The following is a 246,784-nucleotide window of genomic DNA, read 5'->3' as shown; positions in this document are numbered from 1 at the left end:
AAAATTTATACTCTGCAATTTATAAAAACTGCTAAAAATAAATTTTATTTATTTAATTTTTTTTACATTTTCCCCTATTACTTTATGAAAAAGTGAGTTAAACTTTGCTGTAAAAGTAAATTTTAAATACAATAAATAAGATAAAAATAAGTAAATTTATCCATAAAGGTAATATTTACTTACTTTTTTTACATTACTCCAAACTACTTTATGAGAAAAATTAAGTTAAAAATGAAGCATTTTATGGGAAAACGAGTGAAAATATATACTCAAGAATAGTTTTTAGAGTAAGTTTGACCCAAATTTTCACATTTAAAATAAGGAAAAACAACCAAAAATGTCAGAATAATTAAAGAAAACAATGCTTATCACACACGTAATTATCAAAAACATATCTGAATATATAATTACGGTTGCTTAAATAATTTAACAGGACTGTAGTTAGTTTCCAATTGAAAATACTCACCATATGGAAATGTTCATTGTTTACAACTGAAGCTTTCACATCTCATAAATCTGTCATTTGTATGGGGCTGTTTCAAGATGTTCACTGGATAAGTTCAACATCATCTTCCTGTTCTTTAGGAAAATCAAAAGAAAAAAAATTTTTAAAAATTCTATAATAATCAAAAATTAACGTTTTAACTTAAGATTAAAAAATAAACTGAAAAAAAATTATTTAAAAAATATTTTAGAAAATTAATATTTTCACAAATCATCAATACATTATCATATATTTTCCATAAATTCAAATTATTATTCGACGCTGGCTCCATCTGATGAGAAAATTATGAAAATTTTTAATTATAATTATTTTATTTATTTAATAATATATTTACATTTAATTAAATTTTAAAGGAAAAAAAAAACATTATTTAATTAGGAAAAAATTAGAGAATTATTTAATTTTCTCAGTTATAAAAGGAGAAATAAAAATTTTTATTTGTTAAACTTTATTCAAAGCGTCTGGTTTGTATCAAATATGATAAATTTTTTCATATTTTTCATAAAAATTGTTTAATTTAATTATTTTAAAAAACTTTTATAATTCTTATTTAAATATATACATTTATTTATTTTAAATACAATTATCATTATATATATATATTTTAAATATTTTATTTGTTTTTTAAGTGTTATTTAATAATTAAATTGGATTTTCATCATCAAGGATTACACTTAAATTTATCTTTTCTGCTCCCATTTATCTCGAAAATATCATTTGGAACACTTAAAAAAGCACTAATTTTGTTGTTTTCTGTTCAGATTTTATTTATTTTATATTATAAATCTCATTTTAAGTACACTTGGAACACCAAAAAGAGCACAATTTTGATAATCTACTCTCATATTACGGTCGAAACTCCATTAATGGTAACCTCTAAACGGCGGCCACTTTCGTAAATTTCCTCCAGTGTCCGTTATTCGGAGGTGTTTGACCGTAACTTACAGCAGTGGACACCCGTTAATTTCGGTCATTTATTCTTATAAATTCCACTTTATATACATTTAAAAAAAGAACACTAGGAGAATGGTCTTGTGTGTTTTATTTTATTTTATTTTAATTTTTTTAAATTATTACTCTTGATTTTATGGTAGTCATCAGCGGCGCCCACCCTGGAGGATGGCATCATTTTCGAGAAACCGATTAAACAGAACGTGACACAGCTTTAAGACAAAGGCAAACTTTGGATACGTGGTTCAAACGGCACCGGTGTGACCGGTTGGAGGAGGGGGTCCGTGCAAAAATCGCGTTGCACTACGGGATAGTTCCGTCTCTCTCTCTCTCTCTCTTTCACTTTTTAACTGACAGGATGGGATTACGTAGATCCTCCCTCCATTCCATCCGCCTTGTCATCAGTGCTGTGTGGGTGGCCCAATCTACCACCAGTTAGGCAATTTGACGTCTTACTACTAAATGAAGAAGGCTTTCGCCTTATAAAATAATTAAAAAAAATTTATTTTAATTGTTTAGAGATAAATAAGTATTGATACATTTAAAATTACTTTTTTAATGCTTTTTTTGTTGTTGTTGTTACTGATTTCAGGGATAAAATGTTTTTTTTTTTTTTCTCTTCCTTTCATTTGTAAAAGAATTCCATTGAATTTTATAAATTTTAATCGTTAAATCTAAAAAATTTCTCTTAAAACACCCTTAAATGTTTTCTAATAAGCGTTAGTTGATGCTAGAAATGATTTATTGCCTTAAAAAAATATCAACGCAGGAAGTTTTGTTTAGTTGAATCGCTTATCACTTAGATAAGCCTTTGATTCCTATCAGAACTATCTTTGGAGTTTCCTTAGATTTTTATCAAATGACAGGCCTCGAACAACCCTTTGATTCATATACCAACAGGCCCTGAATAATCCTTAGATTCCTGTTATCTATTACTATGACCTTTCGTATTCACAGGCCTTGGTAGGTTTTAGGTTAGAACAAGCTATGGACTATCTTAACTTATTGTAGTTACAGACCTTGAAGATTCCTACAAAATCCCAAATAAGCTTTGGATTCGTATACAGAAGGCCTTTGATAAGCCTTGGATTTCCATTACCTAAATAAACAAACAATCCTTTAAATAAACAGACCGTGGATTATTCTTAAATTTCTATGGTACGAATAGCCTTGGATTAGCCTAGGATCCTTACGATACGAAGAGGCCTTGAGTAAGTTTTGAATTCATAGAAAAGCCTTATAATTAATTAATCTAAGATTCCTACCCTATGAATGAAGTTAGGAGAAAGTAGAACTGCCCTTAAGTTTATTAGATAAACAGGCCTTTACATAGGCCTTTAATTTAATTTCCATTTTCAACGTTTTTACATCTGTTTACATTATTTAAAACAAACAAATGGCATCTAAAAAATCAATATATTTATTTAAAAGTCTCACTAGTTTTTCGGTGGAAATCTAAAGAAATAAAAGAAAAGGGGGTGACTTGTATACTTACAACAAAGAAAGGCCCTTTTTTATTCCTTCGGCATGACATTCAAACGGGTGGAGTGTAGCATTTTAATGGTTTTTTTTTAGAAGCATTTCACCACGATTTCACTAGCAATAGTTAAATTGTTTGAGCATTAAACATCATTTTTCACTTGAAAAATACTATTAACAAGTGTTATTCGCATTCTAAAAAAATCTAGCATTGCTTTTAGAATAGATAAACAATTATACATTAATTTTAGAGCGAAAAAGTTAGTGTAAATTTATTATTATTATTATTTTTTTAATAGTCATAAGTTTACATTTCGTAGATTCGTATGTAAACTAAAATGTTTCAGGAAATGGTTTGTGTATATACATTTATATCCCTCTTCTGAGGTACAGTATATCAAAAAAGAGGAAGCACATTTTAATGGTTGATAGCCCTGTGTTTACTGTGACCAAATTACTCAACGTTGGACCTCCAACTTAGTTAAGAGACACTTTTCTTAGTGGGGTTTTTTATTTTTTTGAAAATTTGGCAGGTGATCGTGTTATAATTAGTGAGACATATACACTACAACACATGGCTATCACGTGTACAAAAGGGTTATTTTTTGGATAAACTGTATCAGTAGTTAAATATAAAGATAAAAATTAAATTTTATACGGTGTAGATTTAATATTATATGCGGTTTTTTTTCTTTTTGGATTGGTGGTGTTGATAAAGGAGATGCCACACGCAAAATTTCGAGTAAAGTGTAGATAGATAGGGAAATTCCACACATATCAGTAACTTGATACTGTTTATGTTACTGATCGTTGAAAGTATTTTTTCTTTTTGTTTTGTTTTCTTAGAGTCAGTAGTTGTGTAGATTTTTTTTACGTGTTTTAGACCTCTGTCGTGGTTCAATATGCTAAGGTTACTTAGTGAGACACTCATTAGTTTTAATGGTGATGTATGTTAGTGATTTTAACACCTCTTAATTATTTAAGGGTCACTTGTAGATTTTTTTTTATTTTGTTGGAATTAAAAATTGCTTTTCTAAATCGATGGTTGCTGACCTTTATCAGTGACAGGAAGTTGGTTTGCAATCATTTCTGGTTCTGTTTATAGTTGTCGCTTAATGTACGGGGTCAATGGTAAACAATTAGGATTATAGTATCCAAACTAACTCTGCCATACGTTTCTTTGTGTTATTGAATTTCCTTTTGGTAGAATTATAATGTGCTCTTATGTATTGTAATATGTTAAATAGAATGTTAACATGTTTTAGAATAATGCTGCTGTTAATTACAATACTTCTCTATTTAAATTGTAGGCAATATTCGGCACCCAAAGAAGAAGCATAAATGATTAATAATGTAAACAGGAGCAGCATAAGAAGTCAACAGAATGGTGTATAATAGGAGGAGATAATGGTCTACAGTCTAAAAAGGATAAGCGTAATGGTCAACAATAAGCAATGGATGTAAGGGAAAGTATGCTTCATAAATTACTGGCTATTATGTCCATTGTTGACCATTATGCACTTCATCAGATCGCTTGCCATTACGCTTATCCTCTTTGTCACGGTGTCTTAATATGTAAAAGAATAGACATAACGATCAGCATAATTATTTAAAAAATCAGTGATAAGGATGAGGATAACGAAGAAGATCAGGAAGAGGAAGAGCATAACGTTCGAAAAAATATAAAGTTTAAGGGACGAATATAGTTTCTAATTTAAGTATTATATACACTAGACGAGTTACTAATGATCGACAGCTTTGTGTGACGGTGGATACTACAAGTTCAATCCGAGTACAGCTTAAAAAAATAAACCTCTAGGAGACTAAGAGAAGGGAGGATGTTGATCAGTAATGTCAGGAGGAGTATAAGGTAAATAAACAGCTATATTTAATACGACTGGTTATGTGCTTGTCTCTCAACGTAGGGGTCAGCCAAATATGTTCAACCGACGAACTTCTGTATCACTCTCCAACCAATCACTCTACAGAAGGATAGAAAAATGTCTCCTGATCGTCGCTCGATATCGGACACTGAACCCCTCTTTAACGATACTTCGCCTCTTTTATCAGGAATATCTTTATAAGCGGCTTCTTTTAGAGCCTCGATATATATATTATATACATAAATAAAAAGAACATAAAATAAATTAATTAATAGCTCCCACTCGGATGATATTGAATGACCCTTATGAACTTTTTTACGAGTTATATTTATATTTAGCTCGTTCTTATCGCCGACCGTAATGGCAATTTTGGCGCTAGTATAGTAACGAACCGTAATATTAATTAAACATGCTCTTGCGTAATGTTACGTACTCGGTTAGCTTGTATAAGCATAGTATAAGCAAATATAGAAGCATAACAACAGAGAAATATGAGCATAATGCTCAGCAACACGTAACACGTCTTTTTAGGTGTTGCTAATCCCTAAACAAAGGCAAGTAATGGTCATCAACTTGTAAAGACGAGCATAACCTTTAAATTTCAAGCATAACAATCATTAATTTGTATTACGATAAGAATAAATAATGGTATACAATTATTCATTTACAACCCCTTGTCGTAATTATAATAGATTATAATTTAAATAAACATTAAGCAACATAAATATTGCATTAAACTCAAAATATGATGTCTATATAACATTTTACAATATATTTAATAACAATTCAACGTAATTATAATTATTTATATTCGGAAATATCGATATTATTATCAGTTTGATTCATAAATGGAGACATTTATCAAGTACACGAGTTTGATTTATGCCAAAATTTTTCTTTGTTAGGTTATGGTTTATTTAAAGAAGAGATCAGTCACAAGAGATAGCTAAATCATCAACCTGATACACCCGGGTCAAAGGTCATCGAATCATTTTATATTCATCTCTCTCTACCCTCTCTTCCTATCTTTATATATGTAAGCGTTACTATAAATAAATAAAGAGTGTTTTTATTTTTAAAATTTGAATACAGTATTTTGATTTCTTCTTGAACACCCCCGTGATCTCGCTTATCCCCTTCTTAATGTGTTAAAGAATTATTTATCAATATATTAATTAATGGAGTTAGCCTATGCGAGTTATAAATGAGATTAGAATTATTGTTTCCTCGGTTCTGGAGCTGAACCCACGTTCTTCGTTAATTCAATTATGAAGAGACGTTGATCCCGATCATCTTCGATGGTTAGCCTGGTGCGAATTTAAGCCCCTCGTTGATTTAAATGTTGTGTGAGCGATCAATATATATCCTACTGGATTATATGGTTAGTTAAATAGGAACAGAACCCGTGCTCTTCGTTAATTTAAGCATTAAAACACACGTATACCCCGTTAGTTTGGTAGGAACCGAACCCGTATTCCGGTAGCGTAGATAATTTAGTTAGCTTTATGGGAGCCGAACCTACGACCTTGACAGATATTCTCACTTATAATTTTATATTTTTCTAAATGGGAATAGTATTTTACATGCCGCAATTTAATTCGAGCATTAAGTACCTTAATTATTAATACCGTGACCAAAACTAATTTGTTAATTGAATATTCGATATAGCGGTTTAAAAAAAAGGAACATAACTTTGTAATTTTTTAAAAATGTCACCATTCTTTAAAGCTCTCGAACGAAGATAAACCAGATTATATACGGAAATAGTATAGCTGTATGAGAATTTATGTATTTTCTTTATTGTTGGACAATACAAGTTAATGCCTATAACAGAGGTCAAGTAATACCGACAGACAACTTTTTGCATTCACAGCTGTGTTTATGAATAACACTCCACCGGCTATTTTTATGCTATCAAGTGTTGTAAAGCATTACATTCTCGTTTTACACCATTTAAGATGACTCGTTTAAAGCGACAACCTGTTCTAAAGCTTAACAAATCTATCCACCATGTTGGATTTTCAATGAAGGAACACTCAAACACAGAAAGACACACACACAAGTATAGATAATCGGTTAGTGTTCCTGTCCGAAAATTGAATACCGCTGATGAAGTTCAGCGAGGAACACTGGAAGGAGGATATTGTCACATTTTTTAGTGTGCCAACTTCACTTCATTTGGGTGCTAATTGGTTCACGTTAACTACATTCATAGAATGGGCCAGAAACTTAATTATAAATCAACTATTTTGGTCAATTAAATTGGCTAGAGGTCTTCACATTTCATTTTGGAAGTTCCAAATTGTTTAGGAATCAATATACAGTATATTGTTTTAGGTGCACTTCACTTTAAGTGCACCATATTGCTTCAACAACTAAATCTTTATTAAATGGACAAAATTGATTATAATTCTTGTGTGCTCTTATAATTGGATGTACCAAATTGATGTCTTCACGCTCTGAGTAAACCAAATTGGTTAGAAAATTAACTTCGTTTGACTGGAGCACCCAAATGGTGCTGCAAAAATTTGGTTATAAATCAATTCTGCTCTTATTTGGGCGCAGTAAATTGGTTGAAGATTTTCCCATATCTTTTCAGGTACACCAAATTGACTATAAACCAATTTCATGCTTCCTTTAAGTGTACCAAACTGATAAAAATCAACTCCACTTCCCCCGAGTGCCGTAAATTAGCTCAAGATTAACTCCAAACAACGATTGAGTGCACAAAATAGATAATAAATCAACTAGGCATTTTCAAATAATAAATAGATAAGAAATTATATAGATAAATCACTTTAGAGGTGATCTCTAAGCGACTTGGAGTAAATATATTAGAGTTAATTGATCTTTAATGCACAAAACTGACCAGAACTCCCTTCAAGTGTACAATATTTGAGCGCATCATACTGATAATAGAACAATTAAATCTAGTTTTGGTACTCCAAATCGCTTAGAGATTGATCTATTTGTGTACAGTTTATACACTTTAACAGGTGTGTAACGAGTATAAAGTAACACAAGATAGTATTTTTTGAAGTATTACACAATACAAGAGAAGGGTGTGAGGGGTAGTAGTGTTTGTAGTAGTAGTAGAACCAACACGTAACACACATACAGACAGTACGTCGCCTCTACGTCGTTAGAACCATCAGAACGTCATTTCCAATAACCCCTGAAAGAGTACAGAATACAAGTAAAAGGTGAAACGTAACAGATAACAATTTTAGAAACGTAACGTGACGAAATTAATTTATATACGTACACACGCAAGTAATTTTTTTTTCTTCGATTCTATCAATAAAAATGAATATCAAAAAATAAAAATATAATTAAGGAATTCGTCTACAGTAATCCTGGTGTTTATGTTAAGCTTATATTTCCTTTTAACTACGGCCGCCTTGAACATGATACTTCTTGTACTATGCGTTACGAGAAAAAATGTCTCCCCACTGTCCATCTGCCAAAGCAGTGTTGTAAACATAACAATAAACCATTTGTCTGAAGATTTTTCTCTTTTTTTGTGTCCCTTAGTAAACATGCCGATTTGAAGTGGTGCTCAGTTTTTGGGGTAGAATGTGTCACAACATTCCACGACTTAGGTGAAATATGACATGCTGTCAACTGATACTAACATAAAAGACTAGTTTTGTTAAGAGTTAAGCATTTTTCCCTTTTATATAAATAGTATAAAAATGTATAACTTGATGGTTTATAACAGCTGTATAACCACCCCTCTTTAATAATTGTAAATCTTCGATTTCGATCCATCGCGGCTCTTCATAAATTTCAACTGTTTTGCTTTTTATATATATTTTACTTGGCGTGTTTTGTTGAATGGATGTATAAATGGGTGGAAATTCTCTAATTTTTGATTTATATGCTTTAAAAAAAGGCATTTTTTTGAAGATTCTTCTTAAAAACCACTCCACAAACTTCCAACAAACGTATTTTAAGCGTTGGCATCTTTACTTGGCGTATTGCATTGAGTGAATATATTTTGTAGTATACAAAGCTCCCCGATTTTTGACTCTCTACTATTAAAAAAAATGTGTTTTAAGTGTTTTTTTGAAGCTGCAAAGCTAAAAAGAACAGCAAGCAAATTAAATTTAGATTTTTTTACATGGCGCAGTATAGTATTTTAGACTAGTTTGAAACATTAAAAAAGTCATATTCTTCAAATACTTTTACAAAATACTTCCAAAAAAATATGTGATATATTTTTACTTGAAGCATTTTGCTGCATGATTATATTATAGCACCGAAATTGATGAAAGGCTGAGAAGATTCTAATAGAAAATGCTCGTTTTACTTATAACCTGCTTAGGATTGCTCGAAAAAAACTCATCAGATGATTGGATACTGATCTTCAAAAATACATGCATTTTGTGTAATAAATGTGTAAAATTCATTACCTGTTTAATGAAAAAATCTATAAAGTTTGGTGATTTTAAATGAGGTTTTTTTTTTTTTTTGGAATAAATTTTGATGATTTTTGGGTGACTTTTTGGAAATTTTCTGGTGATTTTTGGGTGCTCTTTTTTAAATTTTGGTTTTTGGGGCGTTTTTTTTTTGACAATTTTCGGGTGACTTTTTTGACAATATCCTGATGATTTGGGGTGCTTTTTCTAAAATTTTTGATGGTTTTTGGGTGCTTTTTAAAAAAATTTTTTGATGATTTTTGGGTGCTTTTTTTAAAAAATTTTTGATGATTTTTGGGATGATTTTTTTTGACAATTTTCGGGTGACTTTTTTGACAATTTCCTGATGATTTGGGGTGCTTTTTCTAAAATTTTTGATGATTTTTGGGTGCTTTTTTTAAAACTTTTTGATGATTTTTTTAATTTTTGGTTTTTGGGCGTTTTTTTTGACAATTTTCGGGTAACTTTTTTGACAATTTCCTGATGATTTTGGGTGCTTTTTCTAAAATTTTTGATGATTTTTGGGTTAATTTTTTTTGACAATTTTTGGGTGACTTTTCGAAAATTTCCTGATGATTTTTGGGTGTTTTTTGAGTGACTTTTGAAAAACTTTGAGCAATTTTTAAAATCCCTCAAAACTTTTTTAAAAAATCATTAAAATCGAATTCCTAGTCAGCATTGTGAGATGACAACGAATGCCCTTCCTCAAAGTTATTTTTTTTTTATAATTAATAATTTTAAACATGATTATATTTTCTAATAAAGTTAATTAATTTTAATTATAATTAACTTTTGAATTTGTTATTTAAATTGATTTTTGAATAATTTAGATAAAATTTCGAAGTTAAAACTTACCAAAATTATTCATTTATGTTACAAAATGTACAGTTAATATATCACTACGTAAGCAGTAGCTAAGCTTTAAATGATGATGATGATGATGATTTTAAACATAAATATATATAATTTTATGTTTTTAGCATTAACAGAGCATTAACTTTCATCTTTTTAGTGTGTTTGAAAGCGTGTCCTAATGGATAATTTATATAGAACATACAAATATTTACTTTTCAATTGAAGAAAGCTTTTTGACAAGAGATAAGCAGTTATATCATCGATACTGATGATGATACTGCATCAGAGATAAATCTCATATATAAACTTTTTAGTTAATTCAAACGTCTTTTTTTATTTTCCTAAATTTAATTTATAAAAGTTTTGTATTGTATTCTATTCTTAATATATGCAAATTATTAGAACTTATCTTTACGTATTTTTTCCCAACTAAGAAAGCTCACCTTACTTTATCTACATGCCAATCTCAGAAAGTTCATCGTACCTTATCTACATGCCCTTTTTCTGAGAAAGCTTACTCTACTTTATTAAGCGTTTTTAGATGGGAAAAGTATCTATAGATAAATAAGGGTGAGCTTTCTGAAATTGGAAAAGAGCACAGATAAAGTAGAATGAGCTTCTGCTCATTGCTTTATCTACGTGCTTTTTCTCATCTAAAGAAGCTCATTTTGCTTTATCTACGTGCTTTTTCTCATCTAAAGAAGCTCATGCTGCTTTATCTACGTGCTTTTTCTCATCTAAAGAAGCTCATTTTGCTTTATCTACGTGCTTTTTCTCATCTAAAGAAGCTCATGCTGCTTTATCTACGTGCTTTTTCTCATCTAAAGAAGCTCATTTTGCTTTATCTACGTGCTTTTTCTCATCTAAAGAAGCTCATGCTGCTTTATCTACGTGCTTTTTCTCATCTAAAGAAGCTCATTTTGCTTTATCTACGTGCTTTTTCTCATCTAAAGAAGCTCATGCTGCTTTATCTACGTGCTTTTTCTCATCTAAAGAAGCTCATGCTGCTTTATCTACGTGCTTTTTCTCATCTAAAGAAGCTCATTTTGCTTTATCTACGTGCTTTTTCTCATCTAAAGAAGCTCATGCTGCTTTATCTACGTGCTTTTTCTCATCTAAAGAAGCTCATGCTGCTTTATCTACGTGCTTTTTCTCATCTAAAGAAGCTCATTTTGCTTTATCTACGTGCTTTTTCTCATCTAAAGAAGCTCATGTTGCTTTATCTACGTGCTTTTTCTCATCTAAAGAAGCTCATTTTGCTTTATCTACGTGCTTTTTCTCATCTAAAGAAGCTCATGCTGCTTTATCTACGTGCTTTTTCTCATCTAAAGAAGCTCATTTTGCTTTATCTACGTGCTTTTTCTCATCTAAAGAAGCTCATGCTGCTTTATCTACGTGCTTTTTCTCATCTAAGGGAGCTCATCTGAAGGACTCAATAAAACTTTATCACGTTTGTAAGATTTCAATTATTTAACATAGTTATTTTAAAAAAATATATTGTTAATTAAAGCTTTATTTTTGTTAGATGCTTAATATTTAATTGTAATTAAATAATAATATAAATAAAAAGCATGTTCAAGTTTTTAATTTTGTGCTTGATTTTATGTTTTGATGTCAAGAATTAATTTATAGCCTTTCAGTGAGATTCAGAAACCAATCAAGCATTCCAAAAAACAAAATGAATATTCAAAAAATACGTGTCTTTTTTAAATTCATCATTCAAAAAGACGTATTTGTTTGAGTTTCGAATCAAAATTCTATAAGGTTTTTACCTTGAAACTTACCTTTTAAAAGATTAACTGATAATCTCACTAATTTCTAGTAATTAAAAAACTAATCTATCACTCCAAAAAGTCAATATAACATCTAAAAAACACACGCACTTTCTTCGATTCATGTATGAGAATTTTGTTTTTAATTTTCAACCCAAATCCGACCACATTTCTTACTGAAACTTACCATTTACTACAGCAACTGATGTGCTTACATCTGTCAATAACTAAAAAACAAAACACTACCCATTCCAAAAAATCAATAAATCATGTACAAAATGCATATGTTTTTAGATTTATCTTCGAAGATGAATTTCTGAAATTCAAACTGAAATTCGACGAGAGGTTTCATGTTAAAACTCGTCATTTAAGAGATCAATTACCATCTTTTAATAATTAAAAACACACCGACTGAACACTACGTCTCGTCTAAAAACTCCACAAAGATGAATAAAAGTGTTATTTAAAACTGCTTCGATTCATTTGTTAAAATTGAACACAGCACGAATTGCACGCCACGCTGGAGTAAAGGTAAGACACCAGTGTAAATTCACGTTAATTAACACTACCCCATTTATTAATGTTACAATTAAACACGTGTTTTTTTTTCAATTTATACTTTGTAATCTTATAATTATCAGTAAACAACGTAAGGTAAGAGCGAGCGAAGGAGCAACATCAACTAGTAGAAGAGGTTTATTTGTTTGGTGAAACGTCATTTGGGTGATCTGTACAACATCCCTTCTCACCGTCTATCGTCAACATCGCTTAAAAATAAATGCCTCTTGAGCAACGGATGGTCGCGTGCTGTTTAATAAACTATAGTATATATATTCACATAATTGTTTGAGAGTTTATTTAAGAGAGAGAGATTAGTAGCACAAGGTCAACGAGAGGTCTTGCCAGTTAGGGTAACAATGTCTGGTGTCAGACTCGTCTATCACTAATAGCAAATTACCTAACTTGTCTACGCGATTATACATCATTAGTACTTGTTGATTTTTATGTCAAAGTTTCAGCGATTCTCTTAATAGTCGCATAATGAAGGTTGCTCTTTGCGATTTTCCAGATCCTCGCTCTCTCTAACACCCCCCCTCCAGTAACTAAGTGTTCTCTAGATAATGAGATACAAATAAATAGTTCGCTATCTGTTACGTTAATTGAACGTTACTAAATAACACGAGGAAGCCTAACTGGGTGGTTAGTTTCAAATATCAAGCTTTTAATACAATCGAGGTTAGTCGATTTTAATCGTGAGGGTGCCATTTTGGATCCCAGATTGCTGGAGTGTGAAGTTAAGTGTATGTGGTTGCTTCTATCCGAGGCTTGGAAGAGGAAGGAGTTAATGGTTTGTGCCTCGTGTTTTGTGTGTTTTTAAAATGCGAGGTTCTTCAGAAATTATGTACTGTGGTGTGGTTATTCATATCTACACTGAACTTTTTGTTTAGGCCTCATATTTACATACAAATTAAAAAGGGCCTCAAATTTAAATGTAAGGAAATCAAAAAATTGATATTTTTCAGGCCTCCAATTGTGTAGAAAACACAATGGACTTGTAAATTATGTGCTATGAAACAGTATGATTGTAATTTATGATATTAACATATGTTATTTCTTTAAATAGGGTATCTGTATTAGTTTAACTCTATAATCCTTTATGTCAGGTATAGTATTTCCTATAGCAATAGTTTAACCACGTACAATTTATTATTCAATTTTCTCTTCTACATATGCATTTCAGGTTGAGCGTAGTTAAACTCAGGTTAAACTAGTAATATACGTGTAAACACCTCTCCTTTAAACAGTATAAGCTTAATACGAGGCCTATACAGAGAGGATCTATTCTAAAATCTAATTCTAATACTGCTGTAACTAGGTCATTAGGAAGAAAAGTAAGGGTAAGTAAGGAATGCTAGGTAAAAAAAATGAAGGGAAAGATCCAGGAAGCAATAAAGGAGGAAGGCCAGCTTGTGTCATTTGTAATCAATAAAAAAAAAACAGGGGGTAGATGTTAAGAATGTATCCTAATTCTGCCTCCCCTTTACACTTGCAGTGTATAGGGGTGTAGAATTAGGATACACCCTTAACTTAGTCGAATAATTGATGTAATTAATTAAAAACTTTGTTATTTTTCGCTAATTTAATAGGTTCAACAGTGGAAAAACACACGAAAATGTATATTTTAAGAGAGAAACTGATATTTAAACTTAAGTCATCTCTATCAATTCTTAGTTAGAATTTAAACAAAGTGTTAAAAATATACCAACCAGATGAGTCTACAATAAACATTACTGATACTAAGTTCTTTGTATATAAGCAATGGCAATGTTTTTCACTAGTTGAAATTTTTTCGAAATGCTAAATTTCTGTATTTTTAATCTCGCGTGAAAATAAACTGAACGAAAAACAATAAATAATTAAATGTGCTTTCACACGTGAAGAATGATCGATAGTGATGTGTAATGGTACGAGTAACGTAACAGTACCACTGGATATTTTTATGATATTCTATGGTAGCATGCTGTTCGGTAATTCGTGTTGCATTGAATATCGAGTCGTGATTGACGTGTTATTCACATCTATCATGAAGTTTAGCGATACTACAGGATGCTGTTACACGTGGTACTTGTCATTAAGCAGTTCAGGGGTCCCTATGATACCGTGTCAATCATATGAAGTGCATAACAGACGTAATACTCGTGTCTTTCGTACTGTTAAATGCCCTCCACGTAGAGTGGAGATAGAATGCCCTACATCTAACAGCGAATGTATGAAAGACATAATACTGAACAGATGAGTACCATTACATTTTATGGTACTCGTGATATACTTACTACTGTAAACTCTCTAGACAGTTCTCCATATTGTCAACATACCCACCCAAGTCGTTCGTGGTATTGGGTTAGTAGCGATGCACTTAGTGCCATGTAGCCTACGTAGTATCATTGGCAGAAAGGGAGTTCATGATACTGGTTTGTGTCTTTCCCGCAGTGAAATGCACTTAGTATGGTGATTCTAGGACATGTCTAAAGTGCACCTCACATTGTCACTTGGTTTTATTATGCCAAGTACCACAGTATCGTGTTCCGATACCATTACGTTCCGTGGTACTCATGGTAAACTCCAATATTGTTCAACAGTTGCCAGAACCATCGAGAGGGGACTGCTGGAGACTGAAAAAAACGTTGTTTCTTCACTTTGGTACCCACATACCCCATAACTTTCGAGGCCCTTCATATTACTATAGTTTTATTCGGTTACGTAGCATCAAACTCACTGTTACGAATACCCAGTACCACGAACGACTTGGTAAAAAGGTAGTTCAAACACTACTTTCGGTACAAAACAGATTAAAATCTCTCGCTGGAAAAATTTGTCGACCTTTAATGATTTTCACGACTGTTTTAAATGACAAGTCGCAATGGTAAAAATGAAACGGCGGCAACACCGAACAAGACTGATTGGCGCCCATTTCTCTATATTAGTACGAAATTCGCGCCCTTTACACCCTCTTCTTAGTACTTAAATCGTCTACTTAGGGGGCTTAACTCCGACAAAGCCTGGAGCAACTCGTTAAGACGTCGTGAGTTCATCAGGAGTTAACTATCAGCCGGTAAAAGCTGCAAATGATAGACCTTATGAAAGTTACCATTGAACTAATGCGCTCCGAGGTAGTCCAACCCTCATTTTAACCCCTCTAGAGTCAATGTCTTCTCGTATATAAACAGTTAATAGCTTGTTACTTGTGGGCTATCGGTTATTGATTTCGATACATTGATTACGATCTTGTTTTTTTTTAGATTCGATCTAAAAATATAACCTTTACTTCCCCTATTAAAGAAGCATTAATGTATCATTAAAGTCACAGAAGAATTTTTTTTCGAACGGTCCAACTTCAAAAAAAAAAACACTTTTATAGTCACGTTTGTTGATGATTTTGAGGAAATTTTTACACATTTTCCCTGATTATATATCATATATTGGATTTCAAATAATAGTAATCAGCGTGGTGGTAGGATTCTATATTAAATCAATAAAGGAATAAATTTTTTTTGATTTTCCTCAAGAGACTTCGAATTTAATGATTCTTCTTCGCTTATACTTTAGTAAATATGATAAATTAGAGCACAATTCTGTATTTTTAGGTGACAAATTTTGGAGTAATTCGCACCGAGACTCCAGGAAACTGGTAAAACTACAATTTACTAGTGATTTTTTGGATTAATTATAAAAAAAAATCAAACAATTCATTCATATTATGCTCAATTTCTCTTATATTATTAATAGAAATAAAGATGCCAATTCTCTAATAAATCTAAATTAAATTAAAATGTTCCCAATTTCTTAGTATTGTAACGTAATGTCAATATATAAATTCGAAATTTACTACATTCCATCTAAAAAAATTCAGGTATTTTGCTTCATTAAATGAATTTAATTTCACGAAATTTTTAAAATCATTAATATTTAACACATTTTCAGGTTAATTCGACTTTTATAAATTTATTAGTGATTTTTAAAATAAATTTCTTCATATAACAATGCCAAAATGAACTTAAATTTTGCATCTTATGCATTCTGAAAGATATGATATGTACCAATTAATTAAAAAAATGTGTGAATTTTCCAAAAAAATAACACATTTTAAGCTTAAAAAACAATCTTCTAATCTTTTAATTGCATTTTAAAGTAAATTTCTTCATGCTATAATCTGAATATAAATTTAAATGTTACACTTCTCTCTCTCTCTCTGTATCAAAAAAACTTAAAAAAATGCATGTGTAATGGAATAAAAAAACAACACTTCATCCCTCTGAAATATCCCTTTTATTCTTACCTTAAAAGTTATTTGCTGGTGATCATATTTTTTATTCTTTTAATATACATATATATGTATGTATGTATTTATTATATACACACACATATATATATATATATATTATTTATATATTTATATATAACACAAAGCACAAACAAACAGAAAAAAAAAAAACAGAAAGAAAAGTGATATAATCAAGTAATATCCGCTACACAGCGTATATGCACGAGCACATAACCATGCAGAAAATTAACGCAATACAAAAAAATCTTAATATATAATCTTTTCTTTTTTTTTTTTTCTACAAGATTATTTAACAGACTCGACAAATTCTTACTCATTTATTAATTTTTTTATGGTAATTTTTCTATTATTTTTATTTATTATCTCTCTCGTTTCTGGAGGGTTGACAATAGGCACTTAAAACATACCACCCGGCGATGATATATTGTCAGGAAACATTCTACAACCCATCCAAAAGAACAAAAAAAAAAAAAAAAAAAAACAATAATAATAATTAAAATAAAATATAATAATAATAATTGCAAGTTAGTATTTACATAATAATTACATATATATTGTCCCATAGATTTATAATTGGATGACACAAGTCATCATTGCATATTATTGTCATTTTTTTTATGTATTTTTTTTTATTATTTTTATGTTTGGCAACCCTTCAGATGTGGCTAACAAATTACTGCTTATGTCTAGACAGAAAAACCCTCATAGAAAAGTGAAGAAAAATAAATTTTTAGTAGAATATGTATTGTTTATATATATATATATATATATGTATGTATGTATATATATAATTTGAAGGCTACAAATTACAGTACTCCCATACCTTTCAAAAGAGCAGTTTTTTTTTTTTTATATGTAAATTCTTCGACGACTGACGTATCCTGATCAGCAAGCCGAATGAACATTGATTAAACAATACGACAAAAGAAAAATCTGAAAGAAGAAGGAAAAAAAATAATAAAAAATGAAATGATTTTTAAAATATATTTTTGTTTTCTTCAACAGAAAAAAAGTAAAATAAACGAAACTTGTAAATCCGTGAATCGAAAGCCTGCGATGATGCGGAGGTTTGAAAGCAGAAGGAATGTTATGCGTGAATGAGATCACAGAAATGGAAGGCACATCAAAGAAATGAAAAAGCATTAATATAGTTAAGATACAATTTGCACCCCGAATGCATAATATGCACGATATACAACTTATAAGCGTGTTTCTTTCCAAGAAAAGAAAAAAAGAGAAAGAAAAAAAAAAAAAAACAATATTGCTTCTTCACAAAAATCACAAAATAATTGCTTGTTTTTTCGAAAACGAATCAATTAAATCACATTTGGTGTACACAAATCTTAATTTTTGCGCCATTCTCTTGACTGCAGAATGGGGAAAACAAATAAAATCGTACATTAATTATTGTTTTGTTCATTTTCTTCGATAAATATTTATATATCAACTGTTTGCTTGATTGAATGAACTTCACATATATATATAATGAAATTGGTATTTCAATTTAATACTATCACTAAAAAAAAAAAAAAAATAATAATAATAATTCTACAATGCTTCCCCTTATTTACAAAATACACAAAAATGTGTACTAAATTTTATATAATTTTTTTTCTTGTGCAAACCAATACTTTCATTCACACTAAAAACATTTTACTGAAATCATCAATGGAAGAATAATTTTCTTTTCTTTTTTTTTTGGGGGGGTTTTTTTTTTGTAATATTTTTATAATTACATTTTACTATAATGCACCTATAATTTCCCACGGTGCAAACCGACGTAACAGAAGCAGACACTCGCATGCTTACACACACAAAACTATAATTCTACTGTACTGCCAAGCCATGAATGTCAGGCGAACGTGTATTGCATATCTTCAACTAATCTGCCTGATACATAGCACCAAAAAATTGATGTTAAATTTGCTTCAAAGAGAACGTTCCTCGACGAAATTCTTGCCGGTGATTTCACCCGTTGGCTAACTCATTCAGTTTTTATTCCATTGTGAAAATGAAATTCGTGTCGAAAAAGAAAAAATGCTTCTTTTTAACAGTTTCCATTTTGTACTCCCTTCGAGATATTCGCTGCTTTTATTCTTCTGTGTTTCATATAACAATCTTCCTATTAATAATTTCACTTCTTAAATAATTCCATTTATACCATTCAAGAAATATTCACTTTAGAAAAGAATAAGAGGTACCATTTATAAACCATTCATAGCATTAATAAATTAAAACTTGCTACACGGCGATGATTATTTACTCAAATTTTTTCCTTTCGGTAACAGTGATTTCTATAATCAAGATGTATACAACAAATAAAAGAGTATCGTAAAGAAGCCGTTCGACTTTAGACCATTCGATCGAAACTGCTTTGACACTTGGTGAAAATTTTCAAATATTTCGCCATACGAGAGCTGGCGCGAATGATTATTTACGTGAAGAGAACACAGAAAATCGACATGGCACTGTCTTCATGTATGACAAATGTATAAAAATTATTTATGAACATCTAATAACTCGTTTCACTAACAAGCTTCAAAATGACTATTAAATTGTACAGTTTTTTTGTTTTTTTTTTGGAGTCGTTTTTTTACAGATTTCTTCTACTGTTTAAACTGTTAAAAAAATTAATTTTGAAACATTATTTTGTCGACTGCAGTCAAATTAACAAATTAAAAAATAAAAATAGTAATAATATCATCATTTTAAATTTAAAATTTGTATCTCGTCATTATCTAAATATTAACTTTTGACAATATTCCCAAATTCAAATAAAGACAATTACGAAGTGATGATAGGTAACTGCCTATGTTCAAAAAATAAAAATTTTAAAAAAATTTTAATTTGAATATTTTCGTCTTTGTTTCGCTATTTTAGCATCCGTTCAATTTATAATTTTCTTAATTTGGAAGAATTATTTGATATAATTGTTGGAATACTTGAATAAGTTTAAGCACTAATGCAATTCCTTCACACTCGAGTCTATTAAATGATTTTTTTTACATAAAAAACACTTTTTTTCTCGCTCTCTCTACCAAAGCATGACAAATTATCCAAGACTAGGCTACTTTCTGACACTTGTGGCAGTATTTTCTAATAGCACTCCTGTTGTTTTGACCTTTTCTTGTTTGCTAGAATCATTGTCCTTGCTTTCTGCCGTTTTCTGCAAAGTTTTAGGCTGAGCATTGTTGCATTTTAGAGCCGAGGCATGACACGACGACTTGTTAGGAATCACAGCTTCGTTAATGGGATCATTCCTACCGTTTACGACGGGAGTATCGTTCTTCTTTTCGTTCGAAGTTTCACCACCGATGGCCGATATAGTCTGACTTCGAGGTTTTTTAGTATCACCACTAGTTCTATCTCGCGGGAGATGTTGAGCTTTACGATTTCTAGTTTGGCCTTCCGTGAAAGACATAGTGTATCTTCTGTATTTGGCACCCGTTCCTTCAGAATGTTGCCTCTTGCTGCCCGAAGATTCCGAAAGATTCCTCTGACGACCGCTGCTTCCCTCTCCGCCATCGTGAATTCTCATAAAAGGTGGTCTCCTCTCATTTAAATCCATCTGCATCAAAATAATAAAAATTTATTTTTATAAATTTTATTATTTGGTTTTTATATAAAAATTTATATAAGAAAAATTTAAAAACAATTTTCTGCATTGTATATATATATGAATATAGTAAGCTCAACAATTTATGTACTTAAATGAGTGAATAATATAGAATCACACAGTTTTAAAATTTGAAACATTTGATTTTGTAATTTCCTACAACAATTGCATACATCCAGTCAAGAAAACATTACAAGAAAGAAAAAAAATGAATGGATGAAAATTTGTAAATTACAGAACTCGACAAATTAACTTACTTCTACACGAAAATCTTCTACCGTTTTGTAGTTGTCTAATTTTGCCATTAAAACGGGATCAACTTTGAGCTTTTTGGAGTGTTTATAGTACTTTAGGAATGCCCAGAATTTTTCTAAACCATACAAATGACCTAGAAATAAAACAACAAAATTACTTAAAAATAATCATTAATTCTTCTAAAATTAAATTACTTTCAAATATCTTAAATTTTAAAATCTATAAAATTAAACAAGTAAAATTAGGAATAAACAAATCATTAAAAAAAGTTATTTAAAAATTTCAGCTTTTATACATCAATAAATTAGTTAAGTGCTATTTATAAGGTGAAATATGCATGCCTGCATGTACAGTAGACCCTCAATTTAATGAACAATTGAAGTAAGGAGCTGGCCATTATTGCTGAAAGTCCATTAAATCAGACGTGTTTTAAAAGTATATATCAATAATGAATTTAAAATGTTGTCATAATGTATAAGTAAAATATAATTATAAGTATTTAATACTGATTGACTCGTTCATCCAACCCTTTAGAGCAGTGGTTCTTAACCTGGGGTATGTGAACCCTCAGGGGTGTGAGAAAAATTTCAAAAATTAAAAGCTAATGCACATATGGAAATGGAATTTGAAAAACTAGATTTAGAACAGTTCTGGTGTAAACAGTTAGAAGCTTATCCACAACTGGCAAAAGCAGCACTAGAGACACTTTTACCATTTGCCACCACCTACCATTGTGAAATGGGATTTTCAGCACTTTTGCACATCAAAACAAAAGCCAGAAATCACTTAAATGCATCTGATGACTTATGCTTGGCTCTTTCAAAAAAGGAGTCTCGTTTTAATAGAATTATTATGAATAAACAACAACAACCTAGCCATTAAAATTTAAATATTGTTTTTTATGTTATATAGTAATATATATTGTAAATAAACATGGCATTTGTTTATGCAATAAATGTTTTTTCTTAAATAAAAAATATACACACATTTTTTTAAGGGGGGTGAAAGAGCTTATTTTTAGATTCAAGGGGGTGCTGACCGCTAAAAAGGTTAAGAACCACTGCTTTAGAGCATGCTCTATTAGTAAATAAAAATGGTTTTAAATTTTTCCTATAGGACTTTTTATACATTAAATCCAAAGTCATTAAATTGGGGTCTGTTAAACTCTCAGTTTAACAGACCCCCTTATAAATAACCATATATAATTCAATTTAATTATTATCTCACTATAAAAATTTCAAGAATAATATTAAATAGCTTTAATAAATTACACTTAATTTTACAAATATATCTGCAACAAAATACCGCTAGAAATGCTTGCATCTTACAAAAAATTTTGTCTTCTAAGCAAGCAAGTTAATTGTTTTAATCTTTCTTTTGTTTAAGTAGACATTAAACAATTTGGCAAGAAATTTAGTTAAAATTGTTGTTTATAATTTGCCAAACTGTGTGTTTGAATCATGCTTCAGATAAAGATGTTTGCCTTTAATAGACTAGTTAAGACTGTTATTCGAAGAAGAGAACAATAAAACGGCTGTAGTAATACGTAACATTATAACTACTTTCGTTTAGTTAAGAATAAACTAAAATTTATATTTTAAAAAATACATATATCAGAAAGTAAGAGTATCTTTAGTCCAAGTATTAAACAGTTCTTTTTATATGCTAGTTATTTCTACAGAAAAAAAAAAATTCTCTCTACCAATATTTTGAAGAACTACAGAGTGAACCTATAAGTAAATAGACATCTTTAATTTAAAACACTGTCTTTTATTTCATGTTAACCATGTAATAAAAATGCCTCATTTGCATATAAAAATCACAAAGCTTGGTCAGGAATGGAATTATGAGTTCTGCTATCTTGGCCTGCAAAATGTTGGGTAACAACAATCTAAAAGTTCTCCAAGGAAAGCAGTTTTTGTGAATGTTGTTATATTGCACATATATCAGATCACAGACATGTTTGATGGGATTTACGTTAGGTAACTGTTTAGTCCATGGAAGCTGGCAGATGCCTTCTGTTGCCAGCCAATTCCAAGTCTTTTTGAAAGAGTGGAATGTGCTCCATCATCTGTGAACAGAATGGATATTTTGCCCTCAACCCACCAAAGAATATTGGAAGAGGACTCTTCTCCAATATGGCAATGTATTTTTCGGAGTTAATATTGCCTCGTGCATTTGCTAACATTCAGGTTGTCTATTTACTTATGGATTGTCTAATTTGTAGCAAAGTCAGCTCTTCAAAATGCCTATATTGTTAATAAAATTTCTAATTAAAACATTGTTTGTGTTTTGTTTATTTTATGTTCTTTTTTATATATTTTCTTGCCAGTTATTCATCATCTATTCAAAATTTAAAGTATTTTCACATTAGTTGCTACATGTAGTTATATATTAAATGCAGACTGAATGCATGTATGGATATTTTTTCTTTATGAAGAATTTTGCATGAGCCTATGTAGAATATTACAAACATTTCTGACTTTTGTATGTAATGCAATCTGAAAAATGTGTATAAAAATTATACGTCTAAAAATCAAACAATAGATATGTGCATCATAAAGAGAGTTCTGTTCTCAGTGACCTAAAAACATTGTGAAATCTCTTATTAGCATCAAAAAGTTTAATTTTTTTACAGTAAATATGTTATTTAAATTAATTATTGGCTTTGTTGTATATGTTGTTACACATTAGTGATTCATTTACATGAATTAAGTCAATTCAGTATCGACATGCAACTCCATTACGTAAAAAATAAAATATAATGATATAAAATTATTTACCATTTTCTGTGTCTTTCATAGTTTCAACTTGAAAGTCTTGAAATATATCTTGCCTAAAATGTTTTTCAAGACCATAACTGTAAAACCGAAATAAGCATTCCAGTCCATACCTATAAAAAGCATAAGTTAAAAATGAGTGAAACATTTAAGAGAATAGAATATCTTTAAAACCACACAACTTTTTTTTTTATTAGTAACAGAAAGATAAATTGTATAATTTCAATTCATCTCATTTCATTAAATTTTATAAAAAAAATATAGAAAAATTCTTAAAGCTACATCAACTGCTGTATAACATCAGAATACATATTGGCAATAATAATTATAAATTACTAATAAATTTGACCCTAGAGGGAGGCATTAAGCACCATCTCGTATTAAATTTAATAATTATAATTTAATTAAATAATTTTAGATTAAACTGGAAGAAAAGAATCAACTTGGAGCGGGACTTGAACTCGCAACACCTGCTTGCTGTGCAGACGCGTTACCAATTACACCACCCAAACTTCTGGTCTGATCTCCTCTTCCAGTATATTTAATATTAAGATATAACCACTGTTGGTTTACAGGGCGAGGGTGCTGAATGCATTCCCAGTCAGCACCGTAATAACTAATGATGATTATATTGTAATGTTAAATATACTGGAAGAGACTGGACTGGAAATCTGGGTAACATAATTGGCAACACATCTGCACAGCAAGCGGAATTTGAGGGTTAGAGTCCAGCTTCAAGCTGATTCTTTTCTTCCAGTTTAATCTAAAATTATTTAATTTAATATGAGATGGCACCTAATGCCTCCTTCTAGAGTCAAATTTATCAGTAATTTATAATTATCATCATCAATATATAGTCTGATGTTATATGGCAATTGACATAGCTTTATTGTAATGTATTGGGTTTCGTAATATGTTTATATTTGAAAAACCCTTAGTCATTATGCAAGATTAAACAATTCCTGTAACCTGTTACATTTTTGTATGTATGTATAATATACTGTATTATGTACTGTATATGTGAATTAAAAAAAATAAACAATTTTGTCAAGAGTTTCTTTCTGAAAACAACAATGCAAGAATAAACTTTGCAGAAATGTTTATGGATCTTGGTAACATGGACCCTACCATTCCCAGGCAAATTTGCTTAGTGGGTGAAGTATTCTTTTACATTTACAGAGAAGTAAGCATGTGATGTGCATTACTGGGCACAGGAGAATCTGCATTGCTTGCAAGTGAAGTATAAGCAAATCAATATCAGTAATGTGTTAACATTTGAAATCAAATTATTTAACCAATGAATTCTTGGGCTTTTTTTTTTTACTGACACACCCTTAACTCCCAAAAGTTCTTGCAGCTCTAAGTAGAGCATGTTGGACCACTGCTTACAGATGTTCTTGTTACTGCCATTGTTACCAACATGATGGAGCCCTGCCCACTGAGGTCGTCCAGTCAGAGAATGGTTACATGCCACTTTTCCAGGAATGTGGATTGGTCGAAGAGGTCCATTTCCGTGGCCCCTTGTTCTCCTGATTTGACGCCATTCGATTTTTTATTGGAGCTACAAAAGGACATGATTTATCAAACAACAGTTGAAAATGTCACAGATTTACAACACATAATTGATGCTTCCACACAGATAATAGCCAATCAGCTTAGGAGAGTTGAGGAAGATTTTGAGATAACCTTGCATATTGTCAGATAGCATGGGACATTCGTTTTGTCATTGTCACATTTGTCAAAACTTTCATTTTCTTGGAGTTTATAAGAGAACTTTTCCTTCATTTCAACATAGAAGCATGAAATTAACATGTAATTTTATTTCCAATGAAATGTTCCAACTCAAAACCTGGTAGTTACTGCTCAGTCAGTATTGTACATATGTGCTACAAATTGTTATTCATAAATTTTATGTGAAATTTTTGCATAATTCTGCATAACAACATAAAAACTGACAGAAAACTGAATATTGTGCTTGCTGGGCTACAATCTTACTTTGTCAGGTGTTCCTATGGTTCCTTCCTTTGTCAGGTGTTCTTAACATCTGGTATATTAAAACAAATTCAGAATAAAACAGAACTGTGTTACAGTTAAAGATATTTTTTTTTAATGTTCTTCATAATTTATTTCATCAAAAATTTAACTTTATACTTAGAAATTATTGAGACGGATACTTCTGATGTTTACAGTATTTGTGTCTAAACAGATACAAATACTGTAAACATTGAAAGTATCCCACCAATAGTTAAAATATTCTGTAGTCATCGGATGTATTCCACTAATAGGTGAATGTGAACTCATTTGAACATCACTAGAGAATGCGTCCATGAGTAATTATGAGCAATCATGTTTTTACTTTGTAATAACCTGAACTGTATTTATTTTTATTTTTTAAAAGTATTGGATTCTTTTTTAGATGTAATACTGAAAAGGAATCACTTAGACAATGTGATTCAAATATTAGGTAGAGAATAATAAAAAAATGTGTCAAATGCTAGCATAGTTACTTGGGTTGCTGTGGTTCTAGACAACTGAAATTTGAAATATAATATCAGTACCAAAATCACTTGGTTTATGAATTATGAAAAAAGCAGCAAAATATATATTGTATATTTCCACAGATAAGACGAGGTATAAATTTTCGTCAAAGTTTTATAGTTTTAGCATATATCTGTCCTATAAGACAACCCCCAAACTATCAATGACCTATGAATTTAGATCAGCGATCATCATCTGGATAATAATACTGTATAGCGTATATGGAATTAGGTCCTATTCATAATTTTTTGAATGAACAAATTTTATTTTCTTGCATCTGGCGATTTTTGCAAACATTCGCACTAATTCGGGCATTCGGGTAATGACCATGACTATACGAAAACATTGTATGGGCTATTCTATTTTGTGCACATACCCTACTCTCTTCTAGTAAATAATTACGGTTTGTTCGACTTTTTATAATGGTTTTGATTTATATAAATTTCAATCTAATTTTTTGTATCTGTCCTATAAGACAACCCCAGATTTTGGGGGCTTTTTTTTATGATCAACTATTGTCTTATCTGCAGAAATATATGGTAATTTGCTTTCTTATATAAGTTATTACTTACCTATAACCTACACTCGCATCTTCTAAAGCTAATTTTTTAAATTCTTCGTACATTTTACGATTAAAGTGCTCCCTTAGAAAAAATGACCAGAAACGGAAGAGCGTGTTCATTTCGGGTGACTGTCCGATGCCAACACGCTTCCTTTCTATAAAATACCAATTATACAAAACCAATATAATTAAAGATTTAATACATAAAGCATGTTAATGTACAATAAAACTATTAATATTAAAAAATGTAATTAGAAAGGAAAGCTATGTTCAATTTCTTTTACCTTTTAGACAACGAGAACGATACTTATGATACACTTGTTGAGTAAAACCATTTTCTTTGAGTAAAGAATGACTTGGATGCTCAAATGCTGGTAAAGACTGCGGTGTACTTCCGTAACTAGTTGATAATATGGATTCTGTTGGAGTCCCTTCACTAAAAATGAATTTATATTATTATTTGTAGGGAGCAAATATTATAAGATATTATATAAGTTCTTCCAAAAACAATTCTACTATTTTAAATTATTGTAATTATATTAATCATTAGCTGAGAATGTTGTAATGTACATTAAAACATTGGAAAACTGTCCAAATTTCACATTTGTCCATTACAGTTTCTCAATGTATACACCCTGTGTCACACAGCACACATCCAACCAATACTCAAATTCTTCCTACTGTAGCTGTGTGTCATTTTGTATATATTAATCTAAGTATAGTTTTAGTCCTCTCCTTTGTTCTTTGTTTCTTCTTGCTTCCAGAACTTTCCTTTCTAACTCTTTTCTCTTGGGTGGTAATGACCGATTCTTGGAACCACAGAGAACAATGAAAGAAAAGAGGCCCCGAGGGCCAGTGAGTGAAGGGAAGAACATTCTTTTCCCCAGACTTCAAGGTGGACAGACGTTGAATGTGGTGCTCAGTTTGCAAATGGCAGTGACTGGAGAATTCAAAAGAATCGGAGAAGAAAGTTGGATTTTATCATAGTTACAATAAAAAGTATAGCAACTAGGTGCAAGGAGAAACCTAGTGAAGATGACGACATGAAGCTCTTCAGAGAAAGTTCAACGTGGCATCCCATCCAAAATTGTGAAGTCCAGAAAAAAACCCCAGGTATTTCACACTTTACTATATCCTAATTTCCCAAATTTTCTAATCTCCCTATCATCATCTTTCTTCCCTTAGTTTGAAGCTAGCACATAAGTATTAGTTATAATTTTCGGTTATCATTTGTACTTATTTGTTGTGAATGGCATATCCTTGTCATTCCTGCTATTAATCATTATTAGAAGCCATGTTGTAATTGTTAATTTTAGAGTTGGAATCCATAAAAAACTTGTTCAAATACATGAAATAAAATATTGTTGCTAAATATTCTTGTCACGTTTCCTTTGTTGGTCTATGTATATTTTGTGTGAACATCACACTACATCACTACAGCATAACCACTGTCACTCCTCTTAGATAATAATTAACAAAATTATAAGAATTTAAAATGGTAGCATTTATTTGGAAAATCCTTTATATATTGCTAATTATTAAATAATTTAATCATTTTGATTTTTTCTTTAACTTTTAAGAGTATTTTCTTTTACTGTTATTTCATATAAACTTACCTAAGAGATCCGGTACGTGATCGTGGCCAATGTTCTCTAGAATCCATAACCCAACCAACATGATGTTCTATAGGTATACCTTGAGCATGTTTAGTCTTCTAAGTTTAAATTTAACAGATTAAATTAATTTGTAAAAATGAATTCAAAGTAAGTAAAATTATTAACATACAGTTCCAAAGTTTACCTCGTCCTCGGGAGATCCACTGTCTTTCACGACAGGATAAAATCTGGGTGCATCGATATAATTTTTCCTAACCCTAGGAGTACGCGAACCTTTAGGATGTCGAGGATGCTCTCTCGACGATTCTGGCATGTCGGTTGGCATCGATCTCGATAATGGTCCAACATCGATCTCCGTATCAAGAGGAGGAGGAGGAGGTGGCACAGTCTGTTTAATAATTGGAGTTGGTGGAGCAATTGTCTGAAATCTTTCCTGAGATATTAACTCCACCGATTTGTACTGTCGATCTGACTATAATTAAATATGACAAAATTAATTTTCTAAGATATTACCTGCATTAATTTTAATATATATTATATTATTAATATAATTTTATAATATTTATATGTATATGATTTATTTGGAGCGTACTGTACTGTGGCTGTCTGCCATTTTGTTATATATAATTGTACTGTATATAGAATAAGAACTCCTTTCTTCTTTCCTATAATTCTTCTTCCTTCCGTTTTTAACCCTTTCCTGTCACATGACAGGAGCTGTACTATTCATGGGTCCTGACTGGCCAGTTTACAAAGGGGGTCAAGTTCTGCCCGAAGGGGACCTGGTGTCTGCAGATCCCCTTCGGGACAAGAGAGACTTTTGGGTTTTCCACCAAGGAGAGAGGTCAAGTGAGAGTGACCCGGAGACAAGGTTCAAGATTTATGACTAGAGAGAGAGAGAGAGAGAGTCAGTATAGACCCTCTTTCAGTATAAATGGAGACTTAAAAATAAGTGAGCCAACTGTTCTGGAGAAGTCCAAGGTTCTGCCTCGGCACCTGTTTATGAACAACTGCTTCTTATTCCCCTGGATGCTAATGAATTGGACATTCACTGTCCATGAAGTGATAATTGTCAATATTTATCCCAGTATCAGGACCCACCAATCTAAGCTACTGGTAGACTTTCTAACTATCCTTCATCCTTCCTTTTCTCTGTCTAGCTTTAAGTAGTAATAGCATTAGGTAAGTTGAATTGTAATTATCTTAGTTTTAACCAGGATTGAATATATCTTAACTGTTGCGGAAAGTTTGAACAAGAGAGGGGACGTTGTAAATATATCTATATAATTGTCTCTGTGATGGGCATTCTGATCTCTGTTCCCTCATTCGACCAATAAAGCGATATGATTGTTATTTACTTTGTCATTTATCACGTTTCATAAACATTCCTTTCACAGTACATCACAATTATATTTCTGAACACTGATTTGGAAATGTAAATAATGATTTAATGTTATACATTCAATAACACAAATCATGAATAAAGCCATAACCAATATTACTAAATGACTGAATGAGAAGTTTTTGTGAAGAAAAACTTTCAATGCAGGTAGTTGATGGTACATAAAGAGTCAGTTAGGTGTCATTAATTTATTTATATCTATATCCTCAACCAAGGATCAAGAGTTAGAAATTAATGTACTTTTAATGCATAAACACTTATTGGTTAACTTCTAACTCTAACTCTTGTTCTTTGGTTGTCAAATGTATAGCTGGACAATAAAAAAGATAGTCTACTCGTGGTATCATCAGTTTCCTCCTTGCAAGCAAACTTTTTAAATTGTGTGTTAAAATATGTAGGAATGTGAAAAAACAATTAATTATTCTTTAAGTAATTTTGCTTGTGAAATTGCAAACTTCTTCAGAAACACTGACAATGGAACAAAGCTTTTTTAAACAGATTTAAAGAAAAATTCTTTTTACAGAGGTAACAAATTAAAATAGCTTATCATCATCATTTGTTACCTTTATAAAAAAGAATGTTTCTTTAAATTTTTTTCAAAAAACTTTGTTTCGTTGTCAGTGTTCCCAAAGAAGTTTGCAATTTCACAAGCAAAATTACTAGAAGAATAATTAAATTGTTCTCTCTACATGTTTCTGTGAGTTTTAACATCCAATTTAAATGTTTGCATTTCTTATTTAACGACAGTGGTGTATGCCTCCACTAATTTTCTTTATGTACATGTATACTAGTAGCCCGGGACGCCCCTGGTGGGTGTTTATTCCGTGGTATAAATAATAGGTAGGGGAGCCCCTAGAGGCCGTTTTTGGCATACTGTGACAGAGACTGCCCAGTTTTTCAGTTTTATATAGTAGATATGTTACAATAAAATATTCTTTCTATGCAATAAGGACTAAGTTTAACATAAACTAAGTCAACCAATTTACTAACAATAATCTCATTTTTCTTCATTTATGTCTGCCAACACTACCTGCCTCATACAACCTATGGACCAAACAGTGATAGCTATGTTTAAATGATATTACATGAGGACAATAATGACTGAGGCCATCGAAGCAACTGACAGGGAAGATGGGCCAATATTAACAAATTTTTGGAAGAACTATAATATATGGAATGCAATAAACAATATTGGAGACTTGTGTGCTGAGTTGATGAGTTGATTGAATCTAACTCAATAACTCTGTCAAATGAATACTTAATTGAGCAACAATGAAATACACAATAAAAATGAGGAAAAATAAGCTGATAAAAATGGAGGCTTCATTCATATCTTTAATTGTCAAATGCTTTGACAATTAAAAATATGAATGAAGCCTCCATGCATCTTGACAAATTTTTTTGACTATCATGGAAGAATGTGATCCCAATGGAGAATGTATATCTCAAGTGCGTAGGGCAATTGAGAAAGACACAGCATGTTATAGAAATCTTTTTCGAGAGAAGAAAAAGGGTAGTATTCAACTAACTCTTGACCAGTTTATAAAGAAAACACCCGAAAGCACTTAAATGCCTCGTTACTTCATTATGTATACATATTGATAAATATCAATAAATACTTTAAAACAGTTTTTGGTGCATATTTTTTCACATCCATCTCCTTTCTAACATTCAACATTCGCGCACACTTTCAGGAACCAATTATGTGTGAAAGTCAAGACTGCTTGTAATCTGTATACCATAGTCCCGTGTTTGTATGCTATATGAGCTCCTGTATATGAACAATTTCTTTCAACTGTTTTGAGATGATTTTGTTTCTCAAAACTAAAAATGTTAGTACAGCACAAATCTCTTACCAAATAAAGTGATACTAAATCATAATTACAATTAAAAATTTCACTAGAACAAGTTTAATATTTACCTCATCATCAACCCATAAATCTTGTTCATAGTAACGTAGTCCATCATTAATGACTTTTGCTAAATCTTGAGTCATTTTAACTCTGGTTATCCAATCTCCAGTTCTGTCATAGCCTTCGTGCTTCTTAGGATGGTTAGTTTGAGTTACAATAATTATTTTATTCACTTCATGATCACTGAATTCATAATCGGAATCATCTGACCTGTATAAAATAGACTGGTTAGTTTCAATATAAAATATTACTTGCTTAGTTTTATAATGTTTTCTCTCTACTGAAATTAGGCAAACGAAACTGAAGAATCATTGAAAGACATAAAATATAAATTTCGGTTAATGTTACCTATGGTTCCAAGATGGCGGCTTGTCTCTGATTCCAGCAAGGAAACAGTGGGGATGCACGTTCTAGCCTAACTTAACCCATTCTAATAAATTACCATAATTATTACCAACAAAATTATTAGAATAGGTTAGGTTAGAACGTGCGTCCCCACTGTTTCCTTGCTGGAATCAGACAAGCTGCCATCTTGGAACAATAGGTAACATTAACTGAAATTTCATACCTGCAGAAACAGAATGATGATTTAATAAGAGATTTAGAGTAAACTTTTAATTTTGTAGCATACTTTTCGATTTGTAAATAAAACTATTACACAACTAAGATTTCTTAAGATTATATATATATATATATGAATAAAAATAAAAAGGGTGTCCATAATTACTGTGCAGTAAGAAATTTGTAACAACTTTGTTAAAGTTATATGTATGGTAATGAATACAATACTGGTAGTTTTGTATGCAGTACCCAGTACTGAAAATATAACTTTAATGTCATTAAAATTTCTCGCATCACAGTAACTTTTTGGACACCCTGTACAATTGTACTTGTTAATGCCAAACAATCCGCCAAATTACTGAGCTATGTTGATTAATGAAACCAGATGAGCAATTACTGGGCTGCAATTTTTAGTCACGTTTTTAATTTATTTAATTTAATATATATGCTCTCCACTTCAAATTAGTAGTGGCTTGCCCCTGTACATCATTCTTTTCCTGTTAGCAACAGAGTTGTGCCAGTCATTTATCTAACACCTTTCAAAAGAAATTTTTGAATCGAAATAACATGACTTCTGGTTTGCATTGGAAGTTCCTATATAATTATTCAGGGCCTCCTGCCCCTAAGGTTTCTGTATCTGGTCTCATCTTTTGGCTACCTAACTCGGTTCTCGAGATTAAGGAAAGACGGCCCGACTGACAAATGACTGTAGGAATTTATAGGTCTACAATTTTTTCAAATTGCAGCCTAATTACGAGTTGTTGCCATTATACAGGGTGTCCATAAAGTCTGTGTGCAACTTAAAAAATATATAACTTTATTAGTGTTTGTGATAGAAAAATTATGTAGAATGTATTGGGAATAAGAAAATCTATATCTTTTATGGTTTTATTGTATTTTATTAAGTTTTCACATGTCCACCATCATTAGTAATACAAAGGGTAATACGATTTTGTAGTTCTCTGAAAACATTTGCCAATTGATTTACAGTAATGAAATCACATTAGTTATTTTCAGTGGCGTAGTGAACATAACTGGCGCCTGGGACATGACACTTTATTGGCACCCCCTCCAGAAACACATATAGTTTGTCTTGGAGACCATTTGGGCACCCCTCTGCGAGTGGCGCCGGTGCATGATATACCCCCTTGCTACGCCACTGGTTATTTTAGCTTTCAAGTCTTCTAACAATTGAAGTTTGGTTGCATACACTACTGTTTTCACGTCTCCATAAAAAAAAAATCTAATGGAGTCAAGTCTGACGAATGTGGAGGCCAAGAAAATGGCCAAAGTTTAAATATTTTTTTTTATTTGACATGTTGTTTAATTATAGCAAAATTCAAACTTTCAAACTACAGTATTATTCAGCATTACAAATGCTAAAATTCTAAACGTTATATTACAGAACATTTAATAACAATTGCTCGTAAAGTGGGACTACATAGAATCTTAGTTTATAACTGCTTACTTTACAACTGTGTTGTATGAAATGTTGTTTTCTTTTGTGGTTGAATGTCTTATATGATATTACGTAGTTCAAACTATATTTCTGGCTGCTTGCTTACCAAGTCTTCCAGAAATCTATTTAGTTATAAAAGCAGCAATTTATTTGTATATCTATTTTACAATTTATTTGATATTTATGAATTATGCATTAATATTTTATCAAGTAACTAAATGAAAAGTTATTATGTTCTATATGACTAATACATCACACCATTACATTCTATTTAGGCAAAAGCCCCTCATCAGCTGACTAAGGCATAATATATAAATAACTAAGAACAAGAAGCACGTATCAAAACGGTTTATTTAAAATTTTACTCTATTTTTGAGGGTTAAAAATAGGAGAAATCCGAGACTGTCGCAAACAAACCAAGGTGTATGGTCAGCTCTAGATGAAGAACTGGTTAATAAGTCTGCACTTTCACATTATAAAAGTTATAAGGACCCTAAACACATCTTAAATGCTGTTTCGATTAAAGTTAATTGCTGGAAAATGTTTTCGGCCTGGTTGATAAGACTTCCTCAAGTTTTTTTAAGTAGAGATTCTATTTTTGGAGTAAAGCATTTTTTGACATAAATTACATTTTTTAAATCACAGCAGGGTTTTTGATTATTTAATATAACATTTGTTTTATATTAGATAATCAAAAAACCCATTATCAATCAGGCTGAAAACATTTGTTTTAATTAAATTTAACTGCTGGAAAAGTGTTTAAGGTGTGTTTAGTGTCTTTATATGTTATGGAAGTTCCCGCTTTGACTGTTATCGATTGAAAACGTTCCAACATTAAATCTTCCAAAGAAATGACCATAAATATAACACACCTTCAAACCTGTAACGAGTCCAGCAGAACAGTGTATACTGTTCTGCTGGACTTGTTACAGGTTTGAAGGTGTATTATATTTATTTAAAAAGGGTTTTTAAATTATAATTTATTATACATAATAGGACATGAATTCTTAACTTTGTGCTATTTTATTACGAAATTAAAAAATTTCACAATGAAATAGTGTAAAGTTAAAGGTAAAACAGAATAAAAGTAATCCAAACTTTAATAATTAATATCTAGTTCATATTCTGTTATACAGTTTATTATTTAAACATATAAACTCTGTGTGTTTTATATTCTTATAGAAATGGAATGCTATTCATATATGTATGCACGCATTAAAAAAAAAACAAGAAAATAGATTCCTGTTCACATTACTAACTAACCAGTGGACTTACGCTCATATTTTATCTGCTAACTCAGTAATATTAGCTCTAAAGCTACAACTCATTGGATGAAATGCAATTTAAAAAACTGCATTTTATCCAATCTTGCTACTCTGCTTGCGTGCATACAATTATGACACAGCGACAGCTGAGATTCCAAGCATTCAGCAATTCCAGACAATATCCGGGATACGTATGGAAGTCTATTTATAGCTATTTCATTTATGTAAGCCGTAACCTTTATAGTTACTAAAATGTTTTCTAATTTAAAAAAAATTATGTATTTAAATACTTTTTTCATTTATGGATAACTATGCTATTGGTAATCTTTATTTATTCTTCTAAAGATAATAGAATGAGTGCATGATGTGAAGCAACAACATTATTTAATTTTCGCATTGTGAAATGCATTTTATCATTGGAAAAATTAAATAAAATTGTTGCATTAGGTCATGTACTGGTTCTATCTTCTTTAGAAGAATAAATCAAAAATTCAAAAGTACTTATAATAAATACATTTGTTTTTTGTTCTTTTATTACTATTCATTCTAATGGCTAAATGCTTCATGTAAAAACATTTAGCCATTAAATTATACACTGTAGAATAAACACTCATTAATACGAGAGAAAAAGATACAATGCTAAAGGAATGGAAATTACCTGCTTTGAACTACATGCATTTGAATTAAAAAAACATAATGGAAATGATATTTTAAGAAAGTTTACAAAATATCTACAGGTATCCCTTGTATAACACAGTGGTTACGCATTGAAAAAGTACAGTGTTATGCCATCTGTGCTGTACGAAACAAAGGACTAATGCAAAACATTGGCTTACATTCCAGAAGTTAGCAAGAGTATACCATTCTTTTTTGTTACTAAGTGAGACACTGTATGTTTATTAAAGCAATCAATAATTAACTATCAATCATAATTAAAACTGATGTATTACACATTAATATTAATTTTAGTTAAATGAGGGTGTTTCCTTTTTACAAAGTATCGTCATCATTTGAACTTTTTAGTTAATCTTGGTTGGAAGTGGACAATATTTTCATATTTTTGATTTTTATCATAAAAATTTTTTTTATGGATGATGAAATAAAATATGTTATTAATCAAAAATTTGTTCTAGCAGGTTGCATTTGTTCAGTCAAGTACAGAGTGACATTTTTCTACAGTTTGTGTTCAAATACTGAATTGTTCAAGTACCAAGATACCAGCGAGGTTGAAGCCAAAGTTTTAAACGCAAAAACGTGTATGTCGGACATTCAGCGCCACTTTCCTCTAAGCCTAGAAGTTTGACAATGGCATTTGGAAAGTCAGTGGAATCATGCTTGATGCTTTGATCTCCATCTTTGATTTTATTCCAAAGCATTAATACTGTTGGAATAATTTGATATTTGTATTCAAAAAAGATATTAACCGCATTTATCAACCCGAAGAAGACAAAAATAATCTCGTAGAAAGCGCTTGTAAATATAGTGACATTTGTCTGTAATCTAATGCCCGTACGACAAGAATTCTCTCGTATTAAATGATCGGCTTGCTGTCCAATCTTGGTTTACACTTACATAATCAAATTAGATGGGAACAGATCCAATTAGGATAAATAAATTTATTTGAATTATCTACAATTTTTGTTTTTGTATCAAGAATAAAACACTTCATAAAACTTTTGAACTATGTTTGAATGGCATTATAGCTAAAGCATGCTTAAATCACAAATACAGAATGGCATATGAATGTGACTAGATGTGAAATAACAAACAGCACTCTGCTAGTTTATAAATGTACTGTACATATTGCCACCAAGCATGGGTTAAATTGTTTGACAAAACAGCAACATTTTCCAGTATTAATTAAACTTTTTAAATTAAATTTTACTTATTTAAAGTTAAACATTATTATACTTTTATCAAGATCCAGGTATACTGGAATTTCAGTTTGTTTGTTATGACAATTTCACATTAATAAGCAATTAATTTAATTTAAAATGCTCCTCACAATGGAAAAATACATCATAATGATTTTCAATGGACACTTGTAATGTCAATCTCATTTTTTGATCATTCATGAAAGGAAATAGTTTTAAAAAAAATTGAATAAATGCAGCATTTAGTAGACATTACAAAACGTATCTACATCATGTCATTGATACAGGTATTCCTCACTTTACGACCTATCTGCTTAACGACCAATTGAGTTTTGACCTGTATTCGGGGAATCCCCTTTCTCGGCTTGAGTGTCAGTCAGTGGCAAATGGTGACATGCGCACTAACCGCCTAAGAGATGAAACCAACAGGTTATTAAAAATAATTGAAAACTGGAGCTTTAACAATAAACAGCCAATAAATCACCAGAAATGTCAGGCCATGGTTTGCACACGAAGAAATAAAGGCAGTCATCTCAAAAAGTCAGTAGGGGTTAAAATCGGTAACAAAAGCATCAAGAACGTAGAAAATCTTAAATACCTCGGAATCCACTTCGACAGATCACTCAACTGGAAAACTCACATTCAAGAAATTTGCAAAAAAACAACAGAAAGAGCAAACCTCATACAGCATATCAGCAGGAACACCTGGGGTTTAAGCAGCAGACACACGAGAATGATCTACAAGGGAGCCATCGAGCCTGCGGTGCTGTACGGGGTCCAGACGTGGGGAGAGGCGATCCATAAGGTGCATAACAAGAGAAGACTGCTAGCAATACAAAGGAAAGCAGCAATTCGGATATGTCGAGCATATCGGACAGCACCGACCGATGCCTTGCTGGTTTTGGCGAAATTGAAGCCCATATACTTGAAAGCTACTGAAATAATCTGGCAGGGGAACCTAAAGAAAGAACATATTGGAGAAATGACAGATACAGAGATAAATAAAGCAATAAACAGAGGGCAACTTCCAAACGATAAACAGCTCATAGACCTAATTAAGAAGAACGATACAGAGGAAGTGGACAAGACAACAACAATAGAAAATCCAGCACAAATGGAGACATACAGAGTAAACACAGATTATGAAGAAAATCCTAGAAGTAATAAGAGCCTAAAGGTTTTCACTGATGGCTCGAAAACACTATCAGGAACGGGTAGCGGTATAATAATTAAAGATCCAAACAACCGAACATGTTACCAGGCAGCCATCCGGCTGGCAGACTTCTGTACAATAACACAAGCAGAAATGTATGCCATTGTAAAAGCTCTCGATCATATTCAACAAAACAACTATCAAGAGAAACAAATCGAAATCTTTTCAGACAGTAGGGCAACACTTCACATCCTACAAAATAAGAAAATTGCCACAAAAATTGCACAGGACCTTATTGCAATCTCCGAAAGCACCAGCAAGAATCACAATCTAAGCTATAATTGGATACCAGCCCACAAGGGCCACGTGGGAAACGAACAGGCAGACAAACTGGCCAAATGGGCAACCAGAACCAACACGACAAAGGGATATGCCAGAATTCCACTCACTGAAATAAGAAGCCAAATAAACAAAATCACGCAAAATCTCTGGCAACAGGAGTGGGATAGCTCCGAAACAGGACGCTATTGCTACAAATTCTTTCCAACAATCCAAGATAGACTTCAAAACAAACACTTCACCGTGAACTTTGGTGTGACACAGTGCTTAACAAGGCACGGAAACTTCGGGGAATATCTACACCGCTTCTGCATCAGGAAAAGCAACCTCTGTGACGTCGATGACAGCAAGAAGGACGATGTGCAGCATTACCTATTTGAGTGCACGAAATTCACGACAGAACGGGAGAACTTTCAAATGAAAACACTCTACGCAGGATTCAACTGGCCCCCGGACGAAAAAGACATTGTGGGTAATAAAACCCTCTTTAGTGCTCTCAACCAATACATCAAAGACACAAAAATTCTCATCAACCTGTACCGGCAAGCAGCAAACCAAACTTCTCTCAACAACACACAAAAAAGCAGCAATCATAATTACAGTGACGAAACAAGCGAGGAAGAAGACGCCGATCAAACATCCGAAGACTAAAACAAGTGATCTAGGCGCAAGATTCACTTAATCTGTAGCTGACTGAGAAGACCATTGTAAATAATGTATATAAATGTAAATAGAGTATTACTGTTATTGTTTAAAAAGAAAAAAAAAAATGTTTTCTTGTTTCACACACTTTTACAATTCTTACTGTGCGAACCTTGATTTATTGTAAGGGACAAGTACTCCCATCAAAAGCAATTTTGTTTTGTATACTGATTACTTTTTCAAATGTATCTAAATGTGTTCTGCTTTTTAATTCAATAAAGGCCAGGCAGATGACCGTGGGGTCCCATGGGACCCTTTGGCAGCTTCTCACTCTCACACTCTCCTGTCTTGCTTTATTTCTTCTTCTTCTTGTGAATCGAAGGACTTAGCCCTAGAGTGTGAAGAGGAAGGAAGACTTCCTCTTCACACTCTAGGGCTAAGTCCTTCGATTCACAAGAAGGACAGCCCTCTCAACTCTTTTACCAAGCACTAAGCATACTATAAGAGTCTTATAGTACTATAACAGGCTAATAGCATACTATAATAGTCTTTTTATGAATAAATTTGAAGTTTGTTGCATAATTTGTATAATTTATAATACAACGATCCTATTGGTCGATATTCTCAGCGCAAGCTCCTCGCTTAACGACATAGTCGTCAGATCGGAACTCGGTCGTAAAGTGAGGAGTATCTGTAATTATTGGTTGTGCTGCAAAACATCAAATTTGTTTAAGTCTTTTAAAACTAATTTTCAGATCATTTGTTGAAGAAATGTAATTTCATTGTAAAAAACACTTAGATTTATATAATATGGAACAATCTCAAACTAAAGTATATAAATTACATAATGCTATTTTTAAACTTTTCAACCATCATTCCACTCTATAACGATCCATAATACTTTTGTACATACCCACCCCTAAAATTATGTAATATGTATCCTCAATCATAAAATACTAAACATTAATACTAGGTATAATTTAAAAAGCAGTGACATAAACCAGATTATATCAAGCTATTGTTTGGCTTTAATATATAACTATCCAATATTGGATGCTTATATTTGTATTGTAACATAAACAGTTTGTTGTACAACACTTCAGAAACAAAAATAAATCATTGTTATCCAAGAGTTGAGACTATTATTATTTAACAATTTTGTAAACACCACCACCTTCTTGTAATAGATCATAATAATCATCTGCATACCCACCCACACGTGTTACATAATTTATGGACAATCCCTACAATTTATACTAATAAGAAATATAACCCAGACAGAAGGAATATATATGGCTTTAAATGTCAACAAATTATCACATACCATATATTAATGTATATGTATTATTGTCGGAGCTGTAAGGGGGGGTGGGAGGAACCTTGATTAAGACATTTCATAAAAGGGCTTACATGTCCTTGTCTTCCCTATGTCACTTCCCTGTGTGAAAGTTCTTCCAGAAAAGGCCTTAAATGAGATTCCTCCATCCCGTCACAGCACTGACATTTTGTTTTACGATTATTCACAGAAAAATAAGTGGGAAGTAAAGTTCCCAAAAGGTAAAATAAAATTTTCTGTGTATAAATGAGTGACTTGTTTACTTTTAAAGCATTCTAAATTATGTAAGTCTGGAAGCAAATGTTGAAGGAATGGTCTTATTGGCATAATTGATAAGTTATCTTCAGAATTTGTAGAAGTTTTATGCTTTGTATACAGATTTAAAACCATAATGTTTCAGTCATAGAAGTAATTTAATTAGTAAATTAATTTAGAATTATTAAATTTAAGATGGCATCATTGCCTTCCTTCAGCTTCCAAATCACAATACTGTTATTAGTTTATATAAAAATAACTTATAACTCAAAATAAATCTTGAGGAATTTGGCCTATATTCAAAATAATCTTCATTCATTTTCTGATTATTTTATTTATTTTTTAAACAGAATTCAGGATTTTATTAAATGTATTAAGTTATTGATCTTAATTCAAGAATAGTTAATTTTAAGAGTATAGTTCAGAGAAGTCAGGATAAATGCTGTAACTAGGGTTGCCACCTGGCCAACATTGGGATGGAAGTCAGTAAAACAGTTTAAAGTATAAACAAAATTATATTTGAATTCTAAGCTTTAAAAATTCCTTCTTTTTATGTACCTGGAGGCAAAATTATTTTTACCACTCAAACTATGAGGGGAATTTGTATAACAAAATCAGTCAAACAACTTTCCATTTGGCTGATTTGTCTTGAAATAATCTTTTCAAGACTCAAAATCACTCTAAGGCAGTTGTTCTCAAAGTGGGTTTTGCAGAACCCTTGGGTTCCACGAAGCAAGGTCAGGGGTTCCGTAAAGCTACATTGAAAAGCAACATTTAATCATAACGTAAGAAATCGGTACACATTGGTGTGAATCAGGATTTTTGAGATATGCTAGCACGAAAACTAAGTATTGAAGCAGACTGGATGCTGCCCCAGATACGAGAATCCAGTTATCAAGTATAAAACCAAATTTCCAGAAGATACTTATGTCAAAAAAAAACAGATGCATTCATCTCACTAAAATTTGATATTCCAATTTATGGTAAGTGCGTTTCAAATATAATATTTCTTTTATTATAATAAGTATTAATTTAAATAAGGATTCCATTATATTAAAAATAATGTAAAAGGGTTACCGTTGCAAACAAAGTTTGAGAACCACTGCTCTAAGGGAAAGTTATTTTTGTTATATATTTTTGGCTGATCTCATGTTTAGAGAGTTAGGCCTCCTCTGTATCGCTGTGCGGCAAAAAGAAAAGATATTCAATATGATAAGAAAAGTAAGACAAAAAGGAAATAAATCACAATCAGAGAAATCATTGTCCTTAAAAACTGCAGTGAAAGTCATGGAAATACTTGTCATTGTTATCATTATAATATTTAATTAAAAAACAATTTTTCTGTATTATAATTCATTAAAAAATTAAATTACCTAGTCTAAAAACTGTGATATTTTCAATTTAAGAATGTTTAGGGGTAGGTAGACTGGTATATAGTTGCCAATCATCTGCATTTGGTACTGACCAGCAGCATTTTGTATGCTCCATCAGTAGACAAGCCAATTTTCCCTTTGATCAGTGTTTTTAAAAAATTTGATATCATCACATAAACACTTTATTTAACAAGTCTAATACTGATATGTATGTATTTTATTACAAACAACTGAAGCAAACCAGAAAGACATTCTCAAATTCATTCAATTGAGAAAGAACCAAGATTGATATTTTTACACACATATGCTAGTATATGTATGAGAATTTTAGCTCGAATATGATAATTTTAAATGGCATATAGGATAAATTGCATCTTCATGTCTGGTACCATTAGTGTGTCGTTAAATCAATCGTGACTGACTCATCAGTAAAAGAAAATGAGTTACTTTTACCATTAGACCAAATCGAGTAGTGCTACGTTTCTCCACCAAAAATGAAGAAACATTTGATTCCTCACTTCAGAATATACAGGAAAAAAGTAAGGTCTCCTATTTTTTTTAAAATACTGTACAAAGAAATGTTTATTTTCAATAATGTTTTCATCATTTTAAAGCTTGAACGTTTATCTATTTTTTACATAATTGCCATTTCAGTCAAAGCATTTTTTTGGCTCCGTGGCAGTTTTTGTATGCCCATGTCATACCAACTCGCTGCCTTGTCGTGTTAAACCAATTGAAATTTGTCACCAATTGATGAAAGTGTATGGAAAGTTGTGCATGAATGTCAAAAATGTCCGAAAGTGGTATAGGGAGTATGCAGCTGGTTGTACTGAAATTCACAACGAAGAAAGAAGAGGGAGCTCATCAATTTCCGACAAGACAGTCGCGAAGGTTGAGCAACCATGTACGAAAATCAGCAGATTGCTCTGCATTTCGGTTCCTGGGGTTTCACGAAGCACCATTCATAGGATTTTAACGGAAAAGTTGAAATATCAGAAGGTGTGCGTAAGATGGGTCCTGCGACATGGCAGCGAGCTGGTATGACACGGGCATACAAAACCTACCACAGTGTCTACAGAAATGCGTCAACTGAAATGGCAATTATGTAGAAAAATAGATAAATCTGCAGGCTTTAAAATTATGTAATTATTATTGAAAATAAACATTTCTTTGTATTTCTAAAAAAATAGGAGATCTTACTTTTGGGATTACCTTTGTATATAAACTAACAACAACAAGAGATACAAGTTAATTATAATGACATTAAATGTCAATATGAAAAGCTCCAAATCAAAATTCTTGATAGTAAGTGTTTCAGTCAGATACTTAACTATACATAAATACCTTTTAGCTTTAGTTAATGTCCAATTTTTTCAAAGCCTGGAAATCACCTAATGTATGGCATTACATAAGCAAAAAGACAAAAGTCAAGGGTTGGTCAGTGCCAGGATTTTCAAACAGGCAAAAAAATACAAACAAATTTATTTAATGAAAAAATCAGTTAATGTATAAAATGGCCAAAATAAATACTTGAATATGCATAAAAAAAAGAATTAAATTTATTATTCTATGATCAACTATGTACAATGGTTAATAGTAATAAATACAAACTAAGTTAGAAAAACAAGTTGTATAAGTTATAAAATTTAACAATGCTTTATTTTTCAGAACCAAAACCAAATATGCAGAAAAACCTTTTCCAAATTACGTACTTGTATATAATTTATTTTCTAATTTTTTTCTTTCTATAGAACTACTAGTCATACTATATGGCCACAGTGGCCAGTGAGAGATGTAGTTTTGTCCATGCTGATGATTTCTGATTTCTGGATACTTGGAATAGGCATCCACCATGATGAGAAAACTTTGGCCTTGGTATGGTCCTGTATAGTCAATGTGGATACATTGCCATGAGGTAGCAGGTTTGGCCAAGAGAATAATAGTTTGGAAGTTACTGGTTATTTGGCTGCTGCGACACATGGAGAGCAGTGATGCATGATTGACTCGATGTCGAGGTCTAAATTCGGCCAATAAATGTTGTTGCGAGCTAGAGATTTCACGCACCAGATGCCAGGGTATCCATGATGTAAAATTTAAAATTTAGTACCCTGCATTGCAGTACCACGGGGATAATAATGCATTCATTGTAGAGGAGACATCCCTTTTTGATGCTGAGTCCATCACATCAATGGTAGAATTGCTGAATTTGAATCCAGTCAGAGGACTCTCAATGCTTGTCAATATTCAGCCACTTTGAAGTGATATACTACCTGATCATTTGAAAGAGTTGATCCTTCTTTGTTTGCTCAGACAAATTGTTGAAGGTTACTGGAAGTTGAGCTGTAAGGTCCATCTTGGCTTGGATGGTTGTCATAACCATTTCTTCATCCCTTAATGGTTGAGTGGAGATGACATGTGACAAGGCATCTGCTTGTCCGAATTCAGTAGTTTTCCAATATTCAATCTTGATGTTGTATCCAAGAAAAGTCATTTCCCAGTGTTGCAAACAGTTGGCAGTGTGTGTCATAATACATTTCTTGTTGCCAAAAATGGCAAGGACAGATTTGTGGTCCATGTGAGAAGAGTGAAAGGTCGTCCGTAAATCATTTTGTGAAACTTGTGAATGGGAAAGATGCATGCAAGACCCTCTTTTTTGATTTGACTATAGTTCTTCTCGGCTGGAGAGAGTGCTTGAAAATAGTAAGCAATAGCTTTGATCGATCCTTCAGGCAGGTGGTATCAGATGATGGCACCAAGCCCCAGGCTTGACGTGTCAGCTGCAACAATGATGTTGAACGTCAGATCATAATGAGAAGTAAATTCGACTTGAAAATATCCTTGATGTGCTGGAAGGCCTGTTGGCATTTGTTCGATCACTGCCACTTTTGATCTTTCTGGAATAATTTGTCTAGTGGGTAGGTCTTTAGGCAGGGGCATATTGATGATAGTGTTGACTTTAGAAGGGTTTGGGCAGCATCTGTCCTTATTGACTATGTAGCCTAAGTATTTGATGGAATTCTTGAAGAATGTTCACTTCTCCAGTCAGACTCAGAACCCATAGTTGTGAATGTGACAGAACAGCTCGTGGAGATGTTGGTGATGATTGTCCACATTGCCACTAACGATGACTATATCGTCTAGATATGCGAAGGCAAACAATAGTTCCAAGACCATGGAGTTCATGATAGATTGGAACATGCCTGGAGCTGACTTCACTCCAAATGGAAGATGTTGGAATTCGTAGAATCCATGGTGTGTTGCAATATTGCAGAGTTTTTTGGAAGTGTCCTAGACTTCTTGATGCCTATTTGCAAGTGGAAATCTATTTGTGAGAATATTCAGCCACCATTGAGCATGGAAAAAATGTCTTCTGGAAGTGGTAAGGGGTGCTGATTGAGCTGGAGCACGTCATTGAGACCCATTGAGTAGTCCACGCACAGTCAACATAGTCAATGGGTTTGATGACACTTATGTTCAGCAGGCAATCGAGTTCCTCTTCCGCTTTTGATAGTGAGGCATACGAAACTGATCTGGCCTTGCATTTGACAGGTGTGACATCTAACTTCAACATTAACAAGGCTGTTGTTATCTTGCAGAATCCTAGTCCTTCCTCAAAAACTTCTGAGAAGTTGCACAGCAATGATTCAATGACTCAAAGCTCATTGTTTGACTTCTGACAGCTGCTGACATTATAGACCTTAGCAGCAAAAAATCAGGAGTGGTGGATAGCATCAATCCTGAGGAGATCGAGAGCTCCTTTCTTGGCTACATAGAATGGTTCTTCTTTGCAGACTTTGTTGTAAAAGAAGGTGGTCTGTCCTTTCCTAAGAATGGTGGCAAAAACATACTTCCATCATACGATCTGGCTCATTTCATAAATGGCTGGAGTGTGGGTCATCCAATGGCATCATACATCGCTTTGTCGATAATGTTAATTTCAGAACCGTAGTCAAGGTAGAAGTCAACCAGGTGTCCATTAACCTCAATCCTCTCTTTTAGCAGTTGGCAGACATTTACGAACTTTTGAATAATTCCTATCCTGGCAAAGTACACTTGCTTTTTCTTTTGTGGTTGTCAACATAATTTTTCCAAATGTCCTATGCAATTGCAGTTTTGGCATTTGTGCTTCCATGTAGACAGTCTTTGTACCAATGCCACTCACCATATTGCTTGCAAGTACTTGGTGGACAATTTGGCCTTGGTCTTTTCTTCCTTAGGTGAGGTCTTGGCACAAATGTTATTAACAAGACATTCTGTTTCTTCATACAACTTGTTTTTGGGAACGCATCACTATAAACTCTGCAGTCATTCATCACGTCATCGAATTATAACGTTTTCTCCATCTGAGTTGAGCTTCTGGAGAATTCGAGTGCATAGGGACTCACGGGTTTTTGATTTAAGTCCAGTGAGATGACGAACTGTTCTTCCGTCTGAGCACAGAAGTTAAATTGTTGCTGGGCCACACTCACTTGATTTGTGAAATGGTAGAAGTCTTCACCCTCACCAATTGCAATGCACAGACAGTCATAGCAGTCTATGAAGATCAAATGTTTCTTGCTAAAAAGTTGACGGAGTTACAAAGTAGTTTCCTCGTAGTCAAAGTCCATAATACACTTCAGCACACAGTATTTATTGTACTTGAAGGTGGAAGGAGAAAGTTTGCTTGTAACAAACTTGACTTTCTCCTGGTCAGCCATCTTGGGTGCTATGCAAAGGTAAACTCAAAACAACTTACCAACTTGTCAAATTTTGAGGCATCTTCATCAGGTTGGAATTCCAGTAACTGAAGTAGTGGTCCTGAAGATGATGATAATGAGGGAGGTGTGTATGTAGAAGAACGAATGTCTTTGATAAGTTCATATAAAGCCTCCTCTTGATGTTGTGTGACCTCCTGTTGTTCTGCAAGTAATGATTTTATGAGCGATTTTTCACTGATTCTGGGTCCATCGCTGTATCCTTAATCCACATTGTCACTGTTAGGATTTTAGGATGTAAAGATCTTTACTTGTAAAATTCCCATTTAATCTCTCACAAAGAACTACAAGTTGGTTGGTTACAATGGTCCGGACTGGACTCCAATCACATCCTGCTTGTTCAACTGACCCAAACAAAAGACATCCCTGAATCTCATCCTCACACATAAGAGTAACCTGATCGGATGCTGATCGTTAGGTTTTTACACGTGCCTAAATAACTAACCCAATACATTCAAAAACTAGATTAATCATGGTTTGTTGAATACAAATATAAATGACTAAAATTGTAAAGGTGACAACTGGCATCACTTACAGATAATTTAAAATTCTGATTGACAGATTGCACATCTAAATAGATACTGTTTCTCACATTATATTAGTTTATTTTCACCAAATTTAGTGATAAATAACAAAGTGGCCCCAACATGTACTAGAACAGAAGCTTGTATGGGCCCAGGGGTAGAATAGGCCTATTTTGCCATTTTCTTTTTGAACAAACTGACACCATGATTTCTAAAATCAATAGAAAAAAGCTTCAGAATTTGCATACATAGGAAATTCAGAAGACTTTTGGAAGTACATGTTATTTAGTGATGAAAGTAAATTGAGTATATTTGGCTCTAATAGAAAAGAATGTGTGTGGCAAAAGCCCAACACAGAATTTCAAGCAAAGACTACAAGTGCCACTGTTAAATACAGGGGTGGTAATGTGATGATGTGAGGGTGTATTCCAACTCCTGCTGCTGTGTATGGCAGTAGGAGTTGGAATGTTAAAATTCATCAACAGCACAATGAACAGATATGATTATTTAAATATTTTAATGGAAAATTTAATAGTAGTGTGCAGAAATTGAAATTTGAGAATAACTTTATATTCGATATGACAATGATTGCAAGCATTTTTCATATCGTGCAAGAATGGTTACTGTATAACATTCAAAGATAATGGTGTACACCTCCATAGATCATTAGTGGTATTTATTAGAACGATTAATATGCAACCATAATAATACATCCAATCATACACTAAGGGTCATTTTGCAAGAAGAATAATATAAAGTAGGAGAAGACACTTCAAAACTAGTTTCATTAGGAAGAAAATGTCTAGAAGAAATTATTAGACAAAGGATTTGCTACAGAATACTAACATGAATTTGGTTAAGTTTATTCTAAACAGTTTGTATTTGTATGCAGATGTTTTTGTTTTAAATTTCTGAATTTTGTTAACATTGTTATTCACTATATTATGTATAGTGTTGGTTACTTTTTAATTTCTTATTACATATGTGGTGTATATATAGACAATTACAATAAATATATAGTGTTCTGAAACATGCTGTATGCAGACTTTTTGAGTAACTGTATATAAATTTAGATCATAATTAGAAATACTGTATCTTCACAGTATGAATGTTTCTTATATATGGGGAGGTGTAAAAGTAGATATACAGTTGAGAATCTGAGAAATAATAATGAACACTAAACATTTGTATTATTTTTATTATCTTTTATTAGTTCGTATTCCTTATTTGTGATTTAATTTGTACATAAAAATAAATGCTTTTTTTCCATAACAACTGTATACCTACCTTTGCACCACCCTGTATATGAATCTAAATGTTATTCAATTAGTATTGAAAGAAAATTTAAAATAGATATAGTAATACAAAATGCTCTGAATCTTAAACATCTCATTTTTAACACACGTTTCCTTCATTTGACACTAATATACTTCAGAAAAAAATTCTTCTGATCATTAATAACCATATAAATTAATGAATATAAGTTTGACAACTTTCCAGTTTGATGTCAAATTAAAGAATAATGTGCATATTATATTAATTGATATTTATTCTATACTTTCCCCACAGTAATTTCAATAATTAAATAATGTAACATTTTGTCTTTTTAATATTCAATCTTTATTCAAAGACTTCGTAATATTCAAGAAAGATGGATTGCTGAGCATTAAACTGGTATTAAGATGACAGCCTACTGTTCTAGGAACCCAGGATTTAATCCAGATGGATTGAAAAACCCATTACTTTTCAGGGGAGATCTAAATATGTTGGGTCCTATCCCTCACCACCCAACTACCCCAACGTGGACTTGCTAAAAAAAAAAAAAAAAAGTCTTTTCAGTGCTTATAGGCAAGAGTTAAAAAAAATTCAAGAAAATAGTTTAAGGTTTAATCCAAATTCCACAATATATAAACAAAGCATAAAACTCCATATTTGTGATTTAGCATTTAAAACCATTTTTCTGTGTTTGTGAGGTCAAAATGCTTGTTTGCAGAAGAATTAACTGAAATAAGCAAAACAATGTATATACACAATATTAAATGATTTACATTCTTTTAATTGTAAAAGAGCATTCTACAGCAATTTATATTGTCAACAGTTTATTACACTAGAGAAAAACTATCTCCTAATTCAGTGATTCTCAACCTTTTTGTCACGATACACTTTTAATAATTTAAAAATTTGGCGCTACCCACCGTACTTCGGTAAATACCGCAGGACAAACTTATTTAATATGACATCATAACAGTGACGTAACCGGTTGGTTACTTATGTAACATTTTCTAAATGCCTTGGTAACTACAGGCAGTTACTGGTGACACCGGTTACAATTTCCAAATGCACCCTAGGAAGGTAGAACAGATTGAACTACTTGTCTGACGTCGCTTATATATGAGTATTCGCAGTGGTGGCACACTTCAAACATTTCGCAGAACACTAAAGTGCTGCGGAACAGTGGTCGAGAATCACTGTTCTAATTAGTTACTCAAGTTACTGTAGCATATTTATTTACACTGGTAATAAATGTATATTAGTATGAACTGTAAATGTCAGTATTATATTTTACAAGTAATTTAGTTAATTTTTATTTTATTCTTATAAATCAACAATGCCACTAAACAAAAAGATCTGTCAAAGAATTCAAATAATGTTCTTCAAAGGCAAAATTAAAATGCTAGATCATTTGAACAACACTACATTCATTGAGCCATAAGTTAGCTAATTAAATAGCTAGATATAATTCGCAGTAAAAGAAGACAATTAAGTTGCCGTCTTGTGTGAAATTTAATACAAGTACGATTATATCTTTTAAATTAATTGATCTGGAAGCAAGGATTGAACAGAGATTTGAATAGCATAACTGGCAACACTTCAAAATGACTACCACGCGTATTGAGGAATGCATGCCAGAGAATGGCTGACTGCATTGCACTGTCCACAAATGCAGTATGATGAGCAACCAAGATCATGTACAGTCAGCCATTCTATGGCACATGCATTTGTGCCTTAATAAGTGCAATGGTCATTTTGAGCATCTTCCTATGTAAGTATAATGTCATATGCAAATACCGATGTTGATGTTTCTAATAAAGCTTATTTTATATGAACCGGATATGATTCTATACTTTTTTCCTCATTTTTCTCAAAAGCTATGGGTCATCCTCACTCAGAGTACATAAAAGTACTCTGAGCAAGGATTCTCACTTTACAGTGTTTATGCAGTCTTGATGGAACACCCTGTATACATATTAAATATATTAATTATCCAAGTTATGTCTCAATGAATCTAGCATCATCATTTAACAAATTTAATAAACAAACATTTCAGAATGCCAAAAAGTATTTATTTATTGAACACTTGAATCAAATATTAAGTTTAAAAAACACTCTTATCATCACATAACAGAGGTGCAATCTATGAGCCACATCATGCGTGGACTTTTGTAGTTCTCCCTGATAATGTATAAAATAGTATAATAAAAATAAAAGCTTTGGATATGTATCTTTTTTGTGTCAGATAAATTAAATAACAACTTACAAGCAAGTTAGTATGATTTTTTAATGATATTTTTGATTGGGTACCATTTTTGACCTTGTTTCAAGGCCACCCTTGGGTTCTTAAGATCAAACAGAAAAATAAAACAAAAGCAAATTTAAAACACACCCGTTTGAATGATTTGATTTGTATTACATGCTGAATATACAAAATGATAAATATTTAACATAAGAATACTTAAAGTAAAAGAAAATACATAAAGAAATTAAAACAAACCTGCCTTTAAACATTAGCGAGGTTGAGGCCGAAGTTTTATACGCAAAGACGTGTATGTCGGACATTCAGCGCCGCTTTCCTGTAAGCCTAGAAGTTTGACAATGGTGTTTGGAAAGTCAGTGGAATCATGCTCGACATTCCAAACGCCATTGCCAAACTTCTAGGCTTACAGGAAAGCGACGCCGAACGTCTGACGTACACGTTTTCGCATTTAAACCTTCGGCCTCAACCTCGCTAATAGTTCACTTATTAAACTATTTTAGTAACTGGATTTAGGTGTCTTTGAAGTTGATTATAAATTTATTTTCAGCCCACCAGTTATAAAAGCTTCTTGTCAGTTTTCACTACTTCCTAAAATTCTGCACATTTCAAGTTAAAATTAACTTTCTTGAATTTCAAATATCAAAAAGACGATCGTTTTTCTTTCCGACAACAACATTTAATGATCAGACAAACATTTTCAGACTTATTTACAGTCTAACTTCAGATCTAGATTCAACATAATATACATTGCATTCTATTTTGAAACACTGGAAAGTTGGTTCTCTGACATACAGTATACCAGTTTTTAAATTTAATTCAACTTACTGACAGAATATTTCATTTAATAAATCACTAAATGTGAATATTTGCAGTTATTTTTCAAATTTTTTGAAAAAGTTATCACAGTTAGTTATAATCCAGTTCACAAAAATACAACTTGCTTTTCAAAATCCAAATGTTGGTCCAGAGCCATTCATTTAGACAAGTTTTATGGTTCTAAGGATATTTGCTTATCTTGTTTTCTTTAAGTTTACCATAATAGAATGAGTTTACGAGTATCAAATTACATTGACTTCTAAATTTAAAACAAAATCATAAAATTTTGTAAAAATAGTAGTAATATACAAAGTACAGAATTCTGTCCGTCTTCACTGAAATCTTTACATGTAATTCTAACTATTTTCTTTGACATTTGATGATATTTTATTATCTATCAGTTCAAACCAATAAATCTATTATCAGTAAAAGAAATAACCAGTGAACAACATGACGATACAGTAAATTTTTATTCAAGATCTACAAATTTAAAAACTTCTTTTGAAGTTTTTAGTCTCTTAGATGAACTCGAAAATTCATTATATACTTTTATAATTAAGTCATTACTTGCAAAAATTTTCTTGCATTATGTAAATAAAATATGGCTTTGCAGTGTTCTTGCTAAGAGATTTTCATTTAGATTTTTTTAGTTCAACAAAAACTGATCGGTGCTTGCCAAAATTAAGGCAGAATTATCGGCACGGTAGCTGGTAACGTTTTTAAAAGCTGAATTATATTTAGTAAATTTTCTTTGCTACACCTTTACTGAAATTAATTTGCATCTTTATAAAATTTTAAAACAATAACACAAAGTTCTTTAATTTTTTGAGAAATACTGAACACAGAGAAAACAATTTTATATTTTCTTTATTACAAATGTCTGAAAATACATAGAAATTGACTCTCAATTCATTTAATAGTAATTCTTGAGATTTTTGTATACTAAAATTCCTACTGCTATGCTGGCAGATTTCATTCCATTTCATCCAAAATTTTTTTCAATACATTTGATTTGATTTTCTTGAGATTTACAATGGTTTTGAATTGCATCTTTATCTTCATATTTTACAGTAAATGTAATATTACAGCTTACAAATAGCAATTTCGGAAGTTTTTTTGGTGTTGTGACTTCCCTTGGGGTCGCATTACAGAATGTGGAGTCACAAAAATTATGCAATGTTTTCATTGTTAATAATTATAAAATCAAAATGTCAATCAACTCTGAAAAACATTGAAGATGCCGGCATTCTGCAGAATCAAATATTCGGCCAAGATTTATTATGTCAAAATAAATGAGAGTGATTAAATAAGAATAAAAATGGATGGCACTTTTGCAGGTTTTTAGATGTTCTTAGTGTAAAAATAAATAAGCACATCCATCTCACTTGTATGCAAGTTTGCTTTTGTCTTTAATAAATGGGAAAATATATATTTCAAGGAATTGTTTTGATTTGTTATCAGTAAATAATTTTATTTGTAAACCTATACCACCAGAGATCACACAAAATTTTCTCAGGTAAGAGAGGGTCATAAATGGAAAAAGTTTAAGACATGTTGATTTAAAGATGCCTACACACTCCAGAGTAGTGTTACCACCCGTCCAGTTGTCATCCGGACAGTCCGGGAACTGACTCACTGTCCAAGTGAACTATTAATTTTCTCTGGGAATTTCGTAGAAATTGTGAAATTACGATGAAACAAAGTTCTTGCAAATGTTGTTATAAATTTACGCCATTTGAACAACGAAAGACCTCACACTCACTGAAACTCATCTGCAATTCCGCCATATTACTCTGTTTATGCTGATGTGTGATGTGCAACCTGCCTCTCGAACTTTTTTTTTTTCGTATGTTTGGTTATATATATTGTGTTTTTTCATTCGTTTTTGACAATTTTTCTTTGTCAACATATTTTGAATACCCCATACATTGTTCATCTGTTAGTTCAAAATTTCCAGAACAAAACCTTTTAAACCACATTTACATATTCGAAGATTCAGAGCATCTTCCCCGTACACATTACAAACCTTTTTTACTTTTTGTACAGTGTTATATCCTTTCCGAAATTCATAAAGAATACCATGCCAGATATGCTTTTTATCTGAAGACATTTGGACTCATTTTATTTCAAACAAAATATGTAGTAAAAAGTTTAAAATAAGCTTCTAAACAGAGAATACAATCTCTCATTAGCAATAATGTGTTACATTTTGCAACTGTTACAATTGAATCACACAACTATGTTAAGTAATGACAGCAGTTAAGATTGCACACAAACTTTCTGTTTGGTCCAATGTAACATTTACTTATTAAACCATGGCATCCAAGAACTGCATAGAAGAAACAATATATAAAAGAAAGGTTGTAGTATCGACAAATGAAATTAAAAATAAACTTATCACGAAACATGATAGCAGTACACTTGCGGTGGACCTGGCAGCCATCTTTAAGATGTTTAAGTCAATAGTGTGCGACCAGTAAATGTAATTTCCATTTTATTACACATTATTTACATATTTTATTTATTATTTTTAGGTTTTAATTTATTATTACAGCATGTAATTGTCTTACTTTTACATTCAATAATATGTATTTGAGGTTTTAAGTTTATTGAAATAGATATTGTTTGAAATCAGGGAATAAATTAATTCACTTTTCATTATTTCTTATGGGAAAAATTTCTTCAGACTTCAAACAACCTCCTGGAATTAATTAAGTTCAAAATACAAGGCATCACTGTATCAGTTTTGTTTCGGCAAAGCTGATAAATCCTAGCGTTATTTTCCACGTCAAGTATTTGGCTTTTAACTCATTTACTCCCCTCAGTTCTTTTTCAAACTCTGGGACAACACTCATTCTGGTCTTGAGTGACTTGAGACTAGTTTATAAGCATAACTCAATGATTTATTGTGTGATGTGGAACAATAAAAACACGATTCCAGTGGAGTTCAAAACTGGTACCAGCTGGAAACAGCAATCTGGAGATAGATACAGCCTATTTTAGGTTACACAAATATGAATTTTGCTCAGAGACTCTTCAAACATGGATATAATGCATGCATAACTAAGAATAACACAGTGCTAGCCTGATTTGCAAGTGCAGTGGCTACGTAGTCATGGAACAAAGCCAGGCATACCCAGGTTGACCAAGTACGCAATGAGAGCAAAAAAGATAAAAATACTCAAATAAAAGATAAAGTAATTCTCCTTATAGCATGAAAACTCTTACTAACTAACCATAACAGGACAATACAGATTTCTGCAATTTTATTTTTTAAAATGTGTTGCTTACTTCACATTTATGTTGATGACGTGTACACGTTTAAAAGTTAACCATTTTGCAATGCTCGTTCTTAATTTTGATTTTTTTGTAATATTAAAATAATTTGATTATAATAAGTTAAATCCTGTTGATCATCTATGGACTAGATTAAAAATGTTACAGCACGTTTTTGTTTTTCACGCATACCTATTTTGTGTGTGAATGTATAGAAGGTAATTGTGTAATTGTAACTTAAATGATAAAGAACAAAAAACCTTAAAATAAAGAACAGTAATATATGGTTAAACATTTTGTTCGATTCATTTATAAGCTAAGAATGGCCAGAATAATAACTGAAATTATTTACATTCAAAGTTTCACATAAAATTGTAACAGTATTAGTCAGATGTGACATGCAAGATGAATGTAACTAAGTGGAATGATCTTGAGCTTGCATTTATTCGGGAATTAATCCAATCATTTGAAATAAACCCCTGTAATCAGTCTTTCGTGTATTTTTCTGACGTGGAGTGCATAGAATTTTCATTATTACATAATTTTCTTTGTATCTTTTCTCCTCCTCTACTGGAGTTTGTCATCTTTCTTTGTATTTTTTAATTACTTCGTACAGCAGGTTCTTTTTATGTATGCATTACCATATATTTTTCAACACTGATTTAGTGATTATAACAGTAAACAAAATCAGTACACACTACACCCTCAATGTTTATGGACATCAGTGTTCAGGAATTTGATCATTTGTAATCGAAAATTTATGCACCAAATTTTCGACTTTTGTGAAAGGTTTGACCTTTTGGGATATGGAAGATTATGAGCTACTGTAAACTGGAGTTGACACCTGCACAAAACTGGATGTTCAAGAAGGCACAATGCTAAAAGATCGCTGCACTCACTCATTCGTATAGTGTCTGTCATAAAGTTATGTTACTGTTTTGTTTATTTTTTTCTTTTGGCTTAAATAAAATAACTTTTGTAGCACCGTAAACCATTGAATAGCATATTTAGTAAAACCATTCATTTTTCTGAAACTTTTTAAAATAGTAATACAAAGTTTTGGAATGTATTATAAATTTAACATTGAAAATGGAACTGAAGGTTTGAGAATTCGATGCTCACGAAGGATTAATTGGTCCCAGTTATTCATAAACATGGGGGATCAGTGTACATGCTGATCCACTAATTTAGTACGAAACAGTAATTAGTTTTTACGTAGCTAGCATTATATAAAATTATGATACTGTATTTAGATAATTTTTTAAAAATGAAATATCTTTATGAAACACCACTGATATTACATAAATTATATTATTCTGAAAAGTTATTTCTGATGTACGAACAAGTACTGTACATCAGAAATAACTTTTCAGAACAGTCTTTTATTAAACTCTTATGTCACTAAGAATAGTCCTTATATCAGTAATCTCATAAATGGCTGACTGGCCAGCCAAGCAGTTAAGACAGCAGCCTACTACTCTGGTGATGGGGTTGTATCCAGATGGGTCAAAAATCCCCAGGAATTTTTTGGGAGAGTCCACCTGAACCCATAATGGGCTTGCTAAAAACATCATGCCCACTACATGCAGACTCTTATAAGGAAAAATAAGTAATTTCAGTCTTAATTCGTTCTACGAGCTGGGGCTTATCAAGCAGCAAGGTTTCAATTTATGTATCAGGTCAGTCCATAAGTTCGTGAGCATTTTTATGACCTTGAGAAAAATCTTGTTTTGCTGTTAAAAATGTCAGTCTAGTGTGATAATTTTTACATCCAAGTGTTAAATTGGATCTCATTCATCTAATACTGTTCAGAATTGTGAACATTTCAGTTGTTTATTTTCGTTAAAACAGAAGTAAACGACAAATACAAAAGACATGTTTTATACTTTTTATTTTTAAGTGATGAGAATGCTACAAATGCAGCCAAAAAAATAAATACTGTACATTTTGACGACGGATCTTCCGGTACGAGCCTTATCTTCCACACTAAAATCATTGTTTCTAAATCTTTCAAACCACTTCTGCGCAGTCCTTGCACTAATTACGATTTGATTATGTACAGTATTTATTTTTTTGGCTGCATTTGTAGCATTCTCACCACTTAAAAATAAAAAGTATAAAACATGTCTTTTGTATTTGTCGTTTACTTCCGTTTTAACGAAAATAAACAACTGAAATGTTCACAATTCTGAACAGTATTATATGAATGAGATCCAATTTAACACTTGGATGTAAAAATTATCACACTAGACTGACATTTTTAACAGCAAAACAAGATTTTTCTCAAGGTCATAAAAATGCCCACAACTTATGAACTGACCTGATAATTCGTGATGAAAGTAAATTCTATTTTTATGTATTTTATAGTGTGGAAGAAATTAAGAAGCATCGGATTTTTATATAATAAAAATCTGATGCTTCTTAATGTGTCAGTGTTGATTATTAAATGAACTATCGAAAGATAAACAAAAACTTGCTTTTCTATTGTAAAGTCTCTTTTGACATTGTATAGCACATAAATTAATTTTTTTCTGAATAAGTGAAGTATAATACATAAACGTTAAACAGAGAAGAATAAAAAAACAACACATTTCAATTATTACTGTAACAAGTGGCTTAGCTGCAAAATTTATATCTGTGGCATAAAATAAAATGTTTCTTTATGTGTCTTATATAATTCAGGAAATATAATTATTATTGATTTAATAAGATAAATCTTTTTATTTTCTTTCACTGCTTTGAGTCCCTTTGCATTAAATACTTAAGTAATTCAATTCACCATACATTATTCTTGAGGACTTTCAAACAATCAGAATCATTAAGAAACTACAATGAGGATTCAAAGATTTTCTTCCCAGATCTAAAATTATGATTTAAAACTGTTCCCCTCTTCAACTTAAAACTTCTCAACATTCAATATTCATATTAACCTATGTAGGTATTATAAAAACAAGTACATTTTTAGTAGCATGGGTCAATGTAATTCCATGCAAATAAATAGAAACTATTGTTTATATTTTTCTTAGAGGTATTTCTAATCATTAAACCTATTTGTTAATTAATTACCGTTAAAGTATCAAATAAATTCAAAATTTTAACATGTTTTCATTTAATCTATTGAAATAATTTACAGAGAAATTTATTTATTTTCACAAACCTTATAGATGATTTTACTGTGATCCATTATAAACCAATATATCATGAAGATGGCTGAATTTAAAACCAGAACTGTTCAAAAATATTAGCGAGGTTGAGGCCGAAGTTTTAAACGTGTACGTCAGACGTTTGGCGCTGCTTTCCTGTAAGCCTAGAAGTTTGACAATGGCATTTGGAATGTCGAGCATGATTCCACTGACTGTCCGAATGCCATTGTCAAACTTCTAGGCTTACAGGAAAGCGGCGCCGAATGTCCGACGTACACGTTTAAAACTTCGGCCTCAACCTCACCATTAAAAGTTTTGCTAGTTACGTAAACGCAGGATTGATTTATAGTTTATACTTTTATGAAGGAAAAAAATTACATATTATTTATTAGTTAACAACATTCAGCCATTAGATTTCAATAAAGGAACCATTTCTGACAGATCAACTTTTTTAAAAATATTTCACAAGTTTTAATTCATCCTTAAAAGCTATCTACTTCTACTTAGATTTTCTTTTATAAAAGTGGAAAAAATACCAACAGAATTTATATTATTCAGTAATTCATTTTCTTCACAGCAATTTTAATTTTGTATAATTTCATATAATCACCTCTATTAACATAAATACCTTTTACAGTATGATGTAGGCATTATCTACCTTGTTTTCAATTTATTATTTAACTTAATATTTTCAATTTTAAAGTTGAATAATTTTAATTGTTCTGTTATATCAACTTTATTATGAATATGTAAAAAATATTACTGATTTTTTGGACTAGATACGTTGAAGGGATTCACTTGTCTTATACGAATACATACAGTATGTTTTACAAATCTTTTGTGGAATGCTGCAATGAGCAGTAGCTAAGCCAGGTCTGTTGAGTATGTGCAAGGTAAAAGCTTTGAACACATCTCATACTCTAAATAATCTGGAGTACCATTCAGGTAACAGTAATTCCCAGCCAAGACTCTTAAAATAACCAATAACTGACCAGATAGCTGGATTGCCAAGCAATTGGATGGCAGCTTATGACTCCAAGAGGGATACGGGATTGAATCTGGACAGGTAAAAACACCACAAATTTTATACGGAGGGTTGCATCTGAGTAGGGAAGGCTCTGCCCTTGCCATCCTGCTGCTCCATATAATCAAAATAAAAATAAATCACAAAGATCCAATCCCAGATTATTTCTTATACGTTGTATAATTTTTTTTGTACTGAAACTTCTGAAGAGAAAAAGTTATCTTTCCGATAATATGAAAAGACCAATTCTTACCTGAACCCACCATTGTTCACTTCTGTTTCTGAAGTTAATTTCTATATTTAACATTTTATCAAATTATAAAATATTTGTTTCAAAATATTCAACATTATTATTATTTTAACATATTTACTTTTTTTAATCATTTTCACATATATATTAATTATATAATTAAACTAAAGAAAACTTACATACATTTCTAAATTTTCATTTATTCATACAAAACATTAATGTACCAAATATAGATAAATTTTATCATAGATTTACTTACGTTTTGTTTCCAAATTCTCTTATATTTGTTTTACACAGTGTTTTTTGAAAAGATTATCATCATTTTAAATTATTATAATAGCGTTAATTATTACCTGAGAAGTATGAATTTTACACCAATCAATAATGATTTGAATTTCGTCTACCATCTGCATTCACAGTGGCATGGCAAGGGGAGTGCAAGACGGTGTATCATGCACCAGGCACCACTCGTAGAGGAGCGCCCAAATGGTCTCCAAGACAAACTATATGTGTTTCTGGAGGGGGCGCCAATAAAATGTCGTGCCCCGGGTGCCAGTTATGTTCGCTACACCACTGTGCGTTCAAAATTTTTTAATCTGTTACCTCTAGGAAGCACTAAACAAAAATGCCGACTCTGCAACAGAGAAGGCATTTGTGTTTGGCAGTCTGCAGACTCGGGATCAGTCAACACTGCGCAGCAAGAACAAGACCCTTACACGACGGATCACTTTGGAATTGTCTGTGAATGATAATTTCAAAATGATCCACCATGACTGATTCCACTTTGTGAACTGCAGAATACAAAATGTTTTCTCTGCTGCAAAGTCCCCATTTTTGTTTATGGCACTTCTAGAGGAAGCAGACAAAATGATTTTTGTACTTATACAGATGACAGATGAAATTTGGATATTTACTCTATTGATTGGTGTACATCACATACTTCTCAGATAATAAACAACATAACTGCATTAATTTAAAATGATAGCATTCATTTTGGAAGACCTTGTATATATTTATATGTAAAATGTATAAATTCATATGACTAATTTAATATGAACACAATGGAACAAAATCAGATTAGCCATAGATCATAAGTACAGTAGATCAAAGTAGTTCATTTGACTTATAATGTAACGAACGAAATAAATAAAGTCATTACATTAAAAAAAATCTTTTTGTAACATTATATTCTCAAAACTTGTTCATTTGTACCAGAGACACTACTATTTAAATAAGAATAGATATTAAAAAAAGACTAGAACAATTATAAAGTTTGATTAGTGTTACCTATGGTTCCAAAATGGCGGCTCGTCTCTGATTCCAGAAAATAGAAGAAGGAAAACGGTGGAGATGCACGTTCTAATCTATTCTAATAAATTACCATAATTATTGCCAGCAAAATTATTAGAATAGGTTAGGTTAGGTTAGGTTAGAGCGCGCATCCCCACGGTTTCCTTTCTTCTATTCGCTGAAATAAGGGACGAGCCGCCATTTTGGAACCATAGGTAACATTTACCAAACTTTATCAATATGTCTATATAATTCCTTTTTAATTCTTTGTAATACATTTCAGCAAAACAAATTTAATATTCTCATTTTATAGTGCTCACAAGTATATTCCAAGGCTAGACAAGAAGCGTATTATAGTAAAATTTAATGTTGCTAAGATAATATTTCATTCTAAATTAGGAAAGAAAGACAGAAAACACGATAAAGAATTAATAGTTTCATTTATTTCATACAAATGATTTTTATTAAATATAAAATACTTATGTTGAAGAATCTCAACTATTGCAATTTTTCTCCCTACTTTTGAAGTTATGAGCTTTCTTAAAAATAGAAATTTTAAAAAATGCTAAATGTACATAATAGTATTTAAAATTATCCTAATTGTAAATTATAATTATACAATAATACAGTAGAATCTCAATTATCTGACATCAAAATACAGTAAATATGAATCACGCAACTTTGTGTCAAGCACATGTGTATTATTTTGTATAGTCCCAATTATATTTCCCTCAATATAATTTTACAGTCTAAAGAATGTGGTAAATAAAAAACAAAAACACTTCTTTCAATTGAATAATTATTAATAAACTTGCTTTCATGCTTATTCAATTATATCACACTTCCATTAAATGCTCAAATTGTTTCTCTTCTCATTTTCCATTTCTTCATCTAACAATTTTGTTAATTCAATAACTTATCCCGTTTAGGAACTGGATTCAAAAACATACTGCATCATAAATTATTTCTAAATTGCGATATACAAGAAGTCTCATATTCACAAAGCACATCTTAGGTTATATTGTAAATAGTCTCAGAAATACCACAATACCTAATAGATAAGTGGACGCAACAGGAGAGAGGATAGTTGAATATATAATAGTCAAACTGATTGTCATTCTATATTGGTGTCTTACAGTTTACTATTAAAGTGATGGTTTATTTTATGTCACCTTACTTGTTCCTATACAACTCAGGGATGTAACCAGAATTTTCTGAGTGAGGGACATCTGCATGGCTGATAGCTTGCATAAACTTAGGTAGATATACAATCTGTTGGGTTTTTACAGTAGCCTAAGATCACTAGTAACACATTATTTGCAAGAACTTCCATGTTGTCATGGTAGTTTCGTGCATGGTAATGTTCAATAAAAGACGAAATGGTTGAATGAGGAAATTATTCCTTACCTCATGGTTTGTGTAGCCTAGTATTTGAGCGTTATGTGGCTGTTTTCCCTTTTCAGCCAGTGGTCGACTATTCGTAATTGTTTAAACACTGTTTATTTTTAAACTCGTATGGACAGCAGAGAGTGAAGGGTAAAGAACATTAGTGTGGTAAATGCTATCTCACATGGCTACATCCCGACCACCTACAAGACATTTTAATTTTAACAAATAAAATTCAGTTTACCTTTTTCTCAGAAGGCATTGTCAATGCATGCCGGAAGCAAGAAAATTCTGAAAATGCTTTTTTCAATTGACGATATTAATACAGAATTAGCCATTAGCAATGTCATCCTACTTGTCGTAAATATTGCGTGTTCTGTGAATACGAGACAAAAGATATCAATAACCTTACGCTCTCGCAAAACGTTTGCGAGTCCAGTCGTAAGTCGGATAATCAAGCATCTACTGTAACTGCTAATCATAGCAATAAAAACAAACAAATTAGCCATAATTCAAATAACATCCACTTTATTGACTAAGCATATAATGATAAGTACATCTTAAAAAATAAGGAATAAGTACATCTAAATTTCATTCCAAAATATCACTTTATCGTTATTTATTTATATATATTGTTTCTCGTAATACCAGAATCTATCAAATTCAGTTTCAAAAATAAAAAATAATTGTTCTGATATAGAAAAATTACATTTCTAATTCAGATAAATAACTTCTTGCTTTCAAACTAGATAACCACTCCCAGTTATTCCGAAGTGAGTGATCATGAACTATATATATTTACACAATTATTTCTTATTTGTTATAAATAAAAACATTTGTCAAGTTCTTAAAAAAAAAAAAAAAAAAAAAAAAAAAAAAAGCTCTTAAGTGAAACCATTATCATGATTATAGTCCTTTCACAAAAAATCTCACGCCGAAAATTTACATTCATTCACTGGTTTTCCCCAAATAATTCAATGAAACCATCAAGTATATTTATGTGTATCGACGTATTTTTAAACTGGTTAATGCATTATTATCGTGTCCATAACCATTTCTATACAATTATTTTGTTTATTTTTTCGAAGTCATTAAGACTCTAAAAATTGACGACATATATCTCTCGATCTAACATGGTTGAAGAATGCTAGGAACGAAAACAAAAAATTAACTAAGGGTTGGGAAATTAAATAGTTTTCCTTATTTATGTGATTATGTTACAGTTTCGTTCATAAAATATAGAGTGAATTCTAAAGTTTAGAAACCATTTCAAATAAAAAGTAACACATAATTTAATTAGAAAATGATAATTAAGCTTTTGAAACATGCATAAATATAGAGCCACAATCCGAGTTTCTATTAAGTAAACTGAATTTCCAATTTTTCGTAAAATGTAAATTGTTTCGACTCGGTAACGTATGCAATGAACGGTATAAACGGCGCGGTTTTATAAATCTCTGTGGGGTTATAATTGACAATCTCTCTTCTGTTCTTAAATTTACCCACAACTTCTAAACAACTCTATTGTACCTTAAATTCAAGATCAATATTGGATGCTTTAAAATGCAGTACTAAGGATCAGCTGTGACATAACAATGGTCACAGTATGTGTCTATAGTAACAGAGTGCAATTTTAAAAATGATTCTTGATAATTTCAGATTTGTTCTTGTGTTTTATGGCTTGTGTTATTGAATATGACAGAGAAACCTGCCAATGTGCGAGCTTGAATATCCTTTTATGCTCTAACAAAGAAACATTTTAACACAATAACTACTGCCCAAAAATGAGAGAATATTGATGAATTATTCAAATTATTATATGGCAATCAAATTTTCTTCATTAAAAACATAGTTAATATGTTAATTTTACGATAGTAAATTCAATGGAGAATGTATCATCATCATCATTATTTGGCAGTAAAGTTGTTTCAAGTTTATGATGATGAGTCATTCAGAGGCAATGTACGTATGCTAACATTAATTCATGATATAACAACATGACGACGTAACAGACAACCACTCAGATCTTCAATAATCCCAACATTGTTTGCCGAAACAAAATTTGAGAGATAGATAAATAAGACCCGAAACAAAGTGGTAACATCCACCGAAAAATGCAACATCTGTCGAGAGCAGGATGCATTTAAAAATTTACATTTGATAAGCAGTTCCTTTGATACAAAAACATTCGATTTATTAAATTCTTATCGCAATTTGTTTAGCAGGTTCTAATTCAAAATTGTTACTTCAAACTATCAATCGTAACGATATGGTAGTTTTAAGGATAAGCTTTAGAAAGAAAACGAGAAATGTGAATTACTGAATTACTAAATTAACTTCTGGCTCCATAATTTATGAACAGATCAAACTTTTTTGTTTAAAACTGAAATAATTTTCCATATAACTACTCCATATTTTATGAACTGAAATAATATATTTGTGAAACTCAGAAATTAAATTATTGTCAATAACTATAGAATATAATAAATTTTCAAGACAAATTTCATTTCATACTTAAAAGTTAATATAAATTATGGAAACAGTTTACACAAGGATGGTACAGAATTTAATTTATGAGGCAGTTTTCTTACTAAAAACAATTTAATTACGTTAAAGTTAGTATTATCTAAGTGATCATTTTAAATTACATAATCTTTCATTTAAAAACTAAAAAATTCCATTTCTCTGTTCTCTGAATCTTGAAACTGTTCAAGTAAATATTAAAAATTCCAAGAAGTCTTTTATTGCGACTAAGAATTTTGGGTTTATAATTATTTAATATCGTCTGAAAAAATTTCAAATTGTATATAAAAATTACATTATACGAGAACAGAAACTATTGAATTTATTATTGAAACGTTTAGACTACGGCAGAAGCAAAGTTTCAGCTGGTTTAATCAAACCATTTTCGTGGAGTAATTAAATAACTTTTCCTTTATGTAAATATTCAGTAAACTATTTAATACGAAGTATAAGCAATTACCAGTTTTTAAATTCATAAAGAAGCTGTTATTAGCATTTAAATAATCAAAAAAAAATATATAGACTTTATTGCAAAACAACACTAGTTTTTAAATTCTTTTGAATTTATGGTTTCTAATTAGAATTTAGTACAGGGTTCATAGCAGTTTGTCGTCGTAAATTTCCATATCATCGTCAAAAATTCCAGTGTCCTAATGTTAAATTTAAAGCATGTCCTGTACTTATGGCAAAATTAGTAAGTTTTATAATCTTACAACAATACAAAATTCTTTGTGTACATGCTTGTTAAAATCTTAATTATTATCAACATTACCAGTTTCACTTTAAAGCTGATCAATACAATGTAATTAACTTTTTCAACAAGTGGTACTGTACAAGTTATATACCAAGAGGTAAGAAACAGCAATCAATAGCTGAGTAGTTAAGTGTTAATGTCCAGTCAGTTGATCAATCCCAGAAATTTTGTTTAACCTGACTGACGGTCCGTCCAGAACGCGTCGGGTCCTGTTCCTCACCATCTAGCCACCCCATTGTGAGCACGGCTGAACCAATAACGGGCAAGTTACGAAGGCCCTCTTAGTGTCCACAAAAAGCATAAGCTGTTTTGCATTTGCTTCTAAACGAAGCATCACTGCTTTCTTATAAATTATAATGGGTCAGGTAGGTATGCATTATGTTGACTGTCCATGAGGTGATGTTTTAAGAGAAAACATCAACACAGATAATCAACATAGAGAATACCTACCTGATCCTAACTAGTAAGGTAGGTGCAAACTGATGATCAGAAGTTGATAATGTTAATTTCTATTTAATCTCAACTAAATTTATACATATCAGTATTTAACTCCCATAAGTCAAGAATTATTTTAACAGTTATTCACTGAGTCAACTGATCTGTTTGGAAAGCAAACACTCAGTTTTTGAGTGTACCCTTTGGTCTGATGAAGTTTTTGTAGCTTCATTAAACCAAACTCAGAAAACTTTACACATTATATACACAATTGAAACTTTGCACACTCACTGTGTCAATTAATCAATTATTTTGGACGAAAGCACAACGATGTACAGCAATTGCTGCTCCGTGTAAATTCCATGAAATTCTACTTTCCGAATCCACGAAAATTCCAGATTTTCCATGACCACTATGAACCCTGTGTAGTATCATTTTATTCAAATATGGGGTGTAAACATATATAAAGTAATTCTCTGTAGCTTTTTTCATAACCAAAGAAATATTTCTCATAGATTACCAATTACCAATTTAAAACATCAAACATTAGCTATATTAGCTAAAATTCTGCTTTTATTAAATAATTTAAATTTTTAAAAGTATCTTCACCTGTCATTATCCAAAGCGCAAGACACATCACATTTTAATTTAATGATTATCTTTAAAATTGAATTAAATCTAATTTATTAACGTTTCTTTAATTGTTGGTAAGGATGAATGTTATAGAACTGCCTTATAAATAAATTGCCGTTTAGTCATCGACTGTAAAGTGTTTCCACGATTAGTTTTTAATTTATTTATTACTATGTGTATTTTATATAATGAATAAAAAAATAATGCGAAATGCTCCATGTATTAATATTAAAACTGCTTAATAACTTTTAAATTACTTTATTTGAAGTCATTACTTAACAAATATCAAGCTTTCTTAAAAGCATCCTATTTCTCAACTTTAAAAAATAGTAAAAATGCATGATCTCTGCTCTATATTCTGTTATGTCATTAGAAGATATTCAAACAAAATTATTTAATTTCAATGCAAATATGATAGTTACGTTATTTTAAAATCATGATAAGCAATCAATACAATATTTACTAATTTATTATTATTTTTTTAAAACCAAACTTTAATTTCATTAAGCAGTTTTAATATACTAACAATTTCAAGACTATAGGCTTACTATTTTAGTTAAGGCTAATGCCAAAACTAATTTTAAATCGATAAATTTCTTCTGTTTTCGAAGAAGAATTCTATTTTATCTAGCAATAGTTTTAAGTTCTGTATGCAAAACTTTGTTTACTAGTTTGTGTTAGACTATGTAAGGTATCGTGTTACACTTTTTCTAACATTGTTACAATTTATTAACAATTTACTGAAACAAGAGACATCACAAAAACACCAAGGACAAATATCGGTACAGCTTAGTTCTAAACTCCATTAATCAGGCTAAAACATAAATAAGACAATAATAATGATAATGGCTAGTGAAATATCCATCCTAATTGAAAAATCCACAGCCAATAAATAAAATAAATCATAGAAAATAATTTAACAATTAAAATCATAAAATACTTAATCATTTTAATATTATGATATAGTGTTAATTTTAATACGTAAGCATAATAACTATATATATATAACATTACAAAATTAGCAAAAAGATAATCCGAAGATTATTTTACGAAAATTTTTAATCTGAATGAGTAATAAAATAATTACAGTGAAATGTCACTTTATCAAACCTAAGAATGAGAAAGTTTTTCCCTGGATTCCATATCATCTACACAGAAAAATAAATATCGTTGTAATAAAATCAAGTGTAGTTTATTCCTTGTGCATATTCGATAATAAAATTGCCGTCACTAAGAAATATCATAAAGAAAAGATTAATATTGCTTCTTTACAACATTTCCCATAAAAATTTTATTTTTTATTACCATAATAATTGCAAATAAACTCTTCCAGCCACACTTAATAATGAAAAATCTCCAGGGGCCGTATTCTGGTCTCTCGTCTCTCACAAGCCGGTCGCCTAATCCAAATGATTAGCCAATTGGCAACCGGCTTGTGAGAGACGAGAGACCAGAGACGATGACCAGAATATGGCCCCAGGTTTTAAATAAAAAAAAAAGTGTTAAAGAAATCGGGATACTTATTCAGATTTAAGAGTTTTTTGGGATTTTCAATCCCACGAATGGAATTTTATCGGAATAAATATCCCGACTCCTTTAATCTTTTTGAGTTTCTTTCTTTCGTTTATACCCATCTTCTTCGGTATACTGTTTTAAGTTACTGATATTGTAATACAACAACATAGTATGGATATTGAATGACATTATATACAGACAGACTCAGTTGACTGAGAGAACTGACATTTGGATTGTCCTGTATATATGACATAATCTAATGGTAAACTCTTATAATTTATGCTGACATTTCACTATGTAATTGTTCTCTTTAATCTTCATTCATGAGAAATTAATTTAAAAAACACATTTTCTAAACTATCGATAATATTATATACCTTTATAAAAAAGTAATTAATATTTAAGAAATGATCTGTTTTATTTCTCCATGGTGTCATTGGATGCTTGTTTTAATAGTAAAAATGTTTTTAGTAAATAATAAATTATTCTTATTGCTAGATAATGTTTGGCAAAAAATATTTTTAAGTAAATATTTCGATCGTTCTTATATTAATTATACCGAAAGATGAATTAAATTTTTGCGCAGATTTACCTTCGCAAACTATGAAAATTCAATTTAAGAAACTAACTGATAAAAAACTTTTTTAAAATAAAATATTTCATTTGGAATTTTTATGAATAATCTTTCGTAACTTTTGTAGTAAACATTTGAGTTTCAATTTGTTATTGTAATTACTAAAAAATATTCATTATCTATTAGTTAAAATGGCAGTGGTTCAAAAACTTACTCCATGCTTTGTGAAATAAGACATATGAAACCACAACTTTAACTTACACAACCCATTGTAAGATTTAACTGTTTTGTATTGTTCTAGGTATTTTAAGTTATATGTAATATGAAACAAGTTCCAGAATCTGAAAATCTCTAACCTTTGATCAAATTTTTGAGGGTCACGCATTTATTAATAAGCAACAAAACCAAGATTCGAAGACAGTGTTTACTTTAATATTAACATTATTCGAAGAAGCAGAATTATAATTTGAGTAACAACACGGTTTTAATAACCCATTAAATGATATACATCATTCGGTGCTATTAGGGTCAGATACTGCAATACTCTCAAATAATTATTTGCTTACTTAGCCACAATAGTGACAGATGATGCAACTGTTGCATTATCACTTGACATAAACATATTATACAGAAAAAATAAAATTTTACTAGAAAAATTAAACTGTAATGAATGACCAGAAAATTTTATCAAAGGTAATCTGTAATATACTCAAATTTATCATCACAGGTTCCATATTATTAATAACAAAAACACCTGTTACATTGAACTGTCATTAACAAGTAGTGGCATTTCAGTGTCTTATTTATATATTACTAATGCATTTTAATATATGTAAAATACATGATGTAAAAACTATTATTGAAAAAAACATATAATTATGAAAGTTTTATCACATATTTTATCACTATTTTAACTGTTAAATATCATATTAAATTAATTGTTTTTCTTTAAAAATTCTTACCAATCAGTAAATGTATTCTTCCTTCCGTGCGGTGTACTTTCTATCTCTTCGTCAAATTGGAATTCTAATTCTTCTTTGCTTTCCATTGTTTTTGGCTGTTCTTTCTTTTCCTGAACAAGTATACAGTTGGAAAAATTACAAAACTTTCAAGAATGAATATATGTAAAGCTAATTTAATATTTAATTATTGAAATTAATTAACAGTATCTTTAGATGAATAAAAATACTTTACTACCATTAATTAAAATTTAATAAAACAATATTGACAAAACTGAACCACAATATGAATAACCAAACAGAATTTTATAATCTATAAATTATATATAAAATCTAAATAAATGTATCATTCAAAATAACGATTATAAAAATTAATATTTAAACTAAAGAATCCTCAAGGACTACAATCGAATCATATTTTTCTGAAATTTTTATTAAGCTACAGAACAATTTTCTACGGAAATCCAATAGTTAATAATTGCTTCTTAATATATATCGTTATCAACAGTCGTTAATATGTAGCATACCGTTTAATTTCTTGCAATAGAAATCCGCAAGAACATTTTTTAATTTGCTTTGTTTTAGCACAGATTCTGACCACACTGTTTTTAAACACAACAGAGTAGCAAAAGGTATTAACTGTGCTTGCAACACGGTACGCAAAATCTACTAAAAGACTCATCAGTTAAGAAGAGCAACACACTTATAAAATTCATTTATTTGACAACAAACTTGTTTAAAAGTAAAGATAAGCATCATTTTACACAACTTATAAATTTCTTTCTTCCGAAAGGCAAATCAGTTTATCTTCGACTTTTACTCCAGATTTTCAAGTAAATGCTGAGAACAACTCGTTAAGGGTCAAAAGTATTTTGTTTTAAACTAATTTGGCTACAAGAAAAAAGTAATTTCGTTTGTTTGAATAATATATTTACAAACTTTAATATAGAATTACATCAGTTCTCTATGAAATATGCAGTAACTAACATTTACTAATCATTAACTGAAAACGTTAGATGATTAGTAAATGTTAGTTACTGCATGTGTTTGTTATTGTGATAGTGCAGTTACGGAAAGTTCTTTATTATCTTTCATTTAGAATTGTAGTTATCTACATAATTCAGAGATTATTTTTTAAATTGCTTAGTGAAAGAAAGTAGGTACGAACGATAGCTTAGAATAAAATTCAAACTTGCAGCTTTCACAAAACAAGTAAACATATTAAATTTTGTTATCTAATATCAAATCATGCTGAACCAAACTTTAAACTAACACGTATCCTAGGTATTTATTTACTATCAAACTTAATACAGGCAAATATACTTATTTTGTGATAAGCAATTCATTTATTTATATTTTTGTTAAATATTCTGTTCTTGAAAGTAACTAAATTTCTCCTCTATCTTACAAAATAATTTGGAAGAGTAACAAAAGAAGCAGTGCATCTTGTGTAACTCCAGCAATATATTTAATTAACCAAAAATGTTTTCAATGTACTTCCATAGGCCTTCTTCAATTAGAACATCAAACTTAAATAAAAAAAGAACATTCAAAAAATGTATTAAATACAATGGAAATAAAAGGATTGGGAAGAACATTAAATTACCGTATTTTCTGCCGTATTTTTCTCGACTTTTACAGTTAAAATATAGAGTATGAAATATACTCACCCTATAAGACAACCCGACTTTTGAGAATATTTTCCTGGGTTAAAAAGTCGTCTTATACGCCGGAAAATATGGTATTTCCATTGTATTTAATATGCTTTTTGAATGTAATTTTTTCATTTAAGTTTGATGTCCCAACTGAAGAAGGCCTTTGGAAGTAGGTCAAAACGTTTTTGGTTAATTAAATATATTGCTGGAGTTATAAAAGGTGTACTGCTTCTTTCCTAGCTAAAATGGCACATTTAAAATATAACCTCAAGAAATAAGTAAAAATATTTTAAGAGCATGTTATCTATTTAGCTTGAGAAGATAAAAACCACAAAATGTAGGTGATCTGACATCTAAAAAACTCCCCAATTGGTCAACCTGTTAATCAGACACAAGCCTATGACCAACTACCAACATTTGGTAGTTTTATCCACTCAGCCACTATTAAATAAATAAAATAAAGTATGAATGCTCGAAGACATAATATGTAAATCAATGCTATATCTTAATTTTTAATGTTTCAGCATAATCAAACTACACGATAAACAGAACTTATCCCATTATTGCGATGTACTTTCATTGCATTTCTTTTAATAAACCTTATTAAAAGTACACAAACTAGATTTTGGTTTTTTGAATTAATATATTTAATTTTAATAAAATCATGTTAATATTTCTATTTATAAAACACTGACCATTAACTTCAGCCACTTTCATTAATATCAAATGTTTTCAACCTTTTAGGGTCATTTTCTGTGCTTAAGTCTGGAATAAATTTCCAAAAAGAACACTGTTTTCTAATTCTATCATTACTTTCGAATGTAAACATTTCCAGAAAACGAATCCCTTTTGAATTCCATATGAAAACATCTCCTTAGAGATAGCATTGACTTTTCAAAAGTTCAAGTGATGCTTAGTTCAAAACGGGTGATGTAAACATATTTACAGACAAGATGTGTGTAAATATCTTTGCATCACTAATGAACAATGAATATATAACAGTGTTACACTTTGTTTCACATTTCCTTCAATCAAAATCAAACCATGTTTTTGTGCATTACATCAGGGATGGGCAATCTTTTTCAATGTAAGGGCTGCATTTCAAAACTTTTGACTGACACGGGCCGCACACAACAGAAAAAAGGAAGGAAAATGTTGGTAAATCAGAATTATTTATTCATATATAATTATAAATTAGCACAGGTATACTTAATATAGCTTCTGGCACTGATCTAAACGTAATATATTGGAAATATTTGGTTAAATATTAGTCACTGCTAGTTTTAAATTAGTTTCCATGTGTCTGTTAGCTGGTTTCTTGTTTTAAGTTTTACTAAGTTCATTGCAAAAAAACTATTCATAAACATAAGTTGTAGAAAATAACATTTGAATTTTTGTTGAATACTTCCTTAAGCTGGAAAATTGATATATTTATTCATATTTTATGTCATGCGGGCCACACAAAATATTACTGTGAGCAGCTTGCGGCCTGAGGGCCGTGGGTTGCCCATCCCTGCATTACACAATCACGTACTCAACACCATCCCAAACAAAAGATACAACACTGATATTTTAGAGCTTACTCACCAAGTAAGTCACTGCTCGTTTCGATTTAATAATGAAACATTTATGCAGCATTAATATCCCTATAAGCAGCCCACCTCAGGAAATCTCTGTGAATTAGTATTAAGATAGCTGAAAGATTGGTCCTACCTATATTTAATGATTATATGATCCTGTGTTTACACTATGTTGATGATATCCTAATCATCTGGACCAAGAAGCTTAACAGAGAGTATTTTTTAAACACAGTAAACAACAATCCACATGGATTAACATTAAAATTAGAGCAAAAGCAGTTATTATGAGGCAATTTTCTAGGCATGAATATTAAACTACAAGAGTATAAATAAAAATGTTGGGTGTATTGTAACCTAGAACACTAACACCGCCACATAGCAACTGTATCCTGTAACCCAAAAAATATATAAAGCCATAACATTCGAGACTATTATTAGGAGGGTATTCACACATTGTACCAGTGTCCGAGAAACTGGTATGATTCAAAGAAGTCTGTTTAATCTGTCCAGTAAGAGAAAGAAATGATTTAAGACTCCACAAACAACTAGAAATATGTTTTTTGAAAAAAATTTGGAAAGAACTGCACAATTTTAAAGATTGGAATGTCAACTTACGCACCAATTATATATTTAACATTAGTTGTTATTTAAATTTTAAATAATGTCACACAGAAACTAAAATGCTTTATTTTGGAATACAAAGAATCTCATGACTTTCTAATGGCTTAATAATCTGAAGCAGTCTCCTAAAAGTAGCCAAAAACATTCATTTTTCAAGCATTCTGAAATACATGCATATGGTGTGTGGTGTTGTTTACTGGTGTGTCATTTCCACACCCTGGAATGCTTTATTTAGGATTTAGTCTGTTGTTTTTAGTTTATTTCATTTATTTATGTATACTTTTTATTCACCATAAGTATGTTAAAATCACTATCTCTGAACTATATATATGTATCACTTGAATTTTCCAAAGTCAATGCTATCTCCAAGGAGATTTTTGTTTCCAAATGTGAAATTTGAAAGTTATCCTTTTCTGCAAACCTTTACGTTCAAAAATCCAATGATAGCATTGAAAAATGATATTCTTTTTAGAAATTTATGCTAGATATAAACACTGATGATACCCAAAAAGATCAAAAACATTTTAATGTTAAAGTAGCTGAAGTTAAGAGTTAGTGTTTTCTTAGCGAGGTTGAGGTAAGTTTTAAACGCGAAAACATGTACGTCTGACGTTCGGCGCTGCTTTCTTGTAAGCCTAGAAGTTTGACAATGGCATCTGGAAAGTTAGTGGAATCATGCTTGACATTCCAAACACCATTGTCAAACTTCTAGGCTTACAAGAAAGCAGCGCTGAACATCCAACGTACACGTTTTCGCGTTTAAAACTTTGGCTTCAACCTCGCCATTATTCTGTTCCTACAGCTTTGATGTGTCAATATCTGACTTTTAAATAAATTAAATTAAAACAAATTAAAATTAATGTAATTTTGTGTTTTTTTTTTTAAATACTAGATCTAATCCACAATTATTATACAAATATTTATTGTTTTCCAGCAAATATTTATCAAATAGAACTAAAAGTACCAAAGAAACTGCTTACATACATTAAAATTGCAAAAAGATAAAAGTTTTGGAGCAAATAATTAAATTTTCATGAAAGGTTTTGTTGAAAATACAATGTTTTCTTTCATAATGTCATGTATCTGTTGTTTGATTTCAACAAATTTACATCTTAAATGTCCTTTTCCTTTGTAGAAAGCAAATAAAAAACTAATACACATTAAAAACAACTTACATACTATCAGCATATTAACTAATTAATCAAGCATACCGAAGTTGACAATTATTTTTATAATTGTTATTTATGCTAAAAAAAAAATATACAAATTTCATATTCAATCATACTTTTGGCTTTGAATGTGATCTTGCACGTCGTTTCACTTGTTTCCAAGCTTCTTCGAAAGCATTATTATTGGTTTGATTATTTTCATTTACACTAGATGGTCCCGAAGTTATCACATTAGACTCCTCTCCTATGGATAGTTTCTGAACTTCATTAATTATTTCGTTTGAAGTTTCATTATTTAATAGTTCTTTTTTGGGCTGATCACTTGTATTAACTGTTTTTTCTTTTTCTGTATAATCGCAGAAATCTTTTCCATCCTGTTCCTTGCCTTCCGGTTCCTGTTCGGTATCGGCGTCGGTTCCAGCATCTCCATCCATACAGGACGAATAATCGTTCGATCCATGTAATTGCTGTTTTAGTTTATCGTTCCCAAATGATTCAAAGTACATATCAGACATAGATGCACCTTGAAAAAAGAAATCTGTTTTGAAATAATTAATAAAGTTTAATATTTAAAAAGGTACAACATACAGTATATAAAAAAAGAATAAAGATAACTTTTAGTTTGTTATATGTTCTAATGCAATGTGAATAATTTGAATATGAAAATGAAAAACTAATGGTACAGTAGTTCTTTCCTCTTTACATTCTATTGTAACTTAACCTGAAGGTAACAGTTTAAAACAGTTTAAAATGTTCGCTTAGTTTATTAAAGTTTGTTTCTGCTGGATATTTTTTGGTTTTAGTGTGATCATTTTTATAGTTTTCATCCAGCCATGAGTGGTATTGAATAAGTATTTCAAAAGGGCAGACAGTTTTCTTGTCATTTTAATTAACTATTTTGTCATTTGTTTAATAAATCTTTTACGAAAACGTTATTAGAAAATATAACAAACGTTATTAGAAAAAATGCTATCATTAAAATTTCCAATTTTAAATAAGTTTTATTAAGATAAATTCTTACCAGTGTAAGGATATGGCTGCCCAGGAACAAAAGCTGGAACATCAGGATGAAGTTCTGTTGTTACTTGACTCTCAATTGGCCAAAACTCTGGATTATTGCGTGTACGTATCTTCAAATTATCTTTCAATTCAATAGCAGGAGCATCTTTCAATGCCTAGTAAATGTTTACAGTTGTTAATATATGTAACAAAATGATTATGCCATAATAATAAGAATGATTTAAAAATATATTTTAAAAAATAATACAAATTTACTATTTAACACATCAACATGTGTTCTTCTTGTTATTTTGAACAATGGTTTAAATAAAATGAATATAAGTAAGACCAGAGTACATATTTTTACGAATTCTACTGCATCAACAAAATTTCAGTAAAAATATCAACAAATAAATCATAGGACAACTTATTTTCAGCTTGTTTTAAACAAGAATCATTCTTTTCCTATGAAACTAGCCAACAGAGAAGAGTTTGATTTTCAAATTTATGTACATAGATGCATTTGACAATAGCATTAGAAACTATAGCAACAGCATACACAGAAATCTATTGAATCATAAACATCTATCAACATAAATAAAAATTTCAAAGTAATGACCTACTTATTTTAATAACTGGTCAATCGATTTTCTGAAGAATTAATTAAAGTAAGAAAGAGTTACATTGGAAGAAAATTTCATAATATACAAGTATACCTCCCTTACGTCGGTAATTGGTTCCAGGAGAGGCGACGTAAGTCGAAACTACGGCGGAAAACGCCAATAATGAGCACTTAAAGACCGCTAAATAAGACGACAACACGGTTCGTTCTCTAGGATTTATGATGATTATATTAACATTTACTGTAAATGTACATATTTTAATACGATTTTATGTGATTTAACGCTTTTCTAGTGATATTACGACTTCAATATTTGTGGCGGACGGATGTAGTCGAATAAAACGACTTAAACTTGATTTTTACTTTTCCATATACTTTTTTGACAAATGATGTATAATCGAGAACGATGTAACTCGAGGTATACCTGTACTGTTTATCCAATTTATAAGATGATTATTTATATTCATGTATAGTCATAGGACTATATATGAATATAAATAATCATAAAAATGCTAAAACTGTTCGTGAAATCATGAGTTTTATTCTGGTTTAAACATTTCTGAAGACATCAATGTTTCATCATGAGATCAAATATTTTAAAAACATTCAAATAAAAATGACTGCCCAGGAACAAAAGCTGGAACGTCGGGATGAAGTTATGTCGTTACCTGATACTCGACTTGAAAATCTTGTAGATTAACGCACGAATCTAGCTTCAAATAATCCATCAATTCAAAAGTGGGAATATCTTTCACTGCCTAATAAATATTTACAGTTGTTAATGTAAGAAAATGGTTATGTCATAATAAGAATCATTTAAAAAGAAAAGAAAAAAAAAAAAAAATACAAAGTTGTCATTTATTAGATTAAACTGTTGTTATTTTAAATGATGGTTAAATTAAAAGAATAAGCAGGACCACAGCAGGATCATGTTTCCATTAATTCTACTGCATGTACTATAGAAGTCTGATAAATTTCAATAAAAATAACAAATCATAGGATGAGTTATTTTCAACTTGTTTTGAAAAAGAATTCTCCATTTGCCTATACAGGATTCCCACAAAGTTTTTGAATTAAATATTCTTGACAGTTTTTTCAAAAATTCCTAACTCAAGTTGTTTTTTATTTCTAACTGGAGTTTCCTCTTTTCAGCAGTGCTGTGTACATTTCCTTTGCCTTTCCTTCAAGGAATTTCTCAAAATGCCTTCTGGCAGATCTAATGGAGAGAAGCATCTTGTAAGTGATTGGTATTTCTTTCCTGCCTCCAGTTACTATTGTCACATCTGGTTTCTTCAAGCTAATTTTCAACACAAATTGATTTATGAGATAAAATTCTCCTTCAACATTTGCATTTTCATGCAAAAATAAGCCCATTTTTACTATTAAACAGAATAGAAGGATAGAAATTTCAGTTCTTCCTCAACAAAATTGAGCTCAAATTTAAACTTGTTATGAAGATTTACCTCAATATCCGTGCACAATAAATACTGATTCTTTGCCTCTTCTGCGAAACCACAGTATTTGCATTTTATAGTAACTTAAAAGATTTCATTTTCAAGCAACTAACCTTAGGTTGCAGTAAAATGACAGATTAATCTAAGAAAGAAAACCCCCTTTACTACTCTGTACTTTAAAGGGCTTCACTCAAAGCTTGTCAATAAGATTTATCAACAATGTTACAATAAGTTTATTTGCATTATTGGCAAAAGATAACATACTTGCTTTTACACACTGACTTAAAAGTGTTCTCAGGATATTATGCAGAAAAAAAATACAAGATCCAGAGAACCTAAGCTCTGGAATTGCTTTAAAAATGGTTCACAACCAGAAAAAATAACATTATAAAAAGCTAATTTACATTTAATGAACTCATTTTTAATGTGTTCTGTGACAACCTTACAAGGATTAGATTGCAGTTTCTTTGAATTTGCTATAAATTCAATCACGTCGTTAAGAACCAGTTAATATTTTCCAACCATCTGGTTTGTTCAGTGTTTCGGTGAAAATTTATTATTCCTTGCGATTACAGTAAACTCTACATAGCATGCTGGATAATCAGTAAATAAGTAAAAACATATCTCACAGAAATGTGTGAAGTTCCTAATGAACAGATTTAAGGTCAGTCTTTGTAATTATTTATTACACGTAGACCACAGATGTCAAAAGTCACAAAATACTTCCCATCTCTTTCAACGTATAAGCATCCAGCATCTTGATTAATAATACTTAAGTTTACACTAGGCCCATTCATTAACCATCGTTTTTAAGTAAAGGAATAAGTCTGTTACTGAAACCATTTAAAAGACGTCGAGCTCGTCTCTTCATAAACATACACTAGTATAGTATTGTGTACCTGTATATACTTTATTTTGATTTATATCAAAAAATCGAATAAATAAGGTTATACGACAAGTCAAACTGATTTTTTCACTGCTTCATCAAAACACACAACAAATTCTTTACAGAAATGCACCTAATCTTTAGGCATTGTATCAAAATGCAGTGCAAAGCCATAAGGTATAAGTATATAGTTTCACCTAACACGCACTTTGAAGAAATACAGTTATCTGGAAATACGTTTCTAAATGTCTCTCGAATTTTTTCACAGCTTAATGACAATTTACTTTGAACAATGTTAAGAATCCAACTAATCACAGCACTAGTACGGTCAACTTGCATTAAAACTATCATCAATAAAGCAAATTCTCATGTTAAAGTGAATTTTCCCATTGCTTTGGCGAAACGCCATTGTCACAATGTTCATTTTCATGCAATAAAATGAACAACAATTTTCCAGTATTCATTAAAACAAACTGAAAGTTATTTTCACAACCCCAAGAAATAACCTTATTTCCAATAATAGTTTTATTCACATCAAAAAGTGTAAAAAGCAAAGTCGTATTTCAATTAAAATTATTCTATTTAAATAGAATGTTTTTCTCCTAGTAAGCAAAGACGAGTTCAATCTCCGACTACAGAGAAATTCAAACATCTGGTTTTAGCAGACCATTCTACCATACTCAGAAAATAGGAGTTAAAGTTTTAGGACATCCATCCCTTGAAATGAATGCAGTCCAGTACAAACATGTGCTAGCTTAATATCAGGGGTGCATATGATGATGCCAGATTTGGCTTCTTTTTTACTCTTTTGGCACCAAAAAGTAGGCCTACTTTCTACTTTTTCAAACAATCTTCAGCAGAAAAAAAAATCACTGATTTCTTTTAGCTTTGTTTTGTTTAACCAAACTGATAAACTGGTCCACAGTGAAGCAATAAATAGAGTCGTCTCCCCATTTTAATTTAATCTGAAAATCATTTAGACATTAATTTGATTTCCTATTAATTCTTAACTCCATAAATTCTACAATCTTGACCTTGACCCTAGCAAACTAGCTACTGTTTCTCTAGTGATTCATATTAATGCAAACTGACCATATCGTCGTCCTTAGAACTGAATATTTCTATAGACTTAATGCAAGTTGCTTTCTAGTTTGTTAAAAGGAAGTATCTCCCTGTAATGAATCTGCACTCCATGCAAATACATTGATTTTGATCACTCTGTTGTTAAATTAGCCCCTTACTATGAATAACAACTCCTTTTCGCCACATATTCCAGAGTGAAAAACTTTTTTGCACACATTGGAAAAATTTGTGATATAAATCTTCATCCTTTCTAACAAACTAAAATCTGGGTTCAAAGATGGTTCCGACCATTGATCATTGATATTGTTTTAATTTAAAAGTTTCAGAAAAATAAAACCTAGTCTCACAAACATAGAAGATGGTACTAAATAGGATCTCCTTTAGAATGTACCCATAAAATTGAAAAATTTACTATGAAATTGAAAGGTAATATATATATCTGGATATTACATGTTTACACTTGCTTGTAACAAAGTCGTTTCCCAGCTTGCAAGATTAACAGTAAAAATAATTGCAAGTAGTTTTTATTGACAAAGCCAACAAGTCAGAGCAAACAAATTACAAAAAAAATAAAAGCAGCAATTTACATTCTGGTTAGTAAAAAGAATCATGTAAGAAGTATAAGTTGAAATTAAATCACATTAGTAACTGCTTGCATCATGGAATGTAATGTGTTAGGACAGCGAAGTTGCCTTATCCTGACACAAGAAAAGTAAAGCAGAACTAAACAGTTTGTTTCCAGTCCAAACGTGAACTAAGAATTGAGTCAAAGTGCTAGCTAGTCAATAAATACTGTTTTAGAGGCAATCTACGATGATCACTCGTTGCTATTAAAGGAGTGATGTCGCTGCGGCACAAACTGGAATATAAAAAAACTTGCACCTGTGCTACTGATCTTGTATCTTGAAAAATATCATCAACCCCAATTTTTATTACACTTTTAATTTCCTCATTTCATATTATGTAAAACAACAAAATTTAATCAAAATCAACCAATCAAATTTTGAGAATAAACTCAATTATAAGTCACATAGAAGAGACTTCGTTAATTAATTGCTCAGTCTCCGTAACAGAAGAAACATGAAGTATAAACTTACTATTAACAAAAATTAATACATTTTCCTGATTTTTCCATCATTTGATTCGAGTTTCCTGGTTGGTTGGATTTGGGAAGTTCAATAGAAAGACATGAGTAGGCCAAAAAGTACCTGGCCAAGACATGTTGGTATTTGAATTCCTTTTGGTTGTTTTAATAATCCATAAATCTTTCTATTATATACTGTTTTAGAGCTTCAAATATAGGTTTATTGATTGAAAATATGCCATAATAGATTAAATTTGTCCACCATCATCTAGTAACAGATGTAGAACTTAGTTGTCAACTGGGAATAGTTGTTGTTGGAAATAATAATCTTGAGCTATTTTGTATTAGGGACAAGTTAATAGTATGTGTCTGACCATAAGTAGGCTATGACAAGTTGGGCTTGTTATCAGATAATTGGGTGATTCAGCTGAGCAGGTATAATTTTTTGTTTCCAGTTTTTCCATTGGCTAATTATCCTGACTCGGGTAGATTATTCTTTTATCCTTTTTTTTTTTATCCTTTTTTCTGACTAAAATAAAAAACATGACATTTCCTGTTTGTGGGAATCCTGCTATAAAATTAGTCAACAGAGAACATAATTTTCAAATTTATGTACACAGATGCACTTGACAATAGAATGTGAAACTATAGCAATAGCATATAGAGAGATCTATTGAATCAGGAACATCTATAAACATTTCAGAATAAAAATAAATAGTTGAAGATGTTATCATAAAATGATTATTTATATTAATATAGTCACAGAAAAAAACCCATATAAACCCTAAAAATGCTCAAGGAATCATGAGTTTTATTCTGGATTAAACATTTCCGAGGACGTCAATGTTTCGTCATCAGATCAAATATTTAAAAAACATTCAAATAAAAATGACTGCCTGGGAACAAAAGCTGGAATGTCGGGATGAAGTTCTGTTGTTACCTGATCCTCCATTGGCCAAAATTCTGGATTAATGCATGTACGTATCTTCAAATCACTTGTCAATTCAACATTGGGGGGAATATCTTTTCTCAACACCTAATAAATATTTACAGTTGTGGTTAATGCATGTAACAAATGATTATGTCTAATGAGTGCCATTTTAGAATATTTAAAAAAAAAAATAATTTATAAAGTTATCATTTGCTAGATCAAACTGTCCTTGTTATTTTTTTGAATAGTGGTAAAATAAAAAGAATAAGTGAGACCCCATTTCTATGACCACCTTTCTATTGCCTCAACAAATCATAAGGCAAGTTATTTTCAACTTGTTTTAAACAAGAATCCTCCATTTTCCTATGAAACTAGACAACAGAGAAGAGTTTGACTTTCAAATTTATGAACATAGATGCATTTGACAATAGCATCAGAAACTACAGCAATAGCATATAGCGTAATCTATTGAATCACAAACATCTATGAACACAACAATTTTGAAGTAACAACATACTTATTTTAATAATTGGTCAAGTAATTTGCTAAAGAATTAATTAAAATAAGAAAGTTTTATTAATAATCAATCTCACACCTTCCTTACATCTTCCAACAATATTTTATTAGAAACAAACATTTTTGGTTTAGTTTATGAGCCTGCTTCAGCTTCTATGAATTCAAATTGAGCAGTTTACTGAGTACCTAAAGCAGGCCGAAAATGTTTGTTTCTAATAAAATGTTGAAAGATGCAAGGAAGGTGTGAGAGTGATTATTGTTAGAATCACTTCCAGGTATGAACAGCATACTGCTTAATAATTTTATTGGAAGAAAATTTGATGACATCAACTTCATCCAATTTCTAAGCTATTCATTTCTATTTCATTGTTCAGAAGAAACATAAAAACAATATATAAATAACAACATCTCAAAACCCGAGTCGTATATAATACAATGCCAAATGATCGCCTAAATATCGGGCTATAACGTGGCCAGTTAAATGATTAGTATAAAGCAATCTGACACTAGAGAGGTAAGAGATGGTGCCTAACGTCTACCTCTAGTGTCAAATTCCTTTATACTAATCATTTAACTAGCCGCGTTATAACCCGATATTTAGGCGATCGTTTGGAGTCGTACAATATATAAAATCGGAATACTATATTTTTCTTTCTAAAATAAAATTCAAAATGACAAGAAACAATATTTTGTAAAATAAAAATGGATAATTGAAGATATCATCACAAGATGATTATGTAATCATATAAAAACAAACTCTATAAAAATACTAAAACTGATCAAGGAATCATGAGTTTTATTCTGGTTTTAAACAGTTGTGGCAACATCAATATGTCATTATCAAATAAATATTTTAAGAACGTTCAAATAAAAACATCTCCTAAGATGTTTATGTTCCTTAAAGTATTTTGCCTAATGGCGAGATATCAATGTTTCCAAAAGTGTTTGATACATAATAAAGCACGACTCGAACAGCATTAGCATTTTTTTATGAATTTTTTCTCTCCGTATATAACAAACATATGGAGTTATCCAATTCAAATGGTGATATTTGTGCTAAACAGAATTCATAGTAAATTTCATTATTATTAATTTAATTATAATAAAAATATTATTATATTTACCTCTATCACTAAATTTAAATCTTGAGTTAAGGCTTGGACTCTATGAAAACCAGCAATAAGAGTAAGAGGAAGATATCCTTGTTGATCCATTTTTCTTCTTAGGAAGAAATCTCTTTGTAAATTTTCTTCAGAAAAGTAATATTGTCTAAATAAAAATTATTATAAATTAAGATTACCATCCTAAACAGATTATTATATTGTATGTAATGATAATATTCAAACAGACCAAACTAAGATTACATAAACTATTTATGATCATAATTTTAAATATTTTGTCTATTTAACGTATAACTTACCACAAAGATCAGCTAAACAATTATACGTATTTTGTAATTTTAAATAATAACAACTAGGCCAGTTCTAATACAGTTATTCACTACTCTTATATAGTTATTTTTGTTCAAAAATTGTAGTTAAAACGAAATCTAAACTAGAAATTCCTTCTCAAAATAGCACATTGATTAATATATAGAATACTAAAATCAAGACTACAATTCATTTGTAGAATCAATTTTTAATATTTAAGCAATTCACATAAAAAGCTTTTTCCCTTAATCAATTTTTGATCACTCGTATATTCCCATAACTTAGTTAATTTTTTTAATTAAAAAAGTTAGCATATAGATTTACTAAATACCAAACTGTATCACATAACTGTTAAATTCACCAAGTTACAAAAAGAGTTTGGAACTGTGTGTTATTTTACAGTAAACACTTATGCAAATTAATTTGGAATAGTCTCATTAAATGCAGTCTGTTTCAGATGTTGAAGGAAAAACAGTTTTAGTAACGAAGGCCTACAACTTGAGCAAAAAATCTGGATTGTGGAGCTACCTCAATGCATGGAAAGGTCGCTGTCACAAAGTACCGAGTAACTATAATCAAACTAGGTCAAGAGATGTATAAGTTAAATCCACAAGTTGTCTAGTGACTTTATGACTGATTTTACAAGTAATTGTTCACAATGACTAAACAGCAAGCTCTTGTGTAGGAGAAAGAATCAGTAACTTCAAGTCAAACCAACACTCAGAAGATCAAAGAGGCTGTCTTGGGTCCCCAAGGAGTTATCAGTAGAATTTGCCTGAAAACTGGAGTATTGCAGAGTAGTAACCATTGGACTTTGTATGGAAAAATAAATAGTGTATCTGTACAAGATCCAAATGTTCAGAGAGATTCCTCCAAGAGCAGAATAACATGGTAAATGTAATTCTCAACCTAATCAATAAGAAGTAATGGATGCTCAATTTGTGCAGTCTTTGAATGAGGTGCCCTTCCATCTAAATCAGCGATTCCCAACCAGTGGTCCGCAAGAGCTAAAATATGGTCCGCGAAAGATTTAAAACTTTTATTCATTTTAAATTATTATTCCCACATTGATACAAACTGAATTTAATTTTTACTAAAAATGTTATGTTTTCTATTATAATAGTACTGTTAAAGCATGTTACTCTTGAGTTTAACGATTACTGTATATCTCGGCAGATAAGATGACCTTCGGATAAGACAACGTATAAATTTTCATCGAAGTTTTATAGTTTTAGCTTATATCTGTCCTATAAGAATGACCCCAAACTATCAATGGCCTATGAATTTAGTTTAGATCAGCGATCATCATCTGAATAATAATACTGTATAGCGTATACGGAATTATGTCCTATTTGTAATTTTTCAAATGAACAAATTTATTTCCTTGCATCTGGCAGCACTGTCTTGCGATTGTTGCAAGCATTCGCACTGATTCGGCATTCGGGTAATGACCTTGACCATTCACAAAAACGTCGTATGGGCTATTCTATTTTGTGCACATACCCTACTCTCTCCTAGTAAATAATTACGATTTGTCCGTTTTTTTATAATGGTTTTAATTTATATAAATTTCAATCTAACTTTTTGTATCTGTCCTATAAGACGACCCTGGATTCTCGGTGCCGTTTTTTTATGATTCAACTATCGTCTTATCCGCCGAGATATACGGGGTACTTATGTTAAAAGTTTTGATTGAAGTTTATTTTTAGATTGACACAGTTTATTTTTCTTAAACCTTGTGGTTCCTGCTAACAACAATGAAATCAAAGTGGCCCCTGGTCAAAAAAAGATTGGGAACCACTGATCTAAATGGATATGTCAGTCAACAAAATTATTGATTCTGGGCCATCAAAAACCCCAGCAATTTATAAAGCTGCTCATCCTCAGAAAACAACTTTCTGAACAACAATAAATCACCAAGGCATAATTGAACCAATATTCATCCATCAAATCACAAATACTGCCACTTCAAAATGAAGTTTTGCCATTTTTCATTATATTGAAAAATTTGGACAAAACACAGCTTATGAAGAACAGAACTCGACCAAATACCACTAGGATTAATTTGAAACTCCTTTTTTAGTGTTTCTGGTGATCATTTTATATCCAACACTGTTAGAGTTGTTCAAAAGACTATGGAACAGGCTTCCTAGTCACCAGATCTGAATCCTTATGACTACTTCCTGTGGGGTTATGTCGAGAACAGAGTATAGGAAAAGCCAAAGAACCATCAGAACCCAGAGGAAGTGTTTCTGATGTGATTAAAAGTTATACCCCTCAAAAATTTTGAAACAAGACTAAAATTAGTGATTGGCACCAAAGGTGAACACTTTCAGATTATTATTCAGTCTAAAAAATATAATAGACAGGTCTTCACATTGACATAAGAATATGTTAATTAATCATCATGAAGAGTTCACAACAATAACCAATAAGTAATTGGCATATCGCTTGAAACACCCTGTAGATAATAATAATAATAAATTAACTGACTTTGCTGCGACCACTAAACTGCTACTAAATTAACTACACTTATTTCTGTATTTTATTTAAACATTTCTTTTATTATAAAGATTAGAGAGAGAAAATAATAATAAATTTCACTTTAAAAATACTTAATGCTTACATTTGATTACGTATGCGTGTTTTCAATGATTCGTCATCCATTTGAACGTATGAATTACTATAATAAAATGCTCCTCCGAGGAATGGAGTAATGTAAGGTGTCGTAGGGGCTGCTGAAGGTTCTATACTATAGTCAACAAAGAAGGAAGACACGTCGGTAAATTCATCTTGAATAGAAGCTAGAAAAGAAAAACAAATTAAAATGTGAATTGTTTTTGACTACTTAACATATATATTTCACATAAAGAATTTAAAATATACAAAGCTATTAACTTAATGGTAGTATTTATGATAACTTATTATAATTAAAAATCAGTATTATTCAAATATTTTAACGAATTGTTTAATATTTTGAGTATTAATATCATATCATATGATCTTATGAGTAGCCTATCATTTATTCGTCATCAATAGCACTTTAATAATCATAGAGCTACAAAAAAAAAAAAAAAAAACGATATATACATAGTCGAGTCGACACCCCAAGAAGAAGTGGAAATGTGTCGAGTTATCCGATATGACGACTAAAGCAAAGTTGAAAAAAACGACAAAACTACAATTAATAAAATACAGTAGTGCATTATACAGTAGTATACGTTTACAATACATTGTGTCCTCCATTTACAATTACTCTGTAGATGAAAAACTGAAAAATTCGTTTAGTGTTGTTTGTTTTGAGCACTTAACTGTCTCGACTTTCTTTTTCAACGATCGTGAACACCTTTAAAACATCATCTTCGCAATTGTCAATTGTTGGCAAGTAATGTCTAAGGATTCTTAATGCCTCTGGCATGAGAAAATGCAAAATTGGATTCTGGTGTGACATTGATATAAATTGTATATTTTCTTTTTGTTTATCTGTTATTATTTTATACATAAAAATACATAAAATGTTAAGGCATTTTTGTTAATATGTATATATATATTATTAATATTAATATATTAATTATATATTAATAAATGAATCGACTCCCCTCCTGAAAAAAAAAAAAAAAGAGTTTGCACCACACATGCGGAGTGAATTCATTTTTTCGGGAGGGGTGACGACTTATCGGAGTGTGGGACAACAAAAGTATGTTGACTTATCCAGTGGTGACAAGTTAAACGGTGTTGAGTAAACCGGAGTTTTTTAACATTAATGCCTATGTAAGTCGGCCGGGACCACAGAAAACTGACTACTTAACCGATGGTGTCGAGTTATCTGGGTGTAGACTTATGCGGATTCGACCGTGTGTGTGTGTATGTAAGCTAAAATAAAAGTAGGCAAAAGTGCTTTTTTTAACATGAAAAGATTCTGCTTATACAATAGAGAGGTTGCGGCAGACGTTTTTATAACAAAAATGTGTATGTCAAACATTCAGCACCAGTTTCTGTAAGCCTAAAAGTTTGATAATGGCATTTGGAACGTTGAGCACAATTCCACTGACGTTCCAAACACCATTGTCAAACTTCTAGGCTTACAGGAAGGTGGCGCTGAACGTCCGACATACACGTTTTCGCAACGAAAACATCAGCCACAACCTCTCTAATAAATGATATCTCTAGTCAAATTAATTAATCATTAGATGTTAATTAATTAAATCAGGTTATGAGTTGTCGTTATTATTCATCATAATGGCAGAATTTTATATACTTATATGAATTTTCAAACTGATTTACTATCAATATTCATTGTATTTCAGACAATAGACAGCACCTCAGATCTATTAATTCAATAATTAAATTTCAATTTTAACCTTTTTACTTCATCAATAAAATAAAATATTGATTAAGTTAAAACTATTATGCTAAACTTAAATTGGAACAAATAAATCTGTTAAACTTACGCCTGTTTCTTGAAGGCCAAGTCCCTCTTCCTTGTCCTCTTCCTCGTCTTCCTCCTCTGTAACTTCTGCCTTTCCTGCCTTCGTTTTGATGTGAATCTTTCTTATTAGAAGCATCTAAATTAAAATACAAATCAAAACAAAACACGTTTTAGTATAATTTTATTTTTGATAAAGATATTAATATATATTTTAAATATAAAATAAACAACTAATTGGTATTCAAAAGGTTTACATACGTCATATAAGATATACAAATAAATATGTAGCAAACTATAAAATAACAAAACGAATGAATGTAATTGCTTATTTATGTAAAAATATGAAATAATTAAAATTAACAGTCAATATTTTAAATTCTAGATAACTCAAATGTTCCAACTAACTATTAAATACAACAGCAAAATGTCAAGACCAATGGCTTGCCACTTTTTGCCAACCATAGACGAAACAGTTAAAGTGTCAGCCTACTACACTGGAAAACAATGATCAAATTCGAGCAAGAAACCAGAGAAATTTTTCAGGAGTAATCTTTTCCAAATATGTTTTGCCCTGTCATTGTGATGCTGGCCAAATCCATGATAGATATATAAAAGGAGCTCTGTTGGCTGGATTCGCATCAACACAGCAAAACATCTTTATACGAAATGTAAAATGTAGCACACAGTGCATAAGTCAAACAAAAATGTTTTAACTTCAAGCACATTCATTTTGTTCGATGGTACCAGTAGACCCCCTATAACATGGGTTCATATAACACAGATTCGTATAACATGGCAAAAAAATTTGCATTTGTATTCATATAACACGCTAAAAGAGACTTGTATAACACGGTAAAATGTCATCGCCGACTCGTGTCGCGACAGGATTGGTCGAATCTAGACCAATAGCAGATATTGTACAAACCATTGAGCTTAAACGAGCACTGGACCTACTGAAAAACATTTATTATTCAACGACCATAAAAATTATATTTTTATTAATGATGTCTCCAAAGTTAACTTATTTTTCTGCAAAAAATTCACTGATCAGGAAACACGCATCTGCTGTTTGACGAGCCGCTCCGCACCGAAAACAAGCTTAAGCAATGGCGTCATCAAACAGTGCATGCTCGGTAAGTAATCCTACAATTTTTTTGTTTATAGCATAGTTTATATGGATTGTTCCAAAAAATTATATGTGATTTGGAAATGTTGAATCAAATTAGTCTAGAATCTATTAATTTTATGGAAGAAAACCTTTCAAACAGCCGTAGCCCCTAAACTGCACACGTGCCGGGCTGTGATTGGCTCATGTATTTAAGTGACTCATATAACACAGATTCATATAACATGGAACGTATCTACTGTGTTATAGGGAGGTCTACTGTATAAGCACACTGATCGGCTGTTGCAATTTCAACATTGTACCTCATGGAAACACAATGTCTTCAGATGAAATGTGTGCAACTCTTATATGCTGTGTTTGCAACGAATGCAGCAGTGTTGGGAAGAAGAGAAAGCGTGTTTGGATGCATTCAATTAAAAAAAAAAGAAAAAAATTTTATTAAAGATGGATCAAATTTAAAAGTTTTACTACTTAACCATTGATTGCCTAGTAACATTTAGAACACAACTAAAAGATAAAATACAAAAACTAATACTAATCTAAGGAAAACCTACTAGTTTAGTTTATCATAATCGACTACACTTACAAATATGAGCTATAAACAGAAAGCATCTAGTCAGGTGCAAATTCACGCACATAAGAAAGTGTTCACCCACTGAGCAAGAATCTATTTTCATATCTGGAATTTTAAGCATACTTAAACTTGTATAATTGTATCTGTTCATAGACCTTTCATTTCCCTCAGGTAAAAATATTAAAACATTAGGTCAAATTTTTTTTAAAAACAAGCCAGTATGAATTTTATGTACAAAAAGAATTTATAATAATTTCTTTAGTAGAAAATACATACAATATGTGTCTTTCCAATCAGTCCTTTCAAATGCAGTTGAGGGCTATAACAATTCCACAGCAGAGTCTACCTTTCATTTGAGGCTACTAGTCCACCTCCAAATGTAAAATAGTTAAACATTTCCCTCTAGCGGTGGCACAATAATTAAATAAAATACATTTTTTTAAAAGGTCGACTCCGTACGATAAGTCACAAGTCGACAATAGTCTAATAAAGTAAAATATAAGGACATATCTGTCACCATTTGGTTATTTTGTAAATCTATCAAATTCAAATGACCTTGCAAAGTAAAATCATCTTAGTACCCACAAAATAGAATGATTTATTTAAACTATCAAATGCAATTTTCTTGATAAAATTTAAGCATACAAATCCAGCCTTTAGACTTGCTTCGTGCAGATAAACTCTGTCATGTATGATTGCTGTTATATGAAAAGAACAAATAAGTCAACAATGAAGAGGTTCCTTCTTTCATTCTACAGATTCCACTATTTAACAGTTATTACAAATGCTTTATAGGACAATTTGAGTCCCATTATCAGATCAGAATCAAACTTTAATAGCAATCTCGAGTTAAAGTCTGAAGAGATAGTATGTAATTATTATTTATAGTAGTCTACGTGGACGTTATTTATTAATAGGACTTTATACTGGTGTTTAAAGATTGGCACAGTAATGAGAGTTAATTCAGGAAAAATTTCTTTATTATATCACCTGTAGTAGCACGGATATTGCTACTACAGGTGATATAATAAAGAAATTTTTCCTGAATTAACTCTCATTACTGTGCCAATCTTTAAACACCAGTATAAAGTCCTATTAATAAATAACGTCCACGTAGACTACTATAAATAATAATAGAATTTTAAGGACAGTAAGTCTTTTCTAATTAGATAGTATGTAAAATTTAAATTATATTCAACAATATTTCTTATAAATTATGTATGTGTAAATAAAATGAGATTAAATTTTAACTTATGCCAGATGTGTTCATATGTGCATACTTTTAAAAAACCTGAATCTGAGAATTTATAAAATGAGCTGTAATAATAAAAGGACAAAGAAAACTGTAACCTAATCTGTTAATCTCACATAAAAAGAATGAATATACAAAAACAACACAGAATAATCTTAATAAACATGTATTTCTTGTTTACAGTTCTTTTTTTTGTATTATCTTTTGTCTTTTCATGTCCTTTTATCATTGTGTTTAATTTTAGTGGCTATTTACTTTTCTATTGTTTTTTACTTTTTTCAGTTTGGCCTTTGTGTTAAAGAAAAAATTCATAGCAATCATAAAAACTAATTATCATTTATAAACAATGAAAAATTGATTTTAATGAATTTAAAAAAAAAACTAGTTCTATTGCTTATTTAAAGAGAAGCAATGATAAATGATTAATATGAACACTATTAATCATATGAGATCTTTTATTTAAATTTCTGTTATCTTAACCCTTTCCCGGCCAGGGTACCGATCTATCGTTACCCTATTCGTTTAGCAAAACGGCCAGGGTACCGATTGATCGTTACCCTGTTAACAATCGATTTTTATAAAATTTATCGACAACAGATGTCAGCACTTGACGGCATCGTCTTGTTTATCGTTCATTCTACATATTTTTGTCCAGGTGGTGTTTTGTCGACTTAAAAAATTTTAATTATCGGTTATTTTTTCTTAATTTTTCATTTTCTGATAATTTTTTATTTTATTTTTAGCATATTCATGCAATAATATTACTATAATAAGTTGATTTATGCTATAATAAGTTTATTCAGCTATAATATGTTAATATATCGTAAATATTTAAGTTATGACCTTCAGTTCTGATATTTTATATATTTTTTTTAATTTTTAATTTTTAATTTTTTTTTAAATCTAAAATATTAGCAAATGTTACATCTATTGCTATTGGTAATCATATGTTTATTACAAAAATATATAGTCTTGTTTGATATGAAATGAATAAAGTATATTAGTTAATTATATTAGATGAAAGCAGAATAAAGTTCAGATTTCAAACAAATGTTTGATATAATGTGCGATAATTTCACAACGAATAAACGTACGTGCATAAATGTAATATCAAATTGTACAGAACAATATTCTACGTCATTCTGGCTCAGTGACAATAAGAATAAAGTAACCAGACAATGTTAATTTTGACAAAAAGTAACAAATTTTCAAGTTTGAATGTCAATTATCATATATTATTTTTTTTTTCTCATAAATTTTTCAAACAAACTTTATTGAAAAATGTCGTATTTAAAACTAACTATATTGATAAATATATGTGATTTTTTTCATATGAATCAAATAATAATTTAATTTTTGGTGAATTTTTAAAATAATATTGCCTGATTTACCTATTTTGACCTTGGCCGTTTTACAAAATAAGGGGGCGTGGCAAACGGCAGGGAAAGGGTTAAAGAAATGTTCACATAATATACAATGCTTGTCATCTTAACGCATCTTATCCATTTCCACTTGATTTTCAGTATTCAATACAGCCTTTTAAAGCTTTAAACTTAACAGTGCTAACATTGGTTTATAAACAAACAAAAAATACTTTATTAAGTCTGTTTTTGAATGATAAAATCATGTCTGAAACAGTATAAATTCTGAAACAAAATATCCTGTTAGCTTATAATGGATGGACAGTTACTTCATCTTAAGTCTACGCACATGTAGTTTTGGGGATTTAATCCCATTGATGGCCAGATGTTGACCATTAGCATGCACAACTTGTTTTTAAACGTTGCTATTCTTTGACAACAATCCAAACATTTGTCAATTGAACATTTTAAGATTTTAATCAATTCATTATATTATATACATTACATTATTATTAAATAAAAAGGTTACGTATATAAATTCCCAATATTAATCCCCAATTAAAATAATTAATCTGCTTTTATTCTTTTTATAATTCATAAAATATTCAATTCTATTAATTACATTTGACGTGATCAAAAGAACTTTTATCCTTTAACCTTTCCTGTTGAGTGGAACTTCGATATAGGTAATTAGTAATAACAAAGATGGACATTAAATGGTTAGAAAAGTAGTCTTTCAAAGAAGTCTGAGCAATTAATCAATTTTTATGAGCCAAGAAGATTCCATCTATTTGAAATCCACTGAGATATGAGGTAAGAGAACAATAGAAGAAAACATCCCAAACCTCTTAAAGCGTTATTCTCCCACATGACAATGCAGGACTACATAGGGACAGTAGACTGTGGATTCGCTGCAGGCATTTCAATAGGAAATACATCACCGTCCCTCCTGACAACATGGATTTGGTGTCTTATAACATTTATGTTTTTCCATATTTAAAAGGCTTTCACTTTATTAGTCACTATTGACAAGAAAAAGTTGGCATTGGGTGGCTACAGCAACAGAAGATAGGATACATTTTTAATGTTTTGCGCATTGATGTGGAGGAAGTAGCCTCCAAAGAAAGGTCATCTCTGCTGTGAAATTGTTATTTCCTAATGGTGTTTGAAGGGACAGTGAAAGAGGACACTTACAATTTGTCCAATAAAAATTTCATTTTTAAATTTTTTCATACATATTGAAAAAAAATGCCTGAAGTGTCTGGTATCGTTGATAGACAAACTGTTGCATGCAGATAAGAACTTTTATTGCAAAACTGAAAACATTTAGGATTTTTCCGTATTACTGGTTTCTGATTACTACCTGTAAAACTGATTGAACAAGTCTTTAACAAGTTATCTATTTTGCCAAATTTTCTTATCAGAAATCAATTAACTCCACTTAATATCAATCATATCATATACTGTATTTTACGGACTATAAGACACGCTTTTTTCTTCGAAAAATTGCCTCCAAAATTCAGGTGCGTCTTATAGGTATTTTTTTTAAAAATTGTTTAAAAATTAAGGTGCGTCTTATAGTCTGTAAAATACGGTACATTTTATCACTACTATATAAAATCTTCCTTATTATATTAATTTCACATTACAGTAAAGTGAAAAATTCTAAAATACAATTAAAGTTTAATTTGGCACCATTATTTATTTTCCTATGAAACTGGTACTGAATTTAAGTACTTCAAACAATAAGAATTAATTGTGGTAATGAGATCTACATAAGTTTGAATCTGAAAATCACCAGACTTAGTGACAAAGTAATTTGTAATGCAAAATATACATGTGATACTTAATAGATATGGAAAGAGTCTAATATTTATGGAAAAGATCCATTCACAAATAATCCTTGGCCATCAATGAGAATGGCACTACTTAGTAGTGCAATGTATCGAGTTTTACTGTATTTAATTCTATTATTACAAATCACTTTTCTAAAAATTTTTAATCATAAAACCACTAACCATTACTACCGCTTGCTCCACCTTCTGCTGCTGCCTTTTCCTTTCCCTCTTTCTTTTGTTCTTCTGATTCACGTTTATACCTAGGCGATCTCTCTGCGCCATTTTTAGATTTTCTCCTTTCTGATTTCGATGGTTCTATATCTAAAGGAACCCATTTTTGTTTTGTACCTACTGGAAAAGACGATAACAAAAAAAGATATTAGAAATTAAATTTTTACATGTATATATACAGTATAACAATAACAACAATTAATAAATGTATTCCGATTCATCAGTTTTAAAGACAGAACAATCTATAAATGCAAACAACAAAAATGAGTGTTTTTACTTTTCGCTTACTTCTGTTTTGTGTTTCTTGGACTTTAAAGTTTATTCACTTAGCCCTTTCGAACCTTTTGGTTCATCTTCAGAGCTCTCTGTTCAAGTATTTCGAATTTTTAAAGAGGACAGTACTCTAAATGAACTGAAACGTTTGAAAGCGCTAACGAACAAAGTCTTAGAATCAGAAAAGCCCAATAATGAAGATGAGCATTATATTAAAACAGACAGATTAACACAGATTATTAAATTTCAGATATGATATTCAAATGATATATTATATAAACCTTTTCTTTCCAAGTTGGAAATAAATATATTTTTTAAAGTGCATTTTAATTGTAGTAAATGTGACTGTACACCTAATCTTATAACAACTGTTCCAATCTGAATTCATCACGATACAACTTTACTGCTCAGTTAGTGAATTCCAAAAAAATAGTTACTATTTTGTAAGGAACGTATGTAATTCATTGAGTCAGGTCCACATTAGTAAAAATTAGCATCATGCACTGTATTTGGTAAAAATTTTTGCACGTACAAACAAATTTTTGTAAATGTGGATGTATGTGCCACACAGGAATGCGCACAATAATTTTTCCCATGCAATCCATTCATCGTCAGTTTATGGAACGACATCAAAGGATTTGCACCACAACTGTACTTGAATGCAAATGCTCGTGAAATATTGACACACAATTCTGAAGGAGCCTTTGTTTTTTGTACTATTGTAATCAAAAATATCTCATTATCTTTGTTTAATTCCTTCACTGTAACTTACAAAACTAATAAAAAGTACAGCAGTCTTTTAATACCTGTTAATTAAAAGAACTAAAACAAGAATAATTTTTGTCTCTTGAACACTGTAGTACAAACACCCGAACACCAGGCAATTTTCATCATTAAGTTTATTCGATTTAGTCGATGCGTGTATCAATTATTTACACACATTTCGGGCTATAACACCCCTCTTGAATTGCTGTAAAAATTTATTATTGTCCTGAGGTACCAACTAACTCTAGTCTATGTACAGGGGTGTCCAAAATCTTGTCACAATAGGAGCTAAATATTACTCATCAGAAATATATGAGAGCCACCATAGTCTCTATTAGAACAGTATTATATATATAAAGTTTAAGTTTATAAAAAGAAATTGCCTAAGTAGGCTGTACAGTAAGAATCTAGAAGAGCCACAGGTTAAAGTTTACCTAGGGAACCCCAATGGCCGCGCTTCCGGTAGCCATTTTGTTTGCTGTACTAAGCACGAGTACTACGTTCAAAAAATTATGCAAATTAGTTAGTATGTATAATTTTTTGAAAAAATAATAATTACATTAGTAAAAAATAAATGTTTTAAGATTATTTTGAAAGTTTGGCTAGCTATGAAATATATAACAAACTGTTACTCACGTGTTTGACGCTCTATCATACATTTCCTTTCTGTTTCTTCTCGCTATTCCTTGATTTGCAATCCCTATCGCTGATGTTTCTCTTTTTACTTGATATTTTTACACGTTTTTTAGTTTCGCCACACGAATGTGCCTTACTTTTTTCCCCCTTCTTACACTCGTCGCTTTGTGGAGCAGCTGGAACGGACTCCGGTTCTTTCCATTTCGGCTCGATTCCGGACCCTTGCTCTGCACACACCTCCTACAACCCACCTCGTCCCCTTCAATTTTCTACCTTCCTCGTATTTTCTCTTTGCAATTGCTGTTTCGTCTATTTCCACAACTTTTTTTTTATCCCGCCAATCTTAAAAGTACATAGGTTATTAATGGAAACCATCATAACAAAACGTAAAAAGTTTGCCCAGTCGACTGCTGTTTTTTTTTGGAGATTCCCAAAGCTCCAGCAGTAACAGTTAGCGAACACTCTAAACACAGTAGGTGCCAGATAAGTGACAAAAAATACTCTCCCACGACAAACGACCACATTTCCCTTTAAAGGTTCCTTGGAAAGCTGAATAATTCGTCTTGCAAACATTACATCGCATCGATACAGAGTTTTTTATCTGCTCTATACATTAATTTACGACGTTTACCACATTTGTCGCATACTCTTCTACATGTTGCAAATTCGAAAATATTGCAAATTTCACATCACTAGGCATTTTCTTATCTATTGCCAAATCATCGAAACCAGAGTACATTAATCTAAAGAAACGACTGGAGGTACAATTAATCCAAAAATTTTCAGAATTAATGTATGCAGTTTCCATTTTGTCGCCAAAAAAAAAGAAAAAAACTTCTTACAACAATTACGAATACGATAGAATTATTAAATTTGCTGCACGTTGCATCACGAAAAGTAGACGGAATAGAAACTTACCTATTTACTATTAAAAATAGCAGAAAGTAGCATTTTCTCTTCAAACTTGTTTAACTGGTGAAAAAAACCACTCGCAGCAGTCGAGCCATCACGAAAAACAAAAAATTTGCATACAATAGCGTTATTTAAAAATTGCGCCACCTACACCGAATTTCTAACATCAACTGCCGTCGAGATTACCGGAAGCGCGGCCATTGGGGTTCCCTAGGTAAACTTTAACCGAGCCACACTTGCAGCTTGTGGGCCACAGTTTTGCCACTGTATACCTCAATTCTTTCTATTTATAGGGAAGAGTAATTTGTAATAGTATGAGTCAAATGGATTTAAGAAGGGAAATGATTCTTAACAATCTACCAACAATGATTTAATAATAAGTGAAAATTATCTGAATCCTACACCCTTCACAACAGGACAAGGTTATCATACAACAGCCATTCTGTAAGTGGAATACTTGTGTGCTAAAAATACTAATATTAAAAATAGTTTGATTTATTAGAGAAAACCTGTTATATGTTTGATTATAACCATTCAAAGGCACATTTGAAAAAATAATACATAAATATTTATATTTATATTTTAAATACCTTTTTTCTTGCTATTTTTAGAGGCATTGGCAGTATCATTTACTTGGATGGAAGCTTCACGATTTTCTTTGGCGGAATCATCTTCGTCTTGAGAACTCTGAGACTTTAATGGTGCTTTGGCTTGAGATGGACCAGGAAACTCTTGATTTGATAATTGGTTATTTTGGCTTATTTGACTATTTGATTGCGAATGTCTCCTCTAAAATATAAAATTATTCAACTTTAGACACGTTCAAATAAAAATTTACTATATTAGATAAGAAAAAGTATAAAAATCGTACTTCATTCATATGAACTTCTCCTAATGTTGGCCAATCACTTAAATCTCTATTTTCATTTGTCTGGAAGAAAAAAAGACTATTAAAGAGAAATATACAATTTTATTCAATTATTTACATTTTTAAATTGTAATTTGTTTCTTTAATATTAAACAAATGCAATTTTATCTTCATTGTTTTATTGTTTTTTTTTGCATTACAATTGTTTATGCGTTTTTCTATCCATTATTAAGCACATTTCGAGTAATATTAAAAACAGTTGAAACAATAATAATAAATTCTTTGTTAAATAAAGTGTTACAGTTAATAGAAATTAAATATTTTGTATAAATTCTAGATTCATTATCAAAGATAAACATTCTACTTCATATCTCAAAGAATACAGACGTATAGAAATCGTCTTTCTCATCCAAGGTCGACGAGACGTAAAACTAAGACAACTGTTGATAGATCTTTTATATTCAAATTTTAATCACAATTTAATTTTTATAATGTATATATAACATTTTAAAATTAAGTTATAAGAACTTTTCTAAATAATTAAAATACATTTATATAAATATATCTGTTCTGCATCAGATAATGTAGGTGCTAAATGATCCTAAAGCATCTGAGTTATCCTGAATTAGCACCCAAGAACCTTAACTGCTGCATTTTTAACTGTATCATTCTAAAACATTGAAAAATAAAAAGTCGATTTAATGATGCACCCGTATCGAAAACGTATCGATGCAATATCTTTAATCCTATCACATTATTAATCTTCCTAATGCATCCATTCCGGGAGGAATAGCTTGTGTCTATGAAAATAAAAAAGAAATAGACCTTTATACGTCGACTAATACTTTACCGGATTCAATTTACTTAAGACGACAACTGATTTTTATTTACCATAATAACAACTTATATTTTTACTATGGTCTAGTTCTTACACTTTAATCAATTTTAAAAGAAAAAGCAAGAAAAATTATATGTAAAGATTCACTGACTCTCCAAGTTAACTATTTTCCTGAATCCTTCTACCTATTTGTTTCCTTATAAATGTCATTTTAATAAATTATTGAACTGACTTTCCTCTGTACAAAGTTCCAAAATGCATTGTACCCAATTAAGAATGCCATCGTCTAATATTTGTTTAAATTTCTTACAATATATTCTATATTATTACAATTAACTTTTAATAACAATAATAACTAAATCAGTTGTTACATAATTTATATATTAATCAAAATTTTATGATTAATATAACAGTATGTCATGCCTGATTCCAGGTAATTTATAATATGTAAAATTATTTTCAAGCAAGTAAAAATGAAACGAGGATATTTAACGCAACAGAATTTTTCAAAACATTACTAATTTTATCTCATCTTTTCTTAATCTATAATAAATGATAAAGATCGAATAAATATTTTAATATAATTGTTATATATACAAAAATATGGTTATAATTTAGCTAATAACATTATTTAATGATTAAAAGAATCGATAATTTATTTATTTGTAACGGATGATTATATAATTTCATCTTTAAATTGCAATATTCTTGGTGCCATATTGTAAAAATAGAAATTCGTGCCAATTTCTCACGTAACCAAATGTTTAATTATAAGCATAGACGATATTAGTAATGAATTACAGGAATTTTTGCAATGGAACATTAAACAATTGAACAACAGTTTAAAGTTCAAATTAATACATATACATTAAAATTAAAACACTATTTAAAATTAACATTTATAGACTCAAAACATACCTTACATGCTTTTCCAGCACTAGTTTAATCAAAAATGTTTTTGACCCTGTTCAGAGATCTGATACAGGTTATAAATGTATTAAAATACAAATTAAATTAAAGAAAAGAACTAAATTCCTTTCTTTAATTTGTATTTTAATTCTGAACAAGGTTGAAAACAGGTTTTTTAAAAACATTTTTATATATAACAAAACATTTTGGCTATCTGAAATAGTAGTATATATTTCTATATTTATATAACTTCATATTAATTCAATTTAAAAATGATAAACAATGTAGCTTATTGAAGAATCTGAACCCATGTCTTTGCTAAAGTGTGGCTGTGATTTGATAGTTCTGAATATGCTCTAAGTTGCCCAATAAAGTTTCCTTACTACTCCTGGTACCTGGTATGAACAATAAGATTCAATGCAATCTATGTTAAAAGAAGTCTAAATTTAAGTTGATAGCGAGGTTGAGGCCAAAGTTTTCAACGCGAAAACGTGTATGTCAGACGTTCAGCGCTGCTTTCCCGCAAGCCTAGAAGTTTGGCAATGGCCTTTGGAAAGTCAGTGGAATCGTGCTCGACATTCCAAAGGCCATTGCCAGACTTCTAGGCTTACGGAAAAGCGGCGTCGAACGTCCGATGTACACGTTTTCGTGTTAAAAACTTCGGCCTCAACCTCGCTAATAAGTCATATTCTCATATATTTGAAATTCTGTTCGCATTTATATACAGAATTTTAAATTTACTACAATATGCCATCAGCCATCTGTGGCCTAATTGCACCATGGCCAGAAATTAAAGTTTTGATAAGTCTTTCCATCTTTTGAGAAAGATTTTTCTTCATTTCATCCAAATTATAGAAAAAAAAAATTGGCATTTCTTCAAGATGGTTCCCTCCATACCTATGTAGGATGCAGAATAATCTGTGCAAAATTTGGAAGTGGAAATTCTCCAGTAACCCTGCTATTTACATATTCATTGCATATTGCAAAAAAATTCTACTAGTATTATTACATTCTGTTGTTAAATTATTTTTATCATAATGTCAGATTCTTACATAACGTTTCAAAAATAAAATCTCATAATTCTCATATTAACAAAGATTGAAAAGGTATAAGATATACATTTACAATTTAAAAAAAGTTTACTTCTATAGCAACATCTGCTTCTTACTCTATATAAAACTTATTTATGAAAATTTACACGTATTTTCATTCTATGAATTAATTCAAGCCATTAGTAACATATCCCATTAGAAAATACAACATCTGGTATTCACACCCAATACGTTGGAGTAACAACCAGAATGTTGGCTTGTCGCATTTCTGAACAGCAGCATTCTATCAGGGCAGGCAAGTGTGATACCGAGCTAGCAAGTGTGATTCCAAGCTGGCAAGAATGGTGTTGCAGCACCAACACACCCCGCCGTAGGGCCAGGTGATGATGCTCAGGCATTGTGATAACAGGAGCATCGTGTATATTTGGGAGGCCCTCCTTACTGATGCACTAAATCCGTGCAACACTCTCACACTTGATTTGCCTGCTATGTGGGTCAACTTATATAACAGATTAAGGTGCTCTATTTTAAGGAAATATTTAACATATTTCTCAATCGCGATCGTTAAGAAAACATCATACAGAAAAAGGATTGAATGTCACCCTTTTCATCAACAACTGTTAAAAAATTATAAAAATCTATTGTTAAAGAGGAGAAGTCAACCTTCGAACAAGTAAACAGGATGAATCTAACAAGTCTCAAACCAAATATTATACTATCTGCTCCATAAAAACGACAGCTCAGCATCATTAACAGCTCACTACTTCACACCTGCAACTTCATCTCCAAACAGCTGATCACCTGATCATTTTCCCAGGCCTAAGGAGGATAAAAGGAGCTCGAACTCAAGACTTGGAGCAGACACCAGCGGACTCCAACCCAGGCTCCAGTCTTGCCATATTCCAGAGCAGACTCTCTCCAAGGATCCAGTCCAGCCATTTTCTTAGAAGAGGATGGCTATTATCCAGACAGAAAACCTTACACCTCGCCAGCAATAGAGGACAACTCTCTCGCAGAGGTATTTGATAGTTTGTCAGAATACTTGTAAACTCTCTCTCTCCATTTGAAGCAAATGGAACGGGAATGATTTTCCTAGAACCTTGCAAGCGCGGTGCTTACGCTTAGTATATAGATATATGTGTCACAGTAGTTTTATCTTGTAATCTAGGTTTGTATTGTATATATTAAATATGTTAGCTTGTTTAAACCTGGTGTCGACTCCATTTTTTGGCTTTTAGACCCCTACTGACTTACCCATTGCGCTTCCCATTTGACAGTTGAATCAGCTCTCCTACTCAACATTTGTTTACAATTCACAAGTTAGGACGCAACCTTTTAACTATCCTAACTGGTGTCAGGTCCTGACGTCAAAAGGATCTTGCAATCCTGACGACAATTTATTAAATAGCCACCCAGTGACAAAGTGAGCAGATTTTATCAACTCGTTGCCGACTAAGCGGTCAATAGGAAACCCGCCTTCGCCCCCAGCTTCTTACACCACAACTGTATAGTCTATTTTGATCAAATTAAGTTTTCTAATGATGTTTTATCATGAAATAAAAGACTTAAAAAACATAGTCTGCTCTGGTTGCAATACACACAACAAATCGTGTCTTTCTATATATAAATTCAGAATGCTACTCACCATTACTTCTTTACTACATAGTATCCTCAATGAGTGACCTTAAAGTTTTTCTTTATCTAGGCCTTTTTCATTAAAGGCATGTAAAGATATAATGTACTTTTGCTAGTTCTTTTAATCCTTTTTTATTGTACTGTGTGCATCTTTTAATGTGTATTGTATTATTTTTTATATATAATTACTTTTAATGTTTTATTATTGTAATCATATTTTAAAAATATTTCTTAATCAAATAATTTTATATTTATATAGCTACTGTTTTTTCACATATTAACTTATATGTTCATTTTGTTGTTTACTTTTACTTAAGGGTCTGTATCAAGGCTGTTCTTTCTTGACCTCTGGACATAATTAAATCTCATGCAATCTTACATTCACAGATCATCAACCAACCATAACCAACCATATACAATTATATATCATGGATGACAAATACATTTCAAAACCTCTTTAAATTTTCTGAGAGTATTATTACTTTTGTTTGGGACCAAGCTCAGACAAAGTAAATACTTATTTCACTTAGTATTCTGCGAATGATTATACATGTGTACTTACATATACTGTATACAGATATAAACAGGTGTAAGGAGTCAAAGTTTAATCGTTATTTTGTTTTGGGCATTATTTTTAGTTATAGTTATTTTCTTTTTGGGTCTTTTTTTTCACAGAAACTCCTAAGAAACCCTCAATGTGCTAAATTCAAAAATAAAAATCTAAATATACTATTTACATGTTCACACTTCCCGTGAAGTGTGGACATGTAAATAGGGCAATGTGAAGTTACACCAATAGAAGAATAAAAGACAACACTAAATCCATCCATTCAACGGTGTGGTGTAGATCCCGACAGTAATCTTCATTGAATGAAATTGTCTGGCATCCTTTGATAAGCGATCAGCTTGTAAGAAGTGTATTCTTTGTTTAATTATTTCTGTGGAGATTTGATTGATTTATATGAAAAAGGATTTCTTTCTTTGGTTAATTGTTTATTTTGTAAATAACTGATCTTGACTTTTGGTTTTTTTGAATATTTGAAATCTATACTCTTTACTAATTCTTGTTATAATCATTGTTGTTTATATATAAATAATACTGTTCAACCTAATAAATATTAGCGAGGTTGAGGCCGAAGTTTTAAACTCAAAAATGTGTACATCGGACATTCGGTGCCACTTTCCTGTAAGCCTAGAAGTTTGACAATGGAATTTGGAAAGTCAGTGGAATCATGCTCAACGTTCTAAACGCCATTGTCAAACTTCTAGGCTTACAGAAAAGCGGAACTGAACATCCGATGTACACGTTTTCACGTTGAAAACTTCGGCCTCAACCTCGCTATTATTGTGGATTTTTACTTATAGGCCTATAAGTATTATTTTGGATCATTATATTTTGCTTCCCATTAAGTCCAAGCCTGGTACTTCATTTTGAACCCTAAAATGTGTAACCCCATCTTTTGTTTTGCACAGTATCAGCCCAATATTTAGAAAAGAAAAACCAAATCATCAAAAGAGTCTAACTAGATACTCCAATTAAGCTTAATTATATCTTAAGACATATAGATCTTACCTAAACATAATTTTAAGTCTAGTTTAACGTTGGTTTTTACAAGTACTACTGAAGGACAAATTTATCAAAAATTCCTTGAGCAATATAATTTAAGTAAGTTAATTCTAGAATAGTTTTAAGATATACTTACTCTAGGAGGAAGTCGTCTTTTCTCTTTTGGTGGAATAGAATTCATTATTTGCGATCCTGTCGCTATTTCTAAATATAAAAAAAATACACACATATAATTTCAAAACAAAGACAATATGAACCTGATAATTAATAAATTACTTATAAAGTTTCAGAGAACAGAAAACAGCACAAAAAATCTGGATATCTAAAAAATTTGCTTTATTCATTCAATTAAGTTTCACTCTTTATCTACTACAGGTACTCCTCACTTTACGACTGAGTTCCATTCCAACAACTATATCGTTAAGCGAACTGGTCAATAAGCGAGGAGTTTGTGCCAGGAATATAGGATCATTGTAAAATTATCCAAATTATGCAACAAACTTCAAATTTATTCATAAAAAGACTATTATAGTACGCTTAGTGCACATGTCACCATTTGCCACTGACCAACACTCAAGCTGAGAAAGGGGATTCCTCGAATTGCAAGTCAAAATTCAATTGGTCGTAAGTGCAAGTGGTCGTTAAGCAGATAGGTCGTAAAGTGAGGAGTACCTGTATTTATACCTTTTTATCATCATCTGACTTAAATTATCATTACAAATATTATATACATGTAGATCTAAAAACAATATTTTAGTGTCATCTTCATGTTCTATGGTGAATGAAGTAGAAAGGTAAACTAAAGACAGTATTTCTATAAATATTAGCTGTTCCTCCTCTGAGCCCTTCTAAGTAATTAAGACATCATCTACAATCATAGGTAAAGACAAGGTTATTGCAAGTGGCGATTTAAAAATATAATTTGTTTCCATTTTGTATACAATCCAAGCTTCCAGGGGTAGAATGGAAACTCCTAGCCAAATCAGATACAGCTACAAATACAATTTAATTTTTCATTAAAATCAGTATAAAATTAGCATATTTTAAAACTCTGATATATGTTGGAACACTTTTATTAATGTTTAAATGCATATTAAATACATATTTCTACTACAGTAGACCACCCTATAACACAGGTTCATATAACACGGATTCATATAACATGGCAAAAAGATTGCGATTGTATTTGTATAACATGCTAAAAGAGACTCGTATAACACGGTTAAACATCATCGCCGACTTGTGTCACGACAGGATTGGTTGAATCTGGACCAATAGTGGATATTGCACAAACCGTTGAGCTTACACGAGCACTGGACCTACTAAAAAACATTTATTATTTAACGACCATAAAAATTATATTTTTATTAATGATGTCTCCAAAGTTAACTTATTTTTCTGCGAAAAATTCGCTGATCAGGAAACATGCATCTGCTGTTTGACGAGCCGCTCCGCAACGAAAACAAGCTTAAGCAATGGCATCATCAAACGGTGCACACTCGGTAAGTAATCCTACAATTTTTTTGTTTATAGCATAGTTTATATGGATTATTCCCAAAAAATTATACGTGATTTGAAAATGTTGAATAAAATTAGTCTAGAATCGATTAATTTTATGGAAGAAACCATAAAATTAATCGATTCTAGACTAATTTGATTCAACATTTTCAAATCACTTTTTCAAAGGTTTTCTTACCTTTCAAACAGCCATAGCCCCTAAACTGCACAAGTGATTGGCCCATGTTTTTAAGTGACTCGTACAACACAGATTTATATAACACTGAACGTATCTACCGTGTTATGGGGGGTCCTACTGTATATGTGTTTTACTTTCAACTGAAGATTGAAAAATTCCAAACTAGTTGATATTGTTTTTCCTTGACTGACCAAAATTCCATTCTGTACTTTTTCAATCACCAAATGATTTTTAAATAATATAAAATATAAAATGTACATAATTCAATAGCAAGAGTAAGTGTAAATAAACAAGTCTAAGAATAATATAGAAAGCATTTAAGATCAATGATGATAAACAGTTTGAAAGAAAACACAACTTGTTTTCTAAGTTGTCTGTCTAACAATACAAGATGACTTATTTCTTGTGTTACAGAAAATTACATTTGAAATATTATCCTATTTGGAATATTCAATAGAACAACATCCAACAAATGTCACTCTGAATTTTTAGTGTCTAAAATCATTAAATGTTGGCCATTACATAAAAAGTAAGTAATGATGATACATCTTGCCAAATGATGTCAAGCAGAAATATACGAACGACTTCGTTCGATGTTAACTGCAAAATTTCTCTAAAAGAATACAAACATTGTTAAAGAAAGCATAATAAATATAACAGAACTATACCGAAGACTAACATCATTTCTTTTATCTTAATTCTCACTTAACACTTAAACCTTTCATTTTGATCAACCACTTTCATGATGGTTCTACTTTGCTAGATTTATATTTCAAAAAGTTAATAAATAGCACTTCTTTTTTATTGGCAGCTTTCATTCCCGTAAAAAATATATAATTTATACAATATTTTTTCATTTAAAAAATATTTTACTTCAAAGTCACTGCTTATATTTAAATTTTACTTCACCCACGCATCAAACAACCACCTGCTTGTTCATACAACAGATTTCAAGTTACAAAAGCTATTTATAGGCAAATGATGAGTGTTGTACAATGTATTTTAAAATAAAAACTCTCTTAGAATAGTACAGAAATTATATGTTGAAAATTACCTCATGATAAATACTTAAAATATAAATGAAAATGATATTTAAAAAAGGTTAATGTAACCCTTGGTGCCAAGATGGTGGCTCGTCTCCGATTCCAGCAAAGAAACAGTGGGACGCACGTTCTAACCTAACCTATTCTAATACATTACCATAATTATTAGCAACCAAATTATTAGAATAGGTTAGGTTAGGTTAGAACGTGTGTCCCACTGTTTCCTTGCTGGAATCAGAGACGAGCCACCATCTTGGCACCAAGGGTTACATTAACCAAAAAAATTAGTATTTTCCAGGAGTATGCTTAAAACAGTGGTAAAAATGTTTACAGATGCTGCTGCTTCTCCATCTCCATTATACAAAAGAATAAAAAGAAATCTTCTAGCATTTAAAATCAGAGTATCTTAAAACTTTAAATCGAAATACTTCAGAAATTTTGACTATTAAAAAGATTTTTTAAAATAATTTTTACACATAAAGGCAGAGAAGCAGTCGCTACAGAAAATTAATTCCACAGCTATTTCAAATACGCTTCCACTAGTATATGCAAAGGATACAAGGACTCCAATTTTATGGCTTTGCTATTTTTATACGTTACATATTTAAAACATTTATCCCGGAATTACATATTTTTTACGTAACTATTTGTTTCTATCTTTAAATGCAACAGTAGTTAAATTATTTAAAACAAAAAAAATCCGCAATACACTTTTTTTTAAGTAAGTAAACAAATGTCTTGGCTATGACATTGGCCTTCTTTGGCGTAACCTTAAGGAAGTTTACAACTGCCAGAATGTCATTTACACATTGTAATGGGCAAAACTATTTGAAATAATAATAATATATATTTCTCCATTTATTGAATAACAGAATAAGTAACCAACTTTGATAGAAGATTTATTAGCAATTCATTTAATAGTAAGGAAAGGATAGAAACAAATTTCACCAGTGTCTTCAGTAATAAATATTTCTACAACGCATCTTTCCTTTGGATAATGTTTTTGTAAAATATATTAATAATATAATTATTACACAAAGTCATTTTAAACATTTATTGCAAACTAACACAGAACGATAATCAGAGACATTATGCTATGTTAACCGACTATAAACTTAATTAATCATTTGAACAATACAGCATTATTAGTAGGCACGTCGTCGTCTATTAATTACTACAATGAATTTATAACCAATTAACGAATCAATAAGATTCGGCAGATAATAATTTAGCTAATACGATCCGAGTTAACAATGCTAACATATTTCATAATAATTAAATAAATTTTAACATCTTATAATATTCATATAGCCCTAACCAAAATTTTACTGTTTCTGAGTATGTATGTAAAAAACTACTGTAGGGAAAAAAACAGAAAATATTGTTTTCAAAATAATTTGGTACACAGATGAGATGTCAAGTAAACATGGATCGAGTCCAGAATAATCAAATACTTGGCAAAGATACCTCCGAAGTTGGCCAGATCAATAAATTCAGTGTTTTAAATACTTCAATTACCATCTTACCTTCGTATTCTATTTACATCTTATAAGCGTTACAAAGTGTAATACCTAGCTCTGTAAATTATTTTATGTTCGGCTAACATGCACACAAGTGCAACTAAATATGATTTTATAGAAATGAAAACATATTTCGAACGATAAATGATGATTTAATTTGAAAAATATACTTTGAAATTTGTATTTTTGAGAATAATTTCCAATAACTTAAAATGAGATGAGAAGTAAAAGTAGATTTAGTTCAAAACCCTTTCACCTAAATTTAGAACAATAAATATTTTACTTCTAAATTTTGTTTAACAAATATAGTCGGAGGTACGATACAAAACTGAACAGCATTACTTGCCGGGTCTTAAAATTCCGGTTATCGGATATTGCTATAATAGTGTTTTATAATCGAATTTTTATTATAATTAGTGATAAAAAAGTTTATCTCGAGTAAAATCTCTCGTTTGTTATCTTTTAAACTTTATGTAGAACAAAACTCTACCAATACATTGTATTTTTAGACATTCTCATTAAAATGATAACAAAAGAAAAACACTGTTTTTCGAGCATTAACATACATTTACTAAACAAAGACAGCTCTATTCAATCAACTGCTACTTTACACATAATCAGTTTACGAAAAACTAGAAAATCTGTAAATTGTATGAATAATCATTTAAAATATATATATATATATAACTATATAAACAGACTTATTTTAAATGTTATATCAAATATATTATGAGCAAATTCAAAACTAGGCATATCATCACTCGAGAATAGCTACAACGTTAGTCATTTCTGGACGATAAGATGACTACATGTAAGATCATAGACGAGATGTTTCATTTGTGCAAATATTACAAAATAACGGCAAAACTATTGATATTTCTGTCGCTAAATATATTGTAAACTTGTATATTCGTAAAAAAGTTAACATAAATAAAATTATTAAGGGTGCGGAAGTTTCGTCGTAAAATTTTAATTTTGCACATCTCTAATATACAGTAGAGTGCCGATAAGTGGAACGTCGGTAAGTGGAATGGCCGGAAACTGGAACAATTTTCAGTCGGACTGTGTCGTGCTGAATCGAATGTTTTTGATACTAAATTTACTTCTAAAGTATAATTTTCATGTTTTTTATATTCTTTAATATATTTATTTTGTTTGTACAAAATGCAGAAATAATTTTTAACGATACGATAGCCTCGATGATTATTATAAAAATTTTCGTTAGGCTTAAAATCGACGAAAATTCAACAGGAAGCGATACGCAACGGAGAAAAATTTGAACATCGGACAGGTTAATGTATTTTTTCGTACAAAGTCGGAAACTGGAACAAATCATTAACTGGAAGGACCCCAGTCCCCAATTGGTTCCACTTATCGACGCTCTACTGTACTATAAATAAACATAATCAAGACATTCTCTACTTGAAACAATGCAACCTGATATATATCTTCAATTGTTATGCAGATCTAGAGAGAATTTTGTATAGGAGAGTGTATTCTTAAAAAATATTACAAGTGAATAAATAATTTCTATAAATAAAAAAGTCAGTTTTAAATAAATCAATTGTTACATTTGTATAAAAGGAGAAAAGAGAGAGGGCTTTTGAAGTTTAATAGTTACAATTTATATTAATAAACTGTACCTGTACAAATAATCTTGTATAACTTTGTATCTGTACATTAATCCTCATAAAATTGGATTCTCTCTACACATACAACACCTACTCAAGAATATGGCAAACTTGGACATTAAAACTTGTCAAGTACAACTACTCTATTTAGGTATACTTTATCTTAATATAGTAGTATGTCCAATAATAATACACTCTTTTTATGTGCGATTTTTATTTGTGCGATTTTTTTAATGCGAATTTTTAATTTGTGCGGTATAGTTGGCGACTAGTCTCGTGCGATTCGTCATGTCTCACGTTGACTTATTATAGCTAAATAAACTTATTGTAGCATAAATGCACTTATTATAGTAATATTATTGCATGAATATGCGAAAAATGAAATAATTTACTTTTTAAGTCAACAAAACACCACCTGGACAAAAATATGTAAAACAGACGATAGACCAGACGATAGACCAGACGATGCATTCAAGTGCTGACATCTGTTGTCAATAAATTTTATTTCGTATGGTTTTGAGTTATTTTCTACGTGAGACTTCTTTTATGCGGTCCCTATTGACCGCATAAAAAAATTATTTTTTTAATTGTGTTGCGAAAACTATTATTTACAGCCATTCGTGAAGTTTCGTGAGATTTTTTTTAATGCGTTTTTTTTAATGCGGTCCCTATCCCCCGCATAAAAACAGGTTTGACTGTATAGTAGTATGTCCAATAATAATACACAGTACTACTCTGTATACAGTATATATAGTATTCTAGTGTAACATTAAACAGACTATTGTATAGGTAATACAGCAATAACTATAAATACTAGATATTGATTAGCACTGTAAACAAGAAAATTTATTTATTAATACATTACATGCAATTATATATAATGTACAGTACATAAAACATAATGCGCACATAGGAAAAAGAACAGACACTGAAGTAGGGGAAAAATATTTGTAAGATAATAAAAGAATTTTAATCTTTAAAACAAAATCTTGTGGGAAACGCCGGGAGGTAGGACGGAAGTCGGACCTCCTTGTTCTCGGCGAATAGGTCGGCAAGACCCGCCCCACTGTCAAGGATGGCTAATTTTGCGCGATATCCCGACTTGTCGGGCTCGGTCAGTTACTTGTCAGGTCGAGTGGAGGAGTGTGTGTGGGGTCGTCGATAAAGAAAGGCAATATCCGTATAACAGGACAACACAGATAATGGTTTATTGGAACCTAGGAACTACTACAGAAACGCTACGCATCCCGTCCCTAATCGCGGGAGAGAGAGAGCTCACAATTGTTTGGGGGTTCATAACTCTCGGTGATCGATTTTGATCGAGGATGTTCGTCGGACTCGGGCGTTTTCCTGGCGGAGCGACAGGTGGGCGGCAGGATTGGCTTGTCGGCGAAGGCTTCGGCGTCTCGACTTGGCCTTCGAATCGGATACGGTGTCGCCAGGCAGTTCGTCTTCTTCGGACGTCAGCTCCCCGTTCTTAGAGATCTCCCCCCTATTTATACTCTAAGTCCCTTCCGCCACGATCACCAATCGCGAGGGAGGATGATGACTTGAATTCCGTGACTCAGGTCAGATCCTGAGAAGGAGGGAAGTGAGTTTGACGGCGGAAGATTGTACATCCTTCGAAACTTGATCGTTATCTCCCGAGAGGGCTTCGAAATAATTAAAATTTAACATTGGACCGGCCTAATACGGGTCTCACACTGCCTCGGACTTTCGAAATCGAACTTGGTCCTAAATGGGACCAGTTTGATTTTATTGACTGTCCGGGTGTTCGCTTTTATGGAGGGTGCTCTCTCTCAGATCGCTGAGAAATAATTCGTACGTATTTTACAGATACATCTATAAAGATACATATATAGATACATATAAAGCGGTACAGAGTTGATAGCGATACAGTAATAGGATATACAAAACATAGGCTGAGTTAAAACGGGTTGTTCTGTTGTCTGGTAGTATCGGATTGATACAATGGTACTTCGTCGACGTCTGTGAACGGAAGCCGGTTGTTAATTAGCAGTGAATATCGGTGATTGGTTGGAGGTCTGGAGGTCGAAGACAAAGGTTGTAGTTCGAGGAAACACGTGGGTGCGTTATTTCCTTTGTTCAGTTGTTCATTGGTTCGTACGTTGATGGGATATTACTGGATATTAGATGGCGATGGTTGACGAAAATCACAGGTAAGTTTTTGATAGAATGTTGATAAAGTGCTAAGAGGAAGGAAGAATTGGTCCTCGGTTGAGAAGTAGATGGCTGGAATTTGGTGGGTTGTATGGCGAATGGTGGTAACGTTGGATAAGTAGACATCCTGTTGGCGTGGCTGTTAGCTGATACTGTCTTGGTATCCAAAAATAAAGATTAAAATATACGTAATGGCAATTAATTCATGGTTATAGGTAGAGGTATGATAACAGATAGGTAAAGTGGGGTTTTCTACTCTCTCTCTCGGGAAAATTGGTTATAACCGATATCTGGATAATAGAGACTGGGTTGAGTGTATCGCAAATATATGGAATAATGAAGGCTTGAATAAAATATCAAAATGTAATTTATTAAACTAGAGATAACATACTAATTAAAGTAACACAATTGAATTTGAATGGCTACATAAAAGGCTACATATATGGTTAACATGGTTAAACGGTTACATATAAATGGCGATAATAACCTATATGTATAAATGGCTATAATATTCGATAATATATATAAGAATGTAAAAGCATATATATAAATTCGGTTATATAATAATACATAAATTCGGTTAAATATTTGGTTAAATATAACTAAATATACTCGGTCAAGATTGCGTCCGGCGATTGTGGTTCCGGTGTCAGGATCGGCGTGGGAGATTTTGAGCTCCGGAAGTCAAGCCGGAGTCCTGAAACAGGGGTGACTGGCGCCGTGTGCGTTGGTGGGTTCGGCGTCAAGGATTGCGTTGTTCGATACCACATGTCCGTGAAAACGTCTTCGTCGGTTAGGGCGAGCCGAAGATCCGCGGGACATTGGTGCCCCAGCGGCAACACGATGGTGACTGGTGTTGCATTCTTTTTCCGCTGGGACTTTGCGAAATTTAGGGCAGCCCGAAGGGCCGCCGCGTCGACTTCCGGTTGCTCTGGCTCTGCGGTCATGGAAGATGTTTCCTCGGACTCGCTCCAGTCGGTGGAGGCCATCTGAAAGGTGTTGGTCAATCGGCATTAATTTGGAGGAAGAATTTGAAGTTGTCGCAGTTGCTGAAGGAATGGACAACCGTGGCGGGGAGTTCGAGAGGAGGAAGGGAGGTAGAAAGGGGAATGTCGCCTAAGGTGAACACCGAAGGGACGGACCATTGTAAAGAATATCGTCCCTTCTGGAAAGCAAGAAAGTAGGAAAAGGAAGTAGTGGAGGCGGAATCAAGCGGATGAGTGGGAAGGCAGAGAACCTCGATCCGGTAGAGCAAGATCTCCATTGGACGTCGAATGACGCGAATCAAAAAATGCTGATCGTAGCAGGCGAGAATGGAGGCCCACATTGTAGGTTCGGGTTGACCCGAGGCGATCCCCATAAAAAGGAGGGTGGAGCGTGAGTATAGACGGGCAAGGGGGTGGCGTTGTTGCAGATGGTTAAGAAGCATGGTATGGTCTCCTTCCCAGGAGCAGCGAGATTCTGGGAAGGGACATGTCATTGGTCGAAAATGGCAGGATTTTTGGTGCTCCTCCCTCTGATGGAGGGGGCGCGGAAGAGACAACCGTAAGACTGATTGGCACATGGAAAGATTAACGTGGAAGCTAGTTGTTCCACGACGAGGCTCCTGATATGTCCCAATGACTCTCGACAGGTGTGGCACTGGTCGATTCTAGGCCGACAGCTGGAGCATATGAGGTGCCCATTCGTGCACTGATAGACTGGTGGTTGGGCCAGGTCGTAACAAATTGGGCAGGTCAAGAGGGACGTAACGGTGTCTTCGTGTTCGCTGGCCATTGGTCTGAGAGGGAAAGAGGATATGTGAGATATCCGACAGTGAAGCGAGGGGTAGTATATAAATTGTAGAATTACGGAGAGACAATGGATAAAGGGAAGTTTGTATGCTAACCGGTCCCATAAGCATACGCTCGCCGGACTAGATGGATAGTTAGTAGGAGAAGGCAACAGGTGTCGGTCTCCGCTGAGCGGAATTTGAGGTGTTAGGTCCCTCAGCGGCCGGAATTTGCTCTTGGTCCGGGCTTGCAGCTAGGTTGTCTAGGTGTACTTCTTGGAGGAGGTGATTTGCCAGATTAGGGTTTCGTTCGCGGGAGTTGGATCGACAACATCGGCGGCGCGGTAGATAATAGCGACAACCATATATAATGCCAATGGGAAGAAGAGCAATCAGTAAGCAACTCATCAGGATGGTAATTAACGAGGGGGTCGAGGTAGTTGACGGAGGAGGGGTTGACATACGTAATAAATGTTCGAGGTCATACCGAACATTTGTCAAGGAACGATCGGCTTTTCCGATATCGGCGGAGTTTATTACCTTGATGGGTAGAGTCTGGGGATCCTTTAGACGGGTTTGCAGTAACCGTATTTCGGTTTGATTTAGGATTTGTTCGATTTGGGGAACAACTAATTGTTGGGCTATGTCCAATTGAAGGGTTGACTGTCTTTGGAAGTACCTCGTGAAAATAATCCCCGGCAAGTATCCGGTACACGCATTCGAGAGATTAATAGTGCCAGTATTATTTAATTTCCTAGTGGATGGTATAAGAGAGAAATTGCGACGTCGTGTTGGACATCGAATGGTGAGGAGGAGAGGTTTAGGCGTGGAATAAATCCAGGTACCTTGTTGATCTATTCTTTTAAAAATCGGCAAGAATTGAGGGACAATTTGTCGCGTGCAGAGATCTTTGACCTTATTTTCGATGCCACTAAATAAAGCATATTCGCAGCTTTGGGACGGATCGTGTTGTATAGGGCTATCTAAAGAGCACATCGGGAGATGAGCGGCTTTACAGGTGGTTAGGTCGTGACGTTGCAACAGCATGTACGACTGTCGGTCCATCGAGAGCGCGATGACCGGGTGGGCGGTCTTAAATTGCATGAAAGTGTTTAAGGTAGAAATGTAAGAAGGGAACTGTACGATTTCGTACATATCAAAGGATCCGCTTGGGGTAATCAGTGGAATTTTTGTGAAAATTCGTAATTTGCCGGGAAGGGCTATCGCTATTGTTGTAATCCACTGATAATATTTAAATAGCGTATCCGGTTGAATGGATTCGATCATTGCGTAACCGTCCGGAAGTTGGATTTGTATATCGCGGAGTGTGTGTAACATGATCTCTCGCGGAATGAAATAATGGCTTAATCGTCCCTGCTCTAAAATGTCGATCGCTTCTCGTAATTCGACCAATTGGAAATGCAGTTCTTGGACGGCAGATTCAATGGTGCGTAGGATAATTTCATAGGCGAGGTTATAACGGTATACATTCATGAGTTCTCCGAAACTTTCGATGCGCTTAAATAAAAGGAAAATTTGATGGCGATTATTTTTACTGACATTTAAGGTATCAGTGAGAAGAGTGGTTTGGGATTTTAATAAATGAATAATTCCGTCAGTGTGCTGTTTTAGGGTTTCAATCTCAGCATTTAAGGCTTCAACCTCTTCCGACGTAGCGGTACCAAAAAGGAATTTAAGTGCCTTCCCTCCAATATCTACAAGTCCCCTCTTTTGTTTGGAGTTATCTTTTAGAGTAACTAGTGATAAAAGCTCGTGGTATTCGCTCTGGTAATTAAGGAAAGAAGCTTTTACTAATTGAAATCCGCCGGTGGGGAATTTCCAGGCGGTTGGATCGGAGCTATTGCTTAAAGGGCTACGCTTGCTCAGCTCTTCTAAGTAATCTATTGATTCCGAGATAAACTGAACTTGTCTTTTTAAATGGTCGAAGGTAAGGTCATTGTCCAATGGCTGGCTGTCATAAGGAAATTTCCCTGATGGATGAAAACTACTCCTTTCGTAAACTTCATAGGTGCCAATGTCGGTTGTAGGGTGGTGCATTGCATACTTAAGAACATGACGATAAGTCGAAGAAAAATCATCGTGGCTCCCTAGTACTTCTCCTGAGGCTTTTATTCTTCCCTGAAACAGGGAAAGGTGATTATTAACATTAGAATTGTTACTCCTCGGGGGAGGGGGGGGTTGATATCTAGAGCTACGTCAAATTAGAGCTAAGATATGGATATAAGTACATATACAAAGGTTCGGATTTCTACGAAATCGATCCTTCGAGCTTCCCTTCTCGGGTCGCAATGATAGTAGTACACCTAATTTTATGAAATTAAAGGCTAAGGCGAGGATGGTCAGCTCGTGGCGGGAGAAATAAATCGAGGAATGTGGCTACGGCTGGGCCGAGGCATGACCCAGGATAGGTCTTCTACCGGTCCGCGACTTCTCAGTGCATAAGGCATCGTACTTTCCGCTTCCTCTTCTGTTTCCGATTCGGAGACTTCCTCCTCCGACGCTGTTTCGTCACTCTCCCTTTCTATTTCGTCCGATTCTGCTGCGAGGGGAATCGGTATCAAGTTTAAAATAAATTCATCCCAAGGGTCAATTGACATGGGTTGAGGAGCTTCCGGACTACTAACATCACGTGGGACGTCAGGCTGTTCGGCTCCTAAGTCCTCGCGTAGGCGAAATTCTTTCCTAGCGGTTGTGGGTTTGATGCAATCGGCGTGCACATTTAACTTCCGTTTATTTTGTATATTCTCTATGGTAAAATTAACGGGTCCTAAGACTTCTATAATACGATAGGGTCCCGACCATCGGGCAGCTAATTTTCGTTTCAGTCCTTGCGGCATGACGACTTCCTTTAACAGTACTCTATCGCCTAATTTATATCAGGGAGGCTTATTTTGTTTTCGGTGTCGTTCTTGCCTGAGCTCTGCCGTGTGTTCGGAGTGTTGACGTGCGGTCTGGTGCGCATGTTTCATGCGTTGGGTTAATTCGGAAGCAAAATTTTCCTCAACATCATAAGACTCTCGTGATAGGACTGGTCACCAATTCAAATGGGTATGTAGGGTCCCGTCCGTATAAAAGGAAGAAAGGACTTTCGTTGGTCAATGCGTGTATAGAGGTATTATAGGCAAATAAAGCGTAGGGAATCCATTCATCCCAATCGCGTTGATCGCTAGCTACATAGTGTGACAAAATATCAACTAAGGTTTTATTAAATCGCTCGACTACGCCGTTACAGGCGGGGTGGTAAGCTGTGGTAAGAAGGCGTTTTATTTGTAACAGTTTGCATATTTCTGTAAACATCTTGGAAATTAAATTAGGCGCTCGGTCTGTGAGTAGGTGCGTAGGCGTTGAATGGCGTAATACGACATTCGTGACGAAAGCCTTCGCTATCGTTTTACTACTAACATCCGGTAGTGGTATCGCTTCCGCATATCGACTAAAATGATCAACAAATACTAATATATACTTGTTCCCGCAAGTGGTAAGAGGAAGTGGTCCGATAATGTCCATCGCGGTTCGTTCGAACACGTAAGAAAGAGGAGAGAACAATTGTAATTCAGCTTGTGTGCGTCGTCCTCGTCGACGACGTTTTGCGCAGCTTTGACAACTCTGACAATAATTGCGTATTTCCTTTGCCATTTCAGGCCAATAGAAGGACTTAGCGATTTTTGTTCGCATTTTCTGTTCTCCCAAGTGTCCGGCTATCGGATTATCATGGAATGTAGAGAGAATATATTCTTTTAATTGTACGGAAATGACGATTTGTTCCCACCAATCCGTGTGTCATTTGTCGGTTCCTTTATGGCATAGAGCACCGACTTCGTTAATATAAAGTTCCTCTACCTCGAGATTGTTATAACTTCCGGTGGTAACTCCTTCTTGTAAAAGTTGTAACAGAGACTTCCACCGCTTATCGCGTTGCTGTTCCACGGCTAATTGGCTCACGGAGAAAATAGGTTCAACCTCCGATATTTGTCGGATGGGTATACGACTAAGGGCGTCAGCATTTTTGTGAGAATTGCCTGCTTTATGAATAACATCAAAATTAAATTCCTGGAGGAAAATGATCCATCGCGATAGCCTAGAGTTGGTCGTGGAATCTTTGCAATCGAGTAACCATCGTAGGGGGCGATGATCGGTTATTATCGTAAATTTGCGTCCGTACAGATAGGGTTTAAAGTACTTCACAGCCCACACAGTGGCTAAGCACTCATTTTCCATGGTGCTATAGTTTAGTTCGGGCTTTCTCAGCAGCCGGCTAGCGTATGCTATGGGTTTCTCCCTTCCATTTTCCTCCTGTGCTAGAATCGCTCCTAAGGCCGTGTTGGAGGCATCGGTAGCCAAGATAAAGGGTTTAGTAAAGTCAGGGGACTTTAATACAGGGGCTGACGTTAAAATTGTCTTTAAGGTTTCAAAGCTCTCCTGTTGGGTTGGTCCCCATTCAAATGGCATATCTTTCTTTAATAAATCGGTTAAGGGCTTAGCGATTTTAGCATAAGCGTCTACATGTCGTCGATAATACCCTGTTAAACCTAAAAAGGATTGAACGTCCCGCTCATTTTCCGGTTTTGGGAAATCTAATACGCATTGTATTTTATCGGCGTCAGGCTTTATACCCTGCGCTGAGATCTCGTGTTCTAGAAACTTTATCTGGCGCTGCAGGAAGTGGCATTTTTTCGGTTTTAATTTAATTCCCGCTTCTCCTAACCTCTGAAAGATTTGTTCCAATCGTTTGAGGTGACTAGCGAAGTCAGAGCTAAAAGTTAAAATGTCGTCCATGTAGACGAGGCAGGTCTTTCCCTTTAGACCATGAAGGACAAAGTCCATAGCCCTTTCGAACGCCGCAGGGCTATTACGAAGCCCCATGAGACATCTGTTCCATTGATAATGACCATCAATGGTGGAGAAAGCAGTCTTCTCCTTATCGCACACGCTAAGTTGCCAAAATCCCGAAATAGTGTCCATTGTCGAAAAATAGGTCGCTTGTCCCATTAGACTAAGAGACTCATGCACTAAAGGAAGGGGATAAGGGTCTACCTTCGTAATTTTATTAAGCTTACGATAATCTATGACTAATCGGACCCCGCCCAATTTCTTCTTAACTAAAATTGCGGCCGAACTCCACGGAGAAGTGGAATGTTCGATAATATTATGAGCTAAGAGTTCATCTATAATCTCATTTAACTGTTGCCGTTGAGCGTAAGGGATTCGATAGGGCGGCGAGTATATAGACGCGGCGTCTCCAGTATCGATTTTATGTTGTACAATATCGCAATAGCCCAAATCATAGTCATCTATGGCAAAAACATGTCGGTATTTGTATAGTAAGTTTAGAAGAGCCTGTTTCTCTTCTTCTGGGATATTACTCCAATCAAAAAGCTGGCTGAACTCAGCTTTCGACATTATCGCCGTTTTCCCTTCCTTTTTGACTCTCACTGGGTCAGTCTCTTCCTCTGCTTCGAAAAAGTTTCCGACCTTTGTACCCTTTTCTAATTTAATAGTCTTACGAGTAGTGTTGCAAATCCGAATGGGTACCTGTCCCTTCTTATTAGGAGCAACTAACACATCGGCTCCTGATATTCCTTCCTGAGAGAAGGGGATCGACTCTATTACTCCTACTTTTCCTATCCCTCTGGTCCCTCTAATAGTGGCGGTGACTATATTGTCGGTTAAAGGGGGAAGCCGACAGGTTTCCACTAACACGATGTCCCTTCCATCGTTCTCGCTCACCTGAGAATGTAAATTGTCTCTTTCTACTACACTCCCTTCTTCGGGCGCCCTCTCTATCCTCCGTTTTTTTTGAATTCTCCTATGGTCAGGGATTTTCTCCCGATCTATATCGCTAAATGGTTCCCGTTCTCTTCAGTCGCTAGCTCTAGAGGAGGTTATAAAGGGTATTACGGTCTGAGGGGGAATTGTTAATTCTCCTCCCTTTAAATCAATAATAAAGCCCTTATCGGTAATCATATCCCGACCGATAATACCATCGCATGGGCAAGTAACATCCATATCTACCAAACAACAAGTGTAGGGAAATTGTAACTGACCGATTTCGAAGGTAGGGCTCATGATACCGTAGGTTTGTATAGAATGGCCAGTCGTGCTTCTTAAATCGGTTTCCTTATCGCTATCGATGTCTACCCTCTCTAACATCGTATTAGCAAAAGATTTGGCTAAGACAGACACTTTCGCTCCCGTATCTATTTGAACTGTGGCCGGATTTCCTCCGATAAAACACTCAAAGATGGCTTCGCTTTGCGCCGGAAAGGAAGTTATGGAGGCCAGAGGCGACGGGGTTCGGTTCCTTGCTCTCAAGGGGTTTTCTGATTGCTGATTTAGCCTTCTCTGGGTTTGTGGCCGAATCCTAGCCGTAGGATAAGGGTTCCTTCGAGGGTGCAATCGATATCGTCACCCGTCAACGCTTTGTACTCTGCCCCTCCATTTAAACTGAGAGTTCTCCGGTGATTGGGATCGAAATCGGACCCTATTTTGTTCGTTACCGGTTTCCTGTCTCGCGGGCGAATAGTTTCGAGGCGGAGGCGGTGTCGCACACTCGCCTTCGTTAATAGCTGAGGGGGAGGGCGAGTTCTGGTTCCTATCGGAGTTAAGGGTAGCTCGAACATTCGACTGATCGAACTGGCGTCGGGAAGTAGTCGGCCGATAGTCATTTTGCTGGGTAGGTGTCCTAGCATAAGTGGAGTTCCGGAAACTGCCCCGATCGCTTCGTCTTCCCGAGGGAGTTCTATAATTGCGTGGAGTTGTACCTCGAGTGAGCCCATCCACTCTACCTTTAAGTTCTTCCAGCGTCTTTGTTAATTGCGTTAAATCGTCTAACGGGGGATGTTCGGTTGATCGCAGGTTAATTGTCCGCAAGTTTCCGCGTGAATGCGCGGTGAGTTCCTCAATTGTTTCCTCGTTAATTGCGGCATCTAAGGCCTCGTCAAAGGTTTTTGGGGCATGACTCATTACCCTTTGTTGGATCCGCAGCGTGATTCCGTTCAAGAATTGGACCTTTAGGCGTTCGTCCAACTCTTTTCTTTGCACACGCTGTATGATGGCGGTTTCCGCCGCATCTGCACCGGGTTCCGGGGTGATTTCTATCTCCGTCGCTAGCGCTTGCAACCGTGCAGCATACGCTTGGACATCTTCATCCCGTCTTTGCACACAGGAATAAAACCGATTTAATCAAAAAGTGAGAGGCACTCTATCGAAACACTGGAGCATAAGTCGCTTAAATTCGTCGAAATCGTCGACTTCCTTGATTCGCCGATCCTTTCGTACGAATTCCCGGGCTATTCCCGCTAATTTTAACTTCGCTACTGCCAGCATTTGCGCTTTCGACCATGCAGCAACCTTCATGATATCCGCTAACAAATCAAAAAAATCCGTTACCCGGGGGCCTTGCGGGTCTCCTGAGAATACAGGGAGCAACGGGATTATCCCGCCTAGACCGCCTAACGTCAGAGGGTTCGGTCCTGGATTTGGGAGTGGTGGCGGATCCGCTGGGTTAGCAGGCCCTGCCGCGGGTTGGGGATTGGGTTCCATTATCGCTATTTATCCTTAAGTCCCGAATTCGAATATGGCCCTTTTTTCTCCTTTATTGACGACCCCACTCCTGACACCAATTTGTGGGAAACGCCGGGAGGTAGGACGGAAGTCGGACCTCCTTGTTCTCGGCGAATAGGTCGGCAAGACCCGCCCCACTGTCAAGGATGGCTAATTTTGCGCGATATCCCGACTTGTCGGGCTCGGTCAGTTACTTGTCAGGTCGAGTGGAGGAGTGTGTGTGGGGTCGTCGATAAAGAAAGGCAATATCCGTATAACAGGACAACACAGATAATGGTTTATTGGAACCTAGGAACTACTACAGAAACGCTACGCATCCCGTCCCTAATCGCGGGAGAGAGAGAGCTCACAATTGTTTGGGGGTTCATAACTCTCGGTGATCGATTTTGATCGAGGATGTTCGTCGGACTCGGGCGTTTTCCTGGCGGAGCGACAGGTGGGCGGCAGGATTGGCTTGTCGGCGAAGGCTTCGGCGTCTCGACTTGGCCTTCGAATCGGATACGGTGTCGCCAGGCAGTTCGTCTTCTTCGGACGTCAGCTCCCCGTTCTTAGAGATCTCCCCCCCTATTTATACTCTAAGTCCCTTCCGCCACAATCACCAATCGCGAGGGAGGATGATGACTTGAATTCCGTGACTCAGGTCAGATCCTGAGAAGGAGGGAAGTGAGTTTGACGGCGGAAGATTGTACATCCTTCGAAACTTGATCGTTATCTCCCGAGAGGGCTTCGAAATAATTAAAATTTAACATTGGACCGGCCTAATACGGGTCTCACACATCTAATGCAAGAGTGCAATATGTCCGTGATTTCAATTTTATCATCTATGAGGGAGGATGAAATTAGATGCCTCAATGAGGATGTTTCACCCAAAAAGATTAAAGTTTATATGGTTATTGGTCAAGTAAGGGTGGTCAGCTTAATGAGGATTTAAATTCTGTTCTATGAAAATATGATCATTTGGAAGGGCTTTATTGTGTAAAATATATATATATTTAACATTTTAATTTAAAAGACAGATAAAGATATCCTCTATAACACCAATAAGGAAACTTCTACCAATAAGACTTTTTTTAAATTTATAAAGTTTCTTAAAATAATCTTCCTGTTTTTGAATGGTTGACTTATAAAAACTGATTTAACAGAGTTTAAATTTATACAAAGCATTTTTAAATAATGAAATTTTGAAATATAAATTTCCAGTGTTTCAACTATGGATTGACTTAAACTACTATAGATATGCTTCTTTTGTATTTTATAATGATGAAATTTAAAATCATTTTATGCTAAATTTTACAATGCAGACCACCTCAACCGATACAGCACTTACTTTATGTAATTTAAATTTTATATGCACACAAGACACTTCTCTGTTATCCACCTTTTTTCTGCCCGAGTTTCAGTGGTGGAAAAAAAGGACAGTTTTTTCCAGACGCCATTTAAAGTTTTTTGTGAAACTTCATTTCAAGATTGTCCAATAATTCTTACTGCATCTAAAACATTGAATTGTTTCCAAAAGTCTTTAACAGAGAGCCCATTGTTTTGTCTCATAGCTTCATGCAGATGTGCAAATGATCATCTCATGTAATAAGCTTTGAATATTTTGATGACTCCCTGATCCATCGATTAAAGCAAGCTGGTTGTATTTGGTAGCAAAAATACAACTTTCACACTTGGGTCAAAATTAGTTAAAGTTGCAGGGGATGACCTGGTGCGTTGTCAATTATTAGCATCACTTTAAATGGAATTTGTTTAGATTGGCAATAACGTTCGACTTCAGGTATGAAGTGATGACCAAACCAGTCCTCAAAATGGGAAGCTGTCACCCAAGCTTTACGATTCGATTTCCAAATCACAGGCAAGCCGGTTTTAGATTTATTTTTCAATGCTCTTGGATTTTCCGAGCAGTAAACTAAGAGAGGTTTTAACTTACAATCACCAGCTGCATTCGCGCAACCACCCACTGTCAATCGATCTTTGGCGGCCTTAAAACCTGGAAGGGTTTTCTCTTCATGTGCGATAAAAGTTCTTTTAGGCAGCTTCTTCGAGAACAAGCCAGTCTCATCTACATTGAATATGGTTTGGCTGGTGTAACCACCTTCATCTATCATAGCTTTGAATTTCTCTGGATAGTAAGACACAGCCTCTTTATCAGCACAATAAGAATCGACGAATCGACAAAATTTGAAAATTGTGTAACTCCGAGTTCGCATAAGTCGAGGTACTACTGTGTATCAATACACCCAAATTTTTTGCCGAACATAAATTATTTTATTTCTAAAATGTTTTAAACCTACTTATTATAGGCCATCTTCAGGCTTACAATTACTGTTCCAAAATGATTTCTCTGTTAATTTAGCGTATTTCGCTTCACGTTGAATTTTCGTTGATTTTAAGCCCAACAAAAATTTTTATAATAATAATCGAGGCTATTGCATCGTTAAAAATTATTTCTTTATTTTGTATAAACAAAATAAATATATTTAAAAATATAAAAACAAAAAAATTATACTTTAGATGTTAATCTAGTATCAAAAACTTTGGATTCAGCACGACACAGTCCGACTGGAAAGCTTTCGGTTGACCGGCCTTCGGATAAACGACAGTCTACTGTATTATCTTTTATATAAGCAACATTATGATGATTAAACAAGTCTAAAATAAAATTTGTTATGAAATTTTCTGATGAAATATTATCAAAATATTTTTGTAATTACATTGGAAAATGAAGATCCAAAGTTCAATATAATATTCTACTGGCTAACCAAACAATTGCAATAAGCATATTTAAAGTAATTATTGAAAAACAGTTGTTACCTGTTCAAACATTTTTGCTAAAGTAGATTAAATATTGATCTTGGCACTAATACACAGACATTTGATAAGAAAGAAAATTTTAGTTTTGAACTTTCATTTATGTAAGCATATTTAAAAAGGTACAAACTCCCTCCTTATTAAAATCAGTTTTGTCTCTAAAAATTATATTTTAATAAAAACTTTTCAATATTTTATATATACGTGTTACAACATAAATAAGACGAAGAAGAAACAATCGTCATAGGGTGTTGCTTCAATTATACTAGGAATTCAAGAAAATTACTTTAGTGCTTGTTACATGACTAATGTCTGATTACAACAGAACATTGGTGTTTGTAAAGCAAATATTGTCTTAAAGATGTCGTAAAACGAATATTGCATTAAAACGAAACAGAACATTGCTGCTGTTTTGTTTTAAGGCAATATTTGCTTTATGACAATGGTCTGGGACCTAACAAGCCACATTAATAAGCCATAAGTCTGCACTTATTTCTATTGTAAATTAGTTTTTGTTAGAATGTTATTAGACCTATAATAATATCAAAAAATTGTCTCATCTGATATTACTGTTATTAACTATTTTATTTAAATAATTACAACATCTGCAGGTTATATTCTTCTTTTTAAAACCTGAAGAAGAGCTATGAAGTATTCAAGAATGTTAATTAAATATAAATATTTATTGTAAGAAAAACACAGTTCACATAATCCATAACAACATTCAGTTTGCTAAAATATAAATTAAAATAAAAGCACTTTCGCACATATACACCTTAAACTTCTTAAGTTGTTATTAGTCTAAAAAGAATCCAATTCAAATTCCGGTTCAGATGATTCAAGTGTTCAAAAGATTATTTGTTTAGAATGTTTTGCTGATGTTCCTATTGAATGTGAAATGATAACAGTTCCTTTGTCTACCATTAAAATTTTAGTTTTTATTGCTGGTTAGGCTGTTCATAAATTATTACAGAAGATTTCATGTGAAAACAGTAATATCCTGTTTAGATAAAAAATTAAAATTTGACAATATTTTTAATATTGCATGCATTAGATACTTTAATGTATAATTTCCTCTACCAAGAATAACACACATCAATCAAAAGCTTCACATTGTCTCATTTTGGCTGATGATTTTCGTTTAAAACTGAGATAACCAAAGCTTCATTTTTGTTCAGTATTTCACATCTTTTTGGTGTTCTGTAATATGCTTATTCAAATTTCTTTTCATTGCCACAACATATAATAAAGTATTGCCTCGGCGTTGTTCCAACAGTATCGTATATACACTTGATTCCTCTCTATGTTCCCACCTGTCTCTATAACAATCTAGATAATGGGAATATAATACCAGTATTCAAACTGGGAGATTCTTAAACAACTTTAACAATTTATACATTATGATAACCAAAAAGATCACAAGTATAGATGGAAAGCACTCCTACCTTTCTTCTGATGATAAGTTGATAGGTGGACACAATTTTCATTTAATTCTGCAGGTGAAGCTGAAAATCTACTATTGTGTATAGCATTTTGAATTATTTCTAATTCTGATTTAATGCAGCTACAAAAGAATATTTATAAGCCCTCCACACTCTATACCTGTGATGTAAAGGCAGCATTAACAAACCTGATGAACTGGTAAGACCCCATACCTGGGAATATTGGAGGCAAGCTATTTTTTTGATAAACACTGAATTCAAAATTGTTATCTTGGAAACATACTAATAAGTCAAGGACAGCAACAGCTGTGACAATTTGTGCCTGTAGCAAGAACTGAATGATTTCTATTGCTTGTCTAAGGAAAGAACTGACTTAGATATTGAATCAACCATTTGCTTAGTTGTGGCAAGTTACTTTCGCTTTTTTCCTTGTTTGTCATTACAAATGTCATCACCATTATAAGCAGCGTAACGAAAGCATCACGTCCTGGTATTGGAATAAGAAGTTTGCTATGAAGTCAGACCTGGAAAGTGATTTAATGCACTTTTGCCAAAGAGAAAAGAGAACCATTATTGCCAATAAATCAGAAGACAGCCAAAGCTACTAGCAAAGTAAGTCGTTCAACAGCAACTGCAATTTTTAAAGTAAATCCTTTCTGCACAACTGGAAAAAGAAGGCCAAGCATGAAATACTGCAGATGATTGTGTGGACAATTTTGATTTATCAATAATTCAGCAATATATTCATCATTTGTACTGTGCAGGTGAAATTCCAACCCTACACCATTTATGTGTTGATTTAAAAGAAAAGATAAATTTTAATGGATGCATTAAATCTAAACACACATAAAACACCTACACCAGCATACTTCAAATTAACACATTTCTACTAATGTTTTATCTGTTGTAAACAGATGAAAATGTTAGTAGAAATGTGTTAATTTGAAGTATGCTAGTGTAAGTGTTTTGTATGTGTTTAAAATTAACATATCCCAGTATTGGACAGTTATTGATGCATTCAATCATTAAGAAAGATTGTGAAGAAGTTCAAACTTCCTTATTGTAAAGTTAACAGACACTTATGGAAAAAATGAATCGTCGTATTCACAATTAATTTTTTGCACACAGTTCAAACTGTGGATAAAAGCCAGTCCTGTATATATTTATATGACATGTGGGTGAACAAGCATCACATGGTATCAAAATGCTAGCAATGCAATGCAATTAATTTGAAAGCCGCAACTGGAAAAAGCAGACAATTAATAATTCTTCATGCTGGAAATGAAAATGATTTTATTCCCAACCCCAGATGGTTTTCATTTCCAAAGACCATTTTGTTTCCAGAAAATGGATGAGGATATTTTTCTGAAATGGTTTCAGAATCAACTTATTCTCAACATTTCAGAAAAATCATATTTTTATCCATATCACAGTTGTCAACTGGAAAGATCTCTGTCCAGAAATAGTCAAAAACAAATGGTAAACTGGCTAATTAAACATAGAATTTCATTTGATCACTCTCATACAAAGAAAGAAGACTGATTAACAATCGAAGAAGAATAAATTTTTTCCAAATTATTTGACAACAACAAATTAAAGATTAGTGTGAAACAGTGAAACTTGAATATTTGAAGTGATTTCAAATGAAACTGATAATTATTACAATTATGTAATTATTCTATGGTTCAGTAATGTCGTCGTCTTCGCTGTCAACTAAAATCCAAACTCTGATTGATGCTCAATGATCATTTATAGCTGATTGCTGATCATCAGCAATCAGCCATAAAAGCAGTTTTTTAGGAGCTGTTTAAAGACACTTCATTTACATCAGAAACTTCAATGCTTTCTCTATCCAAAAATTCATCACACACCTTCTGATTCTAATCCTGCAATGATTTATCAGTTGAGATATGACTGTTTATGACTAACCATTTCACAAAGTCAAATTTTATTTGTAGTACCATAACAGAGTAACTTATACAAATGACAAATTACACAAAATAGACAAGAGATGGCAGCACTCTCTACAAAGTTTCAATGGCAATCACATATATATGACAAAACCACTCTGAGTCACTTTTTGCTTATAACATGCTGACATATTTATACATCATCACTGGTCAAAAAAATAATATTAAAACAACAGTACAGTTAAAAATTAAATTACTATATGAATATTGTCTAGCATAACTGTGTGCCGTCAGTAATACACTTATCCAAATCAATAATTCTATGTCTAATTATATCAATGATACATCACTTATACCTTCAATAGAGAAAAATATCAAGAAACTTTGTATAGAAACTAGTTTAAAGAAATTTATTAGCAATAGTTATCAGAACATCTGATTAAAATACATATTAATTTTATTCCCACTATAGAACACACAAAAATGGGTTATGACAAATCACATGGAAAATGCCACATAGCTGCAGTAACCATACATCAATGATGCAGGCTAATTAACTACCAAAACTGAATCAGATGTGGTCCAAAGCCATTTGGACCATCCCTTTGTAAGCTACAGAAGTCAGCCTATTGCTTTGGGAGATCTGGAATTTCTTTAACCCAGAGAAATTTCCAATCCACATATATACCAAAGACTTTCATACCTGGAATTTTTAGTGTGAAAGTATCAAAAACAGGAAACTGTCATTGAGTCCATCTGATTTAAACGTGGATTCCAAAGATAATCACTTTTTATACTCAACTTTCTATAGAATCACTCTTTCACTCACCATCATCAATCACCACATCATTAAATCTTCTTATCCTCTGTTAGTGAATAAAAAAAACCAACATTTCATTATATCTATCCAACGAGCAAAGCGATAATAAATACTAATGTCGCACTAACATTGTATAGCTTTGCAGTTAATATTTGGAACATAACTCTCAAATTAAAGTGGTTAAGTAACACTTTTATGTAACCCAACAAATAGAAAATGAACAAGATAAAAGTGAATGAGATGTCCAGTAAACTGATCTTGCACAGCCATATTCACTTCATCAAACTGTGTCACTGTTCACAAATACTACTGAAATGAAAATCAGAATCTGTAATAAGTAAATGCTTAAAACAAATTAGAAAGGATGGAAGAGCCATTAAAACCTGAAAAAAATCATTAGGGTCAATCCAAAATTACTGCTTCTCGTGATACTGTTTTACTGAAATGAATTTTGTACAGCAATAGATTTATCTATTGCTGTACAAAGTTCATAAGTAGATAGCATGAAGTTTGTCTCAAAAATGATCTAATGACATTGCTAAGAATGTGTCTACCATAACTACGTGGCAAAGACTGGCAGAATTAGGCAAGTTCCTGAAGTAAAGCAACTTCAAAAAATTCAATGAAAATGTATGCAGCGGGCAAAAGAACATTTTCAGTGGTCAATAGATTTATTGGATCAGTGATCTGGAGTGACAACAGTGCTTTTTGTCTGACCTTTGCTGATAGGAGAGAATATTTATCACCATAAAGATGAGAAATTCAAACATGAATTAGAAAATCAGTGATATTTCCATCTAAGATCTTGATATAGGGGTGCATGTCTGCCAATGAAGTTGATGAGCTTTGTTCTGAGAAACACTGTTACTGCTGATGTATATATTGATATGACGGACCTTTTAAATTTCAGCTACATCCTTATGATAAATGTATTTATCAGTAGGATAATGTGCCAGTACATAAGGTTAAGCTTATGCTAAACTGGTTGAAGGCAAAGAAAATTCCTTTTCTACAGTGGCCTCCACCCCATTTATCTCCGATATAAAACATTTGGAAAACAGCGAAGATGAGATTAGAAAATAAAAAACCAAGCAATGCAAATGAATTACTTACTTTAATATAAAGAGTGTGGAGTGAAATCACCTCAGGTGAATGTGCCAAATTTGTTGAATCATTACCTCATCGATTACAAGCAGTTATTCAAACTGGAGGACGTACAACAAAATATTAAGTTAATTTTTATAATATTTTGACAATCGATGCAATTATTGAATATTTACTCAATCGTATGTTAAATTATTAATGTATTAATCTCCGACATATTGTTTAATATTGCTCTTTCATATTTTAAAATGAAATTTGTTCAGTGAAATGCAATAAAGTGAATTCTTCCACATCATGACAAACGTATGAAAAGTAGTTGTATTATGTGCCTTGAAACCAAATTTATTAAATAGATTATTCATCACGCTGTAAAGAAAAAAATTGCTTATATCATCAACAAGATGCATAAACTAGAAAATTTCGTGTAAATTTAAATCCTGTAATAAATTAAAATAAAAAAATATCAGAGAGGAAAAATGCTCAGCAATTATGCTAATCCTATTACATATCTCAGTTTTGATAAGTATCTCATAGCTTGGTTATGGAAATGTTCATTGAAAACTTGGATAACGTATACTTACATCATTTGTATTTTGGTACTTTTGGGTTAAGAGGACGCCAGTCGGAAATTGCGATCAAAATCGCGTTTTTGAATGAAATTATCTAAATAACAATCGACTAGTAAATTTAACTCTAAAAAGAAGAAAAATTACTGTTTAAGTTGTAAAAATGAAAAAAACAGCAAGAAGGATGATTATTAATATCACGTCTCTGATTCCAGCAAACAGAATAAACAGTAGGGACGCACGTTCTAATCTAACCTATTCTAATAATTTGGTTGATAATAATTATGGTAATTTATTAGAATAGGTTAGGTTAGGTTAGAGCATGCGTCCCCACTGTTTCTTCAGTTTGCTTGAATCAGAGACGAGCTGCCATTTTGGCACCATAGGTAACATTAACCGTTATCTGTAATCGTAAGAAGTAAACAGTTTTTGAAATTTGTTAAATATTAAAACTAACCCTTTTGTAAATCATTAATTTATTGTTTCATTTAACAATCGTTTTAAATTTGAAAAATAAAAACTTGCATTATTCGAAAGAATCGCAATTTCCGACTGGTGTCCTCTTAACCCATAAGTACCTGTATTTTTTACAGGTTAAGATAAAATAAAAAAAAACATACAGACAAATTACAAAAGAAATATTTTCAAGCTTGATCAATAATAAATTATTTTGAAAGATATAAATAACAAAATGATTATATCTAGGATGTTTTCCTCTATATAATGACTGTTTCTTACTGATAAAATTATTTGGCCATACAAACGAAAGACTTCATATTAAATATGATAAATCAACAATTCATTGAATCATTATAATGTTGTTAAATCTCTATTATAAATACGAAGATCGTCGTCATCTGAATAAATCACGAAATGCTCAAGTATTATAAAAAATATTGTCAAACTGAAGGTAATATCAAAATGTACTCTCTTTTCACTTTCTATTAGAAAAGAAAAAGCATAAAATCTAAATATTATTTCAGTTTTAAATGCTCATTTCTATTATCTATAAAGTCAGTTATAGTCTCTCTCTCTCTCTCTCTCTTTTCATAAACAAATCATTATGAAAAATAAATCACATATAGTATTTTCATAGATCAGTTTCAACTATTTGTATTCAAATACGTTTTAGGATTTAATCTATGACATTTCTAATTTTATTATAAGGGTTTTAATTACTAAGATGACAATTTTCTTGTGACAAAAACATGCCATATATGTTGTCTATAATACAGGTGTAAACAATGTTTGTAATCAATTGAATTGAATAGTAAAAATTACAATTGGACAGCTGTGCTAGTGATTATTGTTCATCTGCCACATGTTAATCTAGCATGCGTTAATGAAAAAACTTGATTCACAATTAGATCAAAATGTTATGATAATTTGCCTCATTTGATGAGGAAAATTTGTGCAGTTTTATAACATCTGTACTCATTTAGATCCTAATTAGAATTTTGTTCAAGCTCTTTTACAGAATAAGCATCACTCCCAAGTGAAATGTAATTGAGAAACAGTGGAAACAATCTGAAGATAATTAAACGTCAATTTTTAAATACGTAAGAAACACGTGTATTTTGTATAAATTATATATACATACACATAACCTAAAACAACATAATAATAACAATATACATAATAGTCTTCATGACTCAAAAGTTAATATAGTCACACTGTCACGTGCAGTACAGAAACTAGTTGAGATGTGTTCGCATACCTTGAGTAATATCGTAAATGAGGTTTGTAATAATATTTACAGGTAATCCCAGTATAACACGGCACTTCTATGGCACGGATTCACTCTAACACGGTTCGAGAATTGGGTAAAACCCTCGTACAACAAATATACACACATTTTTTAAGGGGGCCCAAGAGCTTATTTTCAGATTCAACGGGGTGCTGACCACTAAAAAGGTTAAGAACTGCTGATCTATATGTTTAAATAGTCATTAATATTATGTAAATATCAGCTCCAAATAATTTTAGATATTTGACTTTTAAGACTACATTTATTGAACACCTTTGGCACTTAATATACATAAATATTAATTGTATAGATTCAAAAAAACAAACCTGTATTATCAAGGGTAGTAGTGTCACACCAGTAAACAAAAGTGTAGCCATGCACCAAGATATTAAAATAATATGCATGTACAGAAGAAAATAATTTTAAATAATAAATAATTAACCACATAAGCAAATCTTTAACTGCAGTTTACTTCTACATCTTATTAATAAACAGGTTAATAATTCTGTGTTCCCAAAAACTTGATCAATGTCAAAGATATAGATATAACTGAATTCAAAAATGTTGAGTGCATATTATAAATATACAAAAAATACTCGTAGATTAACTGATTTAAGTTTAAAATTCCATTTAAGGTATAATAAACACAAATTACCTATAAAATGAACATATTATCTCTCTGGCAACCATTATCTTATGAATTATTCTGTGTACTATGTTTTTTGTTAGATAGTTATCAACGATTAATAAATTAAATATTCAAACTTAAAATCTTTTAAACAAAATTAATTTTATTTTTGACATTATATAATCATACTTTTCATATAGATTTTTCCAAAAAAACCAACACATACATACACATATATATACAGTAAACCCCCCCTATAACATGAGTTCATATAAAACGAATTCGTATAACATGGCAAAAAAATTGCGATCGTATTCATATAACACGCTAAAAGAGACTCGTATAACACAGTGAAACGTCATCGCCAACTCGTGTCGCGACAGGATTGGTCGAATCTGGACCAACAGCGGATATTGTACAAACCGTTGAGTTTAAACGAGCACTAGACCTACTAAAAAACATTTATTATTCAATGGCCATAAAAATTATATTTATATTAATGATGTCTCCAAAGTTGAGCAAATTTTTCGCAGAAAAATAACTTATCCGAAAACTCGCACCCACCATTCGACGAGCCGCTCTGCGACGAAAACAAGCTTAAGCAATGGCGTCGTCGAACGGTGCACACTCGATAAGTAATCCTACAATTTTTTGTTTATAGCATAGTTTATATGAATTATTCCCAAAAATTATACGTGTTTTGGAAATGTTGAGTCAAATTAATCTAGAATCAGTTAATTTTACAGAAGAAAACCTTTCAAACAGCTGTAGCTGCTAAACTGCACACGTGCCGGGCTGGATTGGCTCATGAATTTAAGTGACTTGTACAACACAAAATTCAACACGGGTCTACTGTAATCATTTCTTTTTAATTTATTATACTTGATAAATAATGTAAGAGTTATTTGTAAAGACAAAAGTCTGATATATAATTCACGATATAAAATTCAGAAAAGTCATTTTTCTAAACAATATTCTATTTTGAATACTATTTAATAGATGCACTTTTTTAATGAAATAAGAATTAAATTATTAAATAAAATGCTAAAGAAGCAAATGAACTCCAGTAAATAAATACTTTAATAATTAAAATAAGGACTGATGTTTTCGATTATCTCAGCAGATCTTCCTTCGAGTCCTGAATTTCCAAATTGGAATGCTCATAAAACACTGTTGTAACTGTCTCAAAATCATTTTAAATGTAAAATTTAAAAAGTTTTGGCGTGAGGCGTCTAAAATAAATTAACTATTTCATAAAATATCACATGAAATAGTTTTGCAATAACAGTTCTAATGTATTTGCACTGGGTTGGGTTAACACTTCTTAAATACAGTAATGATTGCAAAGCAACAGATAAATGTTATTCATCTTTGAAGTTACCATTTCCCTTGTAAATTCCAAGTGGTTCAAGGGCCCTGATATTATCAATTTGTCAAGTTTTCCTGATGAAGATGTTCTAGAGATCTGTAGCAATTTTGTAGGTACAGTAATCACAAAAGCCTGCTGTTATAAATAATGGTAGATGGCCAGGTTTATAATAAATATTAGTATGAATACTGCCGTCCTTAAATAATATGTGATCTGAGTGAGCTTGGGTATCACTGGATTGGTCCAGTTTGAGATGTAGACCATATATGTTGTCATTAATGTATTGTATAAACTCATTTACATGTAGTTTAGTTTTCCAGATAATGAAAATGTCATCTACATATCTTTCATAAGTGTGAACGTGAAGGAGGAATTAAAGTATGACCTTTTGTTCTAATATAAGAACTATCATCTCACAAAAATCTCCCGAAAGGGGACAGCCCAGGACACTGCTTATTGTTTCATATAAACTGCACACACTGACTTTTTTTGTCATGATTTTTTTGGGGGAAAAAAGTGTATGGATTACAAAAATAAAAGTATTACTACACCGGAGTAATGTAAAATGCACATACCTATAAGCCTTTTACCAGTGTGCATCTCGGAACAAAATATAAAATAAAAGTCCATTACAAACATTTTCAAACCGTTGTGGTTCTTCTTCGGGTAATTTGAACTTCCTAATCGAATGTACTTCAATTCAAAATTTTTATGAAATATAATACAAAACAAATAAAGATCAACAACTGCCGAATTATCGGGCTAGCAAATGGCTATAGTAATATTAATAATTAAAGTTAATTTGCTACTAGAGTTAGGCGTTAGGCACCATCTCTTGCTAAATTTAATAATTAGAATTTTAATTAAATAATTTAAACAAATTTAGGCCTAACTGGAAGAAAAGAATCGGCCCGAAGCGGGATTCGAACCCGCAACTTCTGCTATCCGTGCAGACACGTTACCAGTTACGCTACCCGGACCTTTGCTCCGATCTTCCCTTCCGGTTGATATAAGATTACCGTACCACCATCGACGGTCGACGATGGTACGATGATAATGACCGTCGATGGTGGTACGGTAATCTTATATCAACTGGAAGGGAAGATCGGAGCGAAGGTCCGGGTAGCGTAACTGGTAACGTGTCTGCACGGATAGCAGAAGTTGCGGGTTCGAATCCCGCTTCGGGCCGATTCTTTTCTTCCAGTTAGGCCTAAATTTGTTTAAATTATTTAATTAAAATTCTAATTATTAAATTTAGCAAGAGATGGCGCCTAACGCCTAACTCTAGTAGCAAATTAACTTTAATTATTAATATTACTATAGCCATTTGCTAGCCCGATAATTCGGCAGTTGTTGATCTTTATATGTAACGGGTTAGTTGTTGTTTTGTTGTTTATTTATATATATAATACAAAACATTATCCTGTGCAAATCGATGACGTCATTACGGACTTGTGCACTATACTTGTTGCGTGCTATTTTAGAGTTTTATCCAGGAGGGCTGCCAGGCCGTCGATAGAGTGATTTCCTTCTTGTAGTTATTATTATTACCCCCTTCTTAATTGTATTTAAGCATATGTAAATAGCTTCAAACCATCTGAGGTGGTCCGTGCAGAGGGTGGTGTGTATGACCTTTGCTTGAGAGAATATAGGTTCTACATCCGGGTCCGAAGAATATACGGCAAGAGCTGTGTTGGTTCTTTCAGGCTGAATATCTGCTTTATGTTCTCTAATTCTGATTTCGAGGGAGCATTTGGTTGATCCTATGTAGACCATGTTTCTATTACACCTATGATCAATGATAGGGATGGTGTACATGCCTGGAAGTTTATTTCTGTCGGGGTATCTTTTCCGTTTCGTAACATATCATAAACATCCAGGCGTATCTTCAGTAAATTTGCCATCACCGAAACACAAAAGTTCTTTAGCAAATTCTCTGCTTATCTGTCTCCCAATAGATGTCCCTTTCAACGAATATGAGTACCCAACTTTTTAATGTAATTCCACAGTGATGATGCCTTTAGCAGGCATTAAGCTACTCGGCAGGTGTCAGCAGGCAAACCAACAAATCAAAAAACCAACAACAATTAGCATTTATTTATTATTTTTTCCAATAGACGACACTACATGTAAAGGATGCAGAATTTATACACTACCCCAATATTTTGGGGTAATATATAGCTTAGTGTTGATTCCAGGGTCTAAGTAATACTTATACAAACTTTCATTCAGATTGGTTTAAGAATAAAGATTTGTATAAAGGACAAACCAACAAGAATTGATTTTTTTTTATATATACATTTTTTAAAGTCCTCTAGCTTCAAATACAAGCTTTGAAGATGCTTTGAAACATTTGCCTATTAAAACTTTGATTTCATAATTATGTCAATGTTATTTGAAAAATTCAAGAATAAAGACAAATTAATAAATGACCAAACTGTAAAGTTATTTATCAAAGTTATTGATTGGCCATTGTAAGTTTTCAAACATTAAGATTTTAAAATACAAAGTTCAGCTTCATTCAAATTTATTAATTAATATCAAGAATTTTTTATTAATATAATTGCAATAGACCACCCATATAACACAGGTTCATATAAAATGGATTCATATAACATGGCGAAAAAATTGTGATCATGTTCATATAACACGCTAAAAGAATGAGACAGATTGTCATGGCCGACTCGTGTCCCAACAGGATTGGTCGAATCTGGACCAATAGCAGACATTGCACAAACCGTCGAGTTTAAACGAGCAGTGGACCTACTAAAAAACATTTATTCAAAAATTATATTTCTATTAATTATGTCTCCAAAGTTCGGTGAATTTTTCGCAGAAAGAATAACTTATCAGGAAACGCATCTGCCATTCGACGAGCAGCTCCGCGACGAAAACAAGCTTAAGCAATGGCATCTTCGAACGCTGTGCACTCGGTAAGTATTCCTACAATTTTTTGTTTATAGCAGTTTATATGGATTATTCCCAAAAAATTATACGTCTTTTGGAAATGTTCGAGTCAAACTAGTCTAGAATCGATTAATTTTATGGAAGAAAACCTTTCAAACAGCCATAGCCCCTAAACTGCACAAGTGCCGGGCTGTGATTGGCTCATGTATTTAAGTGACTCATACAACATGAATTCAAATAACATGGAACGTATCTACCGTGTTATGGGGGGGTCTACTGTAATATCAAGTACTTTTGGACACATTAAGAGTTTTGATAGTAATGAAATAAAGATGTCATTTCCAAAATTGTACATTTATTAATTTGCCGACATGTAAACATTATCTATTTAATATTTATGGGGAAGATCTGTTAACTAATGCTTTACAAGTAATTGAATCAAAGTTTGACTATATTCAAATTCAGTGGCTGATATATTATCAAAAACATAAATTTTAATATACTACTGCATATAATATACCTCAGTGAAGAGTATCACAATAAATTAAAATTATCTCTCACTTCTCAGAATACCAAAAGAAAATGAGTGATTCTTATAAGTTACCATGATCTAATTTACTACAACTCACAAAAAAAAAAAAAACCATGTTAAAATATTTAAAACAAAGACTAATGGTCTCATCCGGCATCAATATAAGTTTCAAGTGATCTACCTTCATAAGTCGTGCCATGTCACCTCTAAAATATAAAAAATGATTTATAGCTTCAAGTATCCGGAAAATTTTTCACGAAATTACACGCAATAGATTTATCAACGAAAGCTGGAAGGAAAATGTCATAAAAGTAAATTAATAGTGTAGAAATGCTATTATTAAAAAATATATAAGAAAATGGAAAGTAACATTATGTCTTCATTAGAAATGGCCTGAAATAAAAGACAAATGATGAAAAATGAAGACAAAATCAACTGAACCATAACTTCTAGATAAATTACATAAAAAAGCTTTACCTTTAAAGAAAATGATTTAATCTATCTAATTTTGAATCAGCTACTGTGACATTCTATATAGTTGGTATTTCATACATGAAAAAAGTCAAATCTTTGCTATGTAATTAGATTAGTTAAACAAGATAAAAAACAATTTTTATGTCTTAAAAGTCGGGATTTATCGACTACATAAATGTTTTCAGATTTCTCAATTTTCATTGCATTGAAAACAATTTCACGCTAGAACAGTCAGAACAATAATTTTAATTTAGTTTAACTTCGTAACATTCGAAATTCAAAAATTATTTTCCATAACATCCTAATTTTAGCATCAAGGAAAATTATCTTACTTGATATCCTAATATAAAATCATTTCCGGCACATTTGAAAATAGAGAAATCTGAAAGCATTTGTACTAATACGTTTCAAAACTTGTATTTGAATTTCATTAAATTAATCTTAAACCTTTACAAATGAAATTATTTATTAATTCAGGGGGTCATAATGCATAATACCAAAATTGCCACTTGGCAGTAATTAAAGTGACAATAAAATTATAATACTGGTGATAAAAGCCCTAGTCCTTTTATTTCAACGTTCAGCATGAAACTATCACAAAGCATGCTTCAGGAAAAACAGTAGAATGTCAAGCTCCTGTGTGATGGGAGTCCCATACCACGCACCTAGCAATGTCGTGATGTCAGTGGCAAGTTCAGATAGGAAAGCAGGAAGTGATGTCGAGAACCAACACATGAAAACTGCCATATTTGGGATTTTTATCAACTGACAGAAAATTTGGGAAATTTCTAGGGGTGACATTTATCATTTTGATTTTTTTTCAGTAGACTAAAGCAGCGGTCGGCAACCTTTCTGACCTCACAGACCACTAAACTCAAAATTTTGAATCCCATGGACCACTATCATGAATTTTTTTAAACAATACAAAATCTGTAGAATAATGATCATAAAAGTTCAATTTTACTACATTAATATGAAACTCACATGTTTAATTATAACAAATTAATACAAGCTTAAAGTTCATTGCTGCTTGTTCGAAAGAAGTTTACGGATTCTTAGCGCTTTTCCACCAAGGACGACAATCGCGCTCACAATATTGTTTATTGTTCATTATTTACTGATAGCCGTCGCTTCGTATCTGGTTTTAGATTTGAATAAAAAACCCCCAATAAGTGAAAAAGTAACTAAGCATTTTACATTTCTTTCATAATACTTCGCATAACCTTCTGTTGATCAATGTCCAAATTTCTCCACGGACCACGTAAATTCTCTCGCGGACCACCAGTTGCCAACAGTTGGACTAAAGCATAAAAATTTTGACATGACATAACATACAAAATATTGTTTAAGCATTATGATCAAATGTATTGTTCAGAATTATTCAAATATGATTCCTATTTCTAAATGACCACTTAATATGTTATTTTGCTTTCCATGTTCCAAACTGATAAGGCTACAAGAATCTGCTTTAATTACTAAGTAAAACTGATGACATGGTTGGTAAATTTTAAAAATTTTTCAGAGAAACCCTTGTTAATTGAACATTCAAATATATGAGTTGGCATGAAGTGCAAGTTATTTTATTTCAACATTCAAATGGTGGACCAACTTTCAAACTTTTAAACTGACTGGCTAAATTGAATGTAAGTGACAGGTAGGCAGGTATGCCTACCAGTGTAAAATGAATAAAACTACTGAACACATGGTAATTGGTTGTGGATTCACACCTGATTAATGGGCTGTCCTCGTGAAGTTTTCTGGATTTTCTTCACATGTCGAACACCTAAATAGAGGGCAATTCACCATAGAAAATCCTCCCAGGAAGCACTTTTCCTTGGCAGATCTCCACTTGTTGTGTTGCCTTATCCCATTAATCCTAAGATCTTGGGCAGGCCAGAAATATTTTGTATATTTCATATATACTAAGTAAGCCTATTTCTATAATTGATAAGTGATGTATCAAATTTAAAAATGATGTATAGTAGACCCCCCCTATAACACGGATTCATATAAGACAGATTCATATAACACACTAAAAGAGGCTCGTATAACACGGTAAAAGAATGAGAATGAGATAGATTGTCATGGCCAACTCGTGTCTCTACAGGATTGGTCGAATCTGGACCAATAGTGGACATTGCACAAACCAGTGAGTTTAAACGAGCAGCACCATAGAAATTATATTTCTATTAATGTTGTCTCCAAAGTTCAGCGAATTTTTCCCAGAAAGAATAACTTATCAGGAAATGCATCCGCCATTCGACGAGCTGCTTTGCGACGAAAACAAGCTTAAGCAATGGCGTCTTTGAACGGTGCGCACTCGGTAAGTATGCCTACAATTTTTTGTTTATAGCAGTTTATATGGATTATTCCCAAAAACTTATACGTGTTTTGGAAATGTTTGAGTCAAATTAGTCTAGAATCGATTAATTTTATGGAAGAAACCTTTCAATCAGCCATACCCCTAAACTGCACGAGTGCCGGGCTGCAAACGGCTCATGTATTTGTAAAATCTAAGTGACTCGTACAACATGGAATTCATGGGGGGTCTACTGTACTGATTTACTTATTATGTGGTGTATGTATATGTATACATATATATTTCTTATAAAATGACAAGTAACCCTGCAACTGTGTAAATGTAACAGATGTAGCATGGCAGCAGTTGAAGATTAAATATAAGCTAAGCTACTATATGCTTGGAAAATCAACTACATAACTAAAACATGTCTAATCCAAAATTTCAAACTGATAACCTTAAGACTGGATTATATAACAGAATATATAGTATATTTTATATATTTGAATCAAACAGAAAGTAGCGAATTAAGTTTTCACTAGGTTAATCTGACTAACTATAGTATCATAAATTGTATTTGATTAGCAGTTTTCAATGTTGTTTTGAAGCTGGCCAATATTCTAACTGGCTTTTTTTTTTAAATGTATTTTACATATAATTGTATATTCAATCATTTATTTAACTTTTTGTATTATTAGCTATCAATCTTGAATACTCCTCAAAGCTTGTTCCTTAGGTATCACAAAAGCCAGAATAAAAACAAGAGTATTAGATATTACAAAATCCTAAACTGTTCTTCTGACTGAAATTTTGTGCCAAATTCTATATAAAATATATCATTACAAATTTAACCTTCATAACTCTAGTCTAAAACAACTTCACCAGAATATAATTGCAGTAATATCTCATAAATTAAATTTCTAATTATATTAACAATGACTATAAATTTAATAATAAATCCACATCAGCATGATCTTAACAAGTTGAAGTTTTTTTAATAAAAATCTGAGTTCTTGCGCATTATACTGGGATAGAATTTTAATATAAAAAAGCAAGCGGCAAAATTATTTATTCTCATAAAAAAACAGTGTTAGACATTTTAAATCTACCTCTGAGCGTATCTAAAAATTTGCTAAATTGATTGGTAGATAACAGTAATGAATAATGTCGATGTCGATCATTATTCATGACCAGTTATTTTCATATAATGACAAAGTACTAAACTTTATTTAATTGACAATTTTCTTACTTATTATATAGTCATGGATTAACTTTAAATTCAGTATGGGGCATAATATCACAAAAATAATAATTGAAAACACACATGAAACACAAATGACTACAAACAAATTGCTACAAGCATTGTTTAAAATGCTTGTAGAAATTTATTTATTTCGAATATTGTTGCTTGTATTCAAAAACAATGTATCTGATAAAACCTCTGGGTGTCTAGTGACAAAATGAGGTGTTATATCATAAGTTCAGTGGAAGGTTATATCATAAGTTCATTATATTCAATAAAGCAACAATATTCAAAATGCATTGATTGCAATAATATTCTAAAAGAATTCGGCCTAAAGATCCACGGAAAGGATCAAAAATGTTAGTCCTTTGGTCCGTGATTGGTTACTGGAGTTTTTTGGTTCTACTAGATATTTTAGCACAAATATAAATATCCAAACCCAACAGTTATATATTAAAATCAAATACAATTTCTTTACACACCGGAATATTACTATATATACTCTTCAAACCTAATAACCGGAGTGGTTCCTTGTCTAGAGTCGCAAACGTTTTCGATGCCCCTCCTGGGCTCTTCCTCAGGCTCTACTGAATTCATATCTAAACTTTATTCGAATAGTAACAGCCAATTCGGTCCATGGTAACAGCCAATTCGGTTCCTTGTCCTAGACAAGGAATCACTCCAATTATTAGGCTTGAAGAGTAGATATATTAAAGTCAAATGATATGAGGCTATGTAATTATGTTTTAATACTGTATACTTACACTCTAGTCTGAAGAACTGTTGTGAATAGAAATATTTATCGTATTAAAACAATGTTGAACTGTATTATAGACAAAAATATTAATTAAAGAGCTGTATTAGGTTGTTAAAACTATTGAATATACAAAAAAATTATAAAATTATAATGATAGCTAGAAAGTCAAGCCTAAATTATATTAACAATCAAAGGATGTAGCCTAATTCTAGCCTGATAGTTAATTCTGCTCTATCATTTGATAATTATATAAATATTAATGAGAATACTCATAATTACACCATTATTTTCAAGCAATTAGAACAAAAATGAAACAGCATTAGAGCAGTAATTATCAACCCATATTCTGCAAACTTGCCTCAAAGTGTTAATAAAAAATTTACATTTTTATTGCAAGTTTATTTCAATGTGCCATATAACATGGAATTGCTTATCAATTTTTGAACATATCAATGCTCCTATCCCATGTAATAAGAGTGTATAAATGGCATTCCGCAGCCTCAGAAATGTTGAGAACCACTGCATTAAAGCATAAATATAAAAAAAGATTTATTTATTATATTGGTTTCAGTCTTTAATTAAGAATTTTTTTTACTGAAATGAAATGTATATCAACTTTCAGAAAATATACAATGTAGCTAATTAAAACAATGTTTCAAGAACAAACACAACTTTCATAAAAAGGAAAAACAATTAAAAACTCTGATAACAATTCAAACCTTGTTTGGTAAAAATATATATATATTTTTTGTTTGCCATGTAATATCAATTTTTATTGTTTATGTTCCAACATAAAAATAATTCTATAATACTAGTAAATACAGGTACTCCTCACTTTACGACCACTCGCACTTACGACCAATCGAGTTTCGACCTGCAATTCGAGGAATCCCCTTTCTCAGCTTGAGTGTTGGTCAGTGGCGAATGGTGACATGCGCACTAAGCATACTATAATAGGCTTGCGCTTCTATGCTATAGTATAATAGGCTAATAGCATACTAAAATAGTCTTTTTATGAATAAATTTGAAGTTTGTTGCATAATTTGTATAATTTTACAACGATCCTATATTCCCGGCACAAGCTCGTCGCTTATCGACCAATTCGCTTAACGACGTAGTCTTCGGAACGGAACTTGTTTGTAAAGTGAGGAGTACCTGTAATATTTTGGTACTACAGAACTTAATGTGTTTCTGTAACAAAAAAGTTCCTTACTGATATGTTAAACATCTTAATATATTTGGAAATTTCTTATCTGTGTAGTTAGAGCTTAAGGACACTACAAAAAAATATAACATCGATCTTTAAATTTATACTTTTACATGAATTCAGGTATCCCTTGCTTAACATGTGATTTGATTAACATGCAAAATTGTGGCGATCCTTTTATATACACGGCAGACGTTTTAATTAACGCGGCTTTACCGGCCGGCCATCGTCACTTAACATAAATACTGTATTTGATTAATGCAATTTTATATAATTTAATAATACTTGGTAGCATTTAGGGATTAATTAACCACGTTAATCAAGTGTTACCTGTATACATACATCATTAGATTTAATTTTTACTATCAAAGAAAAAAAAAATGTTTAGCTTCAAAATAAACATCAAACTTGCAGGCTTTAGTAGCAAATATCTAATTATTCATGCAAATAAAATAATTAACTTTAAACTGATCACTTTAATTTTATCCCAAAACAATTTTCATGAAAATATGCTAACTATTCCAAGGAATAAAACTCAATGTTTTATTAAAAGACAGGATAAATGTTACTCTAGTAAATGACTAGAATATTTAGCAGGCAAACTTATTTTTCCATTTAAAATTATAAAATCAAATTATCTACAATGCCAAAATGGTAAAATTTGAATAATTGATTCAAACTGCCAAACTTGGTATTATTAGATTATTGGTTTACCAATAATCTAATAATAGCAGGGGACAATCCAACCCAAGAAATATTAAGATATATATCATAAAAGGTTATGAAATTTGCCACAATCTTTGTAAATAAAAATACAATTCTGCTAATTTCAGGAAGCCAACTTTTTATTGAATAAAGGAAACATTTTCGGTCAGAATATATTTGGAAATCTGACCAAAAAGATTTCTTTTATTTAATAAAAGAAGTTGCCTTCCTGAAATTAGCAAATTTATTTATTTATTAAGAAATACAGACAAATTTACGTGTTGACAATACTAAAACCATATAACTTTCTAAACTATCTTTTGGAAAATATCTAATAATTCACTACAAATTTAAAATTACCAATTTATACTATAAAACTTTTCCATATACAACCGACCTCTTTTCTACAGCAACAAAGACAGTTACCTTGAAAGTTATCTTATTATTCTTAACATAATATGTACTTTTACTTTAAGAATATCTTATGGAGTTGTCATATAAAACAAGTATATGAGTTAGAAGTTTATTTTACAGTATGTTTTCAGTTCTCCCAATCCAAAAATCAGCTGCTATTTAACATTGCATACAATTATAACTATTCTATGTCTATACATTTAAAAACTAGTTGATATCAGATTAGAAGATCCAGAACATTGATTTTAAACTCCTACACTTCAGCCTGTTAATTTTCAATTCCAATTTTATTCAGCTACATAATTACATACCTAAAGTTGAGATTTATTCAGATACTTAGTATAGAACTTAGCAGCTCTAAAATAATATTTATCACATCAACTTGTATATACAATTTTAAGGTGATAACGGAAGAAACGAGAATATTATCTTCTTAATATTCTTTCCTCTTCGTTTGTCAATTCTAATTTTTAATGAAATTAAATTCTAGATGCATTCTTTCCAGATCTCGTAAATGATGCAGCTGAAAATTATCTATTTATTACCCTCTATCTACAATTATTGCATGTGGCAAATCTGACTACTAAATTATTTCTGGATAACAAATAAAAACTAGGTCTTATCTAAAAACATGTTTTATTAACACCAACTGCAAATGGGCATTTTAAAAAACTAACAGTAATGTACAAAATCAAATTGAGTATGCAAGAGGAATAAGTAATTTATTATATAAAGAATTCTAAATAAAATTAAAGCAATAATGTTTAATAAACAAGAATGCATAAAAATGGCACGAAATTCCAATAAGGTACGATATATTAACGATATTTAAAACTTTCGTCGACAAATACTCTTATTTTTTTACTCCATTTTTGAAAAAATTGTTTATAAATAACATCAATAATGGATGGTTTATATTTCACATGTTTATGAAAGGTGTTACAAAACTTCTTATAGAAGGTACAACTTCCAAACTCTGAAACCAACTAAATACCACTTACTAACCATACTAAGAATTAATAAAATCCAATGATTAATGCTGATAAATACTTAAACCAAAAGCAGAACTTCAGTGAAAATATGGTAAAAATGTATTTAAAATACCTAATTTGTAAATTCTTCCTTATGCTTGTATTATGATATATATTTATCATGAAATAATCAACGATCGTCTGAAAAATCGGGCTAGAATTTGCCAAATTATAGCTCAATCTTTCGGGCAATCGTTGGTTATTTCATTATATACTCATTGAGCTTTAAGATGTTTATTATAGATATATTTATCTAATCTAGACTGAATGGATAAGCTAGTGAGCAGGCTATTGTGCCCTATTTGATTTAAACTTAAAGAATGGATTTAAATGTATAATATGCTTTATACTTTAAAATTAAAATTGACATATACATATTTTATTGGATACATTCAACGTACTACCTACTGTATGCATATACTAAATACTAACAGCGGTGCACAGACATTTCAGAAAACAGAGTTTTAGTAGACGGACTATAAAAACATGTCTTAGCAGGTTCCTTCAGTAATGAATAGAAAACAATTTCATTTTTATTATAATTTACTTTTTAAATAAAATTCAATTCCAACTTTTTAATATATTTAAAATATTTGAATATGAAATTTTTCTACATATTAAATTACAAAGTATTCATTTTCTTATATATATAAGAAAAAATATGCCATGTTTTCATCATAGTATACAATAAAAACGGGTTAATGTTATCCAAGGTATCGAGATGGCGGCTTGTCTCCGATCCCAGCAATCAGAAGAAAGAAAATAGTGGAGATGCACGTTCTAACCTAACCTATTCTAATAAATTATCATAATATTATTAGAATAGGTTAGAACGTGCGTCCCCACTGTTCCCTCTCTTCTGATTGCTGGAGATCAGAGACAAGTCGCCATCTCTATACCTAGGGTAACATAAACCCAAAAAAGCATTACTATCTTGATTTCAAGCAATAGTGAAGATAAAGTTACTCCAAACAACTATTAAACAGCACTATTAACAAAGTATGATTATTGTATAGATGCAATCTAACTAAAACTGCTAAATATGATTTATATCTTATCAGCTACAACGTAAGAACTGTATTTTCAATGATTAAATTTTAAACAAGTAGCCAATCTTAGAGCAACTTGTCCAAAAAACAATTCTATACTGATTTTTCTAGATATATAATTAATTCAAAATAACAACATTTAAATTTAAAAGTTCGGCAAAAAGAAATCAATAGTTCTACTTTTTAACAAAAAGTTACGACTGCAAACTAATATTTTAAAATTTCGACGAAAACGGAGAAAAACACGTACCACTACGATATTTACCAATTAAATTATGAGACGAAAGAGTTAAAACTTTAGCTGCTTTATATCTAATGTAAATTTGCACGTTATCATAAGCACTTTCAGTAGTTGTGTAACATAACCAGATAATCGCCTTCTAATTGTGTTACACATCAGTTAAAACATTTATAACGTGCACATTTTCGTTAACGTAGACGTCAATTCCGAACGTACTTTTAAAATTTATAAACGTTAATATACAATAAAAAAACAGCCTAGAAAAAGTTTACGAACAAAGCGCAAGCACAAATTAACACACTTTTTTATCTGCAACTGCAGATAAAGGGTGAGCATATACCACGAATTTAAGTCAAAAATAACATGAAAAAAAAACAAAATTCATTTTTTAAAACTTCAAAAATATTTAATAATTTTACTTATAATTTAATAAATTTTAAATGTTAATAAACAAGCTTAACTTATAAGTTTATAATATTAATAAACGCTTCTATTTATATTAAATTACATAAGAATTCAATATAAACGAATACCTAACCAACCAGTGTTAAAAATAAAAATAGTAAGTTGATTCATTTTCTTAAAAATTTCTATTAAAAAAAATAATAATAGGAATAAAAATAAAAATAATTAAAAAAAGAAGAAAATTAAAACGAAAATGACTGGAAATATAAACAAATTGGCAATCGTTATCGTGCGAATAATAGATATAAACACGTGAAAATGGAGACCATATGCCTGAATATAGACGAAATGTACATATTTACAGAACACGTGAAGTTCGGTTTGGCTTACCTTCATGCTGTTCCTTGCATCCTTTCTGGTGATTAGCCTTACCACTAATTACAAGAGCTGCATTTTTATTAACAGTCCAGGGGTTGACTTTAGGCGGGGGTGCATCAATATATTCTTTTTTATTCTTCTCCTCTTCCGATTCTACACTAGTCTCCGTATGGTTAGCCAATGCATAATCCAATGGATCATTTCTATTATCGGATGATTCCTGGCTACTCTGTCCTTCCGAGATACTTCGCAATTTACTATTAGCAACGGCTTGAGCGTAAGTGCTGTTATCCTTTTGATTGACTTCTTCGTAACTCAGTCCGTTTTCGGAATGATTGGTTTCTACCTTAGCCGCCATATTGGCTTCGAGTGTAGCCAAAACCAAGCGGAAAAACACGCCGGTTTCGGTCGGTATTACTGTGATTAATTAACAAATTACACTCCTCGTTATAGTTATTTAACGTAATTGATCGATTGTTTTTATCGAGTCAAGTAGAAAAACTAAAATAACGAAAATATGGTTCAAAACAATAAGCTTAAATCTCCGACATTCTGCAAAGACGGCATGGTGAGGCTCTGCACACAACACCTTCTATGGGCGAACTTTAATGGGGCTCTAGAAACACCCCAACAAACAATAACCAAGCGGATTTCTGTTAAAATAAATCATAAATATGTTACCTGGTTGTATAACTAACAAATATATCCGCTAATTTCGTACAGAATTAGTTATTCGTCTTTAAAATTCCGTTGTGTGATACGTTACTTTTGCTGCGATCTGTTTAACGTTGTGTTCTTCTTGTGTTGTTGTTGTGTTGCTCCCGACTTGGACTCGTCGCCGATTCTTGGCTTAATTAATCGTCTTCACCTGTTGATATTTTGTTAATTGTATACTTCCTTAATATATACAAATAAAATAATTCACGATGATGTTGTCACTAAGCTATAAGGAAGGTCAACATGGTGAGGGAAAGCGACAGATCGACTTTCCATAAACTCATGTTGCCATCAAAGAACGAAATCACCTTCTGAGTCTGCGCAGATCGAACGTCGCATTCTATTCTCTACCTCTTACACATCGCTTTTATTTTTTTAATTAGCGCAAAAACCCTCCTAAAATCTCCAATATTATTTATAAATATTATACAAATAAATTATTATTATATAAAATCATAACTTTAAGTCGTTGTTCTCTCTTGGCTTTGAAAAATTACCACGTGATCGGTGGCCGCCATGTTGTTTTGTTCGAAAGTAACCACGTGCTTTCTGCAACCTATCGTATAACTTTCGTCAGATAAAAATATACGGATATTTAATGATTAAATGCTTATCTGTATTAGTTTATCGGCTCGTTTAATGATGTTTTATAATAATTTTATACATTTGATAAAGTTTTAGTTTAATTAAAGATGTGTTTAATTAACAAAAATACGTTTGTTTTAATCGATGAAATATTTTCACGAGGCTTATGCTTAATTGCAATAATCGAGTTTATATTATAGACTAAATTATCATAAATTGTTCTAATCTAAAATACAAAATGCAGAGACGAATTTATCTTGTAGATTTTATATTGATACAAATAGTTTTATATTTAAAAATTATTTTAATAATAAATTTCAAATAATATATACATTTAAATAATATAAACTTAAGTTTAAATAGGCTAAAAATTTTCACTTTTATTTTTTATTTTTTCTTTATAAAACATGATCTAAGAAGTTTACAAGTAAATGATTGCAAAACATATTCACGGTAAAAAGTAATGTGAAAGTGTTCTGAAGATATTTTATACACGAGTAATGTAGAAATTATTTATAAAAGAATTTACAATAATTTATATTTATTTCAAAAATTGATAAAAGATACTATATATATTGACCTAAAAACAAAAAGAAAAGATTTTTCGAAGAAATTTCTTTTATTTACTTTTATTTAACATCTACATTTATTTATCACAAGCATTTTCAATTATATTTTACCAATTTTAGCATTTGATATCTAATGATAAACTCATTTGATTCCATAGAATCAATAATCATAATTGTAAAAAGTGTTATAACACTTCATTTACTTACTTATTTTCTAAGGGATTGGACTACAATACAAATGAAAAATTATTTACACCATCTGGTCAAGTGATTTTCCCTACAGGAAACCTCATTAAAACATGTTTGACCCCCTTAAGGGCTTTTTAAAGTAATTTATTTTCTATAATTGAAAGCGATTACTCATTACCGGTTTGTATATTTTATTAAACAAGAGAAATCTATCATATTTAATTTATATTATATACTTGAATTTTAAAATAGATCAGATTAAAATATCATCTATAGCATATTCATAATCTATATCCATTTATCTGTTTTACGGTAAATACTTGCTTATAACGTCACATTAGTCATGCGTTAATGGTTTCTAGACATGAAAACTAACAACAAAATCACTACAAAAAGAAGACTAGACGGTGCATATGAATCAGTTTTTGCGTACTCAATTCAAAAAAGAAACAAAACCTTTGCCTTATCTAACTACAGTATATTTGGAGGCCACTTTGAGGTTTTCCTCATAAATGTTATTTTAAAATTTTTTTTAGTTACTAAAAAAATCAGAAAATATTGTAGTTTTATTAACCATCAAACTAGTTATTAATTGGTTAACAAAGTTTCAAGCAATATTTATTTATTTATCATCAACAATTTCCTTATTTTGTTGATATTTTCAAGTTGCAAAATTCTATAATTTTTACATATTAAAATAATTTAAACAACTAAACTATTATTTTAAATTGTTTAAGCAAACTTTTGTAATTACATAAATACCATGCTTTTTACAGCTTTTACAAAATTGTAGAAAATATAAAATAATATGAAACTTTAACTTTAAAATAATTAAATTAATAGTTAAATTATTAATTTTTTTTATTTAAAAAATAAATTAAACAATATATACCTTTGTGAGTTTTATAAAAATTACAAAAACTGTAAAAATTTAAAATTCCATTTTAAAATATTTAATTTATTTATTATTTTAAAAAAATTTAAGCATTATCTGTAATTTTATAATTAATTAATTGCTATTTTATTTGCAATTTTACAAAATTGAATAAAAAATTACAGAAAAAAAAAATTGATATTTTAAGGTTAAATTAATTAAAATTATTAAATTAGTAATTAAATTATTCCACTTTTATTATTAAATTTAAAATGTTCAATTTTAAACAATTTAATCATTATTCTTTTGTTGATTTTACAAATTTAAAAAGATAATTTAAAATATAAATAATTTTATTTACTTATTAATAAAAAAAATTAAATAATATTTATAATTTTATAACCAATTAGTCATCATGCATTTGTAGTTTTTACAAAGATGCAAAAATTCCAAATAAAAGAAAAAAAATGAAATTTTTAAAATTTTAAATAATTTACATTATTTACAGAATTGAACAGGATATTAATATATATATATATTATATTTGATGTTAAAATTAATTAGAACTCCTTCACTACTACTCCTTGGTTATACAGGAAATCATTTATTTTTAATTGAAAAATATCTACAAAATAAAAAATAAACAGCAATAACTTAACTTAGATTTATCAAATATAATTTTTTTTATTACTTAAATTTTTATACATTTTTTCTAACAGTTCTTATATTAAAAGTTCAAATATTATTTAAAATAATTAAAAAAAATTATAAATTAAATTATTATTTAATCAATTAAATATAAAATTATAGATTTTTAATTTATAAAATGATAAAGCAATATTATTTTTAGAGTGACATTACATAGCAAAACATAACCTTTATTAATTTCTAGAAAATATAATAATTATTTTATAAAATTAAAAATATATAGGGTAGTCCAAACGTCAGTTAAACGTGTTTTTTTTTGTGTGTGTTTCAGGTATGAAAAATAGTAAAACGAATTTAGAATAAAGAGTGTTTTTAAATAAAATGAATACAGAATTGTACCAATTTTGGTACAGTTAATATAATTGGTTACAAAATAAGACAGCTGTTTAATCTTTATATTGGTTAACTAACTTAAGACACCTATACAAAGAAACTTAAGTAATAAATTAATATATTTTTAATACATTATTTAATTTGTGCTAAATTAAATAAACTTATAAAATAATAATTTTAAAATTTAACTTACTCCAGACGGTTTGATAAGTACAAAAATATATCTATATTTATTTTAATTATAAGATAATTCAATAGCAATATTCTGGTTAAAGTTTCTGATAATTTTTGATAAATATTCTTATTTTATAAGTAGAAAGAAATTTAAAAATATATTATAAAATTTCAAGATTTTGTAATATATTTTAATATTTTGTAATATATTTTAAAATTTTGTTTTATTAAATTTACTTATTAAACTACAAATATGTTGTATACGAGTGTGCTGCTATGTTAATATGAAGATTGAATATTAAAAAAAGAAAGAAATAATGTGGATATACAGAAGAATTTTAAGGTATAAAAGATTAGTGATGAAGAATTACTGAAGAAAAGGAAAGAACTATCAACAGTTGTATAGAAAAAGAAGTTGGCATACTTTGGATATCTCCAGAGGCATTCAACATATCATAACCCACAACTAGTTATAAGTGGAAAGATAAATGGAAAACGAAAGCAACGAAGAAAAAGATTTGTGTAGTTAGACAACCTCAAGGAATGGACTGGAAGAGAAATTGAATCTTTGTTTCATCGGGCATACAACAGATGTTTGTTGGTTGTCGACCTCAAACGAGGTAGCACAAGATGAAGAAAAAGAAATATTTGTTTTAATAATTTAAGTTTATATATTAAACTAAATTTTTTTTTTTAAATTCAATTTTACATTTTTTTGTGACTATTTCTGTATTGCCTTCTTAGTGCCCACAGGGCGGAAAGAGTAAAACAAAAAAACAGAAAGACTATTTTTGTATTGAAATTTTACTATAACATGCGTTACTTTGCGTGGTGTGTAGTTTAAATTATTTTTCTGTAAAATTTTACAGTTATTTGGGGTGATTAGATTGTTATAAATTATTTTATATTGTTATGACAATATTTAAAGCATTTTTCTACGTTATTTTTTTGCCTTATTTGCAGTGTTTTGCTTCGATTTTATGCTCGAGTATAAATTATTCTCTGTTATTTGTTATATTATTTAATATAATTAATTTTGTTATGACTTTAAGTCTTTATATTTTTCGCTATTATACTATTATATAATTAATTTTACTACAATTTTAAGCAATATTTTGTAGAAAATTACATTATTTTGCTTACGATATTATGCTAATCTTATATTGTTTCGGTTTGAATTTTGGTGTTATTTATTAAGCAAAATAAGTCATAACTGAAACTACATTATGTTTATATTCTTCTAAAATCATCAATTTAACTATACAATTCTATAATGTGCTAAACACAAGGGAAAATGTAACAAGCTTCTAACAGTGGATTAAATAATTTTCTATAGTTTCGGGGAATGACTCGTAAAGCTCCATTGGATTACATTTGACCTTTATATAAAATTTTAGATCTTCTGTTAAGGACTTTTATCGATCCTTAACTGAACTTATATAGATAAATGTAGACAGTGTAATAGGTTGTCATTAGGTCAGTGCTGAGTAATCATCAAAAATTTAAGCTTACTGGACGACAGTTATCGTCAAAGACTTAGAATAGGAATATAAAATTCCATATTACTGAAACAAATTAAAATAGAGAGTAAACAAGGTCAAGGATTATTACATTATTAGTTCTGTTCTGATTGCTTGTAGGCAAATTAAATATATTTTAAAACAAGATGATACTTTATTTATTGTCTAGTCTATTGTTAACAATTTTTAAAACTTATTCTAAATTATTTATTTATTTTTTTATACTAAATATAAGTTATATATATAGAAGCTATGCATTAGGAGAAAAAAAAATTCACTTTTATATCAAACCAAACTTGTTTTGAGCAAACAGAAAAAATATCATTCAGGTAGAATGTATTTAAACTCTTTATATATAGTTATAAATTTATTAAATATACAGTTTATGAGCAAGAATATGTATAAATGTATGTGTATTAGTTTATAAAATATTTAATTAAATGAGTACAGGGTTATGCTTGCATTTTGCAAGCAAGAATATGTACAGGTATTGTTTACAAGAGAATATGTAGATACAGTTTACATACCAGGACATATACACGTATACTTTATAAGCAAGAATATATATATTTTATAAGAAAGGATATGCTTAGGTATACATGTTTTACTTTCCAAACTATTCAATTAAATATATAGTACTATGAATGAGTACAGGTTTATGTTCGACTGCATGTCTAACTTTTTATGATAACAGCTGTTTTAGGTTAATATTTATTTAATTATCTTTAATAATTGTTTTAAAAAATTATATATAGACTATATTATAAAAGCTTTGATTGATAAATAATTTAATATATAATTTACAAGAATAATACATTTAATAAATTCTTACAATTAAAAAAAATGTTTATATGTATATATATATATCTTAATATATTTAAAATATTTTTCTGGTCTATATTTTATATACTAAAAAGTTGATAGTATAATAATATAAATATAAAATGCTTCATAAATCCAGAACAACCTGCTTTAATAATAATATAAGTCAATTTTAGGAATTAGGACATGAGAATAAAAGAATAATTATTGTATGTATACAACATTCAATGCTTCTTATTTATATATATAATATTATTAAATTAAATAGGAAATAATTTAGTTTTATTTTAATATATTATATATATAATTTAAAATTACACAAAACTTTTAAAAATATATTTTATTTTTTTTTTATTAAGAGAAAATACATTTAAGTGATTTAAAAATTTAAAAAAAAATTAATTATATTTAATTTTATTATTATTTTGTTTACATATATCCATGAATAATTTTGTAGAGCGAAAAAATTATAAATAAATTTTATTTTGTTAGAAAATATTTCAGTTGTTTTATTGATATTTTTTAAAATAATGTTTACATTGAATAAGAATTAATTTTCATGTTGTTTATTAGTTTCTTGTATGAAATTTAATGATTAAATAGGTAATAATTAGCTAAACAAACTAGTAAAATTTTCGTATAGATCTGTATTTTATAAACAAAAAACAAACAAAACTGTCTAAAAAGTAATTAAGATATAATTTAAAGAAAATACGAGCAATTATTTATTGTGGCATCGTGGCTGCAATTTTTAATCATATTTTTAATTAATTTAATTTAAAATATATGCTCTCCGCCTCAAATTAGTAGTGGCTTGCCCCTGTACATCATACTTTTTCCTGTTAGCAATAGAGTCGTGCCGGACATTTAGCTGATTCCTTTAAGTAGGAAATATTTGAATTGAAATAACGTGATTTCTGGTACAGACCAGAAGTTCGTATATAGTTAATAAAGACCTCCTTCTCCTACGGTTTCCATATCTGGTCTCGGTTTTAATATATCTAACGCTGTTCTCAAGATTAAGGAAAGACAGACAGACGGATAGACGGACGACAGTGGGAATTTATAGGTCTACAATTTTTTCAATTTACAAATTGTTAGAATATTTCTAAATAAAAAAAAATTATAAAATAATTAAAAAATCTAAAACATTTAAACAAAGAAAACAACAATAATCTACAATATTTTTAGATTTTACAATCTAACAATTTATCAAAATGTCAATAAAATTCTCATTTAAAAGATTAAAAACAAATACCAAAATCTACAGAATTTATTCAAAAATTCTCTAAAACTTTCCTAAAAATATTTAAAATAATTATTTAAAAGTCCATGAAATTCATTGAAAATATTATCCAAAAAACTATTAATTTCAAAATAAAATACAGTCGAACCTGCAATAACGACCACCTCTAAACAACGGCCATTTTTCATTCTTCCCCCGAGTGTCCGTCGTTTAGAGGTTTGACTGTATTTTGTTTAAATCGTTGTAAAAATAACAATTAATTTAGCTGTATACACAGCAATTTTCAGTATGAAAATTGATATAATAATTTGATGAATTAGAAAAATTTTTAAAAATTTTATAATTATTTTTATACACGAAATTTAAATTATAGAAAATATGTTTTTTTTCTTTTTATATAATATAAAATTGAGTAATAAAGTCGCATTTTTTAAAAAAGAAATTTAACGTAGGAAGAAGACATAAACGAGTCATCGAGTTAACCTTTCAGGTAATGGAAAACACTAGCTTCTGATTGGTCTGTTCATACAGGTGAGACAGGGATAACAGTCTTTTATAACCATTTTCTCATACATCCTAGTGTTATTTTACATACTTTAAGTAAGTTCTCTTGTGTTAATATATGTAATTTACACACGAATTTAATTGTTGATCGTAGTTACGCGTGTGTAAATCCTTTGTACTTATCGTTAATCTGTTCGTAAGGTATCAACGGTGCATAGAGTTCATCCATTGTCAGTACAGACGCCATCATGCCTGTTTTAGGAAGGTGTTGGAGTCCATTTACGTTGTATTCGTGGTCTAGTGTGAAATTGGGAAGTTATTATGCTGCTATTTATACGGCGGTGAGTAATTTTAACTCATTCTTTTCTACCGTAAAATCATTTTTATAAACAATTTCCATGCCGTTTGACTTGTCATGTTTGCAGTCACGTGACCAGGGCGTTGGCATAGATTTAAAACACCTCGTGTTGTATTTGTAAAGAGTTGCTTTGTTTTTTCCTTGCATTACCCCCTTTTCGTAAACGTACAAACATATTTTATAATAAAAGTAATTTAAAAAATGGCCAGTTACGATCGAAAACACGTTGCGACAATTGAAAAGTAGTGTTAGTTTTCTGTTATAACAGTTGAATAAATAGTGTTGTTACTTATGTACTGTAATTAATAATTTGAGAAATTGACTTATTGTATCACTAAATAACTATTTATATTTAACATTTTCTTTGTTTTATACGGCAAGTAAGTGTAGATCAACGGTGTTTAAATCATCTAAAACAACACGCCCTAGTCATTATTACAACTGAAATATGATAGTGTATGGAAGTGATTTCACGTTTAGATCACCTAAAAATCAATATTTAAACTATTAACAATTGAATTATTTTAATAAATAAAATAATTTTATGCTTACAATCATCTAAAAATCATCCAAACTGTTCACGCGTACTAAATACAATAGGTTTATGTATAAAATTAAGGAAAAAAGATACCTAAATATGGGGAAAAAATGAAGTTATGAATTTAAATAATAATTTTTTAACCTAATTTTATTATAAAAACTTGATTTTTTTTAACGAATTAAACTCTTAAAAAACTTGCAAATCTATGCTTAAAGTAGGTTTACAAGAAACCAATTTAAGGCAAACATAAGTACTGTACAACATATCTTTCTTATAACCTACAAATTTATTTAAGACAGAAAAATCAATAAATTTGATTTATATTATTCTATATTTTTCAGATAATTCATGTATTATTTATAACGTATGCTATTTATGTCATGGGTGGTGGTGATTCCGACGAATTCTACAGTCCTTACTTTGAACTTGATTACAAAGGTGATTAAATTTTTAAATTATTTATAGACTTAATATATTATTAAATTCATAATATTCAACATATTATATTTTTTAAATTAATTAACCTATTATAATACTATTAACATTTCATTGGTTTATCATTGTACTGTACGCGCGCATCAAGTTGTAGTGGTCTTATACATAAATAATTCAATTAATCGTCTTGAAATTCTTCATTTATGGTAATTTGTGTTGATAAATGAAATTTCGTGATCGTTTTTTGTGTGTTTTTTAACGTTACTCCGTGTTGCATGTTCCGATCTGTTTCTTTGTAATTAGGAAACAAATATCTGACGTCATACGTCCATTCTATTTAAAAATAATTAATGTTTTTGGAAGTCTTTTATATCGAATTAAATGCAAATTACTTAGGTGTAATTTGCTATATATATATATATATATATTTTTTTTTTTTTTTTAGCTTAATCCACATATTGAACTTGTTGGTAGTACGCAGGGTTTAAGGATATAAATGAATATGCTTGGGTTCTAAGGATCTTACTGACGATGCTCGGGTTCTAAGGATCGTATTGATGCTATTCGGGATGTAAGGATCTTACTGATGCCACTGGGGATGTAAGGATTTTACTACTGACTATGCTCAGATCTAACGATCTTACAGACGATGCTCCAGATGTAAGGATCTTACTGATGCTACTCGAGATATAAGGATCTTACTGATGCTACTGGGGATCTAAGGATCTTACTACTGACTATGCGCTGATCTAAGGATCTTACTGACGAGATGTAAGAATCTTACTGATGCTACTGGGGATGTAAGGATCTTACTACTGACTATGCTCTGATCTAACGATCTTACTGACGATGCTCGGGATGTAAGGATCGTATTGATGCTTCTGGGGAAGAGATGTAAGGATCTTACTACTGACTATGCTCTGATCTAAGGATCTTACTGACGAGATGTAAGGATCTTACTGATGCTACTGGGGATGTAAGAATCTTACTGATGCTACTGGGGATGTAAGAATCTTACTACTGACTATGCTCTGATCTAAGGATCTTGCTGATGATATGTAGGATCTTACAGATGATACTTTAGGTATTAGAATACAGTAGAGACTCGTAAATCGGCACCCCGGTAATTGGAATCGCCGGTAATCGGCACGATTTTCAGTCGGACTGTGTCGTGCTGAATCGAACGTTTTTGATACTAAATTTACTTCTAAAGTATAATTTTCATGTTTTTATATTCTTCAATATATTTATTTTGTTTGTACAAAATGCAGAAATAATTTTTAACGATACGATAGCCTCGATTATTATTATAAAAATTTTCGTTAGGCTTAAAATCGACGAAAATTCAACACGAAGCGACACGCAACGGAGAAAAATTAAACACGAAGCGACACGCAACGGAGAAAAATTTGAACATCCGACAGGTTAATATATTTTTTCGTACATAATCGGTAATCGGAACAAATCCCTAATCTGAACAACCCCAGTCCCCAATTGATTCCGATTTTCGGTTCACTACTGTATTACAATCATAAGATCTTATTAATAATACATGTAACATTCAATTTTTGTTTATTTTTTAAATTGTGTTTTCTTTCACCAAGTAAGAAATGTTTTCTTTTTCCAAGAAAAACATTTCTTTAAATATTTGATACATTATAATTTTACGCATCATTTTTCATGTCTGAAGGGATTCATATTTACTGTTTGTACTTCCTGAACTTAAAAATTTTTGTTGTGAAGTAGTACAGAACTGGTTGCTATTTTCTACTGTTTTAACGTTTCCAAATGACCAAAAAATATAAATAAAAAAAATATAAATAAAAATCTGACAAAAATAAAAATTAAACAACGAATCCATAAAAGAATGTAAAAAATTTACATGGCTCAAAATGTCGCGCTTCGTGTTATATGTGGAGTTGCAAATCTCTCACAGGCTAATGAATTACACAAGTAGCCTTCAGTAAGGCTTTGTAAATACAATAAATACTTCTCCCCTAAATTTTTCATGATAAAAGGGGGTGCGCCTTATACGCCGTTAAAATACAATAGTTTGGTACAAAGCCTGGGAGACTACAGGCTCTACCAGGCTTCGTACAAAGGCACAAGATAGGTTTAAATACAGTACATACTTCCTCTTAAATATTCCACACTGAAAGTGGGGTGCGCCTTATACGCCGTTGAAATAAGGTATTTTTAGTTACTATTAGGTGAAACACAAACCAGTGCCTGTTTAAGGAATTAAAAATAATTGAATATTGTTTTTTACTCTAAATTTATTCTGTTGACAGTTCATTTATAAGTTATTTACAGTTTGCTATAGTTTACGAAATATATAACCTTTCAAGACATTTGTAATTTATTGAATTATAGCTTCTAAATTGCCTCCTTTCAACGTAATTTTTAAGATTTTCCTCAACTAAATAATTAATTTTATAAGGAGATAATTCTATAAAACAATTATAAAGAATTTGTAGACTATTTTTTAATAATATAAATTAATAAAAGAAATGCGTAAAGACGTACAGTAGAAACTCTGTATTCTAAATTCAAATTAACATTTTAATTCATTTTAAAAGAGATTTTTGTTGTGTTTAAATATGAAATCTTGTGTAATTAAATTGTTGCTTCATCTGTTTAAAAGGGGTGAAGTTGAAAAATTAATTTAACCACTTCACGTGGTTTACAGGTTGGTGAAAAATTGTTAGTTCCTTTGTTTGTATGCTAATTGTTTGATTGTGAATTTCTCTGTTTGTATTGAGCACGAATTGCTGAGAAACTGAATTTTTCAATTTAGGTTTATACAAAACATCACTCCTGTTTTAAACAGAAGAATTGACAACTTCTCACCAATTGGTGCCCTATAGAAACAAATGAACTGGCAAACCAACTTGTAAATCACATAACTGAGAAATTATGAATTGTTGTGTTAATAGGAAATTATAAATTCCACTGTATGTACGGAATGCATGTTAGTATGTAATTATGAATTCCTTCGTTTAGTATCGAACATGATTTGGCGAGAAATTATAAATTCCTCTGTTTATATGTAACAGGAGTTAGTAAGAAATGTCGAATTCCTCTGTTTTCAAGGTTTACGAACTGATGTCAATTGTTATTATTTCTGTTCATTGAGTTTTTATTTGTATAGAACTACAAACAAATGAGACATGTGTGGTTAAAAGACGAATAAATATTCGAGTAATAATTAATAAATTCGTTAAACAACGTGACAGAGAGCGTCAGTATGTATGGACGTTTAGATACATTATAAATTATGAGTCCATTAATTTATTTATAGTCCACAAATTATGTTTAGTAGGCTTTTGTTCTTCTATGAGGTACTTACAGGGTGCAGGAAGTGAACCTAGTTATTATTACGCACCAGTATAAAGAAAGAAATGATATAAATATAAAAATATGAACACGTAAACAATTTTTTCTGTTAAAAGACACTGTATAACAGCTCCAGAAAAAATGTTTATATTAATTTTATTGGGCTACAATCTTCAAATTTCCACTGTCGTCCGTTCGTCTGTCCTTCCTTAATCTAGAGAATAGAGTTATATAGATGAAAATCGAGACCAGATATGCACCGGAAGTCCCATTAACTATATATGAACGTTCTGGACCGGAAATCACGTAATTCTTTAAATTAAAAAAATATTATTTAAAAAATTGTGTCCCGCATCGTGACGATGTCACAATGAATAATTGCCTGTTACATAATAAATTTATATAAACTGTAATAAACTACACGCATTTATTGTTTATAATTCTTATTTTAGATATAATGCATTAAATTTACTTCCTTCTTCAATATTTAATCAGAATCTTGGCTGGCTAAATATATTATTAACGTGGAACACTGTTCTTTTTTTAAGTTATAAATAGTAACTTCTTAATAATTCATTCTAGTAATCTAGAAATAATTTTTTTTTGTAATTTTTACTCTTCTTTCTCCTGTTTTTCTTATTTTAAGTTATTACCGTGAGTGGTTCTTCTGCATAATTTAATTAACACAGCTTTGTTAAACTGTTATCTATTGAATGATGTAGCCTACTATTTTGTATAGCTTAATACTTATGTAACATACAAGGGTGTACTTATGTAAAACCACAGGTGTACATATGAAAACAATATGTAATATACATGAAATAATAATCCATAAAAGTTGCATAATGGAATAGGCTATAGGCCTAGGGTAGGGTATAGCCATTAGATTGATCCATTCCAACAGCAACGAAAATAACAGTTGATTAGTAATATTTTTAGCCGTTCTGTGGCCAACTCATTGCAGAAAGTACAAATGTTACTGAATGAAAATAATTTTGGCTTTCTGAACTACACAGTTTAATGTTCTAAATTACAGCACATGGTTCTAATTTTCTCATATTTTCATAGTACTGTATTTAAAGTAATAATAAACAAGATAATAATGCGTGAGCTGTATAATAATTATCTCAGAGCACAAGGTAAAAAGTACTTTATAGTAACAGCGCATTTCTATATAATTATCTTACGTGTTGAGGGAATGTTTATAGTAATAATCAGGACCGTCAAGAGGAGGAGATGAAAATTTCCCCCTGGTTCGTAGAAAATTTAGGGGTTCTTACCCCTATAAATTAATGTTATTTTTAGTAACAGAAAATAAAAGTTTTAAGACTTCTATGTGTTTTATTTGTTCAAAAAAACAATGGCAAAAGGGGCTCGCTTTATCCCTGTCTCATACGAGCTTTGGAAGGTGTTGCTTGTTAATAGTATTTATTATATAACTCATGCACTATTATATTGTTTATACCATTATTTTACATTCTATTATTAAAATATATATAATATAATAGTTATAAAGTAATATTGCATAGTATAATGCATGAATTATAAATTAATACCTTATTACTTTCCTGGCTGTTAACTTTAACAGAGAAGTGTAGCAGTTGGTCAAAACAAAAACAAAATGACCCGAAATTTTTAAATTTGGGGACCTTGTAACGCGGAGAAATGCAAAAATAGTTAGGGGGGATTTTCTGTATACAGTATGTAGATATTAGTGTATTTGGGGGCACGATTTTGTTCACCCACTTTGAAGCTTAATAACTTATGTGTCTTTTGTCGAAAATTTCTGAAATTTTGCAAGGAGGTTTCTATATTAGTGGTATTGACTCTATTAAATTTTGGTGGTTAAAGATCAAGGGGATAGGGAAATAAAAGGGGTCATGTGTCATATCTCGAGTGGAATCGATCTTAATGAAAATTTTACACGTTATTAGCATTTATAACATTTTATAAAACTCATCTCTACCTTCAAAATCAAGTTTTTTTTATCGTCTTACATACTATTAAATAATATAATATATACTATTACTTCATATACCATTATCTTATATACTGTTAATAATACTTTCAAGGTGTATAGTTTGTAAAGTATAGACCGAGTAAACTGTTATTGCAAACGTGATGTAAAGCATATAATAGTCCATACATTAAAGCTTAAAATATTAAACAATATATGGAGTAATAATTACAATTATACATGATATATCTTTAGTGTACAGTGTTGAAATGTGATACATCTTATATAAATGTATTTAATTGTGTATATTAAATATTCTACAATATATCTAATTTAACATTAAATCAGTTGAAGGGTTAAATTAACTTAATTGAATTCAATTCAATAATCTTTCAGAGATGATAATCTATCCTTTTTTTATTGTTAAAATGATAAAGTTTATCAAAATTTGAACAAGTTTATGAACTTTTTATATAACTTTTAAGTGAATTTATTTATTAATTTTTTCATATATTAATTTATAACAATACTCTATATATACTACAAGGCCATAAGTCTATACTGTAAACATAATTTTTTAATTTAGTATTAATGTAGCGTTAGGATATTAATCAAAAGCTGTTTTTTTATAAGGTAGGATGCTAAATTTTTTATATATATATATATATATTTTTTTTATAGATTGAATATTAAAATACTTAATATCCCATGCTATAAAAGACAATACAAAAAATTTTGAGTTTTTTTTAGAATTTATTTGTTATTGCCTTATTGAGTTTATTTTTTGCCATATGAAACGTTAATTGATTTGCTTTTGTAGCATTAAGTGCGAAAATGTCATATATTAAATCGATTTTTATAGCATGAGGTGTAAAAATTTCATCTTTTTCGTTAATCTCTGTAACAAAGTGTGAAAATTTCATATGGTAGATGGCTTTTATAGCTTTGGCTATGAAAATTTTATATTTTATGATGTATTTTACAGCTTTAAATGTAAAAATTTCACATTTTATGTTATTTTTATAGAGTAAAAATGTGAAATTATTCATATTCTAGAATGCATTTTATAGCATAAACATGAGAATTTTTTTATTATCTTGGAATGCTTTTTATAGCAAGAAGTATGAAAATTTTATATTTTTTAGTATATTTATATAATGTGTATATATATACAGCTTGAGAATGAAAAATAAGAATAATAGTTGAACGTTTCTTATTGTAACATAAACAGGAACGAATACATCCGGACTTATAAGAATTGATAATGAAAATATATATGTGTATATATATAAATAAATTTGATATAAGAAGTTAATTGTAATACCATAAATGAATATATTTAATAAATAAAAATTAATTTAAAAAAAAATAATAATAATAATTTTCCCTCTATTTACAGGAACAATGATTGCTGGATGGTTTACCATTATATTCAGTGCAATATTTATGAGTACAATTATATTATTAGTTTACGGGATTAAAAAAGTAAGTTACATTTAATTAATTAATTATTTATTTAAATTATTTATGCAAATATTTTGATGATACTCATAAATAATAACTAAAACTTCCACTTTCTTATCTCTATAACCTTCATAGAAACCTTTAACATTGAATAAGGACTAGATTAACTTGTAAAATAGACCTTTCGTGTGTATAATCAGTAATTTATATTAAAAAAAAATAACTTTTTATAACTATGTCTTGCATTATAACCTCTATATCTTTCAACGAATAACTATCCTATAAAGCTTCTCCTGCAAAATTTTGCATTTACTAATCACTTTATAAAGATAAATTGATAATATATCAATAATTATAAGTACAAACCTCTATAGAGGGACACAAGATACTTTACACATCAATAACTCTTGATTTCGTAGTGAAATTCCACAGATTTTAAAGAATTAAATCTATAAAATATATAAATCTCTATTTTCTTTTATGGAAGAAGATATGATCTAGTATCACCTCTTATGATCCTTGACCTGGTTTCAATGACATTAGCATAAATTTCATGAATAAATCAAACCGTGTGACTAAATTTTTATGCAATTGTAGCTGTTATAAAATTAAAATAGATTTATTTCTTAAATTTAAACAATATTTATCAATTATTTTAATAAAATACATGAATTATTTATTCTTTTTTGTACACTAAAGAAGGCATTTCTTTTGATTTTATGATAAGTTATTGATAACTTCTGTGTATTAGAGGGTACTAAAAGTATATAATTTACACTGTTTTTATCTAATCTTATCATTCTTTAAATGTTTCCAGTCTACAGTTTTCTGGATAAGGAAAGTTTTTTTGGCCATTGGCCAAAAATCCCGTAAAAACACGTGAAACATTTAAAGACACCAGCGAACTACTGTATATAGTAAATCGATTTATGAGTGTCATGCCCTAACAAAAAAAAATATATTATTTAATCAATTTTAAATATATTTATACGTTAAATTTGATAGTTTAACGTCTATTTATTAAATTTAATTAATTACGCTGTAATAAAGAGCGAATCTCTGTATTTAAAAATACAAAACATTCGTTAAAATGTATATAAATAGAGTCGTATCTCCAATAACGACCACCTCTATACGGCGGCCACCTTTTCGAAGAACGTGTTTCTTTTCGAAATTCGTACAAAATAACCTGCAAGTAACGGCCAGTTTTTTTTTTTTAATGTTTCCGTCAGTGGCCGTTGTTCGGAGGTTTAATTGTATTTTTTCTATTCCAAGGTTAAACTATTGTTATAACAAATTGTAAACAATTTTTTAAAATTTGATTTTACCCCTCCCATCACTATTTATAGAACTTGTTTAAGACGACACTTAACAATTTTAACAGCTTTATTTAAATTGTAAACTAAATATATTATGAATAATGTGATAAAATTATTTAGATAATGTAATTCATTTGACTTGTTATAAAGCTGTTTCTTCCCATTTGTTGCAAAATATTGTGTAATATTTACAGAATACGAGTAATATACTTATATATATATATTTAATTATTTAATAATAATAATAATAATAATATGGTAAGTATACAGAAAGGATGGACCAAGTCGATAAATTTTTTTAATAATTATTGGGACACGAGAATAACATTGTCAATTGTTAACGATTTTAATTGATATGTGTCACGAGAATTTTAATTTTAAAATAATTTTAGAAAGAATTATGATGCACAAGGTTTATTTATACGGTACAAAGTATTCTTTCATTATCAGGGGGGGGAGAAGATTAACACGTGTTAAGAATACGTTAGAAAGAAGCAGCTGCCTAAAACTTACATAATCATATCTATGAAGATAGTATTAAAAAACACAAGTTAATTCTCGCCAAAGAAAATAATACATTAAATGAAAGAAGAAGAAGAAAAATGCAATTACTTAAATGATTTTCTCATATAAAGGCTCCTTTGATTAATATTTATAGAAGAATATATTTAAACATGCTTTTAAAAAAATAAAATAATACTTTATTTAACTTGTATAATCAATTTAAGATTTAAAAAATTCAAACTATTTTTTTTCTATAATTTATTGAGAACTGATTTTGATGAATTAGGGGTTCGCGAACTATCGGTTGAGTGGTGGTGTTATGGAACTTGAGTGTTCAGAATGTTTTATTCGTTAGACACCGTTAGTTTTTTTATTTTATTTTATAGAAATTATCATAAACTATTATATCGTAATTGTATAAAATAGGTATAGTTGATTAGTTAATTATCACATGTATAAATTATTATACATGCTATCCAACGATATATATATATATATTTCCAGAAAAAATAAATAACAATACGCTATTGTTTTGTTGAAAAAATCAATATCAGATGAGTTAATAACGTTATTTGGTACTATTTTTGATGTAGATTTAATTAAATTCTTAATTTTAACATTACAAAAATTGCTTACTAAAGAATAACGGAGTTTTGAAGTGCGGGTTATACTCGGTTTTTACTCATTTGTTGCTTCTTACCTAATAAATATACGTTATATGACATAAATTATTACCCCGTAATTATTAAAATAAATATTGTTTTAATATATTTTTATTTTTTCTTACAATGGTGTTAAATTTTTAGGAAAATCGCTGTATGTTTTTCCCTTGGATGGTTGGCATAACAATAGAAATTTTGTTAGTTCTAGCATTCAGTTTATGGGTTCTAGCAACATATTACAGAAATGTAAGTTAATATGTTTTTTTATGTACTTTATAAATTTATAGTTTTTTCTTTGCTACATATACTTAAAATATTAAATTCAATTGCTATTCAAGAAACAGTTTTAATATATTTAAAGCTTTCATAAAAAAAAAAAAAAATTGCTTAAATATTCATATAAATAGTTCTTAATTCTTTAAAAATGTATATACTTTTATAAGCATTACAGATTATATAAAACTACAAAATAATCTATGTAAAAGGTACATAAATTATATTAAATGTAAGGTCTTTAAAAGTAATTTATATACCTTAAAGTAAATTATAAAAGTATATAAATTATTTTGGTTAGTTATTATTCTATACACTTACCCACCAGTTAATAACTGGTTGTAGATAGAATTCAGCAAAAAATTTACATTCATCTATAAAAATTATTATAAACTGTACTTATTTTAGTAACTTTTTAACTAATTAACACACATAATTGATTAAAAATATATTATATTTTACAGCCCTACTCTATATTGGCAGCATGTATTATCTGGTGTCTGGATGGTATACATGTAAGTTTAATTAACTTACATGTAAAATTATTTTGAAATATTATAAAATAATCACTTAATAACCATTTCTTTTATAGGTTTATTGTCTGTTATGTGTCATTTCACAATATCAGATCCTTCAAGATCTTCAAATACCTCATTTTGATATTCTATATCCATGAATGTGCTCAGTAACAGTATTAAAATATATATATATACCGTCCAATTTGTTGAAAAACAGGAAAAAAATGTTAAAAGACAAATTAGTCTTCATCATTTTTTAATATTTTTTTAAAAATATTTTTATTTTTAGCCACTTTAGAGAATCATAAAGGAAATATGCATTTTTTTTTAAGTGTGTAGGAATCTCAAACATATATATACAGTATATAATGTTATAAAGTCAATTTATTTGAATGTTTGGCATTAAGAAAATAATGTTTTTATAAAGTTCCACTAATGGATTTTTATTAAATTGGATAGTAAATATTCCGTCCAGTTGTTGTTCCATCAACAGATCAATAAAAATACTGTTTTGCTCTATCAAACAGAATTAATGAACTATTATGTGAAGGCATGCATATAAAAATGTTTTCTGTTGTAAATAATTTATAAAGAAGAAAAACTAGATATGAAAAGAAAAACAAAACAGCAGAAAAATTATAATGATTTTTAAATTCAATTTATAAACTTTGTAAACATATTTTCTTGTTATTATAATGATACAGTTTATTTATGAAGAGTAAAAACATTATTTTAATTCCAAAAAAATATATGTAGGATCAAGCTATCAGTTTCTGCCACTTTTATTATATATATTATTATTATGAATGGCCATATAGACGGCCAAAAATGGTCATCTGTGTAGCTATTACTGGCATTTACATGGTCATAAGTAGTCAAAATGGACATTTATGAACATTTTTAAAAGTATTCATCTTAAAATGACTGTTATGCTGTTATCATTATCTCATATTCATCATCGTCATGAGTTATTTGCACCAATATGTATGCAGAGAATGAAAGAACTCTTGTTTCTTCGTTGTTCTCTATTCGCGGCTATTTTTATTATTTGTATCAGTTTGCAGTGTTAATTATAATTACCAGTTCAAATTTCACTAATGCAATCTACTTAGTGAATTGAAGGGATGTGCAATCTTGCATTTTCATGGGATCCATGCTTAGGCCATGCACTTTGTATACTTGGCCCTCACCATCACAAAAAGATCTTAACTTTACAATGTACTAGACCTTAAAAAATATGGAGTCAGTTCAAATTCTATTCATTACTATTGTAGATCTGTTTAGTCTAAAGTTATTTTGATGCACTTGACAGAAATATGGGACTAAAATGTACTAAAAGTATTTGAAATTGGTGGCTTGATCCTATTTACTTTTGGATATAAAAAGCTTCAATTTATTCATATTTTATTCATGATATTTTATACACATTAATGCACTTTATTTTTTACTTTCTAATTAATGTAAATAATTTATATTTTTATTTTTTATATTAATTCAGATTGTAGCTATATGTTTTGAATTAAAAAATTATATATATATGTGTGTGTGTGTGTGTTTAAATTTGTTTTTTTTTAAATATATTTTTAAAGTATAAAATATTAAATAAATTGATAATTTTCTAAACAACTTACCATAAGAAACAAAGTTAAATAGAAAGATCAGTTATCATCAGATAGAAGAAAAATTATTTTAAGCTAATTAGTCAGAAAAGTATGGAAAATTGAAAGTATTTTTCGAATAAACTTGTTAAGGTAAAATATTTATCTAAACATTATCAAATTTTAAGGTAAAATATGCTGTACTTTCATCTGCATTGTCTACAATAACAACACTTCTTTTATCTACTTGCAAGAATTCTCAGAAACTGAAATAACTATCCTTATATAAGGAACAATTATCCAATATCATCTATTTCTATAATATACTTTTACTCATAAATCATAGTGAAATGAGGAATTATTATGTAGGATAATACATTAAAGAGGATATACAGTACATATTTAATATGCTCAAAAGTAAGTTAATTATTGGATAATGGAATATTATACTGTACTAATTGAGCATATACTGTACCATCTGTTCAATGCATTTAACACAATTCCAGGAAGTAATAATAGCATTTTATGTTATTTTAATAACACAATTTTTATTAAAATTAATTTTATATTTGAACTTTTTTTTTATATCAGACATATTAAAAAGTGTATACAAAGTATTGTTATTTGACCTTTTAGATCTTTCAAAACTATTTGTTGATAATGAAATTTTTTCAAGGACATGAAGCTTTATTGATAAATACCACCATGTTACTACAGCAATAAAGAAATGATGAGTTAAATGTGAAAAAATTGAAAAAGTTTTGGATCTGCAGAAGTATTAATTTGTTACAAATTACTATACACTTTCTTTATTAACCATAGTACAATAACATGTAAATGAAAGTCCATTAAATAAAATGGAATTTTTATAATTTAATCATTATGTTACATACTAAATAATTAAATTAGAAAAATTGCATTTTATCTAATAAAAAATTAAATAAATTAACTCCTAAATTTATTAATTATTCCCAAATTAATTTTTGTGTAATTAATATACATTAAAGTGGATTTTTTTATTTTTATAGTCCTGAAAAAAATGATTAAAAATCTTTTTTTCATGTTTATAAACTAATTTAATTTAATAATTTATTAAAATTACAGCATTGTTTTTAATTATTTAATCATAAAATGTTATTATTGTTGAATTAAATGAAATCATTTGTAAAAAGACCATACAGCCTAAACCATTTATAAACAATTAAGTAATAAAAAAAAAAAACCTCTTAAAATTGATATTTTATGTTTAGTTTTATAAATTTTTCTGTAATTTAAAATCATGAAGATTAATTGATTACAAAATACATTTAATTGATGCAAACAGTGCTACTATACAAAATAAATTAATGAATATATTTATAACCAATGATTAAGAGTCCGAATTTGAAATTAACCAATTAGCATTTCTTTTACTCCAATTTCAAGTAAAATACGTGAACGTTTATTGGTTAAAAGTGAAGTCCTGCATAAAGTGAAAAATTTTGCATGTTCCTCCATATTTTTAAAGTTTTCTATAGTTTATTGGCCTGTTTTGTTTTAAATATAATTTAATAAAATTTATTACGTGTTAATGTTACCTGCTTTCCTTTTTTCTATTTTAAGTTTACGTGACTTGAAACATTGTTTTATAGGAAGTGCGTGACTATATACATAAAGACTGCTCTTCTAAAATATTTGTTTTTTAGATTACCTTGATAATCCGAATGAAGTTTTTAATATGTAATCAGGATAAAAAAACATTTATTTAAGAGAGATTTTCGTCACAGAAACTGTACAAGTACTGTAATACAGTACAAGTACATAGTGTACTACGTACTGTGTATGGTCATACCGAAAATTTTAGGGGGTGAAAGCTTGGAGACTAATAATTGCATGGATAAATTTTTATTTGATTGTTTAATGTTTGGATTTCTTCTTCATAAGTGCATTATAGAATACAGTATTGTATCAGTACAAAAAGACAAATAAAGCATCTCATGATCGAAGGTGTAAGTTTACATATGAGTTTTCTCATAGGGTGTGGCATCTGTTAAAGCGAATTTTAACTGGGTAAGCGTACCAATGACATGGTCTGTTACAAATGAAACGGGTTTTGTCATTGGTTTGCTTATATAACTATTAAATCTGCTTTACCAGGCAACGTACCCGTAATTATCTGCGCAGTTTTGAAGCTCTTGACACCTGTAGAGTCGTATCACCCAGCGGGTTTCTTACGGTGCTGCAATACCTCACTGACACCAAATTAATCAGTTTTGTTACTTTAGAATAAAAAGAAATACATAATAACGCACATTGAATAACTTAATGACATAAAGTAATCTTACGTAAACAGAAAACAAGAGCAGATTTATTCAAATATAACTTTTAACTTAACCTGCTTTGGGTTCTTCTGGATTCTCCACTGATTACATAAGAATTTAAAATAACTTTTTCCGATAATTTTTTTACGAATATAATGAAATATTTTAATAAATTGTTGTTAGATACGTTCCACTTTCACAAGTACCATTGAAGATATGGAAGATATATCTAGACACTGGAAACATTGTACTATGTACTGATTATTGATCTAATACTCATTAATATTACCTGTCTATAGTCCGCGGATTTGCTGTTAATTTTTAAAAATTCTGGCAAGATTACAGTTTATTAGCTCTACTGAATATCTTGCCACATAGTTGCATATTTTAGCCGGTGTACTTTCCTTAAAAAATTTCACCAAATCTCTAAATTTAAGGTTTTTCTCTGGGCTATAGTCTCCAGATCCCCTTTTACATGGGTAGCCCCCAGACCTGTTTCAGCTTTCCCCGACCTACGAATGAAGGAATTCTTGTTTCTATCTCTTGGTTCTCTGTATTTTCAACCTCACGAAAAGTGACGCTACGCCACTGACCCTCATAAAGTTTTATGACCTCACCAACAATCTCCATGCTCCTGGAAACCATATGTGTATAATTTATGTAAATTGTTTTATTATTTCCCTTTTGTAAATTCTTTTGTCATCAGAATAAAGTTTTACCTCTAATGAAAAAGACTGATGCTGCGACTAGAAATGAAAATACAGTAATTGAAGACAGCAATAACAGACCCAGGTTTTACCGTAATAATAAATATAAGAATATGCTATACATGATAAACTGTTATCTAAGTTATAATATTTTGAATGTACTGCTCTGAGATTCCTGCAGACTATAGAAAATGAGGATATAACCTATGAAAAAAGGACATCGTATATTACGCAGAAAGCTTCGAACACGATTTAATGTCGAATCAGCAATCCCGCAAAGTAGTGTTGGTTGCATTCGAGACTAACTTGGCCTTGAAATCAACGAATTTGGTTTTGTTCAATATACTACGAACAAATAACTACATAAAAATAGTTACGGGAAACAATGGACAAGTATTGTTTATCAGTTTGTTTTATATTTGCTGAATAGGTTAGCTAGAATTCATGATTTTCTGTTGTTTTGTTGATAATAAAACTTGTGACCTTCTTGGGGATTAGGAAAAGGAAACCCAGACGAAAAGGGGAGCATGTGTTCGAAGTGTGGCCGTCGGCCATATTGTATATATGTCTTTTATTATATATATATATTTTGTTGTATATAGTTATAATTCTATTTTATTTTTGCAATTTTCTCTATTTCCTTTGTCTATCCTGTCTAAAACCTTCCAAGATGACCGTTATCGCCTTTGGGTAGGATTAGCCGTTCTGAGAATCAGTAGAGACAATAGCAGGTAGGGTGGCCTGAGAAAAAGCGGCTAAGAAAGAAGCACTTTGTCGACTAGACACGAGGAGAGTCGGACGAAAATAAAAGAAGCTCCGATCGTGATGTCGCAGAGAAGAAAGAAGAGGTTTGCGATAGTCCAGTGAGGAACTGAAATATAGAGACCGGCGTATATTTGAGAACCTCGATAAGTAATAGAAAAGAAAGGATAGTGAAGACGAAAGCCACCATCATCGAATCCAGATCCTACCCAAAGTGCGGATCAACTGAGTAAAGAGACACCCCGGGTGAATCATTCCTTCATTTCTTCTACCTTCCCGCTATCCTATCTTCCTTATTTTTCCTTAGTATTAAGTTAGATTTAAGTTAGGATTAAGTTAGGTTAGTCACGCGATTACGAAAAACTGATTGTTACGGCACTATAAGAAAAAAAGTGACACCATCGTGCTTTGTTTGGAACAAAGAGTTCTTTGTATAAATCACGCCGGATTGTAAATTATCACAAAACCAGTTGGGATTCCTTATGTAACCTTTTTGTTCAAAGTGAAATAAAGGAACTGTGAATATTTTTATAATTGTCATAGAGTCCTTTCCGTACTTTTCGTTCGCGGACCGTACTGTACCACTTGTATGAACCCTTTTGTCACTGGCTCCTATAAATAAAAGCTTCTATAAATGCCGGTCTCCAATATTGAAAAACCAAATTTACGAATATAATAGAACTATTCATAATACAATGAAAAGCAGCGGGGTAAAAAAAGGTTAAATAGACGGTGAAATAAGCTAATCCTTGAAATGTCAGGTAGCCATCTCTTTATAAGAAATTCAATTGACTTGAAGCATAAAAGCCTGATTTTATTTTTGCTGGTATTTTGCTCTTCCTTCCAAAGGGTGCGCTGGTAACCACCTTTCAGAAGAACGCCAAAATATAGGTCTACTACTACTTAAAATTGGCCATAACTGCCCAACAGTGGGCAAGTGAATAAAATTACTGAATACCGGCAAGTAGTCACGGTTTCGCGCTTGACTGACGAGCTGGCTACATAGTTTTTCAGGTTTTCTTCACGTGTCTAACACCCATATACAGGCCAGTTGCTTATAGGAAGTCCTCAGTAAATCTTTCAAGTGTTACGTTACTTTACTCCATCAATCTGAATCCAATCCTGCTTCGAACTGTATCGCCTTTAAAAAATATCAAATCTCTATTGTAAATTATTTAACAATTGCACTTAACAAATTACAAATTTTTGATTTTTTCCAATTAACATCAATTGCTACAGACGACCAGAATGTATTTATGAAGAACATACATGTGGATGCCAATAAATAATCTCTTAGTTTGCCAATTAGTATACAGGATGTCCCATAAGTTTATAAATAGTTTAAAAATTCATAAAAGTTGAAAGAATTGGTATATTTGAATATGATTTGCGTAAAAGTTATTCTCACAAAGGCTAGTACGACGTTTTGAAGAAACGGGAAGTTTGTGTAATCGCCCATGAAGTGGTACACCACGTTTATCACCTCCGATGTGACTTCGCAAATGGAAACCAATCCGGCAGGAGTGATTGGACCTGAACCTTCATTCTCTTCTGTGTCCTAAGTCTTCGTAAAGTTTCAGCCGGTGATTCGTGGCTGAGATAAAACAACTTCACAAATAGTGCTTTATCCGCCAACGTCAACATCATAATGAAAATCGTATGTCAACGTCAGTAACAGGAAAATTCAGAAATCAGCTGTTAATCGTACACCCCGCATTTTATAAGACTCAGATTTGCACAATTCCAGTGGTTTTTCTTGCGTTCAGCGCCCTCTATCGGCGAAAATTTGAACTATTTTCTTTTTCTCTACCCAAAAATATCCCCCTTTGTGAGAATAACTTTTACGCAAACTGCATTCAAATATACCAATTCTTTCAACTTTTATGAATTTTTAAACTATTAACTTATGGGACACCCTGTATATGTTTCTGTACAAATTCACAGCATAAAACACAGTTTGTGTAGAAAATATTTTAGTACATTCATATTCCATTTATGTACAGGGTGAGGCAGAAAGGACTGACGTTTTTGAAATGGCTAGAACTCACCACCAGTAGAGTGGCAGATTTGTGGCAGGTAGCGTAAAAGTAGTGAGGTCTTAGCATTGTTTTTTCAGTTGAAGGCATGGAGCCGTGGAGGATAGAACACCGCAAAGAGGATCGTTCAGTCATACACATCTGATGGGAATACGTTTCCGCATCCTTGCGTTCGATGGAAACGTATTCCCATCAGACGTGTGTGGTTTCAGCAGGATGGCGCGACGGCCCACACAGCTAGAACATCAATTGACGTTATTCGTTGTCTCTTCCCTCGTCGTCTCATTTCCAGGTTCGGGCGGTGACATTTATTAGCGAGGTTGCGGCTGAAGTTTTCAACGCGAAAACATGTACGTCGGACGTTCAGCGCCGCTTTCCTCTAAGCCTAGAAGTTTGACAATGACATTTGGAACATCAGTTGAATTATACTCGACGTCAAAATGCCATTGTCAAACTTCTAGGCTTACAGTAAGGCGGCGCTGAACGTTCGACGTAGACGTCGTCTTCGCGTTGAAAACTTCAGCCACAACCTTGCTATTGGCCTCCTCGTTCGGCCGAACTATCCATGTGCAATTAGTTCTTTTAAGCCTGGTCCCACTATGCGATTTCCAGCCGCGCGGGCTACTGCAATCGCAACTAAAAACAAAAAGTTTGTTCTACTCGCGCCGATTGCAAACGCGCATCCAATCAGCAAACGCCTTTGTGCCACGTCATACGGTGACAACATTGAAAATACTGTAGTTCGTCCTCATGGCGGTTAGTTAGAGGATTTATACTTTTACAGAATCGAGATTGATTGAGCTTATTCGGGCACACGAATACCTGTGGGATTTTAATTCTTCGTTTTATCGAAGATTTTATCTTTTTGTGTATTCTCGCCAAAATAATTGCCTTTTTTTATTTTATTCATTCCAGAAAAGGAACTGCTTACCATTTTAATAAGAAAAGTGGCTAAAATTCCGTAAATACTATGAAGTAGAACGTAAAATGTCGGTAAACTCACGGAAATAGTCAAAAACAAGCTACTGTAATTTTATTGGTTTATTATAGGGTCACGTGTTTCCGAGTTGCAACGTCAACGAACAATGTGTGACCACGAGAAGACTCGCGCTTGTTGCAGTTGCGGTCGCCTGTGCGGCTGGAAATCGCATAGTGTGACCAGGGCTTAAGAGACATCTCAAGGCACGTGTATAGGAATATAAGCCCGTTCTTTGTAAGAACTGAAGGAAGCTATTCGCGTGGAAGTGCCATAATCGCCTCCAGAAATGCATCACTGATAACAGACACCACATAGATGTTGTTTTCTACATTCGATTCTGTAAAATGCTATTTCAGTACGAACTCACATCTTTCAACAAATATCTCTTGTAGTAACAATTGCAGATGTTGTAACTTTTTAAAAAACAGCCGTCCTTTCTGCCCCACCCTGTATAACCTACTGTACTGTATTTGCAACATATTTATAACATTGTTTACTATGTAAGGGAAACTTATCTTTAGTAATCAACTCAATTAAATTAAGTCGAATTAATTTATTTTCTTGCATGTTAATGATTTAATAGACAAATAAACAAGTTAATTGAAAACAAAGTTAATTCACAAAAATATCATTTGTGCATAAGTTTGATCATCATTGTAAGATAATGACCCAAGGAAGAATAAATGATAATATTAATTTCTTATCTCATTTATCAACTGCTTAAATAAACAATTCGTTACACAAATATCTTTTAACAGTAATTTTCTTTTAAAAATGATTTTTTATTTAAATATTTTTCACAATTATTTTGAATGTAATATTTTAGTATCAATTTTCTTAAATCTTAAACGGTGTCTTTTCGGGCTCGAACGAGACAAAGAACTCAAGTAAACTTGGTATAGAACTTTCTCCAGGAAAACTTTAATAGTAATTTATACCAAGGCCCTACCAGTGGCCGAATGGATAAAACTACCAAAAACTGGTCGCGGGATCGCATCTCACCAACGAGCTGGGCAGGTGGAGTTTTACAAATTCTCTTCACGTTTGTAACACCTACATAAAGACTTATTTCCTGTACAACGGGCTAGTGGAGCTTTCTGAGTTTTATTCACGTGTCTAACATATAAATAAGGCCAGTTTCCCATAGAATGTTCTCCCGGGAAGCACTTTTCTTAACGATTCGTCCAGGTGTTGCGTTGCCTTATTCCATAAGTCCAATTTAATCCGATTTGTAGATAAGTCCAGATAATCCTAATTATCATTATATCTCCTTCTGTAACAGGTTTTCTTTTAACTTATCACATTTAATTTTTCATTATTTTCTCTTGCTTATCTTCAAATCCATATTGTGTTAGTTTTTATGTCTTCGATTATTTTTACTCTTTCTTTAATGGCTAAATTACATTATAGAAAGAATAGGACTTCACAATAATAGAAATTAAATATGAATTTTATAAAGCATAAAAGCATGAATTTTATTGTACAGTACATAAAAGTTGGACTTTAAGTCCAACTTTTATGTACAATTGTACAGATTGGAACACTTAAAAAGATGGTTCCACTACCGTATTCTCAAAAGCAAAAGAAAAAAAAAATGAAAACGACTTCTGGTATTCAAATGTTTAACAGAGAATGTTCCAGATATATCGGGCTTCTTCTTCACCATGTGGTCGTGCCATTGTAGACATGACACAGCCTATAATGAGCATGATTAAAATAAAATTGAATCTTTGGTTTATAAATAGGAGACTTAAAGTCGATCTATTATTCGATTACTAGAAATGAAATATATAATAACATTTGTATCTATATATATAATCGAGACGAGTTGATGATAATAATAATAATAATAATAATAATCAGCGCAGAGCCCAAACGGTTAGGAGTTGAAAGTTGAAATTTGGTACACAGTTAGGGTACATCACGAAAACGCACACTAAGAAGGGATTTTTCGAAATTCTTCTCCACGGGGGGAGAGGGACGGGATTAAAGCTTCTATATACATTATCGAGACGTGTCCAAACGGTTAGGAGTTGAAAGTTGAAATTTGGTACACAGTTAGGGTATGTCACGAGAACGCACACTAAGAAGGGATTTTTCGAAATTCCTTCCCACGGGGGAGAGGGACAGGATTAAGTCTTAACATTCCATCAACAATGGAAGTGTTAAGTAACAATGGAAGTGTCAACAATGGAAGCGTCAACAATGGAAGCGTTAAAAATAAAAGTGTTACGTAACAATGGAAATGTTAAGAGCCCAAACGGTTAAGAGTTAAAAGTTGAAATTTGGTACATAGTTACGGTAGGTCACGAAAACGTTCACTAAGAGGAGATTTTTCGAAATTCCTCCCCACGGGGAGAGGGATAAGATTAAGGCTTAACACTTCCATCAACAATGGAAGTGTTAAGTAACAATGGAAGTGTCAACAATGGAAGCGTCAACAATGGAAGCGTTAAAAATAAAAGTGTTACGTAACAATGGAAATGTTAAGAGCCCAAACGGTTAAGAGTTGAAAGTTGAAATTTGGTACATAGTTACGGTAGGTCACGAAAACGTTCACTAAGAGGAGATTTTTCGAAATTCCTCCCCACGGGGAGAGGGATAAGATTAAGGCTTAACACTTCCATCAACAATGGAAGTGTTAAGTAACAATGGAAGTGTCAACAATGGAAGCGTCAACAATGGAAGCGTTAAAAATAAAAGTGTTACGTAACAATGGAAATGTTAAGAGCCCAAACGGTTAAGAGTTGAAAGTTGAAATTTGGTACATAGTTACGGTAGGTCACGAAAACGTTCACTAAGAGGAGATTTTTCGAAATTCCTCCCCACGGGGAGAGGGATAAGATTAAGGCTTAACACTTCCATCAACAATGGAAGTGTTAAGTAACAATGGCGAACAAGAGAAAGCGACGTGCAAGATTTACGGGCGCTGGAAAAAAAAGAAAAAAGAAAAAGAGTAATATGTTGGAACAAATTCGATTTTCAAATTAAAACAGATTAGTTCGGTTTTTCTCGACTTTTCTTCTTTAGAACATTCGATGAAAATCGAACGATATAATCAGAACACGTCGTGAAAATCGAAAAATATTAGAATATTTGATTTTCAAATTCGACCTTTCTTTAGAAATACTTAGTTTGTTGATGAAATTACTCTTTTTTTTCTGTGACTATAACGTAATAATCTTAATCTTTGCTATCTTTACTTTTGCCCGAGCAACGCCGGGCCTATCTGCTAGTTCAGAATCAAATGAATCTTTGTTTTATACTTGGCTTGTTAGTAAGTCATTTATGATAACGGAAATCTCTACAACTCTGCGTTCTTTTTACATAAAAATTAAATTGACATTTTACACAAACTCTACAGGGTTCTGCATTTTTACAAAATGTCTACCTTATGTGGATCGCTTGTCAACGTAAAATTAATCATATGTTCCTGTCCCATATAATGATATACGATGTTTGTTTCTGCTTATCGAGAAATTTTATAGAAGGAGAACAATCATTGTTAGCTGGACGGGTCGTTTTGTTTGGTATTTTCGAAACAAATGAGAACAATCGTTCTATACATATATGTGCTCTCTGTGTTTAAAAAAAGTCAGCTTTAACATGTGTCCCGTCAAGGCCGGATTTACAAGTAAGATATTGCTTAGGGCGTCGAGTTCCAACGGGTGTCAAAAATGTCTACAAATAAGAAAATTGAAGTCAAATTTTGTAATAAAAATGTTATTTTTTTTACAAACCAACAAAACATACTTTACATTTGATTTTGTGTAGTGTTTGATTAATACGTTTATGTTAATATTTTTCCTTTCGTGATTGACTTGTAAAATTACGAAAGGGTAAAGGGCTTGGTAAAGTTCAGCTTAGGGCCTGAAAATAGCCTATGTCCCACACAAAATTACCGGCATTTTAAACTTTAAGGAAAATTTTTTAAAATTGACACCATAACTTGTTCGTGTTAAGCTGGACAATCGGGAAGCTTTTTTTTCTTTCTTTTTTTTTTTTGCCTATTTTTAACAATGGAATCCACTCTATTCGTCGGTTATATTTGTGAGCTGCTTCGAATTCTGATTTCTGAATAATCATTGTTTTTCATGTGGGAATAGATAAAGCTTAAATTGGGCTCCCGTATAACTTTGAAATTGCAATTTGCTGCTCAACCTCACTGTTAAGGAATTATCGGTGAGGTTGAGCAGTTAATGATTTTTCTTACGTGAGATTTAAATAAAAATTATTAAACTTAATGCTTTTATAAAAAAAATTTAATTTTTTTTTTAAACTCTTTCCGCCCTGTGGGCACTAAGAGGGCCTCTTTTAGAAGGCCCATTATGGGTTCGGCCAGGCCCACAATGGGGCGACCGGGTGGTGAGGGACGGGGCCCGACATATCCGAACGGACCACCCCCCGAAAAATTCCTGGGGATTTTCGACCCGTTCGGATTCGATCCGGGTCCACCAGAGCGGTAGGCTGCCACCTTGACCACTCGGCCATCCGACCGTGAAAAAAAAATTTAAATTATTACACGTATAGTACGCATATGATGCTTACATTTTATAAAGGTTTTTCTAATAAATATTTACAATTACATGATGTAAATATATTTAGACAACGTATAAAATACTTTTGTTTATTATTATTGAAAACTATCGAAAGTTTTGTAATTTATTTAAGTTACATTGTTATAAACATTTGCAGACATTTTATTTATACAAAAGTTTCATTATAAAAAATTCATAACAATTCATTTGTAATATTTACATTAAAAAATTTTTATGCTTACTTTCTTTTTGTTTTTATTATTTAAAACTTCAAGCAATAGTAAATGAGTGTAATGAAACATTTTAAACGAAAATCTTTAGGCATTCGAGACACTGGCATCAAAACATGTTTTATATACCGGTATTTATACACCATGGAGCTTAGTTTGTATATATGAGCGAGCATCTTGTCCAAAATTTACCATATTTTCGGACAGAGAAATACTGTCATGATTTAGTAAATCTTTTGGTAAACCAAATATAAACATCAACCGAAACCAGATGCATAGCAAATGGACGGCCGCAATTGCTGTAAATAATCGAGCTATATTTTGGAAATAATAATTATGAGTTACAAATAAATTTGGACCTCATAATTATTATTTCCAAAGTATAACCCGGTTATTTACGGCAATTGTAGGTGTCTATTTTGGTAAACCATTTATAGCACGCTTCACGGTAGTGGTAGAATGCTTATGTTAGGACTTTTGTATGTCTTTCCCATCTCCACGCACATGCGCAATGACTTCACTTTCGTTACGTAGGCCGCGTTTCTTTATGCAGCCAGTTGCCAAACTGGGAGAAAAGTCGCCGCTTGGGCTATTTTTCAACAAACCATGCTACTAATTTTTATTTGGGGTTACTTGCTACTTTTCAGGCTACTTCTGTAATTTCATGGGCTACTTCATGATACTTTTATGTAATTGAAATATAAAATCTTTTTAATAGCTGTAAAAGTAACTGAATTATATCAGGATAGCTAATGTAGTGGGGTTCTACTGCTATTATTTTTCCTTCGTCACTGCGCGTGATAAAATAAATGATACGAGGTTATAACAACTGAGTTTATTATTTTCTATGCGTATATTCTGCACACGTCTCGATGTCGCGGCTAACAAAAAACAACTCGTTGCTAACTGTCTCATTTGCTAGTTGGACTTTGGAATCGCTCTAGCCAGTGACGGTGCATACCACACATCGTTGCCTGTTTTATAAAGGTCAAGATGGGAAAGGTAGCGTTCGCCACACTAAAAGTAACTAGAAACTAGCCATAAGAAATAATTTTTAGCTACTTAAGATTAAAGCTAGCCGAATCCAAATAGTAAATTAAGTCGGTATCCTTGAATTTCATGTTTACATGTATTGAACGGCAACCTAAGAGCCTAGGTAAGCTTAATTGCAGTTATCTTATGTTAGACTGTCAGTTATGTGTTGTGGGCTTGTGAGTGAAGAGGTGAGGCCAAAACAGCATCCAAAAAAGTTTCAAATAGCATGGCTACAGAATTCTAAATTTTCCAAATGGATTAAACAGGGGAAAGAAGACAATACCAAGGCCTTGTGTAAAGTACGTAATGTAAAATTACGAGCTCATGCTGGTGATTTAAATAAACATGCTTCATCCTCCAAACATGTAAAAAAATAGTAAATTAATAGATTTACATTCAAAAAGCGATCTAAAGGAACTTTTTTCGCATAAAAACAAAATAAATAAATTTGAATTAAAGTTAGCAGCATTTGTAGCTTGTCGTGCAAGTGTATCTACTGTTGATTATTTAGGTGAGCTGATTAAACAAGAAACTCCATCCTCGTCAAAAGCAATTGATTTGCAATTACATAGAACAAAATGCACGGCTCTTATTAAGAGTATCATAACTCCTGCTATATTTGCAGACCAAGTTGAAGAAATAATTAATAACAAATTTTCCCTTATTATAGATGAATCTACAGATATTGCTTGTGCAAAACATTTATGTCTTTGTATTAGATACTACAGTGAAAGAAAAAATAAAGTTGTTTCCGATTTTCTCGGATTAATTCCTGTAACAACAACAACAGCTGAAACACTTGATGATATTGTAAAAAGATTTTTTAGTGATATAGGTATTCATATTAAAAATTGTTTTGCTCTTGCAACAGATGGAGCTTGTAATCTTTGTGGAGTTAATAAATTCATTATACACTTTGATGAAACAAGATAATCCAGACCTTATTCTTGTTAAATGTATTTGTCATTCATTGCATTTAGCTTGTTCACACGCATCTGAAGAGTTGCCTTCTAATATTGACTACTTAATGAGAGAGTCCTATAACTAGTTTAGTAGATCAGCTCTTCGAAATGAAAAATACATGGAAATATATAGACTTATACATGATGGCGAGGATCCCCTAAAAATAATACCATTATCAGGGACATGTTGGCTAGCTAGAAGTAGATGTGTAGGAAGGATTCTCGATCAGTAGGATGCTTTAAAATTTCATTTTTAGGTGGTTTCATCTAGTTTCGGTAGGTATTATGTAAAGTGTACACTGATGAAACCAATAGACTTTATTTCACCTTTTTCAGGCCTGTCTTAAGTGAATTTGAAAAAATTAATTTAATCTTTCAAAAAGAAATAGCAGATCATTTTAGAATACTTGACGAATTATGCAGCTTTACATTATCAATGCTAAGAAGAGTTTTGTTTCCTGAATTTGTAAAACTTGACATAGATTTAAATGATGACTCTCATTATCTGTCTAATGAAAAGATTGATTTTGGCTACGAATTTTCAAACCTTTTGGTAAATAAAGTAACATCAAATGAAATTTCTTATGAACAAACATTTATAGTTAAAGAGAGATGTTCGAACTTTTTAAAAAGAGCCTGTAAAGAAATTCTTACTCTCATACCTAGAAACATTGAATTACTTAAAAAAAATTAGAGTTTTATCTCCTAGTATTTGCTTAAGTCCTACTCGTCCTCTATTTTCAACTCCTCCCCTAGCTCTGGCTGATCAATCCAAAATTGAAGAAATAGACAGTCAATGGCGGCATCTATTGACAGTAGACTGGACAAGTATTTTTCCAGGTAACGTTCCAACTGATACATCAGAGTTTTGGTGCAAAGTCTCAACTATTAAAAATGCTGTAAGAGATCCTACATTTTTCGAAATATCGAAGTTTGCATTGTGTTTATGTTTCTTGCCAAAAGTTTGCTAATAGAAGCCCTCTTAGTGCCCACGGGACGGAGAGTTAATTGGTAAGAAATTATAGTTTACTAACTATAATTTCTTACCATTAAGGATTTTTTTTTAAATTATTGTTTCAACAGACATATTCGATTGAAATTTTCAAAATTCAGAATTATTTGGTACCGACATATATGAAAAGAGCCGATAGGTCTACATACCCACTCTGCATCGTTCGGACCGCCATTGCTTAAGTTCAGTTTCGTGGTGGAGTAGCCCGCTGGACGGCGGACACGTACAAAATATGTCAGTGATCCGACTTCGACGTCAATCAGTGACGTGACTACCTAAAAACGTGGTGACGTAACATCTCTGACGTATTTCAGGCAGTGGCGTAGCGTAGTGGGGGCGGCAGGGGCGGCAAAATTTCACAAACAATAATAATATCATGCAAAAATAACTAAGTAAGGGGGCGGCAAAATTTTCCTCCGCCCCGGGCGGCTGACACCCACGCTACGCCACTGATTTCAGGAGAACTTTTCGGACTCCGAAGACCACAGTTAGATAAATATTGCATCTGTTACGTTCCTGTAATACCGCAACATCCTGTAACAAAGCTCATCGACTTAAGATTTGATAACGAAGATTTATTTTTCAGGATTATCTCCGTAAAATAAAATATGTAAATTATCAATTCATATTAAATGCTTATAATTCCAAATACATAGTTATAGATTTGTCATATAAATTCACAAATATACATGCTATATATAACAATGTGTAGTTGGTAAAGCCGAAACCGGAACTGCCACTTGGGAGTGGAAGCTTTCTTATAAACATAATATGATGGAAGATTTCGAATTAAACGATATTTTTGCGGGTAACCGGATCATATAATGACTTTAGATTTCATTGTATGCGTATTTCGAATTATCCGAACTAAAATATATGCAAAGTCCTATTCTCTTGGCCGGGGACTGGACTTGACTTCGAGTTATCTGATATCGAAATAATGAGGTATTATTATGTATTTAATTAGTAGACTTATTTTCTGTTTAAAAATAAAAGGTTTCTTGTAAAATTAAAATGTTTTTAAATGAATCATTTCTTATTGTCTGTAGTCCGTTAACGCGGTTTGTCAATGAGTAGTTAAAATAACGAAAAGATGTTAACATTGTCCCCACTTTATCATTAAATAATATACAAGTAATTTTGGTACGTTCATAATATGAAAGCACCAGATAACAACACAGAGAAATTGACTAAGTAAGGTAAAGCGTGAGAAAAGGCGTTCAGAATGAATAAAACGAACCTACACTGGTACGTTACGGAGCTCTTTTCCTGGTAAGTCAAATCAACGAGATAGAGTAACGTAGGGCGCGTGTAGAAATTCTAACCGGTGTTACCGATTACTGCTGACAATTACTGGGGCATTTAGAAATTGTAACCCGAATAGCCAACCGCGTTTAAAAGTCACGGTTAAGACGTCACCGGTTGTTCTGCGGTATTTACGGAATTAACCACGGTGACAAAGTGGATACAATGGTTTCTATTTAATTTTAAGATGCCGGACACATTGTATCGTGTGACGAATATGGTCGCGATTTTAAAAATTTAGATAAAATACAACATTTAGAGAAACATTTTGTTTCCGCCATCAAAATCAAACAGCCACGTCTTCCCAAATTTCGGATGAGGCAAGACAGCGTGGAAAATGGCCAGCAAATGCTAGGAAATTATTAATTTCACCGTATAAACTAAACAAAGATAAATTTTTCTCCGATAATTGTCAAAACATTCTACAAATTCATTTTCATCTTTTGATGAACTTGTTGAATCTTTATCATCGCATGATTCTGAATCGATATTCGAGAGCAATGACAGAATTAACATAATCGCCCCACGAATTTCCGCCATATTGAACACCACGAAATAACCAGCGCGTTTAAAAATGTGCCAATTGCCCGGAATAACCGGCTATGACAGTCACCACTACCGCGGTGTTACCGGTTAGAATTTCCAAATGCGCCCACAGAGTGCTAAACCGGATACAACAGCTGAGGCGTAGGCCGAGTTTCTTTATGCAGCAAGAGTGTATCGAAAATGACGTCACGAGCAGCTATGGCTACACGTCGCTGCATCGTAGTTTACGAACGCTTTTTGCTCGAGCGAAACCTGGACGCCGTAATCTATCGTTTAATTCCAGTTACGAACGAAAGTAGTGCTTTAAAGTCCTCCTTGAGCCCATAAGGCGAAGGCCGTCTCATCGTCTACAGGTAGGAAAGAGTAATGAAGAAAAGTTGGAAAAAGGAACTTATTATTTATGGGACAAAAATATTCAGATAAAAATATAAAGAGTTAGTCAGGAAGAGAAGAAAATCGGTGGGAGACGATAGTATGAGTCATTGTAAACAAAACTCTTTAATAGACCACGAGTATTATTCTCAGCAGTTCGAAGATACAGCTGTTTGAAAGTTGTTCTCATACATACAATAATACCGGTAATAAATGATATATGTGTTACGTTCGCAAGAAATGCTCAATAATTGAATCATGAATCTCAATACACTTTACAACCTATGTCCGAAAATGACTCGTGAGTCATCCCTATTATTATAAGCGTGTCCAACATCTGCTAAAAAATACTGCGATGCGATTCAGATTTATCAGTGAATACACGGTCATCGCTAAGTGAAACGATACGTCATTTTCGGACACGGCCTTCTCGTCCCGACTTATCCTGTAAGGCTGTAAGCAATGGAAATTTTTAAATATTTTTCTCAATAATTGAATATATTGTGGCTGCCAGCGCCAGAGATCCCGAACACTGCCTGGCAACACTTGCCAACGAGATGTTGGCTGGCAACTTGTAAGGAAAGGAAGCGCGAAAGTTCGCGGGTTTTTGCCTGGATGTTGGCCGAGGATGTCGGTGACAGTTCTCACCTTTTTAATAAAGATTTTTGTTACTGTTCGTGTTTGTCTGCTTAGTTCTAAAGATCAGTAGGAACGAATGACAAAATATAAAGCAAAACAGTAATTATGTAAATTATTATTTTAATTCTTGCGGGCATTAAGCCCATCATGGATTCAGCAAAACCCATAATGGGGTTCGACATATGTAGACGGACTAACCCTCAAAAAATTTGTGGGGTTTGTCGGCCTGTCAGATTTCGATCCCGGGTTCCCCAAAGCGGTAAGCCACTATCCGAACTGCTTGGCTATCCGGCCAGCTTAAGTAAATAATAGTGAAATTTTTCATAATTTTCCTGTCTCTAAAAAGATAATAATCTCTCTGTAGATAATTTTCTCTGTATAATTTAATATATTAAATTATACAGAGAATTTATAAGGAATAATATTTAAAAGTTAATTATCAGTAATAACGATATAAGAACCAATTCCTTTATCTGGCAACGTTTGTTAAATCATTTCTTAAGCCATCTGTTGGCCGTTTAAGTAAATAAACATTTCATTGAGACAGACGATCTGTTTATAGTAGAGGAAACGTGAAATGATTCTCCTCACTTACAAATTATAAACATAATATTACTTTATTTACTTTAAGCTAAAATGGCTGCCGGAGAGGTAAATAGTAATACGTGTTTTTGATTAACTCTTAAAATAATTAATTAAATTGATTTATAAATTAAAAATTTATAAAATGCAGCAGATCTTATTCCATTTTTGGTATTTGCATGTTGAAGAGATGATGAATTCATAATATATTGCCTCCTAGATGCTATGAAACATGCAATAAATTGTTGCTGCTTCATATTCAATTATAATGATTCAAAAGTAATATAAGATTCACAAAAAACAAGAAAACAAAGGTTTATTGGTAAGATGTGACCTCTAAATGAGGGGTTTCTCACCCACCAGAGTTGTAGACCCCTGTACAAGCAAAAAGTCAAAGGAACCATACCTGCATATGTGACCCTTCACGAGATATTTGCCTCCAAAGTATCATGTACCAATACTACTGCCTATTCTCCGTGTCAGTCAAAGTGAGTGATAGCTCGCCTTGACTGATGCAAAGCATCTAGTTGTGTATTTTGGTGTTCACTAATTCTCACACCTTAGCACTTGCATGGGGTGAGCCCCCACACCCACCTAAAACTATATAACATCAAGTACTCCAAAAACAGTCAAATGGGCTACTCAAAGCCAGTATAGTTGCGTGGGCTAAATAGTTAAATGCGATAGTCTTGTGCAGTGTTATTCCTAATCATCTTGTGAAGGCTGTATCTTGTGAAGAGTCATGTGTAGAGGTACAGTTCCTTTGAATTTTTTGCCCCTATTGATATGGTCTACAGTTCTGGTAAGGTTTCAACTGTCTCATTCAGAGTGTTGTATCGGTTTATTCATAGAGTAGACTAGTGATTCTCAACATTTTTTTCATCGCGGTACACTTTTAATAATTTAAAAATTTGGTGGCATACACAGTTACTTTTGTAAGTACCGCAGGACAACCGGTGACATCATAACAGTGATTTTTAAACATGGTTATTTAGGTCACATTTCTAAACGCCTTGGTAACTGGCAGTTATTGGTAACACCGGTTACAATTTCCAAACGCGCCCTAGGAAGATAGAACTAATTGAACTATTTGTCTGACGCCACTTACGTAAGGGCATTCGCGATGGCAGCACATTTCAAAACTCTCGTGGCACAGTAAAGTGCTACGGCACAGTGTCACTGGAGTAGACACATACCAGTACATGCTACATTACAAGTTATGTGTATCCTCCCTCTATTTTCTACACAAATTAATTTTCTTTGTGTTCTGGGTTTTTATTACATGATGAGTGTACTAATTCTATATAAATTAGTACTAATTAGGAGTACTAATTCTATATACATTAGTACTCCTAATTGTTTCTCTGTTATTGGTGGTTTTCAAAGTTATCAAACCACAAACTACTTGAAGAAAGTCACAAATGAACCAGTTATGTTCTGTCCACTTCTTATCTTATAACTGCTAGCTTAGATAGTGATAGACAGAGTATTTTGGTACAAAATCTAGCCAGTTATGTAACGTAAGAGATATGTAATTTCTTAAAATGTTATTTTTTTCTGACTAAATTGCCTAGAATTGCAGTTTGGAAAAATGATTAGGTTAGGCCTACTTCACACATTTGGTATTCACTGCATGCCGAGCAAATATTTCGCTAATACCAAGTACTATTGATGATTTACTTGTGACTAATACAGGTACTCCTCACTTTACGACCAAGTTCCGTTCCGACGACTACGTCGTTAAGCGAATTGGTCGATAAGCGAGGAGCTTGCGTCGGGAATATAGGATCATTGTAAAATTACACAAATCATGCAACAAACTTCAAATTTATTCATAAAAAGACTATTATAGTATGCTATTAGCCTATTATAGTACTATAAGACAATTATAGTACGCGCAAACCTATTACAGTATGCTTAGTGCACATATCACCATTCACCACTGATTGACACTCAAGCTGGAAAGGGGATTCCTCAAATTGCAGGTTGAAACTCGATTGGTTGTAAGTGCGAGTGGTCATTAAGCAGATAGGTCATAAAGTGAGGAGTATCTGTATTTGGTATTTGCTGTTTCCCACTCTTTTTTGTATATTGTGCCAAATCAAAGGGGACGAATAGGCAGTTATTTGGCAATTATCAAATATTGAACATATGGAGCTGGCTTTAGTCTGTGAATTGTTTGGTGCGTGCTTGTGGACTACCAGTCTACAGACCATATTTTGATAACCACTAATAATTTATAACTATTTTCAGAGAATTCTTTCTACAGATTGATAAGTCAAAAAACATTTAAAATTGATTTAAATTAGTTTTCTGTTTAGGTTTTACTACGAGAGTGGAGCTGTTAAAGTTTGTAATGAAGGCATTTTAAATAAACGTGATGTATTTGTTTCTTTGAGTTTTGTGATTTGCTAATCATATGTTACATATGACTATAATTATGAGATAGAATTTCTAATTATATTAGATTATAGAAAATTTCATGAACTCTAGATGAAGCAGTAATTATTGTAATTTTATGCAAAACAATGGAGTGTAGTAATAGAGATAAAAAAGTAATGCTGCGTTTTTTTAATTGTGCTTTCACTTTATGTGTATTTGTACTGAATAGAATATTGACCAAAAAGTTACCTGGGTCTTTATCACACAGGAAAATCCCATCACTCCTCTCTTGTTCTGCAAGTTTGGGATATTACTGTGATGAATCAGTCCATGTCACCACTAATCTGCCTTCCTCTTAAAAAACAACACTCTTTCCTCTAAATTGCAGCCAACGTTTAACTATATAAAAACGTTTTCAACTGATTTCATCAGTCTTCTTCAGTTACTCGAACAAAAAAACAAAAAGAAAGAACCAAATTCAAATTTACAAAATCACGAGAATGGAAAGAATTCTCGTGATTGCGCAGACTATGCAAAAACGATGTACCGATAAACGGTAAAAAATGCAAATTCTTGACAAAAAAATGCAGATTCTTGACAAACTATATATAATATCACAATCTTACGTTATCCAATGAACGATTTCCAAGCAGACGATAGCCCATCTGCGTCCCTGTGGTTGATGCAATGGGATGTTAATTGTGCCCTATATATTTCTAATTTCTCCAAATGTCTAACGGCCTGTTTAGATCTAGTGGCTTTTATGATGGAAGCACTATCCCAGTGTACCGTGATCTCCTGTTGCTTAGCAAATGCTGCTAGGACTGTGCTGTCAACTGTCCTCTTAACTGATTGCTTATGCTCTTTTATTCTTTGCTGTAAACCACGCAAGGTGGCCCCAATGTACACTAGATCGGATTTAAAACGTTGGTCCCTGATTGGAATTGAGTACACTCCTGTTAGCTCATTTGGTTTCTCTTTCCTCTTATCATTCCTTAACAGACGGTATACTGTCGGGTTGCGCCTATATATTATGCGTAAGTTCCTTTCTTTGGATACCTTCTTAACAATACTTTTAATAAACGGAATATAGTCCATGACCACTGTTTTTTTCTGTTCAGTTCTGTGTTGTTGATGTTTACGTCTCTGTATATCCGTAATTAGACGGTTCACTACCCTTCTCTGATAGCCAAACTGTGTTGCTACGCTTCTTACGTACTCCAACTCCTTGTACGTGTCGCAAATACTTGAGCAATGTGTGTAAGCTCGTTGTATCCATGCTCGTAAAGCCGCTAATTTAAACTGTTCAGGATCCACGGAGTTTCTGGGTATGATGCTAGGTTGATATACCGGTTTCCTGAAGATATCCGTCTGTATCTCCCCATCCTTACATGTGATCGTCAAGTCCAAGAAGTTAACCCTAAAGTCACTCTCTTGGTCCAACTCCAATGTGAGTCCGTAGGGGTTGCTGTTGATTGCATCAAGAAAGCGACGGGTATTGCGATCATTATGCCATATGATGAATATGTCATCAACATATCTGGTATAGAAAACTATGTCTTCTTGGAATGAAGGTAATATATTGCATTCTAGGTTTCGTAGGACCAATTCACAGAGCATCGCTGATATGGGACTACCCATCGGGACTCCCCTTCCCTGCATGTATGTTTTCCCTTGAAATTCAAAGAAAGAAGAATGACAGATGAGATCAGCTAATTCCAAAATTTGCCTTTTGTATTTGAATGAATTCACGATGTTGTTAAACAAGAAGTCCCTTAAGGCGCAGAAGCACGGAGGGAGTTTTATCGAGGGATACAAGGCCTTAAAGTCCATAACCGTCATGTGTTCCCTGTCCTTAAGCATAATTTCATTCATTCTATGTACGAGTTGCAAGGAGTCTTTGATGCAATAAGGGTAATCCTGGATCTTATCCCGAATAAATCTGACAAGCTGCTTTTCTAGTGCGAACGTGGGTGCATTACATTTTTCCACGACGGGTCTTATCTGATAGCCTGGTTTGTGCGTCTTGCCAAATGCAAAGATCTTTGGTGGTCTTGGTGCCTTCATAATGATATTGTCCAAACGCAAAAGGCGTGCTAACGGAGACTTGGCAAACCTCTTAACTCTATTGTGTAATTTTTCTAACAGCTTGTCCGGAGCAATAATGCAATTCTGTGTTAGTAATGATACTCCTGCGAGTTTCTGAGCATATGTATCCCGTTTAACAAGTACAATATCCTAGTCTTATCGGCTTTAAGAGACTTCTTGATTCCATCGCTGAATTCATTCAATACATAAGGCAAATTTTGGAATTAGCTGATCTCATCTGTCATTCTTCTTTCTTTGAATTTCAAGGAAAACATACATGCAGGGAAGGGGAGTCCCGATGGGTAGTCCCATATCAGCGATGCTCTGTGAATTGGTCCTACGAAACCTAGAATGCAATATATTACCTTCATTCCAAGAAGACATAGTTTTCTATACCAGATATGTTGATGACATATTCATCATATGGCATAATGATCGCAATACCCGTCGCTTTCTTGATGCAATCAACAGCAACCCCTACGGACTCACATTGGAGTTGGACCAAGAGAGTGACTTTAGGGTTAACTTCTTGGACTTGACGATCACATGTAAGGATGGGGAGATACAGACGAATATCTTCAGGAAACCGGTATATCAACCTAGCATCATACCCAGAAACTCCGTGGATCCTGAACAGTTTAAATTAGCGGCTTTACGAGCATGGATACAACGAGCTTACACACATTGCTCAAGTATTTGCGACACGTACAAGGAGTTGGAGTACGTAAGAAGCGTAGCAACACAGTTTGGGTATCAGAGAAGGGTAGTGAACCGTCTAATTACGGATATACAGAGACGTAAACATCAACAACACAGAACTGAACAGAAAAAAACAGTGGTCATGGACTATATTCCGTTTATTAAAAGTATTGTTAAGAAGGTATCCAAAGAAAGGAACTTACGCATAATATATAGGCGCAACCCGACAGTATACCGTCTGTTAAGGAATGATAAGAGGAAAGAGAAACCAAATGAGCTAACAGGAGTGTACTCAATTCCAATCAGGGACCAACGTTTTAAATCCGATCTAGTGTACATTGGGGCCACCTTGCGTGGTTTACAGCAAAGAATAAAAGAGCATAAGCAATCAGTTAAGAGGACAGTTGACAGCACAGTCCTAGCAGCATTTGCTAAGCAACAGGAGATCACGGTACACTGGGATAGTGCTTCCATCATAAAAGCCACTAGATCTAAACAGGCCGTTAGACATTTGGAGAAATTAGAAATATATAGGGCACAATTAACATCCCATTGCATCAACCACAGGGACGCAGATGGGCTATCGTCTGCTTGGAAATCGTTCATTGGATAACGTAAGATTGTGATATTATATATAGTTTGTCAAGAATCTGCATTTTTTTGTCAAGAATTTGCATTTTTTACCGTTTTTTCGGTACATCGTTTTTGCATAGTCTGCGCAATCACGAGAATTCTTTCCATTCTCGTGATTTTGTAAATTTGAATTTGGTTCGTTCTTTTTGTTTTTTTGTTCGAGTAACTGAAGAAGACTGATGAAATCAGTTGAAAACGTTTTTATATAGTTAAACTTTTGCTGGAATTTAAGAAAGGTGTTGTTTTCTCTTGTTCTGCAAGTTTGGGATATTACTGTGATGAATCAGTCCATGTCACCACTAATCTGCCTTCCTCTTACACACTTTTTCCTCTTTGCACCCTTTACTTGGTGCTTTCAAATAATTATATACCATACTCGCTCCTCTCAGTGTTCTCATTACTTGGTACCTGCGTACCTCACATACCTCACCTGACCCCTCCTGTTATAGAGTTTATCTTCTCTTGATTTAAATGTAGAACAGATTCTCAACAGATATGCTACAAACTTCTTATAGGAATGCCACAAAATTCAGAAAATAACTATAAAATCCTAGTTAAAAATGCAAATTTGAAAATTAGTATTCTAGTGTTACAGAGCAGGAAATATCTTTGGAATGCAGAAATGCAAAGGGTAATCATGTAAAATTTCTTAGTAATGTACAACATGAATCACACTTCTTATGGGAATAAATAATTATCACTATCATAGTGGGAAAAGCATCACATGATACATTACATTAGCTACTTCAAGAAAAAGTATTGATAGGATTGCATGAAGATGTTTGATTGTGCAATACATTGAGCGTGATTTCTGACACTGTTTACTATAAGGAGAAGTAGAATTGTCTAGAACACATTGACCCAAGAATAAATAAAGGAGGAAGACCTAAACATCTAACATGGTAACATTTTGATGAAATTAGAGAAGAAACTGAAAAAAGCAAGATGCAGAAATTGTATAAAAAGAGATGGAAAATCATGAGGACAGAATATGACAGCAATTCAAAAGTGTTTTGGAAGTAAAAGTGAAGAACAAGAACTTTAAAGACCTCATAAATATTTACAGAAAGACAATGAAGAAGTGAAGTCAAATCAACGAGATGGTGGACGCAGTAATAACACTAACACTGCTTTTATGGTTTGGATTCATTTGTTTGTACTAATGCTAACATTAAACATGATCTGGCTGTATAAGTTTACAGATTTTTCTGCACTTGCGACATTTTTCAACACTGGAAAACCACGAATTTGTAACATTAATGCAAAAATTGCAACTGGATATTCCTTGACTTCCAAAGGATTTTCCATGTACAGTAGTAACATGGAAAATGCTTGGAAGACAAGGAATGCACTCTAGGGCAAGATGGATGGAGTAATGTGACTAATGTCTATAGGATTCAATATCAGCATCTTATTTGCAATTAAATAGCAAAACCAATTTTCTCCAAATAAATGACACTGTGACTACTAACATGTAAGACTGCTGAATATTGCAAAGAATACTAAACAAAGTATGAAGTTAGCAAAAGTTAAGTATGGATGCACTGTCACATCATTCATAACTGATAACAATTGAAAAGTAGAGAAAATTAAGTGATTTTTATAGGAAATTCAATTGTGCATGATTTCTCAGCTAAATTTTTGAATTTAGAAATAATACCAGCATGTGATAGAAATGCAGAAGTACTTTTGTAATTATCACCACTCAGCTGTTTAGTTAAAAGAACAGCCATACATAGTAAAATTTCATTTCCCAAATGACACTGATTGGAACAGCAATTTTTGTTTTCAAGTGAAGGATTTATTTTATCCGAAACCAAATTTTGGAGCAAGTGATATTCAGTTTGTCAATATTTGTTGGACATGAATAATGTAAAATCATTATTCTTATTGCTGAGATGAGGTCATATAACCTAGGTTTTGCTCTATTAAGTATGAATTTCTCTGCTAAAATATCATTTTAATATATTTAAAAGTTTTCCTGAGAAACACTGCTTTGTTTTATTGTGCTCATTACTTCTCAGAGCTTAAAATAGTTTTTATGTTTGATGAATATTTCTATCAATTAGCAGGTTCGAACTGGACAGCTTATTACATAAAATTTAGTTCAGCTGTTGTCAAAATGATCACCTTTTTAATGTTTTTGACCTATTTTGAAGGTCTTCATTAGGAAATTTGAATAATGGAATGTTCATTTGAATTGAATACATTCTTTAAATCTGCTGTCATGTGCACTTTACACAATGTATGGATATGCAGTTCATAAAATACTGTCAAAGCATATCTGTCATGGTTTTGAGATTGCTCTTTCTTCCTTATTGTTAATGCAGTTTCTTGTCTGTTTGTCTTGAAAATTTCAAGGGCTCATCTCTCTAATATGTTCTCCATATACGGATGTTTTTATGTTATCTATAGATTTATCTTAACTTTCATATTACGAGGGCTATTTTTTAAATAAGGTCCGTTTGTGAATGAAAGTGAGAATAATGCGCAATCACGGCAGTATGCATGCGCTTTTGCTCCGAGCAAGCTTGGCGTGCGTTTTGACGCTATTTGCAGCCATATCGTCTGTCTGTATGCTGAGCTGTAGAAGTTTAAAATGTTTAAGAAAATTGAGTCTCCCGCCAACTGTGAGATACGATCTGTTATTCGATTCTTGAATGCAAGAAACTTGGCAGCAGCAGAAATTCACCGTCAGATTTGTGAAGTTTACGGTGATAATGCTACGAGTGACAGTAAAGTTCGAAAATTGGTAAGAATGTTCAAGGATGGGCGAGTTAATGTGCATGATGAGCCATGTCCTGGCCGACCTTCTCTGATTTCTGAAGATTTGATTTGTGATGTAGATAACAAAATTCGAGAGGACCGATGATTCACGATTTCAACGTTATCAATTGAATTTCCACAGATTTCAAGATCAGTTTTGTATACCATTGTTTCGGAGAAACTGAATTATCGAAAATTGTTTTCTCGGTGCGTTCCAAGACTGCTTTCTGACGATCACAAAACAAAAAGATTAAACAGTGCTTTATCGTTTTGACTCGCTACAATCATCCACACAATCCAGACCTTGCACCCAGTGATTTTCACTTGTTTCGATACTTAAAGGAGTTCCTTGGTGGTCAACATTTCAACGACGAAGAAGTGAAAACTGCAGTCGTGGATTGAGCTTCTTGACAGGCGGCAGATTTCTTTGAAGTCGGAATTCAAAAAATTGTTGAGCAGTATGACAAATGTTTAAACAAAATGGAAATTATGTAGAAAAGTAGATAAAAGTATGTAGAATATGGAAAAAAATATATTTTAATGATATTTACAGTATTTTTCTTCTTATTAAAGAACGGACCTTATTTAAAAAATAGCCTTCGTAATTAGACAGCTTTGGATAACTGTTACTTGTTTTCGGCCATTAAAAAGATGCCACTTCTCATCAAATAAAATCAATTATGCACTGTTAGCTTGACCTTAACAGCAGTTACCAAACTCCTCCAGCAATGTGGCGGTTAATGAAGCATTAAAGGAACTGCGTGGAATGTAATGGGGTTTACATTGAAGACTGGTATACTTTTTCTTGTTACAGTAAATAATTTTTATTTGTTTAACTCTTGAGTTAATAATTTGGTGTATAACAACATCCTTTTCTGCAAATAATAAATTAATTATGCCTGCCCATTGATTGAGTCCAGAAAAGTTTCATGTAAATTGAAATTGTGTAAATCAAGATTAATATTTACATGAGAAATTATTTATTTTAGTAATGAGTTTTTAATAAAATAATTTTTCTATATGAATATATTTAAAATATTTTATTTAATTTTTTTAGGGGAATAGTACTCTCTCCATGCGTGAGAAAGCTCTTTTGAAGCATCACATTAATAAACAGCATAATAGTAACTTTAAAGCCGGATATGTTCCAATCTATGAACCTTATTTGCATAAAACTGGTCTCAGAGGAAGAAAGGGAATGCTATTTTATGCTCTAGTTATTTTATTGTTTATCATAGCACTTGCTAATCTTGCTGTAAGTATTATATTTATTATTTTATAAGCATCCAAAATATATCGACTGTTGTGTATTTAAAACAATGTAAAGTTGATTGAAGGTAAAGTGACACCTAAACCATCTCGTGGTGGTTAAGGTGTTGGCTTTCCACTCAACAGGACGCAGAATCTTACAGGATCATTTGGTTTACTTGCCCAGTGATTCCTGTAACCTTGCCCAGTTTTATGATCATTATTTTCATTAATCATTTAATATAATAATGAGCTTTTTATTAAAAAAATATAAAAAATAAAAAATTCTTACAATGTGGAAACTGAATACTTGTTCTGTATTAAGGCAGCAGCAGATTTGCAAAACTATTTATTAATTTAACAATAATACAAGTTGTAACAATTCAATTTAGAATCAAATGCTTGTTTCAAACAAACGTTTGGTTACTTTAATGTAAAAATAAGCAAATATACAACAGGGTAGACAGAATAAACAAATATTTTATTGACGTTTAGTTAGAATGTTGAATAGAAAACTAAATTTGGATTTGTGAAAATATTTTTTCTGACAATCCACTTATACACACCGGGGTAAAACCACTGAATCTTCTTGAAACCTTTTAACCGGTGCGGTATGCTCAAAGTTTTTAAGTGAACATTTTTGGCTCTCTCACTGGGTCCTTTCTCAAGCTATATTCTCTTTGTCGACCGTTACATTACGTTTCAAGACATCACCTTGATAAGAGATACGATCCAATTGAGAATAACTAATTATTTTACGTGGGCTCTATACGTGGCAAACGATAGTCACGTGATCATTTTTTAAATAAATTTTAAAAGTTGGTTGGCACGTGATTTTGATAGATTCAGAATTCGATAATTCGAATTTTTATCCGGAAAGTGGATAATATTCGTCATAACGGTAGACAAAGAGAATATAGCTTGAGAAAGGACCCAGTGAGGGAACCGAAAACGTTCACTTAAAAACTTTGAGCATACCGCACTGGTTAAAAGGTTTCAAGAAGATTCAGTTATTTTTTCTAACTCAAAGCTGATTATTGCATAGAGAAATCTTATATTCTTTTCATTGAATTTTGAATATTTATTGTATGTTTTTTAATAGTTTTATGCCAAATTCTTTTGTTAAGTGTTTCATATAATGATGCAGAAGTTTCTAATTTTATTTTTGATGATTATTAAGGTTACTGTGTTGCTGTTGAGTGTTCTAAGAATAGGATACGGGATGGAAAGTATGGAGTTTATTCGACCGGGATTGCTGCTTCGTTTTCTTCATCATGCAGATATGGGAAGAGTTTTATCAAGTTCCGGTATAATTGGTGGTTTTGCTGAGAAAGATCTTCCAATTATTGGTGATTCTCAACCAGTAAGTTTTTGTTGAAATATTTGTTAAATTCACTTAAATTTTAAATATACTTTTATTGAGCAAATGATTAATGTCATTTTTTAATTCTGTTAATTTCATATTTTCACATTTAAGAGACAAATACATTGACTGATAATTAATTCTTGCCCATATCATCTGTAATAAAGTTTGAATTGACATTAACCTTTCCATAATATTATGTCAAGCATAAAATAAGTCCCAAATCTCTTCTTGCAAGAAGCAGTAAAGGATAGTTAGGAATATTAGAAGAAAGAGATTGGAATGATTTAATCATTTGAAGAGAGCTAAGGGATCTCTGATAAAAATATTATTGAGAATAACATAACTGAGACTAGACTTCAGGAGAAATGCATAGTAGACTGATGGGAGAATAAAGGATGAATATAACAGCAAATATTTGAAGAATATGGTTCTGGTGGCTAAATGAAGCATTAACTTGGCTATGGTGTTGACATGATAATGACAATATAAATCATCTTTGTGAATATGGTCTAATGAAATGATTAGATATAGTTTAAATTTGACATTTGAACAATAAATTAACAGAAATCTAGCAGTAAAATTTTGATTTGATCCTGATTTCTAGGAAAAATACATTAAACTTAAAATAATGCATTAAAAAGCATGAAAAAACTTTTATGAATCAAATAATAACAATGATTGAACATAGAGCAAATTTAATAATAAAGTTTGTAATGTGTAGGCAATAATTAATGAAATTGTTTTATTATAATATAAATCAGGACTAAATCAATACACAAGAATAAATAAAAGAAATAATAATTAATTATTATTAATACCCTATTCCCAAAGTGATATTCCTTATAAATAGTCTATACTGTGTTCTACAAACTTTTCCTCTCAAAATTGTGTTTTCTGCCTTGTACATTGTCTGTAGACTATACAGTGAGACCAGTTATTAGTAATGACATAACTCAACTTTACTGGCAATCGGAAATCTGCAATGTACCTCTTCTCATTAGCATGTGATAAATTATTGGAATCATGTTTCCAATTGGTGGGATTTTTGATAAAATAGAAACAAGGAATTGTGAGAAATCTTTACTGTCTGTGGGAGATTTGTATTTTACAGTCAGTTGAAGAATATTTATTACTAGGTAAATACATTTGCTGTTTTATAGTGAGGTCTGAAATACCGAAATAAAGTTACTAAAGTTCTATTGTTTGTGAACATGAAGAGATGAATGATGAGTATCCTGATGATGGAGAAGTGTTATCGATAGACTCATCACAATTCTATGAAAATGGTGATGAATTCAATGGCTGGAATTTTGATTGTTATGGAATTTAACATACAATGATTTGAAATAAAACAGTTATTGTATCATTAAAAAATTGCCAGGACGAATTCACATTAAGAAAAAATATATACTTCTTTCTTGACTATACATACAAATGAGTCAGACTCTTTCTGTCCTTTCACATGCTTTGTAGAGGAAGTAACAAATCTACGTAATTAATGTAATAATTAATTTTATAATTGTGTTAGCCACCGTTAGAGGGTTTTTTAACTTATTTACATTGGACGGCAAACATGTAGCCTCAAATAAAAGGTCTGTTTCGCCGTGGATTTGTTATTGCCTCTACAAAGCGCATGAAAGGACAGAAGGAGTCGGACTCATTTGTATGTATAGTCCAGAAAAAAATATATAATTTTTCTTAAAGTTATTGTATCAGTTAAATTTTTTTTGTATTGTTGAATCCAAACAAAAACATCTGAGATGTAAAAAAATTTTGTCAAATAAAAAATTTATGACAATTTAGATGATGGTCAAAATTTTTTTGGCAGTTTTTCTTTGATAAAGATAAGCTTGGCACTTAAGGGTAAAAATGTAAGGTAAATGCAGGTAAAAATCTTGTGAGTACTGCTTCCAAATGCCGTACTTATCTTTACCAAAGAAAAACTACTAAGAAAACTTTTGACCATCATCTAAATTGTAAATTTTTACTTGGCAAAACTTTCTACATCTCAGATGTTTTTGTTTGGATGTCAATTGTTTTTGTTTGATAATTGTATTATTATGTCAAGACATAAGATTGGTTAGTGCTTGGCAACTGCCGAATGAACGTGTTCCTGACCAGCACACCACTGACCAAATGCGCTGCCAATCAAATGCTTTCAATATTCATTTCAGTCAGTGTCGACTGAACGTGTTTCTGACCAATGCACTGCCAATCAAATGCACCATTGACCAATGATTTCAATACGCCGTTTAGAAAAATCATCATAAAAAGTTTTAATTGGCATAAATACGAGCTTTTGTAATTCTGAGTAACATTTTGAATAAAATTCATTTGTTTCTATGCAATTTTATTCTTATAAGCATAAAATTAAGCTGTAAAACTGAATTAGCTCTATGGGGAAACCCCTGTAAACTTTGACTTATTGATCTGGAAGTTTGGTTAGCACCTCACTGATAACAAGAAAGGCTTAAGTTTAAAATTTTATCTTTCTAGTCCCAGTAGTTTTTCTCTATGAGTGTCTGCAGTGCCAGATGAAGAAAAAGAAGAAAATACAGCTTTTTTTGGCAATTTTTGCACTTTTCAATTGCTTATATTCGGTAACTGCTTTATAGAAAATCTTGAAATTTTGCACATTACGTAAGTAAACAATTGTCTTTCGAATGAGTTATTTGGAATTATTTCAGGTGTTTTGAGAAACTGATCCCTGAAAATTGGCAATTCTGATGCCTGTATATATAATCAATCAATGACTTTTACTTGGTGGGGGTCACTGCCGTGACTTCTGATCTCATCCAAATTATTTTTGATTTCCAATGTGATAACTATTAAACTTTTAAATATTTCTAATTTGTTAACAAGTCTAATTTAAAAAATTTTAAACTTGGCAAAATTCATTAAGAAGTTATCCTAAAACAGACTTTCTTGGCACCTTCTTCACACTACAGGAATATTTTACTAATTTCTTCATCCTTTTCTTGTAGACTGCTATGATCTAATAACATAATTTGTTCCTGTCATTTACCAACCTTAATTTTAGTTTTGATCTTCATTATGTAGCCGCAAGGGTGATATTTCCCACATTAACCCTGCTTCCTCCCACTCAAATTTAAAACTAAACAATATAAAAAAAAAAAAGGTTGTCACAAGCAGTTGACCATTGAATGAAAAAATTCTCAAAATATTAGGCTATGTGAGCAAGGCAAAGTAGAATATAATTCAATACTTGTTCTTGTTCAGCTGTCTCTTTCTTCCCTGATCATTGTCATGTATAAATGATCAATGGTTTGTGTATGGCTTACATATAACATGCAAGGAGCTGTCATACTGATAGGATAGCTCCTTGCACATTAATGTGTTGCTAGTAATTGTGGGCTATTGTGTTTTCACTGTAGTCTCTGCTTATGCTAAGTATATGCAAGCCATCAGCCATGTGGGTGACCCATACTCAGGAATTTCTGGCTACATCCTTAACTATATTGCCAAATATTTCTCATTAATTTCAAGTAAATTTCATACTTTAAATGTAAAAGAATTGAAAATGCAGCCAAAGTGGTAAATGAGATACATTCTATAAGTTAAAATCATAAAGTGCTTCTGGATTTTGCATTGTTCTTGAGTAGAGTAGGACATAATCTCATTATTAATTAATTTTATTTTTAGTACTAATAACATTTGTTAAATTATCAGGTAATACTTCATGCTACCAGTAAAGGTTTTACATATTCTGATGGAAAAAATACTGGTCCTAGTATGGAAGTTGGTCCAGACTGGACTTTGATATCTGATGTAGAAGAATTTAGAGTGAGGAGTCCATCAACTGGACAAACCATCTTTTCTACTAAATATCAAGATTTTAAATTACCTGCAGGTATTCCCAACTTATATGTTAAAGAAGCCCATGTTTCCAGAGTAAGTAGAATTTAGTTTAATATTATACAACAATAAATTATTTATATAGAAAATTTAAAATAATATATCATTTATAATTAAATCAAAAGAAAATAAACCCTATGATGATAGTAATGGGAGTATAAATTCTATAGAATTAGTTTTTTCATATACAGTAGAGTGTCATTTATTCGAACACCGGTTATCCGAACGCTTTCCATTCGGACTGTGTGTGTGAACTCCGCAAACACGTGGTCTGCGGGTTTGAAAGAAAGGGAATAACACCCCAAAAAAAAAATTGGAAATGAATAGTCGGTGGAAACGTGTAAGAACAAACAAAGGTTTATTGGAGACAAAAAAAAAAACACGATTAATTGTCGATACACGACGCAGTCCCGAAATCCGATCGCGTTACAATCTTAATACTATCCGATTATCACCCTCATAAGTTTCCTTCTCTCTACGCGAGGCCCTATTTTACCCGACAATTATTACGACTAAATATATAAATTTTCACTTGTAATACAAAAATCGTTGACGACGGTGATATTACAGTTGGTCCTCCTCGTTGTTAGATGGTAATCCCTTTTTCATTTTGTATAATTCCCTCGATGGAAGTCGATTCCCCTTCAGTGCCGTAATTCACCTATCCTGCGCTCATCCTCTTTCCTCCGCTTTCTTCCTCTAACGGCTCGCTGTCTTCCGGGGTTCCAACCAACAAATAAATCCTCACGAGGCAGTCCCAGGACAAAGAAGAAAAAGAAAATCCTTTCTACATGGGTCGCACGTGTTTTTATAACTTCCCGTTTGCCGACGTCACTCCGCCCCACGTGACTCCACGACGGGCCAATCACCACAACGAAAGTCCAGCCAGCAGGTAGATGGTGGTAACACAGAAGGAAACGAAAATGACCTGTACAGAAACATACACGCGACACGACATAAATGAAAAACAAAAATATAAGATAAAACAAACGAACAAAAAAATATATATACATATATATATATAATAGCTGCAAAGCGCTACAGTGTCATGCTGAATCAAACTTTTTTGATACTAGATTAACTTCTAAAGTATAATTTTTATGTTTTTATATTTTTCAATATATTTATTTTGTTTGTACAAAATAAAGAAATAATTTTTAACGATACAATAGCCTCGATTATTATTATAAAAATTTTCGTTAGGCTTAAAATCGATGAAAATTCAACACGAAGCGACACGCAACGGAGAAAAATTTCAACATCGGACAGGTTAATATATTTTTTCGTACATAATCAGTTATCCGAACAACCCCAGTCCCCAATTGATTTGGATAAACGACTCTCTACTGTAATTCTTTTGAAAACATAGAAAATTTGTAAAAAGAATTACACAAGAAAACAGATGCTGGGAAATTTTCTTGAAAACTATAGTTATTGTTTGAAACATTAACAAACTTACCTCTCAAAAGACATATCTATACTTTTTTTGCTTTCTTGGAGACCAGATATCTTCTGTAATTCGTAGTACTTTCAGGCTTTTCATCTTATCATCAGGGATGTAAAAAGATGATAATGGAACAGATGTTGAAAAAAGCAGAAAAATATAGACATTTATTGAAGCTGTAGATTTAGAAATATGAGGAAAATCATTTAATGCAATTACATTTACTTTTCCCATCAAGTATCAAAATACCAGTATTAATAATAGGAGACTAAATATTTGGATAATTTACAATATACAGTGTGTCATGTATTTATCTACAGAAACAAAACAGTATTCATTTCAACTTTTTGTATTTATTGAATACAAAAAGTTGAATAGCTACAGATAAATTAAGAGTTCTGAATGAATTTGAACAAAGTCTGAGTTTATATTTTATTGTGATATACATCTAGATCTAGATATATATCATATTGCTCGTTTTGTAATTTAGCATCTAATACTAAGCTAATATATAATTTTAACTTCTGGCCAAAACTTTAGAGAGATTCAATTTAAGCTATAACCAATGAAAGTACAAATTGAGGTGAAATTACAAATTTGTTATTTTTTCGTCTGATGGTTATTTTTAAGTTTAATTATTTACAGACAAATTCGCCCAAGTAGGGATCACCATCCATTAGTTTGTGTTCCAGACGATACGTTTCGGCGACCGACCTTTCTTTTTAGGCTACGAGCCGTCGAAAAAAGCTAAAAAGTATTTTTTAAAACACAAAAAAGTTTTCAATTAAAAATAAAATATTTTCTAAAATCGGAACTGGTGATGTACGACTGTCCTTGTTTCTCCATCTTGCCTTTTCGGGGTGTTTCGTCCTTTTATCCACAAAGAGGAGAGCGCTGGAAATGCAGATTAAAAAGGTCCCCCTGGTGACAATATTTCACATTTATAAATTTGTTATTTTTTTGTCCAATGGTTATTTTTAAGTTTAATTATTTACAGACAAATTCGCCCAAGTCCGCATCAAGTGAAATTACAAATTTTGGGATATTATTTTCATAAAGATGGTATACATGGTGTGTGTATAAAAGTTTGGTGATTGTTAGGATATCTTGAATGCAACACATGCAAGAAGTTTGAGCATGTGTGCAAACATCAAGGAATGTGTCTGAAATGCCTCCTAGTGTGGAATATGAGTGGGTGCATGTGGGCTTCTGTCAGTCATTTGAGCAGTCTGAGAGTGAGAGGTGGTTTCAAAGAGCAATGGAACAATGGCACAACATGGAAGTTCCGAAGTGTTTGAAGTACATCCAGCATGGACTGCCAGAGTTCTCCAAGACTGGAAATTGAGTTTTGTTACACAACAATGTGCTAGTGCACTGTGTGATCTTTGTGAGAAGTCACAACAAACTGCATCAGATACTGACTCAGTGTGGTGTGACTGTACCTATTGTATTTCCCCAATCTTGCACCTGCAGACTTGTTTTGTTGAGCAGAGATGTCAGCAAAATGTGAGGGATTACGTTTTGCTGACATCTCTGCAGTTCGGGCTTGTGTGACAGCAGTTCTCAAGGCAGTTCACAAACAAGACTTCCAACTGTTTCCAGAAGCTTTATAATGTTGTTAAAAGTGTGTTGTGTCTCATAGAGTACTTTGAAGCCCAATAAAAATAATTGCTATGTATCTTCTGTCTTATTGTGTTTATTTTAATATTTACTGAATTTTTTTGACACACCATGCATAAATAATAATTTACACTTCTCCAGTAGTGCAATTGAATAGTACCTGATATTTAAGCTGTATTTTATTGCTATAAATAATTCTGCCATTTATATTTTGATATTTATTTATTATACCGATCCTAAGATCCAGTATCACTCTTCTGGATCCATATTATATCAGTAATTCAGTCTAAAATAATGGAATAAAAAAGAATCTGATAAACTTTGGTATATTTTTAAAGCATAATTTGTAAATAACATGTTTATTTCACTTAACAAGATTTATTGATTATAGAATTTCAATATTTTTAAAAATATCTTGAATTTGATCATTTTCATCATGAACATTTAGATTTTTATGAATTAAAATGAAACTGATGATGATTCACAAGAAAATTAATGACAAACTCATAAAACAGATGAGAATACTTGTATTAAACTGATAAATTTTTACGTGGTACAATCCAAAAGTTCGAGGAATGCAGTAATCTATGACAACAAAAGCATGTATTTGAAGTTACAGCGTATGAAATGGATTCTACCAAACCACCTCTACGTGTTCAGGTTAATTTCACCCATGTCATGTGATTAAACCGCGAGTGCTGCTGTTTTTTTACCGGAGATAGTTTCCTTTGTTCTGCGACGTAATCAAAGTGGAGTTTCAAGAACAACCTCCAACATTTCGACTTCACCGTGACCTTTCACCGTAGAATCACCGTACACCTTTCTTAGCAATTTTAAAATCTCCGTAGGTGTTTTACCTAAAAGCTGACAAAATTTAATGTTGGAGGTTGTTCTTGAAACTCCACTTTGATTACGTTGCGGAACAAAGGAAACTATCTCCGGTAAAAAACAGCAGCGCTCGCGGTTTAATCACATGACATGGGTGAAATTAACCTGAACACGTAGAGGTGGTTTGGTAGAATCCATTTCATACGCTGTAACTTCAAATACATGCTTTTGTTGTCATAGATTACTGCATTCCCCAAACTTTTGGATCGTACCACGTATAGTCTGTGATACAAATATTAGTAGTAAAATAGTATTGAAAAGGGAGCATTAATATTTTTTAGTAATAGTAGAATGTAAGAGTAAATATATGATTATGCCAATTTGTAATTTTAGATTACAAGTGGAACAAATCAGTCTTTGGAAGTTTCCTCTCCATATCAAGTCATGCTAAAGGGAAATGAAGGATTAACAGTGGAAGGCAAAGAGATTATATGGGTAGCTGGTCAAGATTTACATTTTAAAAGTGTGGTGAGTTTAATTTAATAAATTGTAAGCACTTTATTGTACATTTAATTTATGTAGAATGATATCCAAATATTTGGTTATAACCAGAATTGGTAAACAAATATAATATACAATTGACTATTATCTTGTTTAATACTGTACAAGAACTCACATCAAATGCTCAAAGGGTCTTTTGTTCTTTGTCAGATATATTTCAACACTCCTTTGCATGCTTTCAGTAGTATATCTTGGCATTATAATGTCAATTTGCTTGATTTCATTTTTGATGTTTTCTTTCAATAAGTCAAACATACAAGGATTTTTACAGTATATTAATTTCTGCAAAAATTTCATAAAAAGAAATCAAGAGGTATTAAGTTAGTGTGATTACGATAATCTCAGACCTTTTAAGATCATCCTATTGACAAACAAACTCTTGTTTAACACAACGGATTCTGTGGATGTGTGCATATTGCACTATTTTGCTGAAAGTAATTGCAAGTTGGATTGACTTCATCTGTTTCACAAACTCTGAGAAATGCCATGGAATTGATAATTTGATCAAGAGCTGTGAGTAGGCACAATATGCTAAACTCCCATCTTCACTAATTAATTGATGCCTGTCAATATTTTAAAAATTTTTATTAATCTAAAAATAGTTTTATAATAATTAATGCTGTTGTTCTAAAACCACGTATTTGCATTCTATCCTGTATTAATCATTCTGTATAGAACTTAAACTGTAGTTCACATCTGAAAAATTTATTGCTATCTCTTTCAATTAAGACAGTTATTTACCTGAATATTTTATTAAATATTAGATATGTTTAAGTAAATAAAGTATATTGAGACAAATTTTCACATAAGTTTATTATATCCATGTACTAGCAACATATTATTATATAATTTTTATATATTATTTTCTTATATTATTAGCAATGTTATGATAGAGACTTTAATTTAACATAAAATAACTGGTAATACATCTGCACAGTAAAAACAAATTGAAAGTTCAAATACTGTTCTCTGTTGAGTTTTTTTTTAGAATCGGCTACTATCTATTTTTCATACCCCTTGCACCATCTCCCCCCTTTCAAAAATATATTTATATATGAATTAAGGCTTTTATGTCCAACAGATGGCGCTAACTTCCGACGACGTAAGTTTGCTTTTCTGTCAGGCATTATGCTTTTCTGTGAGAATGGACTGAAGCAGATCATTTTCTATCTATCTATATAAATAATATATAACGTTCGTTTGTTCTTTTCTATGTTGTTTATATTAGTTTTAGTTTACGTTGTTTAGCATCGCGCGTGAGTTCTTTTGTATTTTATTTAAATTTGAAATTGGTTATTCGGAACAGTATTCGAATGTTGTTAGCCTGACGATGGCCATGGAATGGGCCGAAAACGTTTGTTTATGATTAAAGTTAAAGGTTCTCAGCATCAAGGTGTTGTTGTCTTACAGTGTAATAGAGTCTGAGTGAGGTTAGGAGAATAACTATTAATTATTCCTATTTTATTAAAATTATTACTTAATATAAATATTAATATAAATAAAATATAACGTTCGTTTGTTCCTACCGATTCCTTTGAAATTTTGACACAACGTTGCATTCGAATACGCACGTGTTTTTATATAATATACATGTCGAAATTCCCCCAGTGGGGGGAGATGGACGGGATTAAGGCTTACCGTGAAGAACTCGGCTTCTATTATACTATTTTACATGTGTTTTTTGCGTTTTTAATTGCGTTTTAAATAGGTTACGTCAACAGAATATACACTAAAAAGGGATTTTTCGATATTTCCCAGCGGGAAAAGTGACGGGATTAAGGCTTACTGTGAAGAACTCGGCTTTTATTATACTATTTTAGATGCGTTTTTGATTGCGTTTTAATAGGGTACGTCAAGAGAATATAAGACAGTTATTTACCTGAATATTTTATTAAATATTAGATATGTTTAAGTAAATAAAGTATATTGAGACAAATTTTCACATAAGTTTATTATATCCATGTACTAGCAACATATTATTATATAATTTTTATATATTATTTTCTTATATTATTAGCAATGTTATGATAGAGACTTTAATTTAACATAAAATAACTGGTAATACATCTGCACAGTAAAAACAAATTGAAAGTTCAAATACTGTTCTCTGTTGAGTTTTTTTTTAGAATTTTCTAAACTATTTAATTAAAATTCAAAATTAATTTCTAATTTTAATGTTAACATAAGAGAGTGGCTTAATCTCTCATCTTTATGCCAAATTTTGTTCAAATTAATACACTAACACCAGAAATTCAGCAAAATGTGCACTTCAATAGACAAACTAATGTTTTCAACTGTAATAGAAATAGAAAGGATAAATAAACACTGGAGAGAGTTAAAATAAGAAGTACATAAATCAACTACAGTGCCTGTGACCATTGTGCTTCTTCTCCAAGGAAATCAGAGGACTTCGCAAACGTTTTCGAACCTAGTCTGGTTTTTCTTCAGGCATAATGGAATTTTGTATTCTAAATTTAAATTTCCCGTCGAAGTTGACCGTTGTTTTAGAAAAAAAAATTTGTTCTGGAACACTGCTATGTTGTCCTGCGATCCACCGCAGTACAAGATGGCAGCTTTTAAGGCATTAATCAAAAGGGCACATACGCATTCCTCCTCACAGACAGTCTTCAACTCTAAAATGCGACGCATAAAGAGAATAGCTAAACAACACAGCTATCACAACATTGCACGCAAAATGACAAAACAAGGTACTACAACATATATCCACACACACCTCTCCTTCCAATGATTCCCCTGTTAACTATGTACCGATCACGTACAACCCAGCACTTAAGTCCATATACTACCAGATAGCGAAGAAGAAGAATCTCTGCTTAGCATTTAGGAGGTGCACCACTATTTTCGAGTGGCTTAGGAACGGAAAAGATGCTCCTGATAGAAACAGACTTCCGGGGTATACTCTGTACCTATCATCAACCACAGAGACAACAGCGAAGCCATCTACATCGGATCTACTAAACGCAACTTAGAAACGAGGATTAATGAACACAAAGCGGACACCATACATCATAGAAAAAACACCGCCCTAGCGGTCTATTCATCCAACCCAGAGATAGAGCCTCTATTCCCCCGAGCCAGAGTTATTCACTCCATGTTCCGCCAAGAACACCTCAAATGGATCGAGGCTATATACATATTCCTCAACACCCACAGCAATATGCACTGTATTAATTTTAAAGATGAAATCACATTATCAACAGCATGGGAGGCCTTCCTCAATAAATCTCTAAAGTAGCACTATACTCTCATCGCTCAGGTCCAATATGATTACATCCGTTACACGTGACAACATTCCAGAACAAATTTTTTTTCTAAAACAATGGTCAACTTTGACGGGAAATTTAAATTTAGAATACAGAATTCCGTTACGCCTGAAGAAGAACCAGACTAGGTTCGAAAACATTTGCAAAGTCCTCTGATTTCCTTGGAGAAGAAGCACACTGGTCACAGGCACTGTAGTTGTTTTATGTTTTCAACTGTTTTAAACAGTCATCATTAGGTTTAACCTAATAAATTTGGACAGTGATTGCAATTAGAATTAAATTTTTTAAACAAAAAGAACAATGATATGATTAGTTGCAATGTCACACACGGTACCGGCCCGAGGCAAGTCTTAGGATGGAGCGTGATCCTATTATGGCACCCCCTTGGTTGCCCCTGATTTATATCAGTGATGCATGCAAGCAAGTAACTTTGAAGATTTGGACATCTTAATTAAGTATCTGTCTAATTTGTCGATAGAAAACATCCATACTCGTTGGCACTGCACTCCTCACAGTACCTATAGGAACAGTTCATATAGAATGAAAAAAAATATATGTAGGATTAAGGTACATTTCTTTATCACAAATATTACTTTTATAATGAGATCACTCATTGGTATTATTTTAGTAACTAGTAAATGAAAATTCAGTCAATATTTATTGACAAGATCAATAAGCATTATCAACTTTGATACTGGTACTTATTTATTATGTTCACTAATTAATGTAACAATACTTATAAAATTCTTAACTATTCAGGCTACAGGCTCCTAATAATAACAACAATAATAAACTACTTAAATCACTGGAGAAAAAGTTTTAATTAAATCGCTGCTTACGCACTTTTGCATTTGCAAATTTTTTTATGATCTTCTCATACGATAATGTCTGAGCTATATCATTTTCAAGGACAGCAAGGCTAAATTAGAAAGCTTGTCTTCTGCAAGAGTTGACCTAAGGTACAGTACTTTATGATTCAATAAAGAAATTATAATTTAAAAAAAACTGTGTTTTCTATTTAATGCAAATCTTGCGTAAATTTTGGGACACTCTTTATAATACAAAGTAGGTACAGTACATCTCATAGGTATCTCTGTAAAGTATGAAAGAATATCTTAACGAATAAAAAAAATACTCACACATCAGCTGACAAGTGAAACTCACACAGAAAGCGCGGGAACGTGCTCGGCAGTGCTGGCGCTTCGAAATGGACTCGCCAACTAAAATGGCAGCGCCTGTGGCGGCAACACTGGTGATGTAACTGAGGCGGGGGTGGAACTCCACTCACGCACTTGACCTGCGCGCATCTCAACAGATAAGGCCATTCACATACTGGCCACACACTTGAAATCAAAATATCCAAAAGTGAAAAAAACTTTTTTCTTTAATTTTCTTTACCACTGAGGCACCCCCTAGGACTTAGCGCCTGGAGCAGCTGCTCTGTTTGCCCTATGGTAGGGCCGGCTCTGGTCACAAATGACAAAAAATTGAAAAAAAAGGAAAATTGATGTTCTGTACAATATATATATATATATATATATATATATATATATATACATATACAGTTGATTCTGTTTAATTGGGCCACCGGTTAATCAGGAAAGCCATTTAATTGGGCCAAATCTCAAAGAATAGAAATCAAACTAATAAACTAATACAGTGGAATCTCACTTAACGAGCATAATTTGTTCCAGAACCTTACTTGTAATGTGAAACACTCGTTAGGCAAAACACTTTTTCCCATATAAATTAATGTAAAATACGATAATGTGTTCCATGTCAAAAAAGTACTCAAGTATTTTATGTATAACATTTGTTCAAAGAAAAGTATAAAATATACATTGTTTAGGTGTGTGAATCATCATCATCTTTTCTTCTATCACGAAATGAACCAACCTGGAATGTGAATTCGATTTGCAGAAAACAAAAAAAAGTCACAGATAATATGTCTGATAAACACGCCAAACGATATGCCAAATTCTTGGGCTATGTAAAGGTTATAATTAAATATTATAAATTAATTAATTTGACTAGAGGTAGGCAGTTATGTGTGAACACAAGTTTGGAAAAATGTTTGATCACAAGCGACACAAAGATGTTAGTGGAATGAGTGCTATACACAGACTGATGGAGCATGTGCACAATCCAGGACTTTTTCTCTTCTTATCACTCATTATGCAAAACATTGCTCATTAGGCGAGTTAGTTTTTTACAATTTGTTTTGCACATTATTCAAGGTTCCACTGTACATGATTTAAATACTTAATTGGGACAACTTTTTGCTTAATTGGGACAGTAGAAGAAAAGGAATTTAGCAATTTTTGATATATTTTAGGGATCTTTCGAAAATATATCAGCAGTTAGGTTTAAACACTAATGTTGTTTAGGTCTAACAGTTAGCAGAGACAAACTGATTTTGTCTTTCGCTCAAGCAATTTGGCTTTTCCGGAGGGAAGTCAGCATAGCGGGACATATCACACCAGAAACTTGTCTGAGGCAGACCTGAATTTCAGCTACTGACCCTGCTTTGGATTGGATCATCGTTGGTTGGACAATCTCTTTAAAAGTGAAGGGACAAGGACACCAGACAATTTTACGAGTGTTTCTCAACCATTAAATATAACTTCATCAAAAACTGGAACCGTATATATAGAGTTCTCAAATCACACCTAAACTCAAATTTTCCAGCTAGTTTTTTACGTTTATTTGCTGGAAAATTTGAGTTTAGGTGTGATTTGTGACTATATGTTTCTCAACCAAGTTGGAAGAAAGCTAGAGTTCTTTTGGAAGGTGTTTTAGTGTCAATTTTATTTAAAATTCTTAAATCTTTGCCAAGATGCCAAGAAATGATTTTACACTTTCAAGTAAAATTGCTTTGCTGGATAAAATTAAAAACCAGCCATTGTAGACTTGTTGATATAACTGGTGTACCAAAATCTAGCATTGTGCATCTCCTACAACAAGAAAATCAACTGTGTGAGGAGTGGGCATTACAAAAGGAAATTCCAGAAACATCCAAAAGAAAGTGTGATGGAAAGGATCCAGAAATTGAAGAAGCATTAGATCGATGGTGTTCTATGGTTAGTGGATGAGACGTAAATGTCAGCAGTCCAATGTTGAAGACAAAGTCAGTAAAAAACTAAGCCACAATGATTTTAAAGCAACTGATGGTTGGTTGTCTCAATAGAAAGCAAAACAGAATATCAAATACAAAAAAGCACATGGCAAAAAGGGCAGTGCAGATAACGTAAGTGCTGAACAATGGCAAAAAACTAAAATTCTTACTTTTTTAGAGAAGTTTTGTTCAGATGATATTTACAATGCTGACGAAACCAGTCTCTATTATCGTGCTACGCTGTATGGCTCTTTGTGTCCTAAGCATATTGCGCTGTCAGGATATAAAAGAGCAATGGACCTCAGTACTGTGTTATGCTATTCAAATATGACAGGTACCGACAAATTAAAACTACTAATTGTAGGAAAAAGTGCTAAGCCTCAATGCTTTAAGGGGTTAAGGTGGGCAAACTGTCATGTTGATTGTAAGATGGCAGCTTCATTTAGATTGATCCGAATGTTGTTCTCCATTGTAAAGGCTGCTAGAGCAGTGATAGCTAGTCCCTTTCTTATGGAAAATGCATGATTCCTAAGTAGCAAGTTCAGGGAGAAGGTAGTTGTGTCAATATATTTTCATTTTTTGTCAAACATGTTATCTTTGGTAGGTATACAGGAGATATTTTTATCCAAATTCCATAATTTGATTAATAAATAATTAGCTTAATTCTAATTTGAAAACAATCTAGCATTTAGAAATAATTACTAAGTAGAATAATGCCAGATGGTAATTAAATTTAAATTATTAAAAATGAAAAAATATAGGAGACATTGTCTGTTGAAATAGGAATCACCATTGAAATAGAATAAATGGTGATTCCTATGTCAACAGACTATGTCTTCAATAATTAATACTTTAATTTTTAATAATGATTACTAAGGTTAGGAGAGAAATTAATCATTAATTAGTAAATTGATAAAAATGAAATTATTGCTAATTTATATTATTGATAAATAGTATTATACGATTTTTTTATAATTTTGTTATTAGTTACTACTGTTCTGTTCTAAAACAGAAACATAAATAATTAAACTTTTTAGAATCAGAGCATTATACTGGATGGACGTCTTGGTGTGATGATCCCTGTAGACAAAATACCATTAGCTGCCGAACCGCAAGACAACTCTCCTCGCTGGTATAAAGTTTGTGTTTGTGTACCCAGTGGACGGATCTTTCGTGTTCCCGTTCGAGACCATGGATATGGTTGCCACGATGTACGTTTTCCAGAAAGTATCAATCCGTGTACGTAATATATGACTGTAAACATTAATATGTGATAGAGCAATATTGAAATTTATTTGTTCTAGAAATGTAGATAGATACTCGTATATATATATGTTTTATTGACATTTGTATGTAGTGGTTTTAAAATTATAAGACCTGGTTAAAGTTTCAATGCAAAATTAGTATATTCAGAGTAACAAGGAACAAATTTTGCATAAAGTTTTTATTCTATATGAAATAGTTGCATCAAATAAATTCATAAGTGGTATTTTCAGCTACAGAATGATTTTATATCATTGTTATTGATGAATATTTTAATATTTATGTTGATATTAAAATTATTTAGCATTTTAGATTGAATAATAAAAGAAAAAATAATGAGTCATTGAACAATAATTTAAAAAAGTAATTCAGTAACAAATTCTGTTACAAATTTTGACAACACAGTAGACCAGTGGTTTCAACCATTCACAACAGCTCAGTGTTGTAACAAGTTTTTAGAGGTGTTGTAAGATTTCCTCATACCAATTGATTTATAGTTTAATAAACTGTTGGATGTATTACTCAAATCTAAGTAAGCCAGTTATAGTGCCAGCTTCAAAAAATGTTGGAAAACTATTGTCACAGAATTTGCTTTATGACTGCTCATTGTACACTTTCTCGAGTGTACAATGAGTAAATTTTTTGTTATAACTGTATGAAATTCTGTCTGAGTTCTGCATCCTGTTCTGTCAGTGCATTCTGTTGAGTCAGTGTTATATTATATGGTTAAAACTATACTTCCAGGAATAAAATCTCAAACTAAGAATTATGAAGTGAAGAGCTTGAGGTCATCTTATATGCTAATGTATATGGTAATATGAAATTTGAAAATGTAGTATTGATGTATGTACAGTATACAAGATCTGATCAAAAAGCATCCAACCTGAGGTTGGGGGAGAAATGCATGCCTATCTATTTGGTTAAACAGTAGTCCCTTTCAAAATAGGCCCCTTCTGAGTTCACACACTTCTCTCAGCAATGCTTCCATTGTTGAAAGCATTTTTCAAAGTCATTTATTGGGAACTCCATCATATGCTCTGTTGCATTTGTCTTGATTCCCTCTACACCATGAAATCTTTTTTCTTTAAGTGGTGTCTTGAGTCTCAAAAAGAGCCAAAAGTCAGCCAGAACCATGTCTGGCCAGTAAGGAGGCTGCTGAACCAGTGCAATACTCTGTTCTGTGAGGAATGTCTGGATGAGATATGATTTGTGAGCCAGAGCATTGATGTTATGAACTAGTTGTCAGATTGTCAGAACTGTGGTCTCTTACACCTAACAGAATCTCATTGGAGACATAAAGGAGGATGCACACGTTGCAGCGCAGCAAGGAAAAGTGGCAGAATGACGTCACCTTTTCTCGCCACAGAAGTCGATTTTGTGCTGCTTTTCTCATGCCACAAAAGTTGGTTGAATTCTATCTTTTGTGACGACCGCCTCCAAGACGCATTTCTATCAGCCAATAACAGTTTATCTTGTAGTCACATGAGAGAATACAATCACGTGGTGTTTTAATGGCAGAAAGTTTGACGCTGTTAACCGAGATAACTAACATTAGAATAAAGAGGAAAGGATAATAAATTTAATACAAATTTTACACAAATAATCATATATAATTTAATTCAAAGAACAAAACAACTGAATCTTACTTGAAATAGTATTCTTTATCGAGGAATAAGCCAGTTCTTTCTCAATCCAAGAAAATATCTCTAATCCAAAGTCTTTGTTCAAATCTTTGACAAAATCTTTTAGCTAAATAAAGCAAGCCGTACAAAACAAAATTTGTAAATATGTAGATAGTGGCAGTGTTGGTATCGTTTGCCATCTCGAATACTAAATGCATGTGCTGAAATGTAAGCGGCTTGCCGCTTGTGTGGTTGTGCTGCCGCGCGGCGAAGATGCGTTTGCGACACCACCTTTCCTTGCCATTCTGCATGCATGCATCCTCCTTAAAACAGTCGAATAGTATTCTTTTGTCAGTTTTTCCACGAAGGGCATACTCATGATAAACTATGCCCTGGTGGTCAGAAAAAACGTTAACACAACCTTTACATTGCTGCTCGATTGCCGTGCTTCTTTGGTCATGGAGACCATGACATTTTCCGCTAAGATGATTGTATGTAAGCAACTAGTGCAGTTGTATTGACAGTGACTGCAGGGTAGGGTGGGCTTGTCAAAATTCACACATTTGCAGTAGTGTCCAAGGTGGTCATGTGACTAGTTTCCTCTACAGCTTGCTAATACTTGCAAAGTAAAAAATAAGGTGGATACTTTTTGATCAGATCTAGTATTTTAAAACAAACAAAACGGTAAAAGTTTAATTTTTTTCATGTGTCTATTTAGCAATGAATATATAGTCTGTGTAGATTTGATTTTCCTACAAAAATTGAATCTAGACATGGGAAATATTAAAGGGGAAGATTATTAAAAATATATCAGCTGCTATTTTGTTTATACATTTTTTAAAGGGAGATTTTTATAAAATATGAAGTTTTAAAATACATCAAATGAACATAATCATACTGATAATGTTTACAAGTGCTTCAAATATTGTAAATTATCCTTAAATTATTAAAATCTATAAACATGCAGAATTGTTTATTGTAATTAAGGCAGTCAATATTATGTTTGTTGGAAAAACATTTTCAGCTTTTTAGTAGATATCTTCAGCTTCATGTAATTTATAAAGAACAGAGTTATATACAGCATATTAATTTTATGAATAAATTATTTAAATTAAAACAAATCTCATTTAAATTCATCTCATGCTTATATTTGTTTTAAAGTATTTATTCTATATTTCCGAGAAATTTTGATTCTTTGCTGGAGGTTTCACTAAGTCTCCCAAGTCTAAATCTGAACACAGAAAAACAGAAAGATACATTTGAAATCTGAACTTTCAGAGACACCAGCCGTAAGTAACTACAATTTACAAGTTTGCAATTATACATAGATCAGCTCTAGAATTCATAAGGATGATCTAATGTTATAAGCTCTTCCAATCATATTCTGGTAAAGTTGTTCTATGTAAGATTTCAAACATACTTTATTCAAAGTCAAACGTGAACATATACTTTACACTTTGCTTACTTAATGTGATTATACAGTGTACTTCAAAAAAATGTTAACACTATGGAAGTAACATTTAATGCTAGATTTGTGGTGGCAGGATTTCCTGCATAGTTCTCTTATCATGCAAGAAGTCGCAATTGAATTGTGAAGTTCTCAAAATGTTATGTCTGCACTACCTACCTATTGAATGAACCCATAGTTAACATTTATCGACGAGTCTAGTGTTAGGCTCTCATACAATATCTCAATGTTGCATACCTTTGTTATCGCGAGCAATGTATTTGTCATTAGTGTCTAATATTTTAACGGATTCAAAGGGAAACGTTTAAACTTGCCAGATTTTAACAGGAATTGTTCTCTGGGAGAGAATGCTACAACTACATAAGTGACATTACTTTTAAATTAGAATAATGACAATAATAATAATAATCTGTGAGAGGGACGTTACGCATGTATTTTATAAAATGATCTACAAGTAAAAGCAAAATAACAGCTGGCATATTTTAAATGATTGATCCCATTTAATATAATTGTATTCAACAAATTATATAAGCCAACTAATTATAAAACTTTATAATTTGAGTGTATAAGATAACTAAGTGTATCTTTGTGTAGTTTATTTATGTAAAATGAATCCAAAAAACTGTCTTTTGGCATCGTAAACACTTGATTTAATTATCAAATTTTATGCAGCCACTTTCAATGATGTGTTACCATCTTCTTCAGGCAAATGAACAGGAAAATTAGAACATGATTTACAATTTAAATACTCTTTAATATATGACAACATTATGTATATTCATGTATGACAACATGCATCAAGTATTGTATTGCCAATACTAAAGAAAGGTGTAGAAAGATCTACACTTAATTATTTAAAAGAAAAAAATTACCATTTCCTTTTAACATGTTATACTCTTCTATGGTAAGCATTAAATGAAGAATTTAAATTCATATATTTGAATTTGTTTACAGTTTGATCATTAAATCTCACGTTTTTATCTTGTTCCATGGTTTTACATTTATATTATTGTTATTTTGTTACATTGAATTTTTAATAAAATTAATGTTAGTATGATATACGGTATTATTTGATTGTTTTTATTATATAATTACATACCTTAGTAAGTTGATACTTGATAACAAATTTTATCTTCTATTATTCTAACTTATTTTGACAAAACCAAACATTTAAATTACTCTCTTCTTGATTTTTTTTAATGGTAAAGTATGGTAGAATATGATATTTTATGGTATGATTATCAAATAAAAGTAGAACTTACAGGAAGTAGGGTAAGGATTTTGACAATGCTGCAAGTTGGATGGCCAAGGTGGATAAAGAGGATCCAAGATTGAATCCCGAGAGTGACTACCTAGGATTTTTTTATGGGCGATATCTCAGATGTCGGACACATTTTGGGCCAGGCCAAACCCAAGATTGGCATGATTAAAAGGCCAACTTAGTTCCCACAGGTTGGAAAGAGAGAGAAATAAATGATGCAACAAATTGGTGCAACAATGCCACAAGCCAGATTTGGAGATGCCACGTGTCTGGCTGACTCATGACATCTCCAAATCTGACTTTCAGCAAACTACAAAATACTTTGTATAGTGTTATTTTCTGAAGTTATTTCAGTTTTTAAAGTACTTATTTTGCGAATATTTTTTCTCTACTAAATACATATAGATGGGCGAATATTCGAGATCTCGAATTTCGAATATAGCATCAGTAAAAAAGAAAATTCGAATAGTATGAATATTTCCAATGTCGCACCCTCAAGTACTGTATAGACAGTCGTCTTCGGCGCGTTGAAAAAAAGTCTGTAACCTCGTTTGAAGGAATTAAGGCTATTATAGTGTGTTATATTACAGGGAAAAATCGTAAAAATCATGATAAGTCTCAAGATGGAGTGCCCATCAGTGATCGAGTGGATAAAACCACTGAATACTGGTAGTTGGTTGTGGGTTCAAGCCTCACCAACGGACTAGCTACGTGGAGTTTCTTCGCGTTCAACACACAAACAGGTGCCAGTTTCCCTTAAGCCCTGGTCACACTGGGATTTCCAGCCGCGCAAGCGACCGCAACTGCAACAAGCGCGAGTCGCGCGCGTCTTCTCGTGGTCACACATTGTTCGTTGACGTTGCAACTCGGAAACACGTGACCCCATAATAAACCAATAAAATTACAGTAGCTTGTTTTTGACTACTTCCGTGAGTTTACCGACATTTTACGTTCTACTTCATAGTATTTACGGAATTTTAGCCACTTTTCTTATTAAAATGATAAGCAGTTCCTTTTCTGGAATGAATAAAATAAAAATGGCAATTATTTTGGCGAGAATACACAAAAAGATAAAACCTTCGATAAAACGAAGAATTAAAATCCCACGGGTATTCGTGAGCCCGAATAAGCTCAATCAATCTCGATTCTGTAAAAGTATAAATCCTCTAACTAACCGCCATGAGGACGAACTATTTTCAATGTTGTCACCGTATGACGTGGCACAAAGGCGTTTGCTGATTGGATGCGCGTTTGCAATCGGCGCGAGTAGAACAAACTTTTTGTTTCTAGTTGCGGTTGCAATCGCGCCGGTTTTCGAGGGGGATTACTAGTTAACGAGAACAGCCGTCGCGGTTGCAGTAGCCCGCGCGCCTGGAAATCGCATACTGTGACCGGGGCTGCACATGTAACTGCAATGTCAGCGATCTGACCTCGTAAGTTGTCTTCAGAAGATTGCGGTATACAAACAAATTAATCGCAATAACTGGTTTCTCAATAATACAAGTACACTATTTAGTTTAATTTTTCACTATCAGATGGCTTTAAATGCGCCAGGTGATGGCTATTCCATGCATTACTCTACGACAGTGTTTCCCAAAGTGTGGTACGCGTACCCCCAGGGGTACGGGAAGAGTTTAGTGGGGGTATACTCTGCACCGTGCTTCGGCTGTTCCTGGTCAACAAGCAGTTTACTTTTTTCGATTACAAACATAGAAAAATAATAAAAAACTTCGTTACTTCTCAGCGGTTTCGCCGGGTGCTGTTATTCTGTGTATTCCTCCACCCTATGGCCAAGACAACGGTGTCACACAAAAACCTCCAGTATCTACACATTGAATTGTTACAATGTGCGCGTGCGTATTTTTAGCTTTTGTGCGATTTTTCTAACAGGAAAGGTTTGTTATGTGCTTTAGTATTAATAAAAAGCTAAAAATGCCGAATAAACCAATTTTTCTGTAGCTACAACTAACAATTCTTAGCAGAGACTTACTTTGACAGTGCTTCTAGAAAGACGAAAATGAGACCTAAGGTCCATATCGCTATATCTAGGAACAATATTTTCCACATAGTCTTCTATTTTGGCTTTTTCGATTTTTCAATTGCAGCAGCATATAGAAATGGAATATCCTCGTTATCTTTGGTTTTTGATTTAAAGTATATGCAATTTTTTGACGAGGGGTACTCAGCATTAAGAAAATTATATAAAGGGTACACAGATGTCAAAAGTTTGGGAAACACTGCTCTACGATATAGCTATTATATTTTCAATGAAATTAAATTCATTTTTTCGTAATGTATCATATGTAATTTTTAATATTGTATAAAATATAAAATTATTTAAATCAGAATTAATAGTTTTTCTGCTGATTTTTGTGAAACCGTGTTGTATTATTCTTCGAAGTATCAAACACAAATTCGTGTTAATAACAACCACTTGGCTTGTTTTCCACCTATTTGTGTTTGATACTTCGAAGAATAATACAACACGGTTTCACAAAAATCAACAATAGCCATTGTTATAGAAACGGCGAATACCACCAGATCAACTAAATAAAGGTGGAAAAAAGCCAAGTGGTTGTTATTAACACGAATTTGTGTTTGATACTTCGAAGAATAATACAACACGGTTTCACAAAAATCAACAATAGCCATTGTTATAGAAACGGCGAATACCACCAGATCAACTAAATAAAGGTGGAAAAAAGCCAAGTGGTTGTTATTAACACGAATTTGTGTTTGATACTTCGAAGTTTTTCTGCTGTCAAATAAATTTTTTTCTATCTGAGAGTTGGGTTTTAAGAAATAATGCAGTGATGCCAACTTCGTGGTTTTCTTCTACATTTAGGGGAGAAATAGATTAGGAAAAGTGTAAAGTCTGTTCATATTGGTTAGTGAAGCTTTTGCGACGACGAGGAGCTTCTAAAAGTCACATGACTCGTGTGTTCTCGCACCAGTTGCTTTTGCTCCAGTCCCACGCTGCCTGCACCCTAAAGTGAAAATTTTTGTTTCCATGGATTGTCAAAAAAGTATATATATATATATTTTTTGATATGCATTGCATCTTGTGCAAAACTATTTAGAGTATTTAGAGGGAACTTGTTTCAGTTTTAGGAGGAATTCTGTTAGTTTAGGGGCATTTCAAGTCTTTTAGGGGTTTTCACGACAGAAGTTTAGCAACACTGAGTCAACCAGGAAATATTTAAAAGTCACTACAAAGGTGAAAGAAAGTGAAATTTTTGCGTTACTATTTCCTTGTATAATCAAAACAGTAGTGTATAGAATGTTAAGTGATTTTTTGAGTCCACGTAAACTGACATCAAATCAAATGCAAGAAATACATAGGTCTAGATATATTGTGGATCCTTCTGTTAGAAGAATAGAGTATCTGTAATCGATTCTTGAAAAGAAAAGTGTGGTTTTTCCTTATGGAGACAGTAGATTATCTACCATTGGATCCATATAAAGAAGATTGTGGATCACACTTTTGGATGGAGGAGCCAGAATTCGTGCTTGTGAAAGTTATAGATCCTCTTTGTGGAAATCTAAAGGGTCTACAATCGTTTCTTTTAAAAAAAAGATTGTGGATTCTTCTTGTTAAAGTAAAACAAATATTATCAAAACGATAAGAACTTAAATGCATATTTATATCAATGGAAAGGATTTGTGTTAAATGTGATTAAATACAATATTCTTCAGGGCATTTTGTACTTCAAAAGTCACTTAACATTCTACACAGTACAAGCTAGTGTTTTGATTATACAAGGAAATAGTAGCCAAAATTTCACTTTCTTTCACCGTTGTAGTGACTTAAATATTTCCTGGTTGTTATACGGGAATGAAAGAAAACTGTTATGATGTTTTAACTTCCTTGATTAAACCGAAGAATAGTTATAGATAAAAATACAGCACTTATAATAACTCCAAATTATAAAATACAGACGTTTCATTTATTTTAACGGCTATATAATAATAAATATTTTTTTAAATTATTTTTTTGTAATTTTATTATCCTTCAGCATTATAATCCCTTCAAATTTAGACATATCAGAGACATTCTATCACATCTATGTTATCCTTCAGCACTTAAATCACGAGTTGTTACTTAGAAATTAAAATTTATTTAATAAAGTATTAAAGTGTGTACTATGCACTAAACTAAGCAAAGTAAATAGGAACTAAGCTGTTCACCGTAACGTAATAAAATAAGCAATTTTAAGGTATTAGAGTGTAGTCGACTACATGACTAATTACATAAATTAGCAACATAACTATGCACTAAACATATAATAGCGAACTCGTGACCCTATGTTTTATATCAGTGGGTGATGTAGACAAGTTGGCAACCGTGTGCTGAAACAGGGTTCACTCCTCATTCTGATTCTTATCCTCACCCTAAGTCAAACAAGTTAATTTTAAGTGTTATACGCATTGCGATTTCTTTAATACTACACTTTGAACCGTAGATTCATGTACCTATATTGTATTTCTTCAGTTTACAACATAGACATTCAAACATAACCTCTGTGTCCAGGGCAGGATCTGTTGAAGGGTGGATCGTTTGCAGAACTGCCTGAAATGGGCCGGAGTGGACAGTGATGATGAATTTTCAAATCTCTATATGTATCCTTTACTATTTTACAACACATAAAACTTTATGTTCTGTTCAGCCCTTGTTTCCCCTAATTGTAATTATCTATTAAAACAATTAATAAGCTGAATTTAAACATAAAAATACTAGAATATATTGCATTTTCGATTGAAATACAGTATTTTAAAATCAATTAAATTGCCAAAATATTACTAAAAACTACTTAAACATCAAATAAAACCATAAAATATGCCAACTTTTTAATAATTTTTATGTAATAAATTTCGTTAATGAGTACAGTAATTTAATTTAAAAAAAATAAATTTAAAAAAACTTAGACATAAAAATGTAATAAAATTATAGTTAACAGAGAAAATAGCTGAAATATTTTTAAAATATTTTTAAACATAAAAAAAAACAGATAAGAATTTAATTAATAAATTTAGAAAATACTTTCTTTAAGGAAATAAAATGTTTACTCGTAAGAAATTCGGTCTAAACGCACGAGTAATTCTTATTATAGATTAAACAAGAATTACTTCCTGCTTTTCTACTTGAATAAAAACTATTTTTATAAATAACCCGAAGCATAAAATAAATATTTTACAAAATTTAAAATAATAATAATTAATAATTTTAAATATTATAATTTATTAATTAAATTTATTTTTATTGTATTACAGATATTATTTTTTAAGTTTTTCTTATTTTTTTCTTGTGTTTTTTTTGGGGGGGAGACGTCCCGTAACATAAACTTGACTTTTATCAATGAGGAAAATGAACTTAGTTCGAAAAAAAAACTTTTCCATTCCCTCTTCTGATGTCTACAGGTTAACATTTGCAGAATTTCCTCATACTCAGACCTGCTCCAGTTCTGTAAAGTTGCAGTAAAATGAATAGAAAATGCAAATATTATTTAGAAGATTCTAATGAATTTACGTGGGATGAAGCTGAACTTGAAGCTTTCAAGAAAGTAATTAGTAAGTTAAAGTTTTTTTTTTAAAATAAATTATTTGTTTATACATGAAAATAACCCAATTTAAAGTGTATTGGGTTTTGTATTGTATTTGTAACTTAAATACAATTAAGTTTAATTAGAAGAAGAGGTATAAATTAGAATTAATTAAAAGTTTGTTTTTAGAAATAATTTTAATATTTGGAACTATTTAATAATTTTCAACGCTTTAAGATAAGGTGTAGGCTTTAAGACGTAAGTAGTAAACAGGGCATATGTATTATTGATTATAGGAAATCATAGAGAACGTGGGTAATATATATCATAGAATGTAGAAAACTATTGGATGTAGAGAACATTATAGAGCTTAGAACATAGATAAGTTAGATATTATAGAATATAAAATATCTTATAAAACCAGTGGCGTAGCGAACATAACTGGCTCCCGACACTTTATTGGCGTCCCTCTCCCCCCTCCAGAAACATATAGTTTGTCTTGGAGACCATTTGGGTGCCCCTCTGCGAGTGGCGCCCGGTGCATGATACACCCCCTTGCACCCCTCTCGCTATGCCACTGTATAAAACATAGAAGAGACATCACAGAACGTAGAAAAACAAAGAGAAAATATTTATATATATCATATAATGAAAAACTATTGGCAATAGAGCGTGGACTACGGACATAAGTAACTTAAGCTATTATACAAGAAGAATATGGAGTATCATAGAAAACAGAAAATATATGTCATAAAATGTAGAAGTATGAGGAATGTGTGGAGCTTATAAAATAAAAAGTAATCATAAAAAATAAAGTTGCAACCTGTAGACACGAGATATAATTACACTAGCTGTACTTAGAAAATACGAAGAAATTCAGGAGATATCTTTATAATCGTAAAGTTTCTATCATAGATTCTATACGTAAAAAGTGATACAGGATATCATTTTCTATATATAACTTTCACTGATATCAGTTGTAGTAGATAGAAATATCGGTACTAAAGTTCATTTGTTGGTAAAGAATTGATTATCGAAAATAATAAGTAGTTTTATCATTTGCAAAACTTATCACGCCTGACTTCTTATTAGTTCTATGTGGTAAATGTGAATTAAGTTGGTCTTCACGTTGGTGCAAACATTCATTAATTATAAGTTAGAATATAATATAAAAAATATTAACACGTGTAAATATATTTATAATATAATACACAAGGCCTGAAACGATACAGGACTAGACACAAGTGTGGGGTATCAACATCTCTCCAAAAGCTTATTGGAAAGAAGTGTAAAATAATTTTCGTACTGTTTTATTTTCAAATATTTCTGTAATATATTTTATTTTTCAAGCACACAAATATTTTTCTTGGTATTTATGTCTTAAAATAGAAAAATATATGTAAAAACTCGAACATAAACACAGTATTGCAAATTAGGCTACTTGGCATAGCATTAGCATCTGTATACTGTATAAGGATTCGTTTATTCTGTTTAACAAGAATGAAGAAGTCATTTATTATCGAAGTTAAAAGATGCAAAATGAGATTTATAATGCAAAATCCCCCAATAAAACAAAATTAAATATAATAATTTATTAAAATACAAAATATAATTTAAAATCTGGAGTAATTTAAAATGCTGGTAGTTGCCATGGTATCATTTTTATGCGTGATTTTATGGGATTTATATGTAAATTATTCAAGATTAATCCATAACTTACAATTTTTTAAGCGTTAATTTTAATTTTTAAGCAATTTTATTAATATTTTCATATAAATTATTACACAAAATTTCAGTCGAAAGAAAATTGAATCATTGCATGGACGACATATTCCTTCTAGGATTTCTTCGAGCCAGAAAATACAACAGAGATAAAGCGTTGAAATTATTAAAAAATTATTATTCTGCCAGAAGAAAATACACAAATTTTTTTACAAATCTTAATCCTTTAACGTTAGAAAATGCTCTGAATTTCAACTTTGTACAATTTTTACCAAATCCGGATCAAGATGGACGATTCATTGCAGTTGCAAGAATCAGTGAGTATCAATTTTTCTTTCTTAATTTATTAAAAAAAATAATTAAGTTTATTACAAAGATTTATTTAATTTTTAAAGAAAATAATCTATCTTTTAAGTATATTTTTCATTATTTATCTTCAGGCCACTGGCATACATCGATTAGTGCCATGGACGTGGCACGTTGCTTCTTTTTATTCTTTGATTTTCAGTTAAATTATCATCGTACCCAAGTTAATGGTATCGTTGTAATTATAAATACAAAAGATACAACATGGAAGCACGTCATACAGTTTACACCGAATTTCATCGTTTCATTATTGGATACTTTATATGTAAGTACTGTACATAAAATATTTTAAATTGAGTTTCAAGATTTAAAATGTTAAAATTCAATATTTTCTTTCAGGATTCCTATCAAATACGCTATAAAGAAATACATTTTGTCAACACGAATCGACTATTTCAAGCAATTATGACTATTGCATATCCTTTGCTGCCTTACAAACTCAGAAAAAGAGTAAGTTTTTATTGTATTTTTTTGTAAAATTCTAAATAATAATGTAAAAAATTATATAAGAAAAGAGGAGGAGGAGGAAAGGAGCGATAGAATAAGGGAACTCAACACTTGCTAAGAAAGAGTGTCTCACAGAATGACTATGGGAAATTAGTCCCTATTTTTGTGCAGTTGCTTTCTAAAAATTAACTATATTAAAGTTAAATAATAATCGCTATGGGGCCGCTGGATCGAATCTGGGAGGGAACACAGGAATTATTACTTGGTCTGTCCCGGTTGGATAGGAATTCCTCTCTCACCATCCGGCCGAACCCACGATAAGTATGTTTAAAATTAAGGCCCACCGAGTGACAGAGAGGAAGGAAAAAAATGTTCATTTTAATCAAATTAGTATTCAGGGACGGACAGAGAGAACACAAGTCACCTCTTAACCTTATTATAATTAGGCTGAAAGACATTAATGAGACTAAATATGCAGGGAGAGAGATACTTAACTTATTTGCGTTTCTGGGCATATTTGCGCATGTTACAGTTAGAGAAATTGATTTTTAAGGAACGATTAATCGAGTATTTTTAAAATGAATATCAATATATATGAGATTTTATTTATAGAAATCAATAAATAACTTTTATTCTATATATACTGCTCCTTCTATATAAATACAGCTGTATACAGAGAGTGACCTTCAGCGAGAGACATAACTCGGTCGCGCTATTTTTCGCCCACTAGTCTTATCACCAAACACTTGTAAGGTGTGGGTTCGACCCTCGCCAATTTGGAGTTTTCCGGGTTTTCTTCACGTCTGTAATACCTAAATAGGGGCCAGTTTCTCATAGAAACTGGCCCCCTAGTTTCTATGAGAAACTGGCCCCCTATTTAGGTAGATTAAAGTGTCTTCTACACTAAAATCCCAAATTATTATGGAGTTCAATTATAGGCGTATTCAGGAAAGGGCTAGACAGGGTATACACCACCCCTCTTAACCTTATTTTTTTCTTTTATAATTTAATTTTTTACTATTCGAAAAATTAAATTGAACTAGTTTAAATGTTTAGGGAAAGATACTTATCTCAAGCCTTAATATGTATAAATTTAAACTGAAATAATATAGATATAGTTAATTAACTAAAAAATAAATAGGGAAAAACGTTGAAAAATCAATTTAGTAATATAAATAATTGAGAATTAATTTCAATTATAATTATTTTTAATTTTAAGTAAAATGTGTTTAAAAAATGAATGAATAACATTCAAGCGATTGCGTAAAATCTCTATCAATTTAGTTTATCTAGATTAATTAGGACAGACAAACGAACAGATGAAGAAAATTAGCATTAAATTTCGACTTTCTTTTATTTTACAAAATGCAATAGATTTTGATATACATATATACAAGTATATATATATATATATATATATAGCCTATATGAACTAGCAAAAAGTAACATGAAATCTAATATGAGGAAGACAAAAATTTCCTCAAACTAAAAATATAAATTGATAAAATATTAATTAAAAACGTGAGACAATATGAATTATAGGCTATATGTATAGGTATTTATATATACAGCGATTTTTTTTACTATTTATATTATATTATTTAGTGCACTACTATTATTAATGCATCAGAAACTGGGAGACGATATTAATAAAAACTGTATTGTCATTATCACCCCCTTAATTGAAATAAGTGAAAGTGCTGTTAGGTAGATATGATTTATTTCTAGAATTTAACCTATTTAACTTGAGGAAAACATGACAAAGTGAAAGAATGGATTTGTAAAGAGATGGTTACACTATTCTTAAGAAGGTGGAGTGGAGAAAAAGTTGAATAGGATTTCCGGATGAAGATAGAGAGCCTTTAGCATTGAGGGAATGCTGAGGGAGGAAGTAAATTTAAATAATTTTCACCATTAAAAAAAGCACGTTTCTCATGTTATCCATATTCGTATCAGTCCAAATTATTCCAGATCCATCAATGGTCCTGTACAGTATAACTACTATACACTGGTGGAATTTTCCGGATTTTCTTCACGTCTCAACAATTAAATAGGGACCGATTTCCCAGAGAAAGTCCTCCCGCGAGGCACCCCATCTTGGCATATGTTGTGTTGCCTTATCCCATTAATCCAATCCATTCTCATAAGTAACAATGCATAAAATCACTGAACAGTGGTCGTGGATTAGTGCCTGTCCACGTGTTTTATGGGTTCTCTCCACGTGTCTCACCTAAATAGGGGCCGATATCTTGAAAAGGAAATCCAGTAGCCACGAAATTTTCAAAACAATTTTAACATCTGAACTTCCATTCTCACACCAAATTTGATTCAGACAAGACCAAGAAGACCCTCTAAAATAAATGATAGTTAAATCTTTTACGTATGTGTGTTGAGATGATAATTATCATTAGTGACGTCATTAGTCAATAAAAATAAATAGATCATTGATAATTCAAATTATTTCTGTTTTGTTTTATCAATAAAATTGTTATTTATAAAAATTACATTCGTTAGAACCATAAAGAAATGTCACTTATGATCTTATCTAATCATTAGACTTTGCTATTTTGATATTATATCATTTAATCACGGTTTGAAGTTTATAAAAACAAAACTTAAACCATTTTTTTTTCTTAAATAAATTAATTATAAAAAAATTAATATTTTAGATGCATTTCCATGGATCTGATATGAAATCTCTGCATAAATTCGTCAATCCAAAGTATCTTCCGGCTGATTTCGATGGAGAATTATCGATTTTCGATACGACTAAAGCTAATCAGATACTTAAAGATAACGAAGAATTTTTCCGCATCAACGAAAAAACTTGGAATCAAACTCTATGATAAAAATATATAGGGTGGCCCACAACTGTCGTAAAGGCAAAATTTTAAACCATGCTGTTAACAATTGTCGATCATATTTAAATACTTAATCACGTTTCTATCAAATTTCCAGCAAAGAAAAATCACCAAATTAACGGGTTTTTGGGCCACCCTTTACAGAAATTTCTGATTAAAAGTTTTAGATTTTTATATATTGATTTTTTAAATATTTTATATTACAACATTAAAACTGTAATTTGTTTTTTGTTTTTTTTTCTTTAAAAAATCAGCTGTAATCACATGGATAATTAGTACATTGCTTAATTAATTAGTGCATTACTTAATTACACTTATGGAAATTTATATGTGAATACATAATTTAAATGGTACGTGATGGTGAGCATAAAACTAATTGTAAATAACAGATAAAAGATTTTAAATTGCAATTTTTGATACTAGATACTACAAAAATTCTGCGCTAGTTACTTGATAAAAAGCCTAAATATGGTGGCTAGTTACTAGATAAAATGTAATTTTCATCACTAGCTGCTAAGTAATTTGTAATTATAGTTAATAATCATTAGATAAATACTAATTATTATTAACAATAACTAAATAAATTATCATTTTATTTAGTAGATAAATTATAGTTTTCCTTATAAGTATGCAGAATAGTCTTAGCACACAGGTGCTATAAATAATGCAACTACTGTATACTTATATGTTGCAAATAATATTATTGTACCTTATATGCTTAATATAATTACAATTACTGTTCATTAATTGCATTTATTAGCATATAATAACTGTAATTATTGTACTGTACACTGTTAACTATTGCAAATTCTTTGTTGTAAACTCATACCAGCAACAAAAACCGCGATAGAAAACTACAGGATGTTCATTTTAACATGTAAATGGTTCCTCATAACTGATTTAGTACAGCAAACTTTATTTGTACATTTATACCTTGTTGTGTATACTGTAACCTTAAAGTAAGTCAATGACAATTTAAGTGACGTATAAATGTACGTTTTAAAAATCCTGACCTATATATATTGTACGTTCCTTGTAACATATAGATCAAAGTTATATGAGGAAAAAAGAAAAACGAGTTTACAGGTAAAAATTCACTTCTATAATGTTGTTTTATATATTATTTACTAATAAATACATTTTTAATTTATTGTATCTTATATTATTTAATTAAATTTTAAATTTTATAGTTTAAATCCTGGTGTTTTCTTTTGCTAACCAGTTTTTTCGTTCACATTTATAAAATATTTATAGGAAAAGTTCAATTGTACAGCTAAAATGGAGGAGGAATTTCAAAAAAAAAATAGAATTAAATCCTTCAATTTTTAGAAAATATTACGAACAGGCAAACCTACAGACTTATATTATGATATTTGTCATAGGTCACGTTAGGTCATTCAGCTCTACTTTCGATATAACCTTAGTTTAAATGTTGGATTTCTCAATATTATGAAATTAAAAGCACGTGTACCTTTTATCCTTGGCCTAGCATCGACACTTTATTCAAATGAAGGTCATTTAACCGTGTTTTTATACAAATGTCACGTTATTAAGCGATTTATTTAAAAGGACAATTTATTAAAAATGTATTAAAATATATATAAGCAGGTTAATTATAACAGTACTTAAGAAGTATGTACTGTACTAATAACCAATACAATAAATAAAAGGTAAGTATTAGCAACTAATACAGTAAGTAAAATTAAGTATTAATATGTAAACATTAATATTATTATTACAGTAATAATTAACAGTATAATTGTATTGTAATCTTATATATATATATATAATTATTAGACTACTAATAATACTATTAATTACTGCACATTTATAATTATTAAAATTATTGTCAGAATTCTGTATTTTTTCTTTTATTTTGCTATTGTCAAGTACAGTACATACTGTATTTTACAGTATACAGTAAAATACAGTAAAATTTAGTACATTATATACTGTATTTTACTGTATTTAGGCTTCTGTGTACTATGTAAGCCTTCCTCTGTGCTAGTTAAGGTATATAAATACCTTAATGTACAGTAAATATAGGATTAATGGCAACTATATTTTAACAATTATAAAAATATTTACTACATTAATTACATTTAATGAATATAAAATTAAAGATGATGATGTTTTGGATAAATTTTGGCAACATTATTGCTGGACTTTTTCGTCATTCTTTGTTTTTATCCCCCAATAATTGAAGTCATTATCTTTATATCTCAAAATTTGTTTAGGGGAATATTAAAAGGTGGGGTTATATCTTCCCAACCAATGATCAGATTTTCTTGAAAACTTTTAGAAACATTTCTTCCCAATGCCCAAACATCCCTGTAAAATTTCAGAATTTTTCGACAAAAAGTACAGGAGTTATTAAGCTTCAAAGTGGATGAAAAAAAACATACACTCCCACATACACTAACATCCATACATACAGAAAATATCCCAAACGTTTCAAGGTCTCCTGAGTGCAAAAATTTCCATTATATACTAAAGTAAAATTTACAAATTCCCTGAATTTTATGCAATATTTTCATATTAATTTACCAAAAAAAAAAAAAAAAAAAAACAACATAATTTTCAGTTGTAATAATTGTTCTGTTCTATTGTTGTAATATTATAATTGATGCAATGAGATGTTACATAAAAATATTTATTCACTTCCTACATTCTTAGAAAATAAATTTTCTTTACGTAAATCACTCCTTATTTTTCAAATTTTACATAAACAAATATTGATAAAACACTGCTGACGTCATAGACAAACTCACCAAACGTTAACCTGTTGTTGTATTTACTAATGCTCTTTGAACTGGACTATCTAAAACTGATGTAATCAATATAGTTGACATTTTCTCTAATAAATAAATTAATTAAATTAAATGCAATATTATCAAACTTTACGCTAAAAAAAAAGCCTAATAAATTGGACTTTTAAATGTCCTTTAGACAGAAAAAAATAAAATAAATTATGAAAATGAAATTATACTTGAACACGTGTCTAAACAAATCGCTTATCAGAGTCTTATCCGATAGTGATTTAAAAAAAATTTAATGTATTTTTTATTTTTTGTAATTTCTGAACAGCATTGAAAGCAGTTCTGCAATAGCCTTATTTGAATAATTGTTTATCTTGAACTTAACTGGAACATATAAAACCATTTTCTCTTGATGTTAAGCAACATACGTAGTTGCTGAATCATTCATGTAAGTTAGATTTTTATGTATTCTTCTTATATTAAGTATAATTAGTTATTTAAATTAAATATATACATACAGTCTTTATGTATTTAGAAACATTTGTAATTTTTTTTATATATAAATATTGAATAGTGCTGGAGTATTTGTATACTATTTTGTATAGAAAACATTTAGCAGTGTTCTTAGTATTTGCATTTTTACATTGTAACATCTGTACTTTTTGTACAAAAACACTTGGTAGTATTTTAGTATTTTACATGTTTAAATTGTAGCATTTATGTTTTTTTTTTTTTGTAGGAAAATATTTAATATTTATTTAAAGTTAACATGTATAAAACTTTTACTTTTATATGTCTAAATTTTGTAATTAATTGTTTTTATATGACATCATTGGTGATAATTTCACTAATCTGTGATTTTTCTATAAATATTACAAAAATTTTATCAAAAATTAATATAATTTAATCCTATTATTATTAATAACTGATAAATTTCAATCAGGAAAATAAAATTATCAATATTTTTGCATTGTTTTTATCACTTAAGTCAGTGTCTTTTAATTTGTAAGCAATTAAGAATTACAAATAATTAAAAAAATATTGTAAAATATTTAGATTTAAAGATTACTTTGTACATTTAAAAAAAAAAAAATAAAATATTTTAAATCATTTCTATTAGGATAATGGATAATGATATTGTTATTGGTGTCGGTCCTGAAGCTAACAAGGAGCAACCATGGATTCACAAAGAATTACAGTCATTTAAAGAATTAATTTTAAGTAAATATTTACTTAATTATATTAATTATAAACATTTAAGGAGTTTTTAAATTTATAATAATATTTACTTTTAGACGATAAACAGTTGTATTGTCCCACCGACGACGCATTCCTCTTATGCTTCTTGCGTGCTAGAAAATTTGAAAGAGAAAGAGCCTATAAATTATTAAAGAATTATTGTTATTCTAGAAAACATTATAAGGAAATATTCAAAAATTTAGATCCTAAATCTGTACAAAAATGTACTGATACTAAAATTATGGGATTTCTAAAACATGCTGATCAAGAAGGACGTGTCATAGCAATTGGAAGAGCCAGTAAGTAATAATTTAAATTTTAATTAAATATCTTTTAAATTAGTTAATTACTGTAATTAAAAGTGAAACTTTAAATATTAAATTTTTTGGGAAAATATTTATTTTTACTGTCATCTTAGCCTAATTTTTTTTATACTTAGAGATATTGGTGTCAATGATCTTTCAATGATAACAGGTTGCAAGGACAAAACTTTTATTCTGTTTTGTACTGTAAAATAAAAATAAATAAATTATTCTTAAGCAATAATTTATAAATAAAAAACTAATATTTTAATTTTAATGTTTTCACATTTCGAAGTTCAAAATAGTATTTTATTTATTTATTTTTTTACATAATGAGTTGTGGTTTATACTGTAAGAGCTATGGTCATATCTATGTCAATAAATATATTTTAAATTGAAAAAATAATTAAATTTTAATTAGGAATGTTAGGAATAATATTTTAATATTTATCATTTCGTGTACTTAAATTGTCTGCGGTTTGCTTGTTTCTTATCTACAAGTCAACTAAGAGATAATTTGAGATCTAAACAGGAAATGTTTTGTGTTAAACAAAATCTGAATCCATGTCCTTCTATAATGGATGAGGGCTACAATGAAACTTCATACTGTACATTTAATGTGTACACGTAGACTGTGTACACATTAAACATACAGTACATTCCTTCAAATGTTTTATAAGGAGACTTTCCATTCATCTTATATTTACACTTAGTTAATATGTTCAAGGTTTGGATCTCATTCAAGATAACCACTTTTTTCTTTGTGGTTTATGATTTTTCTTTAAGAGGTGGAAAAGTTTGTATTCTTTCAGTAATTTATTCTTAATATATTTATTCACTCGATAAATATATTATTCTTATTTTGTTTTGCAAGAGTTTTTAAATATTTACGAAAATCCACAAACTGTGGTTAAGAGTATGATCATGACTAGATCAATTTTATTTACATGTACAAACTAATGTAAATACAACTATACAGTATAATATTTCATTCTGATTATTGAGGTCATGTTTAGTTAGTATATTACTTTTCTTCTTCTGTAATACAGGGTTATTCAAAGTTATTGTGTTGATTTCATTATTATGTCTCTGACAGCATTGATACATGCATGGATAGATAGGAAAACTCATTTTGAATAGCCCTGTAATATTAATGAATTAATTTTGGATAATAATCAGCAGTGTTTCATTGTAAACACTAATTAATAGTTCTAGATAAGGTAAACTGGTATATTCTTGGTGGGTACTTTAAAGGATTTCATAATTAATTTATTTGTAACAATGCAGTTATTAATAAAGGAGTTAAAATATACCTGATTGTAAAATCAGTACCTTAAATTAATTCAATAAGCTGATTTTAATTGAATAAATACAGTGAAATTCCTGAATCATTGTTCAGGGGTTTGACTGTATTATTTTATATTATTATATTGTTTACATTATATTGTATATTATTTTAAAAATAGCTCACTGGGATACTTCTGTGACTTGCATTAAAGATATTTTACGTTGTATATTGGTGCATATTGATTTACTACTTATCAATCCTTTGATGCAGATAAATGGTATGAGCATTATTCTTGATGCTAAGAAGTTATCTTGGAAACATATAATTCAACTTACTCCATCCGTTGTTTATTCGATTTCAACTATACTTTTCGTAAGTAATAACATTTAAATCTTTATTTATTCATGATAGAAATCAGTAAGTTAATATTTTATAAATTATTACAATAAACAGGAAGTGTATTTAAATATAAACAGGAATTTCTTTCTTCTGTCTCAATTCTGATTGCCATCTGTGGAATTATGTAAAGCAGATTTTCCGCAAAGATTCGTCAATTTTATTAATAAATCTAAAATTCAAAGCATTTTCGAAATTTTTAAAATTGTTTTTGATCTTCTTGAGTCAATTCCTTTGATCAATCACCATAGAAGTACACGATTTCCAGAGAAGATCACAGTCTTTGCTGGTAGTCAGGTGATTCGTGAGAATTGTCAAAGAAGAAACTTCATTTAGCAGTAACCTATAAAGTGACGAAACTGTACATCTAGAAACGTAAATTTATCTAAATTCTACCTCTGAAAATTATATCCCCTTTGAAAAAAGCCCTTTTAGTGCCCACAGGGTACTCATACTCATGGTTTCTTTTGATAATCTTACATTTCTCCATCAGTATCTAAAGAAACAAAAGTGTAATTTTTAAAACAAATATTCCTGTTTATATTTGATCGATTCCTTTATTTGAAAGACTTTATTAAATTAAAAGGAAGGACTCTTAAATTTATTTACATAATATTCTTAATAGGATTCTTATCCTGTACGTTACAAAGCGATACATGTGGTTAACTTAGGAGCATTGGTCCATGCATTTTTAGCAGCATTCTTACCGTTTCTTCCATATAAAATGAAAAAGAGAGTAAGTAAGATTATATATACAGTCAAACCTCGATATGGCATCAGTCTTAAAATTCTTACTGTTTGGAATTCTTCAATTTAGTGCCAGGCTCGATTTAAGTCCGATTTCGCAGGCAAACAGACGGTGATGCTAAATCAAGGTTTCACTGTATATTTAAATTATGTATGTATTTAAATTATATACATGTATATTTTTTTAATTTTAGATTCATATGCATTCTACTTTTGAATCTCTACATAAAGTTATTCATCCAAAATATTTACCTGAAGACTATGGTGGAGAATTACCTCCCTTCGATCCTTCTTTCAATGCCACGTTATTAAATGAGTATCAAATGTTTTTTGAAGAACGTGAAAAACACTGGAATGGTGAACATTAATCAAACTATACAATATTTATTATTTTTTTACAATTTAAAATTTTTATTTAATATTTTTAAATACTCAAAAAACGTATTAATTAATATTAACTAGCATCAATGAACATGTTTTATAGTGAAAATATTAATTTTATACTAAGGAATACAGTATTTTCGAGTGTATAACCCGCGGATTATCCGTGTTGAAACAATTTTTTAAGGGCATGGGGCCCTTTCTACGCTCTGTTGGCATTTAACAGGGCCTCTTTTTAGCAAGCCCATTAAAGGTTTGGCCAGGTCTACAATGGGTGCAGCAGGCTGGTGAGGGACTGGGCCACAGTGCTCAGCCATCCGGTCATCTAAAAGACGAGACTTATATATGCCAATTTTAAAAGGAAACTATGAACTATGCATCAATGGCTAACCTATCAGCGTGGCGTATACTGTAGGGCTCACCACAAAGTTTTATTTTCGGTGGGTTATACGAAAATACGGTACAAAGTTTCTAGTTTTGATTACCACGAGGTAGCATGGAAGTGTATTATGCTCCCACTAAAAGGGTTCGATCCTCATAGTGTATTGTTATAAAATACTCACAATAATGTTAGAAGTATTATTCTAGTGTATTAAATGAATATATTATGCATTTAATGGCCTAACATTAACAATATTGTAATGTTTATTACATATTACACAAAGTTTTATGTATGTAAAGCTCTAATATAAATCATGTAAATAAGTGATAGTGAAGAGTAGAAACAAAACTAAGTAATTTATGTCTTTGAGTGCATAAAATCCTATACAACATTGGCTTTAATTATCCATTAGCTCTGTGGCATTGGCTTTAAATTAGCCAATTTTATAGAAGTAATGATTAAAAATAAAAAGATCATCGTTTCATCCTTTGTAAAATTAATGATTTAGTTAAAAATAAGTTTTTGATGGGGGAAACATTGCCACACTTTTAAGCTAACGTAATAAGTTTCCCAGTTAAAAACCCAATTCAGAACCCCATAATTTACCATGACTATGGCAATGGTTTGAGGCATCTTCCATTCCTCATCCATACCAGTTGAGCTCATTATGGGCTAGGCTCTTCGTAATGGGCATAGTATCACTATTTTGATTTATAATTGAATCATGTACAGTTTATATATTGTAAAATGTATTTTCTGAAAGTGATAAATACATAATTTCTAATTTTTATGAAAATAAAATCATTTTTATTAATTATGAAAATCATACGTGTAAACTAGAATGTATTCATGAGATTCTGTACATACTGTAGATTACAAAATAAAGTTTATACATGTTTAAAGTGAGTTACTGATATTTGTATTATCTACAATTACAGCAAAATGGGTAAAAATAATTTATACGAAGGGAATATTATAATATATGAATAAGTGTCTGTCTGAATGTTAGAGTACACAGAAGCTTCCAACTCACAGTAATATGAACGAAGAACCGGGAAAGAATCCCAGAAAGCTGACAAATCATTGTTAAATCTTGATTTGATAATCGCCATCTGATATTATATAATTTTCTTTTTTATGCATAATTTATAATTCTAGCTGATGAATACAGTAGAGCGTCGATAAGTGGAACGTCGGTAAGTGGAATGGTCGGAAAGTGGAACGATTTTCAGTCGGACTGTGTCGTGCTGAATCGAATGTTTTTGATACTAAATTTACTTCTAAAGTATAATTTTCATGTTTTTTATATTCTTTAATATATTTATTTTGTTTGTACAAAATGCAGAAATAATTTTTAACGATACGATAGCCTCGATGATGATTATAAAAATTTTCGTTAGGCTTAAAATCGACGAAAATTCAACACGAAGCGACACGCAACGGAGAAAAATTCAACAGGAAGCGATACGCAACGGAGAAAAATTTGAACATTGGACAGGTTAATGTATTTTTTCGTACAAAGTCGGAAACTGGAACAAATCATTAACTGGAAGGACCCCAGTCTCCAATTGGTTCCACTTATCGACGCTCTACTGTACATTACGAGAGAAGAATTGAACAGAAGTAATACTGCTGTATTCAGGTGTGAAAAAAAGCCAAACACGCTAGTTCTCTGCGAGGGCCTTCTTTCAGGCTTATCGTGGGTTCTGCCGGGCGCCCAATGAAGACAGACCACCCACAAAAAATTTCTGGTGTTTTCCACCCTGATGCGATTCCGATCTTAGCCATTGGTCTGCAAAGGAGTGATGTTAACTAGGTCTTCAGAAATGTACTTTATTTGACGGCTATTATGGAATAATGAATAACTAAAAATAAGAGAATTACGTGATGGCCCATATTGATCGTTAGCAAAGGTCGTATTGTATTGGAAATTGATAGCAGAATGAATCTCTTTCTAGGAGAATACTAGAAGACCAAAGTGAACTGATTGGTTTGACTGATATCCGGCAAGTGCTGTCAAATAGAAGTTTGGTCCCACCAGTTCACCAGGTGGCATCGAGTACTAGTATTATTGGTTAGTAGTGTTGTGCAAGAGGCAGTGCTCAACAAAGAAAGCAACTAGCAAGACTAATTATTCTCTTCAAGAGCATCTGATGGTTATAAAAAAGGACAGCATGAACAGCAAATGAAAACTATCTTAAATACTAGGTTGGTCGTGAGATGCAATGTGGGGAATCGAATATTGAGACATTAAGAAGAATATTATTAAGGTATTTATAAAAAAAAAGCACTATAATCTTTATTTTCTGTTGATATTTTCTTACAGTTCTCATTTTAGATTGTTTTAATACCGAACGATAAATTCGATGTTGTGATTTCATTTTTGCAACAACATTGAATACAACATTCAAGTAATACGTTTCTCTTCTCTGCATGCAATTTTTTAAATTATATTTTAAATTGCAAAATAATAATGATATTTTTTAAAAAAATTCGTTACAAGATTTTCTAAACTTGTTTATTATTTTATTGATATTTTAATAAAATATAAATATTGCCAAAAGCATAAACATTCATAAACGAAAACTGATTTTATTATTTTTAAATATTCCTTCGTTAACAAGTTTTTAAAATAAATAAAAACAAATTGTTAAATTTTATTGAAAATACATTTTTAAATACAATATTTAAATAGAGATGCTCGCCAGTGACTGAGTGGAAACCGCTGAACAATGTTAGTTGGTCTGGTGTTTGAGCCCGTCACGTAAAGTTTTCCTGGTTTTCTTCACGTTCTTAAAACTTAAATAGGGATCAGCTTCTCTTAAAAGTCTTCCCAGGAGGCACCTCCTGTTGGCACCCCTTTATTCCAACAATCCAATCCTGAACAGATTCATAACGTAGAATATTCTTCCTGTACGCACATTCTCAAGTTTGAAATTCTCTGAATATATTAGCATTTAGGGATTTATAATCTTTAATATTTCACGAAAATAGCTGTTTCTAAACGAAGGATAAACTAAACGAAGTTAATTATACTAAAAATCGAACCCGTATCCTCCTTGAGAGACAGTGTAGACAATTACGATTAAAATCCCCGAGAAACTTCATTACAGAAGGAAAGAATAAAACGTGGAGTAAACTGTAGCTACAGTGTGTCCCAAAAATATAGATAAGTTTAAACACGCGATTAGACATTGATTTAATTAAAATTGTGTAAGATTTCTGGATCCATTTGAAACCAGCATTTAATGATTTCATGTTTAAGTTCTGAAACCGTTGTAAAATGACTGTTATTAGCATAAATGTTTCGAATAAGAATTCCCCACAAGTGCTCAATCGGATTTATGTCCGGGCTTCTTGATGGAGACTTCATGACTTGAACATTATGGTCTTCGAGCCACCTAGTTGAGAGTCTTTCCTCGTATCATGCCAGTAATGAGTCTATACAAATTAAATTTCTTTTCACCATTGAAAAGAACTGAGAACCATTGGTCATTCCACAGCATTGTGATCTTTAGCCCACTGCATTCTTACCAATTTGTGTTGTTTTGTTAGTGGTAGTGTTTTCATCATGGCAGCAAAATGTTGATAAATCATTTACATTTCTCTTAAATTCCTAGCAATTCTGAAAATCAGTAAAATGTTGATTATATATACTGTACTTTCGAGACAACCCATTAGACCCCCATTGCTCGTTGGCAGTGGGGGGGGGTCGAATGGGTTTTCATATCGGTATTGCAGTCATTTTTTATTATCGGCATTGCACTGAGGTTTACAACAATCAAACCGGCATTTCAATAATATATAAATAAGTAAAAAAGCCATTTTAAGTAACGTAAACACAGTATAAAGGACGAAACAGGAAGCAACATATCCCTAAGCCCGATAATAGCGCCGAGTATTGGCTTTGAAAAGTGCACGCCCTATTATATTTGTTAATAATTTTGTTTGAAAACATGATGGTATTTATTTAATTAAATTTGTTTATTTCGCTTAAAGAACTCCTGTTTATAATTATAAAAGAATTTGACATGTAAAGAGAAATAAACATGACCTATTTTTAAGAAATTAACTTAAGTCTGCAAAAAAATTGATGTTTTAAAATTCTCGTAAAAGAAGTCTATTATATACACGATTCACATTACTAACATCTGGTATTTTCTGTGTGTACTCAGGAACAGGACAACAGAGATGGGATTGGCCTAAACAAGTCAAGAATGTTCACTGCTTATCGAAAGAAAGCATCATTTGTATCATTTCAGTACGATGTTTTTATGTAGAAACTTACCTTCGAGGGCCTTCTTTATCTGGGTCTTCATACTATAAACATTTAGGGCTACCAAAATTTGGTTTGGGGCTATAAATGGCCCGGTGGCATCCTACGTAATTGTGCCTGATAAGCTCTTCAGTGGCCAAGTGGATAAAACCACTGAACACTGATAGTTGGTCGTAAGTTTGCGCTTCACCACGTGTTTCCTCAGCTTCTCATAGAATCTTCCCAGGGGCAACACTCCTCGGCACCCATGAGTCGGTTGCCATATACAAACAAACAAACAGCCTGAATATAAGAATTATGTAAGAATCATGTATAATCTATAAAAATATTTTTGAAACAAGCTAATTTTATAAATACTAAATTTAAAAACTTATATTGATCATTTTTATTTGATTTTCTAATATTTGTATTTAATTAGGTTAAATTTACAATGAATCCTCTTTATCTAATTTGGATACACTTCATTGTACAGTAAATACAAACTGCAATCAAAAGGATATCACTGTACAGTCAAAATATAAATAGTTAATGTAATAAATTACCAAGTAAATATAAATATTTCATGCAAACAAAAATGGTAATTTATTACAAATGCATGACCTAATTTTAAATAATAATATAAATTGATTAAACACGGAACAAATTATGAAAGGACAGTTATTGTCATCTGAAAAATTAATTTTTTATGCAAACAAAAATATATTTGTAGTGTTTTATAACGTTCATAAAACACTACAAATATACACACATCAATACTGTCTTAACATGCCACACTTAGATATAAATTCTTAATTAAAGGTGGAGAGATCCTATTTAAATGCCAGTTTCTTCAGGACCACCATTGGATAAAACTACTGAGCAGGGTTTGGGAGGGCGAAGTACCAGTCGTGATTTCGCACCTCACCACGTGGGGTTTTCTTCACGTTTGTAATGCCTGAATAGGGGTCCTCCCGGGAGACAATCCCTCGTCTGATTGTCCACATGTTTCGTTGCAACATACAAACAATTCTTTCGGGTATTTTCATTGTAACAAAGATTAAATCATCAGCACATGAAATGATACTACGTTATCTTTCTGCAAATTTTGTATGCCAGCACCAATTTACTAACTTTAGTTAATTGTCGCTATCAAATTTCTAGTAATTAATAGTAGTTTGTCTCAAGTATGTTCCAATTTATGTCAATATCCCATAGAACTGAACATTCTTTCTCTGAGGTATTCATTCCTCCAATAATCAGTTGACCTTTAGCTAACTAATACTGAGAAAATAATATTAATGAACTAAGATTTGCAATTTGTATAGGAAATAATTAGGCATACTTCTATATCATTCTGAATTTTTTTTCCTGAAATTTTCATAAAAAGCATTGCTTAATTTTTATACATTAATAAAAATTTAAATTTGGTACATCATAATAAAATAAAGTAATTAACTAAACACAGGGAATGACGTAAACTATGAGTCATTTAATAATAATAATAATTAATTAATTAATAATCCCTGTAATAATCACTTATAAATCTTCCACAATGATGATTGATGTGTACAATGATGATCTTTGTAATTACATCCTCCCAAAATTTATCATTTAAAGAGATTTCTAGGACGAATGCCTAGATTATAGAAGATATCAGGAAGGTTTTTATCAATCTATATTTTTAAAATATAATATTTACATAAAGTTAAACTAAATCAATAATTTCAAATTTATCATCATCAAGACAATTAACATCAACACAATTTAAAGTTAACTGAGTTCATTGAATGTTCCATTGAATCCATGAATTCAATGAGCAAGGAATCGAGTTAAAAAGCCATTAACCCCTCCCTAAAATAGTATCGTAGTAATTAAAGGAAAAGAATAAAAAATCCTAACAAAAAAGGTAATTCTAATTAAGAAAATTATAAGAAGAATTCGTTATATAAATTATTTAATAAGTGATATACAAATAACCACGCTTATTATAATTGGTTAAAGATAGTCTTACATCATCAAAGGATGTTAACTAGGTCAAGTGATATACATCAGTTTTCTTTACTTCCACTCTCGTGTTTGTGAAAACAGTAGCTTATTATTATTAAACACAACATTTAAATGCAACTTGACCCGTGAACGAGTGTCAACTACATAATTATTTGTACAAGTGAGTACTTATTTGTTATTACGTTACTTACTGCAGTGGAGAATTTGCCAAGTACCATTGTTTAAAACAGTAACTTATGTATTGTTACGATGATGAAAGGACGTGTTATAAAGTAAAAAATAAGTAATTAATTAATTAACTAAAATGATTTTAATATCGTGTTAATGTTTATTTAGCGAGAGATGTTTATGGTTGTACAGTACAGAAAATTAACATAAAGAATATAATTCGACTTAAATTTTGATGAGGTTAATGACATTGTTGATCCGTTGTTGTTCCATTGTTTATTGTCAACCGTTGTTAACATCTGACTGTTTTATTTTTAAATTCTTATAGTATTTTACTACAAGAATGAATATAAAAAATTCAATATTTTTGGAAGAGAACGAAGAATTTCCATGGGACGAGACGGCTCTTACCACTTTCAAAAAGAATATCAGTAAGTAAAACATTTAGTATAATTAAATAAAAAGTCGTCGTTTGATTTTATAATTTAAACCAATTTACATAAAAGTGTAGAATTAAACAATATATTTATGCACAAATACCTCCCACTTTAAGTGATCCGGGATCGAATCCGGAAGAGCGGGGATTTAACGGTTTTAAAGTTAGAAAGCACCCTTAATATGTAGAGTGCCAGGATAGGTCTTACTGAAAATGAAAGAGGAAATTACTACTCACTTCCTATCATTGTCTCAAATTATCCGGGTTTCTACTGACAGAAAACTAAGTCCATAGTTTGGTTCTATTTTCTTTCTAAACCAAAAGTGCCATCAGTGTTAGAGTGGATAAAACCACTGAGCAGAGGCACGGTTTCGCGCCTGAACAATGGGCAGGCCACGTGGAATGTTCCTGGTTTTCTTCTAACATCTAACCTGTAAGTAGGAGCCAGTTTCTCGTAGGAAGTCCTCCCGGGAGGCACTTCGCTGGCAGATTGCCCATTTCCGTATTCCATCACATCAATCAAATCAAAGGCAAGTAACTTACACTCACGAAAGCTTGGTGAGAGGCCTAGGGATGAGCGGGCCTCTTTTGTTTAATTTCTTAAATATGATATTTTTTTAAAAGAACTTTTTATATTTTTAACTATTCTAAAATGGCAAAAAGTTTAATTTTGAAGGGTAGGGATGGGTATTATAAAAAAAAAAAAATTGTACATGCTAATAACGAATAAAATCGTCATTATGTTCGACCTTGGTGGAGATACACACGACCTCTATTATTTCCCCCCACCTCCTCCATCTTTAATCACCAAAACTTAATAGCATCAATTCCCTAATAAACAAACTTTCCTGAAAAATTTTAGAAATTTTCGAGAAAAAAGCACAGGAGTTATTAAGTTTCAAACAGGCATAAACGAAATCGTGCCCCCCCCACAAACACTAACATCTCCAAATACAAAAATTAACCTCTGTTATATACGACGGCCGGTTGAGTCATGTATTGTCGCGTGTTCAAACAAACTATAGCCCTGTCTACGGATCTTACAGATCTATATTACACTACATTAATATTACTATTATTTTATAGAAGTGTATAGTTATGTGTAGTGCGAACTGTCTCGATATATTCATTCAATCTCCATCCAGAAATCCTACTTATAACATGCTGTACTAGATGGCGCCACCGCTCTGACTTGTAATTTACAATGGAAAATTTTTGGTGTTTCATATATTGAATGAATTGAGAACATTTTCCAAAAGAATTCCGCCAATCGAACGCGTGTTCTCTTCTCCATGCGAGGATCCATAATCTCCGAACAGGATAGCATAATCAACATCCGATCAGGAGAGCTTGGCTGAACACAGGATTGGGTATTATAAAAAAGACCCTCTTACTACCCATAGGGATGAAAGAATGAAACATAAAAGGGGGGAAAGATAATTTACCAAAAAATAATACATTTTCAGTAAATCTAATTAATAAATAAAATTTCGTTATTTTAAACAGTGGATCAAGGGATGAAATGTTGTATGGATGATATCTTTCTTCTGGGAATTCTTCGAGCTAGAAAATTCGATATTCAAAGATCTCTTCAATTGCTTAAGAATTACTATACAATTAGAACAAGCTATCCTCAATATTTTAAGGACCTTCTTCCTTCCAAGTTGGAACATGCTTTATCCTTAAATTGCATGCAATTTCTACCAAAACCCGATCAGAAGGGAAGATATATATACATTTGCCAATTAGGTAAACCACGTTTTTTTTTTTTTAGATTCAAATTTACATATACTGTAATTAGTTTATATTTATTTGTCACATTGAATCGTTTTAAACATTACTCTATGCGTATTTGCTTATAGTAGAAAGTTGGTGTTATGGTATGGTAATAGACACTTATACTACACTCCTATGAGACTTGCAATACATTAACAATTTAAAATGTTGGCTGTATTAACATGAATATTATCATTTCTTATATAATATCATGTAAGTTACCATACGTGGTATGTCTCGGATATATCGGGTCTTGTCCCTTATATTATAATATTGTTCTACGGAGGGCAGAATGAGTGTCAGTTATCACATCAAGTTATGAAGCAGTACAAAATACATAATTCCAAAAGAAAGTAGAGAATTCTATCGAAGTAGCTCATACATATTAATACATTAATGTTTAAAATGATATAATTTTATAATAAAATTTAATGTTTGTTTTTAGGTAATTGGAATACAACCGTTTTAAATTTAACTGATTTATTTCGCGCTTTCATGCTTTTTATGGATTTCCAATTAAATTTTCATCGCACTCAAGTCAATAGCATCGTTCTTATTGTAAATGCAGAGGGATTATCTTTATCTCACTTCCTCCAATTTTCACCAAGACTCCTCAATTCAATGATTTCGATTGTATTTGTAAGTATTCTGCGATTACGCGTATATAAAATACTCAATAATCTAGTAAATAAAGTGTCAATCAGGATGAATTGAAACTTTGAAACTATTCTTCAATATTTCAGCTGATGTCGTTTTTATGTTGCATATTACCAGTAGCTTTCCGGTTAATGTTACCTATGGTTCCAAAATGGCGGCTCGTCTCTGATTCCAGCAAATCGAAGAGAGGAAACAGTGGGGATACACGTTCTAACCTAACCTAACCTATTCCAATAAATTACCATAATTATTACCAACAAAATTATTAGAATTAGGTTAGGTTAGGTTAGAACATGTGTCCCCACTGTTTCCTTTCTTCTATTTGCTGGAATCAGTGACGAGCCGCCATTTTGGAACCATAGGTAACATTAACCAGCATTTCTTTATTTAAAATGTGTAACAATTAAATAAATTGTCTTAATATTAAACAATGTCTTCCCATTGTTAAGTTTTGTAAATTAAAATTTTTGTTTTCAACAGAAAGATTCATATCAACTTCGATACGAGGAATTACATTATGTGAATTTGAATATCATAATGAAAGCGATTTTAAGTATCATAATTCCACTTTTACCACATAAACTCAAGAGCAGAGTAAGTAAATAAAATTTTCTTATGATAAATAACACTTTACGGTTGTTTATATAATATTAAAATATAGGTAATAAGATCGTGAAGTCGCCAGTCTTCGTGACCTTTCTTTACAGAGTTTTCAGAGCAACACAATGTACTTTATTTTAAACATTGTACTGTACATTGTGTGTGGAGTATTCTATAAATTCACTCCATACTTAAAAATACCAAATTTGTGTATATAAATACTGTTTTAATTGAAAATATACTTCGTTATTACAGTTGCATTTTCACACTAATATGGAAACTTTGCACGAATTCATCAAACAAGATTGTCTGCCAGCGGAATATGGAGGAACTCTGCCAACTTTTGATCCGACTGAAGCCAATAATATGCTTAGAGTTAACGAAGAATTCTTTCGTAAGAACGAAGAATATGTCAAACATTACGAAATTATCAGTGGAAATGTATTAAATGGAAGATTTAATTATATTACTGAAGATTACGAAAATGATAAACTGAAAGAATTTATAGAAAAATCAGAGAATAATTTTAATTATCATTACGGGGATCCTGAAGGTTTCTTAAATTCTTTGAAAGAAGATTCAAAATGTGACATTACACACTTTTAAAATACACGTAAATAAAATTTTATTTTATTTCAAATGTTGTTGTGTAAACAACATTGAGAATAAAGGTAAGTAAATCTAGGAAAAAATTTTAAAATCTTCTTCATCCCAACGATGAAATTTTGTATTTAAGCACGTGAAAAATACGAAAAATATCATCTCGAATTATCTATGTAATTTTTTAATAATAAAATATTATAATTTGTTAATGCAGAAATTTATTTGTATAGGATTTAATATATGTATGTAGCCCACAGTAGTCTACTTGAACTCATAAGGACACGTCAACAGAAACTAAATGGAGGACATGCCTACTA

At 31.5% G+C, this 246,784-nt stretch overlaps 5 protein-coding genes across 10 annotated transcripts; 4 read left to right on the top strand and 1 right to left on the bottom strand.

The window, feature by feature from the left end:
* Positions 1-16,674: 16,674 nt before the first annotated feature.
* larp (La related protein) lies at positions 16,675-147,832 on the bottom strand. Of its 5 annotated transcripts, XM_067278100.1 has the most exons (20): positions 147,567-147,832; positions 146,813-147,453; positions 103,472-103,539; positions 97,338-97,397; positions 97,057-97,255; positions 93,830-94,000; positions 87,521-87,634; positions 85,696-85,873; positions 82,764-82,908; positions 75,086-75,239; positions 74,181-74,602; positions 69,043-69,152; positions 31,400-31,601; positions 28,246-28,548; positions 28,077-28,174; positions 26,745-26,896; positions 26,471-26,615; positions 23,364-23,473; positions 20,583-20,713; positions 16,675-20,277 (listed from the first exon to the last, which is right to left on the bottom strand). In XM_067278100.1, the coding sequence occupies exons 2-20, from the start codon at positions 147,156-147,158 to the stop codon at positions 19,777-19,779; spliced, it is 3,609 nt and encodes a 1,202-aa protein (XP_067134201.1). In that variant the 5' UTR covers positions 147,159-147,453; positions 147,567-147,832; the 3' UTR covers positions 16,675-19,776. The 5 variants fall into 5 exon arrangements, with proteins under 5 accessions (XP_067134201.1, XP_067134202.1, XP_067134203.1 ...); XM_067278101.1 differs by having other exon boundaries at positions 28,077-28,171; positions 146,813-147,832; XM_067278102.1 differs by having other exon boundaries at positions 28,261-28,548; positions 146,813-147,832.
* Positions 147,833-154,986: 7,154 nt separating this feature from the next.
* On the top strand, positions 154,987-167,957 carry LOC136981747 (uncharacterized). Of its 2 annotated transcripts, none has more exons than XM_067278107.1 (7): positions 154,987-155,068; positions 155,243-155,382; positions 156,282-156,378; positions 163,068-163,153; positions 165,762-165,863; positions 166,355-166,405; positions 166,483-167,957. In XM_067278107.1, exons 2-7 carry the CDS (start codon positions 155,290-155,292, stop codon positions 166,564-166,566), a joined length of 513 nt encoding a protein of 170 aa, XP_067134208.1. In that variant the 5' UTR covers positions 154,987-155,068; positions 155,243-155,289; the 3' UTR covers positions 166,567-167,957. The 2 variants fall into 2 exon arrangements, with proteins under 2 accessions (XP_067134208.1, XP_067134207.1); XM_067278106.1 differs by having other exon boundaries at positions 155,035-155,137.
* A 17,989-nt stretch (positions 167,958-185,946) lies between these two features.
* Scgbeta (sarcoglycan beta) lies at positions 185,947-217,262 on the top strand. Its single transcript, XM_067278087.1, has 6 exons — positions 185,947-186,080; positions 195,637-195,834; positions 197,008-197,190; positions 200,884-201,105; positions 205,355-205,489; positions 212,959-217,262. Exons 1-6 carry the CDS (start codon positions 186,066-186,068, stop codon positions 213,166-213,168), a joined length of 963 nt encoding a protein of 320 aa, XP_067134188.1. The 5' UTR covers positions 185,947-186,065; the 3' UTR covers positions 213,169-217,262.
* A 5,638-nt stretch (positions 217,263-222,900) lies between these two features.
* On the top strand, positions 222,901-228,461 carry LOC136981722 (alpha-tocopherol transfer protein-like). Its single transcript, XM_067278070.1, has 5 exons — positions 222,901-223,103; positions 224,872-225,114; positions 225,238-225,428; positions 225,503-225,613; positions 228,280-228,461. The coding sequence occupies exons 1-5, from the start codon at positions 223,016-223,018 to the stop codon at positions 228,454-228,456; spliced, it is 810 nt and encodes a 269-aa protein (XP_067134171.1). The 5' UTR covers positions 222,901-223,015; the 3' UTR covers positions 228,457-228,461.
* Positions 228,462-231,440: 2,979 nt separating this feature from the next.
* Positions 231,441-246,494, top strand: LOC136981765 (uncharacterized). The gene is made up of 11 exons (XM_067278139.1): positions 231,441-231,678; positions 232,351-232,451; positions 232,526-232,768; positions 234,238-234,431; positions 235,081-235,191; positions 235,397-235,567; positions 242,724-242,826; positions 244,338-244,580; positions 245,053-245,246; positions 245,745-245,858; positions 246,120-246,494. Coding segments are annotated over exons 1-11 (1,827 nt in total). The 5' UTR covers positions 231,441-231,676; the 3' UTR covers positions 246,471-246,494.
* The last annotated feature ends 290 nt before the right edge of the window (positions 246,495-246,784 follow it).

Source organism: Centruroides vittatus, unplaced genomic scaffold (assembly GCF_030686945.1).
Source record: "Centruroides vittatus isolate TY-2023 unplaced genomic scaffold, ASM3068694v2 contig_790, whole genome shotgun sequence".
NCBI lineage: Eukaryota > Metazoa > Arthropoda > Arachnida > Scorpiones > Buthidae > Centruroides > Centruroides vittatus.
This window is presented reverse-complemented; position numbering and strand designations above follow the sequence as displayed.

Excerpts from the sequence above, each read along its gene's own strand:
- LOC136981765 (XM_067278139.1), top strand. Across the intron at positions 232,452-232,525 it reads ATTTAAAGAATTAATTTTAA|ACGATAAACAGTTGTATTGT; the intron begins GTAAATATTTAC and ends ATTTACTTTTAG. Across the intron at positions 232,769-234,237 it reads CATAGCAATTGGAAGAGCCA|CTCACTGGGATACTTCTGTG; the intron begins GTAAGTAATAAT and ends TTTTAAAAATAG.
- LOC136981722 (XM_067278070.1), top strand. The coding sequence starts at position 223,016 with ATGAATAGAAAATGCAAATATTATTTAGAAGATTCTAATGAATTTACG. Across the intron at positions 223,104-224,871 it reads AGCTTTCAAGAAAGTAATTA|TCGAAAGAAAATTGAATCAT; the intron begins GTAAGTTAAAGT and ends ACAAAATTTCAG. Across the intron at positions 225,429-225,502 it reads CATTATTGGATACTTTATAT|GATTCCTATCAAATACGCTA; the intron begins GTAAGTACTGTA and ends ATTTTCTTTCAG.
- LOC136981747 (XM_067278107.1), top strand. The coding sequence starts at position 155,290 with ATGCCTGTTTTAGGAAGGTGTTGGAGTCCATTTACGTTGTATTCGTGG. Across the intron at positions 155,383-156,281 it reads ATGCTGCTATTTATACGGCG|ATAATTCATGTATTATTTAT; the intron begins GTGAGTAATTTT and ends TATATTTTTCAG. Across the intron at positions 163,154-165,761 it reads TAGTTTACGGGATTAAAAAA|GAAAATCGCTGTATGTTTTT; the intron begins GTAAGTTACATT and ends TTAAATTTTTAG.
- Scgbeta (XM_067278087.1), top strand. Across the intron at positions 195,835-197,007 it reads TAGCACTTGCTAATCTTGCT|GTTACTGTGTTGCTGTTGAG; the intron begins GTAAGTATTATA and ends ATGATTATTAAG. Across the intron at positions 205,490-212,958 it reads ATTTACATTTTAAAAGTGTG|AATCAGAGCATTATACTGGA; the intron begins GTGAGTTTAATT and ends TAAACTTTTTAG.
- larp (XM_067278100.1), bottom strand. The coding sequence starts at position 147,158 with ATGGCGGCTAAGGTAGAAACCAATCATTCCGAAAACGGACTGAGTTAC. Across the intron at positions 103,540-146,812 it reads ATGCAAGGAACAGCATGAAG|AAATAGCGACAGGATCGCAA; the intron begins GTAAGCCAAACC and ends TTTTATATTTAG. Across the intron at positions 97,398-103,471 it reads AAAGACGACTTCCTCCTAGA|ACAAATGAAAATAGAGATTT; the intron begins GTAAGTATATCT and ends TTTTTCTTCCAG.